The sequence below is a fragment of the Neomonachus schauinslandi genome, chromosome 8 (genome assembly GCF_002201575.2).
Source record: "Neomonachus schauinslandi chromosome 8, ASM220157v2, whole genome shotgun sequence".
Taxonomy (NCBI): domain Eukaryota; kingdom Metazoa; phylum Chordata; class Mammalia; order Carnivora; family Phocidae; genus Neomonachus; species Neomonachus schauinslandi.
This window is the reverse complement of record NC_058410.1, coordinates 40296822-40564398: the sequence shown is the minus strand read 5'-3', so window position 1 is coordinate 40564398 and position 267577 is coordinate 40296822. Positions and strand designations below refer to the sequence as shown.

The 267577-nt window shown below is 37.5% G+C and overlaps 3 protein-coding genes and 2 pseudogenes across 6 annotated transcripts; 4 read left to right on the top strand and 1 right to left on the bottom strand.

Moving 5' to 3' along the window:
* Positions 1–79749: 79749 nt before the first annotated feature.
* On the bottom strand, positions 79750–80140 carry LOC110583430 (annotated as a pseudogene).
* A 19419-nt stretch (positions 80141–99559) lies between these two features.
* Positions 99560–201823, top strand: PKIB (cAMP-dependent protein kinase inhibitor beta). Of its 3 annotated transcripts, XM_021693467.2 has the most exons (5): positions 99560–99687; positions 122028–122125; positions 159914–159981; positions 195451–195627; positions 200615–201823. In XM_021693467.2, the coding sequence occupies exons 4-5, from the start codon at positions 195459–195461 to the stop codon at positions 200680–200682; spliced, it is 237 nt and encodes a 78-aa protein (XP_021549142.1). In that variant the 5' UTR covers positions 99560–99687; positions 122028–122125; positions 159914–159981; positions 195451–195458; the 3' UTR covers positions 200683–201823. The 3 variants fall into 3 exon arrangements, with proteins under 3 accessions (XP_021549142.1, XP_021549141.1, XP_021549143.1); XM_021693466.1 differs by lacking the exons at positions 99560–99687; positions 159914–159981 and having other exon boundaries at positions 122083–122125; XM_021693468.1 differs by lacking the exons at positions 99560–99687; positions 122028–122125; positions 159914–159981 and adding an exon at positions 195255–195324.
* A 26773-nt stretch (positions 201824–228596) lies between these two features.
* Positions 228597–228775, top strand: LOC123325660 (annotated as a pseudogene).
* A 6986-nt stretch (positions 228776–235761) lies between these two features.
* On the top strand, positions 235762–239826 carry FABP7 (fatty acid binding protein 7). Its single transcript, XM_021693169.1, has 4 exons — positions 235762–236077; positions 236522–236694; positions 237311–237412; positions 239466–239826. The coding sequence occupies exons 1-4, from the start codon at positions 236005–236007 to the stop codon at positions 239514–239516; spliced, it is 399 nt and encodes a 132-aa protein (XP_021548844.1). The 5' UTR covers positions 235762–236004; the 3' UTR covers positions 239517–239826.
* A 3558-nt stretch (positions 239827–243384) lies between these two features.
* On the top strand, positions 243385–260581 carry SMPDL3A (sphingomyelin phosphodiesterase acid like 3A). Of its 2 annotated transcripts, none has more exons than XM_021693218.1 (8): positions 243385–243646; positions 248989–249202; positions 250548–250692; positions 255158–255254; positions 256014–256183; positions 256669–256849; positions 258191–258315; positions 259948–260581. In XM_021693218.1, exons 1-8 carry the CDS (start codon positions 243535–243537, stop codon positions 260263–260265), a joined length of 1362 nt encoding a protein of 453 aa, XP_021548893.1. In that variant the 5' UTR covers positions 243385–243534; the 3' UTR covers positions 260266–260581. The 2 variants fall into 2 exon arrangements, with proteins under 2 accessions (XP_021548893.1, XP_021548894.1); XM_021693219.2 differs by lacking the exon at positions 243385–243646 and adding an exon at positions 243938–244009.
* Positions 260582–267577: the final 6996 nt, after the last annotated feature.

Sequence of the window (267577 nt, the reverse complement as noted above, 5' to 3'; positions counted from 1 at the left end):
ATGTTATTAAGGCAATGTTTAAATCATCACTTTCCAACAGAAATATAAGGTGAGCCACGTTTATAATTTACTTCAGACATTGAATTGGTTTCATCTAATTATTTTTGCATAAAAATCAAATCTGAGAGACTGTAAGAAGGGTAATTGTTAAGTTCTTATAATTATTTAGGCTAATGCTTTGATTCAGGCATGGTTAGACACTGCACCACAGTTCAGCAATCCCAAATGTTAGTCTTTAGTAAGAAAAACAAAGAGTTGGCTAACATAATAACATGAAAATTATGCTTTAAAAAGGGAGCTCTCTCATACAAATAGAGTCCAGAAGATGGACTTTTCCCATTGAATCTCCATATAGACACAACCTTGGATTAAATGTCAGTAAAGAGAAGTGTTTAGAGACATGCTTAAATCTGGAGTAAGGATGCTTGTGCTTAAATGCTACCTCCACCTCAAATTAGCTGTGTAATCTTGGGCAAATTTCATTTTTTGTGCTTTAGATTCCTCAACTTTAAGATGGGAGAGTAACAGTACCTTCTTCATAATGTTGCTGTGTTAATTAAATGAAAACAAGCAAAGTGCACAGAAAGGTGTCAGGCTCATGGTAAGTGCTCAATAAATATTAGCTACTACTTCTAGATATTAGGGACTGTTCTTTTGTTTTCTTTTTCTTTAATAACTCCCCCCACCCCCATAGTGTCTTAATCTTTGAAACCCTCTGTCTGGCTCTCAGTCAAATGTTTCCATCTAATTTTCTCCTCAATAGAACTGAAGGTAGAATAGGGTAAGGGCTTCAGGTCCTGCTAAGTAAATAACCACAAGACAAAACAGGCCCTTTTTATAATTTGTATTAACTGTTAACCTTGAAAATAAAACTTCCAGTTATTTTGTCAGCAAAAGAAGGGTTTATTCAGGAATAGCAGAGAACTGCAATCCAGGACAAGCAAGCCGCAGCAAAACCATAGCCAGGTATGGAGAACAAAGGAAAGGAGTGTAGAGGAAAGGGGATAGTTGGGAGGGACTGTTACAAACCTAAAGTCCATTGGAGTAAATTGGGAGTTTGAAGTATAGTGGCTTTTCATTGGCTAGGCTGTTGCCAGGGCAAGAAGAAATCTTCCTTTCTCTGGATGGGATAGTAAAGTAGTTTGGTCTTGCAAGGTCCATCTCTTCTGTTGGGTGTGCAATTGATAACTGGTGCTAGGTGTAAGAGCCCCCCCCTGCTGGCCTCCCGACTTCATTCTAACCGAGGTTTTTTTTTGGTTGCTGTTTTTTAATTTTCACCTAATTTATTAAAGTACAACTCCCATGCATTATTTTGTTAAGAGAATGTTTGTTTCTTTTTAAAATCTTACCAAATACCCCATTTCAGGAGGTGAGAATGGAGGCATTTAGAACCTATCCTGGAGGCAGAGCAGTTCTAGGATTGCTTGATTTAAGCACTTAAGTATGATAATTTTGAAAGAAAGAGAAATTCTCTGCACCCTCCTTTTACACCTTACCAAACATCTCTTTTTGACAAGGAAGGAAAGCATTTTCCAGAAGCCCTGCCCACCTGCCATCAGATTCTTCTTCAGCCTCAAGATCAGAATTGTTTTAAATAATTCTTGAGAAAGGAAGTGGAGATACCATGATAGATTTACTCATCAGCATTCCCACATAGAGCCCTGAAGAACATAGCCTTGGATCAAACCTGAACAAAATTAAAGTTCTGTTACCAAGCCACCTCAAGTCTAGAAGCTGCTTCATTCTCAAGCAAACTTTTAAAATTCAGTGTATAACTTCTCAATAATAAAAATTAAAATTAAAATACCATTTTCTATAAATAAATAGAAAATGTGAATTTTTATTCACAATATTTAGGAACTTAAGTCAGTAGGATACTAAATTTTTTAAAAAGATTTTATTTATTTATTTATTTATTTATTTATTTATTTAGAGGGCAGGGGGAAGGAGGGAGAGGGAGAAAGAGAATCTCAAGCAGACTGTGCTGAGCATGAGCACAACATAGGGCTTGATCCCAGGACCCTGAGATCATGACCTGAGCTGAAATCAAGAGTTGGATGCTTAACTAACTGAGCCACCCAGGTGCCCCAGGATACTAATTTTCTATAAAATAACTACCCATCTTCTTTTCTAGGAAATAAAATTCTTTTGAGAGCCAAAGCTTACTTGCTTCAATCTCGTTTTCTGTAGAAATGATTGCTAGGTCCAAAAGTCTTTCCTGTGACATTGTACACCTTAACTAGTCATTAATAATTTTTAATTTTGAGAAGACTCCACTGGCAAATAATATTACATAAATATATTTATATATTTGCGTAAGTATAAATATATAGAGAAAAATTCTGAAAGCTGTAAAGGTATTTGGAACTAGTGCTAAATATAATGTAATATTTTAAGAGCAGTCACACCAAGGATATTCAGTTATTGGAAACATTTCTCTTGCATAAATTGAAGTAGTATAATATATATCAACTCTGTTAAGATAGACATTTATTCTCATCAATTTGAAATTAGTTTAAACAAAGTTAGTAGGATAAGATACTTCATTAGAATATAGTAGAAAATAATTATCCAAATTGCTCATCACTAGAGTCAATAATATTTATACTACAATAAATATGTTCCTATTAATAAAAATTTGTATGCTATAAATCATGCCTCCTTAGATGAGGAACCTCTGTATGGTGGTACCTATCCTGAACAGTCAGACCTGGCAGCTCTACTCTGTAGTCAAGAACAATGGAGACAATGGCTTTTGGATGGATAACCAATAATATCTAATACTTAAACAATTGCAAAGCGGTTAGGAAAAACAAAAGAATTAAATATCTTTAGGTGAGGTAAAGATATTTAATTTCCCCTGCTCGGTGGGCTTCACAATGTCTCATGTGTTGCATTTGCTTCAAGCATGAATATTACTCTGAAGTCATTTGCATTTTTATTCCTGGTCTAAAGAATAAAGTTGAAGGTGCCATGTAGCTCATCTGCCTATGTCTCCAGTCTCCTGTCTTTCCATTTCTTCATTTTTCAATTATTTATTCTTTCTACAAATATTTTACATTTCCCAGTATGAATACATGTCTTTTATTATTCATAATTCTATTTTAATAGTGAAGACATTTAAAGCAATAGATTTTTCCCTGAGTAATATTTTCCATTTCTCGTAGATATAGTATGAAAGTTCTCCCTTTCACTGCATTATATAAAGGTTATGATTTCCTTTAAAATTCCCTTTTTGATATGAATGTTTTCAGTAGTAATGATATTACTTAATTTCCAAATAGACTTTTCAAATATTATTGGCTTATAACTTTTCTAATGTTATTGGCTTATGTTATTGGTTTATTTTTTCAGTTTATGACCAAGCATCTGATTGGTTTTTCTAGATGTTATACTGACATGAAAAGGAAAAAGTATATTATCTATTAGAGGAATTTAAAGATCCATAAATCTATTAAGTTAGGGTTATTATATCTGTTACTTAATTCCTTTGTCCTTATTTTTTATTTGCTGGAAAAATCCAGTTGTAAGTGGGGTCTGCTGAATCTCCCACCATAATTAAGTTTTTAAATCACTTTTTTCTTGCATTTCTCATAGTATTTACTTTGTGGTTAGTTATTTCTTTGATATGTTCAAGTTTATGGTTATATTAACTTTTTCAATTATAACTTTTTTATTACACTGAATCCTTCTTCATTCTGCTGTGTCATACCAATATTCACCTTCTCTGATTTTTTTTTTTTTTTAAAGATTTTATTTATTTGACAAAGAGAGAGATAGCGAGAGCAGGAACAGAAGCAGGGGGAGTGGGAGAGGGAGAGGGAGAAGCAGGCTTCCTGTGGAGCAGGGAGCCCGATGTGGGACTTGATCCCAGGACCCTGGGACCATGACCTGAGCCGAAGGCAGACGCTTAACGACTGAGCCACCTAGGCGCCCTCACCTTCTCTGATATTTATATAACTATTCCTACTTTCTTTTGATTTGCTTTAAATGATATCATTTGCTGTTTTAACTGAAGCAATCAACATTCTTACACTTCTTCCCTCATCCTCTTGCCTCAGTTTTTGTTATTTTGCTATTTCTAAGGCATGAGGGCATATAACATTTATGTTCTCTTCTGACCCCCTCAGCTCTGTTTATTTTAATACTAGTTCTATAGTAAAATATAGTCAGTGTTCACTCCAGTATTTTGCTGTAGTTTCTTAAGTTATCTTTCAGTTAGTGAGGTTCTTCTCTGTGGATTCTCCAAGAAAGGACTCTCAAAAGAAGATTCCTTGAGTTCTTCCTTGTTTTAAATTGTTTTTGCCTTTGTATTTGTATAATAGTTTGCCTAGAAATAAAACTACTGGATCACTTTCTCTCTTTGTAAGGATTTTTTTAGGTGTGTATCAATTGTTAATTAAATGTTTCTGTGGAGAAGTCTGAACTCAGTCTGATTTTTTTTTTCCTCTTATAAGTAACCTAATTTTTTTAGCCTTCATCTCCAAAGTGTTGTTTTATTAATTCCAAGTCCAGTGACTTCATTAGGATATATCTTGGTATTGAACATTCTGAGTCAGGTTTCTTTGAGCATGGGGAAACCTTTCATGGGAAAATTCAGATTTAATTTTTTCAAGAAAGTTGTCTTGAAATATAATTGTAAATTATTTGCTTATTTCCATTACTTTGTTTTTCTTCTACTGGAACACCAATTATTTATATGTTGGCTCTCTTGCCTGCCTTCCATACATATTATCTTCTTTCTAATCATTTTAAACTCTTTGTTTTATGTTGTTCAGCTTCTACCACCTAGTGCCTCACCTCTGCTATTAACATTTCTCTCTTCCTATTATTTCTTCATTTCTTCCCTGAGTTCTTTTCTCTGTCCTTGCTTTGATCTATTGCTTCATAGAAGTCAGTTTGCATCTTTAAGATCATGGTTGACTATTTTATTTGCTGCATGGTATTGTTTTTCTGGTTTATAATCATCTGCTATTTTTCTTCTTCCTTTTCTCATCATTCCTGATAATATTCTTATATAGATCCTATGCTTATAATATTTTAATTTCTCATCTTTAAATGATGAGTTTTGTCCTGGACTTGGTGATTAAAGGAGATTCATGTGGAGAAATGGCCAGCACCATGTTCCACCCTATCTGAAATTTTCTTTTGACCTAGGATTTTTTTGGGGGGGGGGCAGTATGAGGGGTGTTATTTATATTTTATTTCTCCTTAGTCAGTGGGAAATTATTTCTATCCCCTACCACCCCACAAAAGTTTCTCTTTTATTTTTCTTCGGTTTTCTTTTGCTACCACAGCTTCCTATCTACAGATATGACCTTATTTTCATGATCCTTAGATAACCCTACCTCTGCTTTTCATACCCAAAATAGCCCCAGAGAAACATTATAACCATTGTCTACTATTGGTTTTCATGATTGCAAATAAGGAATTTAGTTTTTCACATCAAAGTGTGCCCTCATCCACTGGGAAGTGGATTTTGCTGGTTCTTTTGGGGATCTACATCCAAGGCATCCTCTCTTTTCTTCCTCTTGAATGTATCCCCATCTCTTCTCTAGTAATTTTTGTCAGCCTTTTTTTCAGTTTCACCTAGGATTTAGCTGTCCCCTGATTTTACTTTGAGAATGAGATTGTATTTTTGTTTTTCTTTCTCCTCATTCAATTTGGATAACTTCCAGGAACAGAATGAGCAGAATGTCAATTTCCACTTCCATCTTAGAACTGAAAGTCCACTGTTGTGACTTGTGTTTTATTTTACGCTTAAGTCACTGCACACTGCTTGGAGTTTACCCAGCATGCCATGAACTTTTTTATCTTCCTGTCTTTGCTTCTGTACGTATTTCTACCTGAAGTATTCCCAGCACCATTTCTCATAAAAGCTTTTATATAGCTGATACCAATTCATCAGCTAATAGTCAGGTGCAGCTCCTGCAAGAAATCTCCCTGACAGACACTCCTTTCCTTGGCTAATCTCTAATATTAAGTATGACGATTTATCTACTCTCTATGTGGCCTGAGCAGTTTTGCATGCCTACATATATCTTATTGTTACCTGCGTTACTTGTTGTTATTCTGTTGTGCTTTTATCTCCCAACCATACTAGCCTTCTTTGAGAGCAGTGACTATTTTAGGCATTTTTGTATCCTCAGGCTAAAAAGAGTGTTATGCCTGTGATAAACAATCAATAAAGCTAGTTGAATGAATAAATACACATTTTATTTAGAGAGAAAACTCTCAAAATATGTGACCAGTAACATAACATTCCTGAGCGTAAAAAAATGCATTCATTTAGAATTTAGTTTTTAAAACGTTTATAAATAATTACATGTATAGATATAACTATAAAAATTAGCAATTCAGCTCAGGCAATATCGTTTTGTGTGAATAAGATTACAGTGAGTGAACCTATTCATTTCTCAGCAACATTTCCCTAGCAAGTTTGCTATTCACCTGGAAATGTAATTTTTGTTGCTTCTAGTAACCCACAATCCACCTGTGATCTGTAAGCAAGTAATGCTATTTCTGTTTTTTGCATCCTCATCAGTAATAATTATTGCAATTGGATCTTAGCTGACAGTTCTTATTCTGCAGTGTAAGAGAAACATCCTGTTATTCTTTCTGCAATATATGACTGGTAAAGTTAGCCTTTTAGTAATATAAAAAAGTATTACTTTCATGTAATCTAACAGCAGATATCTTAATGTCAAGTTTAAGGTATAGTATTTCACTTTTAACTCCTTTGGAAATATATCTCTGACATTTAGCAATATAAACCTAACATATGTCTTTCTCATTTATGCATGAGCAAAACTGCATTGAACTTGGTTTTTTAATTGTTCTATAAACCTTTTGGAAATAAAGACAGACACATGAAAAAGGGCATCATATAATATTTCTTTTTTTCTTTCTTTTTTTGTTTTGAAGAGAAGGTAGTACTAAATAGAGTATATATTATAGATAGTAAATATAAAAGAGCACATTTTATTGTTCAACCAAATAAAAGATATAATAAAATAAGTTAAATACATACTTATTGTTAGGAATAATCAAAATTATGTTGTATGATAATTAGTTATAAATGATAATTTCTAATATATTCACAGGTACTTTCTCTACTTGTGTATGGACAAATAGAAGGTAAATCTGTGGGTGTTTTAAATTATGTTTGATAAAGTATACCTAGTATTTAAACAGGAGTACCAATATATATACTAGAGAATATTTTTTTTTCATTTCTAGAAAAAGTTTTCAATGAAAAAAATGAGAATTCCCAGAAGTGAAACAAATGGAAAATGTTAGAAATGGAATACAGTCATCACGAATAAAGAAAGGTCACTAATTTATTATGAAATTCAAATAATCATTCAAATCTGTAATATTATAAACTTAGAAAATTCTCATCAAGGTACAAAATAAAATATAAGGAAACTATTAGCTTTGGTAGAACTCTTCAATAGTAAAATTGCTACTACTTGGGTATCCTTCATGTGTATATATTATCTTGCTTAGGCAGGAGGAAACCTAGTGATGATTCAGAGTTCAGTATCTTTGGCAAATTGCTTAAACAGTTTTGCCTTAGTCCTCTGATATATGAAACTGGGATAATTATAGTAACTACTCTTTTCTAGTTTTATTGAGAAATAATTGACATACATCACTATACAAGTTTAAGGCCTACAGCATGATGGTTTGATTTACATATATTGTGAAACAATATTACCATAATAAGTTCAGCTAACACCCACCATCTTATATAGGTACAATATAAAGGAAAGAGAGAAGAAAAAAGAAAGAAAAAAATTCTTTGTGATGAGAACTCTTAGGATTTACTATCCTCATAACTTTCCTATGTATCATACAGCAGTGTTAGCTACAGTCATCATGTTGTACATTACATCCCTAGTACTTTTTTATTTTATAATTGGAAGTCTGTACCTTTTGACCAACTTCTTCCAATTCTTCATCCCCCAATCCTTTGCCTCTAGTAACTGCAAGTCCGATCTCATAGAAACTCATATGAATTTGGTGTGGTGGGTTTTTTGTTTGTTTGTTTGTTTTGTTTTGTTTAGATTCCATGTAAGTAAGAATGGTGTAGATATCTTTTGAGTTAGTGTTTTCATTTCCTTTGGATATATTCCCAGAAGTAGAATTGCTGGATTATAGTTCTACTTTTTAAATTTTTTGAGGATCCTCCATACTATTTACATAGTGACTGTACCAATTTACAATCCCACCAACACGGCACAAGGGTTCCACATCCACACCAGCATTTGTTATCCCTTGTCTTTTTGATGTTGGCCATTTACTAGGCATGAGGTAATATCACATTGTGGTTTTAGTTTGCATTTTCCTAATGATTAGTGATGTTGAGAATTTTTAATGTACTGTTGGCCTTTCATATATCTTCTTTGGATAAATGTTCAGGTCCTTTGCTCATGTTTTAATTGGATTATTTTTTGTTTTTGTTTTTTGTTTGTTTTTTTGTTATTGAGTTATAGGAGTTCTTTATATATTTTGGATATATGGTTTGCAAATATTTTTTCCCATTCTGTAGGTTGTCTTTTCACTTTTTTGATTGTTTTATTTGGTGTATAAAGCTTTTTAGTCTGATGTAGTTTATTTTTTGCTTTGTTGTTTGTGTTTTGGATGTCATATCCAAAATATCATTACCAAGACCCATGTCAAGAAGCTTTATTCCTGTGTTTTCTTCTAGTAGTTTCATGATTTTAGATTTTACATTTAAGTCTTTAATCCATTTCAAGTTAATTCTTGTGAGTGGTGTAAGGTAAGATCTAGTTTCATTGTTTTACATTGTATATCCAGTTATCCCAGCACAATTTATTGAAGAGACTGTCTTTTCTCCACTGAATATTCTTGGCTTCTGTGTCAAATATTAGTTGACCACATATGCTTAGGTTTTATTTCTAGGTTCTCAGTTCTGTTGCACTGATATATTTGTCTGTTTTTACAACATAACTATACTGTTCTAATTGCTATAGTTTTATAGGATAAGTAGCTTGAAATCAGGAAGTGTGATGCCTCCTGCTTTGTTCTTCTTTCTCAGGATTTCTTTGGCTATTCAGGATCTTTTGTGGTTCTATATAAATTTTAAGAGTGTTTTTTTCTAATTCTGTAAAAAAATGCCATCGGAATCTTGGAAGTTATTACATTGAATCTATAGATGGCTTTTGGTAGAATTGACATTTTAACAATATTAATGCTTGCAATCCATGAACGTGGGATAGCTTTTCATTTATTTGTGTCTTCTTCAATTTCTTTCATTAATGTCTCTTGTAGTTTTCAGAATAGAGATCTTTCACCTCCTTGGTTGAATTTATTTCTAAGTATTTTATTGTTTTTGATGTTATTGTAAGTGGGATTGGTTTCTTAACTTTTTTTTCATAAAATTTGTTGTTAGTGTTTAGAACTTCTACTGAATTTTGTATGCTAATTTTGTATCTTGCAACATTACTGAATTCACTGATTAGATCTAAGAGGTTTTTGACTGAGTCTTCAGGTTTTCCACATATAAAATCATGTCATCGGCAAATAGAGAAAATTTTACTTCTTCCTTTCCAATTCTGATACATTTTATTTCTTTTTCATGGCTGATTGCTCTAGCTAGGACTTCTAGTACTATGTTGAAGAGGAGTGGTGAGAATGGTCACCCTTGTCTTATTCCTGATCTTAGAAGAAAAGTTTTCAACCTTTCACCATTGAGTATGAGTTTAGCTATGGGCTTGTCTTATATGACCATTATGTTGAGATATATTCCTTCTATGCCTAATTTGTGAAGAGGTTTTTTTTTTTTATCATGAATGGGTGTTAAATTTTGTCAAATGCTTTTTTGGTATCTATTGTGATAATTATATGATTCTTTTCTTCAGTTGTTTTGGAGAATTTGAGAAAAATTGGTGTTAATTTCTTGTTAAATGGTATAATTGGTCTATTCAGATTTTCTATTTCTTCCTGATTCAGTCTTGGTAAGTGATATGTGTTTCTGAGAACTTTTCCATTTCTTTTTTTCTTTCTTTCTTTCTTTCTTTCTTCTTTTTTTAGAGAGAGAGAGAGAAGATAGTGTGGGGTGGGGACAGAGAGAGAGAGAGAGAGAGAGAGAGTGTGAATCTTAAGCAGGCTCCTCACCCAGCATGGAGCTCAGGGCAGGGCTCAATCTCATGACTCTGAGATCATGACCTGAGCAGAAATCAAGAGTTGGATGCTTAACTGACTGAGCCACCCAGGTGCCCCTCCATTTCTTTTAGATCATCTAGTTTGTTGGTATATAGTTGTTAATAGTAGCCTCTAATGATCCTTTGTATTTCTGTGGTATCAGTTGTAATGTCTCCTTTTTCGTTTATGTTTATTGATTTAGGTCCTTTCTTTTTTTAGCCTTGGTTAGTCTAGCTTTCTCAATTTTATCTTTTTAAAGAACTAACCCTTAGTTTGATTAATCTTTTCTATTGTTTTTCTGTTCTCTATTTGATTTATTTCTATTCTCATCTTTATTATTTCCTTTCTTCTGCTAACTTTGGGCTCAGGTTGTTGTTCTTTTTCTAGTTCCTTAAGGCATAGAGTTAGGTGCCTTATTTGGGATCTTTTTTGCTTCTTATTGTAGGCACTTATTTCTATGAACTTCCCTCTTAGAACTGCTTTTGCTGCATCCCATAAGTTCTGAAATGTTGGTTTTCCATTTTTGTTTGTCTCAAGAAACATTTATATTACCCCTTTAATTTCTTCTTTGATCCACTAGTTATCCATAATTTCTATGTTCGTGAATTTTCCAATTTTTCTCTTGCTGTTAATTTCTAGCTTCATGCCATTGTGGTCAGATAAGATACTTGGTATGATTTCAGTCTTCTTGAATTTACCTGTTTTTGTGGCCTAACATATAGTCTATCCTAGAAAATGTTCCATGTGTTCTTGAAAAAAATATGTATTCTGTTATTGTTGGACAGAATGTTTTGTGTATGTCTGTTAGATCCATTTGGTCTATAGTGTTGTTCCGATCTTCTATTTTCTTTATTAATTCTTTGTCTGTATGACCTATCCATTGTTGAGAGTTGGGGATTAAAATCCTCAACTATTATTGTATTACCATTCATTTTTTCCTTTTAGATCTATTAATTTTGTTTTATATATTTAGGTGCTCCAATATTGGGAACGTACATTTTTACCATTGTTATGTCTTATTATTGACCCTTTATCATTATATAATGCCCTTCTTTATTTCTTTTTATCATACTTAGTTTAAAGTCTATTTGTCTGTTGTAAGTATAGCTAACCCTGTTTTGTTGTTATTACCATTTGCTTGAAATGACTTTCTATCCCTTAACTTTCAGTCTGTGTGCTTTTAAAGTTAAAGTGAATCTCCTATAGACAGCATATTGTTGGATCTTGTTTTTTTTGTTTTTTTTTTTTAATTCACTCAGCCATTCTTTTTCTGTTTTTTTTTTTTTTTATTTATTTGAGAGAGAGTGAGAACTAGAGAGAGAGAGAGCACACACACAGAGGGGAAGGAGAGAGAGAAGCAGACTCCCCCTGAGCAGGGAGCCTGAAGTGGGGCTCGATCCCAGGACCCCAGGATCATGACTTGAGGTGAAGGCAGATGCTTAACGGACTGAGCCACCCAGGCGCCCCTCAGCCATTCTTTTTTGATTAGAGAATTTAATCTATTTACATTAAAGTAATTATTGGTAGATAAGGACTTACTATTGCCATTTTATTGTTTTCTGGTTGTTTTGTAGATTCATTTTTTCTTGTTTTTTATCCTGCTGTCTTTTTTCATGTTTTGATGTCTTTTGGTATCAGTAGCTTTAACTTCTTTATCATGTTCTTTTGTGTCATTGGTAAAGGTTTTTCCCTTGTGGTTACCATGGGGCTTACATAAAACACCTCAAAATTATAATATCCTATTTTAACCTGATAACAACTTCAAAACAGTCCCTAAACTTTACACTTTTGCTTCTTCTTCCCCTCACATTTTAGGCTGTTGGTGTTACAATTTACATATTTTTTATATTGTGTAAATAATAAGATTATTGTAGTTATGGTTATATTTATTTATTTATTTATTTATTTATTTACTTGGAGAGAGAGAGAGAGTGCAAGTGCAAGTGGGAGGAGGGGCAGAAGGAGAGGGAGAGAGAGAAGCTTAAGCAGGCCCTGTGCTCAGTGCAGAACCTGATGTGGGGCTCAATATCACAATCCTAAGATCATGATCTGAGCCAAAATCAAAAGTCAGATGCTTAACTGAGTGAGCCACCGATGCACCCCTGTGATGTTTATTTTTTAAACTAGAGTTGTAAGTGTATTATGTGCCACCACTACCAAATTACAGAATCTATTTTTACTATATATTTAAGATTACCAGTGAGTTTAAGATTATCTTTTTATATTTTTATGATGTTAATTAGCATCTTTTTATTTCCACTCAAAGAACTCCCTTTAGCATTTCTTAAAAGGCAGGTCTAGTGATAATGAGCTCCCTCGGCTTTTGTTTGTTCTGGAAAGTTTTTATCCCTCCTTCATTTCTGAAAGAAAGCTTTGCCAGTTGCAGTATTCTTGCTTGATTTTTTTCTTTCAATATATTGAAAATGTCATCCTATACTCTACTAGCTTGGAATGTTTCTTTTGAGAAATCCACCTATAGTCTTGCGGGGTTTCCCTTGTGTGTAACTTCTCTTTTCTCTTGCTGCTTTTAAAAGTCTTTCTTGTGGGGCGCCTGGGTGGCTCAGTTGGTTAAGCGACTGCCTTCGGCTCAGGTCATGATCCTGGAGTCCCGGGATCGAGTCCCGCATTGGGCTCCCTGCTCGGCAGGGAGTCTGCTTCTCCCTCTGACCCTCCCCCCTCTCATGCTCTCTCTCTCTCATTCTCGCTCTCAAATAAATAAATAAAATCTTTAAAAAAAAAAAGTCTTTCTTGTCTTTGACTTTTGACAATTTAATTATAATTTGTCTTAATGTAACCCTATTTAGGTTCTACCTATTTGGAGTCCTTTGGGCCTCATGGATCTTGATGTTTATTTCTATCCTCAGGTTTGGGAAGTTTTTAGCCATTATTGCTTTAAATATACTTTCTGTGCCTTTCTCTTTCTCTTTCCCTTCTGGAATTCTCATAATGTGAATATTGTTTCTTTTCATTACATCCTATAGGTCTCATAGACCTTCACTCTTTTTCATCCTTTTTTCTTTTTGTTCCTCTGACTGTACCCAGTCAGAGGAACAAAATACATTTCTAATGTATTATTTCCAGGTCACTGATTCATTCTTCTGCATGGTCAAGTCTGCTTTTGAAACTCTCTACTGAATTCTTCAGTTCAATTATTTTATTTTTCAACTCTAGGATTTCTAGTTTTTTGGGGTTTTTTTTGGATGGCTTCTGTTGCTTTGTTGAACTTCTTGTTTTGTTCATGCATTGTTTTCCTAATTTCATTTAGTTGTCTGTGTGTTCTTGTAGTTCACTAAACTTTAAGAGGATTATTTGGAATTTTTTGTCTGACAGTTCATAGATCTCTATTTCTTTAAGATCAGTTATTAGAGCTATATTAGTTTCCTTTGATGGTTTACCTGTTTTTCTGTTGTTTTTTTTTGTTTGTTTCTATGTTTGTTTTTTTTTAGTTTTTTGTGATCCTTGATTCTTTATATTGCTATCTGTGCATTTGAGTAATTGGGTTCCTCTTCTAGATTTTACAGGTTTGTTTTGGCAACAACAGTTCTTCACAAGTCAGCTTATTTGGGTTTCAGGACAGCAGGATAGGTCCCAGGGCCTGTGCAGCTCTTTGTTTGGGGACCCAAATCAAGCAAGATTGTTCATTGAATTCTCTGGTCAGATGAGGCCCCTGGTTTTGCTCTGCAGATGGAGAAGGTCACATGCTATGCTTTCTGTTTAAGTGCTACTATAAGCAGAGCTGTTGAATGGGCTTCACAGCTTCCTGAATGTTTTGGTTGGGTTCCTTGGTCAGGAAGACTGAGGCCGTAGTCAGTAATGAATGGGGCTATGAATTAGTTTCTCTGCTTAGGTGCAGTGGGAGAAGGAGCTTTAAAGCTGGTAAAGCTCTTTGTTGTCTTAACTCAAGATGACTCATGCCCCAAGTTCCCTGGCCAAACAGGCCCACTGTCTGCTCTGAAAACAATTGGCTCTGCCTACATTTCTGTCATCTCAAGCATCAGGGGGCCACACAGATTCCAGGTGTTCTCACCAGCCCTTCTGGTCAGATGTGGCCAAGAGACCCTCTCCTCAGTGGGTGGTGTGTCACTCAGCTTTTTGCCTAGGTGTGGGCAAACTAGGCTCTAGGGCCAGCAAAACTTCTTGTTTGAGGATCCAAACCAGGCATATATGCACCCCACTGAGTTCCTTGATCCGAGTGTATCCCTGACTTGGTTCTGTAGATGAGCAAAACTACTGTTTGGATTAGTACTTGTGCACTGCAGGTATGAACTCAGTCTGCCAAGATCCCTATGCTGGTTGTTACAGGCCCATCCTCCCTTCTCTGTCACAGTCAAATTCTCAGTGATTGAGCCCTGCAAATTCCCCTGCAATCCCCCTGGGGCAATATCAGAGTAGAGGCTCCCACAAAACAATCCACAATGTTGTGGGGAAGCTGGTTGTCCCCTGTGTGTTCTCTTTTCCCACTAAAAGAATTGGAGACACAGAAGAGACATTTTCATGTGGTGCTGCACTGGCCTGATGTAGGGGCAGTGTGGTCAACATGTAGCTGCTTCTCTTACCCTTGTAATGCAGTCTGTCTTGGTCTCTGTGGTGCAAGGGGTGCTTGAGTCTCACTTTCCTGTTCTAGGATTGTCTCAGTGGTATTTTGTTTTTGAATAGTTATTATTCTTGTGAGAAAATTGACCTATGACACCACCTTGGTGATGTCACTCCAGTATCTACTCTATAGAGCTCTTTGGATGATTAAATGATATAATACATTTAAAATGTGTAGTTGCACATAGTAAATGCTCAAAAGGTGCTATAATTATTTTTCTATTGCTGCTGTAGCAAATTAGCACAAACCCAGTGGCCTAAAGCAACACAAATTTATTATCTTCTGGTTTTGTGGGTCAGAAGTCCAAAATAGGTCTCTTTGGGCTAAAATCAAGGTGTTGGCAGGACTGCATTCTTTCTGGAAGTTTTGGGGAAAATCCATTTCCTTGCTTTTTCTAGCTTTAGAGGCTACTCACATTCTTTGGCCTATAGATGCTTATCACTTTGACCTCTGCTTGTGTTGTCATATCTCTTTCTTATTTTTCTGCCTCCCTCTTTATTTTATAAGGACCCTTGTGATTACATTGAGCCCACCTGGATAATCCAGGCTAATTTTCCACTTCTATATCTTTATCTTAATTATACCTGCAAAGTCCCCTTTGCTTTATAAGGTGACATATTCACAGATTCTAGAAATTAGGATGTGTCCCTCTTTGGAGGGGCCATTATTCAGCCTAGCACAGGTGCTCTGATTTTGGCAATAATTGTAGAGTTTGTCATTTTTTGATTAATGAATTTTTATTCTCCTTAATCTTTTATAATTGTTGTCTGTGGAAAGTAACCTAATCTTTTAAGAAAATATTTTAATATTATTTTTTAAAGATTTTATTTATTTGACAGAGAGAGACACAGCAAGAGAGGGGACACAAGCAAGGGGAATGGGAGAGGGAGAAGCAGGATTCCCGCGGAGCAGGGAGCCCGATGCAGGGCTCGATCCCAGGACCCTGGGATCATGACCTGAGCCAAAGGCAGACTCTTAACGACTGAGCCACCCAGGCAGCCCTCTTTTAATATTATTGAAAAATAAATAACACATTTGCAAAGTATTTACATGAAAATTTTAATGAATAATCTGGTTTGTTTCCTTAAGGTCACCTCGGAAGAAGCATACTGTTACCACATTTAAATAATGTGTGGTCTTCACCATGCCTCAAACACTATACTCAAAATTTAATCAATGATACCTATGCAATTTACTGTATTTGCAAAATGAAAGCATGCTTTTTACATAGGAAGTGTTTTTAAATAAATGTGATTTTAATTAATAAATTATGGAGCTGGTGTGAAATGAATTTGATAGTTCCCTTTGGTTTTCTTTCCATGACTCATCCCTCCTTGAATGCCCCATATAGTGTAAATTTCATAAGGTCATAGATTATTTTATATGCTTTGATGGTACTGGGCATGCCTTTGCACATAGTGTACATTCAGTAAATATTTATAAATGAATGAATTTAAGAGTGAATTTCATAGCAGGGGGAAATAAGTGAAAGAGGATTTGGATGACTGTGAGTAGTTACTTAAGGTCCCTTTTTCACCTTTTTAAAAAGATTTTGTTTATTTATTTGTCAGAGAGAGAGAAAGAGAGCAGAGCAGGGGGAGAGGCAGGCAGAGGGAGAGGGAGAAGTGGGCTCCCCGCTGAGCAAGGAGCCCATGTGGGACTCCATCCCAGGACCCTGGAATCATGACCTGAGCTGAAGGCAGACACTTAACCGTCTGAGCCACCCAGGCATCCCTCACCTTTTTTTGATCCAGCTATGAAAGTATTTCTTTAGGAGACTCAAAATTTCTGATACTTCTCAAAATTATTTTCTTGGAAATAATCTATAATATCAAAATCTGGAAATCATATTTATTTTTCCCAGATTGATGATTATTTTCTATGAAAAAAGACAAGCAAGTATGTTGACAGTCCTAAATGAATAACAACTACTAAATTTTAGAACATTAACGAATCTAGAGAAAAGCAATCTATAATACTATCTATTGAGAAAATCTCTTGGGGTTTCCTTCCTACTTCTTATCCCCTTCCTCCAAATTCCAGTAAATATAATGGCTTTAATGTAAAACAATATTTTTTTTTTTTTTTTTTTTTAAAGATTTTATTTATTTATCTGAGAGAGAGAATGAGATAGAGAGAGAGAGCATGAGAGGGGGGAGGGTCAGAGGGAGAAGCAGACTCCCCGCCGAGCAGGGAGCCCGATGCGGGACTCGATCCCGGGACTCCAGGATCATGACCTGAGCCGAAGGCAGTCGCTTAACCAACTGAGCCACCCAGGCGCCCAATGTAAAACAATATTAAGCTGAACTCTAGTTCACAAAGCAAAATTTTGTTTTTGATTTTGTTCTTCCTCAGTTACAGAAATAAAGCTAGTATATTAAAATGAAATATCTCAACAAAACTTCCCTTGTCTAATGAATGGGACCTGAAAACATTTGACCTCTTTTATACATGAGAGGGTAGAATAAGTGACTATCCTGGAAACAAAACTTGGAATCGATGGCTTGTGTTAGAATTTAATTTAAAAAGCCAGAAATAAATGTTGCCACAAATTATAACATTTAGAAAACAAGAAATATGGTATGCTATGAATTTTAATTAAGGAATACCTTGAAAAAAAAAAAGAAATACCTTGCAACCTTGAAGAATTTAAAAACTTTCCTCTTAGTTTTTAGAAATATCAAGCTAATTTATTTTTTATTTTTTAAAGATTTTATTTATTTATTTGACAGAGAGAGACACAGTGAGAGAGGGAACACAAGCAGGGGGAGTGGGAGAGGGAGAAGCAGGCTTCTGGCTGAGCAGGGAGCCTGATGTGGGGCTCGATCCCAGGACCCCGGGATCATGACCTGAGCTTAAGGCAGACGCTTAATGACTGAACCACCCAGGCGCCCCAGAAATATCAAGCTAATTTAAAGGTTCACGGCATTCAATTCATCCTCTTTTCCAGGTGGTATGAGTCCTGACATAGAGAATTGGAATTAAAAGATGTGGAGAAGGCAGCAAGTCTTACAGAAAATATGATTGCTTTTAACAACAAAACCCATGAGATGCTTCCAGTCACTGAGGAGAGAAATAGAAAAACAAACTGAACTGAAAGGATAAGGTTTGATTGTGAGTATTATGTAAGTGAATAAAAAATAAAACAACTCACCTATAGTGTGATTGCAAATAATTCCATCATTACAGGCACATCTTATTTGTCATTTTTTAAAATTTGTCATTTGTTGTTCCCCAAACTACCAGAGAATTTTTAATTTGGTCTTTACTTTTAAGTAAAAATAAGATTTTTCTAGTGCATTTGTTCCCTCTTCCATAAATGCCTGCAGCCAACAGTTAGCTGCAAATGGATTGATTTTTGAATCTTTAAGAGCTCTTCAGTGCTTCTTCAATAATACCTTCTTCTGTAGTCTCTAGTAGTGGAACAATGTCATAAATTCTTTTGACTTTCATAGCTTGATCTTGCTTTTGTATGTAAAGCCAGAATGTAGGCTTCATAAACAGCAGGCATTGTAATGCTTGAGAGATTTGTGTAGGCATTATTTATGCCAACCAATAACTATGGTTGCTTTTATATAAATATAACCAACGTTTTGTCTGAGAAAGTAAAACAGCTGACTATCTCTTTAAAAATAGGTTATTGATTCTGTATATATTTATGTTTAAATTAGTATTTCAGTTCCAAATAAGAGTTTTATTCTATATTGATGTTTAAATTTTATCTTGAAACTACACACTGAAAGAGTTGGGACTTGGGTCGGAATGTTTAAGATTAAGAATCCTGACTTATTTTATAAGGCTATTGATTATGTCCTGGGGTAGAGGAGAAATATATGGAGTGCAAAATAGCCTGCAATTTAAAAGAGATTGTGTATATTGTCTCTCAGCAGTAGTAAGGTTTAGTCCTGCCCAAGGCAAGGTGATGTAGTACTCTAGAATAGATGCACTTTAAAAATCTTACAGTTTTGACATGAATTGTGGTTTTAAATTATTACCAGATTTGCTTTCTTTTTAATGATCTATCTAGGCAGTGTTTGAATTATCAGAAGCAATTTTTTTTGTCCATTGATGACTCTGATATACTTATAATATATATTTACTTTAAAACATGAGTATCAATTTAAGAGAGCTGACACTCTTGAATGATATTCCATTTAAAAAGTAAGTCAACAAGAATATTTTAGTTGACTGTTTATCCATTTTCCAAGTTAGTTCATTGGTTTCATGTTCAGTTTGGAGGCACAGACATTTATTCCAGGATAGGAAAATTAATCGCCTAGTTACTACATGACTCTTAACATCATCATCATCACCATCATTAATAATAATAATAATACAAAACTTGTACTGTATGCAAGCTGTTATAAGTATTTACATGTATTGACTCATTTAATCCTTATCACAACTCTATAAGGAAAATAGTATTATATTTTGCAGATGAGAAATCCGAAGCCTGGAGAAATCAAGTGACTTGCCTAAGGATACCCAGCTAGTAAGTGGCAGAACTTCAGGTAGCTACTAAATAACTACTTACCTGTTAATAAGTCCTGTATTATTATTGAGAATTTGATCCTACGTATTTGACTCTGCTGTCATTAATAGTACTCAACGGTTATATTTATGTCAGATTTATATTTATTCCATTGAAATTCAGAACTGTAAATGACCTCTACTCACAGACATACATTAATACCAGGAACAGTGCATGCCCAGACCGCTGAGGATATGGTTGAGACAATGTTGTGAATGTTCACTGGCTGGGATTTAAATGTGCCAGTACTTGGAGGAATTGAAAATGATTAAGAGATTATCTCTACCTTCAAGAAGTTTCCAGTCTTAAACAAGTATTTATGATCTAAAGAAAAAGATTTGGGGCCTGGGTGGCTCAGTAGGTTAAGCATCCAACTCTTGATTTCAGCTCAGGTCATGATCTCAGGGTCACGGGATAAAGCCCTGCAGGGGACTCTGCACTCAGTGGGGAGTCGTCTTCTCTCCCTCTCCCTCCCGCCCCCTAAAATAAACAAATAAATCTTTAAAAAATAAAAATAGAAAGATCTACTGAATATTGCCAGGCTGAGGTAAATTTTAAATATTTAAATATTTAGGATTTAAACAAATGATTAAGATGGACAGTACCATGACTCACAACTTCTCTTTAACAGCCCCTGGCCCTCTGCCACACAGAACCACAACATTCTCCCTTTTATTTATTTCTCTTGAGACACTGAACTCTTTCCTCTCTAGGGCCTTATCTCATACTGGTTCTTCTCTCTGAAACACACCTCATCCTCCTTGTAGTTTTACTACCATTATCAGCTTACTGCCCTACACTGAGCAGGGACTTAGTTAATAATTATTGAATGAATCAATGCATTTCCTTGTGCCTTGAATGTTTTCCACATGACATTTCTGTGGCAAACATATTCATACATTTTTTTAAATTTACATTTTTAAAAAATTAACATATAATGTATTATTTGTTTCAGGGTTACAGGTCTGTGATTCACCAGTCTTACACAATTCACAGCGCTCACCATAGTATATACCCTCCCCAGTGTCCATCACCCAGCAACCCCATCCCTCCCACCCCCCTCCACTCCAACAACCCTCAGTTTGTTTCCTGAGATTAAGTCTTGAGTCTCTTATGGGTTGTCTCCCTCTCCAGTTTCATCTTGTTTCATTTTTCCCTCCTTTCCCCTATGATCCTCTGTCTTGTTTCTCAAATTCCTCATATCAGTGAGATCATATACTTGTCTTTCTCTGATTGACTTATTTTGCTGAGCATAATACCCTCTAGTTCCATCCACGTCATTGCAAATGGCAAGATTTCATCTTTTTTGATGGCTACATAATATTCCATTATATATATATATATATACCACATCTTCTTTATCCATTCATCTGTTGATGGACATCTAGGCTCTTTCCATAGTTTGGCTATTGTGGACATTGGGGTGCAGGTGCCCCTTTGGATGACTACATTTGTATCTTGGGGGTAAATACCCAGTAGTGCAATTGCTGGATCATAGGGTAGCTCTATTTTCAACTTTTTGAGGAACCTCCATACTGATTTCCAGAGTGGCTGCACCAGCTTGCATTCTCACCAACAGTGTAGGAGGGTTCTGCTTTCTCCACATCCTCGCCAACATCTGTCGTTTCCTGACTTGTTAATTTTAGCCATTCTGACTGGTGTGAGGTGGTATCTCATTGAGGTTTTGGTTGGATTTCCCTGATACCAAGCGATGTTCAACATTTTTTCATGTGTCTGTTGGACATTTGGATGTCTTCTTTGCAGAAATGTCTGTTCATACCTTCTGCCCATTTCTTGATTGGATTATTTGTTCTTTGGGTGTTGAGTTTGATAAGTTCTTTAAAGATTTTGGATACTAGCCCTTTATCTGGTATGTCATTTGCAAATATTTTCTCCCATTCTGTCAGTTGTCTTTTGGTTTTGTTGACTGTTTCCTTTGCTGTACAAAAGCTTTTTATCTTGATGAAGTCCCAATAGTTCATTTTTGCCCTTGCTTCCCTTGCCTTTGGCGATGTGTCTGGGAAGAAGTTGCTACAGCTGAGGTCGAAGAGTTTGCTGCCTTTGTTCTCCTCTAGGATTTTGATGGACTCCTGTCTCACATTGAGGTCTTTCATCCATTTGGAGTCTATTTTTGTGTGTGGTGTAAGGAAATGGTCCAATTTCATTCTTCTGCATGTGGCTGTCCAATTTTCCCAACACCATTTGTTGAAGAGACTCTCTTTTTTCCACTGGACATTCTTTCCTGCTTTGTTGGAGTTGAACATAGAGTTGAGGGTCCATTTCTGGGCTCTCTATTACGTTCCATTGATCTATGTGTCTGTTTTTGTGCCAGTACCATATTGTCTTGATGATTACAGCTTTGTAATAGAGCTTGAAGTCCAGAATTATGATGCCATCAGCTTTGCTTTTCTTTTTCAACATTCCTCTGGCTATTTGGGGTCTTTTTTGGTTCCATACAAATTTTAGGATTATTTGTTCTGTTTCTTTGAAAAAAGTTGATGGTATTTTGATAGGGATTGCATTAAATGTGTAGATTGCTCTAGGTAGCATAGACATTTTCACAATATTTGTTCTTCCAATCCATGAGCATGGCATGTTTTTCCATTTCTCTGTGTCTTCCTCAATTTCTTTCATGAGTATTCTATAGTTTTCTGAGTACAGATTCTTTGCCTCTTTGGTTAGATTTATTCCTAGGTATCTTATGCTTTTGGGTGCAATTGTAAATGGGATCGACTCCTTAATTTCTCTTCCTTCTGTCTTGTTGGTGTAGAAATGCAACTTATTTCTGTGCATTGATTTTATATCCTGCCACTTGACTGAATTCCTGTATGAGTTCTAGCAGTTTTGGGGTGGAGTCTTTTGGGTTTTTCACATAAAGTATCATGTCATCTGCAAAGAGTGAGTTTGACTTCTTCTTTGCCGATTTGGATGGCTTTTATTTCTTTTTGTTGCTGATTGCTGAGGCTAGGACTTCCAGTAGTATGTTGAATAGCAGTGGTGATAGTGGACATTTCTGCTGTGTTCCTGACCTTAGCGAAAAAGCTCCCAGTTTTTCCCCATTGAGAATGATATTCGCTGTGGGTTTTTCATAGATGGCTTTTATGATATTGAGGTATGTACCCTCCCTCCCTACACTGTGAAGAGTTTTAATTAAGAAAGGATGCTGTACTTTGTCAAATGCTTTTTCTGCATCTATTGAGAGGATCATATGGTTCTTGTTCTTTCTTTTATTAATGAACCAACCTTGCAGCCCAGGAATAAATCCCACTTGGTCGTAGTGAATAATCCTTTTAATGTACTATTGGATCCTATTGGCTAGTATTTTGGTGAGAATTTTTGCATCCGTGTTCATCAGGGATATTGTTCTGTAGATCTCCTTTTTGATGGGGTCTTTTTTGGTTTTGGGATCAAGGTAATGCTGGCTTCATAAAATGAGTTTAGAAGTTTTCCTTCCATTTCTATTTTTTGGAACAGTTTCAGAAGAATAGGTATTAATTCTTCTTTAAATGTTTGGTAGAATTCCCCTGGGAAGCCATTTGGCCCTGGGCTTTTGTTTGTTGGGAGAGTTTTGATTACTGCTTCAATTTCCTTAATGGTTATGGGTCTGTCCAGGTTTTCTATTTCTTCCTGGTTCAGTTTTGGTAGTTGATATATCTCTAGCAATGCATCCATTTCTTCCAGATTATCTAATTTGCTGGCATATAGTTGCTCATATTATGTTCTTATAATTGTATTTCTTTGGTGTTGGTTGTGATCTCTCCTCTTTCATTCATGATTTTATTTATTTGGGTCCTTTCTCTTTTCTTTTTGATAAGTCTGGCCAGGGGTTTATCAACCTTATTCTTTCGAAGAACCAGCTCCTAGTTTCGTTGATCTGTTCTGTTCTTTTGGTTTCTATTTCATTGATTTCTGCTCTGATCTTTATTATTTCTCTTCTCCTGCTGGGTTTAGGCTTTATTTGCTGTTCTTTCTCCAGCTCCTTTAGGTGTAGTGTTAGGTTGTGTATTTGAGACCTTTCTTGTTTCTTGAGAAAGACTTGTATTGCTATATACTTTCCTCTTAGGACTGCCTCTGCTGCATCTGAAAGATTGTGAACAGTTGTGTTTTCATTTTCATTTTTAAATTCTTCTTTAATTTCCTGGTTGACCCATTCATTCTTTAGTAGGATGCTCTTTAGCCTCCATGTATTTGAGTTCTTTCCAACTTTCCTCTTGTGATTGAGTTCTAGTTTCAAAGCACTGTGGTCCGAAAATATGCAGGGAATGATCCCAATCTTTTGGTACCAGTTGAGACCTGATTTGTGACCTAGGATGTGATCTATTCTGGAGAATGTTCCATGGGCACTAGAGAAGACTGTGTATTCTGTTGCTTTGGGATGGAATGTTCTGAATATATCTGTGAAGTCCATCTGGTCCAGTGTATCATTTAAAGTCTTTATTTCCTTGTTGATCTTTTGTTAAGATGATCTGTCCATTTCAGTGAGGGGGGTGTTAAAGTCCCCCACTATTATTGTATTGTTGTCAATGTGTTTCTTTGCTTTTGTTATTAATTGGCTTATATAAGTGGCTGCTCTCATGTTAGGGGCATAGATATTTACAATTGTTAGATCTTCTTGTTGGATAGACCCTTTAAGTAGGATATAGTGTCCTTCCTCATCTCTTATTACACTCCTTGGTTTAAAATCTAATTTGTCTGATATAAGGATTGCCACCCCAGCTTTCTTTTGGTGTCCATTAGCATGGTAAATTGTTTTTCACCCCCTCACTTTCAATCTGCGGGTGTCTTTGGGTCTAAAATGAGTCTCTTGCAGACAGCATATCAATGGGTCTTGTTTTTTTTATCCAATCTGATAGCCTGTGTCTTTTGATTGGGGCATTTAGCCCATTTACATTCAGGGTAACTATTGAAAGATATGAATCTACTGCGTTTGTGTTGCCTGTAAGGTGACTGTTACTGTATATTGTCTGTGTTCCTTTCTGGTCTATGTTACTTTTAGGCTCTCTCTTTGCTTAGAGGACCCCTTTCAATATTTCTTGTAGTGCTGGTTTTGTGTTTGCAAGTTCCTTTAGTTTTTGTTTGTCCTGGAAGCTTTTTATCTCTCCTTCTATTTTCAATGACAGCCTAGCTGGATATAGTATTCTTGGCTGCATGTTTTTCTTGTTTAGTGCTCTGAATATATCATGCCAGTCCTTTCTGGCCTGCCAGGTCTCTGTGGATAGGTCTGCTGCCAATCTAATGTTTCTACCATTGTAGGTTACAGACCTCTTGTCCCGAGCTGCTTTCAGAATTTTCTTTGTCTCTGAGACCTGTGAGTTTTACTATTAGATCTTGGGGTGTTGACCTATTTTTATTGATTTTGAGGGGGTTTCTCTTTGCCTCCTGGATTTTGATGCCTGTTTTCTTCCCAAATTAGGGAAATTCTCAGCTATAATTGGCTCCAATATACCTTCTTCCCCTCTCTCTTTCTTCTTCTTCTGGGATCCCAATTATTCTAACGTTGTTTCACTTTAAGGTATCACTTATCTCTCTAATTCTCCCCTCATGATCCAGTAGTTGTTTATCTGTCTTTTTCTCAGCTTCTTTATTCTCCATCATTTGGTCTTCTATTATCACTAATTCTCTCTTCTGCCTCATTCATCCTAGCAGTTAGAGCCTCCATTTTTGATTGCACCTCCTTAATAGCCTTTTTGATTTTAACTTTAGGTTAGATTTTAGTTCTTTTATTTCTCCAAAAAGGGATGCTATAGTATCTTCTATGCTTTTTTTCAAGCCAGCTAGTGTCTTTATAATCATCATTCTGAACTCTAGCGCTGACATCTTAATAATGTCTGTATTGATTAGGTCCCTGGCAGTTGGTACTATCTCTTATTCTTTTTTTGAGGTGACTTTTTCTGTCTTGTCATTTTGTCCAGAGGAGAATAGATGAATGAAAGAACAAAATGCTAAAGGGTAACAATGATCCCAGAAAAACCAGCCTGAGATGTAAGAAGATGTAAGAAGATCTGGATCTCTACAAGCAGAATATCACAGGCAGTTGGTTTCAAGGTAGGAAGTGGGGAGCCATGATTCCGCGGGCAGATATTGGAGGATAAACAGCGGCGGGAGGGTGCCTGGCCGTGGGGATCCTACACCGCCCGTGAGCGACAGCCTCACGTGCTGGGGATGGGCACAGACTCGCAGACCTGTAGCAGCAGGGAAAGGACTTTAGGGCAGCCGCCAGGGTGGAAACCCTGAGTGGTGGGGTCGTGCAGGCGAACCGGGAGTGGCTGGTGGTTTTAGAAGCACAAATGGCAGAGACGTGCCCCGACCTGGAGGCAGGACTGGGGGTGCTGCGGAGGGGCACACAACCTAGGATGCTGCAGTTTATAGCAGCACGGACAGAAACAGAGACAGTGTGGCCTGGAGAGCTCACTGAAGAACAGACTGCGGTCTCTCTGCTCTGAGGCAGAGGGTTGGAAACAGTCTCTTCTGCTCTGACTCATGGAAGAGACGTGGAAAGCCACCAGGGAAAGCCACCAGAGAACAAAAGCCCCAAAAACAGATTCCCGCTGAGCCCATCCCCCGCCACAGGGCGGCAGGGCAACTCCACCCAAACAGGATTGCCTGAGTAACAGCATGGCAGGCCCCTCCTACAGAAGACAGGCTGGGAAAACAAGAGGCCAGCAACCCTAAGGTCCCTACAAAATAGGTGCATCTTATTTGGGTTCTGGTCAATAATTTGGACTCTATACATTCCCTCAAACACCCATCAACAGAGTGACTAGGAGGAGGAGACCCCAAAATAGAAAAGACTCAGAGATTATGACTTATGCTGCAGATTTACAAATGGATGCAGATATAACCAAGATGTCGGAGATGGAATTCAGGCTAACAATTGTGAAGACAATGGCTAGAATGGAGAAATCAATTAATGGCAAAATAGATTCTCTAAGAGCAGAAATGAAAGGTGAATTGGCAGAACTTAAAAATGCTATGAGATCCAATCCAATCTAGATAATCTAACAGCTAGGGTAACTGAGGCAGAAGAGCGAATAAGCGACCTGGAAGACAATATAATAGATCAAAAGGGAAAAGAGGAGGCCAGGGAAAAACAACTCAGAATCCATGAAAATAGAATCAGAGAAATAAGTGACACCATGAAGCGTTCCAATGTCAGAATAATTGGAATCCCAGAGGGAGTGGAGAGAGAGAGAGGACTAGAAGATGTATTTGAGCAAATCGTAGCTGAGAACTTCCCTAATGTGGGGAATGAAACAAACATTCGCATCCTAGAGGCAGAGAGGACCCCTCCCAAGATCAAGGAGAACAGGCCAACACCCTGGCATATAATAGTAAAACTTGCAAATCTTAGAACCAAGGAAACCATCTTAAGGGCAGTTAGGGGGAAGAGATTCCTTACATACAGAGGGAGGAACATCAGAATAATGTCAGACCTATCCACAGAGACCTGGCAAGCAAGAAAGGCCTGGCAAGACATATTCAGGGTCCTAAATGAGAAGAACATGCAGCCAAGAATACTTTATCTGGCAAGGCTTTCATTTAGAATGGATGGAGAGATGCAGAGCTTCCATGACTGGCAGAAACTGAAAGAATATGTGACCACTAAGCCGGCCCTGCAAGAAATATTAAGGGGGGTTCTGTAAAAGGAGAAAGACCCCAAGAGTGATATACAACAGAAATTTACAGGGACAATCTATAAAAACAACATCTTCACAGGCAACATGATGACAATTAATTCATATCTTTCAATAATCACTCTCAACGTGAATGGCTTAAACGCTCCCATAAAATGGCACAGGGTTGCAGATTGGATAAAAAGACAGGACCCATCCATATGCTGCCTACAAGAGACTCATTTTGAACCTAAAGATACATCCAGACTGAAAGTGAAGGGATGGAGATCCATCTTCCATGCCAGCGGACCTCAAAAGAAAGCTGGGGTAGCAATTCTTATATCAGACAAATTAGATTTTAAACTAAAGTCTGTAGTTAGAGACACAGAAGGACACTATATCATTCTTAAAGGGTCTATCCAACAGGAAGATCTAACAATTGTAAATATCTATGCCCCCAACATGGGAGCAGCCATCTACATAAGCCAACTGTTAACCAAAATAAAGAGTCATATTGATAACAATACGTTAATTGTAGGAGACCTCAATACTCCACTCTCAGCAATGGACAGATCATCTAAGCAGAAAATCAACAAGGAAACAAGAGCTTTGAATGATACATTGGACCAGATGGACCTCATAGATATTTACAGAACATTCCACCCTAAAACAACAGAATACTCATTCTTCTCGAGTGCACATGGAACTTTCTCTAGCATAGACCACATACTGGGTCACAAATCAGGTCTCAACCAATACCAAAAGACTGAGATTATTCCCTGCATATTCTCAGACCACAATGCTTTAAAACTGGAACTCAATCACAAGAAAAAATTTGGCAGAAATTCAAACACTTGGAAGCTAAAGACTGCTCTGCTCAAGAATGTTTGGGTCAACCAGGAAATCAAAGAAGAACTTGAACAATTCATGGAAATCAATGAGAACGAAAACACATCGGTCCAAAACCTATGGGATACTGTAAAGGCGGTCCTAAGGTGGAAATACATAGCCATCCAAGCCTCACTCAAAAAAATAGAAAAATCCTGAATTCACCAACTAACTTTACACCTTAAAAAACTAGAGAAAAAGCAACAAACGATGCCTAAGCCACGCATTAGAAGAGAAATAATTAAAATTAGAACAGAAATCAATGAATTAGAAACCAGAAACACAGTAGATCAGATCAACAAAACTAGAAGTTGGTTCTTTGAAAGAATTAATAAGATCGATAAACCACTGGCCAGACTTATCCAAAAGAAAAGAGAAAGGACCCCAATTAATAAAATTATGAATGACAGGGGAGAGATCACGACTAACACCAAGAAAATAGAAACAATTATTAGAAATTATTATCAACAACTATATGCCAATAAACTGAGCAATCTGGATGTAATGGAGGCCATCCTGGAAACCTATAAGCTGCCAGGACTGAAACAGGAAGAAATTGACAACGTGAATAGGCCAATAACCAGTAACGAGATTGAAGCAGTGATCAAAAACCTCCCAAAAAACAAGAGTCCAGGGCCTGATGGATTCCCTGGGGAATTCTACCAAACATTCAATGAAGAAATTATACCTATTCTACTGAAGTTGTTTCAAAAAATAGAAACAGAAGGAAAACTTCCAAACTCATTCTGTGAGGCCAACATTACCTTAATCCCCAAACTAGGCAAAGATCCCATCAAAAAGGAGAATTTCAGACTGATATCCCTGATGAATATGGATTCCAAAATCCTCAACAAAATCCTAGCTAATAGGATCCAACAATACATTAAAAGGATCATCCACCATGACCAAGTGGGATTTATCCCCGGGATGCAAGGGTGGTTCAACATTTGCAAATCAATCAATGTGAAAGAACACATTAATAAGAGGAGAGAGAAGAACCATATAGTCCTCTCAATTGATGCAGAAAAAGCATTTGACAAAATACAACATCCTTTCCTGATTAAAACTCTCCAGAGTATAGGGATAGGGGGAACATTCCTCAAGCTCATAAAATCCATCTATGACAAACCCACAGCGAATATCATCCTCAATGGGGAAAAGCTGAGAGCCTTTCCCTTAAGATCAGGAACACGTCAAAGGTGCCCACTCTCACCACTGTTGTTCAACATAGTACTAGAAGTCCTAGCAACAGCAATCAGACAACAAAAACAAATAAAAGCTATTCAAATTGGCAAAGAAGAAGTCAAACTCTCTCTTTTCGCAGACGACATGATACTTTATGTGGAAAACCCAAAAGACTCCACCCCCAAATTACTAAAACTCATACAGCAATTCAGTAACGTGGCAGGATACAAAATCAATGCACAGAAATCAGTTGCTTTCTTATACACTAACAATGCAACTGTAGAAAGAGAAATTAGAGAAACGATTCCATTTACAATAGCACCAAAAACCATAAGATACCTCGGAATAAACCTAACAAAGAGGTAAAAGATCTATACTCTAGGAACTACAAAACACTCATGAAAGAAATTGAAGAAGACACAAAAAGTTGGAAAAATATTCCATGCTCATGGATCGGAAGAATAAACATTGTTAAAATGTCTATGCTACCCAGAGCAATCTATACCTTCAATGCCATCCCGATCAAAATTCCAATGACATTTTTCAAAGTGCTGGAATAGACAGTCCTAAAATTTGTATGGAACCAGAAAAGACCCCGAATCACCAAGGAAATGTTGAAAAAGAAAAACAAAGCTGGGGGCATCACGTTGCCCAATTTCAAGCTATATTACGAAGCTGTGATCACCAAGACAGCATGGTGCTGGCACAAAAACAGACATATAGACCAATGGAACAGAATAGAGAACCCAGATGTGGACCCTCAACTCTACTGTCAAATAATCTTTGACAAAGCAGGAAAAAACATGCAATGGAAAAAAGACAGTCTCTTCAATAAATGGTGCTGGGAAAATTGGACAGCCACATGCAGAAGAATGAAACTCGACCATTCTCTAACACCATTCACAAAGATAAACTCAAAGTGGATGAAAGACCTCAATGTGAGACAGGAATCCATCAATATCCTAGAGGAGAACATAGGCAAGTAACCTCTTTGACATCGCCCACAGCAACTTCTTTCAAGATACATCTCCAAAAGCTAGTGAAACAAAAGCAAACATAAACTTTTGGGACTTCATCAAGATCAAAAGCTTCTGCACAGCAAAGGAAACAGTCAACAAAACAAAGAGGCAACCCACAGAATGGGAGAAGATATTTGCAAATGACACTACAGATAAAGGGCTGGTATCCGAGATCTATAAAGAACTTCTCAAACTCAACACCCAAAAAACAAATAATCAAGTCAAAAAGTGGGCAGAAGAGATGAACAGACACTTCTCTGAAGAAGACATACAAATGGCTAACAGACACATGAAAAAATGTTCATCATCATTAGCCATCAGGGAAATTCAAATCAAAACCACATTGAGATACCACCTTACACCAGTTAGAATGGCAAAAATGGACAGGGAAAGAAACAACAAATGTTGGAGAGGTTGTGGAGAAAGGGGAACCCTTTTACACTGTTGGTGGGAATGCAAGTTGGTACAGCCACTTTGGAAAACAGTGTGGAGGTTCCTCAAAAATTTAAAAATAGAGCTACCCTATGACCCAGCAATTGCACTCCTGGATATTTACCCCAAAGACACAGATGTAGTGAAAAGAAGGGCCATATGCACCCCAATGTTCATAGCAGCAATGTCCGCAAGAGCCAAACTGTGGAAAGAGGTGAGATGCCCTTCAACAGATGAATGGATAAAGAAGATGTGGTCCATATATACAATGGCATATTACTCAGCCATTAGAAAGGATGAATACCCAACTTTTACATCAACATGGATGGGACTGGAGGAGATTATGCTAAGTGAAATAAGTCAAGCAGAGAAAGTCAATTATCATATGGTTTCACTTATTTGTGGAACATAAGGAATAGCATGGAGGACATTAGGAGAAGGAAGGGAAAAATGAGGGGGTGGGAATTGGAGGGAGAGATGAACCATGAGAGACTATGGACTCTGAGAAACAAGCAGGGTTTTAGAGGGAAGGGGGGAGGAGGGATTGGTTAGCCCGGTGATGGGTATTAAGGAGGGCACGTACTGCATGGAGCACTGGGTGTTATACGAAAACAATGGATCATGGATCACCACATCAAAAACTAATGATGTATTGTCTGGTGACTAACATAACAGAATAAAATTTAAAAAAAAATGGAATTGATAAGATGTTGGTTGAAAAAGGAAAGAAGAAAAATTCAACTAAAAAAATAGAAAAAGAAAAAAATAAAGAAAAATTTAAAAATTAACTTTGAAAGACTAAAGCACCATGGGAAAAAAGCCATGAATTCTATGTGCTGTATTCCCCTAGTGCTGGGGGTTTGCCATTCTCATTGATAAGTAAACTTGGTCTTGGCTGGATGTTCCTGCTGATCTTCTGGGGGAGGGGACTGTTGCAGTGATTCTCAAATGCCTTTGCACACAATCTTGTTTGGAGTCTCCAAACCCAGCAGATTCCTGCGGTGTGCTCTCCCGCCACTCCTCCCGGGGGGAAGAAGGGGAGTCTTCCCGGATCTGCTGCTTGTTGGGTCCTGGCTCGAAGAGTAGTGGCCCGACTGTGCCCCAATCACAGTTTATGGCAACCCCGAGCTGAGAGTCTACTCCTCAGCTCCGTCTTTGCAGCTGGCTTCCCTACTCTGATACCTGGGAGCTCTGCCACACTCAGGCACCCCAGGTCTTTCTGTGATCCCGAGGGTCCTGAGACACTGTCCCAGCAAGGATTCCACCCCCCTGCTTCGCCACTGGAGCGACGTCCCTCAGCGGAGCAGAATTCTAAAAATTCTGATTTTGTGCTCTGCTGTTCTATTATGTGCCGGTAGCCAACTGATGGAGGCTCCCTCCCTCCATGGTCTATCTTCCCAAATATCGCCTCAGATTAACTTCTCTCCACATCCTACCTTCCAGAAAGTGGTTGCTTTTCTGTTCATAGAATTGCAGCTATTCTTTTCTTCCACCTCCTGTTGAGTTTGTAGGTGTTCTGAATGGTTTGATAACTATCTAGCTGAATTCCTGGGACCAGATGAAATTTAGATCTCCTATTCCTCTGCCATCTTGTCCCTCCCCCCATATTGATACACTTTTAAATAAATATCTGAGGTAAAAAAAATGCCTTTATCAAATACCTAAAACCTAATCGGTACAAACTAAATCATATAAAATAATTTCACGTGTTCAGTCCCTGTATTTGCTAAAAGATGTAGGATTGTGCCTTAGAAGTCAGAGTCCAGCTCTATATCTTAACTGAGAATCATTCCCATCAATTCTTGGAATATGGACAACTTCAAAGAATACATATGATTTAATTTTTGGAAAATACTGAGGAATTGTTATGGGAAGATTTGATGTAGTTCTGTTAAGAAGGGAGAATACTGAAATAAAAGGGGGGCCAAAGTAAAGAGATCTTTTTCAAATAAGTGCTTTCTCTGTTAGAGATTCACAGCACACATTTTTTTTTAAAGGCTTTGAGAAATCCTGTGCTAAACCTATTAAGCCAGTGTTTAATTTATACAACCTCAGGATTTTCTGTCTCCTGAAACAAAATAAAACAAAACAATTAACATATATCACATCTCATGGATTAGGCTTGGGGACACACTGTTCAAATATACTCTTTTTCAGAACATGGTAACTAGGTGGTTTATATTTCCATTGAGAATAAAATGAGACAAAATAGGAAAACTGGATTAATCTATTACATGGGATATAAATAAGAGTTCTAAGTAAGAATCTGTGCACTGAATTTATTTCCCAAAGGAAAATTAGAATCTTACTTTACAAATAGAACAGATAGTCATCCATAAAGTATTTATTTGGGGGGTTTGGGTTAAAATATTAGAACAAACTAATTTTTCAAAGTAGCATATCCTCCAGGTAAAAAGCAGAAGTATCAGCAATAAAAACAACATTAAATTCTCTGGAATGATTAAGATTCAGGATAAAATCAGTAGTATGTGACTGGAATACAGAAATTAGAATCCAAGGGAAGTGCACATAGCAAACAAGAAACAAATTAAGAAACAAAGGGGTGGTTAACCCACTTCCAAGTCAAAGCCTGAAGAGAGCAGAGGATGGTTAGTTAATAGCGGAAACATCAAAGGCAATGTTAAAACAAAAGATCAAGTTCAGGTTTCTGACCTGAAGGGTGGTGAAAGAAATCCTCAGCCGACTGAAATGTGCCTGAGGATGGAATCCTTAACTGGATCTGTTGATGTCTTCTTTATCATGAATTAAAAATGAGTACACTTGAGCAGTATGGATTGATTCAGTATAAGGTTTGGATATTGCCCTACATCTTTCTTGCCTTTTCTTTTTTTTGTGTGGCAGTAAATGTTGGTCACCAAAATTAAGCCTCTCTTCCACTTTTGTCCTCCAAATCCCCAACAAATTTCTTTCCCTAGCAGCAACCTCTAGTGCCAGTTTATGGTTCTCTTCTAGACAGAATATATTCAGAGACACACATAAAAATGTAACTGATAGATTGAACATATAAAGTTAGAAATAAAGCACTTTATTTTTGTCTAGTCATGATGCTACTTCTTCCTGTGGCAATGGAAGAAATCTTGATCTGGTTTCATCATTTTGGGTCATATTTCAGATATGAAAAGTCCTGCAGTCATCTTAGTCCCCCTAAACTCAGTCTCAAGTAATTACTATGTTCATTCCAGAATAACAGCTATAACATTTTTTACAAATTATGTAATTAACTATTTGTTATATTTCATTATTTTAGCTTTTTCTTTGAAGGTTCCAATCATAGTTGCTTGATCCCACCCTCTTCATCTTCTATATCTATAAATTTGTCTTTATCAATTTTAAATTTATTTCTCTTTCACTGGTTTATTTTTTAATTTTATCTTCTATGTTTCAGCAGTATCTATCTATCTACTTACCTACTTATATCTACCTACCTACCTAATTATGATAATTAGATAGATAGATAGATCTGGTCCAGGATCCAGTGAAGGATTACATGTTGCATTTAGTTGTCATGTCTGTTTGTTATCTTGATATCTAGAGCCAGTCTTCAGTCTTTCCTTTTTTTCCATGACCCTGTTTTTTAAAATTTTATTATGTTATGTTAATCACCATACATTACATCATTAGTTTTTGATGTAGTGTTCCATGATTCATTGTTTGCGTATAACACACGGACCTTGTTGTTTTTTGAAGCATGCCAGTCCAGTTAAACTGTTGAATGCCTCTCATCTTTGGATTTGTCTGATGTTCCTTATGATTAGATTCAGGTTATGCATTTGAGGCAGGAATTTTACAGAAGTAAAGCTGTGTTCTTCTCATTGTACCCCATTAGTAAGCATATGATATGCTTATCATATGCTTATCACCAATTTGTTCCATTATTGGTGATAATAACTTTTATCACTTGTTTAAGTGGTATCTGCCAAGTTTCTCCATTCCCTTTGTAATTAGAAGTATTTGAAGAGAGATATTTTGATATTATGTAAATATCCTGTTAGTCAATAATTGTTTACCCATTCACTTTTGTATCCATTGAAGGTTTTTACCTTAATATATTCTTACTCTGCTGAGTGCCATATTGTGATTTTCTAATTTCTTTTTTTTTTTTTTTTCTGTAGAGAGAGTGAGAGCGAGAGGAGGGGCCAGGGAGGTGCAGAGGGAGAGGGGGAGAGAGAATCTTAAGCAGGCTCTACACCCAGCACAGAGCCCAACTTGGGGCTTCTTCTCACAACCCTGAGATCATGACCTGAGCCAAAGCCAACAGTCTGACTCTTAACTGACTGAGTCACCCAGGTGCCCCTCACCATTATTTCTAGATTTTGTTTGAGTTCTGCTGGAAGTGATAGCTTTCCCTCACTTTCTTTATTCTTATGTATACACACGCACACACATACACACACACTTATAGTATCCTACTTAATGGGTTGATAATCCTTTGCTATAATTATTTATTTTGATGCTCAATTTGCTACATACAGTAATCCCCTCTTATCCATGCTTTAGTTTTCTGCTGTTTCAGTTACCTGTGTTCAATCAACCTCTAAGCAGATGATCTGCCTTTTGCTGTATGTGAGAAGGTTAATAGTAGCCTAAGGCTATATATGTCACAATGCCTACATCATTCACCTAACTTCATCTCACTTCATCTTATCACATAGGCATTTTATCATCTTACACCATCACAAGAAGTGTAACTACACTGCAATAAGATATTTTGATAGAGACCACATTTACATAACATTTATTACAGTATATTGTTATAATTATTCTAGCTGTATTATTGTTGTTAATCTCTTACTGTACCTAATTTGTAAATTAAACTTTTTTTAAAGATATATTCATTTATTTTAGAGAAAATGAGAGTGCATGTGGGGGGGAGGGGCAGAGGAAGAGGGAGAGAGAATCCCAAGCAAACTCCATGCTGATTGTGGAGCCTGACACTAGGCTCAATCCCAGGACCCTGAGATCATGACCTGAGCTGAAACCAAGAGTCAGACGCTTCACTGACTGAGCCACCCAGGCACCCAAATTTGTAAATTAAACCTTATCATAGATATGTATGTATGGGGAAAAATATAGTATATATAGGTTCTGTACTATTCAGAGTTTTAGGCTTCCACTGAAGGTCTTAGAATATATTCCCCACAGATTAGGAGAGACAACTATGTTTGGTAAATGAGATCTCCCTTTCCCAAAGCTGAATCCTATGTCTTTTTGACATTTCCCCATCATTTTCTCTTCAGCTCTTTCTTACTTTCTGGCACAAGATCTCCAGGTTCATATTGTTCTATTATTTTCCCAAGGAGTTCTCATTCTATATAGTGGAAAATGCTATTTAGAAACCAAGATCTGACCACTAGGTCTGTTCGCTGCTTCTGGTATGTAGTGGCTTATAAGGTTTCCCATCAGGCAGAGGAAATATCCATCTATCATCTATCTATCTATCTATCTATCTATCTATCTATCTATCTATCTATCTATCATCTATCATCTATCTCTATCATCTATCTATCTATCTATCTATCTATCTATCTATCTATATCATCTATCTATCTAATCTATCCTTCCATCCAATCATCCATCTATGCTTACATACAAGCATTTGTATCTATTTCTAGATCTACATCTATATAATAAATACCATGCATTCACAGTGATAATTCCAATTACAATTCAATATTGTTGAATTTGGCTGATTTTGGCTTTTGGCTTTTCCATATTTGTAACGCCTTTTTCTAATAGTGAAAAATCTGGGTCCCATTATTTTTAAATCATTTACTTATTTGCTCATTCCTTCTATATGTAATCAAACTACTGACCCAGCTGGTTTCCTCCTCTGCTCTGCCTACTTCAAGAGCCTCAACAGTCTCCTTGGCCCTATAGGTTTCACAGGTCTTGGCTGCCTCAAGAGAAAGGAATAGATAAATATTTTTTAAAGAGTGGAAGGGAGAAGAGACTTTTAAAAAAGTGGTATTTAAAAAAATCAATTCTGTCCTTTTTTTTTTTAAAGATTTTATTTATTTATTTGACAGAGAGATAGAGAGAGAGCACAAGTAGGCAGAGAGGCAGGCAGAGGGAGAGGGAGAAGCAGACGCTCCACTGAGCTGTCCTTTTAAACTATTACTCATCATTGAATGAATTACGTTTTCTTGAATTCATCATTTGTAAGATTTTCCTTTTGGAAGAAGATGACAAACTCGGGTTTTAGGCTAGCTAATTTTCATAGAGCATAGGCTTTCTCTTTTTCTGTTACACAGTCATATTGCTTCCTGCAATATGACTTTTCTGTATAATTCTTTTTATAGACCCACCTCTTCAGAGGAAGAAAGATGTGCCAACTCTAGCTAGTCCTTGCACCAAGGATCTTAACCTTGGAATATTACTTTTTGACTTCAAGATGTACCTCAATTTTCAGGAAGTATATTTTTACTGATGCTTTTGGAGATCTATTTTCACTGGCTCCCTGCTCTTAAGATTTCTCTCTACAGATTCTTGTTTCCATTGCCTCCTTTTTGTTCCCAATGAATGTCATCTGCTTTTGTCAATGTTTGATATAAAATGGAGTCTGGGAATTATATGTTTCCAAGTTCTCCAAAAATGGTTTGTGAACTTATAAAAGCTTCTTCTTGTAGCTTTTGAATAATTCCCCTGAGAAGGGGAAAATGCTGCTTTATGCAGGCTTGAATATAGTTGTGACATGGGTTCCCCAGGAAAACTCTGAGTTGAAGTTTAGCATGAGGATATTTATTAATATCCTTATTAAGTAAATAAGGATAAGTAGTGCTCTTGGGATTGGTACCTGCAGCAGGGATGAGGAGGAAACAGGGATAGGCAGAGGGAAAAGCTGTGCTGTGATACAGGCCTACCCGTAGCCTCAACTGACTTCATGCAGAACCTCTGGAGCCAGAATGACCTTTAGAGTTGAGTGGGGCCTTTATGCCCTGGCATCAATCAGTTGTTGATACAGGCCACAAGAAGGGGTATGGTGGCCTTGGTCAGGGAAGCACTTTCCCAAGCTGGGGCAACAAGTCTTTTCTTGAAAATGAATCATGGAACTATATCATGGTGTCCTGGTAGATGCCTTCTGGGCTGTAGTTTTCAAATCTGTTCAGGACTCAGAAATGTAAAGAATCACTGAATTATTGGGCAGATTCATTAGTGTATATCTTGACTGTTTTAATCTAGAAAACTAAAGTTGATCTAGAAAGCTTTGAGCTGAAGTTAATTTCTGAAACTACTTGGTAAAAATATTGTGCTTTTATAGTAGGCAAATTTCTTTTACTTATATGTGAGGATTATGAGTAACAAAAAACATTTGTAATTTTATTACACTACTAAAAGCAAAGACCCACTAGCTGTGTATTGGTTTACATAGGTATTTCTGAAGTTTGGAGGTTTTATTCTGAGGCTTTAAGCCATTTGTACCTAGTGCCTGACAGTATTGCCTAGAACCAAGAGGGGGCAGCAGAGGGCCATCAGAGCAGTGAGCTAGAGGCGCAGGAACTTAGTGAGGATACTGATTCTAGCTTGGTCTTGGAGATACAGATAAATAAATAGTGTTTTACTTTTGCTAAATACAGAAAGTAGTGCTTGGGTTTAAGAAGCATCAGTTATAAGCATACTGGGAGAATCACCAGTTGTTCATGTGTAGTACTCATGGGACAAAAACTCTGAAAAAGGAAAAGCAAATAGAATCCAGGTCATAGGGAAGCTGTGAGCTTGTCAGGAAGTATGTGCTTCTTTTGGGTCTCTGACCTAGGGCCACCTCTGGACTCTAAATCAGAATTACCATTGAGCACCCAGAAATGATATGAGACCAAAGACTTTTCCAGAAATGTATTTATATTTCTTTTCCACTAATTCCTGAACTAGAATAGGGGTTTCAGAGACATTCTTTCAAATAATTTTTCCCCCTAACGAATCAGGTTTTTCTTTTATAGATCAAACTACCTTTTCTTTCAGTTTCTAATTTGACTTTTATTATAATTTTCATTGCTCTAACATCTTATGTTTTATCTTGTTGAAGTGCTCGTTCTTTTTATTTTTCTATATTAATAATAACTGGTGTATAAAAAGTTATGTCTTTGCCTACTTAAAGCTTTGCCATATCTTACACATTTTAATAGAAGGAGTTCTTATTTTTAAAAATTTTCTCAAAATTTTTTACTGGTAGCTTTGGTTCTCTTTTAACCTAACAATTTTTTAGGACATGTTTTCCATTTTCCACAAGGGTAAGCCTTTTAGTTTAAGTTATTATCATTAAATTATCTTTTTATTACATTGTAGTCAGAGAATATGGCTATTGTCATTTCTACTCTGGGAAAATTGAAGTTTTGTGTCCCAGTAGTTGATTACTTTTTGTTTCATGCATTCTTGAAAAGGATATATTTCCCATGATAAGTTATCTATTTGTATATCTAAACTCAACCTCATTAATTAGGCTTTCCAAAATTTTCTCAATTTAAAAAAATAAATCCTTTTGAGCTGTCAAAGCATGAGAAGTATTAAAATCTTATATGGAAAGTTGTGGGATTATTTTTCTCAGTTTCTTCACGTTTCTATTAGATTTTATGTATATTTTGATGCTGTGCTTTTTTAGCACATAAGCGTTCATTATCCTGTAACTTTGATATTGGTGGTGTCTCATAAATAGAATATTTAGCCTGAAGTTCTGCTTTGTCTCTTTGCATGAGACCAAGAACTCCGAGTTTTCTAAAATGTTTTTCTCCTTCATTAGAATACAAAATTCACGTGCTCGTCCTTTTTCTGAGATTTAGGTTTATGTTTCCTTTCTCTCGTCCTTCAGAATCTTTTCCTGGGACTTAAATTTCCTTAATTATATTTACATAAGAGGTGGTCTAGCCAGTCTAATATTTGCTGACTTGACTTTGACCTTCCTGTCTGTACTCTTTACTGTAGGTATATAAAATTCTTTTCTTGGAGCCATAGCCAGGTTGCAGGATTAGGTTCCCACGAATCCTGTTCTTGCAGTCATTTATCTTCTGTGGCTCTGCTGGAAAGGAATAAGATCTTTCCTATCCCTACTGTTTGCTTTATTGCCTGCTTTTAATTTTTAACTGTTTTCTTAAGTTGTCCTTTAGAGTCATGAAGCATATGCTCATGTTAATAGAGAACAAAATAAAAATATCTATTAGTAATTCAAAATCAGTTACTAAATCCAACTCCACACAGGCCTTGAGTTTTCTTGTTTGAAAATTTGGTTTATTAGTTCACACTGAGTCCAAAGATAAAAATTCAGAAAACTTGAAAGGAATGCTATAGCATTAAAAAACATTGGACTGTTTTTTAGGAATATTGATTAAGAAAAGCCTGCCTGCCATTTTGAACTTCACTAGTTTTGTCACCCTTAATCAAGCCTATATGACTACTCTGGATTTCTATTTTCCCCTTTCTAAAAACAGAGATTAAGCTAGTGGTGCCAGATGGTACTGCCTTCCAGAAGGTATTTGGAAATATTTGTATTTATTTTAATTGTCACAATAACTAAAGAGTGTTACAGAGCAGGGGACAGAATATTAGTTATCCTTTAATTCATGGGATATTGTTGTACTATAGAAAATTGTCCCAACCAAATTGTCGATGATGCTTCCTTTGGGAAACATTGGCAGATAATTGCTAAACTCCACTAAGCTTCTTTAATGTGTTTTGGTTCTTTTGGTTCAAAACCATGTATTGAAAAGGAAAAGTAAAAAAAAAAAATTACCTCTAAAGTAAATCTCAATTCTGTTTTCATCTCAGGAAAATACTTAATACAGAAGATAATAGTGTTAGCATTTCATATTGTTTTTCAGTGTCCTATGATTCTTGGACTATTGATTAATAATTGCTGGCAAAATACCTACATAAAAAGCGCATTATCCTCACATTCAGTTTTTTAAAAAATAAAAATTTTTAGAATTGTTTTAGATTCATCAAAGAGTTGCAAAGATAATGCAGGAAGTTCATGTATTTCATGTATACCCTGAACCCAGTTTTTAAAGTTTTTTGAACACTTTTAGTCAGGGTGGTTTTGGTGACAGTGGGTAAGTGGGATGAAACAATACAACTAAGAGAATGAGACTGAGCTTTGCACCACAGAAATAAGACTATACAAAACTAATCCTTTCAACTGTGCTTCTATAAATAAATCAGTTTTTTGGTGTATTTATTGAGACAGTGCCCAGATTGGGCCATGGTAGAGAAAGCTCTTGCCTTAATAGCCCACTCAATGAGATTAGGAATAATGGAAGAAAATTCCTCAATAGGCCTTGTATTTCTAGGCAGTAGAGGTTATATCATGTTCATATTTATTTATTTATTTATTTATTTATTTATTTTTAAAGATTTTATTTATTTATTAGAGAGCAGCAGAGGGAGAGGGAGAAGTAGGCTCCCTGCTGAGCAAGGAGCCCCACATGGGGCTCGATCCCAGGACCCTGGGACCATGACCTGAGCCAAAGGCAGACACTTAACTGACTGAGCCACATTTAACTGACTGAGCCACCTAAGCACCCCTCATGTTCATTTTTAATATTCACTATCCAGGACACACTAGGTGCTCAATAAATGTTAATGAAATAGAATTGTAATAATGAGGAAGGAAACAGAAGATTGCCTCTCTATTTTAGCTCTTTTCTTTAAATTTTTGTTTGCAGTAACTTATACAGCACAAGAAATAACTTTGAGTCTTTTTCCATATTGGTAGTTGTAAACTTTTACACCGTGTAGCTGGGAGTTCACACACAAAAATGCTATATGAGATTATCTCTAGAATTATTCTGGTTGCTACAGAGAATTAAGAATTTACCCCTTGTCACATGCAGGGACTCTTAGATATGGTCAATTTCTATAAAATAAATAGATATTACATTTTCTTAGATATGGGGAAATTTATTTGCTATGAGATAAGTACCAAAAATATTTTCTTTTTGTACTAAATAAACCAAATTCCAGACTCTTTGGAGATGAATTCTGCAGCTCATGAATTATGTAGATCCTGGTTTCTTTTCTGTTAAAGATCACTTTTCAGTAATTTTTCATAGCTAATTACGTATCTTCCTTGAAAAAATCAGGCACGGGTAGTGAGTCTTTGAAATTTTCACATAGCAACTCTTGTAGAGATTTAAAAGTCACAGAGGAAGTAAAAATTATGCCTCATAAGAGGCCTATGTATTACTTGTAAATTAATCCAAATGCTACTATTATTATGGATAGTTGGTGTTTGATGTTAATTTATATAAATGTTTCTGTTTCTTAAAACTCAATTCAAACTGGCTTAAGGAAATAAAGGAATTTATCTTGTACTTCAAGATGACTAGATCCAGGGATTTAAATAAAGTCTTCAGGATTTTCTCTTTTTCTATCACTTATCTTTTTTCTTTTATTGTTGTAGCTTCATTCTCTTCTACTACTGTAAGCTTCCTTCAAAAGGATACATGTCAGTTCAGTTAAGTACCCCAAAAGAGAGGACTTGTTTATTTGGGGATGTTACAAGGCAGATTAAATACCTACCTATAGTCTTGCCTATTCCTCTCCTATTTCCTATAGCAGGGCAGTGGACAACTATGGTTGGTTAGGCCTTGGTCATAAATCCATATCTTAGGTTGTGAAGATGAGGCACTGTGATTTTTTAACAGCCTACTTTCCAGACCAGGGTTGAGGAAGGACAATTTTCCAAAGAAAATAGGGATTACAATACAAAACAAATATAGAAGAGAGGAAAAGAATATGGAAAGACTGGGGTTCCCAGGTGGCTCAGTCAGTTGACCATCAGACTCTTGGTTTTTGTTCAGGCCATGTTATCATGGAATTGCTCTGGGCTCCCTGCTTGGGGGGAGTCTGCTTCTCCCTTTCCCTCCACACCCCCTGCCCCCCACCCCTGCTCGCCTATGCTCTCTCTCTAAAATAAATAAATAAATCTTAAAGAAAAAAAGAATATGGAAAGACCAAAACAAATTCAAAAAGATTTCTATTTAGCCAAACATCCACCTACATTATAGTTTCCAATAACGATAATGAGTTAATTCCAATGCGTTTTATGGCAGTTACTCAAATATTTTCTAGGGGTTAAAATATGTATTTTAACTATTCATATTCTTTGGAAAGATGCCAATGAGGGATATATTTAAAAGCATTTTTTCATTCCTAATTCAGTGGGCTGGACCTATATTTATTGTCTTTTGAGGTAGACTTTGCAGCAATGCGTAATTAGTTTCTTTTCAAGTGGGTGTCAAGTCTTTTGATCTTGGACATCCTGGCTTTAGGAATCTTTTATAATCTCGGTAATTCCTTATTTTAAAATATTTACCATCTATTAAATGCATTTTCCTTTTGATAAAATAATTCATTTAACTATAAAGTTCACCTTGTCTTGAGGAGTATGGGCCTCAACAACTTGGAATACATATGAGTCTAATGAAACACTGCTTTATTTACTATGGTTCAAATAGTTTTCAAGCCATTAAGTGATCAGTGTCCAGCAGTTGAATCAAACAATGCTGCCCTTCATTTAAAATTCCTTGAAAGTTGATGTTAGTTTCTTTGAATGCATTTTCTGTCTAATTTCAGTATGTTTGTTAGAGACACATGGATGCACAGAGAGTTATTTCCCATAGCATGAAAAATGATTTTAGCACATTTCCAACAAACTGTACTATAGGTGAACATAGGGGAAGGGAAGAAAAAATAAAATAAGATGAAAACAGAGAGGGAGGCAAATCATAAGAGACTCTTAACTATAGGAAACAAACTGAGGGTTGCTGGAGGGGAGGTAGGTGGGGGGATGGGGTAATTGAGTGATGGGCATTAAGGAGGGCACTTGAAGTAATGAGCACTGGGTGTTGTATGCAACTGGTGAATCACTAAACTGTACCTCTGAAACTAATAATACAGTATATGTTAATTAAATTGAATTTAAATAAAAATTTTTGAAAACTAAATATTTGCCATGTTATATAATATTTTTCACATCTCTCATATTTTGGTATAGACATAATTACATATTTTATCCACTGAAGGACATTTTACATAAAGGTAATAAATGTATTGGTTTAGAAATATGTAAAGATTTGCATTGCAGACACTTTTCAGGGCATGTCTTAACCTCTTTAAAAATGTGGTGGTATCCTAACACACTAGCACTTCAGGATTCTATCTTTACTTCAAGCAATATAAGATACATTATATTTTGTGCATTTTTGAGAAATAGGAAAGCATCAATGCCTTAAAATAATCAGAGTCTTCTTGAAACATTCTTTTCCTCTGGGTTATGTTACTCCCCAGTCCTCTTCTTAGTGGCATTTTCTCTTTCTGTTCATTCCTTAAGTGTTCTCAAGTTTCTCTCTTTGTCCTCTTGTCAGTCTCTATCAGAGATTGGAAATTAGTGACTCTATAGGCCAAATCTGCCTACAAATAGTTAATAATAATAGAAAGCTTCTGCACAGTGAAGGAAACAATCAATAAAACTAAAAGACAACCTAGTAAATGTGAGAAGATTTTTGTAAATGACGTATCTGATAAATTAGTATCCAAATATATAAAGAACTAACACAATTCAACACCCAAAAAGCAAATAATCCAATTAAAAAGTGGACAGAAGATATGAACAGACAGTTCTCCAAAGACAGCACAGCTGGCCAAGAGATACCTGAAAAGATGCTCAAAAGGGAAATTCAAATCAAAACCACAATGAGATATCACCTCACACCTGTCAGAATGGATAAAATCAACAACACAAGAAACAGTAGGTGTTGGTGAAGATGTGGAGAAAAAGCAACCATCTTGAACTGTTGGTGGGAATCCAAACTGGTGCAGCCACTGTGGAAAACAGTATGGAGGTTCCTCAAAAAGTTAAAAATACAACTACCCTACAACTGAGTAATCACTAGGTATTTACCCCCAAAATACAAAAACACTAATTCAAAGGGGTACATGTACCTCTATTTTCCCAGCATTATTTATAATAGTCAAATTATGGAAGAAGCCCAAGTGTCCATTGATAGATGAAGGATAAGGAACATGTGGTATATATGCAATGGAATATTATTCAGCCATAAAAATTGAAATTTTGCCATTTGTAACAACATGGATGGAGCTAGAGAATATAATGCTAAGCAAAATAAGTCAGAGAAAGACAAATACCGTATGATTTCACATATTTATATGTGGAATTTCAGAAACAAAACAAATGAACAAAGAAAAAGAGAAACAAACCCAAGGAACATACTCTTAACACTAGAGAACAAACTAATGGTTACCAGAATGGGCGAAATAGGTGACAGGATTAATGAGTACACTTTTCGTGACGAGCACTGAGTAATGTATAGAATTGTTGCATCACTGTACTGTACACCTGAAATTAATATAACACCATACGGTAACTATAATGGAATTAAAAGAAAAAGCTTAATAAAAATAATAGTAATAAGAACAATAATTTGACCTTGGAAATATTTTGAAATGTATCCAATTTAAAAATTGGGGGATTACATATGAAATCTGTTTTCAGCTTTTCCTGGAAAACTGGACTGTCTGGGCAACCTAAGCTAGTATTTCCACCTGGTGATAGTTAGCTGGAGCTGTGTGCTGGATGGCCCCTTTGGACAAAACATGCACAATCTCCTCCACCAACCACTGTCTTTGATATTCTTAATGCACTGAGTCTAAGCTTCGGTTGTTGCTTATCACATGGACTGTTATTTTTCTTATAATAGAGAAATATTTCTTGATTTCTATGCTTCCATAAAAAAATTGGAAAATGAAAGACCAAGAGAGCTTTGTGTTTTAAGGAAAATTGGAAGAATGCAAATGTTAATGTCCAAACAGCAAGTCTACTCTCTTATCTCTGGAAATTTTTATTTATTTCCATAAGATTGCAGCTACCATTTTTAATATAAATGATTCGAAACTATATATCCCCCATTCGGATTTTTTCCCTCAACTTCTGACCCGTATATTCCATTGCTTGCTCACCATCTGTGCTTGAATGTCTCACAGATATTTCAAGCATAACGTCTCATGTGAACACATCATCTCACTCCCCACATTCACTCTTCCACCTGTGATCTCTGTTGTGGCAGATTGTATTATTGTTTCCAATTATTCATTCTCTCCCACCCTCTAAGAGAATAATATACCTCCATCAGCTGCCATGTGCTCATAGTGCTTTGTTTGGATAGAACATACCTTCCCACAGCATTGAGACTTGGCTCAGCCATATGACATTCTGGCCAGTGAAATGTGAAGAAAAGTGACGGCATACCTGTAAGAGCAGAAGCATTTGCAATGTGTAGTTTCACCAGCTCTTAACTCTGTACGTTGAGAAAAACAAATTACAGAGGTGGTATTCTCCTTCCACCTGGTGTTGGAGTGAAAGTAAAAAACAATTAAACTGCTGGATAAAATATTTAAAAAATAAAATGTGTAAGTAAGGAAAGTGATGGAATCCTCAAAGACCAAAAACAGTAAGACATGAGTCTCTCTCTAGGTCAGTGTTAGAGTCAACATTTGTACTGAGGGTATGTGTTGCTCCCCAGCAGTTTAGATTTTATTTTAGTGGGTAGATTATTAAAATCAGGAACACTGCAATTTGAGAGATTGGAATGAGACGCAGAGGCCAATCCAGGTATCCCAAAGGGAACATGTTAAAGGGATGAACTATCTTATCCAGGCCTCAAAGAAGTCCCACTGATAAAGTTCCATAAAACCTTAAGGAGCTCATAAGAATATTTAAAACACACTTGGAAAAACAAGCTACCTTTAGCAAAATGCAGCAGAACAATAAAATGAAGAGTCAGGTTCACAAAGCTGGCACACATACGGATGTTGAAAGCTGCAATATAAGTGTTTATTATATCTAATGGACTTAAAGAAGACAGTTTCAGAGTCCTTACCAATCTTCTCTCTGTGGATACCAAGATAAGAAATCCTGCTTTAGAGAGTAGTTTTATTCAGCCTTGGTATCACATTTATTCTATGGTTCTGTGACTGAGGTCTTTGCAGAAGTAAATGGTAAAGTTTTTGAACAATTCCTTCTCTCATGGTATGCTTATAGAGATAACCTAACTGTAAAAGTATTTTAATCTTATAATTGGTATTAATGTAGTTTCTTATAAATTTACATTCTTCTTTGTGAAGAAAAAGACTTTAAATGGACGTTAATGAACTCACCAAAAATTCAACCCTAATACGCAATGCTAAATTGTTTTCTATTCACAGAATTATCATTTAATGATAAACCTCTGGATTTGAACTATTTGTTCCAGGCATAACATCTTATTTTGAAAGCCAAACAATAAAATATAAAAAATGTCTTTTATATTTAGTTTTTGATTTCTGACCTCTTTGAACTCAGTAAGCATCAATGGTTGTCACTTACAGAGAATAAAAGATTTTCAAATTACTACTTTCATTTTATAAAGTATTTCTAAATACTTTATAACTCATAGGACAAAACAGCTAATTTTCATTAGAAAAATTTTATTAATTCAGATTCATGGGAAGATCAAGTTAATCTAAACAAGATAAAGTTGGAATTAAATAATACTTGAGAATAAGAACAAGGTCTTTTCATAGTTTGATATACAACACAGAAACTTGAAGAACAAATTATTTTCTAATAGATGCCCTTAAGAAGTTGTTTTAAGAACAAATGACAGATTATCAGTTACCACATATAAATGAGTGCCATGTACATGTTTGGTCATTTGTTCATTTAAATAAGTCAAAAATCTTCACTGGAGATCTTGTTTATTAATTAAAATTTTAGTTAACTGTTTCCTCAGAAGTTTTTATGATTCCTGGCTCATATTTAAAATCACTGTTAATTAAAGGAGCTATAATGACTAGTGAATTCCCTGTAGAATCTAGTATAATAAAATTTTGGTGTCCTGCAACTGAAGTATAAATCTCAAAGAGCACAAACGTAACTACTTATGGTTAAGGAGCAAACCTGTATCTGGTCCCCTGGAGGACATAGTGTAAATATTGAGCCATCTTCTTTTCTGGTCATTTGGTCTTCATATCATCTAGGTGATTCCACTCATCCTCACCTTCAGGCTTCAGACCATAAGAGATCTCAAGATGAATCAAAAGATTGACTTTCTCAGTGCCTGGTGGCTCGGTTGGTAGAGCATGTGACTCTTGATATCTGGGTTGTGAGTTCAAGTCCCATATTGGCTCTAGAGATTACTTAAAAATAAAATCTTAAAAAAAAAAAAAGCTGACTTTCAGTTCCCTGTGCCTTTTAACACATTCATCACTCATGATTCTGATCACTAATGTCCAGTCACTTGCCCACGTTCTTGCCTTCAACTTCCAAGTCTCTTTGTGCCTACTGCTAAGATAGACTCTTGGATTATGAATATGTTTTCCTTCTTAATATGTTATAGGTAACTGGTTCCATAACCTTTGTCTGAATTCCCAATTCTGACTGTTCTGCTACAGACCCCAGGCCTGGCCTGCTTTCATGTTTGTAATCCATATGTAGTTTCCTGTGTCCCAGATCCCTCCATTAGTGTGTGTGCTGGGGAAGGCCTCTCTAGGTGCTATGTGTCCTAGTTTGTAGCTGCATCATCTTTCACTTAGACCTAGCTTGTAGTAAGAACCAAGTTGACTGAAATTGAGGGGATATAGAATATTTAGAATCAAGTAAGACAGAACAGTATCAGAAAACAGGTGAAGAAGTTCCACCCAATAAGGCAATAATGAAACATGTATTGTGAATGGGAGTAGCCAAGGAATGAAATTAGGGAGAAGAGACAAGGAGTAGTGGAAGAATGAGAGATCCCCATTGCATATTGGAACAGGGAATCCTCTTTCCTGGTCTGTCCTTTAAGTTCTTCCAGGGACATCTGAAAGATGTGTCTATTAAGGAATGGGCATGAACAGATACCTGATTCTAATTTTCATCCTAGCTTACTCTGTGCTGATACCCTGTTCCTACCCATGGCCCAGAATGATATAGGTACCTGGCCATATGGATCATCTGAATATTTATTTGGTGGATTTTGTCTTAGAATCTCAGAATTTTTAGAAGTAAAAAGGTCATTGGAAATATTTCCAATCACTCAGAGGTTTTGGTTTTTTTGCTGTTGTTGTTGACTTTTTATTGAAACATAGCATATATATTCAGAAAAGCACACAAGTAAGTGCATATTTCTTAGAATTTTTACAGAATGAGCACATCCTAATGGCCATCCAAATCAAGTTATAGAATATTTCTAGAACCCCAGAAACTTCCCTTGTACTCAGTCCCAGGCATCAGTCAACCCCCAAAGTAACCACTGTTCTGACTTTTATTAAAAAAAAATTTTTAAATATTTTCTTTTTTAACATTTTCTAGAAAATGTCCAAATATTAAACAAATGTTCACTAAACACTTATTATACACTAAGCAACAGGGATTTAAAAAAGAATAAAATACCAACTTTGCCCTCTAAAATAGGAATTGGCCAGCTTTTTCTGTAAAGGACAGAAGAGTAAATATTTTTGGCTTTGCAGGATAACATGGTCTCTGTCTCACAACTACTCAACTCTGCTGTTGTGCAAAACAACCATAAAAAATGAATGAGCACAGTTGTATTCCAATAAAACTTTATGGATATGTAAATTTGAATTCTATATAATCTGCATGTCATGAAATATTCTTCTTTTGAATTTTTTCCCAACCATTAAAAAATATGAAAACCGTTCTTAGTTTGTTGGCTGTAGAAAACAGGGAGTGGGCTGGATTTGACCTGTGGGTCTATGTTACCAACCCTGCTTTTTAAGAGTTCACAATCTAGAAGGAGATAGAAGAAAATAAACAGATACTCTTATTTTAATACAGTCTTTTAGAGTAGCATATGCAGGTCTTTTAGCAGAGAGAGGAACTAACTGCTCAAGTATGTTGGGGGAGATTTCATCAGAGAAATTGAGGGAGTAAGGCTCTGCTTTAATCAGAGGTTGTCAGGACATCTCTGAGGGGGAATCATTTGAAGCCGAGAACTAAAGACTGAGACAGAGCAGCAGTTGGAGAACTGCAGGAGATGCTTTCCAAGCAGGAGGAAGCAACATTTCTTATACCAGCCCTAGATGGAAGCAGAAGACATCACACTAGCAAGGCTTTTAAGGTCCACCATAGCCCAGATATGACACGCTAATCTCCTCTCTCCACCCTTGTGCTGAACTATTTGCATTTTCCACATTTATCATACAGTTTCCTACCTCTCAAAAATTTCTCCCTGCAATACCATTCATTACCAGAGCAATTTAATATTCCCAGCTATGTCATACTCATCCATGGTGACCAAGGTCAGGCATCAATTCCAAGACACCTTTCCTAAATGTCAGGCAGGTCCAAGTGCCTTTTTAGTTTGCTTTCCTGAGACTCTACTCATACCTTATCATAGCATTTGTTATATTACATTGAAATTATTGATGTATGGGTTAGTTTCTTCAAGCTCTTAAAGGAAAAGAATGATGTCTTTTTGTTAATCATCATGTCCCTGACACTTAGAATAGTTAGTGTCCACTAAGTGTTTATGCTACTTTATAAGTTTAAAATTCAGATCTTTAGCATGTATCTAAGTGTGCACATGGTTTTCTCATCCGGTTTTTCCTCCTGCATTGATGCTAGACCCCTTCTCTAGTAGAAGTGATTGTTTCTTCTCAGACTCTTTGTAGATATACAACTTCCTTTGTTGCTTCCTCAGCATAATTGGCCTTTTTTCTTCAAACTGATCTAAGTTCATGAGGAAAGTGTCAAAATCTTTCTGCTGAAACTGAACATACTTATTTCCACAGGAGGAAGCACACAGGACCCATCTCTGCCACAGCTACTATCTACTGTCATGCATTTATCTTTAAGAATTTCTTCATTAAGTATCAACAGTGTTGTTGCATAGAGTTTTACAAGTGGATAATTATAACATAAGCTCTCCCATCAGAGTTCTTTCCCATGAATTCCATATTCAGTTTGAAAACATCTTTCAACAGTTAATTCTTTGTTAGAAAGTTGATGTACTATAATCACAAGTTTCTTCTCCCTTCCTTGTTTGAATTTGAAATAAAATTTATCTCTGTCCTCAGACACAGGACTCAATTTTTCTTACCATCATCTTTTACCTTCAAGGAAGCATTATTGGAAGTATACACATTACTGTACAAGATAGGAATACATTATTTTTTTATTGTGGTAAAAATACATAATATAAATTTATCATCTTAATAATTTTTAAATGTATAGTTCAGTAGTGGTAAGTACATTTATGTTGTAGATCAGATCTCCAGAACTTTTCCATCTTGCAAATTTGAAATTTTATACCCATTAAAAAACAACTCCCCTTTTCCTCTTCCTTATACCCCTAGTAATGACCATTCTACTTTTTATTTCTATGAATTTGTATATTGTAGGTACCTCATATAAATGGAATAATACAGGATTTATCTTTTTGTGACTGGCTTATTTAACTTAGCATAGTATCTTCAAGGTTCATCCCATGTTGTACCAAATGACACAATTTCCTTCCCTTTCTAGGCTGAATAACATTCTACTGCATGTATATGCCACATTCCACCCCCCCTTATCCACTGATGGACATTTGGATTTCTTCCACCTGTAAGCTATTATGAGTAGTGCTGCTTTGAACATGAGTGTGCAAATATTTCTTTGAGACCCTATTTTTAGTTTGTTTGAAAGTGAGATTGCTGGATCATATGGTAGTTTTACTTTTAATTTTTTGAGGAAACTCTGTACTGGTTTCCATAGTGGTTGTGCCATTTTACAATCCTACCAACAGTGTACAAGGATCCCAAATTCTCTACATCCTTACCAACACTTGTTATTCTCTGTTTTGTTTGTTTTTTTTTTGTTTTAACAGTAGCCATCCTAATGCACGAGGTATCTCTCATTGTAGTTTTGCTTTGAATTTCCCTAACAATTAATAATGTTGAGCATATTTTCATGTGTTTATTGGCCATTTGTATATCTTATTTGGAGAACTATCTATTCATGTCCTATGCCCATTTAAAAAAAAATAGAGAGAGACAGAGTGTGCACATATATGCAAGGGTGGGGAGGGGCAGAGGGAAAGGGAAAGAGAGAATCTCAACCAGGCTGTACACTGAGTGTGAAGCCCAACTCGGGGCTCTATCTCACGACCCTGAGATCACAACCTGAGCTGAAACCAGGAGTCTGAGGCTTAACTGATTGTGCCACCCAGGCACCCCTTGTTTGTTTTTTATTGTTGTTGAGTTTGGGGAGTTCTTTATATATTCTGGATAAAAACTCCTTATCAGATAAATGATTTGCAGTTATTTTCTCCCATTCCATGGGTTACCTTTTTATTCTCTTTATAGTGTTCTTTGCACAGAAGTTTTTAAATTTAATGTAGTCCCATTTGTCTATGTTTGCTTTTGTCCCTATGCGTTTGGTGTCACATCAAATAAATCATCACCAAATCCAATGTCATGAAGTTTTTCTCCTATATTTTCTTCTAAGACTTTTATGGTTTTAGCACTTACTTTTCAGTCTTTTTTTTTTAAGATTTATTTTATTTTTAAACTTTTTTTTTAAGATTTTATTTATTTATTTATTTGACAGAGAAAGAGAGCACAAGTAGGCAGAGCAGCAGGCAGAGGGAGAGGGAGAAGCAGGTTTTCTGCTAAGCAGAGAGCTCGATGTGGGGCTCGATTCCTGGACTCCTAGGATCATGACCTGAGCCAAAGGCAGCCATTTAACTGACTGAGCCACCCAGGTGTTCCTTATTTTTAAAATTTTTTATTTAAATTCTAGTTAGTTAACATATAGTGTAATATTGGTTTCAGAAGTAGACTTTAGTAGTTCATCACTTATATATAACTAAAGATTTTATTTTTAAGTAATCTCTACACCCAACATGGGGCTTGAACTCACAACCCTGAGATCAAGAGTTGCATGCATACGCAAGAGTTGCATATTAGTGGTGTCACTTTGAGAAAAGTTCTTAACTAATCTTGGCTCTAAAGAAAATATATCAATAAATTTTTATAAACCTTAAAAATATTCAGGCCTGAACATAGCATATTAAGTAAAACCTACAAACATTTGAAATGTGAAAATAATCTTTCAAAAAACCAGATACTGATTTTTCCCTTGAACAAGAAGATGGTGCAGGGATCTAATCTGGAAGGGGCTTTTGAGATCTGGGCCTGGCTGTAGGAACAGAGTATGGCAGAAAAGGGAGGGTCCATAGTAGAACTTAGTGGAGGTTTCCCACTCTTTCCTAAAAAAAAAAAAAAAATTATCTGAATGGACCACCAGCTTTAAAAGGACCAAACAGAGAGGTGAATATAAGTATAGAGCAGAGACTGGTATCTGGGACAACAGAGTAGTTATTGGGATTAAGTGTGTGGGTAAGAGGTAGAGCCCAGAGAGATTGCCCTGGGGGTCTGTGAATAGAGTCAAGAGGTTTTGTTAATATGTGGTGAAGTCCCAGGAACAGGAGTCTTCTCAGATTAAAGGCTCATTTCTCTTTAATGGAAGCATTCTTTTTTTTTTTTTAAGATTTTATTTATTTATTCGAGAGAGAGAGAGAGAGAGAGAGAGACAGAACATGAGTGGCAGGGAGGGGCAGAGGGAGAGGGAGAAGCAGACTCCCCACTGAGCAGGGAGCCTGATGCGAAGCTGGATCCCAGGACCCTGAGATCATGACCAGAGCCAAAGGCAAATGCTTAACCAACTGAGCCACCTAGGCACCCCCTAATGGAAGCATTCTAATTAGCAGTATAAATATGGGGTAACTTAGTGTCCACTAGAAACAAGGTCCTCAGCTGCTGGAAGCTACAAACAGTTTTCTCTTCTTGAGAAGGTCAGTTTTTTGAGTGGCCAAGGTAGAAAAGTAGGGGGACAAAATTGCCAATAATGTCTGATGACCCCAGTATGTCATACATCAGAGCTGTGGCTAATACAAGGATCCCTTAGTTGGATACAATTCATCCTAAAACCTACATTTTAAGATGTGATCTTATCACCAGATCACTGGCCCCACTTCTATCCTCAAAATGATGCATTTCAGAAACACTGGGCATTTAGAGACTCAGCTTAGTTTGCAACAACCTTTATGTTTCACAATAGAAGAATGTGGAATAATTTTATGTTTTAATACCCTCTAGGTGAAATATTATGTAGCTATTGAACTGTTTTATGTTTTAAAATAACATGGAGACTGTTCATCTTCACTGTCTAACTTTATGTAGAAATTAAGTGGCTATCATGCTTATAACCATATAAAAATGGCCACAAACAGGAAAAAAGTAAGGGGAGGGATATTTTAAAACATTATCTCTGTATATTTAGAGGAAGAAACTCTGTTCATTTGATTTCTTTTTTTCTTTTTCTTTTCTTTTCTTTTTTTTTTTGCTTTACTGTATTCTTCAAATACCCTTTAATCGTATTTTTTTAAAAGCACTAATAAAAATAATGTATTGAGTGCTAAATATGTACAAAATCAGAGCTAGATACAGTGGGAATAAGAAGTCAAATAAGAAAAGGTGGCTTTCTTAACACGCTATATTGTAGTAGGGGGATGAGACATACACAACACAAGGTGAGGTAGAACACGGCATGTGTTAACAAGGGCTCAGAATAAGCGCCACACAGAGGAAGGGACAGAAGGGATTATGACTGCTGCCTGGTGTCGTTTTTTATTTACCATTTAATTCATACAGGTCAGCTTTAGATCAGTGAATAATGAAGCTAAATCCATAAAGTAAATCTCTGTGTAACTTTAGAACATTTTATTTACCATTCATATTTCAGAGAATAGGAACCTGGTTGCTAGTTTATTGAATCTCTTTCCTCCTGGACTTGGAAATGTGTTGTAAAGGAAGAACAAAGGTAATTTAATTTCAACAGACCTGTTTTGACATGACTCTAATTAATTGAAAACACACCTGGGAATTACAGTAGCTTACAGACAACTCTCAACTCATTTTCTGGTCAAAAAAGAAATCCACAGTGCATTTTAAATGTGAAAATAACCTCTTATGAGACTTTTATGAGAAGGATTTTAAAAGCTTCTATAATTTCTCAAGGGTATATAGACTTTCAACAGCTGAACTCTTGAGTTTCCAAGCATTTCTGAAACATAAACAAAGAAATCTCTTAGCAAGTATGAAATTTCATCCTACTCTTTTTAGAATGGTCATCTGACATCAAGATAGAAAGCATACATAGAGAATAATAGGAGGAAAAGACATCAAATATTATTATTTAATTTCAATTTAGAATACAGTATTGTGATAGTTATACGGGTCGTCTGTAGATATTATTCAAAGAGTTTCAGTAATAGGATGGCAGAATGAATACAAAATAGAATGAAGCATTTTATTTATTATTCAGTTTTCATCTTTTATTTTTGTTATAAAGAGAGACAAATATGGCAGGTGAACAATGACTAAATTGGCAGAAAAATGAAGTAGCTAGAGTTTAAATTATATTATTCAGAATATATTAGAGTACAATTAACAATATTAGCATTTTGGGAGCTACAAAAGAAGAGAACACTTAGGCATATTTTGATTGTACTTTGAATTCATTCACATGGAAATTTTAAGAAATTAAAGAGAAAGACAAAATACTTTCTTAGGTAACTATATATTATATGTATATATATATATATATATATATATATATATATATATAGTTAAATAGTTAACGTTGAATTTTAAAGGAATGTTTTGCATGACAAAGACCTCTCCATGTTCTAGCACACAGGTCCATTTCAATACTATTGTGAGCTTCTGATAACCTACGGCAGTGACTTTCCACTTTCTCAACTACAACACACAGAAAGAAATACACTGTAAAATCACGGTACTTGAAGTAAGCCAAGAAGATAATTTAGTTCCCTCCCTCCCTTTGAGTCTGAATCATGTGTCAGCCATCAGCACAGATATGAATCTCTTCTATTCTTAAAGCTACTATGATTCAGCTCATCTGTAAAATGAGGCTAATAAGACTTGTCCCATTAGAATTAGGATTAAGTCAAAAGGTGTAGGTAAAAGACCTCGTATGAGTATCTCATATATATGAGGCTGTAAAAAAGAAAAAAAAGGCGGCTATGATTATTATTAATGAGATGATACAGTAGTCTTGTTTTAAGTGGAAAATATTTATTTTCAAGAAATTTTTTTCATATTTCTCTTAGATAATTAAATTCTCCATGCTACAGTTCATACCCTACAATTAGCACTGATGGCAATGTCCTCTAATTTCTTTGTTTCATGTTTCTCTCGCCACCCCTCTAGCCTGTCTAAACTTGTCAGCTCCTTGAGCTTAGGGACTCTATCTTATTTCAGTTTAATCCCCAGTGCAGAGCATTGAGCTGGGCACACAATAAATTCTCAGCACAAATTTGTTCCATGAGCGTGAATATGAAAACATTTTTAACTAATATATTCTTTTTTCCTTTTTAGGCTGATGTCATTTTTGAAAAAGTAATATTTACACAGTTTATAAGTCAAATATATGTAACAAAATATTATAATTTTCTGTCAAATTCTTCTCGGATTCATACATATCTATATTTCTAAATAATATGCCTATACTCTTATATTTTTATCATTCAATTTTAGATGTTATCTATTGAATTTCTAATATGGTTGTTGAGGATTTAGCTCCCTGAAACTTCTGTAGGGGCCAAGGCCCACCCCCAAATACACCACTTTGGCCTGTGGACTATTTTGAGTTGAAGGCAATCAAGACCCTGAGGGCTCAAGAGAAACTTCTGTTCCTCCCCTAATTATATAGGAGAATCTAAATTGAGAGTCTTTTCCAGAATAGGGGTTATTACCAGAGATAAATTTTATCTGAGTGACCCATCTGTATGGTGGGACAAAAATCTAATTATCAAACCTCTATTCTTCTTCTTATTGCCCTATGAATTGCATTCCTTCCCTTTGAAGTCCCAAACCCCTACCCCATTCTCCTTAGTTCAGGATGACATATGTATCTCATTTTGCTTGACTGTCTTCGGAATGTCATGTCTGTGTGGATTTCCCGTTCATACAAAACTGAATTTGATTTTCTCCTGTTAATCTGTCTCATGTCAATTTGATTCTTAGTCCAGCTAGAAGGAGGTTGAAGGGAAGAAAACAATTAATTCTCTCCAACATTTTCATCTCCTTGCTTTCCCTCCCCACTTCTCACAATAAAGTTACATTAAAAGTTTTGTTTAGATTTAATTAATTGCTGACATTATTATGACTGTGTCAATATTTATAGTTGATCATTTTAGGAATTTACTGAAGTTATATCTCCTTTTATGCTTTAATCTTTCTTGAAAATAATAGCCTTGATTTTTCATTAGATTGATTTCATTTAAACTTTTGTTAACTTTTCACAATAACCTTTTAGGGCCATTTCCCCAAGATCATTCTTAGGTAATCCATCAGTTCCAATTATTTTTTTATGGAGTCATCCATCTGAAGACCTCTATTCTTTTTAGGGATACTGCAAAGCACTTGTCCAGGAATTTCTCTTCCTTGCTATGCTGAGAATTCCCTTGATTTTCTTCTGATATAAGTGTCCTGTTTTCTTTCTTTGAGAGAGAGAGAGAGCGCGAGAGATTGAGCATGAGCAGGGAGGATAGGGAGAAGCAGGTTCCCTGTGAGCAGGGAGCCCAGTGTGGGGCTCGATCCCAGGAACCCGGGATCATGATCTGAGCTGAAGGCAGGGGCTTAACCGATTGAGCACCCAGGTGCCCCAAGTGTCCTGTTTTGTTGATATCTTTTTTCATCTTTCTTTTTTACTCCCTTGTTTTATTGGACACATCTTCCAGTTATTTCTTGAGAAAGGCTGCATGGCATGGGAAATACAATTTTAAGAATTTGCATACATGAAAATATCTTTATTTTAACATAACGCTAGAAGGTTGGGCATCAATTTCTATACTGAAATGATTATTTCTTCTTAATTTTGAAAGTGCTGCCCCACTCCTTTTAGAGAACAGTATTATTCCTTATTTTTGCATGACATACTACAGTTCTTTTTTTCTCTCTTGAAACGTATCTCATTATCCTGAAATTGCACTTATGGGCCTTAGTTGGATCTATTTTTCATTTTTTTTTTTCCCCTATCACTTAGTGGGCCCTTTTAATCTGGGAAATCATGTCTTTCAGTACTGAGAAAGTTTCTTAAATTATTATTATTACTTAAAATAATATTGGTGATTCCCTGGCTACTGTTTACCTGATTTCTCTTTTTGAAACATCCATGATGCAAATATTTTGCCTCCCGAACCATCTTCTTATTTTCTCATCTTTCTGTCATTTCCCATCTCGTTATCTTTGTCCTCCAACTTCTGGATCACTTCCTTGACATAATCTTTCATCACTACTATTGGGTTTTTCATCTCCTACTTTTTATCATGTCCTTCGTTTCCCAAATGTTTTTTTTTTTTAAGATTTCATTTATTTATTTGTCAGAGAGACAGAGAGCACATAAGCAGGGGGAGCTGCAGGCAGAGGGGGAAGCAGGCTCCCCACTGAGCAAGGAGCCTGATGCGGGACTCAATCCCAGAACCCCGGGATCATGACCTGAGCCCAAGGCAGACGCTTATCTGACTGAGCCACCATCCGTCCCACCAAATGTTCTTTAAGTCTTGCAATGTTTTCTGATTTCTTTGAGAATATTTGAGCTTTCTCTCCCCCCCTCCCTTTTTTTTGCTTTCTTCTCCTTTTAAGGTCTTTGTTCCAATTACTGTTTTTGTCTCTATCCTTCATGATAGAGGCTTCCTCAGATGTCCTATCGGTCTTATCTTCTCATTTTAAGGGTGTGGAACTAAAAGTTATCAACATTGAGCCAGCTTCTGGGAACCAGGAAGGAAAACACAGTGGTCTCAACATTCAGCATTCAGCGTTCAGCATTCTGTATTCATTTTTTCACTTGGTTTTCACACTGTGCCTGGCATGTCCCAGCCCAGAGACCTTCTGTTTGTCTTCAAAGACTAAAACTCTGGTCTTCCTTCTGGGTTGAAGGAAGGCATTCAACCTGCTGCAGAGGGTGATGGAAGGAATCAGTGGATCTGACTACTTAAACAGTATTCCACCAATCCTCCATTTTTAGCCTCTGTCTTCCCTGCCAGTTCTAGAGGTGGACCCATTGCTAAGCCTTTTGTGCATTCTTGATACAAAAATCATGTTGGTTCTGTGCTGTCTCCACTGCTTTCTCTCACTCTAAATTCACCCTTTTCACCTGCTCTGTGAAAATGAAGATGGCCCAATGAAATATTTTCTTTGCAGGTAGCACAACGTTCAGCTTTGTCACTAGAGGGTGCTGGAAAGACATTTAAGGAGGAAGGGGCTTTCCTTCCTAGTTCCAGTGTGTTCCTTTTGTCTGGCTCCTGCAGCTTGGGGGGTTTCTGCAGCCCCAGACTTTTCCAGACCAGGCAGCCTCTCCAGTACCCAGCTTTGCAGTTAACGTTGGGCAGCAGAACCCAGCAGCCGGCAGCTTCCTCAGCATCTCCACCCTAAGGCAGTTTTATAACAAGAGGCCTCCAGTGAGTCATCTCTCTGTGAATAGTTTTCACTGGCACCCTGGTGGGTATATTTCCAGCAAGTTCCACCAGTGCAGCATCACAGCATCCTCTCTGCATTCAGTGAGCCACTTTCGTGCCCTCTCCAACAAGGTCTGGATCGGAGCCTTTGGGAACAGAGGTAGGCTTGTCCTTGGGCTCTATCTCATCCTAAGAGGTAGTAGCTGCTTCTTATAGCTGCATTCCTATATTCTCTAGAGTTCTTTTTACTTCTTACTAGGTAATCCCTGGGTATTATAATTAGTAACCTCCTGTTCTAGTTAGTAATTCTTTATATTACCCATCCCTGTTCAAATTACTCTGATTCAGTCCTGACTGCTACAGTCACTGTGAGCCTGCTCTTCAAGCCTCCTAAGAGACTGTCTATCACCTACAGGGGAATGGCATGGAATCTGCCCTGACCATCTATGCATATACCCCCTGGCTATCTTTGAATGCCCTGTACTTTGCTCCCCATCTCTAAACACTCCTTTTTTTTTTTTCTTTCTAAGAATGCTAAATTACTTGAGGTTTCACAATTCACAAAGCAGATTAATATTCCTGGGCCTTAAGTGTGTGCAATTCCCTTACTTTAGACATACCTTAACTCAGCAGCGGTCATCTCACAAGATTGTTCAATGCCACCTTTTCTGAAAGACTTCCCTGATCTTTTCTCTCTCTTGAGATTTGTTTTTTTTTTTGTTTGTTTGTTTGTTTGTTTGTTTTACCTCTTGTTCCCTTAGGGCATAAGCTGTTCACAGGTATGAACCCCTGAGTTTACAGTGAACCCTTTATCTTTCTTTCTGTTACCAGACTTAGCACATTGCCATTTTGTCACATAGTAAAAACTTAATAAATCTATGTGGAATGAATCAATGTGTTGCATTTGTAAGGAATCTAATTTAGAATTTCTTCCATAGAGAGCTGAACTACGAATGTAAAGCAAAATCAGGGTGAAATTTCAGGAGAGGGAAAAATAGTTAGTACCTGGTAGGATGATTCTTCCTTGGTGTGTAGCCCTACTTCCATTGCTATTGTCACAATTACAGCTGTACTAACCTGCTATTTCATTTTTTTGGTTGATTGGTTTATTTTTAGAGAGGGGTGGGGGAGGGGCAAAGGGAATGGGAGAGAGAGAATCCTAAGCAGGTTCCATGCCCAGCGAGGAGCCCCAACTTGGAGCTCAATCTCACGACCTTGAGACCATGACCTGAGCCAAATTCAGGTGTCGGATGCTTAACTGACCGAGCCCCCCAGGCACCCCCACTGTTTTCAAAGCAGCTGGCAGACCAGCTTGAGCTTGGTGCTCTTCACAACTCACAGGACTGGCGCAAAGTGACACAGGTGCTTCTAACTTAGTTGGAGCAAAGTAACACTTCTCATTTAGGTAAAACAAATTATCAGTGTATTTCGCTATTCTGGTGGACATTTGCATTTATAGGTCAGCAGGAATGACTGAGAATCTATAGTTCTCAAAAAAAAAAAAATCAGAAGTTAGCATTTCATAGATTCCTTAAATTTACCAATTTTTTTTTAAAGATTTTATTTATTTGAGAGAGAGAGAATGAGAGAGAGCGAGCACACGAGAGGGGAGAGGGTCAGAGGGAGAAGCAGGCTCCCCGCCGAGCAGGGAGCCCGATGCAGGACTCGATCCCGGGACTCCAGGATCATGACCTGAGCCGAAGGCAGTCGCTCAACCAACTGAGCCACCCAGGCGCCCTAAATTTACCAATTTAAAACTCTACACCACTGTGTTGGGATTTACCTGGGCTGGAATTTGAACTAGACACAAGGACTACTACACTAGACTAGTATGACTACAAATTACTTGTTTCTTTCTGGTGAAAGTAAGATTTTAGTGACAATAGTGACAAAAAAAAATTATTAACTCTAACTACGAAACAAATTTGAAAAAATTTTGAAAAATTTGAAAAAAATTCTGAATTTTCCATGTACTGTCTCAATGATTTTTTTGAAATGCAGATATTTAAATATATGTTAATTGGGTTTCTATTTTGCTCAGACATTGTGCAGGTTGGTAGAGATATAATATTAAATAAATCATAGAGTACACAAATCATTGGTACTCACTAAATGTACCAATATGTTTATTAGGCACAAAAATACTCATAATGCTTGCATTTGACTAGTGTTTGTACTCACTTAATAAACTGTCATTTTCAAGAAATCTGTAAGATGGGCAAGAATTATCTTCATTTTGCAGTGGAAAGATAACTGAGCAGTAGAGGGATTATCTGTCAAATGTCACAGTATATTGGAAAACAAGGACTTTGATAAAGGTCTCTGTCCACTATTCTGGCTGAGATAAGTATGTAACTTAGAGTAAACTATAAAAAGATCAAATTTTTAAATACCTGGTCAATTCTCTTTCTTTTTTTTTATTTTTTTATTATTTTTTTTTAAAGATTTTATTTATTTATTTGACAGAGAGAGACACAGCGAGAGAGGGAACACAAGCAGGGGGAATGGGAGAGGGAGAAGCAGGCTTCCCGCAGAGCAGAGAGCCCGATGTGGGGTTCGATCCCAGGACGCTGGGATCATGACCTGAGCCGAAGGCAGACGCCCAACGACTGAGCCACCCAGGCGCCCCTGGTCAATTCTCTTTCTTATATAGAGATTCATGCAAAGGTTGACCACCAAAAATATCAACAAATTAGACATTGAATAGCAGACTTCTAAATGACCTCTAAACAAATTATTTCAAAGGAACATTCTGTTAATGACTTTAGATAATTGCTTACATAGCTGTTTTGGAAAAATAACTTTCCTTTTAAAGATTTAAAATAAAATCAACAGCAAATTGCAGGTGAGTAAATAGGGCTCTACAGTGGAGGATCTTGGCAAACCAGAAGGTAATAAATCCATCCATTCATTTGTTGAGCAAATGTTTATTATGCTCCTTCTTTTTTCTATTCACTGAAATAGGCATATATAGATAGAAAAACAACAATTTCTTGTGGTGAGCACTGTAACAATTATGATCCAAATGCTGTGGGGAACCCAGAGAAGAGACTGACTGATTCACTTTTTGGGGGGGGGAATCCAGGAAGTAAGGTAAATCAGAGAAGAAATAATATTTGAGTTGAATCTTGAGGTTGAATTGAGCAATCCAGGAGAAGAAGAGGGAGGTCATTTCTAGGAGAGGTACCAGTACACACAAAGACTGGTAGTTGTGAAAACATACAATGTATTCTAGGAAAGGTGAAGAATTCAGCATGGTTTGAGAATAGATTGTGTGGGCAGCTGAGCCTGGAAGGATACATAGGGTCATATTTGAAGGAGCCTTTGGCTATGAGTTTTTTTAGCGTTTTATCTTATAGGCAGCAAGGAGGCATTGGAAACTTTTAGATTATGGTAGGGATAATTGATAGAACTCAGCATTAGGTTGAGAGTAAAAGAGATACCAAATGCTTAAAGCAAGGACAAAATATAAAGAAGATAAGGACCTGCAGAATTCCTCTTGAATGTGACATTCTCTTTTTGATGGTAGGAGAGGAGTAATTTCATATTCTAATTTTGTGACTTCCTACCCTGTAGGCCCTCTTTTTTTTTTTTCCAAATTGCTATTAGGATTTAGTCTTTGGTTTCATTTCTTATCTTAGTGTTCTTTTTTTTTTTTTTTTAAAGATTTTATTTATTTATTCATGAGAGACAGAGAGAGAGAGGCAGAGGGAGAAGGAGGCTCCCAAGGAGCAGAGAGCCCGATGCGGGACTCGATCCCAGGACCCTGGGATCATGACCTGAGCCGAAGGCAGACGCTTAACCATCTGAGCCACCCAGGCGCCCTAGTGTTCTTTTTTTTTTTTAAAAAAGATTTTATTTATTTATTTGACAGAGACAGACAGCAAGAGAGGGAACACAAGCAGGGGGAGTGGGAGAGGGAGAAGCAGGCTTCCCGATGAGCAGGGAGCCCGATGTGGGACTCGATCCCAGGACCCCAGGATCATGACCTGAGCCGAAGGCAGACGCTTAACGACTGAGCCACCCAGGTGCCCCTCTTATCTTAGTGTTCTGCTTTCTTTCAGAACATTACTTATGGTTGGTTTGAAGATCCTGTTCCCTATCACTTAGCTCTTCCTTATTAGTAATGATACTTTTCAGAAGGCTAATCTTATCATAACATACAAGAGAAAAACTCACCACCTTGAAAATGTAAGCCCTTGTATAATATAGAAATACCAAAGTTCAGGGGCTTGTCCCCTTTGCAAAATATCTGGAGGTCTGGTGGTCTGAGGCATGTTGATACATCCCTTTGAGGATGAAGGGCAAGCTACCGCACCTGCCTCATTTAACACTAAGAAAGAGACAAACCCCTTGTAGGCCTCTTTGGATTTTTGGAGACAATGTGTATGCTATTCCAACTTATTTACTAAATATTTCCAAAGGCTGCCAGTTTTGAGTAGAACCAGAGAAAGAGAAGTCTCTGTATCAGGTCCGGGCTGCCATACTGCTTAGATCAGATGGCTCTTGAAGGGTCAGAGGTGGACTGGAATGCTGAATGGAACCTTTGGCAGTCCCTACAAGTGAGTAATAGCACAGAGCTTTAATAGTTTTGGAACAAAGCTTTGCATTCTCTGCAGAGAACTCTCCCCTTTTTGAAAAGCAGCTTCTGACTTGTTACTGGGCAAGTCATAAGTAGTAGGATCAAACTAAAAGCTGGATCCTGGGCCTTTAAGTCACCAAATCATCTGAGCTGTCTACCATGAACCAGGTATTTGGCACTAAGCTAAAATATTAAGCATGTATATTGGGCAGCACTTCATCAAATGAAACTAGTATATACAAGATCAAGATCAAGCAGGTCTTGAAGGCAAAAGTTAGTGCAGAGCAAGTGTCACAGATGCTCATGACTCCTATTTCTGCCTACGTTGCTTCCTCTATCTCAACCTGTACCTATGGCCTGATAGGGAGCCCCCTATGACCAACCTACTAAGGAAGAACAAAATTTGTGGTTTGGTTTACATGTGGTACTGCGTAATATGCTGGCAGGACTCTAAGGAGGAAAGCTGCAGGACGATAGCTCCACTGAGTGATAGCCCTAAGGGGCACTGGTGAGGGAAATCCTTCCAATGGGCAGCACTCAGAGCAGTGCATATGGTTGTTCATTTCTTCCTAGAAGAAGAGATGGCCAGAGACATGGGTCTACCCTGATCCATATACAGTGCTTAACGTTTGGAATAATAGTCAGGGACTTGGAAGGAACACAATCAGAAAATTGGTTACAAGATAATCTAGGGAAGAGATATATAGATAGACCTCTGACTATGTCTACACATATGAAGATATTTGTGATCTATGTTAAGGGTGAACAAAGAATGACATCAGCAAAGGAGGATTCTAATAATCACTTGAAAAGTTGCTATTCTGTAGCTGTCAGTGAGAGTCTATCCCTGGCTACTGCTGTCTTCGCCAAATAAACACAGAAAGTGGCCATGGAAACAAGGATGGAGGTTTTGTATGGACTCAGCAACACAAGGTTGATCTGGCCACAGCCAGTGCTGAATGGCCAACCCGCCAATAGACAAAATCTAATATGGCATTATTCCCCTGGTAGTCTTGCGAGCCACGTGCTGGCAGGATGATTGCATTGAACTCTCCCATCATGCTGCTTTATTTTCACTGGAGTAGATACTTCTTTGGATATGGATTTGCCCCCCCCTATCTGTAAATTCTGCCAAAACCATCACCCTTGGACTTATGGAATGCCTTATTTAACATCATAGATTTCCACACCGAGTTACCCTTGACTAATAAACTTATTTTACAACAAATGAAGTGTGGCAATGGGTTTGTGTTCATAGAATTCACTGAACTTAGCATGCTCCCTATCTCCCTGAAGCAGCTGGCCTGATAGAGCTGTGTGAAAACTCAGGTGTGGTGTCAGTTGGACAGTAACACCTTTGGGGGCTGAAGTGATGTATTCCAGGGTTAGTTATATTATCTGAATCTGAGACCAAAAGATGGTAGTGTTTTCCCCACAGCCAAGATTCAAGGGGGCAGAAATGGGAGTGTCTATCTATCAATATTTCCCTCTTATTTCTGGAACTTTTGACTACTGGTTTGAAGGTCTTAGTTCCCAAGGGAGAGATACTTCCCCTAGGGGACATAGCAAGGATTTCACTAAACTGATTGTTGAGACTAACTGGCCACTGTGGGCTCCTCATGCCACCTTACCAATTGGTAAGAAGGGGGGTTATTATATTATTGGAGTGATTGTTCCCGACTATGGAGGGGAAATTGGGTTACTCCTATACAATGGAGAACTAGGATTATATTTGGACGGGGGGGAGGGGGTTGAATTATAACTAACCAATAGAGGCAGGACTGGTAAAGGTATAGACTATTTCAAAATGAAAATTTTGATGATCTCTCTATGAAGAAACTACCACCAACTGAGAAGCTTGCTGAGAACAAAGAGATTATGGAATGGCTGGTAAAGAAGGTCATAAGTATCAGCTATAATTATATGACCAGTTGGTGAAATAAGGAGTGTTATAGTTATGAGTATTTCTTCTTTATTTTGACATGAACTTATTTTTAACTATACTAACTGATCATTTTTCTTTCTTCTTTCCTTTTTCTATTTCCCTACTATATAAGTAAGATAGTGGTTAAACTGATGGTTCAGTATTTAGTTATAGGATATCAAAAAGTGAATGTGGAGAAGAAATCACTCTAAGATGGTATTTTGCATATTCTTCTTTGGGGGAGAAGAATAATGTGTTTTCAGTTAAGCAAGAGATAGTTGCATGATGTTAGGCAGAAGCATGGTTTTTCTTTTGCTTTAGATGGAATATGGTTTAAAAAGGTTGCATTGATGACAAGTTGACTAGGAGAGAATGGTTTTGGATTGTGCTGTGTCAACTTGGTTAAGCTAAGAACCACATTTCCCAGAATCCTATCCCCTGTGAAATTACAAGTTAAAGTTGACCAAAAAAGAACATGCATCAGATTTGGAAGGCACAAATGTGAAACAGCAACCTTCATACTCTGGAGGTCTTTGTGGTCAGATAAAGTGACAGAGAGGAGCTCTTCTTCCCAACTCTTGGCTCTCATGATTAAGAGCAGTTCCAGGGGGAGCCTGGGTGGCTCAGTTGCTTAAGCAGCCAACTCTTGATTTTGGCTCAGGTCATGATCTTGGGATCCTGGGATCAAGCCCCATGTCAGGTTCCACGCCCAGTGTGGAATCTGCTTCAGGGTTCTTTCTTTCCCTCTGCCCTTTCTCTCTCCCTAAAATAAATTTTAAAATCTTAAAAAAAAAAAAAAAAGAACAGTTCCAGGCTTATCACAGATGTGTGGCTGTACTTTGATGGAAACTTTTCATAGACCTCCCCCCAACCCCATAGTCCCACTTTGGTGGCTAGATGTGCTGGTCTTTTCAGAATTCCTTGAAATTATGGACATTTTTACCTCCACCAGTGCTTCAGGAGGACTCATTAGAGACTCCTTCTCTGATCCTCCTACTTTCCCCCTCTGCATTGTCAATTCCCTAGCTCTTCCCACAACTGTATAAGCTTTACTTCCTACAATATATCACTTATCCTGCAGCACTCATTGTGACTCTACTTCTGTGACTGAACAACACATGTCCTCCAAGCCCTTGATTTTCTTCAAATCTTCATAATCTTAAGACAACTGACTAAGTGAATTTTAAGGAATTAGGAAGTTTTTCTGTGCAAGTGTTCTTTCTTGAGAAATTTAATAAATATTATATGTCAGAAAGATTTAGGAATTAAAAGTTTGAAGTGGAGGGTAAGACAAGAAATATAATTATGCTTATTACAACCTCTAAGTTTCAAAAATACACCTTGAACTTACTGAAGCAGAGAATGGAATTTAATGGCTCAAATAACTGAGAAATGCAGGTTGTATATATGGGCGTTGGCCATGGCCAAATTTAGGTGCTCACACATTATCAAAAGTCTCCCTTTTTATCTGCACCTCTTAAAGCTGCTTTCTTGGGTGGTTTCCACCTCAAAAGCTTTCTAAATGGTGGGGCACCTGGGTGGCTCAGTCAGTTAACCGTCTGACTCTTGATTTCAGCTCAGGTCATGATCTCACAGGGTTGTGAGATCGAGCCCTGCATCAGGCTTTGCAGTAGGCATGGGGCCTGCTTAATATTCTCTCTCTCCCTCTCCCTATGCCCCTCCCCCACCCCAAAAAGCTTTCTAAGTATTAGCAAAGATGAGCATTGGTAGTTCCAGGCTTATATTTTACCAACCTGCCAATACCAATAGAATAGGAGTGCTCTTTTCCCAATACTTTTTAGCAAAAATCTTTTTTTTAAAAAAGATTTTATTTATTTATTTGAGAGAGAGTGTGCGAGGGGGGGTGCAGAGGGAGAGGGAGAGAGAGAAGCAGACTCCCCACTGAGCCGGCAGCCAGATGCAGGGTTCTATCCCAGGACCTGGGATCATGACCTGAGCCAAAGGCAGATGCTTAACCGACTGAGCCACCCAGGCGTTCCCAGCAAAAATCTTCAGGCTAATTTGATTGACCTGCCTTGGGTCATGTGCCATCTCTTAAGAAGTAATTATTGATTCTGATTGTGAATGATAAGGTCAGAGTATACTCCTGGATCTGGAGTGGCTCATCCAAATATCATGCACTGAAAAATAGAGGGGTCTGTAAGAAAAAGAGGGGTTCTATTGCCAAGGATGCTTGATAGGTAAAATCAATACATCTCTATTATAGCACACATAGTTTTCCAGCAAACATATACACTTTCTTTTAATTCATATATTCAAAATTTATTTTTATACATACATTGCTCCTATGTAACACAAAACAACTATTTTATGTACAACAAATACTACATTCACCTCCTGTCTAAAGAGTAAAAATGAATGTTGTACAGTTATCGTATTACCTCTAGATCAGGATCTTTGCTTTGTGCCTGTCAGTCTCAGATATACCTTCTTATTGCCTGGCAGTCCATGACTGATGATATATTTGTTTAACCACCTACAGCAAATGTAATAGACAATGATGGAGTAAATAAAAGATAAATTCAACAAAATTCTCATTTGGAAATGGGAAGAGGGAAAAAGTAAATAAACAGTTGTTCTACTCATTAGAGATTGTAAGTTCTTACTACCCTGGAAGGACAGTGAGTCCCCTGGTAAGGAATCTGCATTATGGTGGATTTTACTTGGCAGTTACCTTCTTGTGGATATATTTGATATGTGTTTTTGGTGGCTGCCATATGTTAGCAACATACTTCCTATTGGTGAAGTTTTGATGGTGGAGGGAATACTTAGGGTTTAAGTACTCATGAGCATTTGCTTGCCAGGATTGGAGTTTTTCTGGAAGGAAAACATCATTAAAACCTTGATAGGCATCCAGTTAATTTGCATTTGGTTAATGCTATAGACTAGTAACTAGTAAGTGGAAACTGAGATCATGTTGAATCATAGTTTCAAGAGAAATCTGAGACTGTAGTTTCTGTTTCTTAGCAGTAGGCCTCAATGCTGTACCCACCTTCCAACTCTTAGCTTAAAGGTATAATGGTAAAGAACAATTGGTTGGGATTGGAAGTCATAACTAATCCTCTCCATATCTCTAGGTGGCATGAGGGCAAGTGCTTTCCACTGTCTTTTAATTAAGATCATTGGATTGGAGTTTCTGTCATTTCCACCTGAAAAACTCCTACCTAACACCTTCTTCAGGCAGGGAGTAGCAGTTGAGGTTCTTGGAAAGGGCCTAGAGAATCATATTGTAGCTTCTCCTAGATCCTCTTCTTATCTGCAATGTTGTTGTCAGACTCCTTGGCTTTCCATGCACTAAGTTTTTCTTAGGATGAGGAATTTGGCTTTTTCAATTTTTAAAGCACAGGGCTTATTTGAATCTCAGCTGTCTTGGATTGTTAGATGTAGCCATAGAGCAAGACTGTGTTTTCTTCTTTTTTTTTTGCTTTTAAACAGTCAAGATTGAAGTATTGAGAATTGGCTATAATATTCCAGGATCCTGACATGTTTTTACCAAGTTCTCTCAAGTTCTAACCTCAGTAGACACAGAACCTGAGTCCAAAGGTGTGACAGGTAACAGTTTAACCATCTGCTTTATTACTGCATAGCACAGGTGGACCACATTCTAGCTAGTATGAGGGGAACATTCATTACCTTGCAGCCTATCTGGACTTGGCCAACTCAACATTATTAAGATTTGTCAGTAACAACAAGTGATCTCTATATGCCTCAAGCCAAGGGTAGACCTTGGCTTGAGGCATGGCCAGATCTGAATATCCAGGTGCTTTAACAATTGCATAAGAAATCGGTCTCTCTCCATTTCTAGCTCTGTTTTCCTTCACTTTCAGGCAGAGTCTCTCATGAACTGACAAAGCATGGGCGACTCCAAGCTTTCCATTTTCTAGCAGTGTAGTAAGGTCAGTAGAAGAAACCATCAAAAGTCCTGGGCTGTCCTTGATTGGCCTAACTTGGGTCACATGCCCAATTCTTCACCAATCACTGTTCACTCCCACTAGTCAGGCTTAGGTCTACTACCCACCCTTGAAGATGGGAAGATGAGAAGGTTCTTGAAAATAAAACAAGAAATCCAGTTACTATGAAAGGGTGCTGGGCAAGCAAACATAACAGATATGTACCACTGTCATAAAGAGCACAGGGCCAGGAGTCAGAAGAAATATAGTCTAATCACAGTTCCATCACTTTCTAGCCATTTGGCCATTTCTGAGATTTAATTTCCTCATCTGTAAAATAAAGGACACTAATACTAAGTTGAATTATTTCATAAAATTTTTGTGATGGCAAGATGAGATTGTATATGGAACCTCAGAAGTTATAGATAGAAAGCACTATTAAAATATTTTTGGATGATCTTTATAGCAATACTTATATTGCTTTAAAAACATGTTATTTTCAGCATAAAAATAACTACATAAGCCCAACCCCCAGCACAATTGTGTTATTATCATTCTTAAATATTACATCCTCATTTTTCTTCTTTCTTTTTCTTGCTTTCTTTCTCCCTCAAAACCATTTTCTCATATAGCTATATAATCTTCATAATTCTCAGCTTTAATGGCAAAATTTCATCCATTAGACATACATAATTTTCCTAACCATTCTTTTATTGTTGGACATTTAAATTATTTCTTATTTTTTAACATTATAAGTAATGCTGTGATGAATATATATGTATGTAATTATATGTAATTATATATTACATATATATGTGTATATATGTAATTATATATATATATATTTTTTTAAGATTTTATTTATTTATTTGACAGAGAGAGAGATAGTGAGAGAGGGAACACAAGCAGGGGGAGTGGGAGAGGGAGAAGAGAAGCAGGCACCCCGCGGAGCAGGGAGCCCGATGCGGGGCTCGATCCCAGGACCCTGGGATCGTGACCTGAGCCGAAGGCAGATGCTTAACGACTGAGCCACCCAGGCGCCCCTAATTATATTATTTTTATGGAGTTGACCTTAGTACCAACATTTCTAAGGCTCTTGATATATAGATAGTCAGCCATCTTTCTAAAAGAATTGTGGCAAATTACATCATTCCTAGAAAGGAACAGAGATGTAAGTTTCACTGTGCCCTGCCTGGCTATAGTAGATGCTACAGTTGTCTTCCTTATCTGCCTTGGATTGTACCATTTTGGTGTACTCAGGTGACTTCCAATGGGTGACATCTGTATTTCTCTGCCTGGATTTCTGTCCAAGTGAGTGCTGTAGATCAGAAATGGTGGGGAATTAGCATATCCCAGAAACAGCCCTTAAATGATGACTGATGGGAGCTGATGAATAACTATCCTTTGAGGCATCTTGTTTTATGCCAGTATCTACAGAATGATGCTCCAGTAACCCACCCACTGGTGGTAGCTGGCTTCATACACAGTCTTTTATTTCCACATTTTTATTGAGATATAATTGACATATACCTTGAACATATAAGTTTAAGGTGTATAGCATGATGATTTGATATAGGAATATATTGCAAAATGATTACCACAAAAGATTAGTTAACACATCTATCACCTCACAGTTACCTTTTATTGTGTGTATGATGAGAACTTTTAAGATTTACTCTCTTAGCAATTTTCAAGTATACAAGACAATATTAACTATAGTCAACATGCTGTACATTAGATTCCCAGAACTTATTCATCCTATAACTGGAAATTTGTACCCTTTGACCACCTTTGCCCATTTCCTCCACCCTCTTACCCCTGGCAACCACCAATTTAACTCTGTTTTTATGAGTTCAGTTTTTTTAGATTGCACATATAAACAAGATCATAGAGGGGCACCTGGATGGCTTAGTCAGTTAAGTCTGCCTTTGGCTCAGGTCATGATCTCAGCGTCCTAAGATGGAGCCCGGTGACGGGTCCTCTCCTGAGCAGGGAGCCTGCTTCTCCCTTTCTCTCTGCTGCTCCCCCTGCTTGTGTTCTCTCTCTCAAATAAATAAATAAATAAATAAATAAATAAATAAAATCTTAAAAAAAATGAGATTATACATTATTTGCCTTTCTCTGTCTTACTTCAAGTAGCATAATGTCCTCCAGGTTCATCCATGTTGTCACAAATGGCAGGATTTCCTTCTTTTTTATGACTGAATAATATTTATCATATATATATGCAACATTTTTTAATCCATTCACTATTGGACACTTAGGTTGTTTCCATGCTATGACTATTGTAAATAATGCCACAATGAACACAGGAGTGCAGATATCTCTTTGAGATAGTGATTTCATTTCCTTCAGATATATATCAGGAAGGGGGATTGCTGGATCATATGGTAGTTCTAATTTTAATTTATTGAGGACTCTCCATTCTGTTTTCCATAGTGGCTGCACCAATTTATATAACACACTCTTAATCTGCTGTCTTCTCTTCCCTGTCTTGTTTCCCCACTCTGCCAAGTTTCTTTGTACTATACAGATAAATTTCTTATACTTGAAGCCTCATCTCAAGAGTCTACTTTTGGAAGGACCCAAGATAAAACACTAGGATTGGTTATCTTCACTTAATTTTTTTTTTGCATTTTTTTTATTATGGTATGTTAATCACCATACATTACATCATTAGTTTTTGATGTAGTGTTCCATGATTCATTATTTGCATATAACACCAGTGCTCCATGCAGAACGTGCCCTCTTTAAACCCATCACCAGGCTAACCCATCCTCCCACCCCCCTCCCCTCTAGAACCCTCAGTTTGTTTTTCAGAGTCCATCGTCTCTCATGGTTCATCTCCCGCTCCGACTTCCCCCCCTTCATTCTTCCCCTCCTGCTATCTTCTTCTTCTTCTTCTATTTTTTTAACATATAATGTATTATTTGTTTCAGAGGTACAGATCTGTGATTCAACAGTCTTGCACAATTCACAGCTATGGTGAGCACTGTGAATTGTTCACTTAATTTTTAAATTGGCTAACTTAATAGGAAATCAGTTACTGATTGTATCAATATAGGTAAATCTGAAACATATTATTAAATCAAAGAAGCAATTTTTAGAGAATTCGTAAGTAGGGTAGTATTGTGAAACCATAGCATATTCAAAATAATTTTATGCACACAAAGCAATATCATATATGCAAAAATTGCATAAATGCAAAATGATACAAAATATGTAACAAAATACATGAGAAAAAATTCTTGGGAAAGATAAAGTCAAAATCAGAATTGCAAAAACCTCTAGAGAAAAGGACAGGGAATGTTACTGGGAGGGTTACATAGGCTCAGTAATGTTCTATTTTTTAAGCTATATTGTAGCTCTGTGTATTTACATCATTCCATGTGTTTTTTTGTATGTCTAAAATAAGTTATTATAAAAATGATTATGCAAACTATAATAAAGTAAAACAAAAAATTTGTAAAGAAAATTCACCTAATAGTTGTAAAGAAATGTTCATCTAATAGTTAATTAAATCTTTACAAAGTATAAAAGACAAATAAATTTAAGTCTGGTAGAATTGACTTTTAAAAATGTAAATGTTAAGATACTATAATGGTGGATACATGTCATTATGCATTTGTCCAACCCGATAGAATGTACATCACTAAGAGAGGCCTAATATCAACTATGGTATTTGGGTGATAATGATATGTAAGTGTAGGCTCATCATTTGTAACAAATGTACCAGTCTGCTGGGGAATGTTGATAATGGGGGAAGCTTTGCATGGGTGGGGGAAGGAGGAATATGGGAAATCTCTGTACCTTCTACTCAATTTTGCTGTGAATCTAAAACTGCTATAAAAGTTTGTATACTAAAATGAACCAAAAAATGAGTGAATTTTTATATGCCAAAAAATTGAAACAAAATTGTCTGAACTAGGAAACTACCACAAATATGAAAAATATGATATCCTTAGTATATAGAGGTTATACAAATCAATATGAAAAACACAAAGGCCTGATAGAAAAATAGCAAAAGTATATGAACATGCAATTCTCCAACAGGAGACAAAAATGGCTGGAAGTCATAAGAAACGAGTTGATCAGTTTTTAGCTAACTTCACTAGTAATCAAAGAAAAGGGTAATAAATAAGAGTTAAAATATTCATCTCTAAAAATGGCAAGGGTTTAAAACTTAATTACTCTTAACGCCCATTAGGAGATACACACATTCTCAAATGTGTTCCGCAGCATTTTAGAATGTTGGTCCCTTTGCCTCAATATTGTCTTCTTGGATTTAATTTTAAAGGTCCAATCAAAGCTGTGGTTTTCCTGGTCAGAGAGAAGCTGGGCATCAGAAAAGTTTTGGTTCAAATAACTCCTCTACTGCTTACTGGTTGTGTGACTTAGTGTGAGTTATTTATTTTTTCACTAAACCTATTTCCTCAACTGTAAATGTGGATAATTATATCTAATAGAAAATCATGAAGATTAAATTAAATAATGCAATTAACAATGTGATGTAGGGCTGAACATTTAGAGTTATTTACTTGATAGCTCTTTTATGATAGACTGTTTCTTCACAATATATATAATCCTAAAAATTTAGACATTATTCAAAGGCCTAATATATAGAAGGATAGGCAAAAATATTATGGTACTGTTCTCAGAGAAAACAGTATGTGGCCATTAAAGATATTTTCTAAAAATGTTTAAAGACAAAGAATGTACTCACAATATGTTAAACAAAAAAAAAAATAGAGCAGGACATAAAGCTGTACATAAATTATAATCCCATGTATCAAAACATGCAGAAAGTGCACCCCAAATTAACAGTAGTATTTCTAGGCTGTAGAATTATGAATGACTTTTTCCCTTCTTTATGCTTTTTGGTATTTCCCAAGTTTTCCACCACGAACAGCACTACTTTCATAAGCATAAAAAATCACAAAAGGTAATATGATGGAAAGGAATACAATTTAATTTATATGTAAACATAAGTTTTTGACCTCTCTCTCTTGACATCTTTCTAAAGTCTTGAATTCTGCTTATTCAAAATGGAACCCATCAATTCCTCATGCAAAATCCATTTTCATCTGGCCTTAGCTGTTACTATCAATTACAACACTGATTTTGTAGTCACCGAGATGCCAGACTGTTACTTTGTCTTTTCCATTTCCTACATTCAGTTATATGCCTAGTTGTCCAGGGTCCCTCTCTCTAATGAATCTTTACTTCCTTCCATTTCCAAGGTCACTACCCTAATCTTGGTCTCTATTACTTCCTGCCTGGGCTCTCAGAGCCTGCCGTCTCTTTCCTACAATGTACATGGTTGATGATGTAATCTTCTGATGGCCAGATCTGATCACATCACTCCACCTGCTCAAACCCCTTCCATGATTTGTTACTTCAGAATATAGTCAGGAGTTCAAGACTGCCATAATTTATCTACAACCTACTTTCTCAGGTTTATTTCCAATTATTTCCTTATAGACATCTTATATTCTAATGAAATTGGACTTTTCACTGATGCACTGACACAACCCATGCATTTTCATCTCTATATCTTTGTATTTGTGCTTTCCCTGCGTGGGATGTCCTCCTTTTCTCCTTCTAGTCCACAGGCCTTAACCTGTTCTTCAAGAGCCATCTTTATATCCCACTATGAAGATTTTCCTGGTACATCAAATTCCTTGGAGTTGTTTTCTTGTTTAAATTCTCTTCCTATTATTTTTTGTGCCACTTCCTTTACTCAAAATTCTCTTATAAGAATATATGAGTTATTTTTATTTCCTGTACTAGATTATAGCCTTTTACCGATCAGGGATTTGTATATTACTCATCTTTATGGCTATAGTGCAAATTAGGCACTCAGTACATATTTCTTGAAGTGAATGAGTATCAATCAATAATTAGTAACAAAGCAAAGTACTATTTACAAAAATATGATGTATTTGAGTATTTGATCATTTATTCATTCAAATTTTAAAATTTGAGACATATCATCTCTTAATTAAAAGTATTATGCTACATAATAAGAGTTATCTTCTGGTGTTTTCTCTGAGCCCCCAATGTCAAGATCAGGTTGTAAATAATGAATGTTATTGCTGATAATAAAGTGTCAACCTCTCTGTAGTTCAGCTTGGGGAAATTGGAATTGTTCTTACACAAGGACCCCCACTGAATAAATGATACATGTTAAGCACAACCAGATGCTTCCTATTTAGAGAGATTCAAGTGCAAAGACAGCATGTATAGACTGAGAATGTCGTCAGCTTTGTCCTGAAATTATTAAAAGTCAGTTTTAAAGTGCTTCCTATTCAGTAAAATTAACGCATTTTTATTTTAATTTTTATAATACAAAAATATTTTTCAGTGACTTTATACTGAAATTATATAACAACTATTTTATATTTGACCAGTGTTACTAGTCCAGTATGTTAAAGGTTTTAAAATTTGTTTTCCCTCTTTGAGAATAGGGATTTTATGTGAATGCATTTAAATTCAAACACTAAAATCATTTTCTTAAAGATTCTTCTATAGCCTGAAATGTTTCAAGTGGAATCTAAGCATGGAAAAGCATTCTCGCAGTATCTTAAATTATGAACTACAGAAAACCAAACTTTAGAAATTAGAATTTGGTTGATTTTGATGGGAAACTGGGATCTCTGGAAAATATTTTTGGCATGTATCATTATCTGTTTTCATCTCTTTGATTAAATGAAAATCATTATTAAACCTATTGCCATTAGTGTGTTACTTATTAAGTGAATTAGAAATATATCTCTCCTACATCACATTTTTCCTCATTCTCTTTTTCTTTCTTAAAAATTAATTTCTTTGTTAGTCCTTTAATGAAGTGAATTGTTTGCCTGGGCAGGGTTTGCCCAGCTTCACACTGATAGTTAGGTCTCCCTGAACACGAGGGTTTTCATGCTGCTGCAACATTGGCACTGGAATTTTCCTGCATCATATCTGCATGTATCATACAAGCAGCAGATGATATTATTTGGTCTGGTTCCTAGCACACCAGCATTTTCTTTCTTTTTTTCAATTGAATCTGTTTTAGTGAGCTTCCAAAATGAAAAATTAAAGGATAAGTGGAGGGGCACCTGGGTGGCTCAGTCATTAAGCGTCTGCCTTCGGCTCAGGTCATGATCCCAGGGTCCTGGATCCAGCCATGCATCAGGCTCCCTGCTCAGCGGGAAGCCTGCTTCTCCCTCTCCCACTCCCCCTGCTTGTGTTCCCTTTCTCGCTGTCTCTCTCTGTCAAATAAATAAATAAAATCTTTACAAAAAAAATAAAGGATAAGTGGAATAGTAAGGTTTACTTATTACTGGATTGTGCACAATAGCTTGTCTGACACTACCTGTGGTAAATCTGCTTTTTTACTCCCTCGAGAAAACACGTGAACCGTAGCTGATGGAGAAACAATCATTATCATCAATTCTTGTTGTCTTGGCTACCACTAGGTGGGTGCCGCTGATCTATATTACAGACTCTAGGTTGCCAAATGTTGAGGATCGTCCATTAATCACAGGCTTGAGACATACCTAGGATCGCACTAGAGCCAAAGACCATTGGAGATCACACAGCCAGGATATCAACTCACTCCTCAAATAGAACTAGTAATTTTGTGGAAATACAAATTTAACTACTATATCACATTGATTCAGAAGAATTGAACCATTATAATCCTATCCTAATTTTTCTATACAAAAGATAGAATAGACTTTTCAGGTCTCAAGCAATTTCTTGGTATTGAAATTTAAGGTCTCCTAGGAAATGCAGATTTCTGCTTAGAGAATTTCTTCCCCTTATCAGTCATGTCGGAGTTGTTTTTATTATAACATTTCCTTAACAGTGGAAGATATTCCTTTCCATCTTGACCTATGATTGCTAATTATTATCAAAATCAGGCAATGAACAGGAAAAACTGAACAGAAAAGAAGTAATGCAAATTGTTTGGTCAGAGAGTCTCTCAAAGGACTTAGATCAGGAATGGAAGATGCAAGACTTTGTTAAGTGTAACTAACTCACCAAATAAATGTTGAAAAACAATGGCCAAATCTTTAAAATTTCGAGATCAAGATTAAAGGCTTAAAAAAAACTCATTTTCTCTCTTACACAAACTTAATCTTCCTTTTAATGTGTTTGTTCTTACAATTCTGTGATTTATCCATGTGCGTTTGCATTTTATCATACTTTTGTTCTGTTTTTCTTCCTTATTACATCTTAATCTCTTTTTGTGGGCAGAGATCGTTGCAGATCTTTGATTGTGCCAGATGTCTCTGACTGCTGAGTAAATATTAGTTGATTGAGCCATGAGGATATGTTTGCATGATTGCATCTTTCTATACATCACAATTATGAAGTTTTTGTTCTAGCTTTCTATCTTTATGGGCAAGAATGGTCTGCATATAGGGCAGGTAGTGGGTGTGAAATGTAAAATATGACATCATTCTGTACTTTTTTTTAAAGATTTTATTTATTTATTTGACACAGAGAGACAGCCAGAGAGGGAACACAAGCAGGAGGAGTGGGAGAGGGAGAAGCAGGCTTCTTGCTGAGCAGGGAGCCCGATGTGGGGCTTGATCCCAGGACCCTGGGATCATGACCTAAGCCAAAGACAGACACTTAACAACTGAGCCACCCAGGCGGCCCCATCATTCTGTATTTTAAAAATGTTTATGCCCTCCTTTTACATATGAACCATACAGATACATGAGGATATATGTATGTGTACATATGCATACATTTATATATATGAATATATACATGTGAACTATGAATCATCCATTGTTCATGGTGGTAATAGATAGATAGATGATAGGTGATAGATATCCATCTATATAGATAGATATAGATAGATATATGTCCATATATATATATATATATATATACACACACACATATATGGAGAGAGAGGGTTTTCTTTCTTTGAGTGCAGAGATTGTCTTTTACGCTATGAACCATACAATATATGTTTCATGGGTAATACACAGTGGATGCTCAAAAATGTTTGTGCCTCTTGATGATAGATGATAGGACTCTATAATTGTTTATTTTCTGTCACCTCCGTGGAACTAATACTATAATAGTTAACATTCTATACAAAAAAAGTTAAAGTCCTACAGTCTTCCAGGTCATCCTTGAGCCTTACTGTCTCTCCTCAGTACATGTTCTTCAGCAAACAGAACTTATCAGTCATGCCACTGGGATTCTCTTTACTTTCTTCTATTTGCCATGAAAAAAGAGAGGTGAATAAGAGAACGTTACCAGAGGAATAAGGAGATGTGGTTACCTTCCAACAGCTCACTCAGTTGTTGACTTTGGCTTTCATTCAGATGCGAATGAGTGGGAATGATTCCAAAGGCCAAAAGGCAGCTTTATACCAGAGTATATTATTAAACAAACAGATTCTGAATATAAAGTCTGTTTCTTTCCCCCTCAAATGTCACTCTTACTAATGTTTGTAAATATGTCTTTCAAAGAAGTTGAAGCTAGGGATGGTGTTACCTGCTGTAGGGGCTAGACAGAGAAATATATGACCAGACGTGTTTTCGACCCTATGTGCCTGGGATGATAGCTGCCTTCTTTATGGTGATGGATGGTATTTGTAGAAGGTGCAATATCTTTGTATCTCTGTGATAAAGGCAATGATGGTCCTATTACATAACATTCTATATAAATATCTTCAAGTAGAACTGGAATATAGGCTCCACAAGGTCAGAGATTTTCATGTTTTGTTTTTATATATCCTAAGACTTAAAATGGTACTTAACACACAGTAGTTATGAAAGAGACAGTTATTGAATAAAGTAGTAGAAATTTGGACACCTTATTCTTGTGTTTTGTCATCTTTCACTATGCAAGTTGTGTTTTGTTTTCCTGACTTCAAAATCATCTACTAGTATTAATACTAGATAATATGGAGAGACTAAGATAGGGAATAGTCTTAGCAATCATGACAGAAAATACTCCCATCATTAATATTTTTCTTTTCTTTTTGGCTATTTTTCTCAAATGGGTTGATTATATGGGTTGCTGTTTGATTTCATTGCATAATACACTTTAGGAATCAAACAAACTAAGCTTTGGCGAAGATTATTTTGAACAAATTAATAGAGTATTTAATAATTTTGAGAATATATTTCAGAACATTTTATTGCCTTAAAACAGAAATATTAATAGTATCTCCTACATTATGCAGACAACAAAGGGTGAGACAAGAGTGCTAAAGCACTTCTATGGAAGGACTTACACATTCTTTTTTTTTTTTTAACATTCTTAGTTTATTGATCCTCTCATGAAAAATCTGCACAACCTCCACAGATAAAGCCACTGCAGCATCTTTACTCCTTCTGTTGTCCAATCTCCAGCTCACTTTTTGCCAGCACCAGCATTGGCTTTTGCAGTCCCCCTGACTTTCTTCATTCTGTTCTTGCACTCCTTTCACTGTTTTCTTGATGTCTTTTTCTTCTCATACAGGCCATGTCTTGCAAGTCTGTGTTTGGGTTCATTTTTCTTTGCATAATCCAAGGAATCATATATCATGCCAAAGCTGGTTCTTGCCACCACCAAAATGGGTTCTGAATCCAAACACAAATATGACATCAGATGTGGTCTTGTACATTTTGGCTAGTTTTTCCCGAATTTCTGTCTTAGGTACTGTTGCCTTTCCAGGGTGAAGAACATCAATGACCATCTGTTTCTGCTGAAGTAGTCGGTTAGTCATGAACTTCCTGGTCCGGATAGTTACTGTGTCGTTCATGATGGCGGCCAAGCTTCAAGCAGCCGGGGAGGAAAAGACAAACTTACACATTCTTTTAATAGCAATATTCAATTATTCTTAGAATTGAGAATTTTTATTCTAATAATGACATGGGTAATAAACCAGTATGACATATATTAAAGATTTGACTCATAATTCATCTTGGGGAATACAATTGTTCACAAATGATTCCCTGAAATGCCTCTTTAACATTTTTCTTTGTTTACCAGATTATTCCATTAAATCTTTACTGCTATTACTTTAGGATGCTAGTTTAGCCTTACACCCCTTCCCCCCATTTACTTAATTAAAACACACACACACACACACACAGAATCACACACATATGCATTCTGCCACTATAATCCTAATGTGTCTTTTTAGTTTTATTCTAGGTACAATGATGCTGATCATATTAATAACAATAGGAATAAACCATTCTGGATTAGTTTATTTATTTATTTATTTTCACAAACTTAAATTTAAATTATTTTTTCAACTTGAGAGGTAAACAGTTCCTTAAGATCCTCTGAGACGCGGGAGTATAGAGCAGAAAGGCAGTTAGGATTATCAGAGTTTCATTTGGATGTAAGATGAATGTTTCATATGGACGGAGAGCTGGAGCCTTAGTATTTTGTGTCTTTGCACTCTGGGAGAGTCTAACTTGGGAAGCCACAGAGGAATGAAGGGAGGATCGTATTACCTATTATTCTTCTGGTGGCCTCCTGATACCCTGCCCCACTCTTTTGAAATGTATAAATTTATCCTATCTGACATTAGGGCGAGTGTCAGCTAAGTTTAAACCTTTCATAGCTTTTCCACAGCCATTTTGGAATGTCTTTTGTTAGAGGATTGTTGGGAAGTTTGAGAAATGAGAGAAGAGATGGCAGTGCTGCTGGAATAGATCTAAGAAGACTGCTGTCACCAGTCCTGCCCCTGCCAGACATCAGATTGCATTTATGCCTTGAATTATATGTGCTACCTTTACTTGTCTACCTGAGATGAGCTTTTGGATGATGAGTGTACAGCACTCACTCGAATGCACAATTCTGGGCCCAGTCCTGGACTTGGAAGAGATGAAAGATGATTTGAGTGGAATTCTTTGTAAGGTTTGATATATGAGGAACCACTTAGCATACAAAGTATATATAGAACTGAAGGACCTAATCTTACCTATAAGAGATTATACATCATTAATAATTATGAATGAGGTAAATGGCTATTTAAAGCATAGGTTGACAATTAGTATAAATAAGATCTAATCAAAACGCTTACAGTTCATCATTAAGAAAACATATCAAGAATGGGAAGAATGTAAGAATGGTTATATGTACAAGATTTTAGGACAATATCCCTACCTTTTTGGTACATAGTTCCCCAAATTAGAACCACTTTTTCTTATCTCAGGAGAACAGCAAATGCATAAGTTAAATTAAAATTTACATCTACAAACCAGGGTTTAAATATGTCTGTACAAAAGTGAAATATCATTTGGAAATTATAATAAATCCTAGATTAACTCAACCATGAATAGAATTCTAACCAGGTGTTTTATTTTTGCATAAATGAATTTAATAAGTAAATCACATAGCAACAAGTTAGAGGCCTGTGATACACTGATTAACAATCTAGTAGATTTTTTCCCTTACATTCCACATTTAGAGGAAAGATTAAAAATATTAGGTAAAAATATCTCCTATCTCAGATATTATTAACTTTTACATCACAGAGATTTAAGTATAATTTTAAATAGTGAACAGAACCAAGGAAATGTTACATTATATTTACCACATTATTTATTCATAGTCAGAAAAGTGGCCTTAGTCTACTAAGAAAGGATTTTAAAATGGAAGGTTGAGACTAAGTATGAGCTGTCTGATGAACTTACTGTTGTTTCAAAATATTAAATTCAGTAAATACCTTAATGGCAAAGTATTACGATCAATGGAAGAATATTTATCCAATACAGTGAGGTAAGATACACAAAGAGCAGCAGATGGTCTACTGAATAATTGAATACCTTTCAACTTTACTTGGCTTTCGTTGAACTCACCTATCTGACCTATCTTTATTTGCTACTTTCCTACACAAACAACTGGAAGCCTAATAGCTGGCTAAAGCTGAAAGTGTCCATACATTATTTAATTTCCTCCCTCTCTCACAGCTAAAGAAATGTAAGAATATACAAGTGAAATTAAATTAGGTAAGCACACACTGCCAGTTAATGAAAGAGCATAGCTAAACCTAGTTTCTTAGCTTCTAGTCCAGTGTTTTTTCCATGCTACTATCCTACTTCCCTACTATCCTGCTTCCCGTTAAAATTGGGCAAAAATATATTTTCTCGAATTATCCGGAATAGTGATTCCTAGTGTTTTTGGAGTTATTCCTTCCTTAGGATGTTAATCATGCTGAGTCCTTGCAAAATATATATGTAACCTGTTTCTCTTCTTCTTTGTTTACCTTCTCTTTGTTTAAAGATGACACATTTTGAGATTAATTTAGTTTTGAGATTTGAGAACTTTGAAATACTTCCAATGGAAGTTAAACTCTTTTTTGTAGGAATCACATTGTCATGTTTATGTTCCTAGCAATTAATAGAATGTCTGGTGCATAATAAATGTTCTCTGAACTGAATTAAGCTTAACAAAATTGATGTAATCGACCAAGGGTTAGTGAAGTCATGCTTTGAAGTCACTTACTCAGAGAGTGTTTCAATTTCCCACTTTGAATGGGTAGACACTGTCTATGTTGAAAATAAACTGATCTATTTAACCAAGGATGGCATTGACAAACAGGAACTTGCTTATGGTGCTTTCCCAGTTAGGTTTTTCATTATTTATGTTGTAATTGTTAGATGCAGTCTTGATATGTCGTGTGTTTTCCTCATTTTAATATAGCTACACTTTATAATAATTCATTTTTGGCTGTCTTCTCAGCAGACTGATAATTCAGTGTCATTATTTACTCTACACTGTCTATTGTGATTCATCTTTTATTGTGTCCTCACATAGTCCTTTTGCCTTTGAAGCTACTGTAACTTCAAAGAAAAATAAATGAAGAGACGTATAGACTCAGTGCTCAAGGAGAGGAATCTTAAAAACGTGGATAAAAAGTGGTTATATTTTTCTTTTTCATTTTTCATAAGTATTAAATTCAATAGTCTCTCTTGAGAAGTCCTTGCCCCATATTTCCCCTTCTTGACCCCCTTTTTTAATCAGTGTGTGTGCATGCTATGTGCAATTTATGATATAGCAGATGGGAGGCCTTGTATTTAGGAGAACAATCCAGTAGATGGACCTTGAGTTGAATTTGGACAGCTACAAATCTAGAGAACACAAGAAACAGCCCCCAGAACTCCATGTCTCAGTATTGGCCATAGCTCTTCTGGGCAATTACCACTTTGGGGCCACAGGAAACATTTAAGCGCCTGTTAGAACAAATCTTCTTATGCTTCCACCTGAGTAGGATGGGAGGAGAGGGCAATAACTTTCCTCCAGATTTTATTGTTTGCAGATAAAGGTATACCAAGCAGCTGCTTTAGTCAGACAAATAGAGCAAACTAAATAAATGAGAAGTGTTTATCTTATGTACTTTTTTTTTTCTTTTAGAAAGCACACATTTTGTGGCCTAGATAAATTTGTTTAAGGAACATCTGTTTATACATTGGTTTGTTTCCTGGTATTATTTCTTTTTCTGTCCTTATGCAAACACTGTAGATTCTTATATATGCATTGTTTATGCTTGTTGAATGAATAAAGGAAGAACAGAAATATACCACATAGATCTGGAACATTTCTGAGAAATAAATCATCTAGTCCCATCCACTAGTACTATAAGTGAGAATATGGAAGTCTGGAGAGGCTGCAGAACTTCTAATTAACAGAAGGAGTGGTTAGTGTCCATTTCCTTTGATTCCCACTACATTGTGTTTTCCATTGTAAAAATACAACTGCTGCTAAGTTGCTAGACTTTTTATAACTCTTGACTCCAGGATTGAGGAAGTTCTTACTTTAGTGTCTGAGCCTTTATGATCCTAGTATAACTTCCTACCACAGAAATATCTCTTAGAGTAAGATGTAGTCAGAAATCCGATTTCTCAGTAACTAGTCTAGAATAATACATGTATATAAGGATTCATAAAAATAAATGTTTATTCCAGTAATGTTTATAATAATAAAATCCTGGAAAAAACCTAAATGTTTCTGTATGGGGAATGGTTAAATGAATCTTAATATTTTTATTCTATGAAATAAAATTGTTACTTTGCAGCAATTAAAAAGAATGAGTCATACTTATGTTTGGTAATAGCAACAGAATTCTAAGACATTGTACAATAAAAATAAAAGTTGCAGAATATCTACAGTATGTAAAACACCACAAACATGTAAAAAAACAATATATAAAGTAGTTCCAGATCTACATGACATGTATATAAAAGAATTAAGAAAAGATGGGAAATAAATATATTAAATTTGTGATAGAGACAGTTACCTACGGGGAAGGTAGGACTAAAAGTTGAAGGTGGCGGGGCGCCTGGGTGGCTCAGTCGTTAAGCGTCTGCCTTCAGCTCAGGTCATGATCCCAGGGTCCTGGGATGGAGCCCCGCATTGGGCTCCCTGCTCAGCGGGAAGCCTGCTTCTCCCTCTCCCATTCCCCCTGCTTGTGTTCCCTCTCTCGCTGTGTCTCTCTCTGTCAAATAAATAAATAAATAAATTTAAAAATAAATAAATAAATAAATAAATAAAAGTTGAAGGTGGCTTTCAAAGGTAGCTTGATTTCATCTCTGTGTTTAATTTGTAAAAAATAGAATGTATTCATGAATTATTTGTGTAATATAAGAAAAGTTTTTAAAATCACAGGATCCAATAAAAACTCAGTATGCTATTTTGACCTCACCTTACACCAGGGACTGGGAGAGAATATGCAGATGTGCAGGAAGAGGTTGTCATTCTAGGCCAGCTAGTGTTCTATAAAAGAGATAAATGAGTTACTGGTATCTAATTATTATAGAAAATGAAGAAAATCACAAAAAATAGGGAGGAGTAGTGAAAAAAGATAGTGAAACTGATTATGTTTTTGTCAACAGAATTCATTTCATTAGTAATAAGAAACCAATTTTTTCAAGTCCAGATACTCAAGTATTCACTATGTCATAGTCTCTGAAAAAGATCAGAATTTTCAGGGTTTAGCTATTCTGAAATATTTTATCTTTTGTTGCTTCTGCACTTAATTATTACATATGTTTTGACATCAATGGATATCAGAAGAAATGAGTAAAAATCAGGATAAGGAGAAAAAAAAGGGGGTTATTTAAACATATATTTAGAGAAGAAACAGTGAATTATATAAAAATGCTAAATTATTGCTAAGGAAGAATGATATCCAATTAAAATATTTATCTTTCTGAGATATGACCCAGCTGCTAGAAATATGATGTCATCTTAAAGCATTATTTAGGTAGAAGAACTTCATGAATAGCTATTTTATATCAAAGATGATTCACAACAAAACTCTGTGAGGTTTGTTGATGGAAAATTAGGTAGTAAGGAGGTGAAGATCACGGGCCTAATGTTTAGACATACCTAAGTTTTGAAACCTGATTCTGCTACTTACAGGTTGTAATATCTTGTGTAAGTTACTTAATCTATCTATGCCTCAGTTTACTCTTTTGTTAAAGGCAATGATACTGCATACCTTGCATGTTGTTTTAAGGAGGTAATAAATGATGTAATGAAAGAAAAGCACTTAGCTTAGGAGTACTCAGTAAGCTGGAGAGGAATTACTTTTTTCTCCTTCCAGTAGAAGTTTATAAATGTAGGCAGACAGTAAAATGATAACTTTTTATCAGTGTTCTACAAAAAAGTATAGATTATTTAGCTTTTTAGTTAATTTGATGAATATAGACACATATCTTACACTTATGATAGTTTAAACCCTGTGGCAAGCTTTTCAGGGTTTTCGTAAGGACAGAACAATCAGCCATTTTTCTTGGTTTAGTGTGGCCAAAGGGGAAGGGACAGTCAGTCAGAACATGGCCAGGGAGAGGCTGGAGATAAAAGTGATAGTGGGGAGATGAAGCTGCTCAGTGTTCTGCCTACAGGGCTGTCCTCTGCACACAGATGATAACTGACTTCAATTGACAAGGATTGGGGGAGTAGATGGAAGTAGATAAAAGCATGGAGATGGTCTGCCAATGCTAAACTACTCCCCAGCTGCATGGTTCTTTTAGAATTGATTCTTCCCTTCATGGGCATATCTATCACAAGCTTTACTTTAAGAAAAAAACCAAAAACACGACAAGCAAAAAACATGTAGATCTCAGCTATATGAGCAGGTTATGGTTTATCTAAGTTATCCCTGACTTTAGAGATAACTAAAGTGGGTGGGAAATCCACATGCTCCACTTTTTCCTTGTTAAATAATTCTATAGTTAGGAAGGTATTTCATCTAATTTCTGTTTCTCAACACACACACACACCACCCTCCACCACCACCCTGCCACGTACACACACATACCACAACCACCCACCACCCTGCCACGTACACACACACACCACCACCCACCACCCTGCCACGTACACACACATTACCAGGGTAGAAAAACTTTTAATGACTATATGCTTTTCCTCTGAATAACTGAACGACTACTGGAAATTAATGCTTTGCTTTGCCCTTTTTCTTCTTCAATAGACTGATTTCTACTGCTTCCTTTACTAGAAATGAAAAATATCCATTTACTATCCTTTGTAAAATAACTTCTCATAGATCTGAACTTATTCAAGATAGTATTTGAACAGTTAGAATGACATGGAACCAAATATAGCCATCTTTCATTTACTGTAGAAATATAACTCTTCAGATAAAAGTCTCGTTCAAAAAATTGATCATCTGTATAGAAGGTTTTAAAAAGCAAAATGAACTATGTGGTTATTAATATCCTCAGCTGAGATTCTATACATGGGATTGCAAATGCTAACTGGTTATATATTCTGTTTTGCTTCCCTTTTTTGACTTAATTTCCAGGAAGTGGAGAGCCAAATTTAATGTTTAATCTCAGTAAACACAGGCCAGGTGGTTGATATATTTATTTCATTCCTTTATACAGTTTTAAAAATAAATCTAGCTTAACAGTTTTATTTCATATAGTGGTATTTTCCTTTATTTTTTAAAAGATTTATTTATTTATTTGAGATAGAGAGTGCATGCATATGGGGGAGGAGGAAGAGGGGCAAGGGGAGAGAGTCTTCAAGAGATTCCTTGCTGAGCATGGAGCTTGATACCAGGACACTGAGATCACTACCTAAGAGGAAACCCAGAGTGGGAGCCCTAACCTACTGAGCCACCCAGGTGCCCCATAGTGGTATTTTATAATAATAAGTTCTTTTTGGAAGTTGGCAGGGTCAGTTATATAGAGGATAATTAACAAGTTCTGCAATTTTTTGTTGAAGATTACTTCCCTTTAAATAACAGGAGGTGGTCTAAAATAGGAGAACTAAATAACCTCTAGTATACTTTCTTGATCTAAATTTCTATTATTATGATTGGGTTTTTGAACAACTATATCCAACCTTTCTATCAGAACAATGAAAATTGGTTTTTATTTTAAATTAGGGGCTTGAGTAAATTCTGGAAAATTCTAATCATTAAAAGAATCATGAAGGATTTGCATTTTTAATATTGTATAGTTATATACAGTGTCTTATAGTTCAGAATCAAGAGATCTGGGACATATTTTCAGGAAAGAAAGATCCTTGCTTTCTTGAATGATTTTCTATAACACCTCACTCATGCACCTGAACCTTTGCCTGTAAGTTGCATTTGTCATTACAGAATTTGAATTCAACACCAGGATTATTGTACAATGGTGAGAGGCATGGCCTTTCTTAGAGTAAGAAAAATATAGTTTATCTAGAGTAAAACCCTGAGTTTAGCCACTGAGTTAGGGATGCAAAGTGCTGTACACCAGTGCTTCTCAAATTTAATGTGAGTACAAATCAGTTGGGGGTCTTATTAAATGCATGTTGTGACTCATTAGGTCTGGGGTGATGTCTGAGATCCTATGTTTCTAACAAGCTCCTTGCTGATATGAATTCTACTGGTCTGGGGATCTTGCATAACAATGACTTACATAACTCTGATATTTAGGGTCAGGTAAGGTTAATATTTTTGATTTGAAATCTAAGAGTGTTTGGAGGTCACTTTCCGTCATGAACTTTCACAGACTAAAAATATCATTGATGGTAAAGATGTGTGCTGCCAAACTAACATATTCAGCCATAAATTGTCCCTTTACTGTTTATTGGAATGAAATTAAATCTTCTAACACATTAGGTCAAATGTGTCTATAGATCTGCACACATGGGTTCCGGGGTAGATACAGAATACTTCCATGTATTTGTGCTATTTAATTTTCTTTATTTTGAATGCCTGATATGGCTTGATATGAACCAGGAGGAATGATGGGAAAAGAGCTGGATGAGGCAAGTTTAATGCTTTTACTTTTGAAATACAGCAGAAATTTGCATAAGCTGCTTTTATATAACCATCATAGAGATGTTTTGTGGAAAAATGGGGACATTTATTAATAAAGACCCATTAAGTCATTTAGTTAATGTGAAAGCTGAGAATATTATCACTGTTGAAATGAGAAATAATTTTTATTTTTCCCCCTCCTTAAGATATATCATCAATGTTGCTATTAATGGTGACTTTATCAGATGATTTCCAGAGCATGACTTGGAGTCAGCTCCCTTGTTGATAATGAATAACTTATAAACAGATAACATTCACAATTGTTAAAGTACTTCAGAAGCAATATAGATAGAATTTCAATATAATCCTAGTTAAGACCGTCTTTGTTTCAATATAATGTAGAAAAACCTTTTTAATTTTAGAGAGGAGTGTCAACATCCATTACCATTTTATATGAAAATGTAGGCATAAAAAGTTAAGGCAAGAGAAGTTGTTACAAATAGAGCTGAGAACAGAACTGTCCTCTTAGAATCATGTCCCTCACTGAATTCTCCAGATAAATTTTTCTCTGAGCAACACGTAAGTGGGAATAGAATTTCTCCTTTCTCTTTAATATTTATTTCATTCACTCTAAAACATTTATAAAAAGTCCATTTTGTGCAGTGAACTATTACTAAATGTTTTATGGAAAGGATTTATATGAAAAAACAAAGAAAACACTAAAACTAAAAAGCAAAAACAAATTACTATATGGACTTCTGCTTCTAGTGAAGATGGGGTAATAGAGGCCAGATTTACCCTTCTGTCTGAAACAATTATAAAAGCAGATAAAACAATGTTTGCAGGTATTGAACATCAGACAGCACAAGATAGTGATTCCTGAGAAAGAGGAAACAAATGAGGTAAGCGCTATGATTGCCTCAGCTCAGTGTCTGAAGAGGATTTCCTGGTAATAGTCCAGGGAGGGGGAACCCAGGCTAAATCTGGTCTTATCTCAGAGTTGAAGAGATGAAACTGGTCATCTGGGGCGACAGGCATTGTTAGAGGTTGCAGGGCAGAGTCCCTGCACAGAGAGAACTTCACAGACCAATAACTCCTGAAATCTCCAGAAGATACCCCCAAGTCTTCAGTTGGGTACAAATCAGTTTATGCATCTAAGGAAACAAGAACCACATGAAGAAACATAAAGACCAATCACCAAAGTTCAAACAGAGCTGAGAGTAGTTCATGTTCTTACACAGAATTTTAGTCATAATTCAAAACATATTAGATGGAGTACTCAAAAAAGTTATTACCTCAGTAGTGGAGCAAAATTAGCCTTAAACTAAAGAAATCTCTCTAATCCTACCTCATAAAATTTAATGGAGAGCCTCAAAAGGATAAACTCCTCCCAAGTAACTTAACTATGGCCAAGAACAAAATTCAAGAATTCTAATAGGAATGCAGAACTATCCATCACCGACCCGACAAGACAAAAATTACAATGTCTGGCATCTAATAAGAAATTACCACACATGTAAAGAAGCAGGGAAATATGACCTAAAATGAAGAGAAAAAGCCATCAATAGAAACAATCCAAAATTGACATAGACTATGGAATTAGTAGGTGATGACATTATAGAAGTTACTGCAGCTATATCCCATGTAGAGGAGAGATGGAGCACAGTAAGTAGAGGCACGGAAGATATGTAAAAGACCCAGATCAAACTTCTAGAGATGTAAAATACAATATCTGAGATGAAATGGACACTTGTATAAAATTCACAGTAGAGTAAACCTACAGAATAAAACAAATCAGTGAACTTGAAGATAGCAAAAGGACTATTCAAAATAAAACACAGAGAGGAAAAAGACCAAAAACAAATGAACAGAGTAACTGTGGTCTGTGGCAAAACTTTAACTAGCTTAAGCATATGTGTTAATTATAATCCTCAAGGTGCAGGGGATAGGGGGCGCGGGCAGAAAGATTATTTGAAGAAATTATTGAAACGTTTCCAACCCAAGACATGCAATGGACCTCAAGTGCATGAAACATGGAGAAACCTACACCAAAGACCTCATAATAAAATTGCTTAAAATCACTGGCAAAGAAAAAATCTTAAAAACAGAATAAAAACATATTTTGTATGTAGGACAAAGTATAACACCTTTTAAAAAGTATTGGGAAAAAGAACATGTCGACCAGTATAGAATTCTATACCAAAATTTTCCTTATTACTTAAGAAAAGGAATCTTCATTAATTAGCTTAGAATCAGGAAAGTATGGGCCTTATCTGATAAGTCCTCAAGGGGATTGATTGTAGTCACTCCTTATTCCTTCCAAACCTTTCCCCCCCACCCCTCTTTTTTTTTAATCAATACAAGGTTGGAGAAAAGATTTATCTTATGCATATCTATTAATTAGTAATGCTAAGGTCTCATCTGTAAAGGAAGATGTCCCCTCATAGGTATCAGAGAGGTGCTTAAACTCTAACTTTTGGAAATCAAGTATTAGTTCTCAGATATTACTATTTCTCTGAAGTTCTCTTCTGCAATGTCAATTACTCTGCTCTACTCCTTCACTGCTGACCTCAAAGAGTGTTGCACAAAAAGCTACTGAGGGGGCCAGTATGTTATAAACCCACTCATGGCTCATAGGAGAACTTAAATAGTTGGGAAGGAGAAGATGAAAAAGATGTAGAAAGGGGACAGGCTTTACTTACTTAAATTTTTGTCTAGGGCTACAACTAATAAGGAGAATCATGGATAAGATGCATCTAATCCAAGAAACCCAGACAAACGTTACTGCTAAAGATTATATTTCAACTGTTAAGATACTTTAAATTAAGGCATACAATTTTCTGTTGTTATTTGCTCTACTGACAATAACTCTTTGGGGTTCCTGGACCCAATTCCAATGTGGTGAGGGGGTCTCCCACCACAATACCAAGCAATTCTCAGACACCAATAGGGTGTCCAAGAATTCAACACAGTTCTGACACTGTCTACCTGAAGGTAGGATCAGATTCCACGGGATAAGGGCTCTGTCCTACAAGATTATTCTCCACCCCCAATTTGTTACAAGATTTCCTTCTCCTTGGGTGCCCGCAGTTCTTGGTCATGCCACTCTGAAGAATGAAGAGGTAGACCAGACAGAGTGGTGGACAGCAAAGCAAGGTTTTATTGAGCGATAGTAAAGTACATTGAATGATAGAGTACAAAGATCCCAAAAAGGGAGGGGACCCAAGAGTTTTGCCACTGGAGTTTCTAAGTCTGGGAATTTTTATGGGCTAGTTGGTGGGCTGTTTTAATCTGATTAACCCTCCCATCCAATCAGGTTTTTATCATCTATCATGTGGGAAGGGGTGGAAGGTTCCTTCCAGGGTGATGTAAAATCCTTTTAAGGGTGGTTTCCTCTTAGGGTGGGGTGCCCCCCTTGTCCTGCCTGGCTTTCTTCCAACTATCCTTCTTCAACTTCAGACCCCGGTTGCAAACCCCAGGCTGTTACCTATACTTCTGACCTACCAGCTATGGATTGGAGGTTCCAGTGACCTCCTCCTTAGGTTCTTTTAATTTGCCAAAGTGACTCACAGAACTCAGGGAAACATATTTACCAGTTTATTAAGGATATGAAAAAGGATATGAGTCAACAGCCAGATGAAGAGATACATAGGATGAAGTATGAGGAAAGGGTGAGGAGCATCTATGACCTCTCCAGGTGTCTCCATGTGTTCACCCACCTGGAAGTTCTCCCAACCCTGTACTTACGGGGTTTTATGGAGGCTTCATTGCACAGTCATGATTGACTAAGTCATTGGCATTAGCTGATTCAACCTCCAGCTCCTCTCCCATCCCCAGAAGTCTGGGGCTGGGACTGAATGTTCCAAACCTCTAATTGCATGGTTGGTTCTTCTAGAAATCAGCTCCCTGTCCTTAGGTCACCTAAAGAGCTTTCCAAAAGTGATTCATTAACATAACAAAAGATACCTTTATCACACAGTACAGGAAGTTCCAAAGGTTTTAGGAACTGTGAGCCAGAAACCCTGGAAGGAAACCAAATACAAATGAGAAATATATTTTGGTCACCATTCATCTGAATGACCAAAATATATTATTTCTTACAAATCACAATATCGCATTTGCCTTAGATTTATGGGCTAATGTTAATTTTTACAGCTTTTCTAACTCCTGTATTGTGTAAGGAAAATTAAAAAAAAAAAAAAAAGAGGGCTGCAATTGAGTTGTTTAAATTCTCAGTTTCCAAGGAAATTTTTAAGAGGGTAGCATTCAAGTCCAATGCCCCAGGGACATCTCAGAGGCCTCCCTATTTAGGAGGCCCCACCCATCCTAACTTCCATCAGTGACATTTAAGTTATGTTACAGTTTGCCCCAAATCAAAAAAGACCCAAATCATTTTATAAGATAACTTAGATTGAATATAGTTATCTACAGTTATTGAGTAATTCAGGGCCATAATAAATAATATTTACTATGAATAATATAATAAGTATCATGCAAATGTTATTGGACTTCCGATAAAATGTGTAATAAGAGAAAATTCTAGAGGGCCTGGCTGGCTCAGTTGGTACAACGCGTGACTGTCTATCTCAGAGTCATGAGTTCAAGTCCCACATTGGGTGTAGCGCTTACTTAAAAAAAAGAGAGACAGAGACAAAGAAAATTCTAGAGATGCTGAGATCCCCTGTGTTAGAAGTTATTAATTAATTTTTTAAAATTATGATCATCTATTCTTAAAGCTCTCATCTCTGATTTTATGAATGTACACAGAAGCAATTCAACTAAAAGTCTATTAAAATATTTTAACTATTTCTAAAATATGTTGTTAAAAATAAAGCTAATTTGGCCAAATAAACTACCACATACTGGGGAAATGTCATCATATTGAAAAGAGGAAGAATGGTTGGTGTTTTTAATGTGTGCTTGTGTGTGTGTATAAAGTCATGGTTGAGTAGAAAGGTGTTGATTTATTTACTTATATATTTACATAAAAATATTTATGGAATGCCAACTCTGGGCCAAGAACTTTGTTGATGCTGTACCAGTGGATGGCTCCATGGTTAGCAATTTTATTTTTATTAGTCCTAAAACATTGTCTTGTTTACTGGATGAAGCTGGAAAATACTATTACAGAATATAAGAACTTCCTGCTAAGAAACTTGCAGTATAATTAGAAGACTTAATACACATGAAAGTGTTTTAAGGAGGTGCCAAAAACTTAAGAAAAATACTATTTTTCTTTTCATTTAAAATTGCTATACTCCCCAACACATAGCATATGTTTGAACAAATGATCAGAGATGGAAAAAATTCATCAGTAGGCCTCCATAAGTAGATTATTTGTGAACAGGAGTCTGAAGAAATTAAATGACATTGCCTAAGAGTAGAAGGTGGTGAAAATAAGCATATTCCCTGTACCAATTATAAATCCTGGAACACAAAAGTCAGTCACAGGGACTGGTAAGTTGACTAGCTTATCTGGAAAAAGGATTTGTGTTGGGAAATGATAAGAATTGAAGTGAGATGGAGATGGGTCCATACGGTGTTCTAAATGTTGAGTGGAGGAGTTTGGAATGAATAAGAAAGCCAATTCAGACTTTTATAGAATTTTAGAGCAGGACAATCATTTGATCATATACCTTCCATGTCCCTTCAGAGAAAACTGACGTTAGTGAGAGTACACAACTATTAGTGGCATTGCCACTTGGGATCAGAATCCAAGATTTCCTATTTTCAGTGTTTGTTGTTTTCATATACCCCGCTACATTGTGAAATGATGCTCCTTTGACTAGGAGCAAGAGAAACATATGACTATAATGATCATTGGGAATACTTTGTTAGGAAATTTCTACTCTAAATACTATAATGAAAGCACTCTCTTCCTCTTCCCTCTGCCTTACTCTATAGCCTCAGATGGATGGATTACCAGCCCTTGATGTATGTGGGTCTGTGATATCATTTCTTCCACACAATAGGAGCAGAGTCACCACTGGGCAGTTCAGGCTCCACTCCCTTCTGACAAGGCCACTATGTCATCCAAGCTCTGTCTCAGGGCAACTTCCTTCAAGGTCAGCCAAAGATGGGTGCTCCTCTAACCTGCTGTGAATCTCGGCCCAATTATGTTGATGCCCTCCTGCCACAACTTGGGATCCTCTCACTGTTTTCACCCAGAATATAATGGGTGGAACCTTTGATGGAATTTATGGCTCCTGTTCTATTTTAAGCAGAAGAGTGTGACTTCTTTTAAGGGGAGTCCATTTGATTTTGATAGCTACTTAACCATTTCTCAGAGTGCCTGTCAGCTGGAGGAGGAGGATGGGGTAGCACAGTTAGAATCAGTTTCAACATTTCTTTCTTCCTCCCCTAGGAATTTTTAAGATTGTTCATTATAAGTCATGGTTTGGGACGCTAGCTCAGCCTCTGCTACAGATTCACAAGATCACTCTTCCAGTCCTTCTAAATCTTATATTTTCAGGGAGGGATGAAATGCAGTCATCCTGTAGGCTCTCCTTAGTACCAGGGGACCACATATGTCCTCCAGAATGGAAGACGGCTGAAGAGGAGGAGTGGAAGGTACCATTTGCTCAATTCTCTATAACCAGTTAGGATACTGAACCAAGTACATGACTTCTCTCCTCAGTGCATTTTGTTCCGAAGGATAGATAGCCACTCCTAGGGATGTAAAGTCTCTCTAGACAGTTTTAATCTTCTGGTTCATATGTATTAAATTTCATGGTTGGAAAGCTTTAGAAACATTGATAAACTTCACATTATTATAGATACCTTGGTTTTCCAAATAGACCTGAAAAACTATCAGTTCCCAGTGTCATTCAGACTGGCTATTCCTGTGGCCTCAGCCAACCTCACTGTGTGGACTGGATGCCAGTCTCTGAAAAGATATGTTTAAGTCCTAATCCCAGTACTTGTGAATGTAACCTTATTTGGACAAAGGGTCTTTGAAGATGTAATTAAGATCAGGAGCTCCAGATGTGATCATCCAGGTTTAACCAGGTGGACCCTAAATCAGATGACTATCTTAGAAAAATACAGACAGCAGAGAAGAAACACAGAGAATATGTGAAGGTGGAGGCAGAGATTGGAGTTATGCAGCTACATGCCAAGGAGCACCAATGACGACCTATAGCCACCAAAAGCTAAGGAGGCAAAAAAGGATTCTCCCCTAGAGCCTTCAGAGGGAGCATTGTCCTGCCAACACCTTGATTTTGAACTTCGGCTTCCAGACCGTGAGAAAATAAAATTCTGCTGGTTCAAGTCACCAAGTTTGTGGAGGTGTGTTATAGCAGCCCTGGGAAATGAGCACACTAGCCGATGGCAACATAAAGCAGGCTGTTAGGGACTGCTGTGTGCCCTTCCTGCCCAGGTCTCAGCTAGCCTGGCCCTGAAGACAGCAAAACCTGAAGTCATCTGAAACCTTGAAGCCCCACCTCTTCCTCCACCATTCTTGGTTTCCCCTCAAAATACAATCTCCTGATTTAGTCTCTTCCATACTTTAATCTTCAGTGGGATTGCACTGTTTCTTGCTTCCCCACGCTTCCACTTCTCCACTTCCTACAAACAGGACTGGCTACATAATTTGAGGGAACCATTGAAGATGGAAATGTGGGCTCATTTTAAAATTAAGAATTTCAAGGGGCGCCTGGGTGGCTCAGTTGGTTAAGCGACTGCCTTCGGCTCAGGTCATGATCCTGGAGTCCCGGAATCGAGTCCCGCATCGGGCTCCCTGCTCAGTGGGGGGTCTGCTTCTCCCTCTGCCCTCTTCCCTCTCGTGCTCTCTGTCTCTCATTCTCTCTCTCTCAAACAAATAAATAAAATCTTAAAAAAAAAATTAAGAATTTCAAGACAAGAGCAGAAGAGCCAAGCATGGGACCTTCTTAAAAGTAGAGCCCTGTGCTTCTGCACAGGTTGTATACCCATGAGGCCAGCTCTGCCTCCTAAATTTATCCACTCTGGCTTGGCAGAGTCTTTGTTCAATACTGATAAATCCCACTACCTTCATAACTTATTCACACTATGCTTTATCCATTTTCTTGCTTCATGTGAAAAATCAGCTTTTTTTCTGAGAATAGTTTCCCACAGATCTTCCCTCAGTATAAAATACTCATTATTTTAACTCTCCAGGACCCCAATGGGAGGCAGCATTGGCATCCTCGTAGCTCCCTAGTATTGCTTTTGAACAGTGTTCCACCTCTTATACCAGCCCTTGATCTGTTTAGCCTCTTGCTCCCTGTATGTGTACCTCCTGCCCCAACTCTGCACTGTCATCCACTCAGTTCCAGATCATTCCACCAGATTCATGGGAATCTTTGGTATCTGACTCACTCCTTCTCTATCTCATGGCTTCTTAACCACTGTGGGTGGCTGCCGTGTCCACGTGGATGGCCTTTTCAGTACCTTAGTCTCCAATTTCTTGATCTTCATTCTGTCAGCTAACCTCACCCACTTTTCTTCCATAAACCATGTCATCACTACTACTAGAACTTTCAAGAAAACTGTCCCACCTTGACTACAATTTATTTTTCTCTCTCCTTCATTTGATTTATATCTGTAGTTCCTTGACTTCTTTTTCTCTCCTTATTTATGTCTTCACCTATTCTCCTATGTCATATTACATTAATCTCATAGCTCTGTCCTTCAACTACTCTCTTAGTAATGGCAGTCAAGTTTTCTCCTTGTTTTTTCATCAGATCACTTGGTAAAACCCCAAAGTTGATTAACCTTTCTGCATTTAGAGTCATATATTTTATTCAAATTCACATAATGGTGTGCTACTACTTCCACCAATTTCTGGACTCAAAAGTATTTCTTTGGGCTTATGGTCAGCTTCTCTCCACCATTCCTAGCAATAGCTACTACAAACCTTTAGGCTGTTTACCTGATTGCATCATCTCCCTTACTTGCCTGATAGAAGTGAGAGACTACCAAAAATCTTCAATCCACTATAAGTAGACGTAGACCAAAGCATTCTATAAATAGCATTTTCTTAAGTCATTATTTTGTCTTAATTGAAGGAAATGAGATTACATTCTTTCATTTAAAAACTGCTTTTAAGCACTTGTTTTGTACAGGTATTATTCGAGCTACTAAAGATACAGTGTTTATGGAACATACATTCAAGTGGTTCTAATTATTTCAAATATATAATTTAAAAGTATATCAATGAGGACTAATCATTTTATCAAATTTAACCGAAAATACAGGTTTTACAAAACAAATTTTATGAGTATAAGGAGTACAGATGCAGAATCATAAAAATCCAATCATGGTAGTGTAACTCACATATCTAAACATTTTAGTATCATTCTCTATTATAGGTTATCCAAAATAATTAAGACTTAGAATAATTTCCCTTAGTAATAATATTTATAATATATTTGATATACAAATATATTTGATAATGTCAAATAGTAAGTTTTGAAGTTACATTAAAAATATAAATAACTCTGAATCTCTTTAATTAATATTTGTATGACCACACAAGTGACTATGTTTTTAGAAAATAAAATGTACAGGTTGGCTTCTAGAAAAATCACAAGCTTTATTAACAGAGTGTAAGTTTAAATAAAGTCAAGCAATCTTTTTTTTTTTTTTTTTTAAGGGGGGTAGGGAGAGCAAGAGAATCTTAAGCAGGCTCCACGCCCATTGTGGAGCCCAAAGCCCAGGCTCTACCTGGGTCTCAATCTCACAATCCTGAGATCATGACATGGGTTGAAATCAAGAGTTGGACACTTAACTGACTGAGCCACCCAGGTGCCCCAAAAGTTGATCAACCTTAAAGGCAGAAAGATCTAAGTTCAAAAACTGATTTGCAGTCTTGTTAGCTATTTCATTTCATTCAAACCTTATCTTCTCACCTTGCTGGGCCTCAGCTTATTAAGTGAAAATGGCAAGCAATGATTATTACTACATTGTGGAGGTAGAAATACATAATTTAAAGGGCCTGATTGTAGCACCATTAGTAGATACTTTAAATGAATTATTTTCCTGATTATATTTTCATATCTCACATAGCCTTTGCCTAGAAAGGGAATTTAGAAGTAGTCAGTAGTGAAGTGGCAGGTATCATAGGCCTGGGTAGGAAGCCAGGGCACAGTACCTTCCTAAAACCTAAAAAGTATTAAGATTTGAGCACTAAAAATGACTTTCAGGAAAACAGAGGTGATCTCAGGACTTCAGTGAGGACAAACCACCTTCTCAGGAAGCAGAGACCTGTACCTTAATTTTTTTCAGCAGTATTGTCATCCATTTAATATGGCTTTTAAAGGACACAATGAAACCCTAGTAATACGGACCTCATTTTCCTTAGTGAGAACCTTTAGATGAAACTGGATATGCATTGTTATCTGTTTTACTTGTCCAAAAGTGGTCAGCTATTCCATGTTGCTTCCCAATCTGTTAAAATAATCTGCTAATAAACACGAAGACCCAAATTCCAGGTGCAGATAAGAAAACTATGCACATTCCTACCTTCTCCAAACAGCCGCGATTAGATCAAAAGGCAACCTTATGACACTTAGAGCAAACCCTCCGGGCGCGCACAGATGGGTCAACCGACAAGTTGTAGCGTCCGGGAAGAGAGAGAGAAGCGAAATTCCTGCACTTACATCAAGCGAATTCTTAGAACCTGAACAGTCACCCAGGGAACTGAGAGTGGCAGACGGGGAGGACATCGGTGCTGTGACGATCCCCGACGATTAGTTGTCTGTTAACGTGCACGCAGGAGAGCCAACAAGGAAGAGCCTCCGTCGCGCTAGCCCTCGAGCCCCAAGTCGCCCGGGGCTGCACCGCAAGTGGACACAGAAAAGGGTGAGGGGGGGGGTGGAGGGGTGCGCGCTCTGCGCTGGGGGCGGGTCCCGGCGGCCGCACCCTCCGCCCCCGAGTCGCTGCCACCTCCTGGCTGCGCCCCAGCTCGGCAGCTCAGACGCGGCCGCATCCCCGTGGACTGTAGAGGGGGCAGCGAGCTGGAGCCCGCGTCGCTGTTCTCGGCCACAGGGAGGCTGGGCGAGCCGGAGCGCGAAGACACCTGGCCCAGGCTCGGCGGGAAGCTCTGCGAGCCGCTGGTACGTACCAGGTGGAGGGGTAGCGGGCGTGAGTGTGGCTGGTGCGAGGAAGGAGGGAAAGGACTTGGGGAGTCGGCGGGGGGGGAGACTGAATGAGAGAAGATGTGGTAAGTGCAACTTTCCCATTTGCCTCTCAGTCTGCACAAACACGGGGGAATTCAAAGCAGGTGCCCCGTATGCTAGAGCGACCACATCATTACTATGCAAACTAAGGTACCTTTAGAGTGGAAGAGGGCGCTTAGGTCAACAGGAGTAACTAGGGAGGTCGGGTCACCTGCTTTTTGCCGGCTGTGCTCTGAAGGTGGACATTAGTGACCTCCTGTCATAAGTTGTTGAGCCCTTAGTCTCTCTACCCGCAACGCCACGTCGTTTTCCTTGGGCTGCGCGTTCCAAACTCGCGGCCACCCGCTCGTCAGAGACCCGAGCCCTAACCCGCTCTGCCAGCGTCGAGCTCTGTGGCTTTAGCCAACTTGCCTCACTCCACTAGTCTCCGTTCATTCTTTGGCAAAATATGGGACTGATTAGACCGGATGATCCTCAGGGTCCCCTGCAGCTATTGGGATTTCCCCAAGCCTAGGACCCCTGCCCGCGAGGGACCCGAGTGTAAAGTGGTCTCAGGGGCTTAGGAGATGGAGGGCGTGGGTCCTCGTTGCTGCTGCTGCAATCCTTTGGGGAAGCACCTGGAAGTGTCTTCTGGGGAAGATGGCCCAGCTGCCGCTGCCGGCTCTCTGCTGAGTGAGGCTGAGACAGACAGGCCAGGCCCATCCTCGTAGAACTCATCCCAGGAAGCTCAGCGGAACTCGGTTCCTTTGGAAAGCGCTTGGCATGAGCGGGACAAACGGGAAACACACTTAAAAAAACCCACAAAAGCCAAAAACAACCCCCCCCCCCCAACCCAGCAGGTATTATTAGTCAGAGTCTGCAGGACTGGAAAGTGGAGATTCAAGGTGGAAGACCACTTAAACATCCACTTAGAAAATAATAAAAAACTAAAAACAAGTAATGGTTTGGATACCGAAAAAGTATTGGATAAGAATTACTATGAGCACTGCATTTCTCTTTGTGTTCATGTAGATTCAAATCCATCTCTCCACTCTTTACAAGATGCCTTTCTTCATACTGACATTGCTACACATTTAAAAAATCCTTCTGGGATTTAGTATTCAGAAAGCTCAGAATTTGGGTTATTAAAATGAGATGTGATGGCCACATAGCTCACAGAAAGTAGTGTAATGGAATAGATAGATTCTGGATCAAGGTTGGTTAGACCAGCCTTTTTGAAAACCTTTTTTTGTTTCCTGCTAATATAAGCCATACTGGTCAATGCCTCTCTGTTCACACTATCTCAAAAGAGTTCATTTTCTAAAAAGATATTCTGGAAGATAAAATGATTGAATTTTGAAGTAAAGTATGATTTTTTGGAGGGAGGGAAGTCTTTAGTAGTTGATTTTAGTCTTATCTTTACCACATCTTTCTATAGCAAAATATCGAAGGCTAATGGAATGCTTTATGCAGGATATTTAAAAATGTGTCACATTTCATTTGTGTTAAACAAATTGTCTCCTCTTTAGTCAATTTTAAACTAGAAATTTAGATATTTAGAAATTTACCCCTTTCAGTGATTTTTAAGGAAAAGTTACCAAGTTGTAAAAACATCACCATGATTCAGTTTTAACATTTTCATCACACCCAAGAGATCCCTCATGTCCATTTATAGTTAATCTCTGTTCTCACACCAGATTCAGGCAACCATTAATCTCTTTTCAGTCTCTATAGATTTGCCTTTTCTGGACATTTCATATAAATGGAGTCATACAATATGAGGTGTTTTGTTTGCGGCTTCTTTCACTTAGCATAATGTTTTTGAGATTCCTCTAGGTTGTAGCATGTAGCAGTATTTCATTCCTCTTTATTTAATAGTTTTCCATTGTATGGATATACCACATTCTGTCTATCTATTCATCAGTGAGTGCACATTTGGATTGTTTTCAGTTTGAGGCTATTATGAACCATGATGCTAATGACATTTACATGCAAATCTTAGTGGATATATATGTTTTCATTTCTCTTGGGTAGATATTTAGACTTGAAATTGCTGGGTTGTATGATAAACATGTCTAACTTTGAAAGAGCATTATAGAATGATTTTTATGTAGAAGTTATGTATTTATGAAATGTAGAAAATTCTGGAGAAATAAGTGTTTCTTACTAGATCATATATGATTTGATACATATGTAGAGAGAAGTTTGGGAGAGGAAACACTTTGTTTCCTTTCAAATTTAGAGCTCAAGTAATTTTGAAAAAGAAGTAGTATATTTTCAGAAATAAAATATTTTAAGGACAGTTGTTTTAGAGCAGTTTTAGATTCATAGCAAAATTGAAAGGAAGGTATAGAGATTTCCTATATACTCTGAGCTCCCAGACATGCATAGCCTTCCCCATTATCAAAATCCCCCACTAGAGTGGTACATTTGTTACAATGGATGAACCTACATCGACACATTGCAATCATTCAAAATCCATAGTTTACCTGAGGATTCACTCTTGTACATTCTATGGGATTGGACAAATGTGTAATGACAGGCATCCATCATTGTAATATCATACAGAGTATTTTCATTGCCCTAAAAATCCTCTGTTCTCTGCCTATTCATACCTCTCCCCGATTTCTTTTGTTTTAATGCTTAAGGAGTGTAAATCAGGCTTAATGAAGACTAAATTTCCTTTAGTGTCCATTGAAAATGGAAAAGAAAGCAATTTGAAAATTGCGTTTTAAATGTTGATGAGACTCAGACCTGAATGGCTTGGTAGTAAATTCAATGGTTTTCTATTCCTTCAATACAAGATTTTAATTGAGTAAAAGATCATTTCTTTCTGAATATAAAAAAAAAACCCTATAAATCCTGTAATAAAATAAGCTTCCTTAGCCATGATGCCTCATAATTCTTTTAAATAATAATTAAACATAGTCTATTCTTAGATATAGAGATCTAAGGCCCATGATTGATTTGTGATATGTACAAAAATCATGTATTAAGGATAAATCTAGGGCTCCTGTATTCCTGTTTTAGAACTTCTGCCATTGGGGTGCCTGGGTGGTGTTGGTTAAGTGTCCAATTCTTGGTTTCAGCTCAGCTCATGAACTCAGGTTCATGAGATCCAGCCCTGCATCAGGCTCTGCACTCAGTGTGAAGTCTGCTTAAGACTTTCTCTCCCTCTCCTTTGCCTCCCCACCCCCTGCCAAAACAAAACAAAGCAAAACAAAACTGCCATTAGTACGGTGCTCTTCTGAATCTTGTTGGTCTCAGAAATTTTCATGTTAATATGCTGTATGTACTTTTTATAAGTCATTATCAGTTAGTGACATTCCATAAAAAGAATTCAGGTTAAGAATTTGAACATACTTAGAAAGCCAGAAGTGGTTATTATTAATTTTTTTATTGGAAATACAATTGATTTTGAGAAATCAAATAGTTTACCTTTAACTGAAGTAAGATAAATTATTTCAGTTCTCAATGGCAAAAGCAGTGTTATGCCCAGGAATGGTGTATGTTGTAGGCTTTATAAGTCAGAGAGGATTTGTGTCCTCCATTCACTCCTATTTGTAAAATATGATGGTGTCCAAGAGTTGGAATGTTTAGTTAGAAAAGAATTTCAGAGCTGTCTAAATAAGAATAAAATAATTTGGATTTGTATATATTCCTGAACAGGAGGAGGTAATCTCACCTAGAATCCTGGATCAGTTAGAATAGGATTTCTCAGACTGCAAGGAGGGTCAAGGATATGGAGACACTTGGAGATTATGTAGTCTTGGAGCCAAGAGTGCTTGAAAACTGTTAGCAGAATTTACAGGGAAAATAAATGGAGCTAAATTTTTTCTTTTACCTCTTAAATTCTTCCTTCCCACAGTCCCTACTTTCTGCTAAGCCCTGATATCTACCATGTTGATGAAAAAGAATCCCCATTTGGGAATATGAAAGTCATCATGGTTAACTCTAAGGCTTTCATTTTTTTTTTGAGTGAAATAAAGGAGGAAACTGGGTCGAGTGTGATAGTTTTAGGAATAAAACCATGGAAAACAGGGAAGAGTTAAGCAATTTTCCCAAACATGCGTCTACTTAAATGACTATATCGTTCTTTACTTCTAGACTTCTAGACTAATCTTTATGGGCTGGGCTAATATGTCTCAAAAGAAAACTATATATATAGAGAGAGAGAGAGACTACATATACATTAAACTATATATATATTTTATTTTTTATTTTTTTTTTGAGAGAGGGCAAGTGTGAGTGGGGGGAGGAGCAGAGGGAAAGGGAGAGAGACTCTTAAGCAGACTCCATGCTCAGCACAGAGCCTGATGCGGGACTTGATCTCACAACCCTGAGATCATGACCTGAGCTGAAATCAAGAGTTGATTTGACTTAACCGACTGAGCCACCCAGGTGCCCTGAAAACAATATTTTAGAAATCAGTGTGTGTATGTGTGTGCACACACATGTGCACGTGTAACTAAGGATGTCTTACAACTCATGCAATTATATTAGTTTATTATGTTTGTTTATTTAAAAGATGAAAATAAGTGTTTCTCTCATGGAGTCTCTGAAGCCAGATACACTATTAAATTTCAAAACACTGAAATAAACCCCTCTTGTCTGCCTTTCCCAAAGAGGCCTTGAAATCTAATAAAAAGCTAGATTGTAGATATGATGGATTTTTTCACATTCTAAAGGTTTATAAAGGGTCCATCAAGCCAAAAGATGTTATTAAAGTCCAAGGCTTCCACAGAAACCACTCTGCCTCTTAGTTTCTACATCCCTGAAAAAGGATATCTATCATAATTGTGTTCATTGCAGTACGGAAGAAGTAACAAAAATAAAAAGCAACTCTACATCTTGTGTCAACAAGGCTGATTCTTTCTGGGGGGACTCAGAAAGAGATCTACAACAATCTACATCTTTCTAATATGCCATGAAACTGTGTATTTGTGGCTATAGATACTCTTCTAGTTCTGAGGAGATCTGTTCCATGACTCTCTCCTAGCTTCTGGTGGTGGCTGGCAAATCCCTTGCAGCTACCTCCTGGGAGCCCAAAAGAGAAACTGGAAAGGGCATTGTCATAGCAACAAGGGTATGTAGAGCATCAAAATGTGTGGCGTGATCAATAGGTCATACTCATGAGATGACCCAGTAGAAGAAGGGCTGAAAGGATTTTTTATTTGACAAGTAGAAAGGCAGAGAAACAGCTTTATGATCGGGAGGTGGAAGCCAGATTTTATTGGTGAGAAATGGAAAGTAAGGGAATGGGGTCAGCCAGTGTTGAGTACTCATCCTAGGATTATAACCAAAAGATGGAAGAAAGAAGTGGGTGGGTAGTGGGGGTGAGGACATAGGGTCAAATTAATTTTTAGTTACTGTTTCAAGGAGAGCCTTGGTTCTCTCTTTAGAAGTCATGAAGAAGTAATTAGTGTGGAAGAGGCTGAAGGTACAGAAAAGATAATTCATGGAGCAGATTTCCAAAGGAGGTAATGGGATTATAACAAAAGTAGAGGCCTTCAACATGTATTTTTCAATTTGTAACACAAGCTTGAAATTTTTCTAAGGGACCATAATTATTTTTTCTTTCAGTGGAAATGATTATACACGTTAAGGGAATGGAAACTTCTTTTTTAAAGATTTATTTTATTTATTTTAGAGAGAGAGGGAGAGCACAGTGGGGAGGGGCAGAGGAAGAGGGAGAGTCTTAAGCAGAATCCATTCAGAGTGCAGAGCCCCATGCAGGCTCAATCTGACGACTCAGAGATCATGATCTAAGGCGAAACCAAGAGTTGAAAACAACCAACAATGCATAACTGCCTTTGCCACCCAGGCGCCCGCCGGCGACGGAAACTTCTATTTACTGAGCAGCTTACCAGGCCCAGGCTAGGTGCTTTCACATATTTCATTTATTCTCCAACCTGTGGAGTTGGCCTTATGGCTCTATTTTCTAAATAAGTAGGTGAAGAAAGTGGCAGAGTTGAGATAAAAAGCCAGGTTTGACTGGTGCCTAAATTCACAGCCTGCCATTCTAACTTGAAATACTCAGCTCATTCACTCATATTGGACATTCTTTTTTAAAAACATTTATTTTTTCATTAATATATTATTCATTTTACAATCTTCCTAAATTAGCCCCCTATTAGTTTTCTTTTTTAATTGTTGTTGTTGTTTTAATGTAAGCTCTAAACCCAATGTGGGGCTCTAACTCGTGACCCCAAGATCAAAAGTCACATGTGCCAGCCAGGTGCCCCCTCATATTGGACATTCTTTTTTTTTTTTTTTTTCCCGTATTGGACATTCTTAACCGTCACTGCTGAATATGACACATGTTCTGTGCCCCTCCTCAGTATTAGTTGTTAAGATGGTTACAAAAAAGCAATGTGATAACTTGGGCAGTGTATCCACTGTATCCTGACATAGTCAAAGTCCTGTACCACTGAACCAGGTTTGGTCTACACCAGGTCATTTCAGGTTTTCCATTCATTTGTACCATATGGATTTGACAGTGCAGAAATGGGACCAGTCTACAACATGGGGGGGGGGTGAAATTTTTATTTGTTTGCTTCAGGGAGAGAGGGAGCAGGTTTTCAGGGGGAAGTGAGACATATTTTCCTCACAGGGTAGATATGGGTCCACTCCCTGAGATGTTTGTGGAATTTTGCCAAAAAATATTAAGATTCAGGTAAAACCCAGGATAAGTTGTTCCAACTCTGAGGAGTCCGTGTTTTGGGTTCTAGTTTGAATCTTTTGAAAAGACATATAAACCATTCAGTTTTAACTGCAAAATGGGGGAAACAAAGCACTTTTTTCCTCATAGAATGTTTATTTTTACCAACTTTAAATAAGTACCCTATTTTATCCTAATTTGCGGAAAACTTTTTATATTATGTATCAATAATTATTATTGGTCTTAATAGTCAATGGGTTCAATTCTTCAGTTTGTTGGTTTTATCTCAGTATGATCCACTTGAAATATGGATTAATGAAATCAGGATTTTGTATAATGACAACAGTTTAGGTTTTATCTAAAAACATCTCAAATTATCTTACAAAAAGATTGTTAAAAGTTTACTTTATTTGTTAACTTCTTTCAGATATTATTTATCATAAAGCCATTATGTAATTAAGAACATTTAAAGATTTTTAAATTTAAGTTTTAATATTCAATACTGATTATCTTCCAGTCTTGGTACATTTATAAGGTTATATTTTTATATATAATGGGATACAGATTGTAACCTATTGCAAATTTTTTAAAAACTAGCATTTTTTCCTTCTTATGTAAAGTGACCCATGAAATAGTTTTTGGCTAGGTGAACTTACAGTTCACTTTCCAGTTTACCAAATGGGTACATTCTAATTCTGCTCTATCCTGTGGTAATCACTGATTTGAGAATTGAGAAAACAAAAGAAAAACATACCCAATCCATTACAATACATTGCTTTAAATATTAGCAATGTTCAAATGTAGAATTCAGTTTTTCCAAGAACAATATGTGCTTGCTATTGTAAATTCTTTACCAAGAATCACAGATTCTTACTCAATCTTATCTTTTTTTGTCAATTATCCCTTGTTATATTATAATGAGTTATTGTGCATGTTATTTCCAGATCAGGTAATGTTTGCCACTTAAAATACTACTAAGTTTTAAACTTTAAAATTTTTAAAGTGTTTTTGAGGTAATATACATTGCAGTGAAAATCAAGAAATTTCAGAATTGCATTAAGAAGAAAATAGTCTCTACCGGTATTTCCACCAAGAATTATAAAATCCTTTGCACATATGTAGCTTTAAAAAACCAACACTGATGTAACAGACACCCTATCTCTCACTTAATATATCATCTCAATATATGTTTCCTAGGCAATAAATTATATTTTTAATGGCTGCATAGTGTTCTGTTACATTTTTAAATAATCCTTATTGGTAAATATGCAGAATGTCTCCAAGTTTGGTTTAATTAACAATATCATAGTAAATAACTTTGTTCATAATTTTTACACACTTTACATACCTGTTTGATTAATTCCTTTGGATAAATTTCTAGACATAAAATTGGTAGGTCATAACATATTCACTTTTTAAAGACTTGATACATTTTGCAAAATTTCAGAGGGCCTATAGGTTTTATACTCTAAATAAAATTTTTACTAACATACTAATAGTGTTTCAAAAATTTAAAATTTGGAAACCAGTGGGAAAAGATAGCTCATATTTGTATTTCTTTGATCAAATTTCTTTGACTATTTTTAGTTAGTCAATATGTTTATTGGATATTTTAGTTTAATTTTTCTGAGTTGCTTTTTTATATTTTTTGCCTACCTTTAATCCTTTTTTGTTTGTTTTGAACTTTTTATTCATAAGATTATTAACTCCTTGTGTGTCTGTTACACTGCAGTTTTTATTTTTATTATTTTTTTAAAGAATTTATTTATTTATTTGAGATAGAGCGAGAGCGAACGAGAAAGCATGAGCAGGGGGGAGGGGCAAAGGGAGAGGAAGAAGCAGGCTCTCCACTGAGCCCCTAGGGAGCCCAACGCGGGGTTCCATCCCAGGACCATGACCTGAGCCGAAGGCAGACGCTTAACCAACTGAGCCACCCAGGCGCCCCTTACACTGAAATTTTTAAATCAGTTTCTTTTTTTTTTTGCCATTAGTTATTTAGGGAACATTGCTTTGTAGAATACTTAACATTTTATGGATGTCAAAGCTATCAATTTCTTCTTGTATAGTTTCTTGTTTTGTTAAGCTTGGGAAGAACCTTCCCACTTATAAAATATTCACCTACTTTTTTATAGTACTTTGGATTTTTTTTTAATTTAAATTTTTAATCCTTTGGAATTTATTTTAGTAGGCACTGAACTAGGGGAAATGCCTTTATTATTATTATTATTTTTTAATGGCCAGTCTTGTCTTGAATCCATTTGTTCTATAACTGATTCCTTCTCCACTGATTTGAATTCCATCCGATGGCTCCTCGTTCCTGTACCTCCTTGGAGCCCACCTTCCTTATAGCTGTCCCTACTATTGTGAAGTCCCACAGACTTTCTACTCACACACTTTTTTTTGCCACTGTTCCTGCACATGACTGCAGGCTCTTTGATTGTCTCCCTAAGATGCCATGATCCCCATCTGTCACTCACCACCTCACCCCAGAAGGAAAAGGAATTCCACGCCCCATATCATAATTGCTAGCTCTTACTAAATTCCCATATTACCAGTTTTGGAACATAAAATTTTTTTTAGTCCTGAAAAACAGATAATTTTCTAATGCTTCAAACCTCTGTTTTTATCTTTTGTCTACTCATTTTTTCTCTCTGCCTTGAAACTTTATTATGCTTTGTGCTGTCTCTCCTTAACCTAATCTCTGCTATTTTTCTTCTTCAAAACCATTTGATCATGCCCTCTGGAACACCTATTCAATCACAGTAAACTCCTCTTTACCTCCACTTTTTTCCCTGTCCGTGAAACTTGGTATCTCACTTCCTCTGAGCTCTTTCTGTTGGAGACTGTTTATTATTCCAAAGTTCATGAATCTTAGGGTAGAGAGGTGGGTCACATGCCCTCCATCTATCCATATCCCACCTCTAAACCATTATTTCTCCACCCTCTTTTACTCATCCCAATTTCTTTGAGCCATCTGGCTATACTGCCCTCTACCATTGCTCATTCCTATCATCAACTCGCCACTTGAACAAACCCTTCCTTCACTGAACACTCTAGTGACTGGTCATCTTTTCCCAGCCTTCTGTACTCAGTCTGGGTGACTTCATATCTACATCTAACATCATGACCTCTCAGTTTTTCATCTCTACAACCCAATCAGTAATCTTTTCTTTACTACTTCTCACCCAACCATTTCTGTAGCCACACCCTGGACTTGTTATCATATGAAATTATTCCTTCCTACAACTTTAAATTCAGAAACTCTTTGGGCATAGCACCCTATATTCCTTTTTTTTTTTTTAACACCAATCCAAAGATTTATACCTACATTTGTCCTTAGGCTTCACTGGGATGGCTGATTTTTGACACATCTATTTTCACGCTCCATACTCTTACTGCTTGGAGTAAGATGTTTTGCAGTGGATTCCATGTTTCCATCAGCACAAGTCAGTGAAGAACCAAGGAACTCTGTGTGGTTCTGGCTTGTCCCTGACCACCTTCTCCCCTACAACTACAGCAACTTCACAGCCTCATCTATTTTGAGTCCTTCATGACCTAATGTCCTCCTATCTTCTTGTTTATGCAAATTACTGGAGGGATCCTTATACTCCCAAAGAACATGAGCAAATTTCCCGGCTTTTCTGGACCTGAGAGGTTTCCCAGGATGCTATCTATGCTATCTATGTAGAGTAAGTCAATGACTTTAAAGAGTCTACACTTTTGAAATTTTTGGAATCCCTTAGTTTCTTTTTATATATCACCTGTCTTCATCTTCATGCTCTGTTTGGTGACAAAATAGCTATCAACAGCTCCTGGCCTAAATTCTCAAGTTTAAATTCAAAGAGAAAAAAGTATTTTTACCTAGTAGCTTTGGCACCAGTCCTAAGATGGACTAACTTGTATCATGAACTCACTCTTTAAGCATTGCTGGGTTAGAAAAATGTAGTAAGTCTTCTGGGGCAGGTTTGAGTCATGTACCACTTCTGAACGAATCACTGTGGCTAGGTGCATCTGGAGCTCAGATTTGTAAGATCTGAGTCTCAACTTTATTCTTGGAAACAACTGAATCACATGGAGTAAATACAGGAGGGAAAGCTTCTCAAAGTGGAAATGGATGTTGAGAAGATGAAATTTTTACTATCCGTCAAACTGGTGACACACAGGTTAGAACAAAACAGAAGCACAAACGGGTGCTGATTAAACTTGTAAGACTGTCTTGTGAATAAAGACTGTAAATGTTATTAGTGCATAGATTTTATGACATTTATTTAGCAGCATTTTTAATATCCTGATTCTTTATTCTTTGTAGTTAAGTTACAAAATAATTAAGCTTTGTATAAATAAATTTTGTTTGTTGTAATCCTCTTTAATCATCACTAATGGATTTTATTTTAATTCTGCCTGTTAAAATAATATTTTGAAGATAAATAATAAATAAGGAAATCCTTCTTTACACAAATATTTTTGCAGCTAACATTTAAGAAGACATATTAACAAAAAAAGAAAACATATTGACACATGATTTGGGAGATAACAGTAGAATTTATAACTAAACTAGAAATTAAAAAGCTTGATTATAAGGCCAACTCAGATTTTAATTAGTCATGTGACCCTGAAGAAGTCTCTTAATCTTTTCAGATTTCAGTTTTTTGTCAACTTGATTATACTAATATGAATAATATGATTTCAGTTCTTCATCATGAAATCAGTACATTGAAAAAAGTACCTGAATTATTCTATTAGAGTCTATAGTTCCATATTTTAGTGCTACATGTGCCCATTCATTTTCAGGTTCATTTCTCTGGATGCTTGTGGATGTCCTTCATTAAAGCTTTTTATGGGGGCACCTGACTGGCTCAGCTGGTGGAGCATATGATTCCCATTCGGGGTCGTGAGTTCGAGCCCCACATTGGGTGTAGAGATTACTTAAAAATAATAAATAAATAAAGTGTTATGGTATTTAAAAAAGAAAAAAAAAACTTTTGGGTGACTGGGTGGCTCAGTTGGTTAAGTATCTGCCTTCAGCTCAGGTCGTGATCCCAGGGTCCTGAGATCGAGTCCTGAGTCAGGCTCCCTGCTCAGTGGGGGAAACTGCTTCTCCTTCTCCCTGTGCTGCTCCCCCTGCTTGTGCTCTCACTCTGTCAAATAAATAAATAAAATCTTCAAATAAAGTAAAATAAATAATAATAGAAAAAGCTTTTAATGAATTTTGGAACCCATCACATGCATCTCTGATGTGAATACTTAACTAAATTCAAATAAACAAGTATCTATTAAAAAGCACCCTCTTGGATTCAGGTACTTGTGGTTAGTGATACAGTGCATACAGAAATGAATGAGACTCCATCCTTTCTAAAGAAGCTTAGAATTACATCTGTTTTGAGGAGGTGGGGGAAGATAATATACACAACTTTCCTGCAAGGCAGACAGTAGTAAGGACCACAAAAGAACTAAAAATTGCTGTGGGGTTTCAAAGAAGAGAAAGATAAACTTTAAGATTAATCAGAAAGACTTTATAGAATATGTAGTAATTGGGATGGTCCTTGAAGGACTGATGGAATGTCAATGACTGGGCAAGATATCCCTGATTGAGAAAACAGCATAAACAAAGGTACAAATACAGAAAAGAGTGGGACAGAGCTATGTAGAATTATTTAGGGACTGGGAGAAGATAAGGGTGGAAAGATACATTGGAGCTGTAGTGAAAAATCTTAAATGCTGGCATGAAGACTTTGGACTTAAATTTATAGTTAATTTGCATTCTCACAAGTTTTTGAGTAGGGAGTCATATAATCAGTGCTGCACTCTGAATCAAAAATTATTTTGACAGTTTCTTTAGATGAGGATAAATACAAGAGTGGTGTGCATTTTTTAAAAGAAACCAGATAGAGAAAAAATGGTTATTAGTAGAATTGGTTTAAAAAATACTAAAGGAGGGGCGCCTGGGTGGCTCAGTCGTTAAGCGTCTGCCTTCGGCTCAGGTCATGATCCCGGGGTCCTGGGATCCAGCCCCGCATCGGGCTCCCTGCTTGGCGGGAAGCCTGCTTCTCCCTCTCCCACTCCCCCTGCTTGTGTTCCCTCTCTCGCTGTGTCTCTCTCTGTCAAACAAATAAAATCTTAAAAAAAAAAAAATACTAAAGGATTCTGGTTTATAGCCAATTCAATATGAATTGGTATTGTCAAGTGTTTGTCCAACAAAACTAGTATATTTGTAAGTTGTATTAATAGCAGTGTCTTATCCAGAACAAAGGAAGTGATGGCCCAACTCTGTTCTGCCATGGTCAAATTGTTTTTCTTCTTCTCCACCAAAAAATTCCCAGAAATCTAGAGGCATAACTCAAAGTGCTCCATAGAAAAGGGCAGTTTCTCTGAAGTTTTATACTCATCTGACAAGTGTTAATTTCACATTCTACTTTATAATGTGTTTATTTTGTTTTAATATATAAATATGCTTTAATATATATACTATCAAGTAAGACTGCTTTCATATACAAAATTTATCACGTGGTTGTGAGTACTTTCTGACACATAAATACTTCCAAGAATACAAGTTTCCTAGTTTCAGAAGTGCACAGCCTTAGCAGTGTGTGGAACCCACAAACTCTTAATAGACTAAGAATTCATAGGCTCACAATTCAGATTTCCATTGATTAGAGTTTGTGTTGCATGGGTTAACCTAGACAGTCATGTTACTGCTAATATCAAAGTATTTGGCAATATGGTTGCATAAACATATATGTGAACTTATTATGGAAAAATCATAAAAGCATTGTTATATTTGAAAATGGAGGCCTGTATCTCTGGTGGTGCTGAGGTAAGAGGTTGAGAGGCTTTGAGATACTACACTTGGTTGCAACATTTGTGAGCTTTTGTGTTTTGTTTGGTCATGTTCCTATTTTTAAAATTAGTGCTTTGATAAACAGAGATGTTGAATAAATAAAATTTTGTGAATTATTATTTAGGAAATTTTAAGATTAGAATAACTTTTCCTTGCTTTTTATTTGTCCTTTAGTTAATTTCTTTTATACTCTCTTCTGTATTTTAGTTCCAAGATTTCTGTGAAAACTTTTTTAAAAATTTATTTATTTATTTGAGAGAGAGAGAAAGAGAGAGCACGCATGAGTGGGGAGAGGGGTAGAGGGAGAGGAAGAGAGAGAATCTCCAGCAGACTCCCCACTGAGTGTGGAGCCTAACGCTGGGCTCAATCTCAGAACCCTGAGATCATGACCCTGAGATCATGACCTGAGCTGAAATCAAGAGTTGGATGCTTAACCGACTGAGCCACCCAGATGCCCCTCTGCGAAAGCTGTTTTAAGAGTCTCTAATCTGAATGGGAAATTATCTTCCCAGAGACCAGCTCCAGACCAGCTTTTAGTGATTTGGTTGTGAGACCATGTAGCTCCACTGAGTTTCATGTTATTATAATTATAACAAAAGGGGCACATGCAATCTGATTATTTTAGCCATAATACTGGATGGATTGTATCAATGCAGAGGTATCTGCTTATTTACCTTCAATGATTCATCATAGTTTAGGGAGAAAAAGACTAGCCCAAAAGTCAGGAGACTAGTTTATTTTTGGTTTTTAGTAAATTGTTTAATTAACAAGTTAAAAATGTCTAATCCTCATGTATTTTACCATTTTGCCCAGGAGCACAATTTTCTCATCATTATTAAACTATATTATAAACTCATTCTTAGTGCTAAGGAATATGCCAGGCACTGAGGAAAGCAGGTTGAATAGAATAAGGTTCTAGCCTTTGAACAATGGGCTAATGTGAAGTAGGTAAATAACTGTGAAACAGTATGACCAATGCCATCATAGCAGTGTGAATCAGGAATAAAGATGCTCAGAGGTGGTTATGAGTCATTCTAAAATCAGAGACAGTTTCTTAGAGGAGGTGATGTTATTGTTACATCTTGACAGATAGCCAATAGTTTGCCAGGCAAAGGGGAATGTGTCCTGGGAAGAGGAAAGAGACTTAGAGTGCGTGAGGTGTTCAGGGAACTACAATTAAATCACATGGTGGACTAAGCAGATGTGGCTGGAAGTTTGATGGGAAGTAGATTCAGAAATGCCTCACATATCATGCTAAATAGCTTGGACTTGACTGATGGTTTTGAATTAGTGGAGTAGCAGAATCCTATTTGTATCTATAGTGTCCTGGTTGCAAGCCCATGTCTTTCGGAGCACCTACCTCCGAGATTGTAAGGGACAGTAGGGAAGATTGGGGCAAGGCTGTACTCATGCACTGATGTGTAAGTTTTTAGATTGGTTAGACTTTTGTCCTGAGGTTTTTAGATTGATTAGGCCTTTGTCCTAAGAGGTAGGTTGGATATAGATGGAAAAATACAACAGTTTAGATTTGTTGAATGTAGAAGGAGACATTGAAACTGAAGATGTAAATGTGGGTTTAACTATTGATTATAATTGAAAGTCTTTCCTAGAAATTGCTGTACTTTGAGTTATGTGTTAAAATATGTTAGGAACAGACTTGTAAAATTCTTATGTTTTTCCCATTTTTTGGTCTGTTAACAGACGATATCTAAATAGCAAAATTCTTTGAAATTATGAAAGCTTTGAAAGCCATATTTTAAATGTGGTTGAAAAAAGAATGACCTCCTTTATGCGTGTGTGCGCTTTTTTAAATAGACTTTTTTGGCCACAGATTTTGGCTCTGATGCATTAGTTTTCTGTCAGCTTCTCTAAAGATCCAGGGATAGAGTTTAAATTAAGGATACATTCAAGAGTACCCTTCAGGGGAGGAACTAGCTCTGCTCTGATTTTTATTTAGCGACAGTTGGAGAGCATTCTGAGAAATGTGTAGATTATGTAATTAGTCACTTAGGGCCCCTGGCCTCCTGTTACCCTGCCCTCTCGAGAAGCAGTGCTCTGGGAGCAGCTGGGTCAGACTCAGCACTGCTATTGCCTAGCAGTCCCCGTGGAGCAGTCATAAGGGGTTGTTGCCGAGCAACCTGGGGGCCATGGTGGTGCATCATCCCCCATGGAGTTTTACAGTAGTGGGCCCGCCCCCATGGACGAAGTAGTACAGTTTGGCGGGGGGCCAAGCCTCCCTCAGAGGCACAAGGGTTGTTAGCAGTAAGTATTTGACCTTAGAATCAAAGATGATAATTTATGTTCTATGAACATGCAAGCAATTTATGGAATTATTGATGTAAATTTAATTAAACATGAACTGGGAGCAAGTCCGGTAGCTGTCGCAGCTAGAGTTCTCATTTCAAATACATTCTTTCCAGTTTTTTTCCTCCTTCAGGCTTAGTTGCCAGGTAAGTTTCTGGGTAATGGAAAAATAATTTTTCTTTATGCCTCGTGGAATGTGTAACTTTCCCTATTAACATTATTTAGCGAAAGCAAATACTTACATTTGAGAAAAATCAGCAAGCTGACTCTGGTCTGGTCGAGTCAGAAGATAATTCACCAGGCCCACATCTTATTTTATTTTTAATATTTGACACAGTCCATAAATGACTCTTCAGGAGAGTTGATTAAATGTCAAAACTAATCAGCTTTCATAAGAAGGCTGAGTTCTGCTTTTAGGATTTAAAGTTGCCTGTGTTGAGCCCTGGCTTCTCCTGAAGATCCAGGCACATATTTTGAAGGCTAAAACTGAGCTCTTTCAATATCTTGGAATAGCACATGGTCGCATCAAAGGCTGAAGTGTGAAGCAACGGAACGTGCAGCTGTCAGATTTGAGAAATAATTAACATTGACCAGCTAGAGGCAAGTGGTATGAACCTTATGTCCCTTCGTCCCCCTTCGTTTTCATCTAGTGCTTCTGGCCTTGGGCTGTAACTGCCTGCTGCCGTGGGGACAAAGGGGAAGCTTCTTTGTGGCATTAGGGTCTATATTCTTTGAGGGAACTATATTCTTTAAAAACAACAATGATGACAACAACAACAAAAACTTAAAAGCTTAAAAATTCCTCTCAAGAATTTCGCACAGATTTTTGTTTTACACTCATAATGCACACTCACTAATGTATCTAAGCCAGTCAGAGGACTACTTGGATATTTATATCAATACCACATAGAAAACTTTAATGTCTTTCTAAGATGCCTTATTTATAGCTACTTACCATTTATATGTGATCATTTTGCTCTTTTTATCATATGTATCATTGGTAGGAGCATTCTATTTATTTTTATACAAAGTTATAGAAGAGTTATAGAAGAGTTAAATCTAAAACATTAAGCACAGTATGTACCCGGCTTTATTCTTTTTAACTCCAATTAAGTACCCATGCCATTTAAACCTCCCAGTAACTGTATGTGATGGGTATTATTATTAAGATTATTTTACCTGTGGGGAAGTGTAGGCCTGCCCAGAAAGGTTAAGTAATGGGGCCAAATGTACACAGTGAAGATTTATGATCAGAAAGTTTGTCTTTAGAATCTGTGCTCTCGATCATTACAGAATACTTTAAGTTCCATGTTATTTCATGAGGGCAACTCAGTATTCACAACAGACTTGTTTCAGGTTCTAATGGTATGATGAGAGAATGCAAGAGAGTGCAAACTATGAAATCATTTATATAACTAAGTTTGCTTATTTTGTGCTATGGGCCTATAGTCCACAGAAGGGAGCCTTTTTAATCATGCTTCTTTACATCCACCCAAATTCTGTGAATGTGTAAGATAAATTCAGCAGGCACTTGGCATTGAGGTTGTTTCTCTTCAGTATGAGATGTGAGGTGTATATATATATTTTGTGTGTGTGTGTGTGTGTGTACGAGATGTGCAGGAATGGGAAGTGGTTAAAAGAAAAATGAAAGGAAATGAATAAGTGAATTGTTTTTGGATCAATTCTCCAAAAAAATTCATATTTCCTAGAGCTTTGAAGCAAAACAATAAGTGTTAAGGAACTACTGTTTATTTTATTTTATTTTATTTTGGAACTACTGTTTAGCCATAAGAGAAAAATAATATAGGGGAAAAGTCCCAAAAGAAAATATCCCAAGAATATTGTGAGGCATCATGGTGCACAGTGGATCCATCATAGGCTTTAGAGTCAGATAGAACTGAATTTGAATCCTGTCTCCGTAACTTATTAGCTATGTGACCTTGGGGGGAGGTATCTCGCCATTTCTAAGCTTCGAAAAAAGTCCGCTAGGCGGTAGATTAATTGTGATGATGAAATGGAATAAAATGCTGAGTGTCTAGCAAGGCTTATGACACAGAACACGTGTTTATTAAATGTTAAAATCCCTTTGTCTCCTCTTCCTCCCAGCAGCAGTGACATTGACAATGAAATGAAAAGAGAGTTATCCCGGGAACCAGAAGGATCAAGGGAATTTCACAGTGGGATTATGGGGGCAGAGTGTGTCAACATTTTTAAGACAAAGTTGATCAACTTTGCCAAATTCCTATATAAAAGCAGTTGTACAATGCAGGCAGTACATTTCTAATTAGAAAACTTGGTTTTACTTTGCCTATTAAAAATGTTTATAACATTGACTTGAATCTAAGAGGACAGCTGGCTGTTTAACTATTTGTCTTAACTGAAAGGGAAACATGAGTAGATCTCTGATTCTTAGTAATTTTCACCCGTTCCTCTTAATTCATTCTTCAGCTACCAAGACTTCATTCAAAAAATGTTTAATAATTTCAGATAAATTAAAAATATGACATTTAGGTAGTATTTTGATTTTGGTCATTGGTGGATATTTCTTATCAACTACTCTAGCTGTAACCTTCTCTCTCCTGAAAGGATCTGTGTTTCTTCTGTGGTATCTCCCACGTAGTAGACAACAATGTTTGTTGACTGAATGAGTGGATGAAACAGGTTATTTAGAATTTTATATATGTATAATAGCCACTAAAGCTTTTGAAGGTACAGCAGTTGCCAAGGATTTGGTTAGCAGGTTGGTTTAAAAACTGTTATAGAGGGGTGCCTGGGTGGCTCAGTCAGTTAAGCGTCTGCCTTTGGCCCAGGTCATGATCCCAGGGTCCTGGGATCGAGCCCCGCATCGGGCTCCCTGCTCGGCTGGAAGCCTGCTTCTCCCTCTCCTACCCGCTCATGCTCTCTTTTGCTATCTCTGTCTCTCTGTCCCTATCTCAAATAAATAAATAAAATTAAAAAAAAAAACTGTTATAGAAATAAAGCATATAAGGCGCCTGGGTGGCTCAGTCAGTTAAGCGATTACCTTTGGCTCAGGTCATGATCCTGGAGTCCCAGGATCCAGTCCCGCATCAGGCTCCCTGCTCAGTGGGGAGTCCGCTTCTTCCTCTGACCCTCACCCCTCTCGTGCTCTCTCTCTCTCATGCTCTCTCTCTTTCTCTCTCAAATAAATAAAATCTTAAAAAAAAGAAAGCAAGCATATATAGTAGGAAAAATAGGAGAGAATAGGTTGAGTTAATGCGAGGGAAACTTATAAGAATAAGTAAATAAAGGAATTTGAATAGAATAATGCTAATTTTATTGTAAAGATGTTTATAAATGAATATACAAGTTTTCCATATTTTCACATTCATGTATAAATTCATCTTTTTAGAAATAGAGCAAGAGTGAACATAAAACATTTGCAAAGCTTTATTTTAAAGTTATGATGTATCTTTTTCTTATGCAAGTAAAGATGTATGAATTTTCCATTCAGTAATCACTAATTGAGTACTTACAGTATGTCGTGCTAAGTCCTGTGGATGGATGAATAAAACATTGCCACTCAAGATGTTCACAGGCTGCTAGGGAAGATTGTCACACACAGCGCTGTTAATGCAAAGCTGACCATGGTTAGCACACCAGAGAGTTTTGAACGAAGTGATTTAGTGTCAGGGCTTATGATTAGTATCAAACTAGAGCAATTCCAAAGAGCTTTACAAAAGGAGCAGTGCTTGAGTTGGGATCCTTTAAAGATGGCCCAGAGTCTGCTACTGAGAGCAAAGGATGATATGCATTCTAGGCAGAAAAGCAGGGTGTTTTTTGTATGTCCTATTTGTGCAGTTCTTTTGTCATTTGTTGCTAGCCCGATATGGCCAAGGGGTTCAAACCAGCACATCTTATCACATCTTGTGCAAAGTCTCATGCATGGAAGGCACTCAGTAAGTGTTGGTTTTGAGTATCTGAATGAATAAATGAACACACTTATAGATCCTTCTTAATATGCAACAATAATTTCAAGAAAAATGATACTTCATGGAGGGTTATTTTCTTTACCTGATTATATCTATGCAATTCAAAGGAAAATTTAAACTTTGTAAACTCTGATTAATATTCATCTCACCAAATTTTAGGAAAATAAAGCTGTGGTCTTTATTCCTATCACTCTGCACTTCTCTCTATATACTTAATTTCTACACTTTCTTTGGTTTGTTTAGGTGCATGAGTTCAAATATATTCCCCCCTCCTTTTTTTTTTTTTTTTTTTTTTTTTTAGTCTAAAATAAAAACATTCTTGAACTGAGGCTGCAGTGCTGTTTATATATGAAGTGGTGTTTGGGTTGATATTTTGTATTTCCTCTTTAGAAGCCAAACAAACTCATCCTGTTATACACATTCCACGTTCTCCAGTTAAAACCTACAACACAATGATAGAAAATAGGCAAATATTTCATATTGGAAAGGGTCCAGTAATGTCTGGAGGAATTATCTGGGTTTTAAGGAGATTGCATGAACATTTGTGCCACAAATGAGAGTTGGGTTATTTTAGTTCCGGTAGCTTTAGCCAATTAAAATTTGTCACTGTTTTGAGCCCCTTCTCCCTTTCTTTCCTCTTTAGATTCAGCGTGTCTTGGAAATCCAAATATGTTAGAGTATGATTCCTTTGGTATTTTTCCCCCTTTGGAAGCCAAAACAAAACTCTTTAGAACATCACAGTCCCAAAGGGAAGCTGCAAGACTTAAAAGTGTGATCACAGCTACCTTTTCTGGGATCCCAGTCTGAATCTAGAGTTAACACACAAGAAGCACAGTTTTTATCTCTGCAGTTCTTCAGGGAGGGTAATAGCAGTATTGCACATTTGGTATTTTATTGTATGGGATCACCCTTGATTCCCAGAACAACCTAGAGAGATAAGCGGGATAAATATCTGCATCCCCATTTGATAAACAAGGCTCTGCCATTTACTTAACAAGAAAGGAGATGACTCGTCAAAGTCCACAGCTGATAAATTGGATGAGCTGGAACTAGAACTAAGGTCACTGCTTCTGCCTCTTTATTACAATGCCTTAGTGCTTTCTTGTGCTGGGTTACTTGTAAGCTGTGAGGAAATATGGAAAGCAAAGGACAGAGAAGAGTAGTGAAATTATTTGAAAACTACCTTAATAGATGGCTAGCATAATGCTGTTCGCATTTGGGAGACAAGATACTTTATTTGAGAATAATGATTCAGTATTTCCACTATGTATAATTCTTGGGGTTCATACAAATGAAGAGTTCAGTGAGTGTCCCAACATGAATGATATGTGCAATATGGACTGGAAGGGGCATGTGTCAAACCAGGGAACCTAGTGAGAGGTGTCTTAACATCTCTAAGAACTGATCGGGTGGAGGAAGGTGTGGGAATGGAATTGGAAGGGTGAGCTGAGGATCATTCTGAGCCTGAAATAGACAGAACTTGGTGGTTTATGAGGAAGAGGGGAGAGGAGAAAACAGCAGACAGCCCTGGACTCTTTCCTGTTCTGAATAACCCTCGTCAAGTTAGGCGGCACATACAAGCATAGGAATATTGATGCTCCTGGCCCCACGTTTTGTAGAAAAAGGAACAGATAAATCTCTGTAACATGAAACATGGTGCTCTCATCTAGGACAACTAGGCATTTACCATGTGCTCACATATGTAGACTGCCCAGGCAAAAGGGGGTCTGGTTCACCCAGTGATCAGTTGTAGCCACCTCCATCAGGAATATATGTGGAAATGAAAATAACCAAGTTGTTTCCTGTATTGTTAGTTGTAAAATAGGGGTTTTTGTTATATAAGTACTGAAAAGGATATGAACAGGAAAACCAAGCAAGTGGGTCGGATGCCTATTCACAGCAAGTTTTCAAGTTACCTCTTGATTTCAAGGCATTACATGCAGGCTGAATTTTATGGGGTTTGTTTTCTCTTCCAGAACTCCAAATATTATGGGAAAGACAATGTCCTTGCTCGTTGGCATTGGAATTCAAAGATGGACTGCTGTGGGGATTTATTGCTTTTAAAATCACACATTTGAGAAAGGTTGTCACTCAGCTCATGAATCTATTTTTAATGGAAATTTGAAAAGCTGAATAAAAATATATATCTTGCTGTATTGTTGATTTTACCATTTAGTAAGAATGTGTGTGACTGCTCTTGTTACCCAGTCTTAGAAGCAAAACAGAAGACAGATTGCTCAGAATACAGTTGATGAGTTTGAACAGTGAACAAATAAGAAGAAACACACTCCTCATTTATAAGGGAGTATTGAACTGCTTACTCAAGGAAATTTATCCGCTTCCTGCTATAAATCAGAAGAGTATAAAAAGAAATCAGGATGAGGAATGAAAAAATAACAATGAATGTTGTTTTAAAATTGTGTGGCATTGTGTTGTTGAATTAGACAGTGTTATTGCCTCAGGAACCATTTATTCTTTTCCAAAAGAGACAAGGAATGAGAGATGTTAATCTTAATAAATCTTTTTTCCCCTCTGTTTCTTTCAGGGATCACAGTATACTGAAAGGCACTCGATCAAGAGAACTCTGGGGGAAGCTGGGAACCATCAAGTTATTGAGGCCACACAGGGGGCAGAAAGACAGAGGTAGGTAGGCTTTTGATCCATCAATCCTGCTGTTGAGGATGTCCCTAAAAATATCTTTGTTACTATAAAGCCAGAGGACAGCCAACAAGAGGTATGGTGGTAGGTCTTTATTTTAGAAAACAAATCAATACAGTTTAATTGCAGCTTAATAGAATCTATTGTTATTGTCAAATTAATAGCAAATAATGCATGCTGAGAATTTGAGATAGACGTTTTCATCCTGTGTTTGCCAGAGACCAGTGATTAGTACAGAGACCGAGCTTGGTTTGATATTTACATTCTTAGCTGTGCTTATTTAAGTTGTTCTTAGCAGAGGAAGTCAGGATACCAAAATAATGTTTTAAATTTATAGCCTTTAAAACAGAAGAGAAAGTCATTATATTACCTATCGGGTCAATTTTAATCTCCTCAGAGACCATAGTAAATACAAGCAAATATTTCTTGATGACACTGATTGGTATACATAAATCTGAAATACTCTCTTTTTTGAGAAACACATTTCTTTGTGCTGGTGATATGTGTCTATATATCCATGTATATCACATATTTCATATTTATAAATAACATATATATGACAATGATGTATATATATATATATATATGACACCCATTTGTGCAGGTGACTATGAATATATATATAGATCTCTGCATATACTCGTATGTATACATAGTATATATATTGTATGTATCTATATTTATATCTGTATATGCTTATATTCATCTATCATGGGCCCTTTAAAAATGAGGCTACATTCATGTTGCAATCTTAATATTTCACGAAAATTCTGTTATGTTGTTGGACTTATATTTGAGGCCACTTCAATCTCTTAGTGCTGCGTTCTCCCAGCCAGAGAGAGAGACTGACCGCCCTGTTGCAGTTCAGATGGCTGATCAGAAAACATGGAGTAAGCCTCAGCCTTTGTGAAGGTTCTAACATTCTCCTCCCACTCTCAGATTCCCATGAGAACAAAAAGCTCCAAGGGAACAGGAAAGAGTGGAAGACATTAAATTTGGTTTAGGCTCATTGCTTGTTTTTCTCAAAACCAGTACAACTTTTTTTTTTTTTTTTAATAACCCATAGTAATTTCATGTAGACAGTGGCAATATGTTCGTTTTCATGTGTTATCAGAGCATTTTTACTTTCATGTCCACCTTTAAATTTATTACTGCAGAAAGTAACATGTCTTAATTGAAATGTACCTTTTATTAGGAAGCAATTTATACCAATAACTTTATCAAAAACATTTCTCTTTCTCTCTCTCTCTCTCTATATATATATAACTAAAATTTACATATATATAACTAAATTTATATATATATATAACTAAAATATATATATATAACTAAAATTTCCATACTAAGAAAAAATAGCAAATAAAGTTGTAAACTTTAATTTTGTATTTCAGAAAAATTGAGACTAACATAAAATAATTTATTGAGTCTTTATTGTGGGTGGAGTGTATAGTGGTTTATAAACATAATCTCCTGTAATCCTCATAAAAAACTCCATGTGAGGAAGGTAAGGAAAGTATGATTTTTCCCTGTGATAAAAATGCACCTTGCCAAGTGCACACATTTAGCCAGTGGGTGGTGAAGTTAGGATTTGAGCCTAATTTTGTCTGATGCTTAAGCCTATGTTCTTGACCAGCTTGGGTAGGAAGATTTGGCAGGAGCTAAAATATCCTGTTTAGATGAGCAAAGTATCTTGTTTTCATCAGGTATTTATAATCAGTGGTTGAAAATACACATTTTTTTTCAGGAACACATTATCCCATTCTCTATGAACTCTACAAAAGAGATGAACATTTTTCTGATTCATTTAATAAAAAGCATAACACTAAAAAAAACAAAAACAAAAAAACCTCCCCAAACAGTAATAAAAGTAGGGCAAAAAAGAGAATCACAGAAATTCATTGATTCAACTGGATATAGGAATGTAGAAATCAACAAAATAGAATAATACAACAAATGATGTTTATTCTGGGAATGTAAAAGTGGTTCAATATTGGGAAATTTATTAAAATAATTTCATAGTCATAGGCTAAAGAATAGAACTCCTCCTTTTTATTTCCTAATAGAATTCCAAATAACATTTGATAAAATGCAACTGTATTTCTTTTAATAAGACACACATACATACAACATAGTAATTTAGAAATAATGAGATATTATTAAATTGTGAAAAAGCAATTTCAAGAAAACAGAAAAATGTTAGAGGCTTACTGGGTGTCCGATTTCATCATTTACAGTTAACATCATTCTATAAATTCTAGCCAATACAACAAATTTTAAAAATGACTAACATTTTTAAAGTTCTTATTATATATACTAGAAACTATTCTAAATACAAATATTAACTCATTTAACCTTCACAATCCTAGGATATGAACTATTATCATCTTCATTTTATAAATCAAGAAGCCAAGGCCCAGAGAAGCTAAGTAACTTGGCCAAGATCGCACAGCTAGTAAGTGGTAGAACTGATTAGAACTAAAGCAGTTTAACTCCTGTGTCTCTCAAAGGTTATAATTATTAGAAAAGACGAGACATCTTTTCGCTTAAAAATGTTTACATTTTTTTACTAAAAAGCCCAAGAAAATTAACTGAAGAACTATTAGAATAAGAAACTTTGTTAAGTGGCCATACAAAAGACAAGTGTGAATAAATCTGTTGACTTTTCTATAACAGCTAAACATGATGAAGAAATCCCATTTATAACAGCAATGAAATATTACAATCTATCAGTAAACTGTATAAGAAATGTGTAAGACTTAAATGAAGACAATAATAACATTTTATTGAGAAACACAAAATAAGATTAGCAGTAATGGAGATTTACATTGTATTCCTGGATGAGAATAGCAGATATTGTAATGGTGTTGGATTCCCCAAATTAATTTACAAAAATTAGTGCAATTCCATTTAAAAACAGATTTTTAGAGAGATTTTGGCAAAATGATTTTTAAAATTCATGTGGAAGAAAGGGAAAACACATTTTTGAGAAAGAATAATGAAGAAGGAATTTCATTTCCAAGTATTAAAAAAGATTATAAACTTGCAACTACTAAGATGGTATAGCACTTTTTACTAAAATAGAGACTTAGAGGAACTAAGCTTGAAAATTCCCCAAACAGATTTAAGCATATAAGATGATGTTTAATAAAGACAGCATTTCATGTTGGTGGAGAAAATACTATTACCTGAACACAGTTCCAATAGTTGGTTAATGTTAGGAAAAACTCTGAAGTTGGATCTTTTATTCATACAATATACAAATATCTATCAGATTAAAGAAGAAAAAAAACAGTGAGACATAACTGGAAGAAAATAGATTGGTGAATACTTTTATAATCTTGTCTAATATGACATCAAAGGTAGAAACCATAATTGAAGCTTGATAGACTTGAATATGAACATATCAAAACTTCTGTACATATAAGGAGAAAAAAGACTCAAGCAGCATGCTTAACAATGTGAAATTTGAAAATTCTTTTTTCTTAATTTTTTGGGAATTAATAGATCAGCAAGTTCTGACTAATATTCCAAATACACTACTGTCTGAAGGCTTAATAAAGTGGAACCCATCCTGGAATAGTCGTCATTTGATACTGTACCTGCTGTAGGCACAGAGCATTACCGACATTTTTGTAGAGGGAATATACAGTATGTCTTAGCTAAAAATAAAGATGGGATTCCAGAGATGACCAGATAGTGACATAGAAATTAGAATTATTCCAGCTAAAAAGGTCAACTAAATTTGAGTTATACATTCCAGGAGAGTAAGGGATTTCAGCTAGACAGTTTTATAATTCTTAACATATGCCAATATGTTAAGAATTACTTTCAATAGAAGTAATTTACAACATCACTGAGTAATGTTTGAATTTATATAATGTGTTAAAATATGTTATCTCTAATAAAGCTGAAATCATTACAGTTTCCTGCTTGGATTGTGGTATAGTTGATAATTGCAGAGGGGTATCACAATGATCAAATTTGGAGAGAAGTATTTCCTGTTTTATTGTAGAGTATGGTGCAAGAAAGATTGTTTTCTTCCTCTCCCTCCAGAGTAGCTTTGCTCCATCAATGCTGAGGCCCTAGAGCAAGTGGGAAAGCAAAATTCATTGTCATCAATGGACAATGAAATAAAGAAAAAAAGTTTTACTTTATTTTAAATATCCCAGGTGATATCAGCTTGGACTATGACAATTCACACTAATACTAACAAAACAATAATTTTCTATCCTGGAACCTGTTAGAAAAATTGCTAAACTCCGAGCCCCAAATGTCTCATGAGAAAGAGGAAGCAGTAGGCTCATGAACTTCCTAGGGTCTTTTTTTCTGTTCACATCTAGTCCTTCTCAGTGTCTCTGGTCAGTGTGTAGATACCTGGCCACTGCTCTTCCTCCAGAGGTCACTCCCCCTGCCCCATGCCTTTCTGTAGTGGTTCCTCAGCTGACATGGACACCCTCCCCTCCTGCTGTCTCTTCCCCAGCTGTGATGGCTTTTTGACTCCAGGGTCAAATTGCCCAATGTTCTACACTCAGCCACTTTCCCCTCCTTTCTAACCTGACCATTGCCCTTGGATCAGGTTTGTTTCTTCGACTCTCTTCAGCTACCAACTCTAAAGATGTTTCTCCTTCTCTGACATAAGAGTGGGGCTGTTAATAGGTGGCTTTTTCTCTTAGAGGTCTTGGTTTGGGGATTGGCTAAAAGCCATTATCAGTGTCCTTCCTATAAAAACTTTTAAGTATTCATGAAGTTATATCCTTGGCAGATTTATCCATTCATCCTGCTGGCTCATGAGACATGCCTGGAAATGTCTGAATCTTAAAAGAAATAATCCCGCTTAGACCCTAGCTCTAATAACCCTGCTAAACAAATATTTGTTTATGCATGTATTTTATTTGTTCATAGATATACACTTAGTATGTATATATTATTGACCATCCTCAGAAAAAGGCCTGGAACGAGCCAAAATAAATGTATAGAACTTTTTCTTCCCATAATAAAAGCAAAAGAGAAGCTTCACCATTTTGTGTTAAGAGTAAAAAAACCCAAACAAGCACAGCCCTAAAGACAGAGAAATAAATCTTGTTGATTTTCGTGCTAGCCGGACTGTCATCTTTGAAGATTGTTAGAAAACTATTTGTAAGCGGTTAGTTCTGGAGGGGAAAATGGGCAACCAAACAAGTAACAACCAACCAACAAAAGAGCAGAGCACACAGACACCCCCGTAATGGGGGAGAAAAGGGAACACATTCATAGAATGGAGGTGGTCATTGACAGTTTAGCACTAATTGTTAGTGATCAAAATAATAGTCATTTAATGTTCGTGGTGTTCGCAAAACTCATTTTCTCATTTCTTGGTTCAGTGAGTATTTACTGAGCACTTACCCCATTTACCCTGTGCCAGGCTCTGTTGTGAGCGCTGAGGATACACAGCAGAAGACACTTTGCAATTCCCCAGGGTCTGCGAACTGCCAGAACTGTGAGGAGAGGCTGACATTTATTTAGTAGTTTGGGGAGGTCTTGCGGAGGACATGCTAACTTTCTTTAGTTATGTGAGGAATATCATCTGTTCTGCGTGATTGAGAAGGAAAACTAGGTTGAGTGGGTGGAAATCAGAGGAACACCCATTTTTATTTAATCAAAGTAAAAGCTCCCTGAAGTTAATAATAAGCTACTCTGGTCATTGAGATGGTTCCACCACTAGGAAAGAATGTGGCACAAGGAATGAATATATAGGATGGTAAGGGGCTGGGGATGGAGGGTTGTTAGTTAACTTATCTCTGATGAAAGTTCTAGGATCTGTTATTGAGATCGTTGATATAATAAGGGCTCCCCTGAAGACAACTCAGTGAGAGACTCTAAGACTGCTTTGGAATCAGGCACACCAGCTTTGTGCTTAACTCCTAGACCTTGGCCAAATTTCCCATCTCTGGGCCTTAATGCCTACATCAGACAGATGGGGATAATGTTAGTATTTGTCTCACAGGACAGTGGTGAGAATTGAATAAAATAAGTGTAAATGAACTAATTTAAAATGTTTAGCCTATAATAGACACTGATAAATGGTACTGTTATAATGGGAACCTAGAGTCTTATCTTGGGAAACACTTGGACTGCCTTAAACAGTCCAGAAAATAAAAAGGATACCCATTAATGTAGAAAGTCCCTCTTGCCCTATACTGGGATTTATAAAAACAAAATCTTTCTAAAATGTGCAGTGAAAAATGGTAAACACATACAACATTATAAAACAGGTTGGGTCAGTTGTTACATTTTGTTAGCATTTGAATATTATTTATCTGTTCTTAGATGCTGGAAAGATTCCTTTTTTAGCTCAGTCTCTAGCTCTCTGAATTATGCTAAGGGACCCGTATGGTCAACCTCTGTTATATCAAAAAGGCCCTTGGACAATGTGTTATGCACAATGGATGACTTTAAAAGTTGTGGGGGCTTTGGTTGTCATATCTGTGTTGCAATCAGTTTCTGTGTTACAGTTGTGTGCTTGGTATCAACCACTGAATAATTTGAATTACCCATTAAGAAGGCCAAAAGAACCTCAGGTGGTTGTCCTACAGTCAGGTCCTGCCAACATGAGCCAAAAAAGCAATTAGTGATTGCCTGTAACATCAACTCAGCAGACCGGTTGACTGCAAGTTCTGTTTACCAGCTGCAATTAACAAGCCATTCTGTAGGCTTGCTTTTCCAGGCCTGCCTTTGATTAGCTTCTTTTGTTTTGGTAGCCCATGTTCTGTCATTTATATATTGAGACATTTAAGCAATGCAGAGAATAAAATCAGCAAAGAATAAAATCCCTCCTCTCTCTTCAGAATTATCACATCTCATTTTATAATATTTGCTTAATCTTTCTTTTTAAAGAAATTAAAAAAAACCACAATTATTTCAATCTCCTTTCAGAAGCATCTTATGCATTAGTGTCTATTGTTCCAATCCACTTTATACTTTACTCATGTACTTATGCAACCATTTCAATATTTAGTCCTGGTTTGTGTTTTTAAAATTTACAAAAATAGTATCAGAGTGCTTTTCCCAACACTATGTTTTTGAGATCCATGTGGTTATATATAGTTCTAGCTCTGTTCTCCCTGGTGAAATTTGTGTTTTCCTTGATAAGACATTTGCTATTCACATCTACTGGCTTCCCTTGCTCCTAAATCGGGCTCATGGATGACAGGATGTTATTGCTGGATGAGTTAGGAGAAAACATCATTCTAACTTACGTCTTTATATGTTGTCAGCACTAAGACCTTTTGAAAATGACAAAACCTAAGCCGGATGGGAAGTCAGGAAAATGTAAATAAACTAAGACTTTCCCAGGCAAATCACAATGGAGAATTAGCTCACAAATGAAGAACAAAACAAAACAACAACAGCAACAAAACCAGGCTCTGGGAGGTAGAATGACTTTCTGGGTTACACAGATGGTTAATGGAAGCCCTCAAAATACCCAGCCCAAATCTCAAATTCAAACAAGCATGGGGTAAAATAGACAAAGCTTTCCAGTCCATTGTTCTTTTCATCATGTTTTCTTATGTTTAAGAAAGAAGATAATGGATTCTTAGGGCCACCTCATCAGGAAAAAGCCCGATACCCTGCCTTCAGAATAGCTGGTTATAGTATGGCTTTAATCCATCATTTTTTCCCTATGATTGCTCTCTCCCCTGCCCAGGTAAACCTCATTATTGCCTCTTTCCACTGGGTTAGCACTCTGTCCCATTTGTCCCAATAGGTAGCAGAATGTGATCAGGTAAATCAGGTTTCACTGGTGATCAGAGGTCACTTATTTTCCAGTTACTTGTCAGCTTTGCTTTACCCTGTAGTTTTCTTGTTAACAACTGGCAAGTTAATGAACATGACATGTCTGTTGCTGCAAGGTTTGGGTGTGCCAAGATTGTACGGGAAACAGAGAACTCACTCCTCAATTAGCCAAGGGTTTTCAGTTCCAACTCAGGTCTGCAGTTCCCTTTAAACAGGCTCCATCTCTGGCGTTCTTCATAGTAAGGTGGTATTGAATTGGATAATTTATAGTACATGGAGTTAGGACAAATAAGTCATCATTTCATTTTTATTTTAAACTTCTAATGCAACCTTGGATTAAAGGCTTGCAAATAGTTTTTAAATTTTACTTGTTTCAAATTTGTTTTTGTTTTTCCAAGATGTTTTATACAATTGTAAGATAAATAAAACCAGTATTCTTGACTACCTGCTGGAAATAAAATTCAATTGCTAATGTCCTCTATATAAATTATATGGTATTTTGAAAGTGAAGATTTATCATGTGTTAAGTATCAAGTTTCACCTAAGTGGGTTTTTAATAAAATTATGGTAATTTGATTATTTTACAAATAAGTTCAGCCTGTAAAATTCTAATTTACAGATGCTTGAGAACACATACTATTTTTTTAATTAATTTAACATCAATCTATTATCCTACCTTGTGAATAGCATAGAAATTATAACTATAGTCATGAAAAATCCATTAGTAGGGAAGTGCTTGTGGTTGTTTTAAAACACAACCCTAAAAGGTCAGGGATATAACTTTTAAAAAGATGAAATCATTGTCCAGGAGCTGCACACGAGCTGATTATTGTTACTTGTCTCAGATGACGTATCTTCACATTGCTGGAAGACATCATGAATATTGTAGCTGCTGAGTATTATTAAAGTCTTCAGTGTATAACAGTTCCATATGTGTGGGCATGGCGGCTGCAGGGTGGCTGAAAGGACACTGTCCCTCAGTCATATCCACACTGCCGACCTATGAAGGCTCCTCTTTGGTTTAGTCTGGTTTGAGGTTATATGTTATTTGTAGATTATGTGGAACATGGCTCAACTTTGTGAGCTGACTGCCCCCAAAAGGAGCCACTTCACTTAACATTGCTATATGTTAGTTTGAAGAGTCTGTTGTTAGTATTTAAATGCATATCATAACGTAATCTCATCACATCAATTGTAATTTCAACAACACTTTATAATACTCTTTGGCTGTTTTGCTTGTGGCAATTTACTAGCCCACCATATGTCATTTCAGGTCTCTCTGACGCTAGGCAAACATTTGAACACCACAAAAGATTTGGTGGAAAGCGCACTGAACGTTGGAAGTGAAATCTCTATTCTATACCTTGCTTTGCCACTTTCTAGCCGCATGAGTCTTAGTAAGTCATTCAGAGATAGAGCACGTGCAGTGGATCAAATCATTGATTGCCAAATTTCAGTCCTGCTTGTGCCATTTATTGGCTGTTTGTTCTAGGGCAGGTTACTTAACCTTTCTGTCTGAGGGTTGTCATCTATAAAATGGAACTGACAATAGTACCTATCCTATGCAGTTATTAAGAAGATTAACTGGTATTTATAAAAAGTCTAAGTGCCTATATGACTATTTAATAAAATTTTACTGTGATTGGACTTCATTGGGTTTGATTTCTATGAGAGTATCTCCAATTGGAAGATTGTATCATTTTAAGTTTCTGTTTCTTGCCTTTGTTTTCAACACACCTTGAACTCATTAAACTTATGCTATTGAAAACATTGTGTACAGAGTATTAGTGGCTAAGTGGTTGAACATTGATGATTTTTTTTTTTTTGTCATTTAAAAAATTTTTTTAGGGGCACCTGGTTGGCTCAGTTGGTTGAGTGTCCGACTATTGATTTCAGCTCAGATCACGATCTCAGGGTTGTGAGATTGAACCCCACATCAGGCTCCATGCTCAGCAGGGAGTCTGCTTTAAGTTTTCTCTCTCCCTTGCCCTCTGCCCCTCCCCCCCACTTGCATGTGCTCTCTTTCTCTCTTTAAAAAAATTAAATATAAATAAATAAAATCTTTTTAAAAAGTAAATTAAAAAAATTTTTGAAGAGTTTATTTTTAAGTAATCTCTACACCCAATGTGAGGCTCGAACCCACAACCCTGAGATCAAGAGTCATACACTCCACCAACTGAGCCAGCCAGGTGCCCCTGTTCTTTGTTTTAAATTAAAGCACGTATGCATACCTAAAGAATTGTTTTAAAATCTAGGCAAAGTACTTATCCATCTCATAGTGGTATACACTGTGACACCTCTATAACTGGGTTTAGAACTTGTTTTTTGCATTGTGTAGACATTCTGTTTACCTTCTAAAGGGTTAATGTCATTTATTTCATTTTTCAATTTCTGTCTTTATAAATGTGCTAGCAGATGGCAGGCTGTTTGGAAAACTGAATTTGATGATTGCTTTTCACCTCTGTAGTATCAGTGAAAATATTCCACCGTCTCTCAGGTTTCTTTAGTACAGGTTGGTATATGGCTTCTATCTTTTTAAGCTTCTCACACATACATAACTCTTTGTTAAAGAACTTGCAATATCTTTTAATTAAGCTTGAAACCTATTAAATTGAAATATTTTATAGGCATAGAGCAGTCTAACATCAGAATAAGAGCTTGTTGGTAGAGGGATGGATTAGTTTCTTTTTTTAACAGGACAGCAATGCCTACCAGAGTAAAAGAGGCTATTAAAATTGGAATTTGTTTCAGTTGATGGGAGAAAATCCAGTCAAGCTAGTGGGCTTACTATCTAGGGAGGATGATGACAGCTACAGGAGGCTGTCCTGACAGGCAGGGGGTCGGAGTCCAGGAAGACCAGCCAGGGGCAGCAGATGGTGTCCCAGCAGGTGGGTGTGCCATGATGACACAGAGTCTGGAAGCAGGTGATAACCAGGCAGATAAACAGAGAGGTCTGATCACAGATAGTGGGGCCCCAGGGTTAGGGCTGGGGCTGGGGCCTGAAATTCAGGCCCTGGGAAAACTGGGTAGACTAGTGTACAGGCCCATTTTGGAGGGAATAGGGTACTATGCAGGGCATTAAAGCAGAGACTCTGTTATGGGGGAAGGGGAGAGAGACCTCAGAGTAAAGAGGACTTGTGACATCCTCAGTCTGGAAGTTGCATGGCTTGGAGGGAAGCTGGAGCAGGGAGCCAGGCAGGTCTTTACAGATGCTGACTTTGATAGCCCTCAGTATAGACTCATGTGACTGTCTTTTGAAAACTGAAAAACTCAAGCATGTTAATTACTAAACTGTGCTTTATTTCTAATGAGTTAGATTAGAAGGCAACTTTGATGTAAGGAACCTTGCAGTTGTTGTTTTTTGTTTTTGTTTTGTTTTAAGGCTTGCAGTAACCTTCTGTTAAGATTGAATTCCATGCAGTTGGAACTGCTCACATGGGGCCTAGGTTAAGTGAAACATACAATAGAGAGGTGTTGTTATTCCTTCCTCTCCTTGGATTTATTCTAAGAGGTCATATATCAGAGAAGAGGGTGTAAAAATGACAGGATTAGCAAGTAGGTGGTTGTTTTTGGCTAAGCTTACTTGAAATGGAGGAGAAAATAGTGTAGAGGTTGCTGAAATTAATTTCCTTACAACGACATGGAGTGTTCACTGGCCTTTCCCTGGCAATCATCATTTAGGGGAATTCAGGCCAACTTATGTTACTTGGAAATGTTCGGCATCCAACTAAGATGTCTACCTCCAAGGACTAAAAGAGAAAATTGGAAATTGAGTCTTTTGTCTCTGTCTTAGCTTTTCACAGCTTTCTGTTAAAGTTTCCTGTTCCTTAGATTTTGAATTAAATCTTATACTGATGTTCACTTTTTTTTTTTTTTTTGTTAACTCGGCTATTATGAAATTCCAAAGCTTCAGTCATTATTTCCCCAAGTACTGTTTTCAATAGAAGGAAATCCATGGTTCTTTCTAAAAGATTTTCTTTATAATCATGAATATTGTCTAGAGAAACCTTGCATTTATTTATCAAATGAGATTGCTAGTTGATTGCTAATCGTGAGTGATTGGTAACAGGGAGTGATGCCCCTCTCATTTCCACCCCTTGATTCCTACTCATGAATCCTAGCTGTGGGAGACAGAGTATTATAAATTAAATATTGATTGATTGATTGATTTTTTTGAAGATTTTTTTTATTTATTTGAGAGAGAGAATGAGAGAGAGAGAGAGCACATGAGAGAGGGGAGGGTCAGAGGGAGAAGCAGACTCCCTGCCAAGCAGGGAGCCTGATGCGGGACTTGATCCTGGGACTCCAGGATCATGACCTGAGCCGAAGGCAGTCGCTCAACCAACTGAGCCACCCAGGCGCCCAAATTAAATGTTGATTTAGGGCATATGTATTTAGAGCATATGTAGCCTCTTGGAGGATATTGCCAGAGCCCAGCCAGGTGCTGCCACCTCACTAGCATGGTGACTGAGTCTTCAAGGGCCATTCCACTGTAGTATCATGCCCTCTGCTTCAGAGGGATGGAGGACTTGGTGTTACCAGTGAGTGAGCATTGTTGGTCTTCATTTGCTGTGAACTCCTTGATCAGCCGCGATGTTGTGTGGAATATCATGATAGTAGAGAAAACGTTCTGTAAATCCATGGATGGTAATTTTGGGAGAAATATGGTCCCTAGGGAAAGAAGCTCCTGGGGAATGGTGCCATACTGGGGACTCAGTGTGTATCTGCTGCTGGCCGATTGGGCACTCAGCGGTGGCTGTAGCCAGGTTGGCCTAGTGAGTACAATCTTGTGTTGCTGAGCCCATGTATCATCCTCACCTCTGCTACCATGAGTCCACTGGGCAATGACAGCAGTGGCTGGGGAAAGAGGCTCAGTACCCACACAAAGGGTCATTCAATCCATTTGATTATTAAAATCTTCCTCTGCTGAGGGCAGCCTTTGGTAAACATTCACAGGGGATGCAAATATCTTCATGTTTGCTTCATGTTTGCCCATTCAGAGTGGTCTGAGTACCAATGTACCTCTTCCCCTAATTTCCTTGCCACCAATTTTCTGAGCATTTTCTTTCCAAATTACTGACCATTCAAAATATTTGCCACAGCCTAGAAGTCAGGACAGTTTTATACCTCTGGCCTTTTCTCCTTCCAAGCAATATGGACACCTGGCAGCACTGTTCAAAGTTCTGCCCCCCCTGGGAGGATTTCCCTTCGCCATTGTGCCTCCAAGATATCTGAGAAAGGGGCTGCCTTGCAACAGCTGTCCGCGTTCATGTGGGACCTGCATACTGCACAGAACCGCCTGAAAACCAGGCCCAACTTTTCTCTTCCTCAATCAACTAGCTTTAGGGAAGTCCTCCTGAGACAATAGGTATGGATGGGTAGAGATTAGGTATTGTAGCAGGAGTACGGGCCATGGGCATTTGCGTCACTTCATCCTGTAATTTATTTATGCCTTTAGGGCCTGCTTGAACCTAATCTCATACAGACGTCTTCCAGTTGATTTTGGAGTGCTGCTGTGCATGCCCAGCTTTATGGCTTGCTGGGTCAGACAGCAATCAGTTCGTGATAAACAGCTCAGGTCTCATGGCAATTTGGTAGCCCATGATTAGGTGTTCATTTTCTTCTAAGGCCCCATAGTAAGCCAAAAGCTGTTTCTCAAAAGGAGAGTAGGTATCTGCAGAGGAAGGGAGGGCTTTTTTCCAAAAGCCTCAGGGTTTGCATTGTAATTCACCAGCAGGGCTTGCCACATCTCCAGACAACCTTCCTGCCTGCCACCGGCACTCATAGGCTGGGAGAAAGATCAACCATATGAATTTTTGTCAGTACAACACGTTCTCAAGGGGAGTTGGCCTCCCCTTCGTTCAAAGGGTTCTGCACCTATAAACTAGGTCAAGGCTAGGGATTGATTGAGAGGTTGTGACTCTGTTTTGATGATTCAAGAGAGACGTCTGTTCATTAGTCCTAGAACTCTTAGGCTGATATAGATCAAGTATTAGATAGCCCATCCATTGTCTAGGGACACCATGATCACATACCCAATGCCATCGGTTTCTCTGGGCAAGTCAGACAATTCTAAGTATTGTTTTGGCTCTGCTGTCCATTATGGCAACCACATCTACTTTGTCTTTGGTGGTTAAGTGCTGCCACTTGCCCCCAGCATCCAATTTTCCTCATTGTAATTAGGGATTCAGTTCAGTGGCAGCAATTCTCACTGTAATTTTTGACTTATTAGAGTGACCCCAGATTTCTTCAAGGATACTGGGACTCCCCTCACAAATGTATTTCTTACATCATAGTGAAAGGTGTGTCCTTTGGGTCCTGGGGGAGGTAAGCAGGTATTACATAATAAGCCACTTTAACAATTATTCTATAGTATACCAAGGCAGTCAGTTGTAGCCTTTTAATTTCATTTAATGTTGGTCCATGTTTCAACCAACCAACCAAAATGTTAGACCTTTTTCTAACCCTTGAGCTAAAACATTGAATCCAGAATCTCTGCTTAGTGAACCCATATCAATAAACTCATTCTGATTCAACTTTACATTTCTGCCACAGTTATCCAACAATTTAGAAAATACTGCTGCTTATTTGGTATGTAGCATACTTTCTCATGGGCCACACTTTATACCTTACCCTTTGGATACTGCTGGAACATGAGTCTAGTTGTTGGTTGGTCTAGAAACAAAGAGGGGTGGCAGGGGTAGATCCTGAGGAGAATCAGCAATGTCTTGCAAGGCTTCTACTTCAGGAGAGACTATTACAAGTTTTTCAAGCAAAGCAGGGATGGACCTCTTCAGACAGAAGTGGATGACTGGCAAAGATGACTCAGCACAATTTAGGGGTTTGACATCCTCAACTTCATTGGAATTTCTCATATGTCTGTATTGCAATTTTCAGAATCCCATTCTTTCCCAATCAATACCCTCACTTTAACAGATGTTGTAATTTAGCAATTTATAGGATGAAATTCTGGGTTTGAAATCTCAACCCTACAGCTACAGAAGACAAGGGTATCCCTCTGGGAAGACATAGAAGCATTCGGGTAATTTATGCAGAGCTTGAATTGGGACTTTCAAGCCCTGAACTCATCCCTTTCTTTCCCTGCTAGTTCCTGCCAAGAGAGAGATTATATGATTATAGTTTATGAGATTATGGAGGCTGGCTAGGCAAGTCCAAAATCCATAGGTCAGGTTGGCAGGCTAGAAACTCTCTGGCAGGAACTGAATTTTCAGTCTACAGGTAGAATTTCTTCTTCCTCAGGGAAACCTCTGTTCTGTTCTTTCGACTGATTATGTCAGGCCCACCCAGATTACCAAGGATAATCTCCTTTACTTAAATCAATTGATTATAGATGCTAATTACATCTACAGAATTCCTTTACAACAGCACCTAGATTAGGGTTTGATTGAATAACTGGGGACTATAGCCTGGAATAGTTAACACATAAGACTGACAATTCTAATAGTTCAGTTTTGTTCTTGATGACTCATAGTCATCACACTTATAGGCAGATATAAATGATGTGTCCATAAAGATTATGGCTAATTACCCAAGTACAGGCTCTAGGGCTTGGTTTCTTGAAAAAGTTCTAGACAATAGTTTGCTTTTTAGTCATTTATTTTTCCTTAAAAATAGAATGAAGTATTGCAGCTACAATATGCTCTTTGGTAGCATGATGTAGTCCATTTTTTTTTTTTTTCCCAAAAAGAGGTAGCTGTAGTGACCTTTCCTCAACAGATTTTCTCACCTTCCAGAAAAGCATCTTATTTGCAGCCTGTGGCTATTACATCTTTAAATTGCTACACAGTTAAAACATCCATAATAAAGTGGGTCAGCCTTGATCTTTGGGTCCAGGAGTCTTTTCCATTGCATTCATTTATTGCTGCCTATTGAGGGCTGATTCTTTCAACAGGTTTGGAATTTAGTTTTGTTTATCTAAGAATTCTAGAATTTGAAAATTCCAGAAAGCTAGTCCATGGATAGTTGAGCTTTCTTGGTATGTTGTTTAAAATGTTTAAAATGTACTTCAGAAAAATAAGGTTGACATGTGACTAAAATGATACCTCTTCTGAGAGAAAGGGGCACATATTCCTGAGAAAACATTTGGTTATCAATCACAAAACAAAGTGGCAGCTCCTCCTGGATTATTTCTCCCAGGTGACTACCACCTTCTAGCCAAGCTCATATGACTTGTTTATTGGAATAATGATGTGTGTTAGGCCATTCTGGACTCTTGCATATGCTCTGGTAGCCAAAAGGTAATACATAAATTGCTCTGACAGGATTTCAGGTGCAATCTATGGCTGTGAGATTTTTGTAGGAAACTTTTAAGGCAGGTTATCTGATGCATTATAGTTCAAACTGGGGGATGGCAGGGGAGGCAGCAGGGGAGTGGGAGGGAATGGGAGTAGGAGGAGTCTGGTTCCAAAACATGTACTTTTCCCTCTATATTAAACTCCCTGTTCCGTTTAGTACAACTGAAAAGGATTGTTTGAAGAAAAACAGTTGGGGTGGGGGGTGCTTCCTGGTAATAATCAGCAGCCCTCTCTTCCACTGGGTGCCTTTCCCCATCTCTATTTATGATCAGCAGGACATTACCTGTGCTTTAATTTAGACCAGATTACTTTAGTGCTTAAGGACAACCAGATTCCCTCTGTCGCCTCTCCCAGTCTTGCCCAAGCTTGACTCCTGATGTTCTGCTCTGGCAGTGGGATGTAGTATGAGGAATTTAAGCTCTGGGGACTAACTAGTTACGCCAGGGTTGGAATTCTTTCTATCTTAAGAGGTTAAATTTTCTAAACTGTGGCTTCCTTGTAAAGAAAAATGGAGATAATTCAGAACATTATGTTGGAATAAGATCATGTGTGTGAGAAGTGAGTGGTATAGGATAAGCAGTTAACAGAACGTGTTTTTCTTGCTGCTACCCCCCTCTCTACCTTCTGAACATGAAAGTAGGGACACAAATATATACGCAAAGGGTGGAGATGAGAGTTGTCATTGCAGACATTTCCTCCAGACCTTCAGCTGTGCCTCCATAATTTATATGCTAAAGGCAAACCCGTGATCATTACCTTTTACCTCTAGGATGTTATTTGTATTAACAGACATTTATTGAAAGTCTACTATGTTCAGGGTTGTTAACCAAGGCTAAGGAGAACCATAAATACCAACTGGCATTATTGTGTGATTGTAGATTTTAAGAATGGAACCTACATTTTGGTATTTTACCCTCAAACTCTAAAAACAGATGAAAGCCTTGTTCCCAGTTATTAGTGTTCTGTTTTTCTGTGTTGATTTACTCATAACCTGTTGGAATATATTACCATTGTCTTTTTAAAAGCTTTATAATTTAGTATTGGGAAAGGAAATTTTGACGTCTAAATTTATTTTTCTCATGTACAAGAAAAATATGTCTTATGTCAGTTTACCTTTTGTTTATACTGCTAACATGGTGAGAAATTTAAATAATTTTTGGTCTCCATGTTTCCTTTCCTGCATTTCACTCAGGAATTTTAAATTCTTATGGCTAAATACCATATATTTGATAAAAATATGTTGAGGGCCTACTGGGGCCTAAGGACATGGAACAAAAGTGGAAATGGTATCCGCCTTCATGGAGGGAGTAATAGTCTAGCAGAGAAGATAGACAAACAGGCAAATATACAGCTACTAACTGTGATGAGTATTATGGAAAAAAATGTAAGTTGCTAGAGGGAATAGACTTAATACAGTGCTAATAAAAGTAATGTAATTTTGCAGCTAATTTAGCTTTGTTTTGAGGGTAATATGTAGAGCTTTTAGTGAAAGGAATTTATGAGTGAACGATTACAGAAGTATTTGGATTGTCTCTTGTTTTGGGGCTATCTGCGTGCTGCTTCCTCCTTCTTCGTAGTTAAGCAAGAGCTTCTTGGGATCTTTCTTACATTGATGTTTTCAATAAACTGTATTGATATTTATTGAGCTCTTTTTTTTTCAGCTGTGTGTTTCTAAGCTTTGAAAGATTAAGGAGTAATTCAACTTAAACACTAACTTTCAGCCACATCTCAATGTACTCAAACAACCAATATAAGTTCTCTCAGTCCAGCTTCACAGATGCCAGAATCTGCAGCTCTTGCTAGAGCAATTAAGGGACATGACTAAAGATAAGAGACTTGTCAATTATCAGATTTGTGGTGATATATATGATAACCCTAAAGAAATACTCACAAGTCCTTTTCTAAAAACTATTTATTTATTTATTTATTTGAGAGAGAGAGAGAGAGAGCAGGGAGGAGGGGGAGAGGGAGAGAGAAACTCAAGCAGACTCTGCATGGGGCTTGATCTCACCACCCTGAGATCATAACCTCAGAAAAAACCAAGAGGGCGCCTGGGTGGCTCAGTTGGTTAAGCGACTGCCTTCGGCTCAGGTCATGATCCTGGAGTCCCAGGATCGAGTCCCGCATCGGGCTCCCTGCTCGGCGGGGAGCCTGCTTCTCCCTCTGACCCTCCTCCCTCTCGTGCTCTCTGTCTCTCATTGTCTCTCTCGCAAATAAATAAAATCTTAAAAAAAAAAAAAAGAAGAAACCAAGAGTTGGTCGCTTAACCAACTGTACCACCAAGGTGCCCCTCACAAATCCTAATTCTTTGATGTCGTCCTGAATCTCTAGATTAAGTTCTTTACATCCTGCTGATTAGGATATGCGTTAAATTTACTAATATTGCATGAAAACGTCAAAGAAAAATGGGCCTGGAACCTTAGTTTGTGAAGTAAGACTGATTAGAAATGTTATATGCTTTTAATGTTCTGGGGGGTCTCTAAAATATTTTTGGAAGATGTTAGTTTTATGCTGGTTCTGGAGTCATTAGTAGGAAATATTAAATACAACTCATATTTGCAGAAGTGGCTTCGGTAAAGACATCTCTATGGTGCCTTGATGACACCTGCACATACGGGCACTGGATTAGTTATATAATTATGAGAATTGAATAATCCTTAGTAAATGATGAGTCAGACCTGACTTACAAATTCAGAAAAGTGATTACTCATATATGTTTATGTATATATTATTTATTTATTTATAGAATTAGAATATAATTAATATAATTATAATATATATTTATATACATTTATAGATTTTTGGTTACATATTACTCAAAGAGTAGGAAATGTATTGGTTTAGGTTGCCGAATCCTTGAAGATTATGACATAAATACTATCCCTTGGGGTGCAATAAATCCAATTGCCTGACTTTTAACTTTTCATTAATTGCCTTCATTCATTTATATACTCATTTGTTCTTTTTTCAAGCTTGCAATTACTGCTCTCATTGTGATGTAATGTGCACATTGCTATAGAAGTATAACAACGTTGGAGTTCAAGCTTGACTTTTCCTTAGTAATGGGGAACCTCTGTGCAGAGCTCTTTCTAAATTAGGGCCTTCGGAGAGCCTCATGTTCTTGGCAAGAGCAGACCTGATTCAGGACCATCACTAGTTCCTACATCTTTTTGCCTTAAATCTGAACCAGGGGTCACTGAAGACAGGTATGTGAAAAAACTGTGGGTCTCTTCAATAGGGAAGTTCTCAGCATTCATTCTAATTGTGCGTTTGCCTCTCTACTTTATCACAAAATAAAGATTGTATTGTTATCTCAGAAAAACTGTTAGAATTAATGATATATATATAATTTTTTTTTTAAAGATTTTATTTATTTGACAGAGAGAGGCACAGCGAGAGAGGGAACACAAGCAGGGGGAGTGGGAGAGGGAGAAGCAGGCTTCCCACTGAGCAGGGAGCCCGATGTGGGGCTTGATCCTAGGACCCCGGGAACACGACCTGAGCCGAAGGCAGACGCTTAATGACTGAGCCACCCAGGCGCCCCTATATATAATTCTATTTTTTTTTAGAGAGGGAGAGAGAGAGAGGTGGGGGGAGGGGCAGAGGGAGAGGGAGAGGGAAAGAATCTCAAGCAGACTCCCCACTGAGAGCAGAACTGACATGGGGCTCCATCTCACAACCCTGAGATCATGACATGAGCTGAAATCAAGAGTCAGATGCTTAACTCACTGAGCCACCCAGGTGCCCCTTAATGAGATATTTTTATGAATGGATTTGGTCAGCTTTGAATGTAATAAAACATGAAAAATGTAGTATTACAAGCATAAGGCATTAACATTACTAAAGACAAATGGAAGAGTTTATATTCCATGAGACGGTGGAGTGAAAGCAAATCAGGTTACCATCAGTGTATTTCTTGTCCAGGAACTACTCTGGGTCCACTATGGAAAAGAATTCCAGAAATATGTTAGTATTGACTCCAAACCAACCACACTAGCCTAACACTGTCTTTATTGCTTTGATGTATCATTGAAATCACAGTGGTGAAGCTCATAGAGAAGAGGCTGCTTTTGGGGAGCAAGGTAGGAATGGGTCAATTTTAGTTCGCCAAAGTTCTAGGAAAGTTTTTATCCCCAGAAGATGAGAAGTACCAATATTTGGTCAGTGTGTTTGGATTAGACTCAAGACCTGAGGTTGGATCTTGACCATGGCACTAACCAGCTTGTGGTTTGGGCAACCTCTCCTAGCCTCAGTTTTCTCATGAATGAAATGAGGATAATCATATTTATCTTCAGGATGTTAGGAGGACTGTGATAATAAGTCACATTAGTTACCTAGCATGTTTTAGTTGCTCAGTAGAAGTTATTTTTTATTATATGTTTATGCCTTAGCCAGAGTCCCACCAGAAACAGGCCTTGGAACAAAGTATGGAAAGACCAAAACTATACTTTTCTTCTTTGGCTTATTACTCAAAAAAAGCCATAATAAAAACAAGCCTGATAATTGGAAATAATTGAGGGGAAACCAGAATAACAGACTCTGTCTGCTTATCCAAAAGTCGAGAATTGTAGTATCTGATTTATAAGAATGTATAAGGGTTAGATGAATTAACATGTGTGAAGGCTTAAAACCATGTGTAACACACACAGGAATGGCTCAACAGTATTATTATTATTATTATTATTACAGCATTGCTAATATTATTAGTACTATTATTGTTACCACAGAGTAGGGATGAAGGTCAGGCTCTGCAGTCAGGGAGAACTGGGTTTAGATCCTTAAACTTGCTCAGTGGGCAACCCTGGGGATGGACTTCACATTCTGAACTTAGCCTAACCTATAAAATGGAGATGACAGTAGTTTGTCTCTAGTTGGTCTGTTAGAGGATGAAAGCAATAAAATCAAGCTTAGCACAGTTCCTGGCACATTCAGAGCACTTGGTAATGTTAGATGTTTATATTAACAATGATATTTGTTCATTTATTTAACATTCTGACAAATTTTTATTAAGCACCTACTTACCATCTGCCAGGCACTCTTCTAAATACTGGGAACATATTATTGAATACAATAGAATCATAGCCTAGTGTTACTAACATTTTATAATAATATTAAACAGTAAGCTCCATTTAATATTTTTAATCAAAGCAATTTTTTTCATGAGGAACAAAAACTAGGCTTCACCAAATAGAAGTCATGTGGACTGTTTAAATGAATAAAATGTTTTTATTTGCATATTATTTACATGGAAATAGATACTTCTCAATACTTTAAAATAATTTGTTTTCTTGACAAGTTTGAAGATCTCTACTTTCCATTAGAATTTTATTTACTCCATAAATGTACATAGCAAAATTAATGAGACTTTATATATACACATAAAATATACTTGAATGCAGTTTTAAATTTCAAGCCATAGAGTTATTACATATTTTCAAAATTGTTGGCACGAAGAATATTCAGCCCTTACTATGCTGTTTCCCTTAGAGATGATGCAAAATTTAAATTATGGTTTTAAAAGACATTGTAAATCATGAATCTTTTGATAAATCAAACAAAGTGTTAAATCATTCTTCAAGACCATTTGACTGTTATATGATTTATCTATAGGTACTTGGCTTATTTTTTTTCCATATAAGCACTGAGTAAGCTTCAACTTAGTAGAAGAGAATATTCTTCTGTCATCCTTATGGCTCATGACAAGAATTTCACTGTTTGAAAGAAGTCATATTCTTAACTAGCATCTAAAATTCTAATTTAGTGAACACTCTGTCTCAAACTTTTTTTGGGTAAAGTTGTCTATGTATGGACTGGCATTGATTAAATGAAATAGCAAGAGGAGAATCTGTAAATGCAAAAGTGAAGTAATTTGAAAATCTATTAGCTGAGAGATTTCTGCTTAGACTGTTTTTAGAGGACACAAATAAGGAAAAAAGTAACACACAAGGACCTTTTATATAAAAAGACACAGAGAATGACAGTCAGCGATAGAAAGCACTGCACAAAAGAAAAAGAAAAAAAAGAAAAACATTTATGCTGCGCAGCATGATATTAAAATATTCTGAAAGAACATGAAAATTAATTATGTACTTCAGTTTGCTTTTTACAAATGAGTTAGAAAGGTCAAATTTCTGGATGAATGAGAAAGCTAAACACTGACTCATTTGCAGGTGTTTTCTGAACACAGCAGAACCCAGAGGATTCTGATGTGCATAAGAAAAGTCCCACAAAACATGGCGGGTTTATCATACTTGTATGCACATTGTTGTTGACAACATGGTCAAGAGCAAAGAAGCTCATATTGTGTTATGCACTGAAAGACAGTCTGATGTGGTAAAAAGAACACTGGGGAGGCACTCAGAAGACCTGATCTAACTCTGCCTCTGCTCCATATTTTGGCAACTCGTTCAGGAATTAAGGCATAGAGGGCCTCTGTTCTGAAATTAGAGGATTGAGATTAAAGAGTTAAATATATTCTTCTCTAAGGCTCCTTCCAACTCTAGCATTCCGTAGCTCTGTGATCAGTTGTTCTCTTAGAAGCTAAACCATAGACGTAGTCACTTCCTCCTTGCACAGGCTTCATGGCAAAAAGAGCTTGCTGTATGTTTAAAATGGTAATCACTGGAAAGCACTAACATAATAAAATAAAATAAAATTTAAAAAAAGAGAAAGAAAGGCTTGAATATCTTGGAATTAAATAAGCACATGGTTATTTACACCAAAAATTTCCTGTTCCATCAAGCACAAATTCTTGATCAAAATAAGATAAGGCAAATAGTATGGGAGGGCCCCATACTATTTTATGGTCAAAAGGATGATTGTGTCTATGATTAAGAGACCAAAGAGAGCGTGCTTTTGTATGGAAATGTGTGGCTTCTTCAGGAAAACAGATTTGGAACTGATTTGTAAATAGAGGAGAAAATCTCAGTGATTTGTGGTTTCTGAAATCAATATTACCACTTACCTAAAACACTTGCTCCTTTAATAAACCTTTCTATATACAAACATTTATACTTGTAGATTGAATATTCATATTAGATATTTCTTACTATTTTAGAAAAATAATCAAAAGGTAGAGAACATATACAAGATATGTTAAATGTAACAAGCGGGCATCCTAATTCTACATTCTCTTTTTCGAAAAAAGAATCAAGTTCAAGTTGAGATTTGTTTTTCAAAATTCTTTAAGAATAAATGGCTGTATGGATAAACGTGCACATTGCACATAATCCTCCCTCATATTAGTATTCACACTGAACATTACCATCCTGGAGGATGTTTTGCAGTAATTTTAACTTTTTTTTTTAGATAAGGAGGGAGAGGGGCAGGGGAGGGGCAGAGGGAAAGGGAGGGAAAGAATCTTAAGTAGGCTCCATGCTCAGTGTGGAACGCCATGTGGGGCTGGATCCCACGACCCTGAGATCGTGACCTGAGCCGAAATCAAGTTGGACACTTAACCAATTGAGCCACCCAGGTGCCCCAGTAAATGTATTTAACTTAAAAAAAATCTTTGTTGACATATGATTCACATACCATAAAAGTGATCCATTTAAAGTATATAGTTCAATGGTTTCTAGTATATTCGTGTGTCACCAAAAACAGCTTTAGATCATTTTCATCACCACGAAGAGAAACTCTAAAGCCATCAGTGTCACTCCTCAGTTCTCCCCAAACCACTCCCTCCACACCAGCCCTAGGAAGCTACAAATCTACTTTGTTTCTATAAATTAGCATATTTGGGGCCTTTTATATAAATGGAAACATACATGTGTTTTGTTTCATTTAGCATAATGTTTTCAGGTTTCATCCATGTTATAGCATGTATCAGTACTTCATTCCTTTTCATTGCTGAGTAATATTAAATGGTAAGGACAGACTACATTTTGTTTATGCGTACATCAATTGATAGATATTTGCATCGTTCCCACTTTTTGGTTATTATGAATGACATTGCTGTGAAGCAATGTTAAAATGTTATGCCTGTATAAGTTTTCACATGAGTATATGCTTTTATTTCTCTTGGGTGTATACCTAGGAGTAGAATGGCTGGGTCATAAAGTAACTATGTTTAACAATTTGAGGAATTGGCAAACTATTTCCCAAAGAGGCTGCACCAGTTCACATTCTAACCAGCACTGGATGAGGCTTTCAGTTTCTCCATATCCTTGCCAATACTTGTCATTGTCCAGAGCCATCCTGGTATAAAGTGGTATTTCATTGTGGTTTTAATTTGCATTTCCCAATTGGATGATGATGTTGCACATCTTTTCATGTGCCTTTTGGCTATTTGCATACTTTCTTTGGAGAAATGCCTATTAATGCCTGTTGCCCATTTTCTAAATTGGGTTATTTATCTTTTATTATTTAATTGTAATAGTTCACATATATTCTAGGTACGAGTTGCTAATCAGATATATGCTTGGCAAATAGTTTCTTCAATTCTGTGGATAAACTTTTCACTTTTTGAGGGTACCCTTTAATGCACAAAAGTTTTTAATTTTAGTGAAGTTCAGTTTATCTATTTTTTTTTTCTTTTGTAACTTGCACTTTTGGTGTTACATCTAGGAAACTATTGCCTAACGCAAGGTCACGAAGATTTATTTTTCTTCTAAAAGTTTTACAGTTTTAGCTCTTACATTTAGCTCTTTGATCCATTTTGAATTAATTCTTGTGTATGGTGAGATGGGTCCAACTTCATTCTTTTGCACCTGGATATCCAGTTGTCCCAGCATCATTTGTTGAAAAGACTGTTCTTTCCCCCATTCAATTGTCTTGACACTCCTGTGGAAAATCAAGTGACCATAAATGTGTGTTTTTTTCCCTAGACTCTCAGTTCTGTTCCATTGATCTACATGTCTATCCTTATGTCAGCATCACACTGTCTTAGTTACTAAAGCTTTGTGTTAAGTTTTGAAATCAAGATGTGAAGTCCTCCAGCTTTGTTCTTTTTCAAGACTGTTTTGGCTGTTTTACATTTCCTACTTTTCAGCTGAATTTTAGAATCAGTTTGTCAATTTCTGCAAAAAAGCAAGCTGGGATTTTAATGTTGCTTATATTTGAATCTGTAGGTCGGTTTGGGGAGTACTGCCATCTTAGCCATCTTAAGTGTTCAGATCCAAAATCTATCTATAAACTCTATGTTCCTTTCTTGGATGGACCCATTTCAAGGTGGAGAAAAATCTCTAGTGATATTCTCCTTAGCACTGTTTTTGGGTGAGCTCTGTTTAATATTAGAAGGCATTTCTTTTTCATCTTAGTTGATGACACAAGATTGGAAGGGACAGCATTCGGTGGAATTGATACTTACTTCCGACCAGATTGGTGAACTGCTATCAACAATATTAAAGTTGTCAGCCTTAAAAGTAAATAACTATATTTAGGTTCAAAAATGTAACTGTTTAACAACAGGTTGGAAGCGGTTTTAAAAATAACAAGTTATATATAGTTGATGTTTATTTTAGTTTGAGAAGAAAAGAGTTAGGGCACGATAACTGGCTTTTTAGATATCTGAAATTCTACCTATGGAAGATGAAACAAAACGAAGCAAAAGAATAGGATAACATTATAAGGGGATAGATTTAGCACACTGAGCATGCTTTGTACATTATAGTAGGCCACTTTGATATATTTATTAAAGTATTATGTAAAAAAGATCATCCTAATGATATTTGATATTCAGAATACATACTGACCATCAAAAACTGCAAGAGGCTCAGTGATTAAAAAGATAGTGTCAAGTCCAGTATCTTCCATTTACCGAACAGGAGAAGGGATTAGAATATTTTAGAAAAATTCTTAACAATAAATTTGCAAAAGATTTTCTCTTTCTGTGCAATTGCATGTAGTCCAAGTGAGGCTATGGCACTATGGGTACTTTTTAGAGTCGACCCATTTTGCAGCTAGCTTTATTTCTTTCTGGATTAAAAATAGAAGGCAGAGGTGTGGAGGCACATCTCTTCCGTGAGTGAAGTGGCAACTTAAGTTAACATGGAGATTAATAATAATAATAATTGCTATAATTACCAAATGCTTTCTTTATAAAGTTGGTAGGATTATTAGTCTCACTTACTAATGAGTGAATTGAAGTTTAGAGAGGATATGTAACTCACCCAAAGACACAGAACTCATTAGTGGTGGGGCTAGCATAACTCAAGGGTGTCTGAATCTAGCTGCTATGTTTTTCTACCTTCCAAGAAAAAAACTTAAGAATTATGAAGATTTAATTTAATGGCTCAATCCCTTAAGTATATTTCTGTCTTCCTTATCCTCAATGTGCCATTTCTTCTGCACTTCCTTTGCTTTGAAAAACTTCATGGAAATAGGTGCTCTAGTGATTCTAATACATCTGTTCATTTTTTTGAGTGTGTTGGAACTTTTAGGCATGAGTAAATGTGGTGACAGCTTGACATCTGTTAATACTGACAGGTCATGAGATTAACACCAGGAAGCACTAGAAACATAAGGTGTTGTGGGATAGTTGGTTCATCTCAAGCTATTTTTACATATTTTAAAATCTAAGATCTGTTAGTCGTGTCCTGATTTTGTTTATCCTCAGAGTTATCTATAATCTTAAGGATGCTTTAACTTGAGAAAAGTCTCTAATCTGAGTAAATGTGGCCTGTAAGAAAAGTCTGTGTAGGCACTATGGTTCCCTGGGTCAACACTGTTTATACCCATGCCCTCTGGGAGCAGCTGAGATTCTTTCAGCATCCCCAGATCCATGCCCCAGAAGGGCTGCCATAACAAAGTATCAAAAACTGAATGGCTTAAAAAGAACAGAAATTGGGGCGCCTGGGTGGCTCAGTCTTTAAGCATCTGCTTTCAGCTCAGGTAATAATCCCAGGGTCCTGGGATCGAGCCCCGCGTTGGGTTCTCTGCTCAGCGGGAAGCCTGCTTCTCCCTCTCCCACTCCCCCTGCTTGTGTTCCCTCTCTTGTGGTGTCTCTCTCTGTCAAATAAATAAATAAAATCTTTAAAAAAAAAAAAAGGAACAGAAATTTATTTTTTTCGCACTCTGGAAGCCAGAAGTCTGAAACTAAAGTGTTGGCATGACTATGCTCCCTCCAAAGCCTCTAGGGGAGGATCCTTCCTTGTCTCTTCCAGCTTCTGGTTACAACAGGTACTCCTTGGCTTGTAGGTGCATTACTCCAATTTCTGCCTCCATCCTTCCGTGACATTTTCCCTGTATCTCTGCATCTTCACATTGTCTTCCCTCTTTTTATAAGGATACACAGTCATATTGGATTAAGGGCCTATCCTAATTCAATATAACCTCATCTCAACTTGGTTATATCTACAGAGATTCTATTTCCAAAAAAGATCACATTCATAGGTACTGAGGTTAGGACTTCAACATGTCTCTTTAAGAGACACAATTCAACCTGTGACACCAAATCTGGTATTTGTGACACTGCTGAAGTGTCACTGACAGAGGCCAATCCCTCAGAGAAGTCCAGAAGTGGGGGGACTCATTCTACTAAAAATAAGTTAGTCTCTTAGCAGTTAGAATGATTGCTCTTTCACCAACTCCTTTCCCAAACGGTTGTATTTTCATGCTGATGTGAATTTTCTCATATTTGAAGGGTCCCCAAGCTGATGTTATTTCAACTAGTGCAGCACGATATGACAACAGTAGTCCCGCAATGCAGCGCAAATATCAACAGCCATGAAATCAATAGACGGAGCAGATGATGTGACTCAACGAGCTGTGACAATCAGCAAATGACTGATGGGAGAAGCACAGCTTTTGGCAGCAGGTGCTTCACTGAGAATTGGTTTTAGTGAATCACCACTGCAGCTGCCATTTTTCTCTGAGCCAGATAAATCCTGACATGAATGAGGTGCTGTTATTGGAGATGTAAATGCAGCTAGTACTAAATGTCACTGGCCTAAGTCTGAGACATGTAGTCACTCGCAAATGCAAGGAAGGGGATGATTTTGACATTTAATATATTTTTGTTGAGTTTTGCCTATTTTCTTGTCCTTTCCACAACCGTGCATTGAATTTAATGTCTTAATGTGAAGCATATCTAAATCAGTTAAAGTGAAGCATATGTGAATAAGTTAATTCATCTTCTAAAAAGCAAATGTATTTAATATAAAGAATTGTGTGGGTCTAGTAAACAGCACTTGGGGGGGGAATAAATCTTTAAAAACGTGTATTAAGATTTTCCTTTGTTATAAATTTGTACTTCAATGGCATCAATTAAATTTAAATTTAATTTTAAATTCAATTCAATTTAAATTCAGCTGTGAGTGTGGGACTACTGTGTGAGTGGTAGTCATGAAGCTCTGGCTACATAGCCTAATGCAGAGGCCTGCTCCAAATACCTCTCCAGTTCTAGCCAGATCATGAATTAGGAAAGTGAAGTTTTTTTTTAGTTGACCCACATACCTGAGTTAAAGAAAAATCTTTAAAATGACAACGACAACAAGCAACAGCAATGTCAAAAAGAAACAAGAAAGACTAGGCTGCATCCCCTAGCAAAGATAAATAGGAAAACCAGAAATGAGCATTATGGCCTAAGTCTCTTTACTGATGAACTGAGTATGAAGTCTTTACCTGGTCAGTTTGCTTTTCAGAGACTGTTTTTACAGTTGGTGCTTAAGAGTAACTCTTGAAAGACCCTTTAGGAATGGATTTATCTCAAAATGCTATTTCAGGGTTTTTTTTCTTAATATTATTCTAAAATCTGAGACTGACATTCTGTATTTTATTTAGATAGAAACATCTAAATCTGCAGCATGTTAAATAGTGAGCAAAGATAAATGCCTTTTGAATAATGTTCCTCTGTATATTTCTCTTTCATGTGTGTTTTTCCTAGACTATAGGAGAAAGAAATAGCCATAACTAAGAATATCAGGACAAAGTAGATGCAAGAAGGAGACCTTTAGCCCAAGAACTAACAGAATCAAAATCACACAGGAATTCACACAGTTAGATTTGAAAGGAAATGGAGGTCAGGAAGAGAAAAAAAAAAGAGTTAGCCGTAAAGTCAGTTTTGTTAGTGAAAAAAATAATTAAAGTTCATTTGAAACTTTCTCAGAACTTTTCTGGTCCTATGTTGGTAATTGGTTATTTATTTAAAAAAATTTTTAAAGATTTATTTATTTATTTAGAGAGAGAGAGAGAGCAAGGGAGCAGGTGAGCATGTGGAGAGGGGCAGAGGGAGAGGGTCTTCAAGCAGACTCCCTGCTGAGCGCCGACCACCAGCCAAGGCTTGATCGCAAGACCCATGAGATCATGACCTGACCTGTAAGCCAAGAGTCGGCCACTTAACTGACAGCCACCCAGGTGCCCTGGTAATTGGTTATTTAGAAGCAATTTGGTTTTAGATGAAGCTGAGTTTATATTCCCTTCCCCCCCCCAATAAAGAAATGGCCTATGATCTTGTACTAGTCACTTAACCTTCTAAAGTACAGTTTCTCCTTGGGTACTAGGAACTTCCTAATAAAGACTATCATTTCTTAAGCACTTCCTATGTGTTAGGCATTATACTGAGTACTTTTCAGACATTGTCTCATTTAACGTTCATAACATATTCTGTGAGGCAGAAGTTTTCTTTCCACATTATAAATAAAGAAAGTTGGGCCGAAGTTATCCAAGTTACAGCTATTAAGTTCTAGAGACAGTCTGGCTCCAAAGCTCATGTGCATAGCATTATACTGTCTTTAGTACTAGAATCTGTCCCAGCTTTAGCCTTCTCTGACCAAACCTTTTGGACTGTCTGACTTCCTTGGCCCAGTGTTCCCGCCTTTGACACTGCCTCTCAACAAGTTTCAAGAAAGGTTACTTTGCAAAAACCCTTAAAGCTCCCACAGGCTATCTATGCAGATAGAGAAACTGCAGTCCGAAGGCTTTACTATTTTGTAAGAGGTCATTATGTCCATTTCATGAAAGCATCTTGTCTTACCCAAAAAGGCACTAAATAATAATAATAATAATAAATAATAATAATAAATGTATTTATATAGAATAATATATATTGTAATATTTTTATATTTAATAATATATATTATTTAAAATTGAGGATCTATTTCTTGGTACTCCTCGTCCACTTCGCACCCCTTACTCTAAGAGTCTGTGAAATCACTTTCTGGTAGATATGGGAGGATGGCAATACGGGTGTTTTTTTGTTTGTTTGTTTTTATGTTGGTTAATTTGTCTTTTTTTAAAATTTAAATTCAATTAATTAACATATAGTGTATTATTAGTTTCAGAGGTAGACTTCAGTGATTCATCATTCTTATGTAATACCCAGTGCTCATTGCATCACATGCCCTCTTTCATGTCCATCATCCAGTGCTGTCCTGAACTGCTTTCAAGGATATTGCTATGCTTCTAAAAAAACAGAGCTGACGACTCCTTTGAATAGGTTACTGATCTCATCAAGGTGAGGGTGGAGCATCTGGTATTAAAATACAATGCTAATAGAATGTCCTATAAAAACCACTTTGAAAAAAATGTGGCATATTTTCCACATATTTACTTTTCGCTGCTCCTGTGGGTTGAATTAATCAAGTGACACCGCTGTTCTTGAGACAGTATGACTTGGTGTCAGGCAGACGTGGGTCCCAATCTTGACACTGCTTGGTACTGGCTCTATTATAACCACAGGTTCTTTCAGGCATCCAATAGTATTAATATCTACTTTCGAGGGCTTTTGTAAGGATTCAGTGTGAGAATGTTTAAGACATCTGGAAAATCACGAACACTCCACAATTGTTAAATGCCTTCCCTCCCGCGTTGGTATATTCACTTTCATATATAACATCATTTTCATTGGCTTTCTTTGTGAACATAAATGCCAGATCTAAATATGCTAGTATGAATATAAGAGTATTGGGGTTAGTACTTAAATTTTTAAGTCTTTTTTTTTTTAATTAACATTGAAATTACATTCTTAACTGTGATGCCTAACAGTGTTCTCTTTAGCCCCAGTTATACCTATTAAGATGTTGTAAATCATTTGGAACACATCGGAGACTTATGAAGTTATTTCCTGGTGTTCGAGGACTGTGACAGAAGCAAGAAAGTACTACAGGCTAAGAAGTTTAATATTGTTGGAAAAATTTAAAACATAACTTCCTTTACTGAAGCGTGGCAAGCAAAATTAAGAAACAGTGAGTAGTTTATAATAAATGCGCAACTGGTGCTTTAGCGAGGTGGTTTTTCTATGACCATGATAAGGAGGTAGAGAAACGGGCTTTCCTGAGTGAGCAGAGTGGCTTTCAGTTTATATGTTCGATGCCAGGAATTTTTGAACCACACAAGCCACACCTGAGGAGATGTGCAGGACAGATGGGAGCGAAGCATGACAATTTTGCATGTTGTATGCAACTAAACACAATCCTCCTTCCTGCCCCCGCCCCTGATATACACACACATTCTTCCCTTCTATCAGCTCAAGATTAAAAGAAAGCTTTTTTTTTTTTTTTTTTTTTTGCCCCAAGCTAATTTGATGGTGTACAGTAACTTTTCTTCAGGTATTTTGCAACCATTTATAAAAGAGAGGTCATTTTAGGGCAAGCCTTTCTACCCTGATTTACTTAGAGGAATAAATAGTAATGTCTGGTTGTTACATTTAAAAAAGGGGGAGGGTAGAATCCCTCAGTTCGAGCCAGTATTAAGAACTTTGAAAAAGATTATGAAACTCAAGTATAATGCTAGAAACAATAAGGACAAAAACTAACCCCCATGTAAAGACCATGGATAATGCAGTCAGTATGTGAAGAGGAAAAGAGGAAGAGATTACTAACAGACTTCTCTCCAAAGGAAAGGAGGGGAATATCAATTCTTCATACAAAGTGAATTCGTATGATTGGTTTCAATGAAAATATAATGGTAAAGAATCGTGGAATTTTGATGTCCTTGGGTAACTACAATGTACATTCTGCAGCCTAAAGCTAGGGAGAAAGTTTTTTTTTTTTTTTAAGAAAAATCTTACGAAAAAGCTAATATAGTTATTGTCATCAGTCTGAAGTGGATAGTGCTGGACAGTGGAATGAAGAACAGAATCTCTGGTTCGACGGCTCCCTAAAAAATGTCCTCCTGGGTGGGTGGCAGTGGCCAGGTGGGAAGGAAGAACTAACTAAGAGTGTGGCACACAACGCTGCCTGAATATTCTGGAATGCTGGTGATCTTCCAGTAATTGGAATGCATCTGGCAAGTGGTACAGATCCCCAGACTCTTAGATATCACGGTTGACTTGCCTGTTGCCAACCTTGTATTAATTTCAAAGCACAAATTTAGATCCACTGTGAATTAAATTTAGATCCAAAGTGAAACTGAGGTCCACTGCGTCTTTGAATGTAACTTAATAAAAGTTGGGGAGGAGGCTTTTGTTTCATTTTGTCATTTCCAAACATCAGCCTCGTAGAAAGGATGAGAACAGTAGCAAAACTTCTGCTTCCACTCCCTTTACTCCTCTCATCTCGTTCCTTCCTCTACTGTGAGAATAAGGAAAAGAGAAAATGGTATACATACCTGTCGCTTGTTCTTTTCTGTCTAGGGATTCTGGACATTTAAATGGAAACTAAAGCACGATTGAGACCTGGCTTGTTCAGAACCCTATGATTAATGCTTTTTTATTTCAAGAAATGTTTGCTTTAATTTTTCATGAGAACTTTAAACGGATTTAAGAAGTATAGGCTACATCAAATCCCTCTTAAATTTGTTTGTCTTCTTGGATTAAGGTTAATTCTGTTATTCCATGATTTCAAATCATTACCCTTCTCTTATTAAGATAAGAACAAACTTTTTTTTTTTTTTTTTTTTGCCTTTGCTGATTTCTGCTTCTTCTTCCTGCCTTCTGGGAGAACACCTGTTACTCAGTTTTTGACACATTGATCTCTCTGAGCCTGAGATTCTATCAATTCTCATCTTTTCAACTATATTCTATACAAAATTGCTGAAATTTCCATTTTCAGTTTTCTCCTCTTGCCTGAGTCCCAGGCTCATAGTTCTAGTGACTTACTGTTCACCTCCCCTGGGCTCCGTTGGGACCATTTAAATGTCACCAGCTCTCCTCCTCACCTGTTATTTTGTTAGTGGTTCCACTCTCCTGGTTCCCCAAACATAAAACCTTGGAATTGTTTCAGCTTACTGCTTTCCTTCATTCACTGTAGCTATCCCCACGTTCCACGGATTTTTCCATTTTGAAATGTTTTTTAGATTCATCTTTATCAGTTAAGAGATCAGTTTACCAGTTATCACAAAGAGCCAAACTAGCTGGATTAAACACGACGTAAATGTAGTTTTGTGTTGTGTACAGCTCAGGTCGCTGGTACAGGGGTGGAAGAAGGGCATGGCCGTGTTAGGAATGCAGGCTCCTTCGATTCTGTTGCTTTGTCATCCCCAAAGTCTTGATTGTCCTAGTGTGCTTGATTAATGATGGCTCAGCACCACAGGTACATACCAATGTTCAAAAAGGGGACAAGAGGAGGCAGAAGCCACATTCTCCTCTCTTTCAGGGTATAACCTAGAAATGAAATACATTACTTCTTCTCAGAGCCCATCTTTAAATGGCAAAATCCAGTTGCATGGCCTTATCTAGTAGCATGGGAGGCTTGGTTATATGGTCCTTAGCTATGTGCCCAGCTAAACTTCCTATTTCTACAGAAGACAAGGAGAAGAACTTCGGGAGCCAACCAGCAGCATCTGCTACACCTTCCTTACTCCAATTCTATTGTTTATACCCTTTGGCGGGTCTTTACTGCCCATTGCCAAGGTTACTTTTGGTGACTTTTAGCTGGGTTTACTGATGGCTCATTATCAAACCACCCATTCTTTCTTTAAAGAGCCGCTTTTTTTCCCCCTCTTGTTTAAACTTTGCTCTTAACCTTCAAAGCTCTTTGTAATCTGGTCCTATTCTACCTGTTTCTAATCTTTTTTTCAAAGTTCATTGATTCATTGATTCATTTATTTATCCAGTAAATATGTGTTGAGTGCCTACTCTGTGTCAGACACGGAGTCATTTATTTTCCTAAACTGGTGCTGTGGATGGAAACATCTTCATGAATGTACATACTTGCTAATGTCACAATGATTCATTTCTTTGAAGCTTGTTTTCACCATTGTCATGCTTGAGAGGTTAAATACATTTTAAGAACAGCCTTTTGAAATGAGGTCTTGCAGTTGAAGTGGTTAATTTGCTTTTAGGAATCAGATGATGTTCACTTGACACTTTTCAACTTTCAGGTTTTTATGCATTTTAAAACTATGATTTGCTTTTAAAAACAAAATGAAAATAGAAGAATGCTTATTGAAGCAGCTATAACTAGATTTAGTAGCTCATTGAAATTGTAAAATTGCTCAAATGCAAGCATGAACTAAAGATTACCTCATGTGTTACAATTGTCCAGTTGCTTCTTTGTTCCCAAACACATTAACCTCATGCTTAGTCCTGCAGACTGAGGTGTGAAGATGTATATCACAGAACACACCTTGTTTGGACTTTGTCTTCCAGACTGCATTTTCTTCTTTTTCTATTATCCTAGGTAATATAGAGACAGATATTTACTTAATACAACTAATCTGACATTATTTTTATATTTAGTTCTTTATTCTTTCAGAGAAGATGCTGGACCAGGTCCAGATCTAGGCCAAGGTATATGAAGCTGAGTTGTACAAATACAGGGTCAAATCTTTATTTAGATTTTTGATGTGTTTTTTTTTTTCATCATAGAGTTTCATCATAGTTTTTAATTAGTTTTAGTCACTAATTTTGATTTTTTTAAAAAAATTGTGTTAAATATTATTTATCTTGATTTCTGAGGATTCAGGGACCTCCTGAAATCTTGTGTTTGAAGTGCGTTGGATCCTTCTTCTTTATGTAAATTATTTGTATATCGACATGGCTGGCTGCTTGAGTCATTAAAACTTTCAAGTGAGGATATATATATTTCAAAGAGAAAATAAATACTCATTATTTTACCAAACACTAGAAGCAAAAATTATCTTAAATGTCATCAGATCATCATAGTTTTAAGTATTTACATTTACAACTGAGATCAGATCAGGATACACAAGGAAACCACTCCATGAAAACAAGGCAGGGGCATTAAATGGGAGGATGAACAAGTGGCCAGTTTGAGTAATTTTAGCTGCTTTATTACATTCTGTCTTGAAATGGCTGCTCTCGTTCCATCTCTAGCCTGGTAGCCTCATCTCTAATGGCAGAGTGGTTATGTCATTTTCAGACTACATCTTTGGAGGAGGAGGAGAGGAGGAAGAGGAGAGAGTGGGTAGAGCCTGGGAGCTGCTTTAACCGGAGCAGTTCTGCGTGTATCTGTCTTACATATTGGCCATCTGCTAAAGAGTTCATTTGGAAAAAAAATATTTAAAAAATAGTTTGAGAATCACTGGACTAGATGATTCACAATTCTGAGTGTACCTGTAGTTCTGATATGATGGATTTCTGCTGACCTACCCACACCTTGATCTGCTACTCTTTGTCAGGCATGCAACAAACACCCTTTGGTGAGACTGCCTTGAATATTTCCTAGCCTTCATGTATAACACTGTGTTTTCTCTAGATTTAATAGTAGTTCTAAGAGAGGTAGGAGAGAAAATTAGACCTTGTGCAATAGCAATGTCCTACAGATTGTGCATCTTATACTGAAGTTCAGGAAGAACATAGTCGAATACCCAGTTATATTATTTTTATTTCATTTTAAATTTCTGTCAATGTATCTAATATATATGATAATTTATAATATAACATATAACATATTAGTCTATTAGTAGAGTGTTACTTATAATTTATAAAAAGAAATATTCATAAATAGGAGATGCATACTCAAAACAATTTTGTTGTTGTTAGGGGCATGCCACTGTTCTTGAAACCTTTTCAGAAATTACTGCTCTTTTGTTAGTAAAATTGTTGATAGTTGATAACTAAGGATAAGTAGAGACTCTCCCAGTCTCTTAATCTTTAGCATATCCCTCATAAATCTAAATTTTGATGAGTGTGAATTATCAAAAATATGTATGGAATATTATTTTCAAAGTCCATCCCATAAGTATACTTGGACGTAACATAAGCTGCAAAGAGGTAGAGAGGGAAAAATAATTATGTCAGCATACTATTTCTTTTTTTGTTTCTTGGTTCTATTACAATGGGCAGAAATAGTGGAAATTCATAAAATGAAAACACTAATTTGGTAAAGGTATACAATAGGGATTTTTTAAAACATGCATTTGAAAGACACAAATAACAATGTTTAGTTTTATCAAACTGACTTTAAATTGGGTTCTTGTTTACAGTTTCTACTAGATCTTTGCCAAGAGCTGTATGCAGATGTTTGAAAAAAATTAGGACTACAAAAGTATGTTTTTGTAATCTTGTTTTTAGGGGTGAATATTTACATTATATTACATAAATTTTGAAGCTTATAAATTTTTATTTTAATTACAACTTCCCCCATGATCGTGTTTTCATTTATTTTTCTCTTCCTCTTCTCAGTTCCTTATATTTGGCCTGAACAAATTAGACTCAATGGAAGGGAAATTGTCCCAGATACAGAGTAAGAGGAACAGTGCAAACCATATGGGAAGCTGGGTACAGGAACAAAGTTAAAAGATGTCCATTTTGGATTTTAAAATTCTTTCAGAGTGATAAAGTATGCATTCAGGCAGCGCTGAGTCTGAAAAATACCTCATGCACCTTGACATTCAACAGATATTTATTTTATTTCTCCTACCATGTACAAAATGTTGTGCAAGAGGAATGAGTCACAGCCAATGTCCTCAAAAGGCTTTGAAAATTGTGTGAGGTGGAGATGGGAAGACAGTAATCAGAAATTTATAAGTTCAATAATGGAGATACACCAGTGTTTCAGAGCACAGGGGAGGGAATGTACTAGCCCGAGGGGCATAGAAGTCTTCTGGGAAAGGGGTGCCCAAGTTAACCCTGAATGGATAAATACATGGTAGCCAGGGGATAGGGAGGGGATCGAGGTCAAGAACCTCAGTCACAGGGGCAATATAAATAAGGCAAAGGGGTGCCATTAGCTGGGTATGACCTCAGAACTTTAGGATTAATGCAGGCTGGGCATGGGTGAAAATGAAGGAGAGATGGATTGGGGTCAACTCCTGGAGAGCACCATACATGCTGTAAAAGGGTTTAGACTTGATCCTGTAGGTGATGGGAAGGCTGTGAAGGATTAATTATAGAATGACTATGAGCACATTTACTTTGAAATAATTCCATCTGACATCTGAGTAAAGAATGGAGTTGCAGGAAGCAAGAATGCTAACAAGAAGAGTCATTTAAGATGTTGCTGCAATAGTCCTAGAAGAGTACTAACACCTGTTACTTGAAATGAAGGCTTTTTGACTTTTAACAGAAAGTTTTATTGTAGAATTGGAGGTTTTGCTTTTCTTAAGAAAGTCAAGTCCTGGTATTTACCAGTTGTAACTCTATAAAAACAAAATGATTAAAATTTGTTAATCTAGGGGTGTCTGGGTGGCTCAGTCGGTTAAGTGTCTGCCTTCAGCTCAGGTCATGATCCCAGGCTCCCTGCTCAGCGTGGAGTCTGCTTCTCCCTCTGCCCCTCCCCCTGCTCATGCTCTCTCTCTCAAATAAATAAGTAAAATCTTTCAAAAAAATAAATAAAATTTGTTAATCTAACTGAATTTATTCCTTTTCTGGTTCTTAATAGCTTTTTTTTAAATTGATTTACAGGAAAGAAAGTTTATCAGAATTTCTTCCTAAACCTCTTAGAAATAACAGCATATTTTAATCAGAGACTTGTAAGTATCCTTTTTTCTTTATTTAGAAAATTAGAGGGGCGCCTGGGTGGCTCAGACGGTTAAGCGTCTGCCTTCGGCTCAGGTCATGATCCCAGGGTCCTGGGATCGAGCCCCGCGTCGGGCTCCCTGCTCAGCGGGTGGCCTGCTTCTCCCTCTCCCTCTGCCTGCCACTCCCCCTGCTTGTGCTCTCTCTCTCTCTAATAAAAAATTTAAAAAAAAATTTAAAAAAAAAGAAAAAAAAGAAAATTAGATATTGATTTTATGGAAAAATTGGCTCCTTCAGGAATACACTTGACAGGATATAGCTTATACAATCTGAGTTGGCATGCAAAATTTGAGTGAGAGTAAAACACACAGAAAATCACCTCTCAAAAAACAAAGAAACCAAAACCTCGGTCAGAAAACCGTCATCAAATCTATCTACACCTAGTGAATGTTTGACTTATTTTTTGGCAATTTCTATTTCTTGATGTCATTTTCATTATTTTTTCCCCTTTGTGAAAATATCTGTGTGTCCACATATTTTAGGAAGTCTGTAACATCAATGAGAAGGAAGAGGAAAAGGGTAGGGTGTGAACACAGGAAAGGAAAGAATTTGTATTCTGTTAAAAGTTACATGGCTTCGGACGACTTTGTATTTTCCAATTACACTTTCAGTGAAAGTTTTTACAAGATCAAAGGTAGGTCTCATAATAGCTAAGGTTCAGTCAGTTTCATCATATTTTTGAAATGTCTTTTACTCTGCTAGATCCAAAACTGGCCAACTCAGGAACAGAGAATCAGGGAGACCCTTCCTGCTTCAATTTAGCAAGAAGTCAAGAGAAGCACATCTTTTTACAAGCACATATTTCATCAGATAAGTTGAGAAGACTCAATGAGAAGGAAAAAAAAAAAAGCTTTGTCCTAAAAGTGTATCTGTAGCAACAGCATTTAATATTTTATTCCCTGAAAGACATTTGAAATCTAATGTAGTCCTATTTAGCACTAAGACAAATAGTTGTCATACTGAGTTAAGAGCAGAGTCTAGAGCCCATGGAGTAAAGGGAGATTAATGAAGAAGTCAGGTAACTAAGGTCTAGAGCTGAGTGGGTTCTTCACTAGGTGGTAAGAGCTTAGTATACTTCTGGGCTTCTCAACTGTAAATACTTGTGTTTGAAGATTGTTGACTAGAATTGATGACTACCTTAGATCATTTTATGATTCTAGGACATCCCTGAAACTTTGTTGCTTAGTAGTTAATAGTCATTTTATCTTGGGTAATCTATGATTATTATAATGGAATTAACACTTGTGTAGTAGCTAATAAAACCAACCAACAGGAACTAAGACATATTTCTTGCTTGCTTCATCAGATAAGATCTCAGCAAATTGTTTAATTAAAAGGTGTACTGAAATCTTAATTACACATTCTGTCACAATATAGGTGGTTTCCTAGCTACGTGACATTAATTTTTAGTTCCAATGCATCCATATTTGAATCTTGTGTGTTTGAGCAAGTTACCTGAATTCTTTAATGCTTCAATTTATCAGTAAAATGAAGTTAAAAATGCTTATATTATAGGCTTGTCTGGGGATTAAGTGAAATGATGAAACAATACAATATAAATAATAATACTGAAATAACCTACTGCAATCAAAATTTCCTATCTTTACTATATTGTTTCATAGACTTTGAGGTTTTGCCCACATAATGATTTCATTTGTCTGTGTATATAAATTATTTATAAAATCACTGAAAGAATTGTGAGAATGGAGATTTTTGGCCAAATTCCCAGATATTTTTAAAGAGCATCTCAGATAAGTCACATGAAAATGACCTACAGGCTACTCTTTGAGAAACACAAATTTTCTTTTAAAAATGAGCCTCAGGGCGCCTGGGTGGCTCAGTCGTTAAGTGTCTGCCTTCAGCTGGGGTCATGATCCCAGGGTCCTGGGATTGAGTCCCACATCGGGCTCCCTGCTCGGCGGGAAGCCTGCTTCTCCCTCTCCCACTCCCCCTGCTTGTGTTCCCTCTCTCGCTGTGTCTCTCTGTCAAATAAATAAATAAAATCTTTTAAAAAAAAATGAGCCTCAAAGTGGTTGATTTATCAAATCACAAGGGAACTTTGTACAAAATACATATTCCTAGGGCACCATTTTGGAGATTCCAATTTGGCAGATCTGGAGCAAGGCTTTGCAACTTGTGTTTTAAACAAGTTGCCATGCTGATTTTGATTTTTGCAAACCACTGCTCTACAACCTCACCATATCTCTGCCTTTTAATTGATAAAGCTTATAGCTGTGCTTCCCATAAGTAGATGAGGGGATATCATTATTTGTCAATGCTTCAGCTAGTCCAGTTCAAGTTCCGGGGGTGATAAGCTTGGATGTCTGCATTTGTGTACATTAACCAGATTGGCAGTCTTCTCTACCTTGGTTGGGTAACTGCTTTAAGTAAATCAAGCCAAGCCCATAAATTGTGGAACCCCTGAGTGAGAAAGGATTGTTAGAGACCGTCTAGTTTAAACCCTTTTTTCACAGAGGAGGAAAATGAGTCTCAGGGGTCTGATGAAGGCCACAGGACAAGACCAGAACTAACTTTTGAATTTCTGTTCCCAGCTCAGTTCCATTTCCATTGCAGTCGGTTGACTTTGATTCTGCCATTTCAATAACGTGCAACCTGTGAAACCAGCTACTCTTGTGCTGGCTGTAGGCTTCCCAGGAGGCATAGAAAGTGGTGTATGAGTCAGCTTTCCTACTTAACTGTTCAGCTGTCTGAAAGTGACAGCTTCTTCCTCTCCATCTCCAGTTCTCTATCTTGAATAACAAAGAGGCAGGAAGGCCACTGAGGGACTGAAGGTACTCCCCAGGAGAGGCAGCCTGTTCCAGCAGGGGTACCATCTTCTCAGTTACCTTCCTGATTCTTTATCTTAGCCAGAGTCATCTGCTTTTTCTCCAGCTATCTCTGGATGGCAAAGGCATCATTGCTTTTGTCTGTCATTTTACTCTTGCATCATTTTCTCTTAGCATTCTTTACATCATGTTAGTTGCCCTCCTTTGGACACCAGTTAGCTCTGGAGTGCCATTAAGTTCAACAGAATTAAATACTACCGTGTCCCAAGAATAGTCTTGGGTACCAGAGATGTAAAATGAAGCTAGCATGGTCCTAGTTTCAGAAGAGTTTACAGTGTCATGGGGAAGGAGATCAGTATAACAAATCTGCAGGAGTGCTTGAGAGTGTTATAGTAGCCACCATGTCAGGAGAGTCAAAGAAATATTGGGAAAGGAAGTGACATCAGTCTGTTTCAAGTGAAAAAACCATAACCCATAGGATAAGTATGCAACCTTTTGCAACCACATGAAGCAAATGTTTCTAAGGTTTAATGAAGAGAGCTAATGCAATCAGAGATGAATAAGGTGGGTGTTGGCATGATGGTGAGAAAGGGACACTGCAACGTGTAGCAGGAGACCGGGGTCTTCTACTCACACTACCAACCCCAACCTATGTGACTTGTGCCAATCCAGCGAGACTCTTCAGGCCCCACTTGAGTGCTCACTCAGTTCATTCAAATAATGAAATTCAAGTTATAGGCTGTCCTACATTCCTGAGATACAGTCGGGTGGAGGAAAAGTACCTCCCAGATGAAGTGCTATCTGAGCCAAAGCCTCAGTTTTGAGTAGGTATTGATTGGGTAAAGAGAAGCTTTGGAAGGAGAATGCTCCAGCCAGGAGGAACTGCATCCATCCATTGGCCTGTGTCTGGGGGTGAAGGGAGTATTTCTGAGAGCTACAAATCCTCAGTGGGGAGCAGTTTCTCTCAGCTGCTGGACCACAGGGGAGGAGAAGCAAGAGGCAAGTCTGGGATATAAGCAGAATGTAGATCATACAGGGTGTTGTTAGTCATGCTAAGGACCTGGGCAACTTTTTCTTGGCTTAAGGAGAATGGTCGAAGAGCTGAGATTTAGGATTTGTGTGGCTGAATTTAAGAATGGAAGAGGAAAAGAAAACTGAAGCAGGATAAATAGTGAAGGGGATAATCCGATCTGGAGATGTGGTGCCCCTAACTAGGTTAGTAAAAAAGTGAGCAGAGCAGTAGTTGGTCCATCAACTAAAGAGCTATTTAGAGAATAGAGTTTATATGACTTGATGGTCATGGAGGTGAGGGAAAAGGATGCCTGCTAGGCTTCTGACCTGTGCAACTGGGTGGATTTTAGTGCTGTTCATGGAGAAAGAAACCCAGGAGGAGGAACCGGTTTCAAAAGGAATTCGAGAATCTCTAACATGAGGGGAGGAAACCAGCCAATCCGTCCCAGGGCTCTTCATACTAACTGGCCTTCCACATGCTGAGAATATCATACACGTTGTCACACTTAGTCTTCTCAGCTGTGGGAGGTAGTATTCTGTGCTCAAAAGATGTGAAAGCTGAGGCTCAGAGAGCTTAATGCCTTGTATAAGGTCCCTTAGCTAATAAGTAGTGGAGCCAAAAGTTCAGACCAGAGTCAAACCAGGTGTATTTCATTCTAAAGCAGGCACACCTTCTATTTTATCACTCCCTTTTCCCTTTGAGTCTGATACGTGTAATTTTGTGAAAATAGGTCACTTGTAGAACACGAGTAACTTTAGACTTTATGGATTGTGAAATTGAAGGCATAAACTCTACCTTCTTACTGGTCATTATCTCTCACCTGGGATACTGCAATTGTCTCCAAACTCATCTCTTGAATACACTCTTCTTTTCCAATCTGCACCGAAGTGATCTTTTTGAAGTTCAATTTTGATCATCCCATACTATTGCTTCAAAAATGTCGATGACTTTCCATTGCTGTTAGGATAGAACAAATCCTTAACATGCCCCAATGATGTAGACCCTGTTAACTGATCCACTTCATCTTGTGCCATTTTCCACCTTCTTCTCTGTGCTTAGGCCACACTGGCCTTCCCTCAGCTTCTGAAATGTGCTATGTTCTTCTCCTCTGCATGAAATACTCTTCTTCTGCCTCTATATCAACCAGCTAGCTCCTTTTCTTAATATCTCAGCTTATCTTGTCAATGAATCAGGTTCTGATACACTCACAAAATAAACTATTTTTTCACCTAAGACCACAGTTTGTATTTATACATGGATTTGTGTTCATTATTTTTTTCTCATTAGATTCCATGAAAGCAGTTATATAACTGTTTTGCCAGTCATATAATTGGCACTCGATAGATATTTTCCAAGCAAATTAATAAATTTATAAAAGAACGAATGTGATTCTGGATTAGTTAACTTATATTTGATTATTAAAAAAAACTTATATTTGATTATTTATTTGGTATATTGTTATTTAGAATTGAAAAAAGAACATTTTCTTTTTTTTTTTTTAAAGATTTTATTTATTTATTTGACAGAGAGAGAGATAGCGAGAGAGGAAACACAAGCAAGGGGAGTGGGAGAGGGAGAAGCAGGCTTCCTGCTGAGCAGGGAGCCCGATGTGGGGCTCGATCCCACAACCCTGGGATCGTGACCTGAGCCGAAGGCAGACGCTTAACGACTGAGCCACCCAGGAGCCCCAAGAACATTTTCTTTATCCCCATAAAATAAACTAGTTTCAGTTATATACAACATTGTTTTTTAATATCTTAATGATATAGTATTTCCTCTGGTATTATATTATAATTGTTTTTCCCTTTCTGAAGTCAATTTTCTTTTTCACAATAAATGAAGCTAATTCCAACAGCATAGTGGTAATTACTGAATTGACATTTTTTGGATTAAACCAATTAAACCAAAGCAATTAAAACTTGGAAATGGCAACTATAAAAGAACAATATGTTATCATTCAGTGTACCAATGAAGAATGGAAATGTGTTATAATTAGTTTGTAAATGTCACATCTCTATTGCACTTGCTAATTAAATGAGACTTTTCCATCCCAGGCTTGCTGAAAATAATTTGGAATTTTCAGGAGTGACATTTTATTTTTGTCACACAAGAATGATTCTTTGCTATGTGACGATCATAGTCTAACAAATAAGGCTTGGATAAGGCCTAGTGAAGAATGCCACTAATGTGTGAGCCCTTGGCCCTCAAGTGGTGGTGGGCTTTCAGTGCTCAAAATAGGCTACCAGGACTCTGGACTGAACAAATGATTGGGCTGGATTGGGGTGGAATCTAGCATAAGAGATTTTTGCAATCTATTCTACAGATACATTGCTGAGACCCCCCGGAATTGTCTATGAACATTGACTATGATTATCTAGCCTTTCAGTCTCGGAGAGCCAACTGAAAGGATTAGATTACATGAGCTCAAGAAAAAACACAGTTCTTTAGCTTGAATAGCCTGTAATTCTACACGGAGGAAGGGGTGAATTAAAGGTAGGTGGAAGAGAGCTTACATACTAGAGATTAAAGTTCCAGTTGTTACAGGAGACAGGAGACAGGTTGTTGGCCACTAGGATGACGATTTATGATATAGTCCAGTGTTTACCAACGTGGGGATCCTGGTCTCCTAGGATTCTACAGAATTGATAGAGCCATGAACAAGCCATGTATGCATATGTGTCTAAATAAATACTGTCATATACCGTATATATTACCATTTTCCAAATGTATATAGATTGTTGTTATAAAAATGAGAATTTGTTGCTTTGAAATATTTATTTCATAGTACCTTTTCATCTGTTATGTATTTTCTCAGTCAGATATCTAAATTCTTCAATCCTGAGGCATCATTTTGCATTAAATCTCAATGAACAAGTTGTATCTGCCATACTACGGGATGTACAAACTATTTTTCCCCCACATCTAGTATTTCTGAGAATCTTCAGATTCCAGGACTCCATCCTGAGTGCTACCTTCACTTTTCTCATCTGATGCTCTGGTCTTTCTGATTCCCACTTTCTACTGTTTCCTACAACTTTTTTGATGCTGCTGCAACTCTCTCTAGTTGAAATCAGACTAGGATTGTCCTCAGGGTCCTCTCTTTGTTGCCCAAAGCAAAGATATTGTTAAGATGGTTGTGGTGCATAGTAAACTTTACCCAAGACTGGAGGATAATATGAGAGAATTACAGTGCAGAGATGGGAAACCTAGCATTAGATATTCAACATCATTTACTACTAGAGTCCATTAATTATGCCCATTCATGGGCGGGGGGGGGGGCGGTCCCTACTGGTTGGCTGTGTCCTTAGTGTCCAGCCTTGTTTCAGGTTTCTACCCTCCTTCCACAGGCGAAGTTGCTTCAATATTGTCTTGCCTCCCTGGACCCTAGGCTAGAATCCCTCTCCCTGCACATAAAGAAATCGGTATATGTTGTGATTTTACATCCTAGAAGTTATTATGCAATTCAGACCCCAATGAATACAACTTTAAAATTACAACAATAAGTAACTGTTATTGTCTGAATATTATCATTCCCAGGTAGTATTATCATTTAATGGGCCTCTTTCCCAACAATCTACTCCCAAGCAAGAGGCTCTCCAATCAAAGGAGTGAATGATTATTTTCACAAAGACTTAGAAGAACATAGATTGACTTCTAAGCATGGCACAGGGTCAGGATATGGACATGTCTTTCCCTAAGAGACTTTAGAATCAGAAACCTTCCCCTAAGCACTTGAAGGCATGACCTTCATAGAAAGGGGTAGCAAAAGGTCTACCTTCCTCTCCCACACACACCCAAAGGCTTGGTCTTTTCCTATTGCAAATCACATCCACCATGTCCATAGGTGATCTGATGTTTACAAAATTGTTTTATCCTTGAAAAAGTGAGAAACCATCATTATTGTGGGATAAATACCGGCCCAGATGTCCAGTGACATGCTGTCTAGACTTGATTCTGAAATTAATGAGATCTCTGTCATACCAGCAATCTGGTCTCCTTTTTCTCATCTTTGAAATCAGGATTCCTTTCTTGTTAATTTAACTTTTGTTTATTATTTGCTGATGATTAAAGCTCCTTCCAGCTCCAAAACTCTCAGATATCTCCAAGTTACTTATGGAATGTCTATTGTTTTGTTTTTCTCTTGGCTGTTTTCAGTAGCATTGATTAGTTTGGCTTTGCATCAGCTCTATGAAATTGTAAAATAGGGGTCGTCTCGGAGGCTCAGTCAGTTAAGTGTCTGCTTTTGGCTCAGATCCTGATCCTAGGGTCCTGGAATTGAGCCCCGCATCAGCCTCCCTGGTCTGCTCCCTCTGCTTCTCTCCCTGCTTGTGTTGTCTCTCTCTCTCTTTCAAATAAATAAAGTCTTAAAAAAAAAGAAGACATTGTAAAATAGGGAAAAAAAAAACTGGATTAAGTGTGCTATGGTCAAGGTCAGATAGACATTTGAGTGCCTTGTGCAAATGTTACATCTTAATTTTTAAAATTAGCCTAGTGAAATATTTCTATATATCCTTAAAAGCAGAAAGCACACTTATTATTTTCACTCAGCTACTGAACTTCACAGGTCATTAAAAATGTGTTATGAAAAATTAGTCACTTGCTCCCAGTTATAGATGGTGATAGAATTAGGAGTTGAATCATATGTTTCCATCACTACCCTTAATTTTAAAAATGAGAGTTACCACTAAAATAATTTAAAGGAAGAGACTGTGTCAGAGTGCAGATAATATTTTAAAAATGCAATTTTAAAAAGACCAAAAATTCTATTTACAGTTATAATTACTACTATGTATATGAGAAACAAAGATGAGAAAATCTCAATATATGTTCCCCAGATAATTCCCGAGGCAAATTACAGAAAGTATTAAAAGAAAAAGAAGATTCTTAGACTCCAAAGAGTTTACTGCATGTATTAACTAGCGGCAAAATGGCCACTCAACTTGGCCTCAGTTGAGTAAGTGCCTATGGAAAAAAATACTCAGTGAAAATATTGTTATGACTGGGCTAGCTTAAATTAAAAACACATCAAAGAAACATGATGTTTTCAGACTACAGAAAGCCTTCTGATATAGAATTTACTGGGAAACAGGTTTTGAATTTTAATTTTGGCAATTAATATTTTAAAATATGAAGACTAGGGGCACCTGAGTGGCTCAGTCATTAAGCGTCTGCCTTCAGCTCAGGTCATGATCCCAGGGTCCTGGGATCGAGCTCCACATCGGGCTCCCTGCTCCACGGGAAGCCTGCTTCTCCCTCTCCCACTCCCCCTGCTTGTGTTCCTGCTCTCGCTGTCTCTCTCTCTGTCAAATAAATAAATAAAATCTTTAAAAGAAATAAAATAAAATAAAAAAATAAAATATGAAGACTATTTAAGTTAACAGAAGATAGGCAGCTCTGCTTTCCCTCCATGTCTCATGGATGATTTGCTGGGGAAAGTCACACACACAGGTAGGTATAAAAAAAAAAATCCATGAACATCTGTATTGTTTTCATTATTTCCTAATAGGGGCTTCTGAAAATGCCAGAATATTCCTCTCTCCACACAATGTGATGTATGATTATTGTCACTGTCCTGCAGTCCCCAACATGCAAGGCTTCATGGTTTTCAGAAACCTTACTACTCCAGGGTGGAGTATGTAGCTTAGAACTTGAGTCATCTCTTCTGAGACTGAAAGAGCCAGGGACAGTCTCCTGGTGACACAAGAGTGACTTGAACAAGAACATTCCTCGTTCAAATGAAACAAGAGCTATCGTGTACATAGTGATTAGTTTTTCTTTACGCTCACACTTTTTAGTACAAGTAAAATATATTTTTAGTAAAGTTATTCCATCTAGCTAAAAAAATTACAAATTTTGAGTTATTATTGATGATTAAAGCTCCTTCCAGCTCCAAAACTCTCAGATATCTCCAAGTTACTTATGGAATGTCTATTGTTTTGTTTTTCTCTTGGCTGTTTTCAGTAGCATTGATTAGTTTGGCTTTGCATCAACTCTATGAAATTGTAAAATAGGGGTCGTCTCGGTGGCTCAGTCAGTTAAGTGTCTGCTAAATTACAAATATTGAGCTATTTATTGCAATAAATGCATCTAGTCCATAGGTCTTAAAAGTGAAACAAATTGGTTTATAAATGCTTATAATTAGAATATGGTTTAGTGACTACTTTCCTCTTCAGTTTCTGGTTATTTTTGATGAGTGATTAGGAAGTTTAGTGGGTTTAAGCAGATTTGTGTGAAAGGAAGAGGAGTGAAAGAGGTGACAGCTAAAAGCTACTTAATTAAAGAAAACTCTAAAGATCTAGGTTCTACTGCCCTCACTGCAAATGGAAAATGAAGGGATTTACTCATTGAGGAAACATAACAAGACAGCGTCAAGGGAAACTGAGGCTGAAAGAGGTTGAGGAATCTGCCTGATGTTATGTAATTGGTGCTGCTAAAAACACAGATCCAATTCCAACCTCCCTGCCCCAACCTTAAACATGGGCAGAAGATAAAATGCTGATAATTCAGGAAAGTCTTCCCCCATCTTTCCCAAATAACACTTCTTTTCTATTAGATAATTTGCAGAAGTGCCACCATTAACGATTTGCTTCTTTGGTCTAAGACTTTGTCTGGAGTTTTTCTTGTAGGGAACAACACATACAGCATATTTCTGTGGATGAATTAAGCAAATATTTTCCAAAAGCTGGTCTGAATAGGATGAAGAGGAAGAGGACACTGGAAGGTCTATAGCAGGAGTGGGGGCTGGGGAAAACAAGAGAAAATTGATGAAGGAAGACTATGAAGGGTGCAAAGCAGTTGGTCTGGGAGAGACTGCAATTGACTAGAGGCTGTACTGACTGTTGTAATGAAATTGTGCTCTAAATGTGTTTTAATGTAATCATGTAATGTTTGTTTCCCTTACGTCACTGTCTTCATATATTCATTCTCAGTATTTGTCCTCTTACAAACAGCTGTTTTACATTCATCACATCTCAAAAGATTGTTTCTGATTTTTTAATTCAGAAGATGCACATCTATAAATGATGCTCTCCAAATATTAGTTGAATTAAGTGAAATCTTCTTCAACCTTGCCTTTTTCTTAGTCCATTGTTTTTTACAATCTCTTTGAAAGACCCAAAGATATCTTGGTCAATATCATCCAGAATGTTCTGGTCCGTCAGGCTGACTTTCCAAGGTAAACAAGCTTTGGTGAGCAATTGTTTCTGCTATATTCAATGTATCCATGTTTCCATGCTTCCTTCCTCCTTGGCTTCCCCTGCTAGTGAAGATCTTTAGAACTGTCTATAGATACACTAATTTTCAGATTATTGCAAATGAGTCAGCTTTTTAGTATTTTCTTCAGTTATTTTAATTATGCTGGATTTGGGGGAATTTTTCTATACTAAAATTCTTCAGCATCCTTAATCAAATGTCACAGGATAACAATGAGAAATCTGATGTGAAATTGGGGTGCCTGGGGAGCTCAGTCGGTTAAGTGTCTGTGTTTGGCTCCAGTCATGGTCCCAGAGTCCTGGGATCGAGTCCCGCATTGGGGTCTTCGCTCAGTGAGGAGTCTGCTTCTCCCTCTGCTTCTGCCACTCCCCCTGCTTGTGCTCTCTCTCTCTCTCTCAAATAAATAAATAAAATCTTAAAAAAAAAATAAAAAGAAATCTAATGTGAAATGGATCAGAGTGGCAGGTTGACTTGAAATGTCTTTCTTGGTTCAGAAATATTGCCAGGCCTAGAGTTTAAATGTACTAATACTTGAAATGCCGAAGAGTGCTTTTAAGTTTGATAACCTAAGCTTCCTATCTGCTCAGACAGGATCTACAGATGATGTGGATTGCAAAATCAGATTGATGTGAGGTTCATTTGGAAAGCACTCATTGAACAACTACTATCCACTGTCCACATGTAGAACTTATTTGTTCTTGCCTCCCAGGAGATAGGGTCTTCTAAGGGGCAAAACAAGTTACCCACACAGAACTTTTCATGAAAAATATATTAAACTTACTTAGAGGTGGACTTTAGGGTTGACTGTTCGAGTGAATGGTGAAAAAGCCTAGGGGATGACTGATAGAGCCTGATAGAACAGCTATGGAAAAAGTTAATTTTGTGAATTATTTAATTTTTAATCTACTACAAGAAAATTTGCAATAACCTTGGAAATTGGATGAATACATCTCTAAGGTTGGGCATGTGCGTTGGTATACTTTGCTAAAACAACCATTCTTTGGGGTGATACGTGCTGTTAGACCCTGAAGCCCAATAAGTTATGGACTTATATTTGTTTGTGGGGTTTTTTTCAATGCATTATTAGAGAATCTGACCTCAAACCTTTACTCCAATTCAGCCATTCCCAAATTTGTGTGACAACATGAATTTCCTTGGGTGCTTACAATGCACATGGTATCAAACTCACTGAATTGGAGGCTCTGGTCTGTATTGTTAACAGACTACCCGGGTGATCCTTATGAGCAGTTAGATTTGGGAAACTCTAGTTCATCTGGGATAAGATTAATTTTAAGTAAATAGGCTTTTTACCATACCCTTGCCCCCTCTCTTCCTCTATCTATTTTTCTCCCTCTCCTCTATCAAGACTTAAAAAAAAATAAATCTTAGGAAGAGCTAATTTGCTTTAAATTTACTTTTAGTCTCCGGGCTGGCATAAGTGAGATACAATTTTCCCAGAGACCTATTTTTTGGTCGTCTTTTTTCCACAATTTAATCAAGTGTTAAGGTGAAAAATCTGCTTCTTCTCTGTGAAGTGGCTCATAAGACGGAAAAGGAATTAATTTATACTGCCTGGTGTCAGGATGCATTGTGATTATGTTGGCAAAGCTATAAAAAGAAAGTATCCAAAGCTTATTAAAAAATTCCAAAGAGGTCCCTGTTAGAGCAGATGGATGAAACAGAGTGCCTGATCATTTAGCAGCTACTGAGCTAAAGGATCTTCGAGCCAAGGTGTTTATGGGTGGGGCAGCTTGGAGAAGGTCACCAAATCATAGTTATAGCTTTCAAGGGGGAAAGTTCAGAATTTTACAGTAAAATGCATATTTATTTGTCTTACGGTATAAAAATGACTAAAAAGCCTGGTAAATACATTGCAGTCAATGGTCAGTTACCCCCAGGAAATCTAATTTCCTTTGTTGCATTCACTGGGGCCTCCTCTCCTTTGTAATCAGAAAATGTCTTTCCACAAAATGCAAACTAGAACCACAAAGATAGAATACAGGAAAAATAAACAAATAAATAAATAGTCTAAAATTACCCCCCCCCCAAAAAGTTTTATGGTCTTTACATAAAAGTTTATATTGACCTCTTACTATTTTCATTGAATTCTGGTAACTGTGATGTAAGATAAGTTGGAAAGTAAAAGTAACAACCTGAAGATAACAGTAATTAAATTATAGATTTATAGATTATACCACCAGCAGTAGGAATATGCTTTCATTTTACTCTGGGAAAGAATTTTAAGACATCTGAATGTGTGTGTTCACAGATTATATGATTATACTGTGTGTGTGTATATATATATCTTGTAATAGTTAATTAGAAGTATAAAGAGAACAAAAAATTAATTTTTATTCAAAGTTGTGCATATTATTACAATGATCTTTATTTTTAAGATTCAAAATTGAATGAAAATTTTCATATTAGATGAATTGCTTGAAAATGTTGTGAGTTTGGTTCAACACTATGGAGAATATGAGGTTCAAATCAAGAAAATATTCTTGATAAGGTGATTCATGTGTATGGTATATGGCATAGAGGTGAATTTTAGGTGGTGTCTGGTCCCTAACTTTATAGTTCTGGGCATTTCTATGCTATCTAATCTCTTCTAAACTTATAAGGGACAATGAATCTAGAAGGGAGGCAGTAAAATGAAACGAAAAACCATGTTTTGGAATCATATGTAACAAGGCTTAAATCCTAATTTGGAACAAGTTCCTAATATCTGGAAGATTCAATTTTGTTTGTCTCATTTGAACTATGGGTATAATTCCCACCCTATCTCACCTGACCCTGTATCTCTAACATTTGTGATAAAGATTAAATAAAATAATGTATATAAAGCAATCCATTATACCTAGGTAAGTAAAGGCTCAATTAAGAGTAGCTGTTTTAAATGTGTCTAGCTGATAATTAAAATAATTACTCCTTTACACTTCCTTTCATGCTTTCCAGAGACATTGTTTGTTGTGCAATGATACATGTTCACTTAAGTTTCTGATTAGTTTTTTTTTAAGATTTATTTATTTATTTTAGAGAGCATAAGCAGGAGGGGTAGAGGGAGAGGTAGAGAGAATCCTAAACAGACTCCACACTGAGCATGAAAACCTGACACAGAACTCGATCTCATGACCCTGCGGTCATGACCTGAGCCAAAACAAAGAGTCAGATGTATAACCTGACTGACCAACTGGACCACCCAGGCACCCCTCATTAGTATTTTAAAATGTGAACAAAGAGCCATAGTCTTGAAAGTCGAAGTTGTCTCTGGAAATAACCTGACTTTTTGAGAGAAAGGATTTTTTAAAGTACCTGTAACTGGAAAACTGAGAACAGACTTTAGAGTGGGAAAGAGTATATGACAACATAAAAGTTAGTTTTTGTTTCTGGGAAGAGAATTGAATCATTCACTAGCTGGTGAGAGAGGAATTCAAGATGTGACGAGGTCCTAGGTATTATCTGAGTCTCTGGGAAGGTGCCCAGAACCCCAGTTCTCTGGATTGAGCTGGAGGGGAATTAAGCAATAGAAATTTGAATGAGGTTAGGAAACCCAAGTATAGACAGAACTATGACTTTATTCTCAGGGAAACATAGCATCTTAAAGAAGCTTCATATTTAGCAGAACCCTAGGAAGACAGAAAAGCAATTGTGAGGAGAAGTGCCTCAGCAGATGGGCCATGTGGAGTTCCCAGACCCCCACCCAGAGGGGTGCAGGAGAAAGACTGAAATGAACTCAAGAAGGGCACAGGGTGGTTTAAATAGACCCTCAATTAAACTTGCTGCCTGGGGCTGGCTGCCTGGGTCCTATAGAGGAGCTGAAAGTTTGAATGCTTTCTTCAAGATCCCAGTATTGTATATATTTTTTTATTATGTTATGTTAATCACCATACATTACATCATTAGTTTTTGATGTAGTGTTGCATGATTCATTGTTTGCATATAACACCCAGTGTTCCATGCAGAATGTGCCCTCTTTAATACCCATCACCAGGTTAACCCATCCCCCGACACCCCTCCCCTCTAGAACCCTCAGTTTGTTTCTCAGAGTCCATAGTCTCTTGTGGTTCGTCTCTTCCTCCGACTTCCCCCCCCCTTCATTCTTCCCCTCCTGCTATCTTCTTCTTTTTTTTTTTTTTAAACATATAATGTATTATTGGTTTCAGAGGTACAGTATTGTGTATTCTGACAAGTGAAATGAGTGCTTTGGTCACTATTAGTGTATCTAGAACTCCAAAGGGGATAAGGGGTATCCTAGTGAAGCTTTGTATTGTAGTCTTAGTACGTGTAGAGAAATCTGTTACCTTGATTTTTATTTTGGGTATCTGTGAAGAGATTCCCAGAGTTCTTTACCCCAAAGGAGGCAACTCTTAGGCAATGTACAAAAATATACAGATGGGGCCAATTGTTATCACCTAAAGTGTGCCAATCATGCTGACCCTTGGGTTTTCTCCTTTATCAGGGACATTCTGGTTAAGGGATGAAAAACAGCAGCTCTCCACTGAGTCCCATCATGTATGATGGTGATGATATCATCAGCAAAATGTATGAACTCCCACTGCTGGTCATTCATTTGATTCTAATGGGCCCCCCAAGTAGATGAAGGCTCTGGGAAAGGCATGGCCTCCACCAGGACTGTGGCATCTGTCGAGAAACTGAAGAGCCACCCCCTCTGCAGGTGGATCATATCAGAGGGCCCAGGTTTGACTTTATCCAGTAGCATGGAAGGCTCAGAAGCTATGCTGAGCTTTTGGGGTGCTGCTTTAATAACTCAAGGCATAACGGCTAGCCAGGTACAAGGGGTCACAGGCTCAAGGTTTGTGAGAGCTTTATTTCCAGAAAAACCCACTATATGGCCAGTAATTGCTCTTCTAATGGTATATAGTGCCAAGCCAAGAAAGGCAGTTTCTTGCATCAGAAGTCCATGGGCAAGTTATGGCCAGCATAGGTGGTCCAGAAACTCTAGGAGCCATGAAAGATGGTTACTGAAGCCTCTATGGTGAAGAGGTTTCTGAGGGCACAAACTGGAGTGCTTGTTGATTTCAATTTGGACAGATTTTTAGAGCCTTTTATTGGTGGGATCCCCTTTCAAAGTGGGCTAATTTGTTAATAACAACACTAGTAACATTAAGTAAAATTTGTAATTGAAGAATATGTTACCTGCAGAACCCAAAAGGGACTAAAAATGTTGAAGTTGTCTTAACCATGCGAGTGCTGAAATGGTCAATACCTGTTTCTTTTTATTCTTTTTAAAGATTTTATTTATTTATTTACAGAGCACAGGAGTGGGGAGGGGCAGGGAGAGAGGGAGAGAGGGAGGGAGAGAATCCCAAGCGGACTCCCCACTGAACATAGAGCCCAGTGCTGATTGGATGGAGTCAGCAATTTCAGTAATTAGGTCGTTGGGTATAGGGGCTTTAATGGGATGGGACCATGGCATCACAGTTGCAGCAATCCACTGTAGGCCACCATTCATTTGTTCCAGATTTAAGGAACAGGCCAAATAAGGCTGTTAAATGGAATAGCAGTGGGATCAGGGAAGAATTCACTCATTACCTGTTAAATAACAAGGTTTTAATCCTTGAGGACATTGTTTTAAATTACATTGAGTCGTGTTAACTATTTAATGGGGTTGGGGGGGGGTAGGGAGTGGGGAATGGGTCGTGAGTTCTTATTTTGTTAAGCCAGTAATTTTCATTTATTTTTTATTGGATCAGAGTGTCCATACTCACTACGGGATATTTTAGGGCAATGAGTGCCATAATCATAGGGAATTTAAGCTAGACAAAATTTCCTATAGTTAAGGAGAGTCATACCTATTTGTCTTCTACCTTATATTCAGTAACTCCCTTAAGTAAATCCCTCATTATAGGGGATACCATGTTTACCTTTAGTGGGATTCAAGGTATAACTGTAATTTTAGCCTTAGTATTCATTAAGCTCAATTGGTGAATTTCTGCAGATATTAAAATTAATTCAGGGATGCCTGGGTGGCTCTGTCATTTAAGTCTCTAACTCTTGGTTTCAGTTCAGGCCATGATCTCATGGGTCATGGGATCAAACCCCATGTTGGGCTCCATGCTCAGCAGGGGGTCTGCTTAAAGATTCTCTCCTTCTGCCCCTCCCTCGCCTCTCTCTCTCTTTCTCTCTCTTAAATAAATAAATAAATCGTAAAAAAATTAATTCAGAATCTAGATTATAAAGGCACACAAGATAATCAGTGTCCTTTTATCTTTTGCTATATAAATGTTTCTAGTAAATTTTGGATTTCCAATTAGGTCAAATTATAGGCCTTTGTTTTAAGTTGTTTCTTGTTGGTTTTCTCTTTCTGTGTTCAGGGTTCATTCTTTTTCTTTTTTTCTTTATCTTATTATTGTTGTTTGGTGACTGGATATACTTGAGGTGGGGGTGGGGAATGGTGCTCTCCACTCCTACCATATTTATAAGTTTCTTCCCCCAGAGAACCTCAAATCAGTATCATCATGGTTGGGGGTATCCCCAATAGCAGTAGTTGGTTTATAGACCATGGGCTTATGTTCCATTTGAATTAACCCCTTCATGATGCCACAAAGGTGCCATGGGTGTTTTGTTGAGGATTAGGATGTTTGTTGCAATGGAGACATGGGGAGCAGAGCGGTGCAGTGGAGGAGTTGTGGGCCTACTGCCAGATTTGTTGGATCAAAACCCTCCTCTGCTGTGTCCCCACCTCTTCTGTCACGTGGACTTCCTTTTTTTCCCCTCTCTCTCTGTTCAGAATGGCTGAAAATATTTTAGGTTTTTAGCCACATAAAGTTGTAGCTTTCAGTTTCTGTCTGCACAATCACCTGTATGGCAGGCCTTCTAGGTATTTATGGGGAAAGGCTCAGGACCTTGGTGGCCTCCTTTGTAGGGGGTTGCCTCTTCGTCCAGGGAATGCCAGTCTTCCTGGGATCAAGGTCCATATCCAGTGAAGTCATTTTGTCTATGGCTTGGATGGAGACCATAAGGCCAATGATTGCAAGATTAGCCCTTTGGTGTGCTGGTAGGCAGCAATACTGAGCAAAGCCTAGGTACACTGGCTATGAGTTTTGTTTTGGGAGAGCAGTTGAGTACCAATGTTCCTTCCTCCCCCTACCTTTTTTTTTTCACCAGCCCCTGGGCCACCGGCCACGATGGATGTGCACCTCGATACTCCTGAGGGTCAGGAGAGCGCAAGCAACAGTGGCAAGGGAAGCAACGGCACAGGAAACCAGCAAGGTCATACCCTTGCATGAACAACTGGGATGCTATGCTCAATTCTCTACAGGGTGATCTCCTTTCTTTCCACAAACCTCACAAAAAGCTATCTGTGGGCCTGTCCCTGAGGTGCACAATTACAAACAATGTCTCTATAGCTTCCCCAAGCAGCTGCTGATAGTCACCAGGCCAGACACAGTGACGTAGGCTGATCCTTGGTAAGCAGAGACCACCTGCCAAACAGACTAAACCTGACGTCACCAGGTTATAGCAGGATACAGTGAAATAACAATTCTCATCTTGGGAGCAAGAGAGTTTTAGGGTGGAAAGTGATGGCAACACCTGGCAAAGACAACAGAATATCACACAGGACGTAGCCCAAGCCTGCCAGCAATTAGCTGTTCTATCTCAGGCAGCCTTACCATATCACAGAATCAGGTTAGTTAACCAAGAGCAATTAATTAAGGCTGACCAGGTGTCCTCAGTCATGGTGGAGCTTATCATGTGGTTTGGGACACAGTGGTTTCTATTGCCTCTTATTCACCCCATTGGTAAGGGAGAGATTCCTGCCCTGGGGCTATGGGAATAGCTAAACATTCAGCACTTGCCACTGAACAGATGCGATTGACAGCAAATTATTAGTCACATATATTTATAGCTCAGGAAGAAGGGTACTGAAGGCCATGCAGGGCTTCATAGGGATTGTACTCAGGAACAGAGTGAACAACCAAGGAGACTATAGGAGGCAGACTTTGTAGTAACACGAGTGTGTGGTGCCTCCTGGTTCTTACAAGATGATATGATTGGTTTGTTTGAATAATTCCACAGGCTTGCAAAAACCACAACTTAAGGATAAGTAGGAACTATGCCTGGTCCCTTTGTTTGGCTAGCGTACCTTATCCATGAGAACAGAGTGGGGAGGGAAACTTATATTTAGGCCATTTGAAGCCCTCCCAGATGTCAAGGCAGCATATAATATTGAGCCTTAATTTTAGGCCTTACACCACATGGAGAAATGAATTCTGTGTATGATTGTGAGTTGGTTGGAAATTTACCCCAGAGAGAATAAATTTTAATGTGGAAGTGAATGATTATACTTGAAATCACAAAACTATTTTCTTCTCTGAAGGAAAAATGGGGATCTGTGAGTTAAAATAAGTTCTGTTAAAGAATAATGCATTTACATCATTGCACATCTGTTTTTTTTTGACTGACTAAAATGAATATCTTGCTGTTACTTGGATAAAAAATTATTGAGGGGTACCTGGCTGGCTCAGTTGGTAGAGAATCCAACTCTAAATCACAGGTTGTAAGTCTGAGCCTCATGTTGGATGTAAAAATCACTTAAAATATAAAAATAAAACAAAACTCCTTTGTCTCCACCACTATACCATGAAACAAAACAGTGAGCATTGATTCAAAAAATTATTGAAACTTAACTAGAACTTCTTTTTATAAAATAATGGAAGACTTAATGTCCTTCAGAAAGCCCTAGTACACAACACTCTACAATGTAGGATATATTTTCAAAAAAAATTTTTTAAGATTTTATTTATTTATTTATTTATTTATTTATTTATTTATTTATTTAGAGAGAGCATGTGCACACATGCATTAGGGAGAGGGGCAGAAGGAGAGAGAGAGAAAGAATCTTAAGCAGGCTCCATGCCCATCATGAAGCCCTATGCAGAGCTTGAGCTCACGACCCTGATATCATGACCAGAGCCAAAATCAAGAATTAGACATTTAACTGACTGAGCCACCCAGGTGCCCCCTTTACAAAAATTTTTTTAAATTAATGCTCATGTTGTCAAATAAGAGAATTCTTCATAAGCCCAGAACAATGAGAAATCACAAATCTAGAGGCATGTGAGTGGTGTACTCACTTCTCTGAGTTCCCCAGTAATTCACAATTTCTGTTTTAAAAAGCCATGTTCTGGGGACAAGGAAAGAAACTTAGGAACCACCCAAATTGGAAAATGAAATTGGGTCCCCAGCGAAAGGCTTAGGCTATTGAAGAGCGACATGCTCAGTCCAAGGATAATGTGGCAAAACCCTAACCTTCAAAGGAAGACAGTGAGGATACTTGCCAGTGTTGTCCTTGACTTAGGTGGAAAAGGGGTGGGGGGAATTCTCCTGATCATTTATTATAAGTGGAAATCACACAAGTTTGCAACTTTGTAGTGTGAAAAATTTCATGCTGAGAATTTAAAGCTAACCAATTTGGTAGTGCTCCCAGACCCCAGTAGAGGCAAATTCAGAGCCTATATAAAGGAAAACACTTTAATTAGGGTCTCAGGTTATTTCAAGGAAAAAGTTTAAAAAAATATAAGTTTACAACCATAAATCATAAAACATGCAAGGAAATAAGCCACCATGAGATAGATTATACAGAAACAAATAACATAATCACAGTATAAAGAATTCAGATATTAGGATTATTCATACAGAATTTTAAAAAATAGGCTTCATATATTTGAAAAGATAAATGTGGGTATTTAAGTTATAAATAAAGAACAAAATACTATAATACAGTGAAGCAGACTTGAAAAAGAGCAAAACAGTCTAGAAATGGAAAATATAAATTAAAACTTGATATGTAGTTTATGTAGCAGATTAGACACAGGTGAAGAGGTAACTAGTGAATGGGAAGATAGATCTGAATACATGCAGAATATAACACAGAGAAACAAAAGAAAGGGAAACTATGAAAGGTTGAGAGACATGGTTAATAGAGTGTCTATCTCATGTGTCTAATTGGAATTCCCAAGGAAATAATAAAGAAAAATAGTAATATTTAAATAAATACCACCTGAGAATTTTCCAGAATTGGTGAAAGTCTTAAATTCAGGAATACTAACAAATCTTAAGAAGGATAAACAAAAAGGTACCTAGGCACCTTGTATGACATTTCAGAACACCAAAGAGATAAACCCTCAAAATAAGCCAGAAAAAAAAACTCCACAAACCACCAAGTATGACAATTATACCATCAGTGTATTAATCAGGGTTCTCTAGAAAAACAGAACCAATAGGGTATATATTTATTATAAATAATTGGCTCATGCTATTATGGAGATTGAGAAATTCCAAGATCTGTAGTCAGCAAACAGGAGACCCAGGAGAGACAATGATATAGTTCCCTTCCAACTCTGAGGGCCTGAGAAGCAGAAGAGCGATGGTTTAAGTTTCAGTCCCAGTCTGAATCTGAAGGCAGGGGAGAGACTGGTGCCCCAGCTGTGAGACAGTCAGGCAGAGAGGGCAAATTCTTCCTTCCTTAGTCTTTTATTATATTGAGGACTTCAGTGGATCGGAGAAGGCAATCTTCTTTACTCAGTCCATTGATCCAAATGTTAATTCCAGAAACACCCTCACAGACACACCCAGAATATTGTTTAAACAAATACTGGGCACCCTATGGTTCAGCCAAGTTACCACATAAAATTACTATATTCAACAAACTTCTTAACAGCAAAAATGGAATAAAGTAGATTAGTATTGTGAAGTGCTTGTAGAAGGTGACTTCAACCTAGAATAGTGTACCAAGATGAGGATAAAAGAGATCTTTTCAGACATAAAAACCCACTAATTTCCCAAAGGAATTTCTAAAAGCTGTACTTTAAGGGAAAGGGGGAATTATCTCAGAATTGCAATGTGCAAAAAAAAAAAAAAATTAGTATTATGGATATAAAGAGGAATGTAGTTCTTAAATACATGCTGAACTATTTGATGTGAAGTGTTATGGTATCAGAAGCTTCCTTTCAAATGACTGACAAAAATTGTATGTTTACAGAGAGTAAATATAGCTGTTACCAATTGTTGAAATCAAATGGAGGTTACATACTGTTCTTTCAATTTATCTGTATGACAATATTTAAATACAAAATTCAAGGGAAGAAACCATAACTTGAAGTCACTTATTTAATAATCTTAGAATTTTGTCACAAGTTATTATAAGCCCCATCTGTTTTTTCCATCATCAACAATCTTCCCATCAATGTCAATACCTAGTTTTCTGGTGTTTCCTCTCTATGAATCCTCCAAGATCACCAGCAATGCTTCAGTGACCACATCACCAGCTTTGCCCTTTTCACAAATCAAAGACCATATGTATATGTGTCTATTTCTGGAATCTCTATTTTATTCTATTATTCTGTCTATCCTTGAAGAATGCCACACTATCTTAATACCTAAAACTTTGTAATCAATCTTTATATCTGATGATCTAAGTCCTTAAACTTTATAATGAGTTCTCATGGTAAATCCTTCTACCTTTTTCCTTCCTTTTTAAATAAGAAGTTATTCTTGGGTATGTTGCATTTACATATAAATTCTGTGATCAGCATATCACTGTTACGGTGGATTTGCTTACAGAACTTCCATTTTTAATGGCCTTTTAACAATACTCCTTCACATCAGTCTCCATTTGCAGACAATGCATCTTATGCACACTTTTATTATGTGACTTAGAAGTGTTCATGGTTCTCCAGTGCTCAGAGTGAGGAACACAATCTCCTTTTTTTTTTTTTTTTAAGATTTATTTATTTATTTGAGGGAGAGAGAGAGAGAGAGCTTGTGTGCACGAGGAGGGGTGGGGGGGCGGAAGGAGAGGGAGAGAGAGAGAGAGAGAGAAGCAGACTCTCTGCTGAGTGTGGAGCCTAACATCGGGTTTGAACTCATGACCCTGAGATCAAAACCTGAGCTGATATCAAGAGTGGGGGATACTTAACCTACCTAGCACCAGGTGCACCCACAATCTCCTTTTAATGGCATTCATTTTCTTTGCAATTTGGGTTACAGTGATGACTATGATCCAACTTATTTTTCCAACTCTACGTGGCTTAACATTCCATGAGAGCTAGATGTTTCCTTTTCCTTTACTTGGAAGTTGCCTTTTACACTCACTTCATGTGTTAGCTTGAATTATTTCCCTGGCTTGGTAAGCCTTTTCATGTCTTTTTTATCTGTATGAATCCCTCCCAAATTTTAGGGCCCAATGTGTGTTCTATAGCTTCTATGAAGTCTCTTTTAATCACCCCAAAATTCAATAGCCATTTCCCTTTCACACTTCTATAGCATTTTTCATTTATACCACTTACATGGATATATCATATGTTGACTTCTGTTTTTACATTCCCTTTAGTGTGCATGTATTTCATTTATACAATTAGGTCACATACTTTTTCAGAGTAAAGACCATGCATTATGCTTTTTTGTGTGTGTCCCCACTCTGGTAATTACAGTGTTTGGTCTTATTTCTCTAGAATCTTGTCCTGAATGAGGATGCTCAATAACAGTTGGCTGAATGAAGGCTGAGTCTCTGTTCAACAAATATTTGGTGAGATGTAATAGAAGGAGCAATGTATGAGGTGTCAGATGAAATGGTTTCTGGGCTTGCCTCTGCCATTCGCTAGCTCCATTGCTTAGCCAAATCATTTCATTTTTATGATCCTCAGTTTTCTCACCTTTAAAATGAAGATAGTAATGACCACCCTACAGTACAGAATCACATGCACTGAATTTCACTAAAGTGATTTAAAATGGTATGTGTTCAACCCATGTTTACACCTTTTTTCACATAATAAAAATCTTCATCGTAGATAATTTAGAAAGCACAAAGTTCTGAGAATAGAAATCATGTATAATAACACCACTCAAAAGAACTACTGTTAAAATTTTGGATATTTCCCTTATCATGCTTTTCTGAGCATCTGTTTTGAAAATTACTATATATACTGGCTTTGAGTTTTTTATTATGCCTGTTGAATATATTTTAGATACCATTTTTCATGAAGATTCATTTTTTTCTAATGAACTTATATAATATTAAAGAAACATAGTAACAGACTATTATTTTTACAAAAGGCTTTTGTAAAAAGTTAGATGCATCCATATAAATAATTTCTATTAACTTAATTGTAGACAAACATAAATACACATAATTTGAAGAACAAAAATATTTCAATGGTAGGACTTTTCTTTCTGAAGTTACTTGCTATTTGGTTGGGAATTTTTTTTTTTTTTTTGCCTATATGACCCAGAAAATCCTCAAAACAACTTTAAAATTTTTGTTACTGTGATTTTGATTGAATTTTTTGCTTAATGAAACACTAAAATGATTTCTTCTTCTGCAAAGAAAAATAAAATACTGAAGAGAACTTAGGAAACAAATCAGAGCTTGAAAAGCCTCAATCATTTCCTCATTTTTCTCAGTTGGAAGAAAAAAAATGAAAATTAAATCTATTCAAAAAGAGACTAAAAGACATCCCGAAGAATTTTTTTTTTTACTTTGATGAAATAGGAGAAAAAGACATTACTGGAACTTTTAAAGTTGTGTACATTTTTAAAAGCATCTTACCTATGAATCAACTTTATTCAATTTAATTAAGGAAAGGTTTGTGAATGATTTCAGTCCTCAGTCATGTTTTTCATGTTTAAGCTTTTGGCTCTGTCTATTTTACATAGTTGGTATAAGCCCTGAAATGTTGGCTTGCTAGAAAATTTTCTTTTTTCAAACTTTCATTAAAAATTCAGAATTGTGTTGGCCTGAAAACAATTATATTTTAAGAGATATGATCAAATGATTTATAAAAGATATGACAAAATGATATTAAATAAATATAATCTAACTTCAAAATACAGACATGTAAGATGTTTGTGTGCATCTGTGTATGTGAACACTGAAAAAATTCTGGTAGGATATGCACCAGAATTATAATAGTACTATCACTGGATAATGGGTAAAAGGAAATTTCCTTTTTTTTCTTCCAGAAGAATTGTCATTTTTTTTTTCCAACAATGAGCATGTATTATTTTCATATGCAAAAAGAAAAGAATTCATTTTGAAAGAGAGATGTGGAAGGATAATTGTTTCATTCAGTAAACAAACTCTATCAGAGTACCTACTGAGTGAGTGCCAGGCATGACTTAGTGCTATGGATACATCAGTGAAAAACCTATAAAAACCTGTGCCTACAAAAACCTATGCCTTTGTGGAGCTTACATTGTAGTAGAGGGAGATAGTAAACAGCAGTGCAATCATAGTAAGTTATAATATGTGTTATAGCTACTAAGTGCTAAGGGAGAGTAGAGCAAGTTAAGGGAGGTTAGGAGCGACCAGGAGAAGACATTGTTTTAAACGGGGTGAGGAGCCTTACTGAGGAGGCAGAATTCTCTCATGAATTTTGTGATCCTTCTTTCCTCACCATATAATGTCGTTATGCTATTACTCAGATTAAGAATTGTTTTTCAGGTTTCATGAAGAAATTGAGAATTCCAATCCCATTTTAGCTAGTAATGAAACACTCAAACATGGTTTGTTGCTGAAAGTATACAAATGGTTTACCCTTAGGGAGAAACCATGATGAATGGTGTAAGGGAGATGCGGTCTTCTGTGACAGGTGGCTTATCTGGAAGAGAGGTTGCAGAAAGGTAGCCAACTTGGAGGGGTTTCGGGGTGCAGAATGTAAATTTTTTATGTTCTTGTTTTCCTCCTAAACACCAAATTTCTCGAAATATCTCTGTGTTAATCTTTTCTTGTCTTTGTAACTTACAATGTCAGAGGCTGTCTCTAGAGCCAAAGGAAAAGCCTTCTTTAACAGGATAATCAATGTTTATAATGATAATCTATTATAGTGCCTATAAATTAATATGATTGATTTCTAAACAAATTTCATTTGTGTGGTCATTAACCAAGCACATTTATATCCATTAGTTTGTTGGGTTCCAAGGTAATAAATAGATAATATTAATTCTACTTTTGATAAATGTGGAAACTTAATTAACAGAGAAGTTAAATGTCTTGTTGAAAGTTGCAAGTTTAGGGGCACCTGGGTGGCTCAGTTGTTAAGCGTCTGCCTTCAGCTCAGGTCATGATCCCAGGGTCCTGGGATCGAGCCCCGAGCCCCGCGTCGGGCTCCCTGCTCAGCGGGAAGCCTGCTTCTCCCTCTCTCACTCCCCCTGCTTGTGTACCCTCTCTCACTGTGTCTCACTCTGTCAAATAAATAAATAAAATTTAAAAAAAAAAAAAAAGGAAAGAAAGTTGCTAGTTTATTAGAAGGCAATGCAAGATTCTGCTACATGCTCACTTTTAGGTGACCAAACTTTCCATTGCTCCATTTGGACTGCTAAATAAATATGAGGACTAATTTAAGGGCAGTCATTCCAAGGGTGTATTAAGGTAGTTCAGTAATGCTGTCTTTGCTCAAAGCTCTGCTCTGAAATATTGAAATAGAATTCTTCTGAATATATGCAAATCTAAATTACTTAAGGAAGCTTTGAAGAAAACCTGAAGTCATTTCAGTACAAAGAAATGGGTGATCAATTGGGATAGTTTTTAATTAAAAACTGTTCACTATAAAATATAACGTTATATTTTAAATGTAGCATTATTCTTCCATTATATTATATAGGAGTATAAAGTGGGTTGCACTGATGAAATCACAAAAATATTTTGAGAGGTGGAATACAAATGTAGCTTCCTAAAGTAATGGCTTTGATGAATACGGTACACATTTATATATATATATTTGTGTACGTTAGTAAAAATAGTTCTTTTGTATCACTGCATTTTTCCTTTTGAAGACAGATGAGCATATATAAGTTATAAAAGTTTTCTGAAATAAAAGCAGGCAGTTTAAAGTGTCCAAGCTTAAGCTATTCCTTTAGATTACCTTTATACTGGAATAGTAATTATGGGACTATTTTTTGTCATAGATGTATCACTCTCAATGATAATCTTAGGCAAAGAAAATAAGCCCAGAGGCTAAAGGCTCTATTTTTTCCCCTTGTTGAGAATGAAAATGGTGAAAGAGAATTAGTTGAATGAGTTAAAACTATAGGATCTGGGCTATTTAAAGTGTTAGAGGACTTCATATTTGCACAAGGGAAAGCTGATAGAATTGTGTGTTAACTGACTAGGTAGGGCAGTCTGTTCACAGTTTAATGTTTATGAATCCCTTCCAGAGACCTGATGTCTGAAGAGTGTAACTGTTCAGATCCTTGGGTGAGGGTGATTCCATAAGAGTTTTTGCATTAACTTCTGCTCTGCATATGACAATTGATGTTACCCATGCCTCCAAGGCATTGTATTTGCCACTAGCCTACATCCTGCCCTACTTTATTGGTAATGTCATAAAATTCATTTTAATATTTGATTAACTGAACGTCAGTCTTTATTGAGAATATTAATAATTAAAAGCCCCTTCACTAGCTATGTTTGCCTGCCCATAATTTATAGATATCAGCTATTAATTCAATATTTATTTATCGAATTTATTGGGCAACTATGTGCCAGCCCATGTACTATTTAGAGGGATACAAAGTCATTTCTACCATGACCGCGTTGGTCAGATTAGCTTCCCTTTTTCTCCTTCCTACTGATGTCATCAAAAGTCACTTGACATTTTAAAACCACCGTCTCATTTAAAAAAGGAACTGACTTCTTAGGACTTGCATTGACACCCCCTGCACAGACAGGTTGTGTTCACTCTGGCATGGAAATGGTGCAAGCAAACCATGGGATCCTCAAAATTATTTCATTTTTGTGCAAATTCAGTTCTTGGGCTTTTGTGAGCTTGGAGAGTCTTTGTGCCTTTTTTGAAAGCTAAGAACACTTTGTGTCCGAAAATGGTTGGAAAGGCAAAGATGAGAAGTGAATGATCTGAGAGCAGTCTCTCTCTGGAATTTGCTCGCTCTTTCCCTGGGACCCCCCTCTGCAGCTCTGCCCCGTCTTCTCTTTTGGAACTAACCACTCCTTCCTCTGTGCATGTCGGGGAGCTGCCTGGCATGCAGCCTTTTCAGGTCTCCAGTTGAGGCAGGAGAAGTCTTTACTTACTGTGGTAAATAGCACAGTGCTTTACACACAGTCGGTGTTAAATAAATACTTTTTGAATTGAATCCACATACTTCCTTAAGTAGGCTCCAGAACCTTAATAAAATAAGAAAACAATGATATTTGAGTCCCTTGAATAGAAAGGAAAATGTGAGGAATATGTGAGAATGAAGGCGTACAGGTAGGGTTTGAGGTAAAGTGGGGGCAAAAAAAATGAGAATGGTTCCTTCTAATTCAAGCTGAGTGCTCTCAATTCTGATCACTCAGAAAGATAGAAATAAAAAGGTGGGAAGTAAAAGGCCAAAACTATGTCAGATGTAAAGTAAGAGGGATACTCTGCAACAACTTAAAACCATTTAGAATTACGTTCATCTAAAGGAGAACTGAAAATATCACTGTGTGTGCTGGATACCACCCATCATGCATAATGCCCGCACACACGTATGTGCTGCTCAAGATAACGTACTAATAATTAGGGAAATCTGTTTTGGAGAGGAGCAGGGGGAGTCATGATAATGGCAGAAAGAATACTGTCTGAGCTTAGAAAACACACACAAACAAACACAAACTGGCTGTATCACGTTAATGCATCACTGGTGTCTGGGTCTGTATCTCTTACTATTTTGGGAAGCTGCAAGGGGTAGGGGTTGGCCTGTGGCAAACTAACTCCCTACAATCCTTTATGGAGGACGTGTTTTGGGTAAGTTTTTCTAGCAGGAAAAGAAAAAGTAGGATGACCAGTTAAATGTGACCCTTACACTCAAGGAGATTACATGCTTAGTGAATTCGATGTTCTTATCTTTATCCACATCAGACCATATTGTTATTCTAAGTGACCCTATCTTAGTATAAGAATGTTATTGTGCCAGAAAGGTTTTCAGATTTGCTCACTACCTTATCTGGAAGATTATAGGAAAATCAATTTGTTATATTTAGAATTTTTAGGTTTAAGTTGTCAAAAATTCTGGTGGTAAAAATAGCTTTCATGTGCCTACCAATATATGTTGAAGGGTCTGTTTAAATCATTATCAGGCAAGAATTTAAGCATGAAAAATAATATGTGTGTCAACAGACAAGAGGTAGAATTTCCTCTGGCTTGTACTTGAGGCACAGAAACTCCATATGTGGAGGAATTACCAAAAAAAAAAAAAAAAAGGGAGATCTCTAAGTTAAAAAAAAATAGTTTTTATATAGGTATACATTTCATGTAAACTGTTTAGCCTAAAATGGTCTTGGTACTTAGGTGAATAGCTGTGTTAGGATTCCCATTTTTAGAGGTGGACACTTTATTTCCAAAGAACAGGATTTGAGGACAAGAAAGCTACTGAAAAGATCAAAATGTGTTTGATCTCACCAGACTGTGGATTCCTCTTTGTAGCTTGTGGGCCTAGCACAGGGCCTGGCACTTAATAATTTAGTAGGAGCTTGATAAATGTCGACTGGATGAATAAATAATCATCTGTTTTTGTTGGTCCACATTAAGAGGCAATTATTATCGTTCTCTCACCTTGTTTGGAAGAAGTTTTTGCACTCCAGAACAGAAAATCTTGCAAAATACGAGCAGTAGGCAGAGAACTGAAGAAATCTAGCATAAGGTATTAAGGTGCTGAAAGCGGGAGAGAGACAGATGAGGAATTTATCAACTGAGACCAGTCCATGTCTTGCTCTATCTCATCCTCTCTTTCTTTTGACCAGGAAAAGCACTAATTTTCCAAAATATATGTTCTTCTTTGTTACTTTAAGTGTTTTTTTTTTTTTTCAGATAGCCTGACTCATACCCCTAGAGAACTAATTTAGCGGGTAAGAAGTGTATTTCAAGTCTTACATGCAGAATGAGTTTCACTGTGGGGGATGAAGTGAGTGATATGGATCCAGAGATTAGAGAGAAGGTAATCACCTTCTTGCCGTCTTGGCTTCAAGTAAGGAAACTTGAGAAAAGAATGAGTGTGAGCTAAGAGGGTGGGCCATCTCCATTGGGAGAGAAAGAAGTTGCAAAAACTTTTGTTTCTGATTATACTTAAAACGTACTAACACACTCCTTTCTTAGCAGGCTCTTTTGAGCCCACTGGGAGCTGACTAGTGATTTTATATATAAATACACATGTGTACATACATATGTAAAGTACATATATATTACATATATATATGTCTTCCTCCAGGTCTCCATTTAGCTTGAACATCTTTGTCCTCTTCAGTTGTGCTGATGTTGCATTTTCGATATTGCATCGCTGCAAATGCCAGCATGTGTGTATATGTGACTGGGGGACGGGGCTTTGGTTAAGGCACCCTGAAAATGGTGTGTTTTCAAAAGAGATGAAAATTACATCACCTTGCTGGGGGCATGCGAGGACATTTGTGAAATCCCCAAACGTCCAAATGGTTTCAGCTCCTGTAATCACCCGCAGTTGACAAAGCAGAACTCACCCAGATTCCCCACCTAATTCTGTAGAAGAATAAGAGGAAGAGTTGCTAGTGAGTCAGCTGCCTTGGTTAGCAAACATAAACCTAATTAGCTTTTTAAGCCCAGAAAATTAAAAGAACTTGGATGTTAATCTCTCTTCTGTATTTATTTATTAGTACTATTTCCTCCTCTTTCTGTGGGTTTATATATTTTTTAAATGTCACAAAGCATTTGAAGAGAGCAGTTCTCTCTCTCTATAATGTTGACCAAGAAAGGATTCACTGAAAATTAAAGCAGATAGACATTTATTTGGGCAATTGGAATTGCAGTTAGGGAAACACAGATTCAGGTAGACACCCATATTGTGTTCCAAGGAAGACAAAGGCGGGTGGGGGGTGGGGGGGAGAGTTATAAAGGTGGAAGGTTAGGAGTGTAGTTTTCAGGTCCTCTGTGTGAGAAAGAGGGATTGAAGTTGGGTTAACTGGGATTGGTTGTGTATGCAAACGAAGGATTGAAGCTTGTTAAACCAAATTGGCTCCTTTAGAAGCGAAGACCATGGGTGATCCAGTTGCCACGGTGAGGAGGAAGTTAAGTCCAGGCTGAGGGCTTGCGGCTGGCTTAAAAGTTCAAAAAGTTCATAGTTTCTCTGTTGAGGATGTGCATAAATTCCTCTTCCCTCATGGCCTCCCAACCCTATTTTAAAGGAGACTCTTTTAGCTAGACTTGGTTGCTCCATTTTGATCTTCTTTTACTATGTATATAATCATCCCTCTAAAAAAAAAAAAATCAGACATATGCAATCAATGTTGCAGAAGACAATAACGACAGGCACGTAAGATGACTCTTTGGACAGGGAGAAGCTTACACTTAAAGATACGCTATTTTTGGCTAAATTGTCAAAGTGTGACTTTTAGAGACTCTCTGTGCTAGAATATCTGTGTATTCTTAGTTTTGCCAGGTGAATGTCTTTCAGTACTTTTAAATTACAATGATAATACATGCTCATTATTACAAGTTAACATACATAAGGAAGTACCACCAAATGGTTAATATTCTCCTTGTTCTCTCTTATATTTTCAGCTAGCATTTTTTATTCTTCTTACAAAGTTGAAATCATATTATATTCATTACTTCCCCTCCCCCACAGTGTATTACTTTTAAAATTTGCTTTATTTTACAGTGTGTCATGGACACATTTCTGTAGGTAGATCTAACTGGATTTTTTTTTTTTTAAAGATTTATTTATTTGACAGAGAGATAGAGAGACAGCACAAGTAGGCAGAGTGGCAGGCAGAGGGAGAGGGAGAAGCAGGCTTCCCGCTGAGCAGGGAGCCCGATGCAGCGGGGAGCCCGATGCGGGGCTCTATCCCAGGACCCTGGGATCATGACCTGAGCCACAGGCAGCCGCTTAGCCGACTGAGCCACCCAGGCGCCCCAGATCTAACTGGATTTAGCACATTCTTTATAGTAGCTGTATAATGTTCCATAATATAATATATATAGTTTATTCGACCATTCTTCCCTCACAGACTTCCAGATTATTTCCAATGCTGCAATAAATCTCCTTGCCAGAGAATGAAAAGAGCCCGTTTGAGAATCACCCTGTGGGTTCCAGTGTTCCTACCCCCCAGTGAGCTCTAAGCTACCAACACCTTCTGTCAGGAAAATGAGATGACTTTTCACAGTAGAGAACTCCCTCTCGCCACAGCCCTGGAGGGTCGGGCTGGGTGAACTGCTGTTTTGTGGAGGAGCTTGGCATCCTGGCCACTCAGCACGGCAGGCTCTGAAAGGAAGATGGTCCTGGGAAGGAAAAGAGAGAGAGCTTGGAAGTGACCAAGTAAAGCTCCCGAGTAAAGGAGCCTGTTTGGCTTGGCCTCCCTTCACATCCAGTTCTGTTTCTGATCTTAAAATGGTAGTTAACGAGTATAACTTTGACAGACTTTTTGAGAGTTTTGTGATGATCTTGTTTTCTAACACTAATTGACAAAAAAGGGTTCATTTAGAAAGCCTATGTCTGAAATAATAATGTAAAGGCAAAAGCAAAAACTTCCAAAATAGCAGCCAACAGCAAAGAAGCCTTGAAATAAACTTGGAGACCAGAATTTCTTCTTCCATGGTGATCGCCTACTCTATAGGCCACCTTTTGGAAGTTCCCTTTCAATAATAGACAAATTCTAATTCAATACTTCTTTTAACATAGAGCATCTTACTGAAGAAGTTTACTCACACCTTTAACATAAAATATATAGCATTTAAATATTCTAAATAGCATATCTTAATATTTTTATACATATCGTTATCTTCAATTTTAAGATTTTGGATATCAGGCCAGGAATAATCAAGGTATTCATAGAACTGGTCCTCCAACCTTAGTATAGTTAACTTATTTGCGTGACATAGGAAGATGCTCCACAGAAATAAACACTTGATCATGCCCATGGCTTCTGATGCGCTGTTAACTGGCTGAGGACAGAGTAGAAGCCTGCAAATGGGGTCTTTTTCCAAACTTGGTGTCAGTCACATCTCACAAGCTATAGAGAAGAGATCTCTAATTAACATTCATGTATCATGGGGCTGGGGGCACAAGGAGGAGGCTCACAAGATAACCAAATATTTAAGCCAGAAAAGAACACCTGTGAAATGGTAGGGAACCTCTTCCTCTCTTCCTCTCTCCCTCACAAACACACACACATACATACATACGTATATATATAATTTTCCCTATTTAAAAAGTAATGCAGGGCAGAGTTGAAAGTAACTATTATATGTCTGTCTATACATATCACAGGGATTTGGGAAGATAATTTTTTGGTAATCCACATCATCGTGCTTTAAGAGTGAACTGAAACTGGATTTGCTTGCTTGTCTGCTACATGAGCAGCTGTGTGACTAAATAAATCATTTAAACTCCCTGAGCCCTGGTCTCCATATCCATCTAGTGAGGGTTATTCCTTACTACCTCATAAAATTATTGGGAGGTTTAAAGTGAGATAATAGATATGAAATGTTCATGTTTTATTGAATAAATCTAGTTTCCCTCTTAGGAAGCTTCCTCTTCCAGTAGGAAGATGTTTCTTGGTAGGATTAAAGGGATACATAGAGGGGCGGTGGAGTAAATAAAACTTTGTGAGATGTGACGATGATGCCAGTAAACAAACATATGGTTTTAGAGTTATGAGGAGTTTCTATATCCTCTATCTCATTAGTTCTTCCCAAGAATACTGTGAATCAGTCAGGCTAGTATTTTTTATACCCCTTACACAGGGAGGAACTGTGACTCAGAGAAATTAAATGAATTAGCCAGTGTCACCTACAAGCCTGTAATGTGGTGAAGTTCTTTTTGTCTTAACAGTCTGGTGCCCTTTAGATTACTCTACGCTGTCCGTCAATGCCAGACAGTTGGCAAATACTAAACAGTGAGAAGTCTAATTGATTCCAAAGTTGTGTCTGAAAATCTAGCCTCGTTCTCAAATTTTCCACGATTCCTGCAAAGATGAGCCTATTTGGGGAAGGAGCCTCGCCTACTCCTGGACTCCCGAGGCCCACGCTAAGTTCAGCGGGCCGTTCCTTGGGTCCACTGAACCAAAGGAGTTGTGTTTCGAATACGAAATGCACTGTGTTTTGTGACTGTTTCACTTTATTTTTATCATTTCCTGAATTGAAGTTAACCGATTGGAAAGGGCCCCCTTCCAACAACAGTGAAATGGGTAGGTCAAGACTCACATATTTCTGCCCTCAAGTACCACAATTGATTGCCTCCATCCCTTGGTTGATACTCAGCACATTCTGTGGTATGATGTTATCTGTCCTCGCATGTATACCTTCTTTCTCCCCTTTGAGAGTAAAAGTCCCCTAAAAACGGAGAGTCTATTATTCCTTTGTACTCTCAGTTGCCCAGCTGAGGGCCTAGGACTTAATAGGTTCTCAATAAATGTTTGCTGCCACCACGGCTTTTGAGATCCTACTCAGCTTTGACTTCTTAGGGAAGATTCATTAGAAAACATCATATGAAAGAGGGTCAGTTTTAGAACAAACAGTATCGGCTGCCTCCCTGCCTCCCTGTACGGTAAATGATTTCCTGAGAATTTTTTCGTAGAGACAATTACTAGGACGATAAAGAATGCTTTGGGGGCGCCTGGGTGGCTCAGATGGTTAGGCGTCTGCCTTCGGCTCGGGTCATGATCCCGGGGTCCTGGGATCGAGCCTCGCGTCAGGCTCCTGGCTCAGCCGGGAGTCTGCTTCTCCCTCTCCCTCTGCCTCTCCCACTGCTCATGCTCTCTCTCTCTCTCTGTATCTCTGTGTCTCAAATGAATAAATAAAATCTTTAAAAAAAAAAAAATGCTTTGAAAAGCACTAGGAATTACCAGGTCCACTTAAAGGCAAGAAGAGGCAATACAGGTTCTACTCTCCTAAACACGAACATGAGGCTGTTGAAAATTAGGTCTGAGGCCCAAGCAGACTGCGATATGCAGCTGTCACTGGGGCAAAACACCTCTGAGATGAAGTTGAATTTCTAAGGAGTAAGAGCCAAGTGTGTTTCGTGTGGGCCCGACAAATTATAGTGATTTGGTTTCAGCCTGAACAAGCACCACAAACAAATCCTGGCAGGCAGGGTCCCTACAGGAGTGGCTGAACAAGTCAGTTTTCATTTCCTTCCAAGCCCTCGTTCGGCTGATCCATCCACAGAAAAATAGAACAAAAGGCAAGAGATTACTGCACCCTAAAGCATCCAAGTGGCTTATTCGGCTCAGGGGTTATTTATAGCAAGCTGGCTCACACTGAGCACTGCTGCGAACGTGCAAATGGAAGCTTCAGGGCTGTAACAGTAGACAGAGACGCAAGGTGTGATCAGTGATTCCATTCTCAAGCCTGTTGTGGTTCTGATCTGGCCATGCCTTTCACCGCCACCGTGAACATTTACCTCAAAATAGGCTCATCCTCTTCTTCATGTGCACGTTCTATTTGCAGATGTTGTTATGAGGACAGATCCATCAGAAATGACTGATGTGGAGTCTGTGGTCAATAATTTTGCATCTTCGGCCAGGACCGGCCGCCGGAATGCTGTGCCAGACATCCAGGGCTCAGCCGGGACAGGTGGGCCCTCAGAGTTGCCCCTCAAACTGGAGGCCCTCTCCATGAAGGAAGGTAACGCACAAATTCTCTTCGAATTAGCAGCCCTCTCTTCTTAATCAATCCTTGCCTCTGGAACAGTCTCACTTTTAACTAGTTATAAGTGCTCTTTTTTCTTACGTGTTGACTAAGATCTCTCAATTTTTGTTGAAGGCTAAGTTCATTTTTTTTAGGCTTTCTGAAAGTGAACAGCTTCATCTTTTTCTCTCCCAATGTGTATGTGCAAGCTGAACATTTATGTATTTGGTGGACATGTAGAGTCACTCATAGTGCTCATTATTGGGAATAAAATGTGAACAAATATAATCCCTTCCCTCAATAAACTTAAAAATTTATCGAGAAACACTCAGAAATAGAATAGTTTTCCTCCTGTCATCCATTAGCAAACCACTTTGGAAGCTTGGGCTTCACTATAGTATTCTATAAGCCCTTCTATTTCTCATATCTAAAAAGCAGTTTATTATCAGTTGAAGATGAGATCTGTAAGGTGAGTATTTGTATAAAAGGTAACCATTCGGGCGCCTGGGTGGCTCAGTTGGTTAAGCGACTGCCTTCAGCTCAGGTCATGATCCCAGGGTCCTGGGATCGAGTCCCGCATCGGGCTCCCTGCTCTGCGGGGAGTCTGCTTCTCCCTCTCCCACTCCCCCTGCTTGTGTTCCCTCTCTCGCTATGTCTCTCTCTGTCAAATAAATAAATAAAATCTTTAAAAAAAAAAAGGTAACCATTCTTCAGTGGAAAAAGTTGAATTAAGGACAAAGGGGAGCTGTCAAACCAATGAAGGAAAACTTGGGTTTGTCTCCCCATTGCTTACATACAGTTCATCTAGCTTCCGGAGTTTGGTCTTCTGGAAATAAATATAATCATACTGTCAGTAAATTTTTAAAGAAGTCTTTTTATTTAAAAAACATTCATGAAGGTTAAAGAAAATTTCAGTTCCAAGTCATTACCAAGATACCTGTGCCTTGTGCCCCATTTTAGATGTCAAGGTAGACTTCAGTATGTGTGTAGAAATTTATTCCTGCTGCCAAGGAGGCAAGAGGCTAGCGGCTTCTACACATCCACCCTATTCATGCAAGTCCCAGAAGAAGGCTCTTGGTCCTCTGCTTCAGGACATTATTTGTTACCTGATAAAGTTACAAATGTTCCTGGTTTGATCCCTATGAAATAAGTATATCTTTGTTTGGCCAGGGACACCTCACTTGTTCCCAGAGGTCATTGCATTTCTCATATGAGACACTACAAATAATAGCAAAAAAGTACATATGTACATACAAACTATTTTTTTTTTAAAGATTTTATTTATTTATTTATTTGAGAGAGAGAGAGAGAGTGAGAGAGCACAAGAGGGGGGAGCGGGAGAGGGAGAAGCAGACTCCCCGCTGAACAGGGAGCCCGATGCGGGACTCGATCCCGGGACTCCAGGATCATGACCTGAGCCGAAGGCAGTCGCTTAACCGACTGAGCCACCCAGGCGCCCCCATACAAACTATTATAAGATGGGAAAAGGGAAAGAAAGAAAATAAATAAAAATGTGTGTAATGGTTTTGGCCTTTTAAGTTTGAAAATGGAATATGGTTACCAGGACATGATATTGCTGTTGAAGGGCCATCCTCAACCAGAGAGGTGGAGAAGCTAAGTTACTTATTAGCCTGACAGGCCTAATTAAAGTTTACATGCCCCAAACACACACACACACACACACACACACACACACACACAAAACCTTAATGCTTGTTGACATTACCTAAATGAAAGAGAAAAAATACACTGTAGGAGAATTAGTAGTCTTCACCATTTTATTTTGGTCACTAGAGACCATTATCTGAAAGAATATTGTTACTATTTTTATATCGTTAAATAACAAAAATCCAACTAAGTAAATTTGAAGATATAATTGACTTTATTAAGGGATTCGTGAATCAGGCTACATCCTATCTAACAAGTTAGAGGGGAGCCCTGAGGAGTTGTACAAAATGAAGGGTTTTTATGAGAAGGAGGGTGAGCCAAGGAATTTACTAGCAAAAGAAAAAGGATTGTTCCAAGCAAGATCACATTCCCTTAGAGGGAAGGGCAAAGGGATTATTAGGTGGATTATTAAGTGGTTTTTGGGTAGTTTCCCTCAGATCTGTCCTCTTTGGTTTTTGTTGTCGTTGTTTTTGATAAATATTTTTAGGCAGGAAGACCTCTAGGATCTCAAATGCCTTGTGTCCTGCATGAAATTAACCTGCCTGAAATTTGCCTGGTTCATGCTCTGTTTTAATCTATGTCTTATAAATTAACAACCACGATAGGGAGGACAATGATGCCTGGTAACATATCAGCAAGAAATGACAGAGGGTGGCAGCGGTAAATGTCACAAAGGGCCTTTTCTTAACTCCCTCTGTCACTATTTGATCCATCGTTCAGTTTAGTGCCCACTAGGTGCTAAGCACCATTCTAAAAACCAGTAGCATAGTGGTGAATCAGACAGTTTTGCTGTCATGGATCTTCTATCTCCAATGGGAGAGTTAAATTATAAACAAGTAAATATATGTCAACAGTGATATGTTCTATCAGAGAATTAAATAGGATGTTGTGGTAGAGTTACAGCGTGACTCTAGACCGAGAAATTAGGGCAACCCTTCCTGAGACCTGAATGACGATGGTGTGTTTTGAGTGGCAGCTGAAGAAAGCAGGAGGCACACGAAGATCAGAGGTAAACATGGTCTTTGCAGAAGGAGCAGCTAGTAAAAAGCTCTTAGAATGGACATGCCTCCAAATCCTTTGTCTCTCTTTCTCTGATCCTCACCACACCACCCCTCTATTTCAAGATCACAAATGACATTGTGTCTGATGAAATCAGTGGTCCATTCTTAGTCTCCACCCTACGTGATCTCTTGGCAGTTGTGTCTTTGTGGATCGTGCCCCTTCCCCTCAACACTGTTCTTCCCTGGGCTTCCTGAACACTCCACTCTCCTGGTTTTCTTCCTGCTTCACTCGCTGTTCCTTCCCCTGCTGTTGTTTCTTAATGTCCCCTATCTCTTAATGAATTAGATGGTACCAGAACTGTCTTTTGACTTCTTCTCTATCAACATTCCCTCCTCTTGAGATATCGTCCAATTTCACTGGGATAATATAATCTTCCTGATCACTCACAAATTTGTTATCTCTAGCCAGAAGCTCCTCTGGCTTCACACTCATAAATCCATCTGCCTACTTGACCTCTCTGCTTGGCTATCTTACAGGAATCTCAAACTTAATGGGTAATAGGAAGAACTCCAGATATTCTTCCTGACACCTGCTCTTCCTGCCTCTTCTCCATCTTGGTGAATGGCAGTTTCACACTTCCAGTGGCTAGAGCCAAAACTTGGAGTCATCCTTGTCTTCCCCTCTTTCTCTCATCTTTACATCTAATCTATCAGCAAAAATTGTCAGCTCTGCTTTCCCATTTGTCCAGATAGCTGCCATTTTTCACCTAAAAGATCTGGTCTCTTGGTATCTCTCTGACTCCATTTTCCAATCTTTTTTCTCCCTTCTGTCCCACTTGCAGTTCCTTCCTGCACATTGATGCCTTTGACCTTGCTGTTCCCTCTGCTTGGGATGCTCTCTCCCTGCTCCCGGCATAGCTCACCCCGCCCCTTCTCAGGGCTTCACTCGCATGCCCCTTCTCCCCAGCAAATCCTATCTAAAACCACAACCTCCAGGCTCCAAGACTTCTTGACAACTCCTATTCTTTTATTTCCTCCATAGCACTTAGGACTCCACACATACCACATATTTTACTTGTTCTGCTTCTTCCCCACATCCCTCATTAAAAGTCTCCTGAGAGCTGGAATTTTTTTTTTTCCACTGCTTGGTACATAATACATGCTTAATACATATTTCCTGAATGAAAGTTGAAGAACTGAATAGAGTCCATCAGATTTAACTTCAGAGATGCCAGTGATGATTTCAGTAAGCACTTTTGGGGAAGCAGTAGAGACTTAATAGTTTTCATTTAAAATGGAGACAGCAAAGGATGATACACTTTAAAGGATAAAAGACAAGACAGTATGTGGAAGATTTGTGGTTGAAAGAAGGCCTTTGTTAGTGTGAAGGTGGTGGTGACTTGAGGAAACGAGGAGTCAGGAGAAAGGGAAAGTCAGGTGAAAGGGAGGCGGAGGATGATTGTTAAGAGTCAGCTTCCTGATGAGGCAGAAACGGATAGGATCCCCGATCATGAAGGAATAGACCTGGAAAGTCTGAGCAGCACCAGGCCCGGCTCCAAAGGTCTGGGTGAGTGTGGTTGCACAGGGCCCTTGGGCTCAGAAGAGGTTTGCACTCGGTGTCAGGCGCTACTGTTGCTGTCTTGAAGTTTTCCATATTTTCTGAATAAGAGGTGCTGCATTTTCATTTTGCACTGGGCTCCAGTAAATTGTGCAGCCGGTCCTGAGGAGCACACTTTCCATTGTAATAGGAGGGAAGGTAGTAGGAAAAACAGATGATGGAGTTTTAGAGGTTTGGTGGTAGAAAGTTGAGGGAGCTTTTATCTGATGGCTTTGATTTTTTTTTTCCTGTGAAGTAGAAAGATCATCTCCTAAGAGCAGAGGAGGTAGAAAGTGTGAGGAAGTCAGAGAGAGTGTGATGCCTATGGAGAAATCATTAAGGGGGTGGGGCTATGGAACCAAATTGTGTCTCGGTCATTTACTAGCTGTGTGACTTGGAGCAAGTCACTTAACCTGTCTATGCTTTGATGGACTAGTCTATAAATGGAGATTGTAATAATACCTCAGGAGACTGCCTGGCTTGTAATACTTCTGGAGAATAGGAGAGAAAGGTAACTAGCAGAATGTAGATTGCCAAACCGACCCGTATTTCTTTCCTTTGTGTAGTGTCCATATCTAGATTGAGGGCAAAGCGTGTCGGAATCAAGGAGAAAATGATTAGGGTGCATAAAGGAAATCCCAACTGTTTCATTCCAGTATAATATGAAGTATATTTCACTATATTCTATAAGTGAATGAAAATATTTATTTTTTTTTAGATGTAAAAAAGAAAAATGAAGAAACAACACAAAGGCAATTGGAAAAGCCAAAGAAAGAAGAAAAATGAAGGCTCAAAAACTATCAAAAGTACTGAATTTCTGTACATTGGAAGACTTAATGGCTCTGCTTTCCTGAGATGTTTGATCTGGTAGTAACTATGGTAACATTGCAGCCCTAAGCAACATGTGTGTATTAGACAATTTTGTTGTAATGCTACTCACTTGGAATGCAACCATTGATGTCCAATGTAGGTTATTAAAAGGCATATTACTTCCAAATTGCACCCAAGGAAAGAATGTATGGTCACTTAAATACATATCATTATCTATAAACCCAACAAAATCCACTGCTCTCTTTTGGATTTACGTGGCCAGATGTATTTTTAATTCCATTTTTATGGTAACAGATAACCCGTTTCTTGGTAAATATAAAGCAAACACTATTCATTTAAAACTTTATGGAATTTGTAGGACATTTTTTTTTGATGGGAAGGAATAATAGTCAAAAACATATAGAGAATATTTATTTTTAATCAAAAATGCACACTTTTCCCCAAACCCTAAAAGGATTTGGAAAAATTACAAAAGTTTGACAACCTAAGTATCTCCAGGATGTTTTTGTTTGATTCATTTTGCTTCTAGTCTATGCATACTGTGATTTTTCATGTGGACTCTCAGAACACAAAATTTGTGACGAATCGTTTATGTGGAACATGCCTATTAAATGAATTTTGCTATCTTCCTTAACTTTGGCGTACGTGTGTGCATATGTTTTTCTTTAATATGAATTATACAAAACACTTTACTAGTTGCTTTATACTGTCTTTTCTTATTCTTAGGGCTTTTGTGTCTTGTAACTTGTTTCTAAAATGATTTCCTCAGGAATGCAGACCTTAATTTTTATATCTTTCCTAAAGTAGCTAACATAACACATAAATATTTAGTGAATGTTGTAGGTAGAAATAGCAAAATACTTGCTTTTAATATATATTTAAGCATATATTTTAAAAGGAACAAAAACAAAACCAAAGTTTTAGTAAATTTTGATTTATTAGACATTTTAGGAAAATAATAAAATTCTGAATTTTTAAAAAATGGAGTAATGAATTTATTTTCATTTTCAGATATATATGCATGCTCTTATATTTTATTTGATTGTTGACATAGGTCATGTCTGTATACAGTAATCAAATAAACTCTTCACTGTTCAAGAAAGTTGTTACTGATACAAGTCTTATTTTTATCATCTTAGCTATACCAACTGAAAAAGGGTGACACATTTTAAAGGAGGAAGTTAATAAACTTTACAGTATAAATCACTTCCTATGTATTATTTCATCGACAAAGTCTAACTTAATATCTTACATATACCAGAGGGGTAGATTTCAAAGAACCCGATTGTTTTCTCAAATACAAATTTTTTTTTATAGAAGAATCTAAATTAGTATCTTAGGTGTAGCACTAAATTAATATTCAATAAAATGTATTATAGCCATTAAAACTATATTTCAGAGAGTTATTGAATGACATGCTATTATGTAAAGAGTATAAAGAGTATTAGAGTAGAACAGCAGTAGTTTTTAACTTGCGGGAGAGTGACAATTTGGCCTCAGAGAGGACATTTGGCAGTATCTGGAGACATTTTTGACGCAACTAGGGTGGGGGCTGGGGAGAGAAAGCGCTACTGCCATCTAGTGGGCAGAGACTAGGGATGCTGCCAAGCTGCCAAGCATCCTGCAGTCCTACCAGGAGACCCTGACGGCAAAGAATTATCTGGCATGGAGGTCAGTAGTGCTAAGTCTAAGAAACCCTGGATTAGAATTAAACTGTTAAGCACGTGGATTTTTTTTTTATTAAGCATTAATACTTTATTGTCAACGAATTGTCAGATCATTCCTATTTCCAAATGTTTAGTATTTATACAATAATTTCTTTTTTTGATCTGGGTGAAGGAATTATACACACTGGATTGATTATAAAAACATGGTGGCCAACCATCAAATTGAGTCTTCATAGCTCCCCTGTTTTCTTACATTTATAAAGGCTCACTTTCTGAAATAGTTATTTTTTTGTCTCATTTTTTTTTTAAGTTTTTATTTAAATTCTAGTTAACATACAGTATAGTATTAGTTTCTGGTGTACAATATAGTGATTTAACGCTTCTTTATACCCCATGCTCATCACAACAAGTGTCCTCCTTTATCCCCATGACCTATTTGACCCATCCCCCACCCACATCCGCTCTGGTAATCATCAGTTCGTTCTCTATAGTCAAGAGTCTGTTTCTTGGGGCACCTGGGTGGCTCAGTTGGTTAAGCGACTGCCTTCGGCTCGGGTCATGATCCCAGGGTCCTGGGATCGAGCCCCGCATCGGGCTCCCTGCTCGGCGGGAAGCCTGCTTCTCCCTCTCCCACTCCCCCTGCTTGTGTTCCCTCTCTCACTGTCTCTCTCTCTCTCTCTGTCAATTAAATAAATAAAATTAAAAAAAAAAAAGAGTCTGTTTCTTGGTTTGCCTCCCTCTCTTTTTTTCTCTTTGCTCATTTTTTTGTATCTTAAATTCTACATATGAGTGAAATAATATGGTATTTGTCTTTCTTTGACTTATTTTGCTTAGCATAATACTTTCTAGCTCCATCCATGTCATTGCAAATGGCAAGATTTCATTCTTTTTTATGGCTGAGTCATATTCCATTATATATTAAATAGTGTGTGCATGTGTGTGTGTATGTGTGTGTGTGTGTATACACCATGTCTTCTTTATCCATTCATCAGTCAATGGACACTTGGGCTGTTTCCATAATGTGGCTATTTAGATAACACTGCTATAAACATTGGGGTGCATGTATCCCTTTGAATTAGTATTTTTGTATTCTTCGAGTAAATACCTAGTGGTGCAATCGCTGATCAAAGGGTAGTTCTATTTTTAACTTTTTGAGGAAACTCCATACTGTTTTCTACATTCTTGCATTCCCACCAACAGTGCAAGAGGATTCCCATTTCTCCACATCCTCACCAACATTGTTGATTTTAGCCATTCTGACCGATGTGAGGTGCTATCTCATTGTAGTTTTGATTTCCCTGATGATCAGTGATGTTGAGCATCTTTTCATGTATATTGGCCATCTGTATGTCTTCTTTGGAAAAATTTCTATTCATGTCTTCTGCCCATTTTTACGTTGGATTATTTGTTTTGAGTGTTGAGTTTTATAAGCATGTGGATTTTGGATCCATATGACTTGAGTTTGAATTCTATCTCTGCTACTCACTTGCTGCATGATTTGGGGCAATTTACAGCGTTTCCAAGTCTCAGCTTTGTCCTCTGTAGAATGGTATTAAGAATAGTACATACCTTGTAGGGTAAGTGGAAGTAGCAAACGAGATAGTATATGTAAAACAGTTGACGAATGGCTGGCAAAGAATACTTATTCAATAAATATTGGCTAACATCATCATCATCTTTATCCCAGATGCTTTGCCATTATTCTCTGGTAGTGGAGGTAGTGGGCAACTGAACTCGTTAATTTGGCTATATTCTGCCTTCCTGTGTGATTTCACAAACATCCCCTGTTCTTGGTGCTGGGAGAAGACACTATAATGGAAATGGATGATTCATAGTAATTACCACATTAGTGCCAATTCAGACACGCTAATGAGCTGCTGATAGGTGATGAGTATTATCCTTTAACAATGAGTCACCTCACTAATGTTTTATGACAGTTACTGCAACAAAACCGAATTTTGAGTATTTAAATGAGTAACTCGTTCCATGAAAATGTAGAAGAAAAAAAATTAACAACTCTTGGGTCATAATATTATATATGGTATTTACTTCTCATCTAAAATTAGAAGATGAGAAATGAAGCCATGTCCTTCCTCACTATTGCTGATAATGACACACATTCCAAATGTATATTCTAAATCACTTATTCATCACAATGCACTCATACATGTCCCATTATATACATATTTAAAAGATTTTATTTATTTATTTATTTGCCAGAGAGAGAGAGAGAGCACAAGCAGGGGGAGAAGCAGGCAGAGGGAAAGGGAGAAGCAGGCTCCCCGCTCAGCAGGGAGCCCGATGTGGGACTCGATCCCAGGACCCTGGGATCATGACCTGAGCTGAAGGCAGATGCTTAACTGACTGAGCCACTCAGGCATTCCCCATTATATACATATTTATAAGTATTTTGTATTACAGAAGGTATCAGGCTTGTTAGCCTGATGAAAGGATTTATTTTTTATTTTTTTTTATTTTTTATTTTTTTGCTAAAATGGACTCCAGACAAAGGAGAATGAGAGTTCAATTGTAGTTTAAATGCAAAATTGAATTTGCCTGCCAACTTTTTGAAAAAATCAGGTTCTTTTGGGAGAACCTTTGCTGTTTTGTCAAAGACAGTGTCAACAAAACTATCTAGTTGGGGCTCATTAAAGAAAGTCTCCAAGCCCATTTTTGCCATTGTCTATTTATAAGCCACTTGCTTTAGTCAATAGCTGTAAAGTCTTAATTAGTACTGTCAGATAAACCAGGACAAGAGGGAATGATAAAGCTATAAAGTGGTTATTTGGAAACTTGACTATAAAGGAGTAGAAAGCAGAACACCAACAACAAAAAATTCTATGCCGTGTGCCAAGAGATCTTTTTGTGATCTGGGCTGGAGAGGTTAGAACTGTCTTAGAATGTGAGTGACTACAGAGCAAGGTGTCCTATTTGCAAAAGGAAATGGTGCATTAGCTTCAGTTTTGCTAGCTCAGTTGGCTTTGGCCAGTTTGGGCAGATGATGGTGGTAGAGAGGGAGAGAGAGAGAGAGAGGAAGAGCAACCAAAGCACACTAGCCTATTGCCTTATCTGACACCTCAAATTCAAATTACAGTTCTGCCATTTGCTGTCATGGCTTTGTTATTTTAGTCTCTGTGCTGCAATTTCCTCAATGTGTAAAATGGTGAATTATGCGAATCAAATGGTGGATACTAGTAAAGTGCTAAGGAAAGTGCCTGATACATAGAAAAGCTGTTATTATTATTAGCAATTATTATTAATAATTTCCTGAGCATAAAAAGTGACAGAGACTTTAAGGTGAATGTCTGTTCTTTTCTATGTTATTTGCCAAAGTACATTTTCCTCCTATTTCTTTGCTCTCTTTTCTTTCCATGAGCAGCACCTCTTTAGCTAAAACCAGGACTGATTAATCAGAGTGGATTCCATTTTTTTCCAGAGTTATTGATGACAATTCTTATTGAACACTGGAAATCTGCAGCTATTTAAAAATGGAAGCATTGGCTCAAACAAAAGGCTGGAAAAGTGTTGTTGTTCCCTGTTAGAATTCTAGGACAAATTTCTTATGGAGCACATACCAATAGGAATAATGATAATAATATGTATATATACTATATAATAATACTTACTATTATTATATAGCCATTCTTTGAGTGGTGCTTACTAAGTACCATAGTAGATCCCCCTGAAGCTTCAGAATAATGATCATACAAAATAGTTGCTAATGTTCCTCATTCCACAGATGAAAAAAATGGATTCAGGAAGTGCCTTTGGGAATTCACACACGTAAGAAAGTAACAACAGTGACCCGCGATGAGGCTCTCAGAGCCAGGATATTCATTGCCTCTCTGGCACAAAAAGGCCCTTTGTTCAAACCATCTCATCTGCCAGTCTTACTAAGTTTTTCTGAATTCCACTCAGGATTCCTAAAAAAAATTGAAAAGTTGTATATAGGCAGCATAGCCCATTAGCCATCATGAGGCATTTATGTCTCAGCACCAGGAATTTTATTTATTTGTTTGGCATTTATTCATTCATTCCTTTATATTTTATCTTACTGAAGAAAAGATTCTATATGGCAAGTGCAATTGCGGTTTAATTCGTATTAACTTGCCAGACTCTGCGGGACGGAAACTGGTGAGGAGCTTGTGGCTCTTTCGGGCGGGAGGTAGTACCCTGGGAGGCAGAGGCATACAGGCTCCCCTGAAAAGGAGACCCAAACTTGCCTCATTTTACATTTGTCCTGGGGCTGCCTCTGACTGGAAAGGGCACACTGATAATCTGTGGGAATCCCAAAAATAATCTGTCATGAACTAACCATAAATATCTTAAAGGTAGGGCCACACAGGCAAATGAAATGGTCGCCTTTGTTCTATGCAGATCTATTTCGGGGGTTGGGTAATATTTGGCCGCGCCGATGGCCGAGAAGCACCTGAAGCGCCAGGTGGGGATCGCTATGGAGGCCTCAGGGAACCATTCTCAGTGCAAGAGATTAGAGAAAAAGTCTTGCCCCATCTTAGAATGTATGGAATGTACTTTGATAGCTCTTTGAAGGATCTCATGGTGCTTTAGACATATTAGGCCTCCAAATATTCCAGTTTTATAAAAAAAATTTCACCTAAATTGGATTTCTATTAGTAGAAAAAACTTACTTTTAAAATATTTCCGTTATTTGATATTATAAAGATTGTGGAGAACAATAGAAAAAAAGAAGGGGAATGTCAGTCAATAAATGTGAATTTGGTTGCAGAATTGTGGCCTAATTGTAACCTAAATTATAGTCTTTGGGGTAAATTTTTTTTTTTTTCATATGCAAGAATTACTCAAAATCGACACTAGGTGGCGCTGGCACCACATTTCTTACTGATTTCACATGGGTCAAATTTAATCCCTTTTCCTAAGGTTTCCAATTTGTTTTGTTTTGATTTGTTTGGTTTTTACCAATTCTGCTCTTTGTGTTGTTCAGGATTATTGCAAAAATAAAACAACAACAACAAACAATTACAGTATTTCAGACACAATTTTTCTGAGATAGTTTAGAAAGGAAATTATGGGCTAAGAAAGCGCGCTAATCTCCGGCTATTGAATTTTTAGGACACCCTATGTTCTTAGGTACCAAAAGAGGGTGCTCTAATACATCTTAAAAATACACTTCTTAGAAATAAGGCTACAACTTTTTCTTCCATGCAACAAAGAGTTCTTTTTTCTGTACAACAGGGTCAACTGGATTTCTTTCTTTTTTAAAATTTAAGATGGTTATGCACAAATGTCTTATTCATTAAAATCAAGTTAAAAACAGTTCTGAATTCTCTACAATCTTAGATTCAGAACTGGCCTTTGATGTTTTTTTAAAGTTAGAAGTACTGTTTTCAGTTGTAACTTTGAGACTTTGAAAAGCCCCTGGCAGCTTGAGCCCAAGTAAATAGCATACGACTATGTGCCTTTATTCTTGATTTAATTAAAAATATCTTCTATCACTTCAGAGTTTCTCCTCCACTTAGGAGAAAGATGGGTCTCATGAAAATAGAATGTGGGTTAACTAAGTGATTATTCCTGGTCTCCCAAGGGCGGGAAGGGAAACAGGGAAACCTTTTCCCATAACTTCCCTTGCACGTTGTGTGGGCAAGTTGAGTGCACAAAGGGGATGCTGGCCGAGTCGTTTTGGCAAGGTCCCTGTGGGAGGTAAGAGGTTCTGAGCACAGCTTCTTGATACCTCTGAAGTGTTGTCACTGGACACAAGTTCCAGATTCAGTGACAGGCCACATGTGGGTGAGTGAGGAGGGGAAGGAAGAGATAATGCTTAATATGCATTAACAGTTAACACTTAATGTACTAGGGCTTTATGTGTGTTCATTTATTTCCCTTAACAGCACAACATAAGAAAAAACAGGCCAGGGAAGTCCTTGCCCAAGATCACACTAGTAAATGGCAAAGCCAAGTTTCAAACCAAAGCAGATCAGAAACAGAATCTGTGCTTGTAACCACTGACTTATACCGTCTTCTCGAAGGAGAGTAAACCCAGTGTTTACTATATGCCAGGTACTTTTCTAAGTGCTTTGCCCACATATGCTCTCTAAATTCTCATAATCCTAATGTAGGCATTATCGTCCCCATTTTACAACTGAAGAAACTGAGGCATGGGCCAGTAAAATGTTTAAGATAATGATTGAGGTCAAGGGTGTGCTCAAAAGGCAAGATTAAACAAAGTCCATTTCAAGACAACTCAGCAGCTGCAGAATTGAGCCCTGAGCTCCTTTCTCCTGGGGTTCTCTTACCTCCATTATGTTACTGCCTCCAGGCTGTCCCCAAGTCCCATTGCCTCTCTTTGGTAGTTTTGGTCTAGGCATGGGGATGAGTTTCTTCTTTTCATGCTTCTTGTCACCGCTGGGGTTTTCCAAAAACAATGACCCTCAATAGGGAGAACAAGAAACACTGATTTCCTCTGCTGAGCGGTACATGCTGAGGGAGTGGGGCTTTTGCACCAAGGTTCTGGGGCAACTTCCTAGAAGCTTACCTTCCTCCCACCTCCAGCCGGCCCTCCATACAAGCCATCTTCCTACCAGTCTTCCCCTTGCCCCCCACAGCCAAGATGGCCTTGGGTCCCCTCCCCAAATGTTTGTTCCCCCCCACTGGTAATTGACAAAACGAATGGCCCCACTCTGCAGGTGAGAACAGCTTGCAGCAATGGATGTAGGTGGTTGCTCAGGAGATTCTGTGAGGTTTTGTTGCAGGGGAGGGTGTTCCATCAGAGGCTGTAGACCCAAGGAGATAGCTTAGTAGTTACTTCACCTACTAGCAGAAAGTGAGCACCAGTGGGCTGGATGATTCTGTCACCAGGAGGGACAGAAAATCCAAAAGAGAACGGTTCTTTTTCATTGGCGGGTTCTTTTCAAATACAAGCATTCTTTATTTCTTGGAATTTCAGTTTTCTTCTATGTAGAAGGAAGTTGTTTAGAAATCCTCTAAATCTTATCTGATAGTTTCTGATTTTCAAGCTCATTTTAAGAGATACTTTGAGAAATGAAACTGGCTATCAGCAATAGTAGAATATATACTTTTAGCTTGCAAACAAATTCATATTTTGTTTGTTTAAAATTTTTTTCTGGCTACTTATTTCACTTTTCCAGCTAAGAGGAGGCAGACCAGACATTATGTGTCCACATATTCAACAAATGAGTGATAACATAAATTCTCAGTATTAATTGAAGAAATGATCAGAGTTTCCCTAACAAGTAATACTATATAAAACTTTCATTTATTCAATTTAATTACATTGAGCACCTTTCTAAAGCTATCCTCACTTCCCCTCCCTGCTTCTTCAAGATATAGAAATTGGTAGCTCTCCACTAATACATGTCTGACTTCCTTATGTCCTGAGACACCATGTTACACTTGGGAAGGAACCCACCTCATCTGAGTGGCCGGTGACCATAGGGACATTCTTCTCTCTTTCTTAAGACTTTCACCCCTTGAAATAATCTATGACTCCTCACCTCATTTGGTCCTTATTCTTAGATGGCTCTGGAATTTGAGGTCTTTGGCAACAACCGTCAGAAAAGAGAAGAGGGAAAACCTCACCAGCTGCCTTTCTGGATGCTCTTTTCAGAGTATCTCCTGCCTCCCTGAATATGGGCCCAGCTGCAAATGATGGACAATGTGATTGGTGGAATGGGAAGAACATTTCAGTTATGACCAAAGGCTGAGAGGAGACAGAAATGACATGGTGTATTTGGAGAGAAATGGGCTGGTGTGGCGGTATTGAGGTGCAAAGAGTGGTGGAAGATATGGGAAATAAGATCGGAAATGAGATTCAGAACAGATTCTAGATACTTGGGAAAGGCAGGCCAAGGCATCTGGACCCTACGCTGTAGGCAATAGCAACTCACTTTAAGAAGTGTTTTTTGTTTGTTGTTTTGAGTAGTGAAGCAGTAAAAGGAAAGTTATCAAACACCTTTATTTTAAATTATCTAAATGAAAATATTTATGCTCTATTCTTAGTCAAATGAGAAATGGGTGGCAATTAACCAAAACTAGCTGAATCTGTCAAAAAGATCTCCACATCAGAGCCAGATCTGGGAAGCTGTAAGAAACCTCAGTCCATACAAATGACTGCTCAGCAGTCACGTATTCCCCTCCCTAAACAATCTAATTCTTACAAATCTAACTCACCCTAGCTAGCAGTCTGCTAACAAAAGCAATCTCTCCTCAGATCAAAGGTTCTTCACCCTTTGTTTGTTTTTGGTGTTGCTTAAGAAATAGCACTTCAAATGCCCTCAGCCTTCAGAGAAAGCAGGATGATGTGGAAATCAGAGTCTGAACCACTGTTGTCTCTAAAACGGGGACATCCGCATTTTAATAAGCTGGTACTCAACCACGCTCTGGTAGTGTAAGTGAGCAGAATTCCCATATTTATGAAGGGTCAACAGTTTATTTTTAGTGTAAATGAGTAGAATTTCCAAATTTACGAAAAGTCTATAGTTGATTTTTAGAGTAAGTGAGCAGAATTTCCAAATTTACGAAAGGTCTACAGTTGATTTTTAGCATAAGTGAGCAGAATTTCCATTTTTATGAAAGGTCTACAGTTGATTTTCTAAAAAGGAACAAAATAGTAACCGGATGGTAGTTGACAGACCAACTTTAAAGGCAAATATTTGTTGATCTCTTTCCTAAGGGGAAGAAAGTTTGGATAATTAGTAGAAGAAAAGAATAAGAGGAAAAAAAGCAAGAGGAGAAGAAATGCTGAAAATAATGTATAAAGAAAAATGTGAGGAGAAATAGATATTGGAAAATAAGGGGAAAAAATTAGCCATGTCTAGAAAAATAGAACACGAGAGAAAAAAATTTAACTGCAGATTTTGCTCCAAATGGTTGCCTAGGCAACTTAACTAGGAGTGGTTCTCTCTCTACTGAATAGTTGTTAAAAGATGCCCCGAATTTCTGCTCCACGAGCATCAGCTGGAAAATAAACATGTTTCAGGCATCTTAGTTATGGGCACCATATTTTCTATATTATGCTTTTCTCCTAATAATAGCAGTGGTTGATTTCAGTGATTTTGGAGGGTAATAGAAGAAGAACAGGAGCATTGAAACACAGGCATGGTGAGGGTTTGGAAGTCAAATTAGCCTAGGATGGCACATTAGTATGTGTAACATCAAGTAACAAACTGAGAAAAAAGTAAATTAGGAAGCAGCTCAAAGCCCATTTGGCAATGCGAGATCATCTTTACAGATTGCCAAGGACGCTGTTGAAAAGCATTTTTCCATGTAAAGAGTTTGGTACACTTGAAGCCATTTAGTGTAGAGACAAAAAAATGTCACATTTTACAAGACAATTTTTTATCTTCCATTAACATGAAGATTCTACGGATTCTGTTATCACTTTTTTCTGTTTAATCAAATAATTATAAAGAACAAGAATATTTTAAAATGCTTTACACCCCCTATTTGAATTTGTCTTTCCTACAGTTTACTGTGTTTTCCAGAAAATGTTAATATTACATTGTTATAAATAAACCCATCTCTACAAAGTTGTCCTTGTATTTTGGGAGCTGAATTCTTGGGGGGGGTGTGTGTGTGTGTGTTTGGAGTAGTGTGGGAAGGGGGTTGGGGTAACAGGAATAATAAGAGCGGTTGTTTTCCATAATGACTCATGTTATCTCTTTCTTTAAAGCAAAAACAGGAATAAAGAGTGTGAGAATTTTTGCAGTTGTTTGGAAACATACTTTGCTTATGTCATCCTATTTTGCCTTTATATGAACACAGGTTTCTATAAAGAAAACTTACAAAATCATATGCTATCTTGTGAGATAGAATGAATCCTAGATCATAAACATTTATGCTTATAGACAACAAATTAGAAAGGCATAGCATGAAATAAAATTATCTTTGGCTTTTGGCAAATGTTTGAATTTCCTCCTTGGGAATCACTTTGTCAATCATTTACTCTTCACTTTCATCTAGCAGAGAAAAAAGCAAAATCTAAGTTCACAGCAGGACCAGTAGCAAAGCAAATGTAATACTCAACCCTTGGCCACCTATTTGGATTAAGGTCAAGATTTTTTCCAAACCAGGAATGAAGTAGAGAAAGCCAAGAAAAGTCTGGTGGATTTTTCTCAGTTGTATTTATTTTCCTGGATCTAGGTAACACTGAAAAGAAAGTCAAGCAGATATACTACATCTCTGCATATTTTATATCACTTCTGCATACATTCTTTAAGTCCTTTTATGTTTTAGTTGAACAAGATAGCCACATATTTTAATTCCTTTTTTAAAGATCTATTTATTTATTTATTTGAGAGAGAGAGTGCATGTGACAGCAGAGGGAGGGGCAGAGAGCAGGAGAGAGAATATCCACAAGCAGACTCCCTGCTGAGCAGGGAGCCTGACCTCCATCCCAGGGCCCCACCTCCATCCACGGGCTCTGAGATCATCATGACCTGAGCCGAAACCAAGAGTCAGCTGCTTAATCCACTGAGCCACCCAGGAGCCCCCGCTACATACTTCAATTCTAAACAAATCCTATAAAAGGGTAAAAAAGACACCTAATTCAAAAATAATCATTGTAATAAAATAAATAATTTTAGAAGTTCCAATCTATTCTGGTATTATATAATGTTAACATAGTGTATTTCTTACCCGCTGCCATCCAGATTATGCTCAGAGATTAGAGCTGAGTGTGTGACCTTGAGTCTCCTCAAATATTACATGAAGGAACTGATCCAGAAGTTCTTTTACAAATTCTATTCTGAAAAAATTCTCTAGGTTTTACTATTTAAGAAAGAATTCATTATCTAAAACAAAAGAAAGATAAAAATTGAGCAAAATATAATTCCTAAGACAATATAAAAGAACTCAAAACAGTATGAAAAGCATTAGTATGCAAATTAAAAAATAAATAAGGGATGATACTGAAGTGGGAGAGCGAAGTTCTTGTCTCACGGAGTCGAAGAATGAATCTCGCCGACAAAGGTGAGTGAGTAAAGCGATAGAGTTTTATTAAGCAGGGATACAGAGAAAGTTCTCAGGAGTGAGAGGGGTCCTGACAGGGTTGCCAATGTGGGCCTCCACTGACAGTCTTTTATTTAGAACTGACCAGGGAGCTTGTGGCCTTAACATTCTTGTGACATCTTGGTTTGAGTAAGGGCTGGTGATAACACTTCGATGGCTTCTTCTTTGGGGTCTAGTTATTCTTTGTTGGTCACAATGTGACTGCCATAAAAAGACCCCACCTCTGAACAAACCAGGGTGGTCTGGTTTGTTCCCATATCTCTGATTTAGTTAGACCTCAGCATTTCTGGAATTTCTGTGAGGCTGATCAGGTAGCCCCCTACCTATCTCTCCTTACCTAGCCCTGCCTGTCCCTTACTTAATGAGACCCTTCAGGTGTATATCAGTGGGTCATATGCTTGGAAAATGATTGCCAACATGTATCTTGAGGGGTAGAGATAAAGAAAGTTTCCAAAAGAATTTTTATATGTTAAAGTAGACTTACAGGAACCTAGGGGTTGGGCTAAGATTGCCTTTTGCCCTTAGCAAAGTGTCAACATCCAGGCAGTTGAGTCCCTAGGGGAATGTCACTGTGCCTGTTCCAAGGACTTGTCAAAGGGCTGTAAGTAGTAAAGAAATTTCATAATTTTTCTTCTGCCTTTGCTTCCCACATCAATACCAGAAAATAGTGCACAAAGAAGGAAAAACAAATGTTTGAAAAAATAATAAGAGAATGTGAATAAAATACATATTTTATTTTTTCCGACTATTGAATTAGCCAAAATAAAGCAATATGGTGTGGTGGTTAAGAGCCTGGGTCTGAGGCCAACAGACCCGAGACAATGGCTGTTATGCCTCTGTGATTACCAGCCCTGAGCAAGCCTCCATCTTCTTACAGCAAATTGAGAATAATAATAGCAGCGACTTCCTAGAGTGGTGAGTGATGATTTAAATGAGCTTAATGTGTTCAGCACAGTTCTTAGTATATGTTAAGAGTTTAATCTTAATAAGTTATTGTGTCTCTCATGCTGGTGGAAATGTACAGCAGCACAGACATTTTAATAAGCAATTGGATGATGTATTGATGAAATATTAAGTAGTCCTTAACATGCTTTAAATAGTTTTTAATAACACCACAAAGTGGATCTAGCAATCTTAGTTTGGGAACCATGATGAATTAAATGTTCCTAGATGGTCCTTTTAACAAAGACTGTTTCACTTCTAAGCTGTTTTGGTTCAGCACCTCATTTTATGAGAAGAAAATGCATGCACACATACTCACACATACAGATATATGTATGTATGTATGTATTTATATGTGCATATAAATATATAAGAACAACAAAAATCTATAAACTCATCAACGTTGTTTAAAGGGTATATTTTATCATCATTGTGTAATAAATTCTGTATCTTATTTTGCAAATTAGAACATAAAATTCTATTGAAGTTAAGAATTTATTTCAGGTGTATTTTCCACAGGTATATTAATTTTTTTAAAAAATTTTGGGAATGCCCAGAGGTCTCTAAAATTCTTAGCTGTACAGTTTTAAAAACCCAACCACTTGCAAGTTTATGCTTAAATTAAATAAACTTAATTATTTGCAAAAGTACTGATATGTTTCACTACTCAACTGAATTATTTAACCACATTGCATATTTTTCATAAAAGATTCTTAAGAGATTCTTCTATTTTAATATATTTACAATAAATCTGTAACAATTTATAGACTACTTAATCTCCAAGAAGTATGGCAGTATTAAGCATAGAACATGTTTTTTTAGCTAAGAAAATACCTTTTCTATTCGTTGAATTACACATAATAAAACAAAACTCCATTGATAATAAATAAATGCGTTTATATTATCTATAATAGCTATACATTTCATAGTATCCTACAGTTTTTGAGAATATATTCAGAATGAAAAATGGCCAGTAATTAAGATACACCAAGCTTAAGTTTGACGATAGTTTTTAATATTTGGTGAGAATGACCTCATATCTTTTAAAAGATGGCTATCATAATGCTCTTAAATGTAAAACCTTTTGCTTATGGTGGTTCTTAATTCCTTTATGGTAATGACAAGATTTTAATCTTGATTTTCAGTATACTGTCGCAAAAGACTTTAGTCAAATTAGTACTTTTTTTATGGCTCTTTGGTGATGAGCTAATTCAACTTTATTGCCGGGATTACATGGTTTCTTAGGCAACTTGATTATCGGGATTTTAAAACTTAATGATTTGTTATTCTAAATTTCCTATTTTTAGTCAAGTATGTTTTTAAAAAAGAGAGAAAAAGCTTTATTTTAACCCTATTTTACTATTTCTTTCATATATGCTAATGTCACAGAAATGGATAAATTAACATGGATTTTTCCAAGTATTCCATTTTTATTTTTCGTAACAATGATTAATTTCTCAATTTTTCTTACGATTTTAAAAAAATCTCCATCTCTCAAAATAAAATAACTGAAACATTGCAACTTGACCCACAGGTTCCAGATTTTCAGTTCTCTGGAAGACGTGCACCAACAGGAGCGAGCAGGCAGGGGAGGTGGAGATATTGACATGGAGACTTTCTTCCTCATGTCCCAAAACATCATTCACACCTTGAATACTTTCACTGTTTTCAAACCTCAAAATGTCTCTTATTTGAGGACACTAAACCAATAAATCTTCGCTGCACAGATAGTCAGTACTACTAAACTAGCTGGGAGAGGATCTTCAATGCTGACTTTTTTTTTTTTTTTTTTTTTTTTTTTTTTTTTTTTTTAAAGATTTTATTTACTTATTTGACAGAGAGAGACACAGCGAGAGAGGGAACACTAGCAGGGGGAGTAGGAAAGGGAGAAGCAGGCTTCTCGCGGAGCAAGGAGCCCGATGCGGGGCTCGATCCCAGGACCCTGGGATCATGACCCGAGCCGAAGGCAGACGCTTAACGACTGAGCCACCCAGGCGCCCCTTCAATGCTGACTTTTTATGATGGGGCGATTTGTATCACTCCGATCACCACCGAGTACAGACACTCTCCTGTCTGCCTTCCTCCAGCCCCTGCTTGTCATCTCTACATTGTATCTGTTGTATGACTCTGTATTTAACTATCTTAATCAAGTTATTGTAGATGAACTTAAATTACTCATAGGGCTCTTTGACTCCAAGATGCAGACACTCAATCTGAATTTAAACAAAAAGAATTTATTGATTCACATAACTAGAGTCCAGAGGTATGACTTCTGAAAAAAAGAAGTCCAGAGCCTTCAAGAGTGCTGTTGTTCTCTGTCTATATTTCCTAGCCCTCTGTGTCTGGTATATTAATGGCTGTGTTCAGGGGCTCTAGCTGTGTCACCAGGGATCTGCCCCTCTCCCTTGCTTCTGCTTATCTCTATCTGGCTTGATTTTTCTAGGACTAGACGTGTGACTGACAAGAAAGCCACCAACAATCCCAAACTCCTGACTCCCACCTTAAAGATCTCACAGAGGAAAGAGACTGTTGTTCCCCAACAGTTCTAGCAAATAATTTCTGGGATACTGCGTCAGTTGACTGGAGATATGCTCCTGTACTGAACCTTTTAGCTCTAGAAAGAAGGTACTTGGATGGGCAATGACTGGTATTGGTTCTCCCCACTGTGGCAAGGAACAAAGAGGGTTGGCCCCATATGAACCCAGTGAAATTCAATAGAAGGAGAAGACTTTGATACCTATACTTATTAAAGGAGCAAATCAGCAAAGGGCAAACACCTTATTTTCCTGAGTTTTGAAAATATTTTGTGATACTGCACACATTTTTAAAGAACGTGTGACCATGGTGGTAACAGTGGAAGCAAAGTGATGATTCATATTCTCTCTATATTGGTGTTCATGTGAACATTTCCATATTACTTAGGGGAAAGAAGTGCATGTCTGTTTTTAGGGATCTGGTGCTCCTAAATGGAGAAGCATGACTTATAACCCTGCATACCCTCTCTCATGACTAATACCATATAGGCCCCAGGGAACCACTTCTTTTTGTGCCTATTGGAAATTAAAGACTTGAAACGAAAGGCAACTATGTCTAATGGCCATGAATATTTGTGGGCTGTTCCTTTGCCTCTGTCAGAGACAAACAATGCTTCAAGGGCAGGGAAGATTTGAGCAGGAGAAACATTTAGCCAAGATAAAAACCAAATTGGTCAAATTGTTTCTCACAGGTAGTAAGAATGCAGTAGATTCTTGCATTACGAAATATCATTTCCCACAATCCCAGACATACTGTCTCTTGCTTCTTTTCGTACTGCAATTTGTGGTTCCAGTTTTACCTATAAATTTTAACAGCATTCACAACAGTTGCCTGTGGTGGAGAAATAGCCTTGTGAAAAGGTGTGAAGGAAAACCTCATTCAAAATGGGGCTGGGAAGCTGTGGATGGAGAGCCTTCACCCATGTACCACTTATTTGTTGCAGTTTATTTTACCCAACAGGAAGCGGCTTAGTTTACTACCCCAAGAGGAGGAAGGGAGATTTTGCTCCTCGCCCAGCAACAGTCCAGCCAATGAGAAACTGCCACATTTCAGCCAATAAGTTGCCACAATCTTGAACACCGTTTCATTCCAAACAGCCCCTCTTCACCTCCTTTTCCACTATAAAAGAAACTTCCACTCCCTTGTTCTCTGGACTTGCTTATAGTTCACCATAGTCTGCATCTCTGGAATTCCGATTCCTCTGCTATTCCCAAATAAGCTCATTTTGCTGGTAAAGTAGTTAGCTATTTTATCTTTAAGGTTTACAGTAGTATGTAATTGATATTACTTTTGGATATACGTTGTGAGGCCAGTTCAACTAGATGAAAATTGAATACTAGAATTCTGAGAGGTTTACACTTTATTGACATATATAACAAGATCTATATGAATTTTAAAAATTAAAATGTTTAATATTTATTATATTAAATATGTTTAATATTCATTAGTTTTTTGTATTGGCTTTATAATTTTAATAGATAATGTTGGACATTTCAGAAGAAAAGTGTTTTGAAAACATACAAATAATTTTCATGTTTACATTTTTATGTTAATTTTAATCTCCTTTTTAATGAAACTGTTCAAGTTTTGTACATATTGAATATAGTTACATATTTTCTTTTAATTCTTTAGAATAATTACTCCCAATAGAATACAAAATAGGGGGAAAATCTTGATTATTACTACCTAATTATTTTGCTTAAATTAAGGCAAGAAAATATATTTTATGGAATAATTGTATAATAATTCATAAATTATGCTTGTCATTATTACCCATTCATATGTTGGTAGTTCATTAACAGTGCAATCAGACATGGGCAATAATAACTGAATTCTTTTGTTTCTGATATTTTGCCACTTGTCACCCTCATGAAATCATAGAACATGTACTTAACAGTATGTGAGCCTCCATTTTTACTCTTACTCTGGGATCTACTGGTGTTAAAGGCAGAATGAACAGAGACAAGAAACTTAGTCTAACCCTGGGTCTTGTGAAAGAAATATAAGCTATTGATAAAAACAGCATTGAAATGACTTACTCTAAGATAAGGCCCATGAAGAGAGAAAAATGAAGTCACGAGGTAGCTGATAAATGAGAGAATAAGGAAACACTGAAAGGCTAGGTTTACGTTGAAGAGGAAATATTGTGGCATTTATCCTGTTCTTTAGGATTGCTTCGGTTACTCTGACTTTTTCTGGTTTGGGGTTTTGTTTGTTTGTTTTGTGGGTTTTTTTTTTTTTTAACTATGCTGTTACTTTGATTTGCCATTATCTGTTATATATAATAACTCATAATTAAAAATTCACACTAAGCATCTTTTCAGTGGGTTTAAATCTTTGTGTGAAAATTCAATTATATCATACACTTATACATACACACACATATATAATTTTTTGAGCAGTCTAGAAGTTATCATAAAATTGATGTCAGTCAATTCTACTTAATCTAAATTAATTCTGGATTTTTATTCTTTTTTTTTTAAAAGATTTGTTATTTATTTGACAGAGAGACACAGCGAGAGAGGGAACACAAGCAGGGGGAGTGGGAGAGGGAGAAGCAGGCCCCCCGCGGAGCAGAGAGCCCGATGTGGGGCTCGATCCCAGGACCCTGGGATCATGACCTGAGCCGAAGGCAGATGCTTAATGACTGAGCCACCCAGGCGCCCCTGGATTTTTCTTCTTAACCTCTGTGTGCCTGCTTCTTCATCTGCAGAATGGGTTTCATAACAGTACCTATATCTTAGGATTGTTGTGAGAGTTAAATGTAGTATAAACTACATAGAATAGTGGCTGGTCTGTAGGAAGCCCTGTATCTTGGCTACTACTATTATTACCTCCACCTTCATCCTTGCTGTTAGGCATACATTCCAGGTGATGATGGTGGGTCCCCAGGGAGCAAAGTATGGTCGGATACCTCTTGTCCTCGATTTTCATCACTATGAATGCCGGTACCCTTGCTGAGAAGTACCATTGCTCTAGAGTTTCCTGTCAGGTAACTACCACATCCTGGCTACAGGCCTTTCTGGTTTCATTTCACACTTAGCTATTTTCACACGTCTTTTCAGCACATTTAGCTCAGGAAAGTTCTGTGTCAGACACACCTACTTAGATAAGCAAATGGCTATCTATATTTTAACACTCTGCTCTGCTTCTGGGTAAGAAAGGAACTTAATTAAGCTTGCTACCTCCTCTCTCTCCACTTGAGAACTGAGGCACAAACTCTTTCTCAGATCCTTCCAAACATGTACAGGATTTCATTCTGTACTACACCTTAGGACTAGGCCTGGGGAAAGGGAGCCAGTGAAGGACCCTGGGCCTCATCAGGGACTCACTAGCTCCCAAGCTCTCTGGCTTCCCTCCTCAACTCCCTTCGTTTTCTCTCATCCGTCTGCCTCTGCCCAGGTCATCTTTCCTTCCTATGGGCCTTATAGAATCTGAGATGGGGGGACTGGCTCTTGTTTATGCCTGAGTCCCCAGTCCCAAATACTTCGACTTCTCTGACTGAAAATCTACTCCCCACCCCAGGCTTTCTACCATACCCCTATTCCCACCTTTGTCTGTGGAAAACTCTCCTCCCTTGGTGACTTAGCTGACTAGCTAGGTAATTTACTAATGTGATTGAGAAAAAGGCTAAGGAGCAAAAAAGAAAGAATCAATGATTTACTTTTCCAAATACTATTTTGTTCTAGTCACTCTTTATGTTCTGAGAAAGAAAACTGACTTCTCATTTAGGTGCGTTTGTCCCTGTCTGCAATCTCTAAAAAAAATTGAGAGCTCGTTTTTCCATACAAAAATCTATTTCACAAGAAGAGTAAGTTCCTCATCATGCAATGTATCCCACAGTCCTCTGGGTGACATTTCCTCCCCCGCCTCCAGGGTTAAGCCCCAATAGTGGCTTCTGCTTGCAACCCGCTTGAGTAGAATTGCCAGTCATTTTTAGAGGGGATTTTCCTCCTTCCAGTGCTGGCCTAAGCCACTCCTGGCCCTCCTTACCCTCCTCTGAGGACACTGACCATCATACAGGCTGAAGCCATCCTTCACGAATAAGTTCTGATGAAAGCTTTTACATAAGGAGTGAAGGGTTGGCTTTGCTTATAGCTAGGATGCTTTTTACACTTTGTCCAAGCTTCGGACACTTTTGAAAGAGAAAGGGGACACCATTTCTAATTTTGCCAGGACAATAGGTATGAACTGAGATAGTCTCTCTCCCTTCCAGCAAACCAAGCCTTATGGCACTCAGAGTCTACAGAAAATGTGGCCAGTTTCCCCACCAAAGTTCTGGCCATATCCACTCCCTCCACATGGTGACTGGCTAGTCTTTGCCTCAATTGTTCAGTTCAAGAAAATGTTAGTTGAGCTTAGGCTGCCTAGGGTCTGGGGCCCCTCTCTGATCTATTGAGTCTGCCTAAGCCTGCATGGTCTTTGTTGTTTTTAGCTATGGTTTCTTTTTAAGAGTGTAAGCTAAGAACAAAATGCTGTTTTCCTAAAGGCAAAGAAAAAGAAAAGTGTTTTCTCCAGACTAAATATTTAGCAGTTGTCTGAGGCAGTTCTTTCTCAGGGACTAAGTGGTTCTCTCTGGCTTTACTGGGGAGGGGAGTCCAAACTCCTCTCCCAAAGCAAGGTCTGTCTCCCGGCACATACCTCAAGCCACCGCTTGATGGCAAATCTGCAAGGTTAAAGAAATTCTGTGTCTTGCTGTGTTTCCACAGACAATTTTTTAAAGAAATTCAGAACCTAAGGAATGGGCTCTAATATAACTTTCACTCTTTCCTAGGTATTTTCCAGGGATTTAGAAGACTGAATTTCTGTAGCAATTCATAAAGCTCTGTTGACTCTTGTTTCTTCCCTTACATAGATTCCCATTCCCCTACCTAGAAAATTTAAGAATTCAGTCATTTGCTCACACCCAGAGGTTTATCTGAAATTAGTTTGACTTTAGAGTCCGCCTCATTCCCACACACCAATTCTCTCCCATCTCTCACCTCAAGATGATTAGGTTCTGTAGTGCGTGTATTTGGTAGAGAGAAGCTTCTACGTATTGTGGGTACCACTATGAGCCCGCAAGACTCAGTTGTATAAGAAATGTAATTTTATTTTTCTACATTCAAACTTGGTTTCAAACAGGAATTCCACAAAGCAGATTCTACCTCATCTCCATCAAACCTAGATAATCTCAATTCATTTACAGTTTATTTTTAGTCTTCCAGAGAGGAAAATCAGGGAAGTATTTTCTCATTTCTCCAATCCCATCCACTGGATTCCCTGCTTCTGTGGCCACACGCTGTGCCATATGCCTTCAGTTTCGGTGAGAGAAATGCTGCCACTCCTAAGGCAACTCGTTCACTGTACCGGACTTCTCGGACTTCCACCCCCTCGAGGACTTCTCTCCAGAGACTGTACCCTTTTTCTTGATTGTCCCAGGGACCTTCAAATAATTCAGAAGTTCAACCTTTTTCAACTCAAAAGTGTTAGCTTTTACAACTTCTTCTTTTTTTTTTGGCTTTCCCCTTCCCTGTTCGTCAGTGGTGACAATAGGTGCCTCGAAGTCTAGCCTCAAGCGGTGGCTCCAGCCAAAAGTCTGGTAATGTTTCTCGACACTGCCCTTTCTCTCCTGTGGAGCAGGGACCAGCGGCATCAGATGCACGGGGGATGAGGGCCAATGTCCAAAGAGGACTGAGAACTAGATGCCGAGATACCACTGTAAGGCCACTTCCTTCCTGGCCCCTGTTCTCTGGCACCTCCATTTCATCCCTGGTCTTCTGATCTTGGATGAAACCTCATAGAGAAGGAAGAAGAGGGAATCCTTGAATTGTCTTAGTGTAAACCTAAAATGCCTCAATAGTCACAAATTTTACTGAATTTGCCGAAAAGGGACTATGTCAAGTTTTCTGCCCTTAGATAAAAACTGGAAGTTGAGTTAGTAATCAAGTTCAGTTATAGGAAAAGAAAGACGTATATTATAATATGTAGGTCTAGACTACAAATTCATATGTGCTATCCTTGAGGGTTCTCTCCTCTTTATGTGGCTTGTGGACTTTCTTTCCTGATTGGTCTCTCAAGGAGGGTACATGAATCCCAGAGTCTGCAAGATGATCTATTAAGATTCCAGAAGAAATTATTAGTACTCCTATTTATATTTAACTTTATATAAAATGAGATTTACATTAATCTTTACTATCTTTAGATGTGGATTGATACTGGCCCTTCACACAGGTATAATGTCAGTCACTTGTCATGAAATGTCCTGAGGAAAAAGTGACGTGGTAGTCTAGTGGTAGTCTAGTCCCATTTTTCATCCCATTTCAGCTTACTGTGAATTACTGGCTTGTATGTGGATCCACTGAAGTGAATTCTTAAATAATGTTATCTAGGTTTATTTAAACTAGGCATTATAAAATGAGATAAAAAGATTGGAAAAATGTCTACAAAAATACTGAAGATTTAAGACAATGTTAATAATGTACAACATTATAACAAAAAATAAGTGCTGCTAATGTGTTTTATTCTTAGTGTGAGTTTTTCTAAGCCACATTCTAAGATATAAATTGGGAGCATGCAGATCATTTTAACAAAAAAATGTTGGCTTGGAAATTTCACAGTTACAAAAAGTCCACTTGAAATGTGAGTTTATGCTCATTCTTACTGAAGATAACCCTCACCCTTAAGAGTATATTTGGCCTCAAAATAGTAGCTAATGGTAATAGGAAGCCATCTGCAATTAGCAAGATAGTATACAAAAATATTATTACATCTTCATCTCATTCTTCAGTTCATATTTTTATGTAAATTCATACTATATTAATATAGTAATATAAACATATGAATTATGAATAAATGAATAAATTATATACATGAAGGACAAGCATTTTTTATTGATGGGGTGCAAAATAAAAAATATTTAGAGACCATTGCTCAATAGGACAGCAATGAGCAGGGCTGCTTCTAAATCTTATAAAATGGTAGACCTGCATGGTGCTTTGAGAAGTTTGTTAAGTTCCGTTGGGACCAACATCATATTTTGTTTTCTTCTTGGGTTTTTCCTTTATAAAGTTATGAAGCAGGGCCACTAGCATCACATACTCAGAATGAGTCTTACACCCTCCCATTCATTCATTTATTCAAACATATTAATTAAGCACACCTTACCTGTATAGAGTCCAGAAGTTCTTCCTAAAAGTCTCCACATCAAGTAACAAGAACTCTTGGCAACAATTCCGAATTGTATTTGGCTGCCATCCTCCCCACAGGGCGTCTGCCAACTATGCAAATCAAATTACAGGAAGAGGTTTGGCATTGCTCAAGCTAAAAATCTAGACATGCAAATGAATTCTAATTAATCCCTAGGTTAAAAAATTATTTCCAATAAAGGGCTATTTTTCTTTCTCCTTCTCCTCCTATTCTTCTCCTTTCAATACATTAAAATAATGTTACAGGTTGTCAGAAGCATCCATGGTTAATCAGGCTTAAGCAGAGAATACAGGACATGATAATAACTAACTTCTCTTGAGTACTTACTAAGCACTTTATTTGTATTAATTCATTTACTCCTTACAATGACTGTTTAACTATGACTCTGCTCATTTTAAAGAGGAACTGAAGCACAGAGAAATGAACTGATTTAGCTAATTTTCTATATGGTAAGGAGGAGAGGCAGGACTTCTCCTCTGACAGTCTGGCCAAAGAGCGTATGATCTGAATTGCTATGCTGTAAGGCTACCACTAGCCTACTTATGGTTCATTTGGCAGATGTCAATTTTTTCTTCATGTTTTTTTTTTTTAAGATTTTATTTATTTATTTGACAGAGAGAGACACAGCGAGAGAGGGAACACAAGCAGGGGGAGTGGGAGAGGGAGAAACAGGCTTCCCTGCTGAGCAGGGAGCCCAATGCGGGGCTCGATCCCAGGACCCTGAGATCATGACCTGAGCCGAAGGCAGATGCTTAACGACTGAGCCACCCAGGCATCCCCTCTTCATCTTTTTTTAACTTTATTTTTTAAAAGATTTATTTATTTATTTTAGAGAGAGAGAGGGAGGAAGGGAGCACATGTTGGGGGGGTGGGCAGGAGGGTCGGAGGGAGAGAGAGAATCTCAAGCCGACTCCCCACCTAGCTTGGAGCCCAACATGTGGCTCAATCTCATGACCCTGAGATCATGACCTGAGCTGAAATCAAGAGTCGGACACTTAACCGACCCAGACGCCCCTTTTTAAAAACTTTATTAAGATATAATTCAAATGCAACAAATGTATCTATTTAAAGTGTACAGTTTGGTAATTTTATCAAATGTACACCCAAGTATACAACAGACTAATCAAGACAGAGAGTATTTTCATCACTCTATATTTCATTACTTCTTCAGGCCCCTTTGCAAGAAAGAGTAACTGAGACTTTCATCATTATAAAATATCCCTCTTTGTCCCCAGTAAGTTTCCTTGTACTGTTCTATTTTGTCTCATAATAACACAACCACTTCAGCTTTCTTAGATTAACATTTGCATGATATTTTTCCTATCACTTTTAACATATGTGACTTTCTATTTAAAGTAAACTTTCTTGTAGAAAGCATATCCTAGGAATATATATGTACATGTACTTAATTCTACCATGTTTTCTTTGTTTTCTATTTGTCCAATCCTATTTGTTCTTTGTTCCTTTTTTCTTCTGCACCTGCCTTTTTTTTGGGTTAGTTGAACTTTTTTTAGCATTTAATTGTTATAGCCACTTTAAGCTTTTTAGGTGTAATTCTTTTCTTTTTCTTTTTGACTGTAAAACTATGGCTGAGGAGTAGTTTTACGTTAATTATTAAATTGGTCAATTGAATAGCTAATTTTTTTAAAGTGGCTCTTTTTGAAAACAATAAACATCTTAATTTGTTATAACATTCTGATTTTATTTAAATAAAGTCGCTCTATTTTTACATTGTTATATTATGTATTACTATATCTTACTATATTCTATATTATTTTCTGTCATATATAATGCTTTTATATATTATATATACATAGTTATATATATATATTATGTTGTATTATCCAAAATGGATAAAATGAAAACCACAAAATGCAAGAAATGAGAAAATGGAGGTTTTTGAGGAATAAATTTGTAAATGTGGTTTCTTGAATGCACTACTTGTTTCAAAATTGAGGTTAACAATAAAATGAGTCTTTGCTGAGCATTTTCTTTGATGTTGACTGGGGCCATTTTGTTAACCGTAAATACTTGAAAAATAATAGTGAGTTGAGCATGTATCATTATAACGACTTAAAATGAGTGCTTTTGCATTTTTGAAGGTGATTAGTGTATGTTCCTCATTAAGTGAATAACCAAATTTTGAAATAAAACTTGTTTTGAAACAAAATTTATGAGATTTCCAGGTTAAAGTTAGCTTTATTTACCAGAGAACCTCAAACATAGCTATTTAGTTCCTTCTTCCTTCCCCAATTCCATCTGGGTGAGTGGATAAGGCTCATACAAGGTCACTGTTAACATAAATAGGTCCAAGATCTCTTAACCTCTCTGACAGCATTTCCATGAAGTTAAATTTGAAAATAGACCAACATAATGTAGAAGTATTAAAGAATCCTAGGACATTTAACAAAGAAGGAACCTGAGTGATGATCTAGAGTAACGTCATCATTTCTAGACCAGGATTCAGATGGTTAAAGTGGTTAGGAAATTTATCTAAGGAAAAATGTACAGAGAGCCAGTGGAAGAAACCCTGTGTTTTAAGCCTGGACAGTAATCTTTCAAAGTCAAAACAAGAAAATCTTCTCATAATAGGATTTTAATATAGGGCAGCCAAAGATTATTATATTAACTTATTTGAGTATAGAATTTGAATAGATTTAAGATTAAAAATGCTAATCCCTGGGTTATGGAGTTTTGCTTCATTTTGTTTTTGTTTTAATTATTTGTTCAATTGAAAGCTGTCTTGAAGAGAGTAAAAGGATTGAGGACACAGACTTTTTGCGGAAAGTAAACATTTTCCTGAAAGAAGTATCATACTTTGGATAAATGGAGCTAAAACCTATGGCCTCTAAATGGAAAGACTACATATTATAATGATTCAATCCTTGCTGACAAAATTTATAAATTTTAACTCAATTCTGATCTGTTAAAATTTTGAAAAGGAGATGTTCAAAGAGACAGAAAAACTATCCTCTCCAAAAGGATCCCCAAGAAATCTTGAACTGAAGCATTACTTCAATCTTCTATGACCCATCACCTCTTTGATAAAAACTGCATGCTGATCCTTGATATTATAAGTCAAAACAATGAGTATTTTTATATGCTTTCTTTAACTGAACACATCCTCCCTTCCCACACCTAAGGGCCTCCCTTTAGAGAAAGGATTAATGTATGTATCTTTTCGATGAGTTGCAAGCCATTTCCTTAAAGTGTTTATCATTGTTCTAAATTTGGACTTGATCTTGAGAATTTTGAAACACATTTTGACAGCAAAGGTTGATCTTGTCCCAGGGGCAGGCAAAACTAGGCAGTCAGGATTGGATGTATGCCATCAGAATTTACTAATTTGTAAGAGAAATAAAATTACAGAGTAAATTGGGTTCTCAAGTCCATTGCCTAATGTAGTCTCTTCCTGCAGACAAACAACACATGAAAATGGTATAATAAGAATGCCTGTTGATTGATTTTTCAAAGAGAACATGTCTTCTACATTCACATATAATGAAAACAGATTTGAACCACAGCTGTTTTCAAACACTCTGTGACATTACTCTATATTGATTTGGTATGTAAATGCTATAATGGAAAGACTGGTCAGCTGTACTTCTGATAACATTTTATGCATCTTTTCAACTCTGATTGAATGTCTATTGGCTTTTCCCCTTATTTATATGTTTACTTATTTGAATTATACTTGATTAAAAAATATTGCTAGAATTAGAGTTTGGATTCTATTTTCATTTATTATATGAAATGATGTGGTATTTTGATCTATATACTGATGCCTATATTCAGCTACAGAAGGTTTTTCTCAATTATGATTTTGTTTATTCCATTCGTTTTGATGTCTACCTTAATGATACCTGTAATAATTAGGCTGCATTTTCATTCTCTTCATACCTAACATTTTCACTTTCACTACTCACAATGTCTCCCTGCATTCTGGAGAGTCTCTTCAAACAATATCATTCTATTTATTACTTATTATAATACCTTCTATTTAGTTATTAATTTCCTTGAGTCTTTTGATCCCATTCAGCTTATTTTTGAATCTCAGTCTTTTTGTTGTTGTTGTTTTCATTAGGCTTATCCTTTATTTCAATCTGTTCTCTTCTTATGGGTTCTTGCTCCTGTCTTTTTTTTTTAAACATCTTATTTATTTATTTGAGAGAGAGAGTGTGTGTGCGCGTGAGCGAGAGAGAGAGAGTGAGAGAGAGAACACAAGAGAGGGAGCAGCAGACGGAGAGTCCCACAGGGAGCTTGATGTGGGACTCGATCCCAGGACCCTGAGATCATGACCGGAGCTGAAGGCAGCTGCTTAACTGACTGAGCCACCCAGGCGCCCCGGTTCTTGCTCTTGTCTTATAGAAGCCACTCGCACCTATTGATATGCCAGATATATTTTTCTGGTTTTTTTCCTTCTGTTTGTTTTGATAAAATTTTCAAGGGTATACTCTTGTTCTCTGTTGTCAGGATAATGTGACCTTTACTTTTTTGTAGATATGCCCACAGATTTCATGTGTCATTTTGGTTATCGCTTCTCGGCCTTTTGGCTAAGATCAAGTGTAGTAAAAGAAATAATCATTCAGATGTGGCATTTGTTACATACAGTGTGAGTAGTGTTTTTTGTTTTTTGTTTTTTTAACTAAACTTGCTACACAGATAATAACTGATAGATCCCTCTCCTCAGATAGACGAGCTATCTGAACTAGCTATCTTAGCTAGAGGGTAGGTTTGGTGGGATCAGCTTCCAGTTGTGAAACAAATGTGAAATGAATTGGAATATTCTGTCCTCACTGCTTAGTTCTCTGACACTTTGGGGATATACTGGCAAAAAAACTACCATATTCATCATTTACTGCTTAAGTGGTTTTAAAGTTTGCTTGAGATAATAGCACCTTGTATGTAGAAACCACACTTCTAAGGGAGCATTATGCTAGCTACGTCCTGCCCTTTTCTAATTTCAAGGGAGGAGAAGGAAAGGGCAGGAAAGAGGGAACAGAATTATAACAATCTAAAATGTAATGTTCCTGTTTGCAATATCCAAGGAAATATGTCTTGCTAGGTTTCTGGTTGGCACAGACCTAACATCCTGTAGCCAGGAGGCAGATGGTGGAGTAGATCAAAGACTTTCTTGCTTTATTTTAAGCTTTAAAGGCACACTATATTAGATGGCAAAAGGGCATATGACCCACCAGCATACCCATTCATAATAAATATAATTGGGGAACCTGGAAGTTAAGGGAACATTGTTACTATAAAAAGAGATGATTTATAAAAATCCTGGAAATGACATAGTAAATAGGTGAACATGAGAAGCATTCCTTTAAAAATCAGGAATGAGACAACAATGCTTTTGCCTTATATGTGACCTTGAGTTGAAGTTCTAAGTACAATATTATAGGAAAAATTATATCAGAGATGAGTAAGTTGAAATAGCATAATTTATATATGCTATCATTATTTACCTAGAAAAATAATCTATGGGTTATTAAAAATAATAGGATAGTAGTGAACAGGCTACAGATCAGATGTTTCCCAAGGTCAGTTATATTTCTATGAAATGGCAGCAAACCACTAGAAAATATAATTAAGGAGAAAATATTATTTTCCATAGTCTCAGGGAACCCCAATTATCTAAGTCTATATAATATATGTACAAAAGCATTAGAGGGAAAATGATGAAACATTATTACACAATATTGAAGACTCTATAAAGAGATACATCATTTACATAAATAAGAAGACAATATAAAGGTGTCAATTATTCCAAATTGATCTATAAAATAGATGTAATTCCAACTAAAAAAACAAATTTTTTATGGATGTTAATAGAATTTTAGTGTATATATATAAAAATAAGGGCCATGAATAGTTAGGATATTTCCAAAGAAGAATAATAAGTTGGGGAGACTTGCTCTTCCAGATACTGGATTATCCCAAAGCCATAAAAATTAAGATGACTTAACAATAGTAGAGGGATTTTAAAATTGATTAGTAGCATAAAATAGGATGCAGAGATCTACACATGTATGGAATGTTGAAAATTACAGAGGTGAATATAGTTTGGGTCCCTACTTCTCACGACATGTAAAAATATAGTCCAGATAGTTAAGAGCTCAAGTGTTAAAACTTTAGAACTCTTGGTAGAAAATGCATATAATTATCTTTTGGAACTTGGGTAAGCTGTTTCCTTAAATAAGACAAAACACATTGACCATAAAATAAAATATTAATAAATTTGACAATATTAAAAGCAAGAACTTAAAGGGATGCCTGGGTGGCTCAGTCGGTTAAGCATCTGCCTTTGGCTCAGGTCACGATCACTGGACCCTGCTCTCTGCTCGGCGGGGAGCCTGCTTCTCCCCTTCCCTCTCCCTCTGCCTGCCGATCCACCCACTTGTGCTCTCTCTCTGTCAAATAAAATAAAATCTTTAAAAAAATTAAAAAGTGAGAATTTTGGCTATCAAAAGCTACATTAAAGAAAGTGAGGTACAAATTTGCAGAAGATATTCATGACAACCACACTCTAAAACAATTAGGATCAAGAATATGCAATAAGAAAAACACAAACAATCTACATGATATTGGGCAGAAGATGAATAGATATTTCACAGAGGAAGGAACCATAGACCAATAAACACACGAAGAGATGTTCACCTCATTAGAGATTAGGAAAATACAAATCAAGACAAAATTGTCATTTTATACGCATCTGATGAGCCTACTTTAAAAAGTTTGTCAGTACTAAGTGTTGGGGAAGATGTGAATCCACTTGTGGGGGCCTAAACTGGTGCATCCATTTTGGAAAACATTTTGGCATTATCTTCCAAAATTGAAGGTTAATCTATGGCCCAGCAATTCCAATTCAAGCTATGCATGCATGGTTGGCTTACTTTGCTCAAGAACAGCGTTAAAAATTAATACTTTGTTTTCTTAAGAAGAAAAAAATACCATAAAGCAGGTGCCAGGAGATTCAACTCCACGTGGAGATTTTGCCAAGATCTCCCAAAGCAACTTTTCTCTCTTTGTTCCTTTAATTTCACTATTAAAAAAATCTTTATTTCATTTATTGTCATTAGTTAATACATAAAGGAAATAGCCATGAAAGAGTGGTCAATCTGTCACAGTATTTCCTTTCTAAAGCCTGTGGATGCATTCGTGTTATAAAAGCCATACCAAAATCATAAACTGCTCTCAGGTGTAGGAAAATTGGAAAAAATATCTATTAGTTGAATCATGCTTAGCACAACACAGTCTCTTCGCTAATCTTTCACTTTCTCTTCTAGTACAATCTTCAGTAACAGAGAAAAATAGCCTATTATTTGAAAGGAAACATTCTTAGGTATAAACTAATACATCTTAAATAATTAAAAACAGTAAGGTTAAAGTGTCAGTTTAGAGAATTATAAAATCGTCAAGTGGCTTTTCCTTAAATTTCTACTATAGACATGTGTATAACAAAATTCTCTTCCACTTCACACTATATTAATATACAACCAAAAGACTATCTCTAAATTGCTGAGATTTTATGTTTTATATGAGGTATGAAAGAATCAGAGTTACAGAATATAAGTTTTAAGTTAAAATTAGTATAACATCAGCTTACATCCTTACATAGAGAGTGGAAGAAATAAATGAGTATGGGTGAATAATTTCAGCACCATGATCCATAAGGAGCTAAGGTGAATATGTACAATTTCAATGATCTTACATTCTTGGACAATGAAAAAGAAATGATTTATTATATTTTAGAATAATACTTAAACATTCTATCAGTTTTAGCATATTTTATTAAATGGAACATACGAGTATTTTGATGTTACAAAATAAAATGGTCTAAGAACTTCCATCACAGAGGATTGTTTGCATAATGGATTAATTAATCATCTAGATTTAACAAAAAAGAGAATTTATGAAAAGGTCATAGATGGAGCTAGCTTTAGGGACTTGGTTCAAAGGCTCAATTCATGTCTGAAGGGTCTGACTGTATACGCTTTGCTTTCCCTGGGTTGGTTTCATTTCAGGCTTTTCATGGTGGCCTCCGGCATCTTTAGTCATGTCAGCACAACACCAAGTCCAGGTTAGTCCCCACCCCAGGTTTAGGGGATTCCAGATCAGCTTCTACCCGCCCGCCTCATCAGATCTGTGCTAGTGCTCAGGCCTGCAAGGAGCCACAGGATGACCTGTCGGGAAAGGGTAGAGGGGTAGGCTTTGAGTTCTAGCTGGGACGCAGGTGAGGCTGTGGGCATCGTTGGATCCATAACTTTTATGGTTGAGACACAATGGCATGTCAGCCTCCCTTTGAGTTCTTACCCCGAGTCCTTTAAATGTTAGTGGCAGGCCAGGTATATACAATGTTAGAAATTTTGTTCTTTAACGTGAGGGCAGGAGGAAGTCATATGAAGGCATTTAGGCAGGAGAGGAGCAAGGTAAGATTTATTTATTTATGTATTTATGTATTTATTTATTTATTTATTATGTTAAAAAACTAATGATGTACTATATGCTGGCTAATTGAACATAATAATAAAAAAATTTAGATTTTTAAAAATGGCTTTACTGTGCTATAATCAGCATAGAGTCAGCTGCACATATTTAATGTACATACCTGATAAATTTTGACACACCAATGAAACCATTAATACAATTAAAAAAATGAAGAAAATGAAGAAACAAATGACTTGTATCTAGAATATACTGAGGACTCTGAAATTCAGTAGCAGCAAGACCAACAACCCAATTAAAAATGGACAGAAGATTTGAACAGTCGCTTCACCAAAGAAGATATACAAATAGCAGAGAAGCACATGAAAAGGGTCTCAACACCTTTTGTCACTAGGAAGATGCAGATTTGTATTTTAAAAGGTCACTCAGGCTCCAGTGTCGGGAAAGAACTGGAGATCAGGCATGGCCAAAGGAAGAACAGTTGAGAGGCTGTTGCCATAGTGATGTAGGAAAGATGTTAGGGTTCGAAGCCAAGAAGGAATTCTTGAGACATCTTTGGTGCAAAAAAAAAGTGGTTTTATTATAGCACAGGGACAGGACCTGTGGGCACAAAGAGCTGTGCTGGGGCTGTGAGGAGTGGCCCATTATATACTTTCAAGCTGGGAGAGGGTTAGGGACTTTCAGAGCCTCCGTTAAATACTGTACTTAGAACTCTTGAGGTTTTTTGCTATTTGGGGGTACCCTGAGTCAGAACAAGTAAAGCCAAAGCCTCTCTGATTCCCCACAGTTCCTCCAGTTCCTGGCATTTTGGAAACAAGGTCTCCAGGATCCTGAGGGGGCTAGCTATTTTTAAGAAAAGGTCATTTATCACTGTTTAGTAAAAACTCAGTCATGAGACTCTTCAGATGTATGTCAGTGGGTCATATGCTTAGAGGATGATTGGCGACATGTATCTTGGGGGTGTAAAGAAAAAGGAAGTTTCCAAAGGAATTTTTATATGTTAAAGTAGATCTACAGGATCCTGGGGCTCAAGCTAAGATTGCCTCTTGCCCTTAGCAAAGTATTAACATCGAGGCAGCTGAGCTCCTAGAGGAATGTCACTCTGCCTGTTTCAAAGACTTGTCAATGGGCTGTAAGTAGTAAGGAGATTTAATAATTTTTCTTCTGCCTTTGTTTCCCACATCAAAAGGATTCATAAAAGACAGTGGCTGCTTGAATTAAGATGGTGGTTGTAGAGACGGGGTGGATGACAATTGGACAAATATTCAGGAAGCAAAATAGATAGACCTTGACACGGATTTTGATTTTAGAGAATAGAGTGTTAGAAATGATTCCAGGGGCGCCTGGGTGGCTCAGTTGGTTAAGCAACTGCCTTCGGCTCAGGTCATGATCCTGGAGTCCCGGGATCGAGTCCTGCATAGGGCTCCCTGCTCAGCGGGGAGTCTGCTTCTCCCTCTGACCCTCCCCCCTCTCATACTCTATCTCATTCTCTCTCTCTCAAATAAATAAATAAAATCTTAAAAAAAAAAAGAATGATTCCAGATTTTCTGGCTTGTGCCGTGGGGTGGCTGATGGTGCCATTTACAAACGTGGTGAAAACTGGAGAAAGGCCAGGTATGGGTAAAGATTAAATTTATGTTAAAAGAACACTTTTGAGGTATCTTTGAGACATCACAGTAGAATCTTGGAGCTGGCAGGGGAATGAGACATGTTCTGAGGCTTGTGTCTCGTCTGCAGTGCGGGCAGAAGCTAAAAGGCAGTGGGCTGAGGCTTAAATGCTAGCAGATAGAGGAGAGCAGGAATTGCCAAATCAGATTCCCTTATTCCATCCCCATGAAAGCCAGGGAACCTACTTTTCATCTGTAGTCTATACTAAGTAAAGCACAAAGAACCTCTGGGGAAGGGAGTTTCTGAGACCTCCATGAAATACTCTACTTAGAACTCTTGAGGTATTTTGCTATTTGGGGGGTACCCTGAATCAGAACAAGGAAAGCCAAAGCTCCTCTGATTCTCACAATTTTTCCAATTCCTACCCCCATTGTTAACACCCAACTTATATACAGATGGTATTTACATAGATGTGGCCTCAGGAAATCAAAAGGTCCTACGGTGCAAGTCATTCAAAATCTTATTTTTTTTTTTAGTCTTTAATAAACATGATTTATTTCTCAGCCATATGGATAGTAATCTCACTGCCAAAATTATTTGATTTTGATGATTTGGGATATATAGGATGTTCTATGATATTATATATATATATTTTTATTTTATTATGTTATGTTAATCACCATACATTACATCATTAGTTTTTGATGTAGTGTTCCACGATTCATTGTTTGCATACAACACCCAGTGCTCCATGCAGAACGTGCCCTCTTTAATACCCATCACCAGGCTAACACATCCTTCCACCCCCCTCCCCTCTAGAACCCTCAGTTTGTTTCTCAGAGTCCATAGTCTCTCATGGTTCGTCTCCCCCTCCGATTCTGCCCCCCTTCATTTTTCCGTTCCTGCTATCTTCTTCTTCTTCTTTTTTTTTTTAACATATAATGTATTCAAAATCTTATTAAATGATCTTATGTTCAATTTTTCCACATGGATTCTATAATCTGTTGAAGGAGAGAAAAAAGAACATTCTTTTATTTTGTACCTCATTAGTGAGTCCTAACCATACTCTTCCTTAGGTCCCTTTTCCATTTCAGTCTGGCTCTCAGATTCTTAGAAAGGACAATGGATCTTTAAATTCACTCAGTTTGTGCTGGGAAGAGGCCAAAGTTAGTTAGTGCCCCACTGATACTCAGACGGAGTAGCCTTCTAGTTGTACAATCTAGGGAAGGCATTTATATCCCCTCCCCCTCTTCTTCTCCTAGTTTGGCATGTTGTAGCTTGTGTTTTGCTCTCCCTGTAAATATGAGAGAAAATAAAAGACACTATTCAGCCTCTTTTGTCTGAAAAGTCTGACATTTCAGTGGTTTTCTTTAAAGGGGGTCTTCATTTGTAATCAGCTTTGCCATTAACGGAAATCAATCTGAATGTCCTATTGTGCATCTTTTTCTTCCCGCACAGTCTGAAATTGCCTTTGCCAAGTTTTCGAGCTGAACCTGAAAGACCCTCTCTCATTTCCCCCATTCCCTGCCTCCAGCCCCATTGAATCCTTGCAGAGCTTTCTCAGCAGAAAGGCTACAGAGTGAGGTTAGGGAGGCACTTGCCCTACTCCGCTAACCCAGTGGCCTGAGCCAATCACAAAGCAGATTGGAACCTCACTTGAGCTCCCCCTCCCCCCCTCCCCCGGCAACAGCCTTCTGGAAAGGGGGACACTGGAAGGGTATGTTTGCAATTCAAATCCTTGGCTTTCTGCCTGCCTCTTTTCAAAATAAGAAGGCAGGAGCTGCGGCGAGGTGCAAAGGGGTCTTCTGAGTTGCATTGGCAGTAAGATCCAGAGATCCTCCCTCCTGTCTCTTACCTGTTTTCAAAGCTAACAGAAAGGGCAAGGATGGTGGAGGCTTTCTGTGCTACCTGGAAGCTGACGGACAGCCAGAACTTTGATGAGTATATGAAGGCTCTAGGTAGGTAAAAATAAGATGTGCTGCTCTCCTCTTAACCTGCAGCTTCCATAGTACGCCCATTCCTTTCTTCACCCATGAGACTGGTGAGTGACAAAGACAGAGTGTATTGTTGTAATTGAATGCTAGGCTATGCATTTCCCACAGAAGGGATTTTTAATGTGGCATGTGTCTGCTTTCTTGCCTGGGGCTAAATAACAGGGCATTTAGTAGTCTGTGGAGAATGTGAAGCTTCTGTGCCTTTTTGTTTTCTCTTCAGCATCCACTTATCATTTGTGCATCCAATTAAGCATCCATATATATGATTATAGCTCAGTAGTTGTATTGGCTGATTAGGGGGCTGATGAAACTTACACTTGAGGGTCTGGATTCCAGAATAGGAAAGTGGATTCTTGTTATGTGAGTTATTTGGGAAGTTGCAGCTAACTGTATTGCTTCTTTCTTTAGGTGTGGGCTTTGCCACTAGGCAGGTGGGAAATGTGACTAAACCAACAGTCATCATCAGTCAGGATGGGGACAAAGTGGTGATCAGGACTCAAAGCACATTTAAGAACACAGAGATTAGTTTCCATCTGGGAGAAGAGTTTGACGAAACCACTGCAGACGACAGAAACTGTAAGGTAAGGAGCTGCACCTTCGCTGGAAGGGGGTGGGGAGCAGGGAATAAAAGAGAGAGTCCGCATGGTCTCTTTTTTAGATGCTGAGAAGTAGAGAATGTTCTCTGTATTTCAATTCAGAGAGGACATGAGGATTAATTTCACATTCTAGTGCACACATGTGATGTTCTGAACAGTGGGTGCTGACTATAGCTCAAATCTCAAGTCTATTTCTTACTCTACATTTTTCTTTTAATATCTGTATTTCAAAAAGTAACAGTGTTCATTTAAAATAAAGATTGCATTTTGCTTAATCTCTCCGATTGCCTCAGTTTGACTAAATAGTTTGCCTCATCTTAAAGCTTTGTTTAAAAGAGTAGAGTGACCGGTCTGAGAGTACTTGTTCAGGATTTTCATTTCTGATAGATGAAGTTTTTGCATTTACACATTTCAATCAAATTATGAATTATTAGTTTCTATAATGACTGCAGAAGCAACAGAGGATATGGTACTAATATGATAATTAGCTGCCCACCATTTATTCAATTATGTAGCTTCTTCAAAGACCACTTCACTTGATTTTTATATGAGAACCTAATCTGAACCTTTGCTATGTTCTGCATTTTGTTGTCGGTCTCAGTCTGTTGTTAGCCTGGATGGGGACAAACTTGTTCATGTACAGAAATGGGATGGCAAAGAAACAAATTTTGTAAGAGAAATTAAGGATGGCAAAATGGCTATGGTAAGTAATGGCAATTCTCCCTTGGTTCCTTCTAGCTTGGCACAGCTCACTCCTGTTCCCCAGCTCCTTCTCCCTCCCTCCCTTCGTTGATAACATTTAAGTCTCCAGCAAGGTTCTTTGACCATGCGTAAAACAGAGGAAATACAAATGTCCTAGCTAACTGTATCCTCAGCTCTGCTTCTTTAATTATAGAAAAAAAGAAAAATTCTATGCAGTGTATTTTTAAAAAGTTGCCACTGATTTAGCTACAACTGTGCCAAAAGAATGTGTAGGATTACTGTGAATGTCTAAACCTCAAATGAAATCTGAATATAAAAAATATTCATGGGGACATCTGTGTGGCTCAGTCTGTTAAGCATCTGACTTTTGGTTACGACTCAGGACATAATCTCAGGGTCATGAGATCAAGCCTCATGTAGGGCTCTGCTCAGTGCGGAGTCTGCTGGAGATTCTCTCCCTCTCCTTCTGTTCCTCCTCCACCCCCTCACCCCGCTCAAGCTCTCTCTCTCTCTTTCTCACTCTCTAAAACAAACAAACAAACAAATAAAATCTTTAAAAAATATCCATGGAAATATATAAAAGGAGTGATATTACTAGAAAAATATCAAGTTTCCTGAATATCAGAGAAATTACAGCTACTGTAATAAATAAGAGATCTTTAAGCACTTTATATTTTAGTTTATAAAATTCCATATGTTCAGTGCAGATAATTTAGGATGTAACAGAAAAGTGTAGTATCTCTTTAGAGGGAACCATTTTGGTGTTACTTCCTTCCAGTCTTTCTTTTGAGGCATAAGGTGTCTTGTAAACATGCCTGTTCAATACTGGTAGTCATGTAAAAACCTATAAGATATAAAATAAAATAAAACTTCTCTAATAATGGAGTAACATCATAACCTGGGAAAAATGTAATGCCTTAATCTAACATCCAGGCACTATTTTGTGAACTGAGTAATGGTATTTTGATAACATTAAAATAGTAAATATATCATTTGGGGTTTTTTTTGGGGGGGTATTGCTGTACATATTTCTTCTAAGTGGACGAAAGGGGTTTCTCGTTTTTGTGATTTAAGGAAATTGTTGTTTTTTTTTCTCTTCTCCACAATTGCTGCTATCAGGGCTGTTCTAGATTAAGACACAGGGCTTACATTATTCATACTTCTTTTCATGGGTGGAAATGGGATGGAGAACAGAGGATCACTTTTCCTTTTACGTGAACGAATATTTGCCCACTTATTTCTGCACTGATCGTCGAAAAAAAGGACTGATTTATAAAAGATCCAATCTGAGATTCTCCTTTATGCTTTTATCTCCATTTTTCCCCCTGGATACAGGACAGTGGATAGGTCAGCTTTGGCATGTATGACTGATCAGTCAAGACTGATTTCAAAAAATATTAAAACAATGGATGATGAAGGCATGCTATATTCTTGAAAGTCATGTCAGCACATGAAAATAATGAACATTAAAAAAACCCCTAGGTTTTGTAGAGATTTTAGAACAATTCTTCCAGTCAAATTGACATAAAAGCCCATGTTCCATATCATACCCACCTAGCCACCTAGGTCCACATCAGCTAAAGTATGATGACCAAAGTAATGAGAACGTTTGTAACTTTACTGTTTCCTGATGACTTTGAAACCAGTCATTCCAAATATCATTTGTCCAAATTATTTGGATTTTCTAAAAATTCTTCAAAATTTATGTTATGAAAACAGATTCACTTTCAAAGCAGATAGCTATTTTGCTCCAATTACCCTGATAATTTAAGGCAAAAGGAATTCTTTTGACCTGAATCTACATAGTTAATCTCGGTGTTTCAGTTCATTTTCCTTTTAGAGGCATGAACTATGTATACGTGTTATTCACTCCATAAATAAAAAAGTTTCTTTTCTTTTTATTTTAAGAAGTGAAGAGCTGATGCAGCATTTAATGTTTGTAAATGACATTATTCTTTTGCATAACACATAAATTATATATATGATAATCTTTAGAAATTTCAGCTGCTGATATTCTTGTGTAAAAAGATTTGATTATCTTTTGCATCTTTCAGACTCTTACTTTTGGTGATGTGGTTGCTGTTCGCCACTATGAGAAGGCATAGAAAGGTTCCTGATCTGGGGTTGGAAAAGCTCTACAATTTTTCTGTTTACTCAAGTCTCAGTGTTATCCTGCTATTACAGCATGGGTGATCACTAATTAAAGGTTATCTCTGAAGTGGGTAGAAAACGGTGCTTTAAACACTTGTTTTAAAAACTTTTTACTGCAACTAGCCCAATTTTGAACTGCAGATTTATCATGTTTTATAATTCATGTGAAAAATTTTAAGCCACATTTTTAAAATAAAGAAGTGAATACATTTTATAATTTCCATTGGAATGCAAATCAAATTGGAATAAAAATCTTACACCCATGAGAAATTTTGTCGTTGTTTTTAATATCAGTAATCTGGCGGGGAATTAGACATTAGGAGGTTTTAGACAAAATAGCCTTTCTTATTGTATAAGGTAAAGCTGGAAAAGTTAGCACTTTGTTTAAAATACGAATTAAAAAGAAATAAGCAGAAGCCTGGGGAAAAGTGGAAATGCCACAGTTTTGGTTGAGACTGCCATAGAGAATTTGTGACAATTAAATTCATTTGGCCAGAACCCAAAGTAGCCTTGTGATGGTGGGTTGGGCTGCTATTAGAAACAGGTAGTCTGATGAAACAAAATGATATACATGAAAATGTCTTATTTATATTTAAAGGTAAATATAGTCAAAATATCACATAATCAAAATGTCATGTAACTGGCTTCTTTTTGAAAGGTATATAGGAAAAGAAAGTGAATTTTATCCTGGATTATAAAGATGTGTCTCCAGACAAGTACATTGAGCTCAACTAAGTCAATAAGAGTGCTAAAATGGAGTGTGCATAGAATGTGCATTAAGGCATTCAAATTCCCTTCTTTTGAGGGGGAGAGGGTGTGGGAGTTGTCCAAACTGAGTTGACCAAGGGAAAGTAAATATCTATTTGTAACTGGCTAGGATTTGCCTTTGTAAGTAGAAACAAACAAATGTTATTTTGTATTTCATCATTTATAAAATACTTTTTAGCCAATTCCCCAAACCAACAATGTGAAGCAGGTAAGGCAGATACTATTATTTTTAGTTTACTGAAGAGGAAATTGAATATTAGGTTTACATGTCCACATTCTCATGATTAATGAATAATATGGAGAACTGTAAACCTTGTGATTTTCCCCTTCATTTCTTCTCAAAAATTGACATTTCATTTAACATCTCTTCTGGGAAAAAAAAAAAAAAGAAAAAAGAAAAAAGCAAGAGTTTTAGTTTCCCTGATCACTCCTTAGGAAATCTTTTCTCTGTTAGCCTCTGGTAGGAAAATAGGGTAAATATTTTTCCAGGAAAAATATGCAATATTCATTTAATCAGCCAGCCAGTTTCAGTAAATTTCTATAAATTAATTCAAGGCCCAATTAACTTACAGATATAAGCATGAGGAAACTTACTTTAACTTACAAAATTCACCATAATGATACTATTATCTGACTATTGGATTACTTTAATTACTATAATGAAGAGTAGAAAAAACTAAAGTGTAGCTATAGGATTTAACATTTGAATACACTTATTACCAAATGCCAAGATAAGACAGGCTTAGATGAAAATTCCTACAAGCACAGGATCTATCGCCCCACTCCCCCATTTTTTTTAGTAGGATCCAAATCCAGAGTGGAGCCCAATGCAGGGCTTAAACTCACAACCCTGAGATAAAGGGCCTGCTGCTAAACCAACTGAGCCACCTAGGCACCCCATACCTTTGTCTTTAAAAACATGAAACAGAACATCAAGACAGTGTTTGCTCTAAATTGTTCGGACACCCTTCATCTTTGCTTCTGTTGGAGGACTGATTTCTCTTGGTGATTCAGCCTAAGCTCCAGTAGAAGCATGGATTCTGGCCTCTCTATTCTTAAAGATACAAGGCCTAGGATGGGGATTTGGCAGCTTTGGTTCAGTATAATTAGGCCAAATAACATCCTGCTGCTGTTTATTTCCATAACAATTGTCTCGCAGAGTGAAGAATGGGAAGGGTTTTGGGTGGCCTAAATGAGAACAAAATTAAAATTATAATTACCAAGATCAGGGGTGGCAGTGGTGGACCAAATGTATTTTTCTGGGAAAGTAATTAACAAATGTTTTTGCTTCCTAAATGTTTACGGGGTAGTTGCAAATCATTTTTTCTTCAAGCAGTATTCCAGCTCTTACAGTAATCTGCCAGTGTACTAACTTTTCTGGTTTGTCCTTTTTGTTTTTGTTTTTAACATAGCTAATAGAAAAGGGAAAATTACCAAGCCCACAGGCAATTTGACCAACAGGCCCTGGAAAAACCTTTGTGAAATCCCAAGGTCTGCAAACTTGAGTAAAGGCTGTCTTGGGAAATCCACACTTGGACCACTGATGATGAGTAAGCAGTGGCTTCCACTCAGTCACATGTGTTCTCTCTCACCCAAATGTACACCTTCACAACAAACCATTCCTCCCTCTGGAACATGGGGACCTATCAATACATTTCCAAAGCTAAGGTGAAAACCCAGAGATGTTGAGGCACTGTAGCTTTGTGCTTCTTAGAGCGTAGGTATAAAGGAAAACAAAAGAAAGCAGAGGGAGTAGAAGGCAGAATGATGTTTCTACCCATTGTCTTTTTAGGATTTCAAGCATTTCTTAGGTTTCAAAATATGCAGGTGGTATTTTATGCTTCCTTACTGAAGAATTGTTTCACAATCAATTCACTTCCACTAAAGCTTAATGGAAACTGGGGAGATGGGGGGGGGATGGAGAAGACCGAAAAATGCTATTTTTACACTTAAAAAAAATCCTTTTCCTATCTTTGAAAATGTTTGGGCTAGAAACACACAAGTTATTTTGCTGTCCTTAAAGTTACTCTCTCATCTGTCCACCATTTTTTCCCCTGTCCATTTTCCTCCAGACTTTTGAGGTTGTGGACTGAGAAATTCCAAAGACCATTCTGTCCACCACTGGAAAGCATTTTGGTTCTAGAAAGGCTTTTGAATTATCCTAAAATTGAGGCAGGACTTAAGCACTCTGGCAATACATGAAACTAGATGGAGGCACCTCGATTCCCATTTCAAAGCCCCTTTCATGTGGCACTTTCCCATTAAATTACACAGGACACAATATAAGGTTTCCTCTGATGAGAAACAAATACATTTAACAACCTCTTTTATGAGGTTAGTCATTCTGCAGGATATTTTCTTCTCCAAAGGAATTCCATGCCCTACAAATTTAAGCTATATGCTTTTTATCTTAAAGAGACCAGCATCCTCATATCATAAATGGTAAAAGAAGGAGCACAGAACCCAAAGCAGTTTGGGGATCTTGATTCTATTGTCAGACTGAGTATCTTCAAAAATTCCTTAGAAGAGTAAAATCAACTAGCTCTATGCTTTTCATGTATCTCTGGACCGCCTAAAGCACAGTTCTGAGACATTGTTCTAACTCAGTTGAGCAAACAAAAAACCCCAAACAACCAAAAAAAACTAAAACCTAGTGTCTTTGAGCAGTGTTCTCAAACATCACCATCACTTTAGCATCACCTGGAGGGCTATTAAAAACACAATTACTGGACTACTCCTACGCTCCCTCCTGAGTTTCCGAAGTCATTGATCTGGGATGGGACCCGGGAATTTTCATTTCTAACTAAAATTCCCAGGTGGTTCCGATGCTGCTAGTCTAGGGACCGCCCTTTGAGATCCACTGTGCTATCCAAAACTTCTGATGACCTACTCCAAATTATGATGCTTCAAGGTTCTCTGCGTGTGTTCCGCAGAGGAGCCCCATCCGTTTGGTGCCAGTGGCGTTTAGGAAAGATGATCTGCTTGGGGTTTGCCCAAGCACATTCCTTCCTAGGCCAGTCACTGACGCGAAGACATAAGAGGGCAGATAATCGCTAGACAGTTGCAGAAGGTCAAACGAACCCACTCGTTGCGGAATCTGCCCTCGCACGTGACCGCTGGGCGTCTACACCCTCAGCCTTCTGCCTTCTCTCCACCCCCGGGCTAGGCAGCCCCAGGCTCCCCAGCTCGTGGCCTTGACCCGCGATGGCACTGCTGGGTGCGCTCGTCTGCTGCCTGTTGGTCGCCTGGCACGGCCGTCCCGGGCTCGGGCTGCCCCTGGCGCCCGGTGGCAGCCCGGGTCCCGCTCCGGCCATGGGTGAGTCTGCGACCCTTTCCCCGCCGGGAGCTGCCGGAGAGCGCCGGGTTAAAGCGCCCGCGCAGTCAGAAGTGCTTGGGGGCAGAAGTGCGCCCCTACCGGGGCTCGGGGGAGTGGAGCCCCAGACGCGCGGAGCGCTGGGAGGAGGAGGGCGACTGCAGGACGAGAGCGCCTAGCGACCGGCGGGAGGTCGGGCTGGGGAAGTATCCTTGCCAATGGGGGGCGCTGCAGGGGGCTGCGGAGACCACATTCCTCCGGGTGTTTGTCCCCGGAGGAAGGAAGGAGATCTCTGCTTGTCCCAAGGAAAACCGAAGCTAGAAGCTGGATGTCCCGCCTTCCCAGAGGGCTCGATCTGCCCAGAGGGTAGGGGAGCTGCGGAGTTTTCTCTTCCCCACAGGGGTGTACATTTCAGTGGGACTCGGGGTGTCTTCTGTCCTGCTCGCCGGGGTGTGGTGGCCTTTTCTTCCCACTCCTCCAGCAGAAGACCATCACAGTCTCGATGCTACCCACCTCTTAGTCTATGTTAGAACTCGTGGGACCTGGATGCCACGGGGTTCTCTGTGGGTGGGACCAATTTTATTCATTCTTAACACTTTAATTCAGTAGCTGTTGCAGTAGTGGTTCTCAAAATGTGGTACGGGACCAGCAGCATCAGCATCACCTAAATTTGTTAGAAAGGCAGGTTTCCAACCCACCCCAGACCTATGGAGTACGAAACTCTGAGAATGGGGGCCCAACAACCTGTTTAACGAATTTTAAGATTTTTGAATGCCTTTTGAGCCTTCAGTTTCAAAGATCAAGGTACCCCCGCCTCCCTGACTCCCTTTGAAAAGAATTGCTTTGTTAATTAGAGGCGGAAAATGTTGATAGGTGGAGCTCTGTTCTGTGTTTTGGGCAAAGCGGTCTCTGAAACTCAGCACAGTGCTTGGTGCTGAAACCTCCTCTCTTCTCTGACGCCCTTGCTCTCTCACACGACTTTGGAAATGCTCTGAAAAAAGTCCCTCCTCTTTGTCTGAGAGCCAAGTTCTCATGACTCAGCTGTCAGGCAGTTGAAAGCAAGAACTGTGAATCTGGTTTCCCAACTGTCAGTCATAACAAGAAATTGTCCCAAAATACTTATGCATGCTGGTTTCTGCTTTTATTAAAGCTAGTGTTGTTTTTCTTTAATTATGGGACTGTTTAGGATTTTGAGATAAAATGTCCCGGCTTGCATGGGACCACCCAATGGCGAATTTGCTGTTTGGCTTTAAGGATTTGATTGCAGAATGCCTCAATGACAACTTTCTGATGTGTAGGGAATCTTCACTTACACTTCCCCATTTTGATAGGGAAGCTACAAGGCTGAGTCACTTAGGGAGGGGGTAGGGATGCAGTAACTGGGGTTTAAAGACCTGCTGATGTATCGACTCAGCAGTTTCACTGGATATATTATTTTATATGTTTTCCACTTGATGTGACCTTCTCTTTCCTCCTGACCCCATCCCAAATTGCTTCCTTTACAATACCCACCTTGACTGGCTTCTGCTTCCTTGGTGTGTGTGTGTATGTAAATTCCCAGTCCTGTCAAGTCCCAGGGGTCAGAGGACAACAACCCAGGGAGACCTTATGTGGGTGTGTTTGCCTACAGCTCTTTAGAATTAAGGGCACCTGGGTGGCTCAGTCAGTTCAGCATCTGCCTGTGGCTCAGGTCATGCTCCCAGGGTCCTGGGATCAAGTCCCGCATCAGGCTCCCTGCTCTGTGGGGAGCTTCCTTCTCCCTCTTCCTCTGCCTGCCACTCCCCCTGCTTGCGCTCTCTCTCTCTGACAAATAAATAAATAAAATCTTTAAAAAAAAAAAAAAGAGGGGTGCCTGGGTGCCTCAGTTGGTTAAGCGACTGCCTTCGGCTCAGGTCATGATCCTGGAGTCCCTGGATCGAGTCCCGCATCGGGCTCCCTGCTCGGCGGGGAGTCTGCTTCTCCCTCTGACCTTCCCCCCTCTCATGTGCTCTCTCTCTCTCTCTCTCATTCTGTCTCAAATAAATAAATAAAATCTTTAAAAAAAAAAGAATTAGTAGGTCAGGGCCTGCAGGAGTGTTTGGTAGGAACTGACATAAGCAAACAAACAAAAATACCTATTTGAAACAATCATGTGTCTAAACATCTGAATTATGGTTTACTACGTTCTTTAGGATAAATTTTAATGTTTTTAGATAAATTATAAGGGGTTTTTTTTTTGGTATAGTGTTGAGCATTTATCTAGCTATGTTGACAAAACACATGCACGTGCATATCCATTTGTGGAAATCTTGTTGAATTTTATCTGCAGAACAAGAGAGAAATCATCATGTAGTGAAAAGAACTTGGGACTGCAAACCAGAGAATCTGTAGCAGAGTGTGGGCTCTGCCACAGGCCAGGTTTGTGGCCTTAGACACACACACACACACACACACACACTGTACTTTATAATTTCACTATAGGTGGAAGGTGAGGCCTCCAGAGGTTCATTATTCATAAATCCCAGGCTAAGAACCTGGCTGAGCTCCTCTTGGCTTCTATTTAAAGACTTCCTTCAGTGCATCTCAGTAATTATCCCCTCACTTATCTGGATCTGGCAATGCAATGTAGTGGAAAGAGCACTCTACTGGAAGTCTGGAGAGACTGGTTCTGGTTCAGCTTTCATTACTGAGTCACCGTGTGATCTGGAGGAAATCCTGAAATCTGTCTGTGCCTAATTAAAGAATGTTTATTGAGGGCCCACTATAGGTCAGACATCTTCTAGATGCTGAGGATACATAAATCTAGGTACTAGAGATGTGTTCTTAATGTGTTTCCAGTTTGGGTTCATAAAATTTTAGTATATTTATTATCTCATGTTCCTATTCATCACGGTATCTCATGCAAGTGTTGTCATCTATTTTACATGAGGCAAGTGGGATGGAAGGACATTTGAAGATGAGCACACACAGAGAGGCAAGCAGTTCAGTGGTTAAGAGCAGCATGGAACCTGGTGTTAGATTTCCTGAATCCCTAGCTCGACTCTGTTGTATATGACACATGTGATTTGAATTAATCTCTGTGTGCTGCAATTCCTTTCCTGTAAATTGAAAATAATGATGAGTTAATGCATGTAAAGCATAAAAAAAAAGTACAAAACTTAGAGTAAGTACTTGATAAATTCTAACTCTTACTTGGAGATGAGGAGGTTCAATCTCAAATTCAAGCTTGGGGTCAAAATAATAATAGTATAACTAACATTGAGTTTACTAGATGCCAGGTATCTCCTAAGAGCTTTATTCTACTAAATCACTTAACTCTCATATAGGAGGCAGTGATATTCCCATTCTGCATATAAAACAAGCCAAGATCACACCATTAGATTAGTAAGTGGAACTTGGATTGATTGATTGATTGATTTTTAAAGATTATTTATTTGAGAGAGAGAGAGAAAGAGGGGGGTGGGGAGGGGCAGAGGGAGAGAGAGAGAGTCTTAAGTAGACTTTGTGCTGAGCGTGGAGCCCCATGCGGGGCTGGATCCATGACCCTGAGATCATGACCTGAGCCGAAACCAAGAGTTGGTAGCTCAACCAAGCTCAAACAAGCATCACTCAGGATTGAAAGTCATGGTAGTTTCATTCTGGAGTCCCCACTCTTAATCACAACACTATATTGTTCTGTTTGCAGTTAATTGTTCCTTAACATTCTACAAGTAATTAAAAAAACATGTTTTCATAAAAGTAAGATGTACTATATATTTATATGCCAAGAAGGACAGCCTCCAGGATGATTCTGAGCTGCTTGCTAACCCTATTTTGTGTTCTGGCTAAAGTATGTCTAAGCTAAAAATCAAAGCTAGAGCATTTTTCTACATTAAAGAATAAAATAAATCTCTCTTGACAAATGTTTTCAAATGGGGACGGAATACCAAATAACTGATCATAAAGCCTGCTTTATGTCTACTTTCTCCTGGATCTTTTGTCTACCACTTCTTAGCTGTCAACTTAAATAAGTTATAAAATTGTAACAATGTTGTGGAGAAAAAATAACCCAGATATAACATACTTTTTTCACCTTAACAAGTTAACAGTTTTCAGTTTTTTGCTTTATTATCCCAGCTTTGGGTTCTTTTCAGGTGTTTGCTCCCATCCATACTCAGCCTTCGTCATCTTTGTACAGACAGATACAAGTTCGCCTTCTACTTGTTTGCTCCACGTTTCTGGTGTAGGACCAGCTGCTGTGCCACTTCCGATGTGTTTCTGATATAAATTAGACATCATCAGAGTGAACTCAAAATTCAAAGTGTGAAAAAGCCTCAATATTAAAATAATTTATTAATTGCAAATAAGAAGGCAGCAAAATCATAGATGATATATGTAAATTAGGTATAAACAAACTGGAGGACCTTTCAAAATGGGGTTCAGATTTTGACTCTGCCATTTATTAGCTGTGTATACCTGAGCAAATTTCCTAATTGACCCAGCATTCATTTTTCAACTCTAAAATGAGAACAGTGATTCCTACTTCAAGTTTTGAGAATGAAATGACATAGTATATTTAGTTTCCTTATTATAATGCCCAGCACAAATGCTTAATAAAGAGAGGTACTACTATGATTATTTGTACTTGTATTTCCTTCAATTAAAGAATCTTTCCCATGTTCTCAAATGGGTTCTTGGTTTCTCCCTGAGGTTTCATCCTCTTTAACAAATGCTTTCCTTAATATTAGTAACATTTGATACAAGTGTACACTAGGAGATTTTCCTGTATTTAGTACCTTTTAGGAGCTTCTGGCAATCCCTACTTTTGGCTTAAAGCTAGTATTAAAAATTTATATTCTTTTTCCATTAATGTTGAGAGGCAAGGATTTTCAAGAAAGCAGGAGTGAGATTTAGTTCCTGGTTCTGCAATCTATTCACTGTGAAACCCTAACAGACCACATCATGCTTCTGTGTCAATTTTTCCACAAGAAGAATATAAATAAACTCTAAAACCTTAAATTCTACAAGGAGGGAAACATACTAAGACACAATATATATTATTAGTGACCTCCCAGAAGGATATCTCCCTATATTTCATTATGCAACTTATGTTTGTTATGTAATCTTTGTTAGGTAGTCATGCCGTCCCTGAGCTCATGAGTTCTGACACATGTAAGTAGTAAATTTTAGTAAATTCTTCTTACTATCTTTGGAATCCTCATCTTCTGACAGAGAAGTATTGTATTTACCTTCAGGGCAAATGAACATTTCAATCATTAAGGCTTTCCTCCATCACAGGGAGGACTATCTCTAGTTTTACTGTAAATATTTTTATGGGAATTGCTAAAGGGAAGTAGATTTAACACCATTTCTTTTCTAATCAACAGGACAGTTTTGGCATGTGACTGACTTGCACTTAGACCCTACTTACCACATCACAGATGACCACACAAAAGTGTGTGCTTCATCTAAAGGCGCCAATGCCTCCAATCCTGGCCCTTTTGGAGATGTTCTGTGTGATTCTCCATATCACCTTATTTTGTCAGCATTTGATTTTATTAAAAGTTCAGGACAAGAAGCATCTTTCATGATATGGACAGGGTAAGTGACTATATAAATACCATTAGTTACTCAATATTTATCTATGGTGTCCTAAGCTTCATTAGAATGCTGAATTACTATGAAGATTAATTAGGTTTTAAGTTAAGAATTATTTGGGTTTTAAAAATACTACGTCAAGGGCCCCTGGGTGGCTCAGTCGGTTAAGCGACTGCCTTCGGCTCAGGTCATGATCCCGGGGTCCTGGGATCGAGTCCCGCGTTGGGTGCCCCGCTCTGCAGGGAGCCTGCTTCTCCCTCTCCCACTCCCCCTGCTTGTGTTCCCTCTCTCGCTGTGTCTCTCTGTCAAATAAATAATAAAAATAAAATCTTTAAAAAAAATACTATGTCAAATTAATCATTAGATTATTAGAGATAAGGAAGACTTTAGAAGTCTCAGAATTTTTATTTTTTTTAGAATACAGGCTCTAGAAAAATGTCGATGTTAGCTAAGAGATGACTCCACAAACAGAACACTTACATCAGTGTTTTGAGGTGTTTATTAATGTGATAATAGGTCTTGATTAGATAATCAAAAATAAAAGGCTATAATGGGACTTAACCTGTGATAGCAATTTTGTACATATCGTCTCCTGGTGGTATAATTAATTAATTCTGTCTGCCATGACAGAGTGACGAGGTCTAGATTTCCTGTGCCAGCTCTAATGACCATGGTGCTATTTAACTAATTTATACATTATAACTCATTTAATCTTTGCAATTGATATTATTATTATTCCCATTTTACAGAGGAAGAGATGAAGGCTGAGCATCTAAGTAACTTGCTCAAGGGCACATAGCTAGTAAATGGCAAAGCTGGGCATTTTAGCTCTGGAATCTGTGCTTTTAGTTGCTAAAATATTTGCTTCTCATAAATCTTCAGTCAAGCGGTGTAATAGGCTTGTATTTGTATTATGCCAATTTTTAAAAATAGGACTCTCTATGGGAGAAAGGTAAATGAAGAGTAGTTTATCAACTCTTAAAAATCATCTGTTGTTTTGTTGTGGAAGTGTGCAATTTACCCTCAGGGTAACAAGACATCATGCATAAATCTAGTGACTTATTATAGAAATTGATTTTGTTCTCGGGGCACCTGGGTGACTCGGTTGATTTCAGCTCAGGTCATGATCTCAGGGTCCTGGGATGGAGCTCCACTCCAGCTTCCACACTTGGCAGGGAGTCTGCTTGAGGATTCTTTCTCCCCCTCCCTCAACCCCTCCCCCTGCTTGCACCCTCTCCTTCTGCCCCTCCCCTTGCCTGCACTCTCTCTCTAAAATAAACAAATAAATCTTTAAAAAAAAGAAGTTTAGAAATTGATTTTGTTCTCTGTGATTCTGTCTCCTTTTCAGGGATAGCCCACCTCATGTTCCAGTGCATGAACTCTCAACAGACAAAGTCATAGATGTAATTGCTAATATGACAACCACCATCCGGAGTGTCTTTCCAAATCTCCAGGTTTTCCCTGCGCTGGGTAATCATGACTATTGGCCACAGGTGAATTTGATTTCAACTTCCAAAAGTGTTTAAAGGATTTTTCCCATCAGGACTGTCAAAACTATGACAATAACTAGCTGATGGTAGGGAGTGGGAGCGGGGCTTGTGGCGGTAGGGGAGTGTGCTCTTAATAACTATTGAAGAAGGTAAGACAAGTGCTTTGGAGACTTTAAAGTGACTCTTAATAATCCATAAAAAAAGTTATGTTCATAGTGAGTTATGGAAGCAAATTGCCTAGTTTGTGGGTTATTGGTTCTTGTTTCCCTTCATATTCTTCCTCAATTTCTACATTCTTTTGAATAATTTTGTTGTTCATTCACATTTCCATGATAAGGTTAGCAAAGAAGTTTAATATTGACAAATGTTCATATCTTGCAGAATTTCTATCAGACATACAAAGTTCTCCACAGTCTGACCTATGCTAGATTATGATTAAAAACAAAAACATAGGGACGGCTGTGTGGTTCAGTTGGTTAAGTGTCTGCCTTCGGCTCAGATCCCCGGATCGAGCCCCGCATCAGGCTCCCTGCTCAGCGGGGAGCCTGCTTCTCCCTCTCCTCCCTGCTCATGCTCTGTCTCGCTATCTCTGTTTCTCTCAAATATATAAGTAAAAAATATAAAAAAAACCCAAAACATAGCAAACTATCATAAGAACCAAAGAGGGAGGTTCCTGTTCAAGTCTAGTTTATCTAATTAAGATGTGATTCAAGACAGAGATTGTGTTCAGAATATTTAATGGCTGATAAGCCCAGGACTCAACCTATTAGAGTGGCCATTCGTTAAGCAGCCTGTACATAACAGTTGGATGCTGGGCCTTGCCTATAGGGTCCTCTTAGAGTAATGTAGAATCTTAGACTTGTACAGATTCAAGAGATCTCAGAGATCATTTTTTAGTTCAGGGCTTGACAAACTGTGATCTGTGGTCCAAATCGGGCCTGCCACTTGTTTTTGTTAATAAAGTTTTATCAGAACACAGCCGTGGCTCTTCTTTCTGTATTGCTTGTGGCTGATTTCTGATTTTGCGCTAGAACAGCAGAGTAGAATTGTGGCCACAGAGACTGTATGGCCCATAAGCTTAAAATACTTATTATTTGGCCCTTTATAGGAAAAATTTGCTGATCCTTGGTCTTCATTTTATAGATGGGAAAACTGAGGCCCAGAAACGTCACGTTGTTTGTTCACGTGCTCACAATTGCTTAGTGGTAGAGCCCACATTCTGGATCTTTGGTGTTCAACTAGACTAACATCTGCTCATTCATCCCTTGTTATTGCCAGATTCACATGCTCAGTATTCATGAACATGGCATTTACTTTCCTACCTCTCTTTGTCTAGGTTTATCTCCTTGCTTAGAATGTCTTTTCCATCTCATGTCAAAAGAATGCTTCATGAGGGGTTTGATCACCTAAGTAGAGTGATTTTGAAAAGTTGTACTCTAGGATGAGCTTAAGTTTCAAGTAATTTCTTGGCACTGGCCTCCAGGCTTGAAATGAACAATATGTTAGTCTTTGCCAAGTCATCCTGTAAGCCGGTGGTCAACTTTGTTACTGCTAAGATGGTAGACCACACAGGGCAAAGGCTTGGGGATGAACAATCTCTAGAAGCCAGAGGTTAGCCACATTGGTGTTTTGTTTTGTTTTTTAAAGATTTATTTATTTATTTGAGAGAGAGAGAGAGAGTGAGAGGGGGAAGGGACAGAGGGAGAGAGAATCTTGAAGCAGACTCCCCACTGAGCATGGAGCCCGACGAGGGGTTCAATCACGGGACCCTGAGATCATGACCTGAGCCGAAAACAAGAGTCAGCCACCTAACTGACTGAGCCACCCGGGCGCCCTGCGCACATTGTTTTTATATGCTTTAGGTGACATGCAGAATGGTGTCATGGAGAACACATGGGGTTTAGGGTTGTATTCACTAGAAGGTAAAACCCCATCCTGCTCTACTAACAGCTTGACCAACTTGGATAATTCACTTACTGTCCTTGACCCATAAGTCACTCATTTATAAATAGTAGCAATAAATAGCTGTCCTGGGAAGTTTTTGTGAGAATTAGTGATTCTACACGAAAAGGCCATGGCTTCTTGCCTGGAACATACTAGGCCCTCAGTCAGTGGAAAGTGACAGTTGTTGCACAGTGAGCGGTGACTTGGGGTACATTTTTCCTAACTCCTCTGGGGATTTGTTTCCTTTTACTTTTATTTCTGTCTTCTTTTTGTGAAGTCAAATCTTATAATAATTCAAAGATATAGATGATATCTAAATTCTAAAATACATCCTATTATATGTATAGCTAGGGTATATTGGGCAGCCTGTATACCGTAAAGAGTTAATTTTTTTCTCTTTCTGGCTTATGACTTTATATATGAAAATCTTCTTTCTACTATTCTATTTCCACCCTTCCACCCCAGTTTTGGAAATGTCAAATGTAACACAAAAGCCCCACAACAAATTCTCCGACAGACGGATAGCCGAGGTCGAATTCTGGTGAATGTTAGTAACAGATATGTTAGTAACAAATTGAGCAAATAATTTGTTAACTACTTTTTCTCCATTATAATCTCATAAACATGCACATAAACCTAGTTACATAAGCATACATATACAGATGCACATCCCCACCCATTACATCAGAAGTAGATATTAGCGTGGGCTGCCCAGGGATTCCTTCCAGTCGCCACCCAAGGAAGCAGTCTGGGCCAGGGTCCTCATTTACTCCTACACTGGCCAGACTGGTGCTAACAAACTTATGAGTGAGTCACTTCTCATTGTACCTCATTTCTCGGCAGTGCTCATGTCACAGCCAAAGAGGACTGAGATGATGGCACGGTACACCAGATACTTGGACATAGGAGTGATGGTCGAAAGACCTGGGATTTAGACTGAGCTCTGGAACTGATCAGCTGTCCCTGGATGAATCATCTAACTTCTCTGGTGCTCATATTTCTCAGATCTAGAGTTGAGAGAAGAGTCTAGAGTAATTTTATGTAATTTTAAGATTATACATGACCATACCAGTATGTTGGCATGGCTAACACTTTTAAGTTTTTGATGTTGATGACAACCAATTTTTAATCAGAATCGGGATTGATTTATAAGTCATTGTATGATTTTCAGACAGATGATTCTGATATCTTACATAAATTGAAAATATACTTAGGATAGTTAGTTCTAGTTAGAGCAAGTCATTTGGTTATTACATTCCCTGAATGTACTTATATTTTCATCATGTATTAGAGATATGTATTAGGAATGAATAGTGACTTGGGTGTCATCTTGAAAAATAACTAAGCATTTTAACTAATGCTGACAGGAAAACTCCTTTAAGAGATAGGTCCATATTACCAATATACAGAAGAATATAAGGAGAGTGAAGAAAATGGCTTCAGTTTATTAATACAATTTTTTAAAACAAAAAATAGGAATAATTACCAAATTTCACACATGATTTGTGCATTTTTATTCAGTATGTATTTTCTTAAAGTTTGGGGTATTTTTTCTTCCTTGAAGCTTATGTCACCATAAAGACTATTATAATATGATAAAATAGGATGATAAAAAATACTTTATGATAATAAAAATGTTTTGTACACATATTGTTTAAAAAAATCAAAACCTGTGGGGCGCCTGGGTGGCTCAGTCGTTAAGCGTCTGTCTTTGGCTCAGGTCATGATCCCAGGGTCCTGGGATCGAGCTCCGCATCGGGCTCCCTGCTCGGCGGTGAGCCTGCTTCTCCCTCTCCCACTCCCCCTGCTTGTGTTCCCTCTCTCGCTGTCTCTCTCTGTCTGTCAAATAACTAAATAAAATCTTAAAAAAAAAAAATCAAAACCTGTTGATATAAAGAGACATCTTCAAATCAAAATCATGTGGTTGTAAATTTTCATTCAAGAAGTTCAGAAGTTTTATACTGGGGTGAGCATTTCAGAGGACATTGTTTAGTTCTAAAACCATGAAGTTTTCTCCATTCCCTCAGCGTGCTATACCAGCATGCATGTTCAGGCTCAAACCTGCCTCTGTGTCTGTTTAATGAGCTCACTCCCACATCTATCCTATATCCTGGCCAACCAGCAAAAGTGCTTTTCTCTGTAAATTACACTGTGCATGTTGGCGTCTGGGTCATTGTCTTTGCTTTGATGCCCTTTCTTGTCAACTTGATGAAATCATTATTCAGGGCCTGGTCTGTATGTTCTCTTTACTTTCCCCCCTGATGCTGTGGGCCAGACTCAATTATTCACGCCTCTATCCTCCTAGAACCTTTGTAGTATCACCTTGCACATTGTCTTATAGGTGATTGATTATATATTTTTTTTGTCTCCTTGAGTTATAAATTCCTTGAAGGTTACGTCTATCTAGTATTCATCCTTGCATCTCCAGATGTCTAACATAGTGGTATGTGCTCAAGTAATGTTTAAATTAGTTAATCCACGTGTCTTTAAAGTTTCAATGGTGGGTTATATTGTTTGTGGCCAGGATCAACTGCCTGTAGTCACCAGCAAGGTATACAATGCAGTAGCAGATCTCTGGAAACCCTGGTTAGATGAAGAAGCTATTCATACTTTACAGAAAGGTAAGTGAAAGATTTATTCATCCTTAATTTGTCTCTATTTTTATTCATGTTGTTTAAACTAAGATCTTTAATGTTTGCTTGGGTGTATTCATTCTGGATGTGCCCAGTTTTTCTGGAGGCCATAAGTCATATTTGAAAGCTGAGGAGAGGCAGGGGTGGCGAGCGGACCCAGGGCAAAGCGAGCAGGTCCAAGGTCAGGGACCAGCTCTAAAAGTACCACTGCAGCAGCTCCTTGGGTGTTGTCATCACCGGCTCGTGGGTGTGAGTGGGGTTCTGCCTTTAAGCCTCATCCCCCCAGAGACTGTAGCAGCTCTGGTTTACCTGACGTCTCTTCCAAGGCAGTCTTTGGCAAGGTCCAGCTGTGTTCCCATTCTTTGCATTTTATATTTCATGCTATCTCTCATCTTAACTACCCAAACATGCAGAGGTAGAAGTTGATGCACTAATATTTCTTTTCTAAAATTCGATACCTCATGGCCTAGTGCCCAAACAATTCATGTTTCATCTGAATATTGGATACAACTGTTATGATTAGCTCGGTATGTGGGAAGGCTGCCGCTGGACCTGGCACACAGTAGGTTTTCAGTGTTAAACCTGATTCTTATTTAAGAACAGCCTGTGTACATACAAACTAAATAATGAGAAATAAGTATAACCTTCCTGACTGGCTTGTGAGCCATAATTAAGAATTTGCTTTCATAGTCACTGTGAATCTCTACGTGTGTTTTTCTAGAGTGTGTCTTAAATTTCTTTTTATAGGGGGCTTTTATTCACAGAAAGTATCACCTAATCTGAACCTTAGGATCATCAGTCTAAACACAAACTTGTACTATGGCCCAAATATTGTGACTCTGAATGAGACTGACCCAGCAAATCAGTTTGAATGGCTGGAGAATACACTGAACACCTCTCAGCAAAATAAGGAGAAGGTAGATCCCAGAGACCAAAATCTATCCGGGGATAAACAGGGGCTAAATGTGTGCATTTATTAACTCGAGTGGGGTCAGGTATTAATAAAAGTATTAAAATATGAAGATGTTTTCACACGAAACACCTTATGGTTTAATTAACTCTGTTGTGTTTGTTTGATTTTGCTTTGCTTTTGATGCTTGAGGACTGATTGATATCTGTTTTTTTATTAAAAAAAAAATTGTGACCAAGGTCACAGTTACTAAATATCATCAACAGTGTAGTTTAAACAAGTCCAATGCAAATGTAGTGATATTAATAGTTTTAGAATTTCATCTTTTTGGGGGCATAGGAGAGATGGGATATTAGCTTTCTAAATTTTAATCATCATTTGGCTGTGATGTCTAATTTAATATACTTTCAATCTCGGGTATCTAAATGTCATTTGGTTGTGGTAAGTGTGCAAAAAGATTCTCATCAGTCTTCCTTGTGTTTCTTTTTCCAGGTGTACATCATAGCACATATTCCGGTGGGGTATCTGCCCTATTCCGGCAGCACAACAGCAATGAGGGAAGTCCATAATGAGAAATTGATAGATATTTTCAGAAAATACAGCAGTGTCATTGCAGGACAATTTTATGGACACACTCACAGAGATAGCATGATGGTTCTTTCTGATAAAAAAGGTAATATGATATTCTGTTTGCATCTCCCCAGTCCAAGATGCTAGAGCAGAGCAGTGGATATCCGGTAATTTTTATTGAGCCAGCAAATTAAAAGTTTCACTAAATCAACCTGCCAGCCCCAGATTTTTCTGAATTATCTTTTATACTTGTAAGTCAAGTGTCTAATTCATATTTAGGCCTGCAGTTGGGTTTCTCCCTATTTGTTCCACGGGCCACCATCATTTGATAGCTGTCAACAAAAAAACCCTCTGAAACCCTCAGCTCACTCAACTTTTCTTTCAGAGCCTCACGTTGAGAGAAATACTGCTGTTCTTTATTTACCTCCTAGACTCAAATTTCTTGTGATATGATTTGTTTTACTTCTCAGAATTTGATTAGCAAAGCACAATTTACCATTGGTTTAAAATATATCAAGCACTTAATTTTAAGTGCAAATCAACATTGTCATTTACTCAGAATTAGAAGAAAAAAAAATAGAAGAAGCTGGAGCATCAAACAAACAATGATTACCTATTTTTAAAGATGACCTCCTCACAAGGACAGGAAATTGGGAGTTAACAAAATAAGAGTTCTGATTTTAGAGTAGTCAGCTAGGGAAAAAAACTACGTATTTTTTTCAGCAATTGGGGAATGTTTTCAAAATGCATTACCTCTTTCATCTACAATGAATAGGCTTGGTAAAAAAATGACCATTTTTCAGCATTTGATAGCTTTTTTTACTCAGAAATTTAGTCCTATAGTAGCTATGTATAAAAACATGGTGACATTAATCAGATTCTTATGTGTCATTATTGGCATGTTGCTCTAGGTAGATGCATTTTGTATTTGTGTGTGTGTACTTGTAATAACTTGGATTTTGTTATTATGAAAATTTTCAAATATGCCCCAAAGCAGAGAATAATAAAACAACCCCCCATGTACCATCACTTATATTTGACACCTATCAAGATTTTGCCACATTTGCTTTATCTGTTCATTTTTTTATTCTTTTTTCTTTTCCTTAAGTATTTGAAAGTGAGTCTCAAACATTAGATCTATTTTAGCCCTACGTGCTTCTGTATGCATTGCTAAATATATGACTAGCTTACATAATCTTAATATGATTGACTTACCTAACAAGATCAACAAAAATTCTTTGGTATCATCTAATACCAAATCATAATAAAGATTTCTCTATTTTCTCAAAAGTGTCTCTTTATAGTTGTTTCAAGTCAGGATTCATCAAGAACCATATGTCATTTGGCTGTGATGTCTGTTAATCTCCTAATTTGAATTTGTTCACATTTTTAATAAAGTTAAACTCAATTAAAAAATATGTTTATGTACATATGTTTTATCCAGGAAGTCCAATAAATTCTTTGTTTGTGGCTCCTGCTGTTACCCCAGTGAAGAGTGTTTTGCAAAAACAGACCAACAATCCTGGCGTCAGGCTATTTCAGTATGATCCTCATGATTATAAATTATTGGTAAGTTGGCACAATTTTAGAATTATGCATGTCTTTGTACAGTTTTCATTAGTTTAGTTGAATGTTTTCAGCTTAACTATGTAAGTTGTTTCTATGTTGAAATCTCATGATGTCTTTCTTCTTTTTTATATTTGGTGTATCAGCATTTGCTAAGTATGGGTATAGGAGGTCAGCTTTGGGGAGGTTGTTTCTGTCCTAAGGACTTCACATTTGTTTAGCACATTAGTCAGGGCCTGATTTGTGGACTTGTATACATACTGAAACTTTTCACTAAGCCCTATTTATTACTAATTATTCTTCCCTAAAACATAATTGTGCAGATCATTGTAGACTCTGAAGCCGTACTCTTTCAAGAGTTGTTTTACCTAACTTCCTTGCCCCCAGTCTATTCGTCTGCAAAATGAGGATTAAATTAAGCATTACTGACCTCACAGAGTTGCTGTCAGGATTACGTGAACAGATATGTGTAAAACACTTAGAAAAATGCTTGGCTTATAGTAAGCACTCAATACATGTTGGCAAATTTTTTTTTGTAAAGAAAATAAATTGAGCTGGACATTTATTTTTGAGACACATGTTCTCTGGAGCTTACACCCGATTATGTTTTAGATAAATTTAGCCTCGAAAGGCTGGGTGTTTTGCTTATGAGTACTGCCCCTGTTAATTAATATAATTTGAAAAGAAATTTTCAATTAAAGCTCTATTGATGTAAATGCATTTTTTTCTAGATAAATTTAATAGGAGGTAGCTCTCTTATTCTGTAGAACATGTTTTTATGAAGGAAGAAGGGCAGGGAAAGGCTGATTTAATGTGTAAACATTAGATTAAATAAAACAGTTGACTGAATTATTTTTACAACTATTAGTTTCCTATTTTGGGATCTGAACATCATATATACATACACGTATATATACATATATGTTATATATATTATGTATGTGTGTACATGTACATATACATGTGTGTGTATATATACACACACATACTGACATGGGAAGATGCCGTGATATAGCACTGAATTATTTTTAAAAGTGCAAAACAGTGCATTGTATAACTTCATTTTTTGAAAAAGCCAAAAAGATAGTAAATAGGTATATATATTCTAAATATTTATATTTGTTTTGTAAATAAGGTCTAGAACAACACACATACACTGGTTTAACAAGTTGTTCATTGGGGAGAAAAAACCCACTTTAATTTACAGTGCCGATTTCCATGATATAGATACTCCCATCACGGCCAATTTTAAGCTGCCCAAGTGATGTCAATTAACTTGCAAGACTGCTGAAAATTGGACGGTCGGCTCTGTGAGCTGATGCAGCAGCCTCAGCACACCACTGATTTATATGCAGTGATTTTATTAGCAGTGGTTACTTTTGAGGCATGTGAATCAAAAGCTTTTTATTTTGTACATCTCTCTGTATAGTTGAGATTATTTTCTGTTATGTTCCTTCATTATTTCCCATAGAAAAAAGTAATATAGATTTTTCTATTGGGACTTTTTTTTTTCTCACTGTTTTTAAATGACTACAACTTTAAATGAAGAATGTCACACAAATCCTAATAAGGACTCTTCTTGCTGTGCAGTACTTTATATGCCAAAGAATGAACCAAGCTTTGTTTTTGACATAGGATATGTTGCAGTATTATTTGAACCTGACAGATGCAAATCTAAAGGGAGAATCCAATTGGAAGCTGGAGTATGTGCTGACTCAGACCTACAGCATTGAAGATTTGCAGCCAAAAAGTTTGTATGGATTAGCTAAACAATTTGCAGTCCTAGGCAGTGAGCAGTTTACAAAATACTACAATTACTTCTTTGTGAGTTACGACAGCAGTGTAATTTGCGATGGGAAGTGTAAGACCTATCAAATTTGTGCATTTTTGAGTCTTGATCATAGTTCCTATGTAGATTGCCTCAAACAACATTATATAAAGTACCATCCCTAGTATTTCATGGTTTGTGTTCATAGAAAATGTAACACTGCTCTGTTTCTGAGCTCAGTTTGTGGAAATTGTTACATAAATCTTTGTGAGTTACTGAGTGGGCAAGCAGAATTCCTATCTTTGCTTTCTTTTTTATAATCCTCAAACGTAGATATTTGTAACATTCTAAATCTTATTATATCGAATATATTTGAACTGCCCATTTCTAGAATGATGTCTGGACGTGAATACCCTATCTTCCAGTTTATAGATCTAATGCAAACTCTTGTACACTCTTGAAATTGTCATTTTTGCAATAAAGCAAATGATTTCTCTTCAAGTATGATAAATTATTTTTATTTTTTAAATATATTTATTTTTATTTAAATGCAATTAACGTATAATGTATTATTGGTTTCAGAAGTAGAGGTCACTGTTTCATCAGTCTTACATAACACCCAGTGCTCGTTACATCATATGCCCTCCTTAATGTCCATCACCCATTTACCCCATCCCCCCCCCCCCCCCCCCCCCGCCTCCCCCAGTTTGTTTCCCATGATTTAGAGTCTCTTTTATTTTTTTTCCCTCTCTGTTTTCGTCTTTTTTATTTTTTCCACGATGAATTATTTTTAATAGGAAAATTTTATTTTAATTCACTCTTAAAAATTTATGTGTAAACTTAGGTACAAACTGTTTAAATCTCATGTGTAAACTGAGGCTAGCATTGCTTCCATGCACTGTCTACTGTTGGGAAAACACCAAGGTCTCATCGAGGCCATCATGGAGCCTGGAAACACCACAGGACATGAGTTGCTTAGCTGTCTTTACTCTGTGAATGAAGGGGAGTCCTCTTTAGCACCGCTAACTTTTAAGGAAGAGAATGTCACAAGTTGTGCTTCTTGTAACTGCAGTACTAGCATAAGGCCTAGATCCTGGCCCAGTGCCTGGCACTTAGTAAATAATTGCCGAAAGGAATTGAAAGGTTTGAGTATTTCTCAAAGAAATTTGTGAGGATGCAGCAGTGGTGTTTTCTTTGTCACGATACCTCAAGAGAGGATAAAAATGAACTTTTATTTTGTGGGATTGTTTTTTGGGTTCTCCCACGGTTGCTTGCCTCTCAGCAGCTTCCCTCAAGCTGTTGTTTGTTTCCAGGCTAAGTAGGAGAATTTGAGTAGAAGAGCAGAGGAGGAGGCCTGGAGATTTAGGAAACCTCAATACTTTGGCTCACTGAATACAATCAACCTGAGGTCAATTCTGAGGTCAATCAACAAGAAGAGTGAAACTCATTATCCTGTGTCTGGTTTGACTTTGTGTAAAAAAAAAAAACAAAAACAAAAACAAAAAAACCTTATACATGTAAGATCTCACCATAATGACACTAAATTATTCTGATTTCCAAAGGGCTGAGAACACAAATATTGCAAAATAAAAATATAACATCTAAAAGACTATCGATATTCATTAAGGAAACATTTTCTTAATTAAAAAAAAAAGTGAGGATCTGGAAACAAAGCAAAAATTCAATGTTATAAAATAATCTCATTATTTAGAATTCATCCTGCCTTCAATTTTATATTCAAAGTTGGTATTGTCAAATGCCTACATTATATATTTATATATTTTTATACTCATGGACAAAAGTTTTAAGAAAACAGGTTTGTACCATATAAGAAAAAGAATTTTAAATGGTGAAAACCAAAGATGATGCGCACTGACTCCAAAGGAGTCCCTGCGGTGGGAGTGAAGAAGTTTGGGTTTGCAGGATTACAGTGGAGGAAATTCCTGCACTGGCTAAGATTTGGGGCAGTGAACCGGCAGGGTCCTTTCTACGTTATTCTACGGCTTAAATTTTTTTTTTTTAAAGATTTTATTTATTTATTTGACAGAGAGAGAGATAGCGAGAGCAGGAACACAAGCAGGGGGAGTGGGAGAGGGAGAAGCAGGCTTCCCGCTGAGCGGAGAGCCCGATGCGGGACTCGATCCCAGGCCCCTGGGATCATGACCTGAGCCGAAGGCAGACACTTAACGACTGAGCCACCCAGGCGCCCCGGCTTAAAACTTTTAATGCTATCTTTTTGTGTTCAGATTACTTTTACCTTAAAATAGAAATAAATGGTCTCACATTTCAAGTAATATTCAGGGATTTTATCAGTAATTAAATGAATTTTACCATTCTAAAATCAGAGCATGTTACAATTATTTATCGTGGCTTTCTTTTCAGGTTATTATTACCAAATCTCAAATTCAGCTGCCCATTGCTTGAAAGGTCAATACTCAAGAGATAAGTGTTGATTGGAAAGGAATATGAGCTTTATTCAGAAGGCCAGCCACCTGGAGAGAAGGCAGACACTTGTCCAAAAGCCAACTCTGAGGTTTCTGTCTCGCCAAGAGGGTTTTAGAAGGACAGGAGGTCTTATTAATCAGTGAGGGGGTGCAGTGGCCTGTATCATTTCCTAATTCTCTGTAGATTTCGTGGTGCCTATTTACAACTTTCAGTGCTTGAGTGTAGTGCAAGAGGCCTAATTCCCCTTCTGGGATGTGTGAGGGCTTTCTATTCTCCTTCTAGAAAGGAAGGTAAGATTTATAGATTCACAAGGAGGGTTAGTAAATCAATCATATGAACTTAAGAACACCTATTAAAGACCATCTTGCTAGTTATGAAGATCAAGGCGGCCTCAATTCCCCACTGTCAATTTACCATTCCATATCTATGGGATTAAGGACCAAGGTCCATTTCCCGTAGCTTCTCCAGGCTGATATAGGGCATAGTCAGGACCTTCGAATGGAACATGTTAATGTGGGTTTGAAGCATTCCTTTATGCACAACTGATGTGACTTGCTTGCACAGTTTTGTCACACTCATTGTAATGAGCTTAATTCCTATGTATACACATCATACTACTAGCATGAGGGTGAGTCCTAATTTTAGAATGCCTTAGAATGCCTTCTCATATGGACCTAAGTCCTGATGGTATCCAGGACAAGATGTTTGTGAACCAATTCCATCCTTTCTGGAACAGGGGTGTATGGCAATCTAGAGTTTGCTGCAACCAAGTGGCTTGCTTTCTGATTTTATCAATACTGGTTTCCACTTCTGAGGAGGTATTGATATAAGCGCAGCAAGATGAATTTGCAGCAACATCAACTCCCCCTTGATAAGCTAGGATATAGTCTAGGGCCATATGCTTATGCAGGCCTTTAGGGAATCTAATGATATTTGCTCAAGTTAGCCAAAGATTTGGTGGTTTTGTGATGGTTAGAGTTTGGGACAAGTTGCAAAGCACATGTTGCTGAGCGGCAGCTTCCCATTATGGCAACACCGTGTAACCAAAGAAATATTCATCCCCGTCAGGGATATTGCCTGTGTGGTCACAGTAAGTCTAGTAAATAATTTCAGGGAACTAGCCCAGTGTTTAGTCTCATTAGCCAAGTAGAGGGAGGAGGAGATTCCTGGGGTGTCCAGAAAGGGTAGAAGAATTTGTAATACAGTCCGTGACCCAGGGGACTCCATCTGATTTGCAAGTAAAGACAAACCCAGCCAGAGCACAATGACGAAAGATGGAGTCCTTCTCAAGTCTTCGTGAGAATCAGCTTACCAACAGGGCAGCTCAGTCCATCCAATCTCTGCTCGCCTGAACCTGGCTATGGCTATCATCTGTAGCCAGAAAGAAAACAAGACTCTTGTTCACACATAGGGAGCTGGTCCCTTTTGCGAGATGGTTTCATGTGCTATCTAATTGGGGAATACATGCCTATTTTCTGTCCTTTGAAAATAACCTCTTTTAGTACAGTACTTAGAGGGACTATGAGACATTGGGGTGCCTCATGATCATTTTGAGAGAATCTAGCTATTCTAACACTGTAGATTTTTAAATAGTCTTTTTTTTTTAATTAAGTAAGCTTTATGCCCAATGGGGGATATGAACTCATGACCCCGTGATCAAGAGTCACATGTTCTACTGACTGAGCCAGCCAAGTGCCCTCTAACCCTATACATTTTTATCCTGGCCTTAGGGATTGGAAACCAATTGCCTTTGGGGATTTCTGAGATGTTATAAATGGAGTGGACCAAGGGGTCTCCGTGGTCGAGCACTGACCGGGCTTTCAGATGACATGTCCAACAATCAATAGCACATGTGGCGGTAGCCAAAGTCTGAATTACCCACCCTAGTGTCCTGTCTTTCCAATCTAGGGCGAGAGAAGACATGGTTAATATGGATCACAGAGTGAACACAGTTGTCATGGATTTCCTTTCCTAAAGGGGTATTTTAAATCCTGAATAGGATGGCTTCCCCAGCGGGGGGGGTTTTAGTGGCCTCTTGTTGTCAGTAGGTGGAGCCCTCTTCACCCTGGTGTGGTGCATCCATGACTTTACCTCTGCAAGTTTTAGAGATGTATGAGTGGTTAGTAAGACTTCACAAGGCCCCAACCATTTCTCAGCCAACTGCTGATTGGGTCCTTAATTTTTCCAGGTCTTTAATAGTACTGTGTCTCCAGGCCTGAAAGGATGTAGTGGCTCATCTGATGGATACATAGACCTAGAGGGGACAAACTTGTGCAAAACAGTTCATATTTGACTCAAAAGTTTTACATGTTGTTTACTCCTATTTTCACTTTCTTAGTCTAAAGGTGATGTCCCCAGAGCCGAGTTCTGAAAGGGTCTTCCATTTATAATCTCGAAAGGGCTTGATTTTAGCCTGCTTCTGGGGGCAACCCTAATGCAGAGCAGGGCAATAGAATTTTATCCCATTTCAAGTTTGTTTCTTGACAGATTTTGGCCAAAGTCTTTTTCAGTGTATGATTCATTTTTGCTATTTTTCCTTGAGGTTTCCATGAAGCATATGATTTCTAGTTGATCTGTAAAGCAGTATTTCCTTTCTGTACCACATTAAATCCAAAGGCAGGTCCATTATCATTCTGAATAGTGTAGGGTAAACCAAACCTAGGAAAATTTCCTTTAGCAAGAGTCTTACAATGTTTGAAGATTTTTCCTTTTGGGTGGGGAAATCTTCAACCCATCCCAAAAAGTCAACCCATCCCAAAAAGGTATCTACAAACACTAGTAAATATTTAAAATTCCCAGTAGTCCTAGGCATCGGATAAAGTCTATTTGCCAATTCCCCTTTTTATTATATCCCTTGGCTTGGTGGGTGTCTCTCATTTTTTGATTATTCTTTGGACATATAGGGCATCTCTGGGTGATTATATGGGCCATTTTCCGTAGATATGGCCCTTTCCTGGGCTTTGTTGTACTTGACCTGAGATCCCAACCACGGAGACAGTCTTCTGGGCATTCTGTGTCAATTTAGTATTCAAGATACTGTGTGTGACCCCTGTATCTACTCAAAAGTCCATCAGTTCGTTGCCTACTGTCAATTGTACCTGGGGCTCCTGTGGGGAAATGATCAGTGAGGTATAGGGAGACCCAGGGCTTCTTCATTCATTCCTACTGCTCCTTCCTCCTTTTGGAGTTTTTTTCTCTCTATCAGGGGTGCTCTGTCCAATGAAGGTCATGTTTCTGGGGCCCCTGGGTCAATATGTATATTTCCAACAGGCTTGATAAGTTCTTTCTAACCAGGCTGCTGGGTTTTCAGTTATTTCTTTCCTTGATTCTTGAATCTTACCCAAACTGTACTGCTCCTAGGAACCTCTTTACTTAAACCTGCCGTCATACACCACTGATAATGCTCAAACCGTTTGGGTCCCAGTTGGGCTCAACCAATAGGATGGCAGTTCCTGGGTCTGGGGTCTGGGCTGGATTTTCTCATCTGCTTTAGCTAGTACTAGATGTCTTTTGTTGGCAGTTAATATCATATTCATTAAAGCTTATATGTCTGCCCAAGTTGGTTGATGGGTCACAAAAATGCTTAAAAAGAGTTCCACCACCTTTTGGGGGTCATCCTTATAAGAGAGATTGTCATTTTTTTCAATTCATTAAGTCTGAAATTGAAAAAGGAGTTTATGTCCAGTAATATCTGAGTGGCTATCCTTGAGCATCAATGCTCTCTAATGGGTATTGTCTCAAAGGATATTGCCTAGGCACCATAGTAGGTGCTCCCTGTCCAAATTGGATGCCCTGTCAGGTCTTAAAGGGAGAGACTATTCCAGGATTCCCTTGTCCCATCCCATAGGATGGTGGGATTAAAGCCCCAACAGGAGGAGAAGAAGGTGTAGGTAAGAACTCTGGCAGAGGAAACAGTAGAACTAGATTTACCGTATATTCTTCCTCCTCCTTCTCTTTGTTTTTCATTCACATTATCAAGACACACTTTTGGTCTTTCTTTTAGTCTCTGCGCCATTAAGTTACTGGTTTCCTGAGCACCATCTTTATGATGTAAAGACATGAAGGCCTGAACATAGGGTATCTCATCATCCTTTCCTGCCCTTTGACAAAAAAAACTCTAACTGTAAAATAGTGTAATATTTTAAAGATCCATTTAAGGACCATCTCTCATCTGATTCTAGATGGCATATTGGCCAGGCAGTATTAAAATAGAAAATTGGGCCACCTGGGTGGCTCAGTCGGTTAAGTGTCTGCCTTCAGCTCAGGTCATAATCCCAGGGTCCTGGAATCAAGCCCCATGTTGGGCTCCCTGCTCAGTGGGGAGCCTGCTTCTCCCTCTCCCTCTGCCCCCCACTTGTGCTTGTTCTCTCTAGTGCTCTCTGTCAAATAAATAAATATAATCTTAAAAAAAATAGAAAACCATCTTTTCTGAGTCATAGATTCCTGGCTGTATTCTTTCCATTTATTCAAAATCCAACCAAACAGGGGTAATTGGTGGGATAGAGATAGAACTTCCCATTACACAAGAGACTATAAACACACACACACACACACACACACACCAGATTTGCCCTGAATCTTGAAGAAATTGGCTGTTATTCAAGTTCTTAGTTTCTCTCAATGTTGTGCCTCTCCCAGAACAGAAGAGCTCAGACAACAACAAAATCACCTGGCACGTCACAAAAAACTATGTCGCTGTGCACTTCTGACAAACTCACCTGGTCCACTCACCTTCTGACAAACTCACATGGTAGTCATCTTGTTCCAAATGTTCTTTTCCTTTCCCTTCAAGTCAAAAGTGAAACTGACAGTTAGTGTTGGTTGGGAATCAACAGGCAGTTTCCCCGAGACAAAAGAAGCCTCTGTACCTGCAGGGACAGATCTCTCAGATTCCCTCCTGGAGACCATCTAGCCCTGACCTGTTCATTGCCTGCAGTCTTCCAGGTGGTCAGCCTCCTGAATAAAGCTGTGTTCCTTTCCAGTCAACACTTGTCTCCTGAGTGTTGATCTTTCCTGCAACAGGCAGTCAAATTTGGGATTCAGTAACATTAT

What these genes read in the sequence shown, in the direction of transcription:
- PKIB (XM_021693467.2), top strand. Translation starts at nt 195,459, where the DNA reads ATGAGGACAGATCCATCAGAAATGACTGATGTGGAGTCTGTGGTCAAT. An exon ending in GGCCCTCTCCATGAAGGAAG is followed by an intron (nt 195,628 to 200,614) that starts GTAACGCACAAA and finishes ATTTTTTTTTAG; the next exon opens with ATGTAAAAAAGAAAAATGAA.
- FABP7 (XM_021693169.1), top strand. Translation starts at nt 236,005, where the DNA reads ATGGTGGAGGCTTTCTGTGCTACCTGGAAGCTGACGGACAGCCAGAAC. An exon ending in TGAGTATATGAAGGCTCTAG is followed by an intron (nt 236,078 to 236,521) that starts GTAGGTAAAAAT and finishes TTCTTTCTTTAG; the next exon opens with GTGTGGGCTTTGCCACTAGG. An exon ending in CAGACGACAGAAACTGTAAG is followed by an intron (nt 236,695 to 237,310) that starts GTAAGGAGCTGC and finishes TGTCGGTCTCAG; the next exon opens with TCTGTTGTTAGCCTGGATGG.
- SMPDL3A (XM_021693218.1), top strand. Translation starts at nt 243,535, where the DNA reads ATGGCACTGCTGGGTGCGCTCGTCTGCTGCCTGTTGGTCGCCTGGCAC. An exon ending in TCTTTCATGATATGGACAGG is followed by an intron (nt 249,203 to 250,547) that starts GTAAGTGACTAT and finishes TCTCCTTTTCAG; the next exon opens with GGATAGCCCACCTCATGTTC. An exon ending in CTCATGATTATAAATTATTG is followed by an intron (nt 258,316 to 259,947) that starts GTAAGTTGGCAC and finishes TTTTTGACATAG; the next exon opens with GATATGTTGCAGTATTATTT.